The sequence below is a fragment of the Podarcis muralis genome, chromosome 5 (assembly GCF_964188315.1).
Source record: "Podarcis muralis chromosome 5, rPodMur119.hap1.1, whole genome shotgun sequence".
NCBI classification, from domain to species: Eukaryota; Metazoa; Chordata; class Lepidosauria; order Squamata; family Lacertidae; genus Podarcis; species Podarcis muralis.
The window spans coordinates 44,147,960-44,411,130 of NC_135659.1; the positions used below are offsets into that span (position 1 = coordinate 44,147,960).

Consider the following 263,171-nt stretch of genomic DNA (forward strand, 5'->3'; position numbering starts at 1 on the left):
TGCCAAAAACATCCTTTTCCCCAGTTATTGCCTCCCCTTACATAAGGTTTCCCCTGACCAGGATGACTTTCTTGCCCTGTTATCTTATTATGTGAGGAAAACGTGGTCAACCAACATTGTGTCTTTCTTCTTTGAGGAGATAATCAGGGGGAAATGTCACCAGGGCTAAAAATAAACTTCCAGTTGATTGCAGATGAAGAGACCACCATTATTAATACAAGACATCATACATCTCAAATCTGGAGTAGATAATACAGTGTCCTCCAGATGTTGCTTGACTCCTGTCAACCCCAGTCAGCATGGCTAGTGGTCAGGGATGATGAGATTTGTAATTTCATCGACTTCTGGATTCCACCCCCTGCCTTAAATGATGACATCCATGCATTAGGAGAGGGTAACAAAGCAAAGAAGGAGGCTTTTGTTATAAATAGAAAACCAGTTCTCTGAACAAGAGGATCAGCAGTACTGTGGAGTTCCTTCAGTACTGAAATGAATTTTGGCCATGGAATCTAATATCTAACTGGCCTGCATGAATAGCTAGATTTCCTTTCAATATTTAGATAAACTTTGTTTCAACTTGCTCTTCAAGCATTTTTACAGTGTAATTGTTTGGAAAACAGAACCGAGTACAGTACCGAGAACATCTGAAAATAGACATGGAGCAACAGGAATATTATAAAACTTGATTTCAAAAGAATGTGTGCAGTAATTATTCAGGGCTGCATTAAATTATAAAAATTGAGAAAAGCTGTGACCTAGATTTTTTTGTACCCCTTCTCTCAGCATACTTGCTTCTCATTTCAAGGATTTTTTTTTCAAGGCTCTTCCGCTGCTCTTTCTAATAGAAAGCATGCATTTCTTGTTGGTAAGGTTTTTATCTTTGCAAAACTGTTCTGCTGTATTAACAAGTTGCAGGGGATAGTTAAACATCACATAGACATATGTAGTCTCCAGAGAGAGTTGTGGGTGGGAGGGAGAAGAGACTGACTTATTTCTGAAACAGAAACCCTGTAAGTTTGCTAAGAGTTGTCCAAAAAGAAGAATTTAAAAATAAATAAATGCAATCCAATGCAATTTCAGTATTGAAGCTTTAAGACTGAATAGCTCCAAAACAGAATGAACAGTGTTGTCTGTACAAATATGTAAGTTTGTTTAGCAGTTTATAAAAAGTATGGGGGGAACGTTCAAATATGCATACCAAGCTGCAGAATTTCAGATATGTTTGAATAAGTCAAGTGTAGGCCCTTGCTTCTGTCTGGAAAGTCAATGGAAGCTCCACTTGGAAGAAGATCATGTCTGCCACAGTGAGTAATTAGGTGCTAGATGAATATTACTAGATGATAGTAATTAGGTGCTAGAAGATTTGTCCAGTTTGGCAAAAGATTATTTTGATCTTAACAAACAAAACAAGAAGAACAGTTTACTAATTCCTAATCAAAAGGCAAAGTTTATATTTGGGGTCAAGGTTTCCAACAATATTCGGTCACAGTTGCATATTGGTTAAGGTCTTCTTCAGAGGCCCTCTGATGGGTGCCCCTGACTTCAGAAGTTAGGCAGGTGGATATTGCAGCTATTGGAGAGAGTGCCTCAATTGTCAACAGAACTCGTGACATCCAATGAAGCTGAATTTTGGAAGATTCAGGGCAAAATAAAAGAAAACACTTTTTCATGCAGGGCTTAGTTAAACCATGGAACTTGATCCCACAGACGGCAGTGATGGCCGCCATCTTATATGGCTTTAAAAGAGGATTAGACAAATTCATGGTGGACAAAGCTATGAACAGCTACTAGCCATGATGACTATGCTGTCCTTCTACCAGTTGCTGGGAATTGCACGTGAGCAGAGCGCTGCCGCATTCCTGTCCAGCTTGCTGGCTTTCCACAGGCATCTAATCAACCGCTTTGAGAACAGGATGCTGGTCCAGATGGGCCATTGACTTCTGTTACGTTCTTATAAATTCATTATTGTGTGGTGCTTTCTCTATTAACTTTCATGTGCTCGTTGAAGTCTGTCCTCTTCCCCATGACTTTTAATAGCACATTGGTGATCAGCACTAGGGGAATTGCTCTTCTGGCTGCCTGTTTGTGTACACTGATGGGTTTGGTGACATTATTGTTTGGCAGTTGCTGTCCATTGAAATTGCTAATATGGAGCATTATGGACAATCGACATTATTAGTGGGTGATGATACCGTCGCCATAGACACTGTTGACATACCTAATCCATTGGTGTTGCTGCCCAGGTGTTTGCTCCTAAGCTATTGCTATGCTCAAGTGCTGGTTGAACAAAAGAGTGGGATGATAGCATGCCAGCATTAGTCTTGGCAGATTGCAGCTAACAGGATAACCCTGTTAGTTACTCCATATGCTTTTCCATTACAGTCACGTTCTTGCTTCCCACGGTTAGAGCAGCAGAAGACTGCAATAGTCTAGGCATTGGGAAGGCTGTCATTTTAGAACCACAGACTATTTGTTTCCCACAGCGAAGAGAGCAGCAGACAATTGTAATTTTAGATTTGTGAAGACGACTGCTAGCATTTTAGAAGGATGGGCAAGAGAATGGGGGTTTTGTTTTCTCAGTAGATGGTGCTCAGAGACCGGCGACACTTTCCATCCCATCCTCAGAACAAATGGACTAGCTGGAAGCTATTAATGGGGGATTCCACAAACACAAGCTTGGTGCCGAGGCTCTGGGTTCAACTGGCATCCTGAGGATGCATCTAACTCCTCAGCTTCTTTAGCTGCACCTTACAGGCAACCGTTGAAGGAATATGGGCTCTTGCAAGCATGGCAGAGGAAAGAATCACAAGATGTAGGTGGACTCCAGAACTCAGCTCCTGGAAAGGCAACATTCAGGTTGAGCAAACATGCAACCCCTTTGTGTGTTCCAACTCGCAAGGGCTGGCTAATGGGCCAGCAACTCAGCACTCCCCGTTCTCTGTGCAAGAAGGGCTTCTTTGATGAACTAGAACTTGTGTGGAGCTACGAAAGTGTATGCATGGGCATAAAGCTCATTCCTATGATAGGCATGATATTTTGATACTGCCAGCAGTTGCCTGAAGCTCAGTTTTTCACTCAGGGACCACATATCATCAGCCCAGCACATGCTCTGTATTAAGGGTGTGCACCAGCCACCAGGTTTGGGTCAGACCATGATTTGTAACTTCAGAAAACAGCCTGCCTCAGCATGAGGCACTTTGAAGGCTCTTTGATTTGACTCAGGGTCTAAAACAAGTCTGCTTGGGTGAGGGGAAGAAGGCTTCATTCCCGCCCCCTTCAATTTTGGGAATTTTTTTAAATAGGGCTGTAACGTTTCTTCCTTTCAGCAGAAGTGGTAGAAATTTGCAGTCATGGTAGCTCCTCTCAAGTCTAAAAGTCCCTGTTTAAAGACCATAAACTCTTTACTTCACTATTTGTTGAGGGCGGGGAAGGGGATGAATCACTGAATATTTAGTATGTGAACATTTGTTATTCAGTGATTACAACTTAGCAGTGAATATCGAAGGGAAGGGTCACGAATTGCCAGTTCTGCATCACTGACTCTGCTATAATGGAATAACAAGAGAATGCTCTAGAATGGATTGCATAAATGAATAAGGAATCTGCTCTCCCCACAATAAACCCTTAAAACACATACAGAACCTAGAAGATGTTAAGGGCTTTACATTTGTAAAATCTATTAATGTCCATTAATGCAGACAAATGACCAATATTTTGACATTAGGAGTGCCGTTCCTCAGCTTGTACCATTTATTGACAGGAAATTAGGAACAATTAGATCTCTATAGGAGCAGGGTGGGAAACTATTAATGCTCATGGTCAGGCAGCAGGAAATTCCAAGAGAATGGGAGTTTGTGCGTGAGGGTGAGGGTGTTTTACAAGTATGGTACAGACCTTTTATAAAGTACATATGGCTTCAGTGAGAATAAATGGCAAAGAATAAAAACAGATTTCTCAATTTGACTGTAATATGTTCAGTACAATTTTCCATCATTATTAGCAGACAGAAAAGTGTCTCTCTGTATTTGGTTTATGATCTTTTTATTGGGATTATTGTGTTCCAGGAGAAAAGAGTTTCTGTGAGATCGAAAGCAGGGCGGCAAAGAGCGGGAAAGTAATTAATTCTTCAAAACACAACTGTAATAATGCATAGAGTATTCACAATGAAACACCTGCAAGTGACAATTTCATTGTGTGTACGTGAAATGACAGAAATTATATAATGTATTCAAACAACAGAATCATTCTAAGGAAATACACTGAATAGACAGAGAATAATTTTGTCTATAATGTATGTCGACTATGAATATCTATTGCACAAAAGGGGAAAACAACCATTATGGGGTTTTTATTATTATTATTATTATTATTATTATTATTATTATTATTATTATTGGTGGGAGGGAGATACAACCTTTGAGCCAAACATGCAAAAGTATATAAAATGAATGTGCATGGTATTATTCTGCTGCAAACTTTGCTATTGCTACAAACACAGAAATTACAGTGTAGTAGCTAGAATGCCAGACTAAAACGGTTGAGACCAGTGTCAAATCCTCACGCAACCATGAATCTCACTGAATGACCATGGGCAAGGCTCTCTCTCCCTTTCCCCATCCCTCCCTAACCTAACTTGTATGATTTTTGTGAGGAGAAAAAGGGTGGTAGGCAGTACAAGGCACTGAGTTTCCTGAACAAAAGGCAGGAAAGAAGAAGAAAACTTGCAGCAATCATATAGTACACAATGCGTCTTTGCACACATCCCAAGCAAGGCTGTTTGACCGTGTGAACTAGCTGCAACTGTAATATAGAACAAGGCATGGGAAGCCCATTTTAGCCCGAGGACTACTTTTTTCTAGGTTAAGCTGTCCATTACTTCCACAGCTACATGAAAGTGCAAGAATCAACCAAGATCCAAATTTTAAACAAGCTCTTTTGGGATAAGGAGGATGCCATTTTTCAGTTCTAGTGATTTAATGTAAATTTTATCTCAAAAGACAAAACCAGGCTGTATTTTAAGCTACAATGTAGGCCCACTTGTTTACAGTATTCTTACCCACATTGGCACCACCAGTTTGGCACAGGGCGCCTCTTTAAAAAATGCTAATTTTCTGCCAGTTTCCCCACTGACTCTGCCACTGAAAATAAACACAAAATTAAAGAAATACTACAAAGTTAAATTATTTTAGGGGTGGTCTCCTGACATGATTTTCCAAAACCTACAAAGCTCTGATATAATCAGTTCCAGATTATCACAGAAAAGCACCGTTTTACTCCATATCTCTTCTGTTAGTTTACTCCATATCTCTCCCTTCTGTTCTCTCCCAATTATGTAAAAACCTCAGTCATGTTCAATATGTGGAATAGCTGGAGAATCACCAGGCTTGGAATCCGACCATTTGGGTGTTTTTTGTGCGTGTGTTTTTAGCCTAGATAGGAATGGGCCCATTGACTTTGTTGTGCTTAGTAGAGGATTTAGCTAAGGAGATGAATACTGAATTTCAGAACCACAAGAAAAAACAGGGTGACTCCCTTAGCCTTAAAATATACCCCTTTAAGTTGGATTTGCCCACTTCTGATGCACTTTAACCTTCTCCAAACTGATGCACTCCAGATGATTTGGATTACAAATCCCATCAGCACAATCAGCATAGTCCATGGTCATTCTTCATGGGATTTGTAGTCCATCAACATCTGAAGGGTACCAGGATGGGAAACCTGGTGTAGCAATGCAGCTGCATGGGATACACCTTGAGATCATCTGAGCAGGCCATCTTTCAAGACAGTCTTAGGCTGAAATCACAATTAGTTTTTAAGAGTCGAGGGATGGTTATTCAAATATCAAATGAAATGAGCCAAGACTTTTTGACCAAGAGAAGTGAGTGTGAGCCACTATACTCACTAACACATCGGTTATAGGTTTCTGAAGAGCATCATATAAAGATAGGTAATGTTAAAAGAATAAAATAACTGCAGATCATATGAAGCTGAAATTTATGGGAGGTCTGTATATCTCTGTCTATCAGATGCACAATCGCTTTCTAAAAGGAGATCCAGTTAATCCAAACCAATTACACATCTGCTCTGTTGTATTTCAGATCAAGAAAGATGATGGATCGCTAGAATATCTAACGTGCAAAGGCACTGCTGTCAGTCTGCCCAGATTCAAATGCATGTGACTTTCTTAGTTGTGAATGGCATAACTCCAAAGAGACCTATCTCGTTGCACGCATAAGGTAACATTTATTCCATTCTGGAAGAAAATTGTATCTTAAGGCAACATTAATGAGCTCAAGAAACAACTGAACTGACTGGAAGGAGGTGTCAGCCGCAGAAGTTTGGCAAGTCCCCTGCCCTTTGTCTTCAAAATATTGAGTGAATTATAGTTACCAAATGAACCTCACAGGCAGTGGTATTTTTTTCTCCTTCCTTGCTTCCTAATCAGAGTCTCAAAACGTTTTATAGAAAGTCACTAAAACTGGTCTTGTATTGCAATTCATTTCTGTAACAAAGTCTTAATGGTCACCCAGTGAGTGGTGCATGGTGGGGCTGCACTGATCACCTGACCTCTATCCATCTGAGTCACTGTGGCATAGCAGACTTGTGACTGGGAGTAGCCGCCGAGTCCATATAACATTGGTCCTGAAAGATCTCCATTGGCTCCCAGTACATTTCCGAGCACAATTCCAAGTGTTGGTGCTGACCTTCAAAGCCCTAAACAGCCTTGGCCCACTATACCTGAAGGAGCGTCTCCACCCCTATTCCATTCTTCAGCCTGGACACTGAGGTCCAGCCCTGAGGGCCTTCTGGCAGTTCCCTCACTGTGAGAAGTGAGAAGCGCCCACCCTGTGGAACGCCCTCCCATCATATGTCGATGAAATAAACAACTATCTGCCTTTTAGAAGACATCTGAAGGCAACCCTGTTTAAGGAAGTTTTTAATGTTTGATATTTTATTGTGTTTTTTATATTCTGTGGTAAGCCACCCAGAGTGGCTGGGGAAATCCAGCCAGATGGGCAGAGTATAAATAAATTATTATTATTATTATTATTATTAGGACAGTGCGGGGAAAAGAGTGCAGACACATGATCGGAATCAGTCTAGTGCCCTGCCAGTGCATTTATACTACACCAATCCTGCTTGACCTCTCTGCCTCACTATGCTCAGCAACTCAGCCAGATGGAGATCATGCCCCCCATTGCTGCACTGCTTCCACCAATGCCCAAGAGCTGAACTTCTTCAGGGGGCTCCCGGAGGCTACATTAGAAGCTTTTGCAAAGGGGGAAACACCCTCACTGAGCAGCCCAAGTGTCCTTGCATACGGTAATCAGGCTGCACAAGCCTTCCTGGTATGCAGTGACAAGACTTCGGCAGCGATCCAAGAAGAGTGCCATACTAGTGTTGAGACACTCATGTGCCAGCGTGGTGTAGTGGTTAAGAGCAGTGGACTCGTAATCTAGTGAACCAGGTTCGATTCCCTGCTCCTCCACATGCAGCTGCTGGGTGACCTTGGGCTAGTCACACTTCTCTGAAGTCTCTCAGCCCCACTCACCTCACAGAGTGTTTGTTGTGGGGGAGGAAGGAAAAAGGAGATTGTTAGCTGCTTTGAGACTCCTTAGGGTAGTGATAAAGTGGGATATCAAATCCAAACTCTTCTTCTTCTTCTTCAATTCAGTAAGCAACTGCATCAGCAAAATTGCTCATATGGTCATCAGGCCTCTAGTTCCATTGACTCAATGGGATGGGCTTCCTTCCAAGTGGTTTGCCGTAGCTGTTTGCAGATCACTTTACATGATTATTGATTAAACAGTGGCAACTGAAGGGGGCACCAAATGTAGATCCAGACTTTCAAAAGGACCACCCCGAAGATGTACTTGAAAGTTAAACATAAAAAAAAAACCCACCACCCACTATAAACACGATAACTGTGCAAACTGAAGGAGGGAAGGAATCTGTTTATATCTAACTGTATTTATAATACACGCCTCATGTCTAAAAAAATAAAAAGCAAGGTAGAAAAAATGTACTCTTATCAAAGGTGACAAGAGAGGAAAGGGACTGTAGCCAACATTTGCAGCATGTTTAATAAATTGAAAACTTAAGTCAAAGGAGGAATTTTACAAACATTTGCAACACACCTAAATTGTAGACGGCTGTCCCTCTTCCACTTTGGAGTGGATGTTGTGCAAAATCTCACTGGATTCTTCCTTTAGTCCCACTTCCCAGAAGATCTTGGCCTTAGACGATGACTAATTCTTAACTGTCATTAGCAGAAGTTAATGTGGCCTGTGTGGGTAGATTCTGAGCCCCCAGTATTAAATGCACAGTGTGACTTTCTGGGATATTACCCTCTCAGCAACAGCGGTTACGTAATCTCAGGGCCACCTGGCTGCTGCAAGTGTAGATGATAGCATTTGCTGATAGTGAGTAACAATGACTTGTGAAAACTTGCCACAGTGGAGTGCGTCAAAGCTAGAGAGCTGCTGAAACTGGAACCATCAAACTCAAGCAAATCAAGAATTTAATCAAGGAAGAAAAACATACAAGCCGGTAGAAGACTCATTTATCAGCAGCGGCGACTTACTTGATTTGATTTAGAAATGACATAATGATGATGGGATTTAAAGCTGCCTCGGTGGAAATGTAAAGGGAGGAGGGACACACAAAATAAGCTCAAGGACTGCAAGCTGCGGCTTGGATAGGACATGAAATAAAAAGAGGCATCATTTTCTCTAATATAAAAGCAGCACATGATGGTTTGGCTTAACATGTTTAGAAGAAAGAAAACATGTAGAACAGTGCAATATTTGCAATATTAGACCACGTCTGCACTACACGTTGAAAGTAGCATTATGCCACTATAAGTAGTTGTGGCTTCCCCCAAAGAATCCTGTCAACTGTAGTTGGTTAAGGATCCTGAGAACCGCTAGGAGACCCCTATTCCCCTCACCCAGCTACAATTCTCAGAGTGGCTTAACAATCAATTCCTTTTCCCAGGGAATTCTGGAGATTCGTAGTTTATAGGAGCAGCAACCAATGAGCAGCTAGCTGAAGGTAAGGATGGACAAAAAGGCAGCGCAGGCAACGCAGCACATTTTGGGGGACTGTGCTAAAAGCAGTTCCACAGCATTCAAAATGAATGTCAGTCTTTACCTTACTCCGCAGGTCTTCAAAAAAGTAGTGGGACTAGAGCAGGAATGGAGAACCAGTGGCCCAGTAGATGTTGTTGGACTACAACTCCCGTCAGCAACAACCACTACAGTCCAACAACAGGTGGGACACAAGTTCCTTATCCCTGGACACGTGTGTGTGTGTGTGTGTGTGTGTGTTGTATAATTTCAGCCACTAGCTACAGAGCTTAATCAGTAACACAGAGAAACCGCTTAGCAACCCAACAGAATAGGCCTCAAATCCACCGCTACCTATGAATGAGCAGTTAACAGGGATGAAGGCAGACAGAAGGGCTGTTCAGACGAAACCCCACACATTAAGTCAATGTGTGAGGGAGAAGAGGATCGCAGCTGCTGGCCATACGCTTGGCATCAGACCCCCTCACCCTGCCATGCCCTAGAGTTGCCTCCCGTTCAGCGCGACTGTGAAAGGGAGTCTATGTGCAAACAGATGTATGTTTGTTGGGCTCTTTGCGGAAGCAGGAATCCTGAACGACCAGGATTCCCACTCGTGAAGGAATTTAGTATGTGCATCTTTGTATTAGACATTCTCTCACGCTAACACCAAACATGCAGCTGCTGGGGTATGGCTAGTGGATTTACTTATTTAGATACCAAATAAATAAATGAATTATATACTGCTATATCATTTTTTTAAAAAAAAAAATCAAAGCAGTTTACAATAATATCTTCACCTATAATAAAAATACATAGAATGTTAAAAAAAATAAGAGGCAATCAGCTAACCAAGATGTGTTCATAATTGCCAGCATAAGCCTGGAGGCATAGAAGAGGTACTGTGGAATAAGGGGAGTGTGGGGGACTGACCTTTTCTTTATAAAGAAACACAATGTGGGAATGCGGTAAGAAACATGTCTGTCAAAGTTTCTGATCTTAACGCTAAGAGGGTGTGTGATGAATCCTGGTCATCCTTCTGATTTAAGAAGCTGGTTGTTGTTTGTGCACCCTGCACATAATGAAGCCTGCACACTGATCAGCATCCTCTGTAGAATCCTGAAACTGATAGACAGACCACCCACTCATTGCGCAAACAACTTTCATAATCAAAATCTTATTCTTGTTGACTTGTGCCAGGACATTCATGAACTCCCATGTGGCCACAGGCAGAGCACATTTTTAAGCTGCAAAGAAAGGACTCGAGAAGCACAAATAGTTACACACTGGAAATAATACAAATAGGAAACTAGACCTTTCAAGGCTGTAGGGGAGTATTAAAACTAAACGCCCACTGTGTTCTCAGCTCCGTGGTGCAACCTTGGAACCTGATGAGTAAGTTGTTTCTGAGCATATACAGAGTTTCTCCTTCTCAACACTAAATAGATGAACTGCAGCATCTTCACACATTAATAGGAAGGGCACTGGGAAAGTGTCAGCTCATAAACCTTAGGTCCCACAACTGAGTGTTTGAGCATGTTTTTTGCATGCAAAAACTTTTGGGTTCAGGGGCCGCCCTCTCCAGTTAACAGAATCACATTCAGGGCTTGGCACTGGGGAAGTTTCTGCCTGAGATCATTGAAATCCAACAACACAGGGGGAACTGGTTATAGTATAAGGCAGCCCTCCACCCCAATATCATTTTAGAATGACATTTCCCATGAAATTGTAATCAGTGTTTTGGTTTCTTCCTTTAATCATGAGAAAAGCAAGCAAAAGCAGGAATGGAGGAAAGTGTGGTTTTCTTGATGCCAGGATCTGCCACAAGTTCCCTGGAAAATGGTGTTTCATTTACTAGTATCTACATACAGTACCTGAGGTACACTTGGGGCTCAAGCACTGGGTAAATGAATGAGGGTGAAATATTTTGAGCGAAACCAGGAAAGGATTAATTGAGGGAGAGGCTGAGAGGGTGGGAGGCTACGCAAACATTTAGAAAGCATGCAACATTTGGAAGTTAGCTCAGCACTAGCTTTTAATTAAGATCTGAATAAACATGCACAAACATTGCAACATCTAACTTCTTAGGACACGAAGGGCAACAGTCTGCTGGACCTTTGCCTGCAGCTATATTCCTCAGTGTATAAACACTATTATGCTAGTAATGTTGGTTGCCACATGTGGCCCTTTGCAAGATTGCACAATATTTCAATGCAACCTTGGGGGGGGGGGTTGTTAAGGTTTGATATATGTATAAATGCAAGTGGAGCATTCAGATTACAAAAGGATGGATCTGGGAATGCAGGTTAATTGCCCCAGAAATGCACTGAGAGGTTTTGTATTTTTAAAAAAATTAACCTCATTTCTTATTTGTAACTTCATCCCATTATTGTTCTGAGCCACTGTAAATTAACGGCTGTTTGGTTACTCCAGTGATAAAGGCGCTCTGCCCATGCTCAGAGGCTCTGTTCTATATTTCACATGTGTCTAGGTCTACAGGCAGGTTAAACTTAGCTTGTGATCATTTGCTGTAGTGATTGTTTTCCCCTTTTAAAAAGAGATTTGCCATTTCTGTTCACACTCACACCGCCTTATGAACAAAGAAATTTTTTTCTTCTTGCTTCTCTCAGCTTTTCTTTCTATTACTCTTTCTTGGTTTTGTTCAAAATGCTTATCTCTCATTCAATGAGATTTAACCAACACTTCCCAAACCTAGCCTTTGTAATTGATTGTGACTACAAATGGACATCTGCAACTGTGACCCGGTTACCATGGGAGAAATAAAAGAATAATGCTAGGGCTTCAAAGTATTTCAAGTATTCTGAGCACTACTTGTGTAGGAGAACAGCAAAAGAAAACAAAAGAAGTTCCTGGCATAGTGTTTGCAAATGTGCATATTCCACTCATTCTCTTCATAACTGAATACCTAATATAAGGCAGAGACATTCTCACTACCCAGGAGTCGCGGACGTTTTGGGGCCCATTTGAAACCTTGCGAGTGCATTCGTGCTTAGTTGCTTAGGTACCAAGGTCATCCTGGAAAAGTTCATAAGATTTCAGAGAGGACAAAGGAAAGAGAAACACCCTTCTCTCACTTCCTTCCTCACGTCTATGTACTTTTCAGGGCAGAAAACAGCAGCATTGGTTCCATTCTCAGCCTGGAAAAGTTCATAGAGTTGAGAGAGGAAGTGAGGGAAACTGAGACCATTTTCACTTCCTCCCTCAACTCTATGCGCTGTTTAAGTCTGCGATTGCTTCCCTCTCCATTTCCTAAGGCTGCATTCACATGGCCATTTATTCCATTATCTTTATGCTTCCCTAACTGTTAATTTCCACATTATATTTGTGCTTTCAAACGATGTAAAAGCCACTTCTGGAACTATAGTGGAATATAGCACAAGTTTAGCACTCATTTGCCAACAGATTTACAGTCATACCTTGGGTTGAAGTCGCTTCAGGTTAAGCCTTTTCGGGTTGCGCTCCGCGGCGACTCGGAAGTAACTGAGCGCGTTACTTCCGGGTTTCGCTGCTCACGCATGCACAGCCACTCAAAATGATGTCACGCGCATGCGCGGAAGCAGTGAGTTGTGACCCGCGCATGCGCAGATGTGCAGACACTGGTTGCATTCACTTCAGGATGTGAACGGGGCTCCGGAACGGATCTCGTTTACATCTAGAGGTACCACTGTATTTACTTTTTGAGGAAAAATAAGCACTAAAAGTGCACTATATTCCACTATGGTTGCAAAAGTGGCTTTTACATCATCTGAAAGCTCAGATGAAATGCAGAACTTAACAGTGAGGGGAAAGCTGTGAAAATGAAATAAACTGAACGAGCTCTAAAAGAGAGAAAAGGGTAGTGGGAAGTGATAATTGGTACAATTACCCTTGTAGGCACTGCGTTGGAGATACCAGTGCTACATCAACCTTTGGAGCCATTGATGCTAGGCCCTGGAAACAAAGATGGCGGGTTTTTGTTTGGTTTTCCATTTAGCTTTAAGGATAACCATCTGCAATGAAACAACTTTGTCTTAATGCTGATTATCCTTCAAGCGTGGGAGAAAGGACTACAGTAGTACCTTGGTTTTCAAACACCTTGGTACTCAAACAACTTGGAACTCAAACACTGCAAACTTGGAAGTAAGTGTTCCGGTTTGTGAACTTTTTCCGGAAGCCAAACATGCTCCATTTTGAGTGCCACACTTCCTTTTTGAGTGTCACATTTCCGTTTTGAGTGTTACACTGAGGTCTGTCTATTTTTGCTATTTATTTTGCGTTTTTGTTTTTGTGGCTCTTCTTTTGTGACTGTGTGGAACCCAGTTCAGCTACTGATTGATTGATTGATTGATTGATTGATTGCGTGACTGCAGTACATTGTTTATTGCTTTCATTTTATGGATCAATGGTCTCTTTAGATAGTAAAATTCATGTTAAATTGCTGTTTTGGGGGTTGTTTTTAAAAGTCTGGAATGGATTGATCTATTTTGCACTACTCTCTATGGGAAAGTGCGCCTGGGTTTTGGAACGTTTTGGTTTTGGTTTTGGAATGGATTTCCGGAACGGATTAAGTTTGAGAACCAAGGTACCACTGTATCTGGTAACCAGTTTGGTGGAACCCTAAGTGTAAACATCTGTATGTCTGCAGACCTCCTGGGTTGGTGTCAGGTGCCATGGCTGGCAGGCACAATCCTGCCCTTCCCCCACACATACATTCAGGTTTCTGTGTAAAGGTAAAGGTAAAGGTAAAGGTACCCCTGCCCGTACGGGCCAGTCTTGACAGACTCTGGGGTTGTGCGCCCATCTCACTTAAGAGGCCGAGGGCCAGCGCTGTCCGGAGACACTTCCGGGTCACGTGGCCAGTGTGACAAAGCTGCATCTGGCGAGCCAGAGCAGCACACGGAAACGCCGTTTACCGGTAAGCGGTCCCTATTTATCTACTTGCACCCGGGGGTGCTTTCGAACTGCTAGGTTGGCAGGCGCTGGGACCGAACAACGGGAGCGCACCCCGCCGCGGGGATTCGAACCGCCGACCTTTCGATCGGCAAGCCCTAGGCGCTGAGGCTTTAACCCACAGCGCCACCCGCGTCAGGTGGCATGGCTGGCAGGCACAATCCTGCCCTTCCCCCACACATACATTCAGGTTTCTGTGTAGACAGCCCTAATCATGCTAACTGTGGGAGCAATGATTTCAACACACCTTCACAGTCTGAGAATTTGTTTCCAAAGCAAGGAATGTACGGCTCATCTGCGGCATCTCAAAATTCACCTTGCGCCTTAATTTTTTGGGAAGGAACCACATGACATTTCTACCGACTGGGTGATATGTCAGCTTTTATGGAGCTAAAACATACTTTCTCACTAATTGGTAGTAACCTAAAAAGGTATAGGCTTGGCCTTTTTTGCATCTCACCATCCTAGGGATATGATTTTATTGTTATATCTCATTGTTATATTGCCCCATAACCCACCTTGGTATTTATTTATTTGAATTGAAAGATGTTAACAGATAATTTGAATGAATAATTTTTTTTATTAAAAAAAATAGTAGCACTAATAACAGTTTGGTTCTTTTGGGTCTTGGGGGAATACCAGCCACTGGGGCCTCAGGTAAGGCCTGTGTCTTTTAGGACCAATTCTGCGCATCCGAAGTAGGCCTGGAATCATCTTTCTCCAGATCCAGCAAAAAGAGAGACACCCCCCCTTCTAACCATGCCATTTCTAGTCTGCACTGTCTCTGAGCATTTTCTTGAGGATACTGCACCCCCAAGAATACATGGAAAAATAATCTTTTTCATATGTGCATCTAGGAAAGCATGTTAACTCTTTATAAAGTTCTGGTCCTAAGTGAATGACACCCTGCCGTTTGTGCCTGTGGTTTCAGATACGCACACACTCTGTTCTAGAAATTAGTTTGTGGGTTGTTGCTGTTGTGTTTAAAAAGCATATGTTTTCACTTGATTGGAGCTATCTTCAGTTGCTGCTAAACATATTGAAGGTTTTAAAAAGAAAGAAAAACCCACCACCACCAAAACTCATATATATACTCAAGTAGCCTTCAATCTAAAAACCAAGCTTTCTGGCCTTAAGGCAGATACATTATTTCGCCAGCAGTACAGAGACAAACATCATCCCTGATTTTCATAAGATGACTTTTCAACACCCCACTGGACCAATTGAAGTTAAAAAAACACACCAAAAAAACACGTCTTTGAACCAAAGCAGAAGGTAAATCTCTCATCTTGTAAAAGGGCAAGAAATATGGAGTACTTTAAAATAAAGGAACAGAGTATCATCTGACACCAAAAAGCCTCCTAGGCTTTCTGGGGACAGCTGGTTTCATTTCACAACTGCAAACACCAAATAGTCCTGGGTTTTTTTTAAGATGCACCATACTGATTTGCAGGTTTTATTACCTAGACGTCATTTCCCCCCCTTTTGCCCTAAGAAGAGAAGAAGAAGAAGAGTTTGGATTTGATATCCCGCCTTTCACTCCCTTTTTAAGGAGTCTCAAAGCAGCTAACATTCTCCTTTCCCTTCCTCCCCCACAACAAACACTCTGTGAGGTGAGTGGGGCTGAGAGACTTCAGAGAAGTGTGACTGGCCCAAGGTCACCCAGCAGCTGCATGTGGAGGAGCAGAGACGCGAACCCGGTTCCCCAGATTACGAGACTACTAAGCTATTTCAAAGACTGTTAGTGGAGGCAAAGATGGGACTAGTGTGGGAGATACTGTAGATTGAGATGCACCCAGAAAGATGTAGAGCATAAGTGGTCCGGGAATCAGCATGTTTTTACATGAGTAGAATGTGCCCTTTTATTTAAAATGTATCTCTGGGTTATTTGTGGGGCCTGCTTGGTGTTTTTGCATGAGTAGAAGGTGTGCTTTTATTTAAAATGCATCTCTGGGTTATTTGTGGGGCAAAGGAATTCGTTCATTTTTTTATTATTATTTTTCAAAATATAGTCTGGCCAGTTCTCAGACCATTGGGCTTCTTCAGCAACAAAGTTTCCGGGAGATTTTTCAGAAGAAGCCCAGTGGGTGAAACAAGGGTGTATCCTGAGAACTGGTCTATCATCAGCTGCGTTGTTGTTACTAAGTAGTTCCATTTGTTACACTTTTAAGACATAGGACGATGCAGAAGGAAGATATCAGTATGAAATGGCATTGCCAACAAGAAATGTATGTTGTAATTGTTGGACTTGACAATCTTTGGACTTGATAATTCTTGGACTTCATGACAATAATGCATATAGGTGGTTAATAGTAACAATAATGTTATTGCCATCAGCAACTGTGCTTTGCATTTTTTTGATATGGCGATTAAATTACAGTTTTATTACATATAATGTTATGTTACTTTACAACCAGTTACGTGTGTGTTGTGGTGTTCTAAACATGATTTACGTAATGAGGCAATTGCGGTGTGTATTGAGTTAGTTTTGATGAACTGCAAAAGCATTTTTAGTTTGCTTTCTGTTGTCACCCTGGAACTTTTCTTTATTAGTGCCATTTTGTTTTGTATGATTCCTTGCAAATGAAGGAAAACAAATTTTCTGCTTGTATATGTTGATAATATAATTTTGGTTACTGAGAACAAACAAAATTGTACAAAAACAAGATTGGGCGCAGGCCTGACCAGGACATAGGCATCCTGATTGTGACAAAGGTGACCTGTGTGCTTGCTTACTTGATGAACAGCTGTTGGGAACTTCAAGGTCCCTGCTCTCCCTTCTTATGGTCTTTGTATTGGACCTGGAGACTCCAATAGAGAGCATTCCATGTCAAGAAGGAGGGCAAGTGGACACTCTATCAAATGACAGGGCAGAAGCTACACAGAACAGGGCCTTTTCACTGGTGGTGCCCATTGTATGCTTTGCTCTTCCCAGATCTGTTCTCTTTTGGCCTGTATTTTGGAGCCTTATAATTTAGGAAGACTTTGGAAGAGCTGGTTGACAAGTCTTATCAGTCGCTGACATATGAGCGGATTTTATTTTCTGCTATTCTGGGCTTCTGGTGCACCAGGGTTTACACCAGCATAATAGAGTTGGCCAAGATGCCAGAAGGGATACAACTTATGAGCTTTCTCCATTATCTGTACAGCAGGGGGTGTTCAGTCAACAGTGCAAAGGCTGAGCTGAAGCGTTCCCTGCTGGTTCCCTGCTTTCAGCAATAGGGGTCGCTGTTTGGTAGTACCCAATTGGTTAGCTGTCAGATTCTAGAGCTCCCTATTGGTGGCTCTTAGGTAACTCACAAAATACAGATTCCATTCATAAAACGCAGTGTTTATTCATAAAGCAGTAACATAAATCTCCATTGCTACATATTGGGTGTATATTTCAGCAGTTGAACATACAGGTCTATGGCCATGCTGTAGTGTAGTGCTTATGCCACTGCGAATAAAAGGTGGCTGGGCTCATTGTCTCAAGGTTTGGGGGGGTGACAAAACTGATTTCCAATAAGTGCCCCCCGCTTATTTCCATAACAAGTCCTTGAGTCTGTACTCTGAATAGTGACACCAGGGTCCTAGAAGGTGCAGGGCTTGTCAGTCCAGCCCCTGCACAGTCTCATCAGGGCTGACCTTAAGGCAATTGGAGCAATTGGGCCAAATTGGGCCCCGCGTGCCCCTTCTAAGGGGGCCCCTGTACCAGGGCAATGTAGATGGATTTTATTTATAAGATTTTGCAGACTTCGGCTGTGAACTGGGGCGCTACCAAAAAAAACCAAAAACAAGTTGCACCCCACTGCTTCAAATTGGGCCCCACTGGCTAGCATTGAGTCACATAGTTGCTGGGCCTGAGTTGCCCTGCTCTTGCATGAAGTCTTGGGTTTGCAATTTTGGGAGAGGGGAGACTGCGGCACTGGGGAGCGGGCAGGCTGGCGAGGCCCCCTAGATTTAGAGGCCCAAGTTGCCCTGCCCTCACATGAAGTCTTGGGTTTGCAATTTTGGGAGAGGGAAGACTGGCCACTGGGCAGTGGGCATGCTGGTGAGGCCCCCTAGATTTTGAGGCCCTAGGCTTCAGCCTACTTAGCCTATACATAAATCCAGCACTGATTCCTACTCAGGAGTCACAGGTTGCCAGTTTCTGTTCCAACACGTATTAGCTAAAGAAAGGGATGTTTCCATGCACCACATACCACAATTTGTTCCTCTTTTCTTTTTTTCCAATGACAGGTTTTTACACAGTTGTTAACGTCATCATGCGCTCCTTTTGCTACAATGTTAGTTTTTTCACTAAACATGTAAGAACTTCATTTTGAAGAAAATGTTGCAAGTAAACCAACTGTATTAGAAAAACATTCAAAGAATTCCTACCTTTTCCATGCTAAGAGTTCCTCTCTTACCCAGTTAGAATCCTGGACCCAGAGATTGCTCTGCCTGGGCTGAGCAGGGCAGCAGCATGCAGCAAGGAGGGAGACAGGTGAGCCCGGCTTGGGATCAAGGGGAGATGCTGCTTGGCTCAAGGAAGCTACTTCTCTTGCTCTCTTGCTACAGGGGCTCAGCGAAAGAGCACCTGTCAGGAAACTGACATCGGAACAGAGTGGAGAGGCTAGGCTCCCCAATAATGCCGGAGAGGGAACCAGTACAGGGGTAGAGAGGACTTCCGCTGGGGAAGAAAGACAAGGTGACACAAGGAAGAAAGAAGGGATTGAGAGCCTTTCGGAGGGGAGGCTCCGAGACTCTTCTAGTGAAGTCAGTGAGGAGAGTGGAGGACCACAGATAGGCACGCCCACTCTGCGCAGAAGGCTGCCGCGCAGAGAGGCTAGAAGAAGGCTGTCCGTTAAGGAATTTTTATGCTGGAGGAAGTTTAGGAAACGCCCACTGACGGATTCTGCCAGCGACTGAAGCAGTCGTGCCCAAGGGGGGCTGCTCAGCCGGGGGGAAAAGCAACCGCATCAAGCAGTTTGGAGCAGGCGGAGGTTACACACAAGCAACCCCAATTCCCATGATAGCACCCAACAGGGATCTTGCAGTCCGACCCACTTGCAAGCCAGGCTTACTGGAGGATGATTCCTCAGGACATTCAGCCCCTTCGCCAGCTCTCACAAGGCCACCAGAGGGCACTTTGCCAAGAACCCCTCAAACCTGCATCCAGACTTGTCCAATAAGTGCATTGGAGTTGAGATGGATTCGCCATTTGGAAACCAGCCTAGTGAACAACACTGCATCCTGTTTCCAAACATCTATCCAAATTACAGCTTATTCCCACCATGTGTAAACTATGTGGCTAGTGTTAGTTAAGAAGAGGTTATTTTCTAGAAGCAGCCGGGATTGTGCATAATTCTTAGAGAGAGGCCAGGCCATTGATGGTATCAATACGGAAACATTTTTTTAAAAAATGGAAACGGGAAAGGGAATGTGAAAACAAGAGGTAAAAATGCACAGTTTGCAGGGGAACTTAAATACCCTTTAGTGGCGGGTACCCTAATTCTAAAGGCTAATGTTATTTGGCTGCAATTCCATTGCAATATTGTTTTTTTTTCATATATAATATGAGCTCCAGTTTCCCTGTGACAACCTTGTCTAGGTGGCTAAATATTGGGATAATCAGTGTGAATCAGCTGACCCCAACATCCCACATTCATGGAGCACACTGGCTCATCCATAGAGGACTGGGGGGGGGTAAGAGATGTGATCCAGTTTATGCCCACATTTAGCCAGATGCAGAAGGATTTGTTCAAGGCTGGGTTTTGGTGGATGGAACTGTCCATATTTTAAATTTGCATTTAATTTACAGACTTACCTGCTTCTGCATATCCATGAGAGTCTTCAAAGTATACAGAAACTAATACCTTATTTCTCGGTGATCCCATTTTAGTTCCAAACAGCTGGACACTCAACCACCCAAGCTTATTATTAGAGGGAACGACGGTACTTAACAGGATTAATATTCTGTATTATTGCTATGCATAAGGCTGAGTTGAAATGATTTGTGTCCATAGGTGTTTCTTTAAATGGCTGCCATTTGCCTTCACAATGGGTGGCATTCAACTTTTACTCAGAGTAGGCCCATTGCAATTAATGGAAACCACCTGCCCTCGCTGATGTAATCAAGTGGTCAGATTTGACTAGCTTTTTCACATTGTAGCATCGCCAGAGGCATACCCAGGGTTGGTCAGGTTGCCCCCTGCCAAGGACACAGGCCTGGGCGGGGGGTTACAGAAAATGTGCCTCTCCACTCTGGCTCAGAGTGGCTAGGAAACTGCCTGCCTGCCCACTCCCCAAGCCACTCCTTCCCTTCTCTGGGTGGCACAGGTTCCTCTGGGCACCTCGACAGAGGAATCTGGCCTCTGGCATGGGTCATTGCAGCATCCTCTACATGCAGCGCGAATGCTCTACCACTGAGCTATGGCTCTTCCCTGATTGCTTGTGTCCATGGTTTAGAAAGAAACAGTAATCATGGTTAAACAAGAATGCTGAATAGGATGGGAAAACCCATCATTTAAGCAAATTTGGTACGGCATTTTGACCCAGCCAAAGTTTCTAGGTTCTTTCCAGGTTTTCAGCTGGCAAAAAAGAAAAAAGAAAAAATATGAAAATGTTCAGTTTAGCCCTGTTAATATTCTTTGGAATATTTTGCATGTAAAAAGCTTAACATTCTCAACTTGTTCATCTTCTCAATAGCCAAGTGAGAGTTATTGAAATGCAATATTAAACAGAGACAGAGGAGATTTGGAAGCTGTCGGGTTCGTGGATTCTTCTAGTATAAGCAGAGGGAGAGATTAAAAGCAGCATATTGAGTTTCTGCTAAGCTTTCAGCAGTGTGAGAGAAGGCTATAATGGCGCCTCCTGGTGGGTCCCAAATTTATTATATTTAGTAATCAATGTCTCTTGGTTTCATCCAGTCCTCTGAAGTTTCCTGTATTGTCGCTGACAGATGCTGCTGGATTCCTTCATGGACTCTCGATCCATTGCAGGTTTTGTAGTTTTCCAGCAGAAGGTGCTATATAAAGAACCAATAGATTGATGTACAAGGGAACTTCTTGAGACGTCAGTCAGGGAAGTTTTGTCACACAACATTTTGATTTAGTTAACACATGCGGGTGGCGCTGTGGTCTAAACCACAGAGCCTAGGGCTTGCCGATCGGAAGGTCAGCAGTTCGAATCCATGTGACGGGGTGAGCTCCCATTGTTTGGTGCCAGCTCCTGCCCACCTAGTAGTTCGAAAGCACGTCAAAGTGCAAGTAGATAAATAGGTACCGCTCTGGTAGGAAGGTAAACGGTGTTTCCGTGCACTGCTCTGGTTCGCCAGAAGCTGCTTAGTCATGCTGGCCACATGACCCAGAAAGCTGTCTGTGGACAAACGCCGGCTCCCTCGGCCTATAGAGTGAGATGAGCATGCAACCCCAGAGTCGTCCATGATTGGACCTAACGGTCAGGGGTACCTTTGCCTTTTTATGCTATTTTTCTAGAAAAAGAGGTACTAGAACTCACCATGAACACCTCCTTTGTTGTCTTATTATGGCAATGGTGCCCACCTGAGATATGCTAAAACTGGGTCCTGGCGAGTTCCAGCTGAAAAAAATACCCTGGAAATGTTCTTTTCTAACCTGTGGTCCTTCAGATGTTAGTCTCCAGTTCCCATCAGCCCCAGGCAACAGGACTAGTGGTGGGGAATGATGGGAGCTGAAGTCCAGCAACATCTGGAGGGCCAAAGCTTAGCCACCCCTGCTTCATGATTCCAAAAATATACTGGTTGGTATCCCAAGGCTTATTCAGTGGGGTGTGTACAAAGTACCTACAATTTAAAAGTATATTGTATTCTTTTCAATCAGCTTTTTAACTCACCTTAAGATTGCTTTTTGTGCATGTTTCCACAAGCTTTGGTAATGACCTATAAGTTCCAGAAGAATTTCCCTGCTTCATCTGGGAATCAGGAAGGTCTGCCGCCATCACCCTGCCGCATCCAATAAATAGCAAGGGAAGTTCCGTAGAGTCTGCATTGAGCCTCACATAAGAGTTTCACAGTTAAAGATAATGCATGAAAAACATTATTTTGACGGAAACTGCAGTGTCCTTTTTCCATACACATTTGGTTTTGGTAATTTTCACAGTTTTTCCTCCCCCTGTTTTGTAGTTCTCACACACCGGGGCTGTTGTTTTGTTCTTTTTACTACTTCAGCCATTGACAATTGTAGTAATAAGGTAACAATAGATTTATAGCTTAATTTCTCACGTAACAAGACAATGTCGGAGCATTTTTTTAAAAATGGAAAGAAAATCATTCCAGTTCCCAATTAGTTACAAGTGGGAAATGAATGCCATGTGTAATGATGTAAATATTGGCATATGTTAGCTTTCGAGTAGAGAGGAGGAAGCCCAACAGTTCTCATCTGTCTTAACTTGCTCACATTATTTTGTCAGACATCTTCCTACGTCCAAATCACATATCCTTCCTACCACTCCATTTGTAGAATGAAAACATATTCAGAAATATGGAGAGTGTATAGTTCAAAATGTTGGCATTTTTTCTCTAAATCTAAGGATAAGCTTTTGTTATCAGTTGTCTCTTTTAAGGAATCTGTTAAACTATTTGAAAGAGTTTAGATTAGCCATGTAAATAAATTTAGGTATTCTTAATGTAAAAACAAAAGAGAAAACTTCTTGCTTCCCAGGCTAGGTGGTTTAGGGAAGAACTAGATCGCTGAGCAGGGAGGAACCTGTGATCGAACCTTTAGATGTTGTGGAGCTCCAGCTCCCATCAGCCCCAGCCAGCATGGCCAATGGTCAGGAATGATGGAAGTTGTAGTCAAGATGGAGGATCACAGGTTCCTGATCCCTGGATTAGACATACGGCTGGCCCAGAATATTTTCTTGTCTGCAGCAGAGCAGGAAACAGTGCCACTGCTCCCAGAGGTTGCTGCAGAGTATCCAAGACCAGTTAAATTATTTTGACATCTGAGGAAGAGCATCCTGTAAGCACCCCTGTCTCCCCTGGAATTAAAATTACAATGTAAATTAATTAAAGAACTATCCATATGCTGCCCTCAGAATCTACTGCCTGAGAAGGCATTATGGTATTGGCAACTGCATGGTTCCAAGCCCTGTATTTGACAACATAAGAGGGATTTGGTGATGGGACACTTGCAAAGGAGAGCTGGTGGGTCCCACTCCTACCAATTTTCACCTGCCAATGGCTCTTGAGTCACTTCAGATTTCAAAGCCAGGCTGGCATATGTGTATGTGTGGAATCAAATTGCTGGGTCTGTCGTCTGCATTTGGGAGAACTGGCAGGTGAGGAATTGCTCAGCCATCACTTCTGGCCCATTAGTTCCCTCCTGCAAGTTCTCCTCTCTAGCCTCACATTAAAGTTATGAAGGAAAAATGAGGAATTCCGTTTCCATCATAAGATCTAGCACTGCCTTCAATGTCTTACACTGCACATTGATACATGACATGTATACACCTAAGTCCCACCAAATTCAGTAGACTAACCACTTGGGAAGTGTGTATAAGATTGCTTGGTTAAGGCATTATCTGTCTGCCCGGCCCCCAGCAAAACCTTTATCGAAAACCACTGAAACTGTAGAAGAGACAGGAGGGATTTTGCACAGCTCTCATTACTTGATCAGATGAACTGGCAGGTGCCCTGAGTGTTTTCCTTCCCCAGAATATAAGAACAGTTTATATGTTCATTGTATTTCATTCCTCAAGCAGGTCAGTTAAATAAATGAATGGGAAAGGAAAGTTCAGTGACATTACAGAGGTAAATTTGCCCATATATGTAGGTCTCCTGAGCTACCCTTCTCACCACCACCCATGCCTCTTACTAGAATATGACTTTTCCATTCATCACAACGATTTCAGCATTTTCAGAGATAGTACTGATCTTAAATATAGTGGAAAAGCAATATAAAGCAAGTTCAGATTCCATTTCGAATGAACCTTTATTCATTTCTATGCCATAGTATGTATTGGTTTAGAAAATGCTGTTTTTCTAAAATCTCAGGCATTTTTTTTTCCAAGAACAGAAATGACTGAACCATAAGAATATATCAAAACTAAGATATAGTTCATCTGAGAAAGGGAGGAGGGGGGATGTTGCTGAGGTGGCTCTCTGATAATTAATCCAACAAAAAGAGATTGTATTTCCTACTTTGTAAATCTCTAGAGAACGAAACACATTTCAGTGAAATGTTCCATGCCGCAAAGTGGATAAATGACATGTCCCCTGGGACAATAATGGTTGGCTTGCTCACATATGGTGCAGGCAGCACTACTCCATTGAGCAAGTAAATGCTAATAAATTCTGATTCGCATTTCTCACAATAAAATGTGTTTGCACTGAGCTAAATGTTTTGAAGAAATGTTAAATATTAGGGTGGCTGAGTTCCTCAGAGCCAAAGAAAATGTGCAAATATGTAAAGCTGGTTTAAGTATAATTTGAAAAGTTGTTGTTGCAGATAAATTACAGTAAGGGAATTGTGTTGGCTTGTTGCAGCAAAAAGTGACGAGTCTTGTGACCCCTTAAAGACTACCAGATAAACAGAGGCAGCCGGTGGAGCAGCATGGGTGAAGTTGTGTTGCTCTCCTAGCTTCCCAGCTCTGTGAGCCACTTCCAGAGGGGGAGGGGAGGACATCTGGTTGTTCAGAATGATGAGGAGGCAGCAATGGAGTCTGATGCTTCTCATGCTGTTCCCCTGCCATGCCCTGCTGCCTTGCCCCTCTTTCTTGGTAACTGGCAGTGCTGCAGTGCTAGGAGCAAAGACAGCAACACCTGTGCCAACATGCCAGGTGTTACTATCCATAAGCTATCTTGGGGCAGAACCCACTTAATAGATTCGTGTATCTTCAGAGTAGACATGAAAGCTTATGCCACTAAATATATATATATGGGGTGTGTGTGTGTGTGTGTGTGTGTGTGTGTGTGTGTGTGTTTAAAGGGGTCTTGGTTGGGATTCTGTTGTTCCTGAAGATAACACCCACTCAGGAAATGTTCAGAACCAGGGCTTTTTTTCTGGGGGAGACGCAGGAGTACACATACCCCTAAACATTTTGTGAATCTTTGTACCTTTGTCCATTTACTGTATTTATTTTCCCCGAAATGAACTATAAAATGGTGATTTTCTTGAGTCAAAATGAGAGTACCCCTAAACATTATTTTAGGGGGGGAAATCACTGTTCATAACATTCCATTTTGGGGTATGGATTTATTTCCATTGTTGCCAAAGGTCTACAACAGGGCAATAACTCCATTAGGCCTTTATTGATTGGGAAAGAGCCATAGTTCATATCAAGTGACTCTTCTAGGATTAATCGATTTAGATTCTTATTTGTCTTTCTGTTCCTATTGTGCATTTTTGCATAAATGAGATGGCCCATCCTGTTTATGTGAGAACATCAGCATAATTGCTACTAGGAGTCTGCAGCTAACTAGTCACTGTAAATATTTACAGACATTTCATTAATGCAGCATAGCTGATGTAAGAGGTGCTGATTGGATACAAGTTGAGGAAAATAACCATTAGCCGATTTGTACTCTGATGGGACTTCCGTGCCAAGGAAAAATACTGCTTGTAAATTAGGCTCAAATCTAGGGGAAAGGAAAATAAACCTAAATGTTCCCCCTTTGTAATTAACATGACATATTTTATTCCAGAGTGTCACGATCTTAGAGTCAAACCAGAGCTGAGCTGAAATTTCTCAGCAGCCACCATTTCCCATGCACAGGGCCCCAGAAGCACACTTGGTTAATGGCAGTTTGGAGGATGCAAAATGGTGGTCAGCCTGTCAACACAGTTGCTGCTGTTGCAGAAAAAATGAAAAAAGAAGCAGCAGCACTACTACCACAGCTAATGGTCTCCTTCACCTGGAGGCATTTAGTGAAACAGTTGCCTCTTTCTTTCTTCTTCTTTTTTGCCCATAAATAAGAGTGGAGAATTTCCATGAGGTAATTTAGGCACACAATAGTGATGTACGCTCCACATTGGGAATGCAGCACAGGGGAGGGGAAAGGAGTTTATACTTGCAGTTTTGTCTTTGAGAATTGTCCTCCAAGCAGATGGCATGGTGAGGAACCTCCAGTTATTCAGTCATGTCGCTGTTGCTAGAAGAGGAGGAGAGACTGGCTCTGCCAGGGCTTTTGCACCGCACCAACCACACTAACATCTCCCATAAATGGCATCACATGCTGATTCAGCTTTCATATATAACTTCACAGAATACATCCCATTGTCAGTGTGGATGTGAGCCCTGCTACATTTTTAGTGGGAGTGTCCACTTGTACCGTAATTTTGGTCTGAGGTGTGCCAAGAAATCTCTGCTGTTTGTAAGACGTCCTGTTCAAATGACTCCGCATTTTCCACTTTAAGTCTATGGGACAAGCAGACTCAACATGGGCATTCAAAAGATAATTCATCACATGGTTGTTGGCAGAAGCCAGAAGGTTGTACAAAAATGGAAGACACTGCAAGGATTAAAGATTTCCTTATGGTATAAAAACATATGGAACATTGCGACTGTGAAAAAAATTGTGCATAATTTGTATATTTCCAAGAGACTGGAAATTCCGGAACATTTCCAAGCTGCATGGTGGGGCCTCATTTCAAATAGCCTCAAGGGCTCCATGGCTTTACCAATGCATGAAATATGGCTTTCCTAAGTATGTATGATTGTTTCATTTATCATTATGTCTCTCCATTTTGATTTTGTTTTGAATGCGAAAATTTATATGCGGTCCCCATCCTCCCTTGCTAAGTGGGATTGTATGGTTGCTTATATAAATCAAAACTTAAAAATTCAAAACAAAACAAAAAACACCTCAGCTGATAGTGACATATCTGCTTTGCCACAATATTTACTTTGCGTCTTGAGTCCCCACACCACTTCATGTGTACACTCCACCACTCTAACAAATGTTTAAAGTGGTTAGTATTTCCCGAGTCTGTTAAAACTTTTCTTTCCAGTGAATCTTTTCTGAAGGTAATGTTCTATGACACAATTTTCAGCCAAATTGGTTTGATCAGAGAATTGTGTGTGTTTAAAAATAAACAAACCAGCTCACTCTCTCATGACCTATTTGGGAGCTTGATTTGCGGACTCATTGTGTATATGGCATATTATGACCAGTCTCCTGTGTATGTCATTCTTAAAAAGCTCACCAACCTGAATCTTGTAGCCTTACTGAGATAGGCATAGCTTGTTTTCCCTTGGGCTTGGCCAGTCCAAGGAAATCGATAGGAGGCTTTCCATCAAAGTCAGTGAGAGATGGATTGTGTGGCATAGTGTAGAGTGATCCCTTTGAGATATTCTGTTTTTCCTGGCAGTCCCCTGGTTCAGGGTTTGGAAGTGTTTATGGTATAGCTTGATGTGACACACACTCACACATACTGTATATTCATGCTCAAATGTTGTTACATTCTTTTCCTTTAATTTCTCCCATGTGTGGATGGGGGTCTGACATTCCCTGTACATTTTGATGATTCCCCCATCCTTTTTATTATTTAATATTAATAATACAAGTTCATCAGAGCAAGTACCAAATATTCACTTGAATTTTTACTGCATTTTCAAAATATTGGTTTGTTTTTTGCCAAAATGACATGTTGCCCTTAAGCATGAAATGATTGTACCTACTCCTCCCATAGTTCTTCCGCCTGTTCTCTTTCTTACCGCCCTCTCCTTTTCTTACCAGAAGTATATATCCAGAAATATACAGAGATCTAACAAGAACTGAAACAAATATAGGAAAATTCTCAGCCATTTTCTTAATATTTTAAATCTATGTATGGAAGCCTGTATCACAAAATACAATCTGGCAGAATTTGGAAATGTATTAAGTTCTGGAGATATATATTATACAACAGAGGTGGGGTGGGTCAGCACCGATCACCTGATCTAGTTGCTGCTGATTATTGGGAAGTAGATGGCAGTGAGGGCAGGGCAGAAACATGGACAGAGCCAATCCAGTGTTCTTGCGGATGTGCTTGCACCACAGCAACCTCACCCCTTTCCTCTCCAGCTCCCAATAAGCAGCAGTGATACAACTGACAGGAGGTGAGATGAGTGGTGCTGCCTTGCTTCACCATCCACTACTGATATTATAAAGTGGAGTCCTGGACCAAAATGTTGTTCTGTGGAGTGTGTCTGTTTAATCCACTCAATGCCACACACAGATGCACACAGAGTCAATTAGCATTCCATGTTCACTGAGCATGCTCAGTACTCATTGGGCTATATTGTTTCTTTCCCCACTTTAGATTTTGGGTGGTAGTGACGGACACAGCTGCTGCCTAATTCCATCTACATTAAAATCTTGGATTTCTCAATTGATTTCTATGGCCATTGATTTCTTCCATCCTTGGGGACATTTAAGAACAGGTTTTCAGTGTGAACCAAGAAATTTTCATTTTAATGGTGTGCACATCCTATGCATTGCTAAATCACCATACAGAAAAAAATAAAAACTTGCAAAGTCAAGTCCCCCACTCCAAGGAGATCATAGATAAAGATTGTTTAAACGGTTAATCATCTGGCTGCAAGTCAAATTTAAAAAGTTGCTGTGCTGTTTTATTTTTTAAAATAACTGGTAGTATTCCCCCCCCAAAAAATGTCTCTTTTAAATGATTGCTAGATTACAATTATACTCAGATTTTATTCCAAAAAGGGAATTAGCTCTTTTCTCCCAACTTCCTATTGAGTTACATGGAAAACTCACATCTACTTTTTTCATCTGTATACACTTAATATTTCCTGACTCAAAGCATAATCAATAATGGCTTCATACCGCAAACTCAATTATAGCGTGAAGTCTTCCCCCTCCCTCACAAGTAGAAGGAAATTAACATAACACCGAGCTTTACATTGCAGAAATAGGTACTTTCACTAGTTTCTACAGCAAGTTTGGCAGCTGGAACAAGACATTCCTAGGTTAGGAGCAGGGGCAACAACTGGCATCCTTGGGCCGCTGTCAGGCCCCAAAGACATGCCAGGGCCCACTGCCGGTGCCTGACCTGCCCCCGCCCCCATCCTTGCTGGGGAACAGGAATTAACCTGGTGCTCTGAGCCAGGTGGGGGTGGATCTAGCCCTGCTTTTAGTTTAGCCTCTCCTCCTTACAGAGGGGAGGAGTTGTGAGCAGGAGCCATCTCCCGCATTGGCAGGGGGCGTTCCAGCCCCCTGCCCAGCTGGCCTGGCTGCCGCACCACGCCTCCAGGTAGCCAACCAACCAGGTGGAGGCTTGGGGGCGGGGTTTTGCTGCTCAAACGTGGCCGCGGCAGCACTTCCCTTTCATTCTGCTGCTGGCGAGCTTCTTTTGGCTCAAGTGGCAGTTAGGCATTGGAATATGTTTGTGTATTGGAGGGCAGGGTGTGGCCATCGCCTACCCCTCCACTTTATGGGTATTCCAGTAAAGGAATCCGGCAGTCGTGGATCCTGTCCAACGCCCTTGCTGGTGGCTAGGGCCATGGCACGACCCCTGGTGACATCAGGGGGAGCTTTCAGCTGTATTTGCATCAACTGGCTCCTCCCACTGGTGGTTAACCCTTGTTAGACTCACCCCTCCCTGAGGGGGTGGAGTCACGCTCTGTTGTTTTATCCAATGCCTAAGCCAATACCTCTCACATGCTGTAATCAATAAAGTTGTGGCCTTTTTTAGCCCATTAACCGAATATACTGTGTCTAAGTGTCTTTCTTACCCCCAAGCGGGTGGCAGGTCCTTGAATCACAACCCACAATGGCCTGACAAGTGTTGCTAGTTGTGTCTTCAGAACAACATATGAATCGATGTGGCTAACTAGCCCCAACAACACCCCCCCCCCACACACACACAGACATGCAAACAAAACTCATTGCAGCCAACTGGAGGCAACCAAACATGGTCTTGCTGCCCCCCAATGTCTTTCACTGCCAATGAAAACTAACAGATGGGTAGAAAGAGAACCTACCCATGTGATGCTGACCCAAAATCTTGCACATACACTATATAAAAGAATAAAAATTTACTACCCGCCCCCTCTGCCTGCTCTTTCTCCTCACCTCTCTTCTCCTCCAACCTTATACTTTATACAGCACTAAAGTCTCACATTGAATATAACTGTTCTGTTGAAAGGACTTTATTATCTGATAATAAGAGACAATGTATGTACCTTTGTAACTCAAGAAAATCTTTAATAAAAACATTTTTTTTAAAAAAATAACAAGTCGAATGTTCTGAAAGAGTAGGGAACCTTAGCATTCACTGGGCTAAATTGCTTCAGGTAGGGATGCTGGGGGAATTCCATTTCCAGAGGGAACTGATATTGCCCACATTTCGTGGACTAGCATGTAGATCAGGAAATTATACTGCAGATTTAATAATAATAATAATAATAATAATAATAATAATAATAATAATTATTATTCATATGCTGCCCATCTGACTGGGTTGCCCTAGCCACTCTGGGCAGATTCCAACAAATTTTAAAACCTCCATACATTAAAAACTTCCCTGTACAGTGCTGCCTTCAGATGTCTCCTAAATAACAATAATTATTATTATTTTGAGATGCAGTCCTCAATTTTAAAATCTACTAAAATTTGTTTAACATTTCTATTTTAATGTGAAATGCTCCAGCAATAAGATGTAACTTACAAAAATATAAGACAAAAAAACATGACGTTTATAAGCAACAGCACCTAAAAAGCCAAATTCATCTACTCTCCTGCCTGAAGGCAAAGGGCAGCCCCTCTCCAATATGTCAGAAAGAACAGGAGTAAACCCTCAGGCCCTGGCTTCTCTTTGTGAGGGTCCCAGGCTGGGGGTGGGGTAGCGCAGGTGGAAAACCTTGACCCTTGATGGTCCGAACACAATCTCTCCCCTGCAGTAAAACAATATTCCCTTCCGTCTTTCAACATGCCACTCTTGGACTTGCAGGACCTTAGCATTTCAAGGCACCTATTAAAGGAAAATCTGTGTTTTACTGCAGGGGAAATTGGTGTCTTTTACTGCAGGTTGAAAGTTCCTGGGCAGACGGAAAGGAATATTGTTTTAATCAATAAGAAAAATATCCACACACACAGTTTGCCTTATTCATGAGTATATTTGAGAACGTAGGCTTAATGGGGGAACAGGCAGTGAAGGATTATCCCTTTAGTACTTCTGCGTATGTTCAGTGCTGTGACAGGAACCATTCTCAGATCAACTGGGTTCAAGACTTACCTCTGCTTTCCCCCCTCTTTTAAAAAAGTGCATTGTTAACTGAAACATAATAAAGAAAATGAAATACAGAAACTGGGAGAATATAGAGGGGTTTTTTTAAAAAAAAAAAGGGTTAACCAAGTTGTTTGAAAGTAGTATGATCCGAAACACAGAAGAACAAAATCTCAGTGCAAGTTTTAATTTTACACTGGAAATACTAAAGCATATGAGAAAAATGAAAGCCAAGGGCTATACAAACATAACCAAAAGGGGTAAATAAAGTAAAGGTAGCCATGTTAGCCCATAAGAAGAAAATCAAAGTCCATTTTTAAAGTAATGTCTTTATTAGACCAACTAAAATGTTATTATTTTAATATTTGGAAACATTACTATGCCACACACACACGCACACTATATTATGCATAAAATCAATAATAAAACTGTAGCCATAAAATAAGTACAAAATACATCACAAATCGGTATATCAGCTTAATATGTCAACATAGCTGGACCACCTCTGAGGGACTACCTGGCTCACCTTTCTTGGAATAGTCTTCTTCAGCATAACTGATCTATGAAACACAGTCAGGTTTTGGAGCATACAACTGAGGCAACCCTTTTTTCCTGGGTTCTAGGCCATTTTTCCTTTCTGTGGGTAATCCGTATTATCATACAGTTGAAGTGTGGTATTGGTGGAACTGGGGGAAGCAATGTGGGGACAAGGACAGTTCCCACCTTCTGATGTTTGGTGGGGGGACAAAGCAGACAGCCCCTTATCAGTCATGACTCTTCCGTATCGGACAACTTCTCCATCCTCAGCGCCTTCTTCCAAATGATTTCCCATGTCATTTGATAACATAACCTTTTAATGGTGTTTAGGGCTTTTAAAATGTAATGTTACTGGTGTTACACATTGTACGTTTCCCTAAAGGCCCATATTGCTGTGCCATTGTCTCCTTCAACTGATGTTTTTCATGAAACTTCAGAAACTAAGGTGGGATGAAATTGTTGTAAACCAACAAACAAGACAGAATCCAAATGTTTCTATGGATGCCCACTGTTCCCACTAGCATTGCTGAGTGTGGAGTTAAATGCTTTTCAAGATTTATGGGAGGGGACACAGGCAGTCCTTTTTTTCCTTAAAAAAAATGTTTAGGGGTACTCTCATTTTCCTACTCCTGTTGAAATACTGCCCCTCAATGAGGCCAAACTTAGATTCAAAAAACGTTTAGAGGTATGCGTCCCCCTGCTTCCCCCCAGAAAAAAGCACTGGACACAGGTATGGGAAGACTCTTCCCTTAATGCTTCCTTCCTCTGCACTCAAAATAGGAAACTATTTTGAGGCCACCCTGAGCACAGACCACTCTTTCCAAGATGTCTGCCAGTGATTGCCTTTTCTAGATATGACTCTGCAACTACCCACAACCGCATATGTCAATATACACACTTGGAATCCATGATAGGCATGATATTTGTCAGTGCTGCTTTATAGGCAGAGTCTTGTAGGCCATTGGAAAAAGTTGCCCTAGAACTTTATTGGAACTTCCCAAGTTCTGCCAAGTAGCTTTGGCTATGATTGATCCAAAAAGCACACACCAGCTTGCAAACCCTTGAGCCTGACAGCATCTGTATTTGATCCAAGGTGGCAATGAGCTATACAGGAGGTGCTCCTCTGTCCACTACCTTTTGAGGCACAGCAGCATCAGGGATATCAAGTTTTTATAGTTGAGGTGTTGAAAATAATAGGAAAACAGTTGACTCGTTTTTCAGGCCATCTCCGAATATTGCCAACAAAGGCTCTGTCAAGTTTCCACCATCTGCAGCTTTTGAGATTTTTTTCCACTTAGGTGATTTATTTCAGCAAAACAGCTCTCAGGTCACCAGCTGCTAAAGTACTTATGTAATGGGCCAAGTTGTTTCTCATGCTATCCAACATGAGGCCATCAGACTCTGCCTTGCCTCCAAATGTACAAATATACTAAGGAATATTTGCATAAAGTGATTAATCACAAGCACTTCAATACTACAGTTGGGACAGGCATGATTTGGTCAACGTGAAGTTCAAATAAATTAGGGTAACTTATTTGCTTGTGGCTATACAATAAGGTAAAAGGTAAAGGATGCGGGTGGCACTGTGGTCTAAACCACTGAGCCTCTTGGGCTTGCCCATCGGAAGGTTGGCGGTTTGAATCTGCACGATGGTGGTGAGCTCCTGTTGTTCCGTCCCAGCCTCTACCAATCTAGCAGTTCGAAAGCATACCAGTGCAAGTAGATAAATAGGTACCGCTGTGGCAGGAAGGTAAATGGTGTTTCCATGCACTCTGGCATTTGTCAAAGTCCTCCGTGCACCAGTACAGTTTAGTCATGCTGGCCGCATGACCCGGAAAGCTGTCTGTGGACAAACACCGGCTTAATCATCTAGGGGTCATTTACAATAAACTTCTGAGGTAAGCCATGAAGATAATGGAGATTCTCCTGTCTTTGAGAACTCCTACTGTTGCAAAGAACCAGAGCCCAAAAGAGTCCCAGAGTTGCAAGGGCCCTCCATTGCAACATGCACAAAACTGCTGCTTGGGGATCTGCAGGGCATTTTAAGCTGTTGCCACCTCACCACCACTCCATGGCCAGATCTACCAGAAATGGTAGACGTAAGGTAAAGGTAAACGACCCCTGACCATTAGGTCCAGTCATGACCTAATGTGGCGCTCATCTCATTTTATTGGCTGAGGGAGCCAGCATACAGCTTCCAGGTCATGTGGCCAGCATGACTAAGCCGCTTCTGGCGAACCAGAGCAGCGCACGGAAACACCGTTTACCTTCCCGCCAGAGCAGTACCTATTTATCTACTTGCACTTTGAGGTGCTTTCAAACTGCTAGGTTGGCAGGAGCAGGGACCGAGCAACGGGAGCTCCCCCCGTCGCGGGGATTCGAACCGCCGACCTTCTGATTGGCAAGTCCTAGGCTCTGTGTTTTAACCCACAGCACCACCCGCATCCCATGGTAGATGTAGGCCACATCTAAACCATACATTTACAGTGCTTGTATACCTTAACAGTTATAGCTTCCTCCAAAGAATCCTGGGAGCTGTAGCAGAGATTGATTTAGGGCAGTGCAACCAGTTCTGCTGCACTGGATGCTGAGCCTAGGGGACGTTGAAACAATGATGCAGTTTATGGAGCAGGACGGAAGGTGAGAGGTGGTGGGCCACCAAATTTTGGCCTTGCACAGGGCGCTACTGAAATTTGAAAGACCAAAGTCCACCCCTGCTGTAGTTGTGTGGAATTGTAGCTCTGTGAGGGTTCTCCTAATGGCTCTCAGCACCCACAACTTCCTATGGATGCCCAGGGTGCTGCCATGATCTCCAACCCCTTTGCCAAACTGTGTATACAAAAAGTAACTAAAATACTTTTGTAATTCTAAAGAATGTATCCACAGAGGCAGCTGCCTGTTGTGTCTCTGAATAAGTCCTGGTACTGGTCATGCCTTCTTTCAGTAATGAGGCATGCCCCCAAACAATTGCTCCTGTAATAAGGCTGGGCGGTCTCCTCTGAAGGTAGGCCTAAAACCCTAACCCTAACCCTTGCACAATGCAGAAGTAAATCTTTTTTCAGGTTTAAGAGTGAAGTAAACATCCAACTTTAATGGGAAGGGGGAGGGCAAAGTATGCCCTAGTTAGCAGAAGTGGAAGCATATTATACTTGAACTGAACGCACAGATATTTTCAGAAGTGGCACCAGAGCTTTCCAAAATATTCTCATTTTTGTGTTTTTGGCTTTTAAAATGTGTTGCTTCCTTCCTCATAAATTCAGATCCCAGGCAAATGCATATATTTTCTGAACTTACTATTTCAGGTCTGCAGATAGGAAACATTGAGATGCAAGGAAGATGGGCTTGCTGTGGATAACATTCAACAATGGTGCTACCACATAAGTAACCCTCAGTTTAAAAACCAGTGATGTTCACTGCACCGCCTAGTTTTATTTTTTCATTCAGTTTCTTGTTTTCACAGATGGCGTCTCGGGAAAGTGATACCAAAGTGATATTTTGATTTGTAAAACCGCATAAGTTCCAGCTACTGGTGATAACTCCAGGGTCAAAACATTTTTTTTGCAACATGGCACTGGCACTAAGATTATTTATCTACTAGATACGTATCTACAAATAACAAGAGATTCAACCAGTCTTGCGGACGTTAATTGCACCAGCCAATCAACATCAGTGTTTGTACAAAGTGCAAATGGTCGCATCGTATGGGGAGGAACAGAAAATATTGTGGGCATGATCCAGCCAAAGCTAAGCTTTTTTATTTTTATTTTTTCCGGTCCCATTGAGTTTCAAGGAAGAGAAATCTCCATCTCAGTGGAGTAAAAGAGGACAGATTGTTCTGTGCTTGCAAAAGGGTGCTGTTTTTATTTCATTGGCAAGCCTCATCGAGCTACTCCTTTTGTGAAAATAAAACTGCCGGAATCATAATGCTGTTATGCAGATCTGTGATGAGACCATATTTGGAATACTGTGTGCAGCTCTGGCCCCCTTACCTCAAAAAAAGGATACTGCAGAATTGGAAAAGGTTCAGAAATGGGTAGCCAAAATGATCAGTTGGGATTTTTTTAGGTTAGAGAGTAAGAGGTGACATGATAGAAGTTTATAAAAACCATGCATGTAGAAAGTGGATAAGAAAAAGGTTCTGTAACACTTTGTTATTGTTGTTGTTGTTTAGTCGTTTAGTCGTGTCCGACTCTTCATGACCCCATGGACCAGAGCACGCCAGGCACTCCTGTCTTCCACTGCCTCCCGCAGATTGGTCAAACTCATGTTTGTAGCTTCGAGAACGCTGTCCAACCATCTCGTCCTCTGTCGTCCCCTTCTCCTTGTGCCCTCCATCTTTCCCAACATCAGGGTCTTTTCCAGGGAGTCTTCTCTTCTCATGAGGTGGCCAAAGTATTGGAGTCTCAGCTTCAGGATCTGTCCTTCCAGTGAGCACTCAGGGCTGATTTCCTTAAGAATGGGTGTGTTTGATCTTCTTGCAGTCCATGGGACTCAAGCGTCTCCTCCAGCACCATAATTCAAAAGCATCAATTCTTCTTGATGGTCCAGCTCTCACTTCCATACATCACTACTGGGAAAACCATAGCTTTTACTATACGGACCTTTATTGGCAAGGTGATGTCTCTGCTTTTTAAGATGATGTCTGTAACACTAGAACTTAGTTAAACAAGGGAATTCTCCCCCGCAGGAGGCAGTGATGACCACCAACTTGGCTGGCTTTAAAAGATTATTAAACAATGGAGGACAGGGCTATCAACAGCTACTAACCACAGTGGCGAAGTTATACCTCCAGTGTCAGAATGCTAGTTGCTAGAAATCGCAACATGTGCTGATGTGTTCATGTTCCGCTTGTGGGCTTCTCACAGGCAGCTGGTTGGGCATTGGGAGAAAGGGATTCTGAACTAGATGGGCCTTTGGCCTGATCTACGTATTTATATATAGTAAAATTATATATAGTGAAATCTAGACTTATAGATATCTGCAATATAAGTAATTTAAGAAGCCTTCTACATCCTAGGCTCTGTTTTCTACTTTATTTATATATTCATTACAATATTATAGCTTGCATTTCCTCATGCGGTTCAAGGGGGCCGGCCAGAGTGGCTGGGGCAACCCAGTAAAATGTGTGGGGTATAAATAGGTAGTAGTAGTAGTAGTAGAATAGGATGTCCCTATTTTCACTGGAGAAATGTTGGAGGGTATGCAGTTGACCCACTATAACTCCATTAACTGCAAAGCAAGCTTTTACAATCCAAAGTAATCGACAGAATAGAGATGGCGTTCCCCACCACCACCTAGCCTTAAGAGCCATGGCACAATAAATCTCATCCATTCCTCCTTCCATACCCCCGCAAGTGTTATAAAAATGAGATTGTGGAACATTTATAGTGATATTAATACAATCAATCAGCATCAGCCAACAGAGATGTAAGAGCCAGCTAAGCCCATGAAGGGAAAGTGGGGAATGGGAATGATAAAGTGGTCTCTGTGGTGGTCAGGGAGAGATGCCAAATACTTGAAACTGGTTTCCAAACTAATAAGCTACAGGGGGAAACGGGGACTACACTCTACTCTGCTTCATTAAAAATAATTAACTTGACTAAGGAATGGCTTTCCATTTTTTTTTTTTTTTTGTGTGTGTGTGTGTGTGTCCCCTATATATATGAGAAGCCTCACTCTTCTAAGTCATATATATACTGTACTGCACTCTGTATGGGGCTGCCCTTGAGAAAGATCCAGAAGCTGCAGCTAGTGCAGAATGCTACTGCTACGTTGGTAGTGGGACAGCCCAGTGGAACCATGTGACATCAGTCCTGAAAGCACCGCACTGCCAGTTCAGATGCTGGAGTAAAGTTCCCATCTAAAACAAACAGGGCAGTGAAAGCTAAATTAACTTTTCTTCAGAGAATCACCTGGCCATGCCTCTTTCTCTTCTAGACTGCTCAACTCTTTGGAAATCCAGCATTTCTTGCTTTGTGCAACGCAAGCGGTTGAGAATTCCAGTTGAGAACTTCATAATATCTGTGTTGTTTTACACAACCTAATGAGAACAAAGAGCTAGGGTTGCAGTCCAAACCACATCCTTCTATCAAAACCCAGCAAACAAAATATTATAAAATGGCAGGGCCTGGAGCTCACAGCTATATAAAGATGTGGGATAATGGTTGAGGTTTGATGGCAGGCCTTTTTGCATTAAAAGGGGTTTTACAGGGGTAGAGTTAGGGGCCTCTGACATACTATAAATTGTATTTTGGGGTTAAAAACAGAAAGTGTGTCCCTGGTATCTCTACGTATTCTTGCACACTATATCTTTAAATGTAAGCAATAGGCCTGCCAAACAATTATAGTGTTTAGAGAAGTTGATGGCCTACATCTGTTTAAAATACTACTCAGTGTTTAGACTGATGTGATTGAAAACATTCTGCAAAGACCAAGTATAAATTCATAAAGCTTGATTTTTAGGAATTTGTTAAGGAATAAAACTCTCCGTGTAGGATACAATGATTAACCATTAAGATGTACCAGAACTTTCAATGTTGTTGGTGAATCTATCCTGACTGTGGACAACGGTATGTTGTGAAATCGTTTTGCCATCCAAAGGCATCATGAGTTCAAGCTGCTCCTTTCTAACAATGGACATTTCCGTCTTGGGTGGTGGTTGTGGGGAAGAAAAGCAACTGAGGTCATAATCCTTTGCTTCCTGGGAGGATGTGTCAGAGCTACAGGATTTTATGGATATTTCTTTGTGGGAGGGGAGTGTAGTTGTAAATGCCACTCCATTCCAATCCCCTTCCCCCAGGTTTTGCTCCCCACAAATAAATGAACCTCTGCACTGCCCACACCAACACTTTTCATTGTGGGCATCCATCTGTCTCAGGATACAATGAAACAGTGCACCTTTGCGGGTGAAGTCAAGCTCTTGGAAGTTGCAGCGCCTGCTGTGGCTGTACAGACCGATGCAAGAGAGACATGTTTTGTTGCAGGTGGGGCAGATGAAAGCATTTGGGGGTGTTGCTGCAGAAGCACCATGGCATTTCTTCTCTCTGTGCTCCTTCCAGCAGTCATTCCTCCTCTAGTCACTGCTATTGATGTCTCCAGGCACTGTGGTTGTCTGCAAGGGATTCCAGCATGGCAGGGTTGATGTTGCCGGCATTCACATCACATTTGCAAACATCTTTGTAATGCAGAATTGGTCTTCCAGTGGGCCAGATACCTGAAGCCAGATTGCCTGTAGAGCACATCCTTGGAGAGCCTGCCATCCTCCTTTCTATGGACAAGACCAAGCCAGTGCAGACATCGCTAAGATAGGAGTGAGAACATGCTGGGAATGTGGGCTTGGGAAAGCACATCTTTGTTGGGAATTCTGTTCTGCCATGTGATACCCAAAATCCTCCTGACACAGTGCATGTGGAAGGTGTTGAGGTGTCGCTCCTGACAGTTGTAAGTTGCCCACAACTCACTTCCATAAATCAGTGTGCTCAATGTGCAGGCCTGGTAGACCTTCATCTTGGTATTAGATGTTAGCATCACATTCTCCCATGCCCTTTTGGAGAAGCGAGCTATTGCTATAGCTTCCTTCCCAATATGCTTGTCCAGCTCAGTGTCAATTGAGAGATTGCTGGTTATAGTGGAACCCAGGTAGACAAACTTGCCTACCACCTCAATTGTGTGGCCACCAATGCTGATGCATGGAGTGCTGGTGATGTCCTGACCTAAGACTGCACCACCCAAAATTCAATGGTGTGGAATGTTGAGAGAGCTTCAGAGTTATTATGATGCTGTTTGGAAAGCTTCTCCCTACCTTCAGAAGCCCTGTAAATGTGCTTTTGTTTGGGTTACCTAGGAACAACTGATACCTCTTTCTCTTGTGCAGTTTTGGATTCCTAAATATGAGCCTGGAAAGTCTAGAATTGATGTTAGTATACAGATGTACCTAACTGAAAGCAGAGTTTGGAAAGGTTTACCGAGGCCTTTTTGCACCTGATTAATCCAATACATCCTTCTTCATTAGCAAATGGAAATCTCAGGACAAATCTCCCTGAAGGCATAATTCCTTGGGTAACACTGAAGTCTCCTAAAAACAATGAGACTCATTCATTTGGGGAGCCTTTGTGGGGTCATTTGACTGATTTGCTACATTTGTTATTTGAAGGAGGGCAGGTTTTATGCATAAGGAACACAGACACCCCTGAACTGGACTCCAAGCTCAGACACTAATTTGAAGCAAATGCTGCTGGGATGTGGCTGGGATTTGTTATGTTTATTAGATGTCATATTGAGAATTTCAAGACGCAGCTTGTAAACCAGAGGAATATTTATTAAGAAGCAACATCAGCACAATTCTTTACAAGATTATAGGAAAATTGTTTTGAGTTATCTCTGTGGTTTTACTAAGGGTCAGTTCATATGTCTGAATGCATGGTGCTTGCAAAAAAAAAATAAAATCTAGATCACTGTATTTGTTTCCTAGAGAATATTTGCAATTAGGTGGCTCATAAATTGAATAAAATAAATAAGGGCAGGTGAACCGCAGCAGAGTGTCTTGGAATGGGACTTGGAGAACAGTGACAGACAAATGTTAAAGACGTGGCTGGAAGACTGATAATCTGGATAGGCTTCTTGATGAAGGGTTCGGGGTAATGTTCCAATTAGGAATGTAATGCAAATCTGAACGGGGGGAAATTAAGAAGAAAGAAATCCGAATATCATGTTGGTTGCAAGCATGTTCTGCAAAATCATACAAAATTGCCACTGCTTCTTCTAGTCACTGTTGTATCTCTATCAGGTTTCTCTTGGGACAGCAAAGGAGGTGCTTTAACCTCTTCGCTGCATTACAGTTCTAATCTCTAGCTCTTCCCTCCCCTTCTGGCTAGCTTTCTTCCTGGTTCCCTTTCATTCCTGCATCCCTTACAGGGATTACTGGGAACCATAGTATTGTGGGAGTATCTCCAAAGCACCCTTGCAGTGGCGAAGCTGCAAGCTCCCATACCAGGGGTGGAGAGCAGGCGGGGGCATGGCTGGCGCGCGTCCTGGGGGCGTGGTGTGCATCCCGGGGGCATGACCCCCACCTGCATCCTGGGGGCATGGTACGCCACCCACGGGAGCATGGCACTGCCTGTGGGGGCATGGTGCCTGGCGCGGTGGGGGTGCGTGGCGTGTGTCCAGGGGAGCAGCTGTGATGGTACCCCCTCTCCAATGGTGCCAGGGGTTGTGCACTCCCCCCACCCCTCCCTACCTCCACCAGTGCACCCTTGGCCAACCTGGTGCCTTTCTGGGTTTTTTAACCACAACTCCCATCTGTGCAGGTCTGGGGCTGGAGGGCAAAGTCTGCTACAAAGAAACTACCCTACAAAGAAACTACCCTATACTCACCAAGTACTAGATAGTGTTGCAATCAGATCCAGACCAGGAATGTATGATGAAAACTAAGGAAATTGCAAAGGCGATAAGCAGTAGGTTCAAGAAAAATTGTAACGTTCAATGACTGCCATTACAACGAAGAATAAGAGAACCTGAATTTAGAGGTTCCTACCATGAGTGTGTTCGTTCTGCTTCCTCAATGTCATGCCCAGCAGGGAATAACACTGTAGATCATTAGTCCAGGGTTTGTTCCAGTAATTTTGCCATTTCTCTTTTGAACCGAAACATGCAAGAGGCTGTGTTAAAACATGCAGACGTTTTCATCACTCAGTCCCCAAGAGAGTATGCATAAAATTACTAAACTCTCTTTAAGCAACCACCAGAACGGCTTTCCTCTTTCCACTGTCTTGAAAATGAAAGCTTTCCCTATTTGTTTGGGGGTTAAGGAGGGGAAGTGTATGTGCATAGCTTTTACAGTCCAGGAAGACTTCTTTCAAATTCATCAAAATTCCACTTTCATTCAGGTCTGGGTCCTAGTTTGCTAAAAACCATTCAACAGCCTTCAAAAGGACAGGACAGTGGCGTAGCGTGGGTTGTCAGCACCCGGGGCAAGGCAAGTAATTTGCGCCCCCTAACCCGTGGATTTGCGCCCCCTAACTCGTGGATTTGCGCCCCCTAACCTGTGGATTTGCCCTAACCCCAGATGTTGCACCCGGTGCGGCCGGCCCCCCCTGCACCCCCCACGCTACGCCACTGGGACAGGAACTCACATTATGTCACAAAAGGAATCCTAAATCAGTGTTCTTTCATCCCTTATAGGGCATGTGGAAATTCCACAGATTTTTGTAGTGTTGGGACTATTGAAAGACAGTGCTGTGTTTGTTAAACATAGCGAAGATAACACAGTGAAGAGGACTGAGGTCAGGAGCTATAGACAGAGCTGCTTCTTGGGATCTCTAGGATAAGGTATAAGATGTAGCCTGGGGATGAGGGGCCTGTGGTGCTCCTGATGTCATTGGACTCCAGCTTCCAGGAACCCAAGTCATCATGATCAGTGGTTAGGAATGGTAGGAGCTGGAAGTGTAACAATATCAGGGGAGATGGGACCAGAAGATTCAAAATATGCCAAGCTAACATACGAGGGTTCTCACCGTGTGGAACCAGATTGAAAACAGTAGGGTTGAAGAACTCCGTGCTTCTTTAAATCTGCATTACTGTAGCAGGAAATGGCATATTTAATACTTGCCACAATGCTTTGCATACCTTCTTTTAACCCAAAGTTCCTTGCTGACCTCTCCTTGGAATGCCTCTCCCCTTTCACTCATCGCTACGCTGATGCTTGGCATGCGGGGCAAGGAGTTTATTTGTTGCCAATGAAATGGAAATCCATTTAACAAATGGTTCGTAGAGCATGGAAAGTCACATCAGGATACTGAGTCAACGTGCGTATCATTTCTGGATATGAAGCCAGATATCACACTGATGTCATGACAAAACATTTCCCTGGATTAGCAAGTTTTAGCTGGTTTTGGAGCGGAATAGTATGTCACCCTTAAGAGGGCTTATTTGAAGATTTGATTGTCACAGTTAGGGAAATGAATGGTCAATTATCAATGGCAAACACTAATTCGGTGATTTAAAAAAACACCCTGTTGGTTTAAGACCAGAATCTCATATTAGCTCAAAGCCAGGAAATGGGAAGCTAAGGCTGATGCATGAATGGGCATGCCCTGGCACCAGTAATGATTTTATACAACACAAATTGTGTCGGCTTACAATTTAACCTCCATGAACTCCTTTCCTTGGGCTTCATACAGAGAAGGATGAAGTCCCTGGCATCAGCCAAAATGCCCCATGTGACCCTGTTCCTATATTTCCTTTTGAAACATCTGGACCTACTGTGTTGTTAGAGGAATAGTCCGGTGAGTTGACCAAGCATGTTAGTTTGTGGGGGGTTATGGTATGTAGTGTAATATGCAGAAATAGTTCAGCCTTCCCTCTTGCGGTCAAGGCATACATCCAGGGCCAGTCCACCCATGATGCAGTTCCGTCAGGTGTCAGGCTGGGGACAGATCCAGGCCCCAATGAACGTGCCACTCATTGTTTCCTGCACTTGTCGCTCTCCTCATTCACTGCTACCTGCTGCCATCTGTTCCTCTGCAGCCTCATTTTTTCTTCCCTGTTGCCTTCAGCACCCTGGGCCTACCTTGGGTTGCCTCCAGTTACCTCACGTGGTAGCGGCAGGGGGGCAGTGGTGGTGGGGCACTACTTTCTTTTTTGCCTCAAGTGGCAAAACGGCCCAGCCCTTCTTACACCCTTAACTAGCTGCTCTCAGTGGCTACCTGGATAATGCATTTGGTTCCATAAGGCTGTTCTTAATGTGGTGGTGTGTTTTCAAAAGATGTGCTCCAGAGCATAGTAAACAGCATCAAAGTAAGTTGTCTCATCTAGCTCAGTACTGTCTAGAGCAGTTTTACTCAATCTGGGACCCTCCAGATGTTTTGGACTATATTTGCCATCATTCCCAACCATTGGCATAGCTTCCTAGGTCCGGTGGGATTTGTAGTCAAAAACCTATGGAAGGGGCCATGTTGGAGAAGGCTGGTCTATAGTGTTCTACATTGTAGACACTACACTGACCATCAGTTGCTTTCTAGATTTCAGACAGCCCTATCTGAAGACACCTGGGATTGGACCTGGGAAATGTGTGCTCTAGCACTGAGTTAGCCGTTTACTCGTTGAGATGAGGCCATCCATATTTTGCAGGCTGATCTGTGAATGGCGGAGCCTACACTGCAATAGTACAGTGGATATGGTGGACCCTCCTGCACTATGAGTCAGGATGGGAGCTCTAGTGACTTTGATTTTGAGGGTGGCTCGTTGGAAGGGATATGCCGAGTTCCTTTTCGCTTTTCTGCTTCTCCAAACTTAAAGCCTGGATTCATTTCCAATTGTTAATAAATTGCAATAAGATTTCAGTTTACATTACAGCTTACGCAAGATTATGTTGGACTGTAATGACATTCCCAAAGTAGATGCAATCTTGACAGCATATGGAAGCAATTCCATATTTACAGATCCTCATATACATACCTCTCTGTGTTGCAGGGGCAAGCCCCATATTTTGATAACACAACCTGCAACAAGTCAGAGAGGATTCAGCTATTCCTGGAAAATCAAATTAGTCAACTGTATACTATTCAGTCACGAACTGGATCCTGATGTGTGGGGGTTACTGAAATAAGTTTCTCATTTTCCTTTACAGTGGAAGGTGGGGGTGGGTTAAACAGGAGGGTCAGGCCATTGTGACCCTGCACACTTTATCCTATAATAACTTCACAGCCACTTTCTTATGGTGTACCAAAATCTGTTTATTTCCTCTGACATTTAATTCATTCTTATGCGTCTCAGTTCTGTACCCTCAGGGTAGATGAAGCTGGAATTTCCATTTGAGAACATAAGAACTTAAGAACCCTGCTGGATCAGACCAAGGGTCTATCTAGCCCCAGCATCCTGTTTCTAGCAGTGGCCAGCCAAGATGCCTTCAGGAAGGCTGCAAGAGCAAATTGATTGCACTTTTAGTCAAATCCACCCTTTTAATGTTGTTTACCTAGACCAGGGCTCAGTTCTTTTCCCCATTTTCTACAGAGCTTTTGTCCCCCTCCCCCCGGGCGTTTCCTCAATGCCTGAACTTGGTACCTATTTTGTAATGTAAATCCAATTTAATTTGCACAGTTCTGCCTGACTGGGGATGTTTTGTAAAAAATTCAAGCTCCGTGAAAAATTCCAACCAGGTGATACACTTACAGGCAGCACTCCCAATGTAGTGCAAGTTACAGATCTTCCAAACGGTTGTCAAAGAGAAGGCAGGTGGCTACTAAGTTGGGTTTGCTGTGTCCCCCCCCCCCCTTAGAATATAGACTTTTAATTAGCAGTGATTAAGCAGTGTTTTTCTATATGGTCCATTTCTGTCTCAAAACCCATTTTGCCCCTTGGTTGTTGACACAGTTGGGGAATTATCTGCTTCTTTGCAAATCGTAGAGTTTTCATGCACTGCTCACTAAGTAAGGTCTGGGTTTGGTTCTTTTTCCTTTTCTTTTCCTTTAGGAGTGCCTGCTCTGCAGATAACCCCACTGCTTTCTTTGTATAATACTTTAGCTAGAACTATTGATATACATATATACACATATCTATCTAGAGAGATTCACATACTCTCTAATAATTTATTATTCCATATTATGCTGCTCATTAATCACGACCCATTAAAGATACCCTTCATCAGTCAATGAGTCTGGAAGGAGAAAGGGAGACATTAACTGGAGAAGTTTGTTTTCATTTTCAACACTCATAATTGCATAACACGAAGAACGTCTGTGAAATCTGAAGGAATCTGACCCAAATCAGAGAAGTGACCATTGATGGGCGATTTATGCTTCAACACAAGTTTAAAGTTTCACTCCAACAAATCTCTCTGAGTAGTAAAAAAAAATACTGACCTAATTCTAATAGTTCTGCACCAAAAAAACAAGCATTGCTCATGGTCATGAAAAACACTCAGCTATAGTACACATAACAGGATTTCTTTGCAGCATGAAGTAAGCCAAAGAGTCGCATTGCAGGAAGCAACATACCTGCAGAAATTGTAGCCTGCATTGCATTGTGAAAGAAATGGCACCCAGATATTTGTAAAACAAATTATTTTGCAAAAGCAAAATGCAGGATAGAAGCTATCTGGAACTTTTTCAAAAAGCCACTGGAATCAGTAAATTTCCCAGTGATTTTATTGGTAATAGAGAGTGGGGATCCCAGAAGTAAAGCTTTTGTTAAGTTGCCATGATTACAGCCATTGTAAACATTGTTAGTTTTATGAAGGGCTTTATTAGAGAATCATAAAACGACACTCTGAGCTAATCATGGTTGCAGGAGCTCTCATTGCTTCTGAATTATTTGTTGACATTCTGAATTTCAGAGGGGAACAAACTGTCCTTGCAAATGAATTTTTTAAAAACATATTGACCACCACAGAGCAAGAAGAGAATACAAAGCTATAGCAATTAACTGAGGAAAATAAAATTCAGTGCAGACCTTCAAAGGTCACACCCACACCATAAATGTGAAGCACTTTGATGCCACTGGGAACTGTTGTTTAAGAGTCCTGGGAATGTTAGATCGATGAGGACAGCATCCTGCACCATCTACAGTTCCCAGAATTATTTTGGGGAAGCCATGACTGTTAAAGTGGTTAAGAGTGCTTTCAATGTATGGTGTTGATGTGACCCAGGTTTCCTGAGAGACCATATCTCAGCAGGTTCTTTCAGGAAGGATTACTATATAGTCCCACCTCAAATGTTATTTCTGTGGCATAGCTGCTACTTCACCCTGGCTGAATCCCAGACTGCTCCAGTAACATTTGAAAAAGAGAATGAAATATGGGATGAAATGGTGAGCTAATGTATGTGGTTCTTCAATCGGATGCATGGTTGGTGCTTCCTTGAGGTTTGACCCCAGACCATAGCCGTCATGGCTCCCAGTTAGGTGTGATAGTGGCAAGGCAATAGTCCTATTCCAGTGTTCTTTTCCCTCACACAATTAAAATCGTGTGATGGAGATGGCAAGCACCCCGCCCCTCTGCTGCATCACTTTCCACTTTTGTATAGCCCTTCATAACTTGGTGGTAGGGCTGAGGGAGAAATCTGATTCAGTTCTCATTTAAAGGCAAACCTTCCTAATTTCTGAAACTTTGCATGAAACAAGACAAAGCCACCTTTCAAAACTTACATCACTCTGAATTTGGCAGTGCAGTTCTGCAGCCAAATAAGGTGTACAAAAATGCATACACTAAGAGAAAGTGTGCATAAAAAAATGCATATATCAGTGAAAGTAACATGCAAAAATGCATTATGTTAGGTGAAGTTGCCTTGCAAAATTGTGTATACAAGCGCTGACCCACTTGCGCCAACTGGCACACGCATAACATGCCATTTTCAGTGCTGGAAGGGGGCTGGGGTGGAGCAGGGTGGGGCAGACTTATGCACATCCTTCTGACATGCATGGCAGCCAGGAACACAAACCCCGCAGGAATGGGGAGTTGTCTGTTTTTGGCAAAACTGCATACAAAGATATAAGACTAAAATGCTAATAAATTTTCATAAGGATTTTAAATATATATATATAAACAACATATGCTGTTGTTGTTTAGTCGTGTCTGACTCTTTGTGACCCCATGGACCAGAACACGCCAGGCACTCCTGTCTTCCACTGCCTCCTGCAGTTTGGTCAAACTCATATTCGTAGCTTCGAGAACACTATCCAACCATCTCATCCTCTGTCGTCCCCTTCTCCTTGTGCCCTCCATCTTTCCCAACATCAGGGTCTTTTGCAGGGAGTCTTCTCTTCTCATGAGGTAGCCAAAGTATTGGAGCCTCAGCTTCAGGATCTGGCCATAAAAACATATAAAAACAACATATATAAAAACAACAACAACCTCAAACTGATGTGGAAATGTAGAGAACCACAAATAAAATTGGAAAAATGGAAACCAGCAAATTCATCTATCCCTAACTGAGGCTTCACCTGCAGAAAGTTAATGTAGACAAAGACGGAAAAGCTCCCCACTCCAAGAGGTCTCTCCAGCTCCCAAAGGGCTGTAAACAAAAAGGTGATGACATGTTAGAGGGGGCAGAGCTTATTAGCATACTCCTGCTTCCCCGCACATGAATTTAATTGCACAAGGAGAAACAAAGCCAGAAATGCAACTATTGTCCCACCAATCCCACTTGACCACCAAACTTCCATTTTATTACTGGGTTGCTACAGCAAGCACTCAGCAGAGTTAACATGTAAGTAATCTCTGAAGCAAAATACTCCTGCAACAATTAGGATCAAGCACGAAGGCAAATCATTAAGGGTTGTTTTGTTTTTGTTTTTTAAAAACCAATTTATTCACGGGTTCTTTTTTTTTATTCTTTTTTTCCAGAACTATGGTCACCATTTCATTTGACTTACAAGATAATCATAGCCAGTTTTGCCCTTTGGCCTCCGGCAGAAGTCACGTGCCCAGCTTCCATTCACTGATTGCTAAAATAATCCAGATGCTCACCGCCTGGCTCATTTGTGATTTGAACATTTCATAGTTAACCACACAGTAGATATCATGTTCCCTGGCAATCTTTTTAAGAAGCGGCTATGTTGTCTTTATTGGCTTTATGAGTTGATGGTTTGTTCCCTGTCCTGAGTATTGAATAAAGTATTCTATAGTAATCAGATCCATCTTCCGTGGACGTTAGTGCTGCATTAACTTAAGTCCTTTGAGTATCCAGCCTGACACTCAAAGCTCATTGCTTTCTTTAAAACAAAATAAAAATAGAAGCTTCTGGGCAGAAAAGTCACTACATTTGAAACAATATCTTCATAATATAGTTGCACCTTGTATGCCTTTGACTTATGTTTCCATCAAATATATACAACCAAGAGAAAATGATCTGCTTTGCATTCCATTGCACTCACCAATAGCAAATGAAGTCAACCTTTGACTAATAAGCCATTCGTTATTAATGTTGCGTGAAAACACTGTATATCTTCCTATATAATATTTTTGTAAGGGAAAATGTCATCACTCTGCAGGTTGTGTGGCCACCAGTTGGCAGGGTTGGGGGCACTGTGAGCAGAGGTGGCAGCCCCAGGTAAGAAGACATCTTTAAAGGATGTAATGCAGGGGGCATGTGGTAGAGTCCTCCATGCGCAAGTGTTCTTGATCCATTTGTGCTCCTCCTTCCCCTTAATCTTTGAATAGGTGCCTTGGAAGGAGGGGGACAGGGAAGGTTTCACATGTGCTCTAGGTGGAGGAGATGGATGCATGGCTGGTGTGAGCACACTGTGCAAAATGGAAGAGTGGAGGACTTCCCATGCATTGGTGCTTCAGAAAGCAAGTCAAGTTATTCAAATGCCAAAATCCAATGAGGAATTTGAATGGGGAGAATTTCAGAAGCACCCTTAACTAATGAGATTTCTTACTCACCTTTCACCATGAGGTCCCCCTTAAACCATCTTAAAAGAACAATATTCAAAACCGGTTTTAAAAATACAGACAGGACAATAGGGTAGGTCCTAAACTATAGACAGACAGACAGATAGACAGACAGACAGATAGATATAGATATAGATATAGATATAGATATAGATATAGATATAGATATAGATATAGATATAGATATAGATATAGATATAGATATAGATATAGATAGATGATAGATAGATAGATAGATGATAGATAGATAGATGATAGATAGATAGATAGATAGATAGATGATAGATATAGATAGATGATAGATGATAGATAGATGATAGATTAGATAGATGATAGATAGATAGATGATAGATGATAGATAGATAGATAGATAGATGATAGAGATGATAGATAGATAGATAGATAGATAGATGATAGATAGATAGATAGATAGATAGATAGATAGATGATAGATAGATAGATGATAGATAGATAGATAGATAGATAGATAGATAGATGATAGATGATAGAGATGATAGATAGATAGATAGATAGATAGATAGATAGATAGATAGATAGATGATAGATGATAGATAGATAGATAGATAGATAGATAGATAGATAGATAGATGATATAGATAGATAGATGATAGATAGATAGATAGATGATAGATAGATAGATAGATAGATAGATAGATAGATAGATAGATGATAGATAGATAGATGATAGATAGATGATAGATAGATAGATGATAGATAGATGATAGAGTCAAAGGCCAAGATACTGGGTCATTCCAAGGAAGTGAGCAGAAGGTTTTAGCACAGCCTTTCTCAACCTGTGGGTCCCCAGATGTTGTTGAACTACAACTCCCATAACCCCTAACTAGCAAGGTCAGAGCTCAGGGATGATGGGAGTTGTCGTCCAACAACATCTGGGGACCCACAGGTTGAGAACTGCTGTTTTAGCATTAGGTGCTTTGGGGATTGGACAAGATAGTGAGATGTTTTATTTTTATTGTCTCCAAAAAGCGTACCCCCTCCCCATCTTAATATTAAGAGGAAGTAACTGACAGAATAACTTTCACAAATCGCTCTATACTCTTGTGGGGTGGGAATACAAATAGCTCCTTCTAAGATATTAGTTGGGCAGTTTTAGAACCCTTCTAGGAAGGTACTCACAATGGTTTGCAACAGTCATTTCTGATGAAGGGAGTGAAACCATCAGATTGTGTCCAACAGGTTAGGGAAATGAAGGCACCAATCCTATACGCACTTTGAGCTCAACAAAGCTTGCTTCTAAAAAGACGTTGTGGTGTAAACTGCTATGTCCAGAGGAGCAACTCAGCAAAAGGTTGAAGATCTAGAAGCATTCATGGGGAAGCAATGCTCTGGGCAACACTGAGCTAAATACTCTGTAATTTCTGCTGTTTCATTGCTCATTCATCTGTTCCAATAGAAATCATAGCAGCAGAGGCTGTTTATTTGATAAATCTTTACATCCAAGTTGAACTCTTTGTATCTTTTCTTTTTGGATAAAAAAAAATTCCTTACTTGTTTATTAATTGGGTACATGTGTTTACACTCAAATCCGTCCAAATCATGATACAATTTCAATAGCTGCCAGTTCACACTCAGCCATGAACTGAATCCAGAAAACTAGAAGGCACACAAACTTAATGACACAGTACTATTAATTGTGCAGTTTTAACTCCACTTTGGCATCAAAATCGAAATGCATTTGCATCATCCTGTACCCAGAACACTCAAGGGTTAACTGCTAAATGCCTGAACCACCCACATCACATGACCCAATTGCATAATGCTTCATGAATTCCACAGCGGAACACCTAATTGGGTGGATTGTCCTCATGAGACCTGAAAACTTCATCATCATGGCCCCAGTTTTGGCACACCCAAATAAAATCATAATAATTGACAACTGAATATATATAGATATTTTCCAGTTGAGATTTTGCAGGCATTTGGCTCTCTGAAAAGGGCATCATAGTCATCCGAGTTACCAAGGGGAATATCCCATTTGACCATCCCTGCAATGTTGATCACTAAGATGAGAATCATAAAAAACATTGTGTAATCCATTGACCTGATATGTCTGGTGATGCTAGATGAAATCAGCTCTTAATTTGATGCAGGGCTATAAACTATTTGATACTGCTGACAGAACTTTATAAGAATGTGTAAGGCTTCAGACTTACGGCCAGCAGGGTTGTTTTCACTTTAGCAGGCCCTTATAACCCACAGGAAGCTTCTCACACTGTATGGAAGATACTTAATCTAGGCAGCATGAATCACTTCTTAGCTTAGCCTCCTGTTTTCTTTGCACAGAGCATGTGCCTCCTTCTATTCTCCATTTTGTTCCCTCACAGATTCTTCCCCTTCTTTTAATAAGGCGCTGTCTTTACTATACAGTGGTACCTCGGATTAAGTACTTAATTCATTCCCGAGGTCCGTTCTTAACCTGAAACTGTTCTTAACCTGAAGCACCACTTTAGCTAATGGGGCCTCCTGCTGCTGCTGCACCGCCGCTGTACGATTTCTGTTCTCATCCTGAAGCAAAGTTCTTAACCCGAGGTAATATTTCTGGGTTAGCGGAGTCTGTAACCTGAAGCGTCTGCAACCCGAGGTAGCACTGTACATTTAAAGCAGCAGCATACCACTTTGAAGTGATGGCTTCCCCCAAAGAATCCTGGGAACTGTAGTTTGTCAATGGTGCTGACGGTGATCAGGAGATCCCTATTTCCCTCACAGAGCTACAATTCCCAAAATTCTCTAGGAAGAGGGATTGACTGTTAAACCACTCTGATACCTGCAGCTCGCTGAGGGGACCAAGGGTATCAATCAATTCTCCGAACCCCTAACGGTTCCCATGAGTCTTTGTGGGGGGAGCCATCACTGTTTAAAGTGATATGCTCCTGTTTTAAATGCATAGTACAGATGGAGCCCATGTGCTTAGTAACAGGAGCAAAAGTCAGGAACCAAAATATGTTTTTGTTGGTGGTGTTTTAAGAAAGAATAGGTCAGAGTCATGTTGGATGGCCTTCATTATTATAGCACATTGTGGTCAGATGCTGCCAACTGGAAGAGGGGGATGTCAGTTTAGGACTATTAAGCTCAAACTTTAAAACATATGCCCTGTGAGACACTTGCATAGAGGACCATCTGAGGGCATTAAAGGAACTCTTTGAGAGAAATAGCTAAAGGCTTTTTCACATAAAACATTTTTTTCCTCCAATTGCTGTGAACTTGATGGTTTGTTGCAACGACCATGCTTAACTAGCAACACACAAATTAACCAGATAGACACTCAGAGGCATTAATTGATTCCCATGTGGCTGAAAAAATCAGAGAGTTCTGTATACAATCTTCAAGCCTGATCCTCGGTGATCCTGGGGTGTGTGCTTTAAGTCAGGCATAGGCAAACTCCAGCCCTCCAGATGCTTGGGACTACAATTCCCATCATCCCTAGCTAAGAGGACCAGTGGTCAGGGATGATGGGAATTGTAGTCCCAAACATCTGGTGGGCCGGAGTTTGCCTATGCCTGCTTTAAGTAATCGCAGTATGGGAAGACAGATCCATAAAATCCTTTACAAAAACTTTACTGCTACACCTACACATCTGTACAACACTTTCAGATGTCCACAGTGTTTCATGTACATAGCTAGCTGTCAGCCTTACAAGACCTTTACAAGAAAAGTCTTAGTTATTTGTGTTTATATATTTTTGTGTGGTGAATCAAAGCCTAATAAAGGTTCTAGGCTTATCTAGAATGACTTGGTTGGCAAACAAATGTCAATCTGGCCAGCCTTGACCCATATAAAGGAAGCCAGTCCCATACACGAGCAAATGTGACTCATACTTGCTTCTCCAACCCCAGCACATATCAGGAGTAATCCATATAAGAGAAAGTGTAGGGTACACTACATATGTGGAATAAATGGCTCCTCTCTCACCACAGCTAGATGTGAAGTCCCTCTATTCTGAGGGTCTTTTGTAATGAGAATTCAATGATTTGTACACTTTGGTTTTGCTCATATAACCACTGAATCTGTCTGCAAGGCTGACAGGCTACAGGTTTCTCTTATACTCCTAGCTGCGATCACACGTGACAATGATCGATATGTCGGGGGTCTTTAGGTCCTTTGAATAAAAAGCTACCTTTTGCTTTCTCTCTCTCCTTTCTCTCTTTGGTGGCACTGCTCAGGCTGAGGGAAAGAGCTCTTTCCTTATTTTTAATAGGGATGATAATGCACCGAGATGAAAGCAAGTAGCAAACAAGTTCCTCTTTGTCTCCTTGGAGCAACACAAAGTGATCGAACGGTAGCAGCCGCCTCCTGCTTTCAAATTGGCTCCCAGAGGGGATCCAGGATGACAAATGAACCTAACTCTGACATTCTGTCCCTTAGATGGTGGTAACCTGCTAAGTCATAATCAGCATAGACCCACTATTGGAATTAGTGGGCTATGCAATCATAGTTACTGCTCTCATTCATAATAAAGAATGCACAGAGTTGGTAAGCAGTACAGTGGTACCTTGGGTTACATACGCTTCAGGTTACATACGCTTCAGGTTACGGACTCCGCTAACCCAGAAATCGTGCTTCAGGTTAAGAACTTTGCTTCAGGATGAGAACAGAAATCGTGCTCCAGTGGCGTGGCAGCAGGAGGAGGCCGCATTAGCTAAAGTGGTGCTTCAGGTTAAGAACAGTTTCAGGTTAAGAACGGACCTCCGGAACAAATTAAGTACTTAACCTGAGGTACCACTATAGTGGCATCCAAACCTGCTGTTGTTTCTTGACATTTATACAGAAAAGAGCTGAGTATCACACACTGGCGGGGATGGAAATGGGTGAGAAAATGGCCAGATCCATTTGAATTTTACACGGAAAATTTCTATTTGCAATAGAAGGCACAGGTTTTAAGAGTAAAAAACCTTAAATCTTGCAAGCAGCTTTCTTTCTGCTTTGATACTGTTAATCACTTACCCAGGACAAAACTAGTTTCCATCTTGGTTTCATTTATTAGCCGCATTCCTTAATTATAAAGATAATATTTGCCTAAGGCCTAAGGCTGAAACCCTATTCAGGCACGCTTAGAGCCAAACTAGACATGTCACTAGAAACATCTATTGGGGTTTTGTCTTTTGAGGCTAACAGCTGCTGCACCAGGGAGGCTCTAATAAGGAGCACAACTAGAGAGGGAAACCTTGCTCTCACCCCCCTTCATGGCACAACATCAGACCTTCTAAGGTGGCTCTTGACATCAATAAACCAACCACATCGCTTCAAATGTGATCTTTAGCACCGTGTCTAATTTGTCTCATTGGCAGTGCTTTTTTTCTTTTAAAAAGTGTTTAGGAGTACTCTCATTTTGACTCAAGAATATCATCATTTTATAGTTCAAATTTGGAAAAATAAATACAGTAAATGGACAAAAGTACAAAGATTCACAAAATGTTTAGGGGTATGCGTCCCCCTGCATCCCTCCAGGAAAAAAAACACTGCTCACTCAGTGGACTTCGGTTTCAAATAAACACGCACAGGCTTGGGCTGTAGAGTTTGCAATAATGTGAAGGCTAGTGCAAAAGGCAGAAATGAAATTCACATCCCCAAGTGCCAGTCCACTCGTCACATTCTGCAAAGGCTCTTCATCAGTTTTAATTGCAGCAAGCTAGAAGACGTGCTCTAAATCCATCAGTAACCCATAACCTTCCAATTGCTATTTATTGGCCCTTGCAAAAAGTCTTTGTACATGGCTAGCCGTGAATTATATGAACTCCCAGGCGGTATACAAGTCCCAGTGTTCTCCGCTGGGATAGAACTGTGGCTCCAGCATCTGGTCTCCCCCTACTCTTCACCTTTTGCATGTGTTTGCTATAATCTGATACATATGTTAACCATTGTTCCGACTCCTGTGCCCCTAAATGAGGTCTGCCATTGGTTTTCATAGACATTGTATGGGACGTGCACAACACATCACTTTTATTAGTCTGTTTTATCGTCCTTAGTTCCTAACAGCCCAGACCACAGACCTCCCCGGGTCTCTATAACTTCTCACCAGAGGCTGTTTTGTGAGGCTCCCATGCAAAAGGTTTCATGGTTGCCCATTTCTCCCACCCGCCCCTTGGAACCCTTCAGGGCCTCTTGGGTAAAGCAAGGCATAACAATTCACCTCGTGCACAAATAATAGACTGTAGTGGATCCCCTCGAGCTTTTTCCCACCACTCCAAAGATGCAATCTCTCTCGCTGGCCCAGATAACACACCTCTGGCCCTAAGCCCAGAATGCCTTTGGTTTCTGGAATTGGCTAGGCAGAGCTGTGTGCATCTAGCCAGCTAGCCTCGGGGCAAAGCCACAACAGCTGTGCGCTACCTCCTCCGTTGGAGGCAATCTTCTGGGCAATGCAAGTGGGAAGAGTGCTGTTGCAGGTCCTGCCATGGGCTTCCCAAGGGCGTCTGGTTGGCCACTGAGAGAACAGGATGCTGGACTAGATGGGCCATTGGCCTGATCCAGCAGGACTCGTCTTACGTTCTTATGGCAGCTGTAAATGGGAAAGGACTGCGGTCAGACAGACCTGTGTGATGTCTAGCCTCTGATGTTGACATTCCTGAAAGCCCCAGGCCCTCAGAAATCTAGTTTGTCGCTTTGCAATTGTTTTGGATGTTATTTCTGCCTTCCCGGCGCTTGAAATGTACGCTAATAGTTTCAGTCTGCACTTGGGTTACCTATAGCCACATAATTTTCTGGCTGGATCAGCTTAGGCTTATTTCTGAAAGCATAATTTTGGCTTGCGTCAGCCCGAGTTAGAGTCGCAAATTAAGGCCCATGTAGCCAGGGCTTTGATCCAGATGTGTTTGAGATAGGGAAGCTGACATAATCATAGGACGCTGCCCCTTCCTTACCCACAGTTGCCCTTGCAGACTGACACCACGCTCAGCTCCAGAGCCAGCCTCCGCTTCCATTTCTGCATCCTCATTCTACTCTCACGCAATAATTTCCTCACAGCAGAGCAATACATGGCTGGAATTGCAGTCAGTGCCAGAATTTTCCAATAGAAAATCCCTTTTTTGGGCCACAGCCCAGCACTTTGGGGAGGGGGGAAAAAGCTTGTAACATCTGGAAATAGTGGTAGTACAACATCTGCAAAACTTTCAGAAATGTAGGAGGGAGGAAGAACTACCTACATAATAATCGATGTGGCTAATTAAATTTCAAATAGCATAACATTTGATACATATGCCTGTCCTTATCTCCTATAAGTTCCCTTTTGCTACATGCCGCGTTGCATGCAGCTTCGCTGCTGATTAGAGCCAAAGCAAATTCGATGTGAGGATTTCGCATTCAAGCATTGCAATGGATTTGCACGGTGTGTAGCCGAGTGGGATCCTCCTTGCATTCACAAAACACACCACTTTGCATGGCGATTGAATGTGTCTTCCTTTTTTAAAAAAGGAATTTGAATAAACAAAAGCATCATTTAAATGGGCAAGCTGTCCCCAAGAAATCTACCCAAGCAGGCATTGTTCTCTGGGAAGGAAAACAACTTCTGGGTCAGGAAAAAAAAACATATCCAGATTTTTAGTGCTAGGGATCAGTGGCGTAGCGTGGGGGGTGCAGGGGGGGCCGGCCGCACCGGGCGCAACATCTGGGGTTAGGGCAAATCCACAGGTTAGGGGGCGCAAATCCACGGGTTAGGGGGCGCAAATCCACGGGTTAGGGGGTGCAAATTACTTGCCTTGCCCCGGGTGCTGACAACCCACGCTACGCCACTGCTAGGGATGCAATCCTATGCACGCTTACTGGGAGTAAGTCCCACTGAACCTTCCAAGTAAACAGGGGTAGGATTGCACTGTAAATTACATGATACACATATTTTGCTAATATTTTAAATGTACATTACTTCCTTAGCTATTTAAAAATAATATGTAAATTGTGGAAGCTTGCTATATTAAAATTGCCTTGCTCTGTCTCTTGCAGTTTCGAGGTACTTTTGAGATACTTCTTGGTCCACATCGGGAGGCGTGAGTGGTCATTGCTTTGCCCAAAACCAATAGTTTCCCTATTTGGCATGATACAAAAGTATTGGAACACGTACCTGAGTTATGAGCCCCTTCTGTTACTACCACTCAAGCCAAGCAGTGGAAAAAGGCCTCGGTCTAAGCAACCATTCATTTTTGCTATTTATGTATGCATTTAGAAGTGGTTTATTACAGAGTTTTAATGATTTTACTAAAGCCCCGGTTCAATCAGATTTCACAGTTGTGTAGGAAGCCTACAGCTTTCTCCATGTAGGCTACCCTTTCAGACATTTCAGGATATAAGATGAGCATCTCTATACGTATCTAGTGTCTCATTCCGCATCACTCTTAAATTAGACGTCTTCAGAACCCACAGTGCAGCTGAGCTCAGTAGCATTTCATATATTTTTTCCATAGAAAACACTCCCGTTAATAACATTGAAACAAATGACAAATCCAAAGTTCAAAGTTATGAAAAATCCTATTTATGACTTAGAGTACAGCTGATTTTCCTTTAGCTTTTATTTCATTGATAATTCTGGGACTGTAGTTGAAACTTTGCAACTTAATGAGCTGATGTTATTACTCATACCGTGTGACCATCTGGAATCAGTTTGGCCTGTGAGCCCAAACCGCCAAAAGCCACCTGTAATGCATTAAGTTGCAGCCCAGTACCAACTACAAGGATTTGAAAAGCTCGGTCTGCATAAATACTAACCTGTGAGAACGTAATTGGAGAAGTGATATTTAAGAACTGATAGTTTGCCAGAAACTCTTATACTCAGGGGAATGGACACACAGGCTTAAAGTTTAAAGCCAAGAGGTTTTCAGTTTCGACATTGGGAATCAAGAAAATCATTGCATATGGATGTTGTTTAGCTTTCCAGGCCACTGGGCCTGTCTAAATAGTTCAAGCTTCTCAAGAAGGCGTATCAGGCCCATTGTTCTTCTGTAGCATTTGAGTCTTATCTTCAAGGTGGTTAAACCTGGCAGGCCATCATCTTCTAAACAGTCTTTGATTGGAGCAACCAAACTTTTCATCTCCATGGCGAACCCCCTTGTGAACCTTCTAGTGAAAACCTTGGTAACATGCTTTACCAACAACAAACGGACAACAAAACTGATGTATGACACCTCAATCAGATTTAACAAAAATGCATAGGATTAGCAGTAATCCCTTAAATCACAAGGAAGCTACATTTTCTTAAAATGGAACTAGAACATCTACAGAAATTGGGGAAAATTCTGAGCTTACACTTTTTTGGGGGGGGGGAGGGCACTTCCACACATCCAGGAATGAATGGCAGCAGACAGTTATGGGGTTAATATATAGGGCTCTGCAGTGAGCAGCAAATAAATGTGACTTCCTTAATGCAATTTGAATTAGTGGAGGCACTCTAAAAGTTAAGGCAGGTGTGGGAAACTTTTGGCCCTCCAGAGGTTGCTGAACTACAGTTCTCACCGAGCACAATTCAAAGTGTTGGTGCTGACCTTTAAAGCCCTAAACGGCCTCGGTCCAGTATACCTGAAGGAGCGTCCCCACCTTCATCGTTCTGCCCGGACACTGAGGTCCAGCGCCGAGGGCGTTCTCGTGGTTCCCTCATTGCGAGAAGCAAAGCTACAGGGAACCAGGCAGAGGGCCTTCTTGGTAGTGGCACCCGCCCTGTGGAACGCCCTCCCACCAGATCTCAAAGAGAAAAGTAACTACCAAACTTTTAGAAGACATCTGAAGGCAGCCCTGTTTAGGGAAGCTTTTAATGTTTCATAGGTTATTGTATTTTAGTGTTTTGTTGGAAGCCGCCCAAAGTGGCTGGGGAAACCCAGCCAGATGGGCAGGGTATAAATAATAAATTATTATTATTATTATTATTATTATTATTAGCCTCAGCAAGTATGTCAAATGACTAGGAATGATGTCAGTTGCCATTCAGCAGCATCTCGAGGGCCAAATATTGCCCACACCTGACTTAAAGGAAGAGCTTGGAAGATGCACCTCCTTTTGTCTACCTTACATGAACAATTCCATTCTTGATTCCAAGTGCTGCCTCAACCCGTGAACTGGTCTGTTCCATGCATCATTGGCTAGCCTTAAAGGCCTGCCATTGTGGCACCTGACTGCATCCTTCCCCTCAGTGTTAGATAGGATGATGTCACAAGAACCCATATCTTCTTGATTCTCCTCAGCTGTGCTCTGAATAGCCCCACCTGATGAAACCTGAGATTTTACTGCATTCCGCTGATCCACCAAATGCCAAAATGCTTCATAATACGCTGCATCTCTGGGCACAACCAAACATGATAAGGAATGCTGGGTTTCTGCCAAAAACAGCCGAATGTGATATACCCCCTACCATCTCTCCTATAGCATGTCACAGTGGAAATGTATGATCTGATGCCATCACATCCTGCGTTTCCCTGCCCTTTCTCCACATTAATATTTGCAACATGCAGGAATCTAACATCAGTCTCTCCCCATTCATTCAGAAGAATGAGGCTGTGATGCATATGCTTTATGACACTTCATTCATTGTATTTGGAAAAGCGAAGGTATATGCATCATAAGAGTATATGGACAAAATTCCATAAACATGATCTCACTAGCTTCATTATCAAATCGAGAATTTATTTTATAAACAGTTTAGGTTTTAGCAGTGGGAATACAATTTGGCTGCCTGGAGCATTTACCTACCATTTTCCCTATTTATATATCCTTTTGGATTATCAGGGGAAGCATCAGAAGACAAAGAATATTAAATCCTTGGAAGCCATTTCTCAGCACTCAGTCCTGGGAGTTCTTGGATTTTTGGGCTGAATGTCAAAACTGAGTGGAGACCTGTGAGGAAAGAAAAATAAGGAAGTTCTTATGGATTAACTAAGTGCAGCGCATTGCCCTTTCAAGCTTTAAATTAAAATGTTGGCCTCCAGGGTTGCAACCATTACACCCTGACACACCCCAGCATTTTCTTTCTGCATTCCTATTTAACATAAATATATTTCAAATGCATTGTGCTGGCATGCTGCCAGAAAGAAACAGCCAAATATGCCCAGCAAAGTGAGAGATTGACTTTAGACCTGCCAGTAAAATATATCCCTTCTGCACACCACACATTCTTCCATTGCATGAACAAGGTTAGATATTGTTTTTCACTCAGCTTCCCAGTTTTCTATGCCACCCATGTGCTGAAGCAAAAATTAAACTCATGAACTTAACCCACTACCACCCCACTTAAAAAACAAGAAACTGCAACTGTTGAAGCAGATCTGAGATGCTTTATCCAGCATGTGATCTTGGTCTACAAAGTAACATGATCTTGTATCATTTGTTGGTCTCCGTCTGTCTTGGGAGACAATGGAAGAGTGCACCTTTGCAGTGGCGTAGCGTGGGTTGTCAGCACCCAGGGCAAGGCAAGTAATTTGCGCCCCCTAACCCGTGGATTTGCGCCCCTAACCCATGGATTTGCGCCCCCTAACCTGTGGATTTGCCCTAACCCCAGATGTTGCGCCCGGTGCGGCCGGGCCCTCCTGCACCCCCCACGCTACGCCACTGCACCTTTGGGGTAAAGTATAACTGTCGGAGAGTTACAGCGCCTGATGTGGCTGTAGATACAAATACAGGAGAGATATGTTTTATTGCAGGTGGGGCAGATGAAGACATCTGGTTTCGCTGATACAGGTGTGTTTCTTCTCTCTGCGCTCCTCCCAGCAGTCATTCCTACTGTGCTCACTGCTGTGAATATACAACCTGACTGTATGTCTCCAGGCACTGCAATCATCTGCAAGGGATTCCTATACAGAGCAGTTAATGTTGCCAGCCTTCATGTCCCATTTGCAGACATCTTTGTTCAACAGAGTTGGTCTGCCAATATACCTAGTGCCTGAAGTCAGCTCTCTGTAGAGCATGTCCTTCCATCTTTCATTCTGTGGACATTGCCAAACCAGCATAGATGTCACTGAGAGTGTAGCCCACCCTAATTTGGTCCTAAGTGCCAGATTTGTCAAAGGAAGCATTCAAGGAAGACATGGCAGTACTCTGTGCCATATTCCTCTTTTATAAGTAGCATATAGCATTTCAAAGCTAGGTCTGCATTTCAAAGCTAGGCACTGCAGTATTGCACCTGCATGCCTACCAACCCCTTACAGCGTTTTAAAACAGCAGGTGTGCATGATACAACCCAGTGTCAATCACTTGTTAATAGTAGCTGCCTTCAGTCAAACAAAAACAAAGCAAAGCAGAAATCCTCATTTTGAGGAACTTCAGCTGGTCTCAGAAAGTCCTGATCTTGAAATGACCTGAATATCCCTCGCTCTTTGAATCTTCTCCAGTACAAAAGGTAGGACTAGAATGGACGTGCACATTTCTGCATCACTCTGTACTTATGAAAGGGTGTTGCAAGAGGAAGGAAGTTATAATAAATGTATGATGGCTCCAGACAGTTATCTCTGTTTTGGTCCTATTAATTGCTAGCATAGGAAATGGTATGCTGAAAATGATTTATGCAACCTGTTTACATAACCTAACAGGAACCCATTAAGAAATCCTTGACTGTATGATCATCCATTCCTGGGTTCCCATTCATGGAGGTTGGAAGGATCACATGCCATTTTTTGCTTGCCCTTTCAGCTTTCTAAAGGAACATTTGTATTCCAAGTGCATCTAAATGTGGCAACTACTTCCGGCATTAAGAGATCAATCACTTCCTCCTTCCTGCAAAACAAGACTTTATTTTAAGTGCAGTGGGATAACTGCCATCGTGGCTGAAAAATCCAAAGCTAAAGCCAGGACTTCTTATCAGGTAGTGGGTGTGGAACGAAGGTCACATGGGTCATGGTAAATAAGGCCAGTTTCCTTCCATCATAACTCTGGAAACAAGCCATGAAACTTCAGGTTGTTATTCAGTTCATGTTCAGCACACCATATCATGACAACATGAGCTCTGAACTCTGGGATCCTCTCTTGGTTCATTTTACTTCCTTCCTCCTTGTACTCCTTCCCCTGCACCTATTTAAACCTGGACCCTTCACCTGGGTGAGAGTCTCCTCCACATGACCTGAACTGGCCAATAAGCTCAGGGGAGCAGGTGGTCTATAAAGCATGCCTCCCAAAGCCCTTCCTCTTTTCAGCATCTCACCCTTTGCCAGTTGGTGCTTGGGGCTAAGGAGGGATTTTGGGGGGTGAACACTGATTGGTCTCTGGGTGCACTTTTTTACCTTCTTCACATTGCTCTTAATTCGATTGTCTTATAGTGGGTTTGGGTTTAATTTGGTTGCTTGGTTCTTTTGGCATTTATTGTGGGCAAGTAAGTGCCTTACAGCTGGTCAGCACCCTGAGGCATGCTGGGTGGAGAGCACTACTCTAACCACCTCCTGTGGTTGACTGAATGACGATCAGTTGGGGTGGCTGGCACTGGTCAAGTCATACACCCTTGGCTTCCCTCTACAGGAAAACGCCATTTGTCTCCCATCATGCCAGCTTGGCTGATGCAATTGATCTGGAGTAATTTGGCCCCTAGCAGCAGGCAGGAGATGTTTATCCGTCTACGCAGGCTACAGCTGCTCGGACTTGTTATGTTAGATTGATGCAAGTTCTTCATTATTATATTTAAATAAAATGCAACCTTACACCAATTATTGTATTGTCTAGTGTGGCGCTAAGGGCATTTTGCACAAACCAAGGCATATGTTTTCTTTAGGCCTTTCTCTTCCCATTGTACATGGTTTCCAAGACCACATTCACACCCTACGTTTAAAAGCAGTATAATGCCACTTTAAACAAAGAATTCTGGAAGTTGTTGTTTGTTAAGGGTGCTGAGAGTTGTTAATAGACTCCTAGTCCCCTCACTAAGCAACAATTCCAAGAGTTTGATTATTAAACGACTCTGTGAGGGAAATACAGGTTTTCAAATAGTTATCAGCACCCTTAACAAAGTGCGTCTCCCATAATTCTTTGAAGGAAGCCACAACTGTTTACAGTGGTATTATAATGCTTGAAATGTATGGTGTGAATGTGGACTAATATTTTCCACTCCAGATATAAAGTAGTACAATATATGGATGGCTCAATAGCTGGAGCTGACCTCTTCCCAATCCATAACTGTGTGAGCTAAAGAAGTACATAATGTTGTGCAAATGGCATTATGCACATAAATAAACCCCTGCATTGGTTGAAGGAGTCATGGAAGGTCTTCTGAACCTTTCAGAAGAAGGAGACTTGCAGATGCTGTAAAAAATACCTTGTCATCCATTTCAAGTCTATAAAATCTAATTTAAAAAAGTAAATGTCTCAACACAGTCTAATGGACATTATGTAGTTACAGCCTGAAGGAACTGCAATAAAAACATTTCCAGACTGGTTTATAGGGCACAGCTGTCCACTTCATAGCGCTATTGCTAGAAATACTGCCTTGCTGGCAACCTAAGAGAGACCTGAATGGACATGGGGATTCTGTTCTTTTCAGGTTATTTTAATTACTTATTCATTTCCTAGAAGGGGGGGGGCCCTAAGACCATGGAATACACTTCACAAGTCTTAAGACAATATGCTGAACTGAAGTTCATTTTATTTGTTCTAGGGGTACCCAACAGCAACACTGCTCATTTCTTGGATGTTTACATGTATGCTTAGTGATATGATTGGTGAATTCATTGGTAGCTGCAGCCAAGAGCCCTGGAAACATTATTTGCAACTGAAGAGTATCAGCCAATTAAAATATTTGCTTCTTGGAAAAGATGAAGCCAACTTCCTTCCCTGGTATCTGGCAACTGACTTGTACATGTTTGCTATGTTGGTAGTAGCTACTAAGTTCCTCATCCAAATTTTCCTCTCTTCCTCAGACTAAGGAAATTGTTTGCCACTGTTTTAATGGGCTGTTGCAAAGTGTTTTTGCTCATCTTGGCTGCCACTTCTTCAAAGTCCCAGGACCTACATATGCAATGTCATCTAGCATTGCCCCTGTTGTTGACAATGGCTGCAAAAAAAGAAGGGCAAAGATGATGAATTTGGTGACTGTTTCTGGGCTTTAGCAGGATATATGGAGTTCCATGTGTTAAAAGCATTGGCGTTTTCTTTTGGCCAGAATGTGGCTGAGAGGTATGTGCTTCTCCCAGTGCCAAAAGAAGTATAAAACATTGCTATAAAAAAACTGAGGTGCAGGTACTCATATCTTGATTTTAAAAATTGTGGGGGACAGCACAAAATGGCTGCCATGGGAAGCAACATTGGTGATGGCATTCTGCACCAGTGAGTCCTGTCACACAGAAAACGCTGCTAAGCATATGAAAATTCTTCTAACTTCCCCCCAAAACTCTATAGATGTTTCACCTCAGTAGAGGTGAAACATTCTTTTTCTTTTTCAATCTTTTTCTCTTTCTCTTTCATTCTTTTTCAATCTATTTTATGCTCTAATATAACTGAACACACACTGCAGAATCTAACTCTAGAAAACAAGTTGAGTGGTATTTTTATGTGTGCATGTATGTGAGAGAGACTAACGAAACATAAATTTTAAATTCTTAAAGCAAACATTTTGGCTTCCATCTTCATCAGTTGTTATGATAGAAATTATGCAGTTTCCAAGAGGACTGGCCTTCATTCATTGAAGACCTTCATTGGCTTAAGAGATGCTGGTATTATCCTCTGAGGCCATGCAAACTTAACGTGTCCACCATGTACATCCAGAAGTTCTCCCTTTTTGCTCACATTGTTGGATTTGTTGGCATCTCTGTGGCAAACTCTGAAAGGCTGTAGTACTCAGAATTAAACACTTAGCAACAGGTTGCTCCACTTTTCTTGTCAAAATCACCAATTTGGTAGCTTCTAAAATGCGTTTGTATGTAGGGCTGTTGTTTTATCCCACATACTGCATATGACATTCCAGGGGTGGCTTTTTTTTCTTTTTTCTTCTGCATTCCAGGATATAAATTGTATTGCAGGACCTGCAGGTGATGTCCTCTTGCTTTTGAAGGTAGTTGTCTCCATGAGATACGCATAGATTATAACAGCGTTTCGAATTATCAGGATTGCTGATGGATGACTCCAATACAGTTCTGGCTAATACCGGTAGTTTGCATAGATTCGGAGGATGGCAAAATGTTGTAACAGGGCACTTGCTGGTAGCTTTAGCAAGGCGTTCAGAGATTGCTAACAATAGGCAGCTTTCTCTAATTGTTGGGAGATAGGAGATAAAACATAAGATAGAAAACATGATCTCTGTAAAAAACAACAACTGGGAAAATGAAAAATTAGAACACAGTGTTCTTTTATTTAGGGACTGCTGATATATCTATAAGCTGGTCACTCAGACAGTCAGAGGTAGACAGTCTCCCAATAGATAAGCAAGGGAGAGGAAGTGCTGGCCCAAGACTGACAGGTTATCACAACGGGACAAGGAAATGGACTTGAGGGGCAACAAGGCCTATTCTGAGCCCTGCAAATGTCTATTTTTATTTCCCTGTATTTTAAACACGAAGTATTGCAGGAAGCTGGATGCTATTTTCAATTCTAATTAAAAATCAGCTCTTCCACACAAAGGTCTTCGGTTCCAACTTTCCACTGGGACCAAGGTTTTTACAGCTGTGAATTATGTGGTTTTGAAAGTGGCAGGGGGGACGTGGAAAGAAGGGTCCTTACAAAGGATCTTCCTGAGTCCCATCTCTATAAGGGCCTCGGAGATACTTTTGCACACCATTTCAGTCCCATTTGATAGGTATGAAAGCCCTGGGTCCTTGACAGTAGGGATGGGAGGCAAATCTGACGCAGCTTGGATTTAAAGGTGAACCTATTTAATTTACACTTTCTGAAATAATGCATGAAGCGAAACACAGCCATCTGTCAGAATTCACACGCCCCCAAATTTTGCAATGCAAAATTTCTCCAGTCACATAATGTACCAAAAATGCATATGCTGGAGTGAACTGTGTATAGAAATGCATATACTGGTAAACACTGGGGAAAGTGGATTTGTAGTGATCCTAAGAAATGTTTACATTCTTTAGGAACTCTATGCATCTGCATTGTTTTCTTTATCAAAAGAGAGTAACAGCTTCAATGTTAAACTAAATACATATTCATCCATTTCTGTCTATTATCCTAATAATAATACAGTCGTACCTCAGAAGTTGAACGGAATCCGTTCTGGAAGTCCGTTTGAATTCCAAAACATTCAGAAACCAAGGCATGGCTTCCGATTAGCTGCAGGAAGCTCCTTCAGCCAATCAGAAGCTGTGGAACCCATGTCGGCCATTCAGGTTCCAAAGAACGGTCGCAAACCGCAACACTCACTTTCGGGTTTGCGGCATTCGGGAGCCAAAATGTTCAATTCGCAAGGCATTCAACTTCCGAGGTATGACTGTAATAATAATAATAATCTAGTCTCATTATTTTTGCTGTAAGAATCATCAGGAGATTCATCAAAAGCTGAACCATTCCCTGCTATGGATTGTTGGAAAGAGTTCTTGTGTGGCCACATTTCAAATATGGTTTATGTTTGCATCATTCCCAAACTATGAAATTAAGCAATCAAAATTGTTTTGATCCTTCCATAGTATTCCTTATCTGCTCTTCTTTTGCTTTACTAAGAAATACATCATCAGGTTTTACATTAGCAAATAATGATTGTTTTCTCTCACTTTATTCTAGTAACTACAATCAGCACCTCTCAAAATAAACTCATTTGTTTTCCTGATTTCCTTCTGCCGAAGCTTATTTCAATCCTCCCAAAGGAGAGTTATGAAACTGTGGCAATGAATTTATTTACTAGCGTATATTTAGTTAAGAAAGAGCCGCCCACTGGGACCCATGATTTTCACCATCAGGGAAATCACGGACACCTCTGTTACACTCATAAATAAAGATGAGGGAGAAAGGGCATGGAGCAAAGAGAAAAGATCTAATAACAAAAACAGTGTTGTTGTTTTTTTTAAAAAAAGAGAGCAATTCAATCTTCTGTCAAAAACACTTTCCATACCATGTTCATCATTTCAAAAACAAAAGGTTGCATGAATCTAGGTTCTACTCAAACTTGCTTCACTGAAATTAATGGGTTCAAGTTAGTCATGCCTATTAATTTGACCAGGACTACTTTGAGTAGAACATGCATTGAATATAACCCAGAGAATCTAAGAAACTCAAAACTAAATTCTAGGTTTTTCAGGGAAAACAATGAATGCTACAAATCAAATTGTGCAATCTATGACATTTCTTTGACTTGATGGGGAACCTGTGACTCTCCAGATGTTACTGAAATTCAATTACCAGCTTAGAAAGTTGAGGTAATTTTAATCTGTTGTTGTATTTAACTCTTGTTTGCTTTAAAGCGTGGTTGTGAATTTTGCTCACTTTTATTGTCTCATCTTTTTGTAAACTGCTTTGAGGTTGCTTACAATCAAGCAGTGTGTTTTTTAAAATGAAATAAATAAATAACACATCTCCAACCACTGGCTGTGCTGGCTGAGGTTGATGGGAGTCAGAGTCCATCCACATTTGGGCGAACCACAGGTTACCCACCCTTGTGTGTACTCTTCCTACCACACTCACTCTTGTGAACTGCAAGTTCTATCCAACCACCTTTCTTCTGGAAACAATACTTTAGGAATATAAAGAACCCAGAGTCTCGCTAGAATCTCACAGTGTTATGTGCAAAATGGAATTTTTTTGTTTCTTTATTTTACTGTAAGTTCTCTAGGCAGTTTGCATAAACAATTAAATACAAAACATAATTTACAATAAAAACACTTAAAACAAAGATAAAATTACAATGGTACCTCAGTTTACGAATTTAATGCGTTCTGGAAGTCTGTTCTTAAACCATAGCCATTCTTAAACTGAGGCATACTTTCCCTAATGAGGCCTCCTGCCACCAGTGCCCTTCTACCATTCGGATTCCATTCATAGACCGAGGTAAAATTCACTAACCAGGACACTACTTCCGGTTTTGCGGACTTTGTAAACCAAATAGTTTGTAAACAGGGCTGTTCTTAAACCAAGGTACCACTGTCAAAATATATTGGCAAATCCCTCAACTAAAAGGAGTAGGAAACACAGCAGCTATAACAATTAAACCAGATTAAACAGCCAGCAAACAATTAGATCTTTCCCACAACACCCTCCCTTTAAAAGACAAGTTTCGATAGAAACTCACAACCATCCACTGTTGGAACCATTTGTAGATGTGGGAAGCCTGTTTTCTGGTGGCATAACCCTCCTAAGAAAAGTTCCATATTGTGGTGCCACATGTTAATTCTGAATCACCAAACTTCTAGTACTTTTGACCATGAGCTTTTAGGTAAGATCATCCACTGCTAAAAATTCAAAGATAGCTCCACTGGAAGCAACATGAAAGGGTTTACTTCTGCTCACAGTTGAAGTCAATGGCTGAATTCTCTCTCTCGTCTCTCCCCTTCTCCATAATCATTCCAGAGGTGTCCTAAATGAAACCACACAAACAACGTTCCTGGAGAGATTCAGCTGGAATGGTGACTTGAAAGGGAAAACAATGAAAACAAGTTCATGACACCACTGAACTTTGCCTGGTAAGAGGAGATGCCAGTTCTAATGACATAATTTACCAGAAAAAGCATCGTTTTGCTTTTCAAAGAAAAGTAGAAAGAATTCCACTTGCTAATAAATGACTTGTTTCTTTACCCTTTCATCCCAGAAAACGTCCAGACAGCTGGGAGTTCATATACCTTACATTTCCATTTAACTTGTGTATGACTTGTAGGCCATCCGTTAAGTGAAAGTTTAATGTTTCTTTCAATGGTTGAGGATAGGAAAAAGGCTGGAATGTTGCCAAACAAGGGACCGGTGTTTTACTGCATTACAAACATACCCAGGTAGAAGCTAGACTGGTGGACGTTCGGAGTTGAAAGGTGTCGGAGACTGTGGATCAAGTTGGTTGCTTTCTACAACTTCAGGCTGGAAGGCGGTCCCTTAGTAAATCTGGGAAAACAGGAAACAGCCAGGATGGTAGCTTGGAATGGGAAAGATCACTGGGAATGGTATTCGCTGGGGAGGGAAAGAAATATTGTCTCACTGCAGAGCAACGTAATTGTTAAGCAGTTTGCAACATCATTTCTGCAAGCTAAAAGTCAGCAAGCAGCCTGTGGGTCTTTGGTGAATTGAGCAGGTTAAGGATCAAACTGTTCCTGGATACCCTCTGACTTGAGATGGAGATTTTGCTTACATTTTGATGAGAAACTTCCTAATATTCACTTATTGAATCAATATTTGTATCAAGTTGTTTAAGAATCAGGTTTTTTGTATATCTATGCAGAGATCCTCAGATTCTATTGACTAAGTAAACTGTGTTCTCACGTTGTTTTTGAACATTTTCAGCAGCATGCAGAGAGAGAGAGAGCACGTTTGCTTGGGCAAATTTTCAGTCATTGCTTCCAAAGTGTTTGAAAGTATCCAGCTATTCAGAAAGGACTGCCCTCATTTGGCTTGGTTTGTTGTCAGTGATGTCAGCACATGGTTTAGCTACCGAAAGTTGTGATGTCATCCTTTTAACAACATGATCCTCCATTGGATGGGCTCACCCATGTGACTAACTATTGAAAACAATAGCACAGCCATTAGAAGGAAAATAAATAATGCAGAAGCAGGTGGGGCAAACAATGGCAGTGAGTAGGATTTTTAGATTTTTTTAAAAATGCTGAGGATTCTCACAATTATGGAAATATCTCAGAAACAATGACTAAAGTAGCAATACCAGCCAGTGTGGTGTAGTGGTTAAGAGTGGTAGTCTCGTAATCTGGTGAACCGGGTTCGCGTCTCCGCTCCTCCACATGCAGCTGCTGGGTGACCTTGGGCCAGTCACACTTCTTTGAAGTCTCTCAGCCCCACTCACCTCACAGAGTGTTTGTTGTGGGGGAGGAAGGGAAAGGAGAATGTTAGCCGCTTTGAGACTCCTTTGGGTAGTGATAAAGCGGGATATCAAATCCAAACTCTCTTCAATAGGATGTGGCCCAACAGATGCTATTAGACTCCAAATCCTCTCAGCCCCAGACAGGTCAATGTTCAGGAAGGATGGGAGTTGTAGTTCAGTAACAACTGGAAAGCCATAAGTTCCCCATCCTTGCTTTTGACCAAAAACCACTGCAGGAGAACAGTTAGCATGGCCCTGTTCTTCTTGGGTAGACCAAGGAGGTGTCCATTGTTCTGCTCATGTTTCCCTGAATCTAGTCAAGCTCAACATCCATCCAGCAAAAGTTGAGATACTGTAGTCTCAATTTATATTTAAGGATTGTTGTCTCATAGACAACTAGGGTCCCAAAAAACTAGGGCCATAAAGGGGTGGGAGATGCTGTGCTCAGTGCTCTCATTGATCTCACTTTGCAAACAAATGAAACTTTAGTAGGGCTGTTCTTGATTATCCTAGTGGCTGACTGGGACCATACAGAGCCCAAGATGCATAATGGAGATAGTCCTTTGCAAGGCAGTAGGATGGAGGCCTTGGAAGGATGACCTCTCTTTTGAGTATCTTTGCAGGCACAGGAATGCTTCGTTGTTTGATCAAGCCCTCTTTTTCAATAATAGATTTACATTTCAGATTTACATTAAGTGACAGAGCTTTGCATGCATGAGTTCATGAGTACTAGGCATAGAGTTTCCATTTTATAATTCATGGACATGTTTGCTGAGCACTGCAGGCTGCTGCTGCTGCTCCTGCTGCTGCTGCTGCTTTTCCTAGGTCCCAGTGCAAATGAAATTCTGGTTCCATTTATAATCCTTCTGGCTAGAAAATACAGACAGCTAAGCCCAACTGTAAGGTTGCCAGCAAGAAAGCAGAATTACCTTATCTCTTCCTCTTCACAGATTTCAGAAATGATCAGAAATCATGTCTATTATAATATGTGCCTTAGAACTTCTTGGATTTGTAACAAGGGAAGCATGGACCTTCCATCTTGTAATCTCAGGAAAGAGTCTTCATTTAACAAGAATTTTGGAAGATTGCAGCCAAAAGCAAGCTTTAGAAGATGATGGGCCTTGTTTAAAAATCAGGGATAGAGATGGGGATAAGCAAAAATATCAGTTTTGGGTTTTTCATTTTTTTACAGTCTTAGATTGAGTTCTCCACATTTCAACATCAGTTGGAATATTATTATTTTTTTTTGGGGGGGGGGAGTCCTCATAAAAATTCACCAGTGTGATTCTCACCTAATATACACATTTTGTATACAGTTTTGCCTGGTAATATACATATTTGCAATCCAGTTTTCCATTCTGTAATGCATTTTGGTGTGTTCTTTTCACTAATAAATGCATTTACATGCACACTTTACCTTAGTATATGTATTTTTGTACACATCACTGGCCTGGAGAACTGCATTGCAAAATTCTGGAGAAGTGCGAATTTGGAAAGTTGGCTGTGTTTCAGTTTGCATATAGTTCCGGAAAATGCTAATTCAGTCAATTCGCCTTGCAGTGGGAACTGAATCAAACTTCTTCCCCCTCTCTAATCAAGGGTACACTTTGTTCATCCCAGCCTCCCTCAGAAATAATTTGAGCTCTTCAAGGGTTAAATTGGAAGACTCAAGCATACTGATTTAGATTTTTTGATGTGAATGTCTCTCCTTCCCCCTGCCCAAATCCTTCTGTTAGAAGTGAGGAAGGGGGAACAGCTGGTGGGGAGCTCCCATCATTTGCAGCGAGGGATCCTAGGACCTGGAACTTTGTGGTCTCCAGCTGCAAATGGTGCTCTGAACAGCTGATATGAGGCCTTCCAAATTTTCTTTTGGCTGTGCAGAGCATCATTTCCATTTGCAGCTGGAGGTTGGAAGGGGGCTTTGACTATAAGCCCCACCATTCCCAGCAGCCAATTAGGCTCCAATGAGCTGAGGAAGCAACCCAGGGCCTCATCGGATGGATGCTGTGTTGTTTGAAGCCAGGCACACTGGAACTTGTGCTAGTCTTGCAGTCTCTGGTTCCAAATAGTGAGGCTGTGCTACAAGTCACAAAGGGAGTCAGGGCAAGTTCAAAGGGAGTGTGCCTTAGAAATGCAGCCATCTACAGCCCTGCCCCACCCAGCTGCCCAGCTTGCTCCTTGATTTGATGAGGAATTGCCCCAAGAACTTGCCATCTCACAATGATGTCACTGTTTGCAAGAAAACTTGGAAGTGGATCCTAATTAGGGGCACCATGTGCCCAGGATAAGGGTAGCCATAGACCACACACCAGTTGGCCTACTTTCTTGAGGCACTTCAACCTGGAACATAGGACCAGTTACAGATAGGTAGCTGTATAGGAAGCAGCCTTATAGCGAGTCAGACCATAGGTCGCTCTAGCTTGGTGTTGTCTGCACTAATTGGCAGTGGTTCTCTAGGGTTTGTGGCTGGGCTGTCTCCCATCCTTACCTGAAGATGCCTGAGATTTCACCTGTAATCTTCTGCATGCAGAACATGGCTTCTACCATTGAGCTATGCTCCTTGCTGTGCATGGATAGGTGACAAGTGAAGGTAATGAAAGATCTCCACTGAAAACCAAACTATTATTTTTTTTACCTAATCACAATAATTCATTTCTTGAATCTACATTTCACAGTCCCAAATCTCCAGATATGACTAAGGTAAGTTTTGCTAGTCTGTAAAACTTGTGCTATTTTTTTTAGAAAAAGAGGTGCCGGAACTCACTATGAATGCCCCCCTTATTCTCTTATAATGGTAATGGCACCCACCTGATAGTTTCCAGAACTGAGTTCTGGCGAGTTCCCAGTGGAGAAAGGCCCTGTATAAAACCATATGTCAGGGTTGAAATATAATTCATTGGTTAAATGGAAAACACCCACTGGTCTCACTTGTGCCCCAAATTTCTATAGGAGTTATAATGCCAAGTTAAGATGGTCCCCTCCAAAAGCCTGATCCTCAGACCTGAAAGAAAGAAAGAAAGAAAGAAAGAAAGAAAGAAAGAAAGAAAGAATAAATGTGATTTCTGTGGCAAAATTTGGGCATTTCTGATTTACACATTCCTCCCCCCCTAGAAAGTGGCAGTAAAAAGCACACCTCAGTGGGAACATCCCAAAGCAACTATCCATTTACAGCTGTAAAGAATCAATACATTTAAGCCTGCGGTACATAAGAACGAACATTTTTCTTGGAGTCTGCTTTTAATATATTACTCATCTTTTATTGTTCGTGTGACCTGATTATTTTTTTGGAGTTTAGAGATTTTTATAAGGTTGTATATATTAACATGTGCCTGCGAAAAATTCCCCACTGAACCAATGTTAAATTAGCTAAACTGAAAGAATGATGACATTAAAATGTCCTTTCAAAATCTTAAACTTTTAACTTTCAGGCTGGCAGAATCTCTGTATACAAAATTCCTTACTGATGATGATCTCTGATCTTGGCTCCCTGGAAGAACAAAAGTGATTTTCCAATGATCTACAGGCAGGGGAGAATGCAGGGGTTGCGCCTTTCTCCCCCACAGATTAACACATATTCATGTGCTCCCCCAGGAAATACATGAGAAGTACACCAACTGTCAACAAGAAAAGCATGGATCTCAAAAGAAAAAAACCAGCCAACACCCTCAAAGATTATGAATTCAACTCTGGTTTGCATTGGAATTGTTTTCATTTTGCTTTGTCAGTACAAGGATGGCTAACCCTTTCTTGAATTTAGAGGAAACTTGGGAATATCAAGACAGCATAATATGCACTCGAGTCCAGAGCTGTTGTTTGAAGCACAACTTGCCAGCAAAGGGGGCAGGGGCTGGGGATTGGGATTGGGGACCTGGCATAGAGAGTTAAGGGGCTTTAACTGCTTCCCGTTATGATACCAATCCAGATTGCCACTCCCCTACCTGCAATTTGCAGGAGGGGGAACCTTCCTGCTGAACGGAATGGGAGGGTTTTTTCCCAATATAAAATGCAGGTTTGGGATTGGGACCATAGTGGAGGAGAGAAAGGGTTAAATCACCTCACCATTTGAGCTAAGGGCTTGCTCCAGATTGTAGGCTCCACCCCTTGCATATAAGGGTATAGGTTGTACCATTTGGTTTGGTCCCTTGGATAAATGTGGAATGACTTCTGCTCTGTGTCTAGCCCTGAGCTTTTGTCTTGCTTAAGAGAGTGGGTGTGAGAAAGTGTATGCTGCTGTTATGTTTTATAATAAGTGAAGAGATATGGGAAAGTGTTGCTGAGGAGGAGGGGAGTTTAACAGAGTTGTAAGTGATAACTGTTTCTAAGTACTTAACATGTACCACAAAGGAGGTGTAAAAATAAAGAACTTGTTCTCCAAAGACTTGGGTGGATAAGTAGCAGTGGGATTTAGTTGTGCATTTTCAGCTGAATAATATTAGTAAACTTTCCTAACTTTAAGAACAGCTGGCAATGAAAAGGGTTGCTGAGAGAATTTGTAGAATCTCATTCTCTGGGGAAGCTGGACAACCATCTGCAGGAATGGTTTACATCTGCTGTGTGGTTTCCATTTCGGGAATTGGAGTGGAGAACACAGTCCCTTCTAGCCACATAGTTGTACTATCCCGTGAATTTATTACTCTAAGTCCATTAAGCATTTTCAACCCAGTTCTCTTGCCTGTTCAAGATAGTGAGTCAGAAGCAGAACTCCCCAACTTCTACAAAAAATACATGGTTGACCTGGCCTGACATGAAGTCATGTACCTACTTTCTGCTGTCCTATTTGTTGGCGGAGTGAAATAATGAGCTTTTGCTGAGTAATGTGTTGGAGGGCCTATATCTTGGCAGTAAGTAGCAGTGGCTGGCACCCATTGGGCCTAGTGGGGCGGAAAGCAGGTGAAACCAATAGTAGATGGAGATGGCGCCAATCACAGGCAGCACCGACTTATTCCAGTGTTGTCCCCATCCTCCTCTTTGTTGAGTTCAACAAGAGCAGCACTGAGACTAAGGAGAATGAGAAGGTGGTTGCAAACAGACCAAGGTTGGTGGGGCAGTGCCCCATTTGTCCCAATGGACCAGTTTCTACATAGTAGGGTACATGCATGTAGAAGTTGTTGTCGTTTAGTCGTGTCCGACTCTTCGTGACCCCATGGACCAGAGCATGCCAGGCACTCTTGTCTTCCACTGCCTCCCGCAGTTTGGTCAAGCTCATGTTGGTAACTTCGAGAACACTGTCCAACCATACTTGGAGTACAACCATTAAGATAGATTGTTCTACGCTATGACTTAGTTGAGTATCACCCACAGTGTCCATATTAATATTTTTTAGTTTTAAAAAAACATGTGGGGCTACTAATGTAACTCAGGTTTACACTTCTCACAGACAACCTGATAAGAAAAAACAGATTTTTTTATCTATGAATTTTTCCCCACAAAAAGAAAAATATGAGCTAAAAATTTTATACCAATGATGCTGCATGGATGCTGCAAAAAATACGCATGCCTGAGGAGTATCCCACAATATCCCACAATAAGCACCCATCTGAAAGCACCCTACATCCCTTATTATACATTGCATATCCTTAGAGAGAAACTTGCATAGGGCTACATCCAGCAATGCCAGCTCACATGCACAAAAGACTTTTGCTTGTTGGGGGGAAAAGATTGGGAGGGGTGCAGAGGACTCCAGGGGAGGGGAGAGGAAAAGGAAGGAAGAAAAAGGTCCACTGCATTTGTTGGCATGACGATAGGTATCACCCATAATGTCTGCTTCTCTTAAAGATCTCACATATTGGACTATAGATCTATCTTGTGAATACCAACAAGCAGATTTTCTCATAGCTGGGGCATCTAAAGTTTTGTTTCTTTTCTGACAGGTATTCTTCTGTGGGGGAAAGAACATTGCTGAAACAAAACATATTTGTCTCTAAAACGTGAGATATTGCAAATAATTTGACATTGTGACTTCCTCAGATCCTGTGGGGAAAATATGCTCATTTGTGTCCAATTGATTGATTTTATGGAAATAATAATGTCTTTATTATGGCAGAATGGTTGGATTTCTGTGGTTTTGGCCAAAGGGTTTTCAGATGATTTCAACAGCTCAATATCCAGAAAGCATAAATCTGATATGAACACTTTATAAAACAAAGATTGCTTTAAGAGAGAGTCCCCCATCATTTCCCCTTTTTGTTGACAACTGGCATTCTGAAATTTTAACATTAATATAACCAGCAGATTATGAATCAAACAATTTTTTTACACTTCTGCCACATCTTCCAGTTGCTGATCTTGAAATATTTTACCAAAGTGTATTAAATATCACAGCGCATTTGATTAATATGACCATTATACCTGGCCAAACAATCCAACAAACATCCAAAAATGAAATATAAAAAACAGGACAGACATTTCAGCAGGGAGGAAAAAATCCCACTGCTTTTTTTTCCACTGAGGAAAATATGTTTTGAATTTAAGTAACTTCTTATTATTTTGTCTATTAAAAACCAGCCAACAGTTTCAATTAGAATGTTCTAGGTAGATTTAGAGAGATCATCACTATGTGTCTTAAATTTTCTAAGTTGGACATTTAAACAACCATTGATCTGCAACTCCAGTTTGGGTTTTTTCTGCTTTTCATGCTATTTTTTTTAAAAAAAATAGAGCAGAAATAAATATTGTCACTGCAAAGAGAATAAGTGCTATGAATCCAAGGCACACAAAGAAATGTTCCAATACATTCAAGAGGTAGTTTAATGAAGCACAACACAGATATTTAAATGTTTATTTTATCAGGGGCAAATGATGAAGCTTGGCATTTAAATTATAAACCTTCCAGAAAAATTTTTTAATCTGTCGGTTGGGCAGGATAATATAAATACAACAGAGTAGGTGAAGTGTCATATCATCCATTTTCCAGGCTCCTACATTCCCTGCTTTTGATCCCCAGTGGGAAGATTTATGGAAGCATTTTTATTTTTGACAATAACCATTTACCTTGTCTAAATTATGCCAATTTGGAGGGAGCAATTTGTTTTTGTTTTGCTTTTAAAGGAGAGAGGAAAAAGCCTTGAAGCCCATTTTTATGCTTTGCAGTGATTGCTCAAAGCAAAGGGCTGTTTGGGGCAGAGTTATGGGGTGGCATCTATATCACTTGAAGACATGCTTGACAGGTTGCATGCTCAGAGCTGAGCCTTAGATCTGAGATCCAAACTTGACATTCAACAGGGGGCATTTTTTCAGCTGAGCAACAGCTAAGGAACTGGCAGCTAAGAGCTGTCTTCTGATACCTGAAGGGCTGCCACGTGGAGGGTATAGTAGAATTGCTCTCTGATTCTCCAGATGGCAGGACTAATGGGTGGGACCTGCAAGGAAGCTCAACATTGGAAGCAATTTCCTAACAACAGGAAGCTGTTCAGCAGTGGAACAGACCGCCTTGGGAAGCAATGGAGATATTTAAGCATAGGTTGGATGGCAATTTGTTGGGAACGCTGTGGTTTCAGATTCTTGGGTTCTCATAAGAAAAGCCCTGCTGGATCAGGTCAAACAGCCCATCTTGTCCAGCACTCCTTTATCACTGTGGCCAGCCAGATGTCCAGTCTTGGGGCAGGGGTATGTGGCTCCATTAGTCTCTTCTGGTTCATTGGCTGTGTGGGATCTGCTTTAGGGTCCTTCTACCGTTGCTTTCCTTTGAAGAGGCCTCAGGTCTTATGTCTGAGCAGGGCAGAACCCTGGCAGCTAAAGACAGTGAAACTGGTTCTTGATGGTACCCATTAACGTCTATGGGACATGATAAACAACTGCAATATGAGTCTTAGTTAAAAAGGGGAAAAACCTGTCCCCACTCTTTAGATATGTATGGCTCCCATACATCCCCTTAACATAGCACTGCAAATGGGTGAAGTGTGCAAGCTCACCAAAGCTTAACCTATTAATTTGGAAACTATCCCAAATCTCTATGCTCCCAAAATGCAGTAAGCTAGAGTAATTTCTGTGAGCTAAACTGCTACTCTCTGTTAGTTTGGAGGGGGCAGAATTCTGCAGGAGTGAAACCAGAGCATGCAGAGAGGAGCCCCATGCCCTCTGTTTCTTGTTGTTGTTGTTTTTTTTGCCATGCTTGCATTAGACCAGTTGTGGGTGTGGGTGGGTGTGCCTTGAAGGGGGTGAATCTGGTCATTATTCCCCAGCTAGGAATTTCATCTAAGCAGGAGAAGAATTTGGGCACTTGTGAAACATGCCTCTTATTTGAGACATGTTTTCATGAGATCTTGAAGTTCTTTTCCTTCACCAGCATCCCTAGCAAAAAACAAAGCAAAAGCCCTGCTGAATATCTCTGACACTGGATGGTGCAGACCCCACTGATTGGGATCTTGCGGGGGAGATGAGAGACTACAGCAAATCCCTGTGTGCTCTGCAGAAATTGTATCACCCCACCCACTGCCAGTGGTATCCTGAAATGTGCAAGTCTTTTCTTCATCCCTCATTCAACGACAAGCATTTCACTACTATTGATGATATGAAGGCTTAAAATGAAATCCTAGACCCACTTATAACACACACAGCTCACATAAAAACCAGTGGAGCTGCTTGCTGGACTCATCACACATATTTTAACGAATGAACCTCAGGAGTAGTGGTAGTATTAAGGACTTGGATCAACAGGCGATCAGCATGGGGGTTATTCTATCAATAAAGATAATAAAGAGTGTAATTTCATGTGATCATTAAGTTCACACCAGGACAGAAATGTGTTTGTTGCCTGTGCTTAAAATAGACTGCTAACTCAATAGTGAAGGGACCACTGACACCTGCTGAACATCTCTGTTTGAATGAGTGGGTTGAGTAGGCATCAAAAGGGAACCGGTGGAAGCCCAAGATCAAAAAGTTGATGATAGTCCAATTTTATAAATGTAACTGAACAACAGCTCTCTGTGTATATGTATTATGTTTTCCCTTCCCCGTTTCATCTCAATTTTCCTTCCCATTTCCTGAAAGCGCTTCCTGATTTCTCACCATAAACATCCTTTCCTTTTATTAAAGCATTTGACTAACTGTTCCTATGGTGTGAAGCCTTCCTCTGGCCTCTGCCAGAACTGTTGTACATTTCCCTACCTTTGATTATTTCTTCTCTTTGGCATCAGCAAGCTCGGAGCAGCTGCTTTTTAAACCTGTGCCAACCAGTAAGCACCGTCAGTCATATCGCATATTAGTCAGGGATGGATGAATCCATCCATTTTCTTTCTTTGCATTTTTCTTTTGTTTACCCTCTTAAGTTCAACATTAGTTTGTTGGGCTTTTTCTTTTTTCTTTTTCTTTTTTTCTTTTTTCTTTTTTGGTAAAATGTCCTCACTAAAATTCATTGGCATTTTACCATTCACATTTTTGCAAGCAATTTTTATTAATATAATGCGTGTTTGCATGCTGCTGTCGTGAATGTATGTGTTTTTATGCACACTTTGCCCTTATGCACACAGGCTCGTTTGGCTTGCAGGTTGTTTTGTGATGTGCAAATCTGGTAGGCTTGAATTAAGATGCAAAGTATCCCTGATATTTCAAAACCACAAGCAATTTTGTGTCCTCACGGGTGCTGGGCTGCATAAACCTCTTTCATGCAGGACATGACAGATGAGAAAATGCTGTGGGGCTGAGCTTGAAGAGTTTACCTTGGAAAGGAGGAGGAGGGGGTCAGAAGCTTCCTCTTTCCCCTTGGAACAAGCATAGCTTTAGAAGGAGAATTTACAAGGCTCTCTATAGCATGGGGAGACCTCGATGCCTGAAGCTTCGGATCTTTCAGAAGCATCCATCATCCCATGCTAGTTTTGGAACGGCCTGTGTGTCTCAGTGGCAGCACATTTCCCACAAAACGGCCTGCTAGAGATCCCTCTCTTCAAGGGGACCTTACAAAAATGTTGACACAGCTGTGGATGGGGCCAGGGCAGTTTTCTAGGGGTGGCAAGGGGCAGTTGTCCAGGGCTTCCTGGCGTGCAGCTCTAGACAACAGAACCAGTGGGGAGAAACAGGAGAATGAAAATGCGAAGGACCCAGCTCAGCTCTGCGGCTTGAATCTTTATATTGAAATGGTGCCATTATGCTTGGTAGAAGTAGAGTTGCCACTGGCCAGTGGGTGGTGGGAATGACCTGACTTCCTCCTGTGTCTTGTTAAGCTGCTTGCACTGCAGAAATCAGTGAATGAGGTTTCTAACGGCTCAGAAACAAATGTGATTCCCTGCTATTGATTACCCATCGGGCTGCTGTTAAAGATATACAGCAGCAAAGGTTGAAAAGTAGGCAAGCCTAGACAGAAGAGGCAGACCTTTTTCTTGTGTGAAGTGAAGCCATTACAGAAGCATGGCAGGTGCAAAGCAAGAGCAGGCCTCCTTTACCCTTAGAAGGCAGCTCTATATAGGGAAGTGTTTACTGTTTGATGTTTCATTATGTTTTAATATCTGTTGGAAGCTGCCCAGAGTGGCTGGGGCAACCCAGTCAGATGGGGGTGGGGGTACAAATAATAAAATCATTAGTTGTAGTAGTACTTGTGTAGGAGGGGCAATTTGGAGGTGATGCAGCCCACTGTATATCCACTGACAGTGAGGCCTGCTATTTTTTGTGACAGATTAGCATGGAGTACATCAGAAAATGAGGGACATAATCGAGCAGAGGCTGGTTAAGATATTTCTTTCCTTCAGTGGGGTTCCTACAACATGGCAGCTAGTCCTACTGCAGCTGTTCCTTGCAGTGTTTTTCTGCATTTCTAATTAATAATGACAGGTTGCATTTCAGCTGTCTGAAGATTTTATTTTATTTCTGAAGAAGCTGGACATGTTTGCCAAGCTGAATAATCCTGTGCAATCAGGAGTAAGTACTGCTGAGGCTAGTGGAACTTGCCGCCCAGTAACAATACATAGTCACACCACTTGGCTGATCAGGGGTGTGAACCTAAGTCTCCCCAGTCCAATTCCAACATGCTAAGCCACCCTGTACAAGCCCACTATTCTATAATGGAATGTGCTAGTGCCCTTTGGGGAAAATACATAGTCATACACACATAATGGATCAACACATCTGCCTGCTTCTTCTTTTTTAATTTTTCGTAGGAAGATGGTTATGGCTTTAAAGAGGTTTATTTGAGCATGTTGGAAATCATCTCGAGATTATGAAAAATGTTGTCTGATGTCATGGCTGGCAGAGGAGAGTACATTTCTTTCAGCATATGGCAAAGTGAAGCAGGGAACACAAAAGAAGGGATAAGCAGAAGGCCAAAGGGCTGCATTCTTTCTCCCCATGGTGACATCACTGTTAAATCCTCTACAAACCTCTTATTAAGATGGCACGATATGGGAGCATTATTAAATTGTAATTAAATGACATCTCCTGGTATTAGTCAGTTCATTCCGCTACGTTCCTTAGACCCTCATAACAGAAAGGTTTGTGGAAGAACTGAAATACCAGTTTCCCATGGAGGGCAAGCAAGGCCTATGTCCGCCACACTTGGCACCATCTCAAAGGATCACGTTTTCATAGAAGCTGAAAATACGAAATTGTCCTGATTGTTTTGTTACATTCAATTATTTTAGTCCTTTTTATTGCTGATGGGGTTTTTAGTTGTCAAATTGTTTTGAGGTGTTTAATAGGAAGGGAGTCATAAATGATTCCTGCATTGCAGGGGTTTGGACTAGATGACCTTTGTGGTCCCTTCCAACTCTACAATTCTATGATTCTATGAAATAGATAAATGTGTATGAAATAAACACAGCAAGGAACACAGCAAGCTACCTTATGCAAAGCCAAACCATTGGTCCATCTAGCTCACCGTTGTCATTGGGTGCTACCCTTACCTGCGATTTATCCACATACTAAATCTTACAGATCTCCCGCAAAGTGAGACACTGGCTGAGCTCACCATCAGAAACATTCAAAAATGACAAAGGTAACTAGATCAGGAGGACTAATTTGATTCAGTTTCTATTTAACAGCAAACCCATCAAATTTGCACTTTTCGATACAATAGTCCAAAACCAAAATACAGGCATCCTTGAAAATTCACACTTGCTGTGCAGTTCTCTAGCCAAGCAATGTGTGTAAAAAATGCATGCACTAGGGTAAAATGCGTAGAAAGGGGCATATTTTACTGAAAATAACATATGAACATGCATTATATTGAGAGAATATTGCTTGCAAAAATGCATTAACATGCTGATGAATTTTCATGCGGATTTCAGATAGATAGATAGATAGATAGATAGATAGATAGATAGATAGATAGGGTATAGGGGACACCTGACCATTGGGTCCAGTTGTGACCGACTCTGGGGTTGCGGTGCTCATTTTGCTTTATTGGCCAAGGGAGCCAGCGTACAGCTTCCGAGTCATGTGGCCAGCATGACTAAGCCGCTTCTGGCGAACCAGAGCAGCACGCAGAAACGTCGTTTACCTTCCCTCCGGAGCAGTACCTATTTATCTACTTGCACTTTGACATGCTTTTGAGCTGCTAGGTTGGCAGGAGCAGGGACCAAGCAACGGGAGCTCACCCCGTCTCGGGGATTCGAACCACCGACCTTCTGATCATCAAGTCCTAGGCTCTGTGGTTTAACCCACAGCGCCACCTGTGTCCCAGATAGATAGATAGATGATAGCAAGTTTATGCAGAAATGTGAAGAGCTGAATTTAAGATTGGGCAAATGAGAAACCTGGAAAACCAAAATTGGCCAATTTGCCCATCCCTAGCCAGGACAATACGTAACAGCAGAATCTTCCGTTTTAATGAAAATCTGCCCATGGAATTTTCTCTTTGCTGCTCACCTGTCCATTCTCACATATTCTAGTAAGGCTCTGGGGTGAGTGTATTAATAGGTGCTGTGTTTCACTGTTATGCTAACCTCCTGAGGATTTCAAGAATAGGCAAGTTAAAAATTTAGGTATGAAAATGAATGAATGAATGAATGAATGAATGAATGAACAAATAATATTGGGATAGCTAGTGAGTGATGGCCTCTCAACAACCCCTGTAGTGGAGGCTCTGTGTTGTGAAGGCACCACCAGGTATCAAACTGCATCTGCAATTAAAATCATATGCTGACAAGGTTTGAATTGTGTATAAATATTTTCATAAGATAAGATCAGCAGCTAGAGCAGCCATACCTCAAAGGGCTGTGCTTGGCTTAAGAAAAGAAGTGGGAAATATCTTAGCCAACAATATATTAAGGTGTTTTTTCAAGGCAGAAACAATCAAATGAAGTGTATCAGTGTCACCAGTTATTCTTTTTGGTGAATTCTAAAGAGGTGAACCTTGGTGGCTCCTATAAGCCATAGTCTGCTGGAGGGGAGTAAAGACTACCTAATGGGGCACATTCACATAGCATAGCACAGCACAGGATTTGCCCAGATTAAGCTGAATCTAAGATGATGACCGTTTGTGAGCCACTAACTTTGGCTTTATGTTCCAAGTACCGACTGCACGGAATGTAAGCTGTCACAGTTTGAAGGCTGGACCAGCCTATCTTCTTAAAAGGAGCTATTTTTCTTATTAACATTTTGATGGTGTTTTCAATTGTAGAAGTACAGAATACAGTGGTACCTCGGGTTACATACGCTTCAGGTAACATATGCTTCAGGTTACACACTCCGCTAACCCAGAAATAGTGCTTCAGGTTAAGAACTTTGCTTCAGGATAAGAACAGAAATCGGGCTCCGGTGGCACGGCAGCAGCAGGAGGCCCCATTAGCTAAAGTGGTCTCATTAGCTAAAGTGGTGCTTCAGGTTAAGAACAGTTTCAGGTTAAGAACAGACCTCCGGAACGAATTAAGTACTTAACCCGAGGTACCACTGTAATGGCAAGGATATTTTGGGGTGCAGTACCATCCCTCCACCCATCTACTTCCCTTTACCCTCTTTCCTTCATCACTTCAAACTGCCCTTTAAACAAGAGTGTCAACTTGAATAAAATATGAGGGGAGGTAAGCCCCACCCCACATAATTGATCACGTGACATGTTACACACACACTATTTGAATGGCAATACATATCAAATTTGGGAAGCCTGGACCCCTCAAAAAATGAGGGCGTCGGCAAAGGGATCTGGACCCCTAGGAGTTAGCTCCTATGCCTTTAAGAGAGTTTGGGCCAAACTAAAGGTAAATGTAAAGGTACCCCTGCCCGTACGGGCCAGTCTTGACAGACTCTAGGGTTGTGCGCTCATCTCACTCTATAGGCCGGGAGCCAGCGCTGTCCGCAGACACTTCCGGGTCACGTGGCCAGCGTGACAAGCTGCATCTGGCGAGCCAGCGCAGCACACGGAACACCGTTTACCTTCCCGCTGGTAAGTGGTCCCTATTTATCTACTTGCACCCGGGGGTGCTTTTGAACTGCTAGGTTGGCAGGCGCTGGGACCGAACGACGGGAGCGCACCCTGCCGCGGGGATTCGAACCGCCAACCATGCGATCAGCAAGTCCTAGGCGCTGAGGTTTTACCCACAGCACCACCCGCATCCCTTGGGCCAAACTACATGATGTTAAATGGGTCTTTGCTTTTAACATGCTGGGTTTTTAAAAAAAAACAACAAGGATGTAATCAGGTTAGGGAGCTGCTACTTAATAGTATCACATCAAGTGGTGGAATTTCAGCCTTTTTGTCTCTGCTGCAGTTCTGTGAGAAATTCTTAGCCTGAAGTAGGATTGGAATGAAATCCCCTTTTGGCACCAGGGATTTCCCCTGAAAGCAATAGGGTTAAACCCAGCTCCACGCCTAAACTGGCCATGTTAATTGACACAACTCCAGCCACCCCAGCTGATACAACTCATATATATTGAAACCTTGCAAAGACACATTTAATATCATATATAGTTTTTTTTGGGGGGGGGGATAAAATGGTGCAGATTAACTGAGGAAGTTATTATTATTTTAAACGTCCTTTGGATGTTGCAGTTCTGCTTTACAGGCATACATCCATAAGTTCCTGCCATAATGGCATTTGTTTGTTTGTTTGTTTGTAGACAAAAATCATCATGCAGGAAAGTCTGGTCCATGTGCTCGATGCATCAACTGATATAGGCATAAGTTGCCCACACACTTTGAATTTTCATTAATATACTTGCCTGTAATTTTTTTTGGGGGGAACAGGTGTGTGTGTGTGTGTGTGTGTGTGTGTGTGTACACACACACACACATACACCTATATTTCCAGACACACGAGGCTAGTGTGTCATAGGGATGGACAAAAATTCACAAAAATTCAACACTTGACAGTTCCACCTGTATTGATTTACTTATTTATTTAGTAAGATTTCTCTACCACTTTATTTTAATAAAATCTCAAAGCAGTTTTCCAAAGAGAAAACAATAAAATTGCCAGTAAAAGACTAGCAATTAAAACCAAGTATTTAAAATATATTTTTAAAAAAGAAAAAAAGAATTCTAATCAGTGATAAGCTAAGCACCGGATTCCAACACATGTCAATCTTCTACATGTCCAGAATTCCACAATGTTACTTTCAGTGTCATCTGGAATTCAGAATCAACATCTGGCATCCACATTGAAGATGTGACCGCCTTGGTTTCCTACTGATTCAAGGAGATGAAAGATCACCAGATGCCAAACACTGGTGATGAAGTGACTAGCAAAGTACAAGACCGATATGGTCAGGGAATTGTAGCATTTGAAGGAAAAGGAAACCTTCCAGTTCAATACATAGATGCCCTCCATCAAATGAGTCCATGGTGTAAGTAGAAAGCAAGACAAAGTATGGTACATCTTGCTGGACCCAGCAATGTTCTCAAGGCCAGCAGACTACAAGCACCTTTGCAAACAAATACCTTTCCACTGTTGTCTGGGGCTGCAGCCTATGGCTTTTGACTCCAAAAGGCACTGGGAAAGTCAGCAGAATGGCTCAAAAGCACATGAGCTGTCGATCCCCAATATCCTGGGATGACAAGTTTAGTCGACTGATAAAGCTAGGTTGTGAGAACACAGTCAGCACATTAGCTAGGAAGCAACCCTAAATACTTTTCATTTGCTATGAAACCATACCCTCTGTTCTTTCCCAGATGTTAGGCACATCTCTTTCCCTTGCCAGCTGTTTTAGCACATCTATGAATGCAAGAACCGTATTAGGATATGTACGAGGCGCCTGATGCCAAAAGCATTATCTAATTTGTTAGTGTTTTATTATTCTCTCACAGCTTAAAAAAAGGAAACAAATGACCAATGGTTAGAAACAACAACAAAAAGATTCATTTTAGTAGCCAAAAATGACCATGTAATAGATGTTTTATGTGCTGCGCATAACCTATGAGTCATAGTCCATATGGTGGTTTTGGAAGCAACATATACGTTGCTCTTAGAGCCTCTGGGATGAGTTCTCCAAGTTTTTCACATATAATCGATGGTGATTAGTAGAGGATATGAATCATCATGGCGCGTAAGGGTGCCTGAGCTCATGCTTTAATGGTGAGGGATTCACACTTTTTTCCTAAATGCATTCTTTCAGGGCTCTGCAGCTTACAAGCAAATAAAAGGGCAAAATGAAAAAAAGAATTACAATACAGGGAGCTTTGTTTCTTTTTTAGATATTAAAATGGGCACTCGATGCCTATTAATATGATTTAAATGGAGCACGTCTAATGCCACTGAAGTCTGTTTCAGTATTTCCCTACAACATTGGGTGGCATTCAATTGCATTTTTGCTCTAGCACAAGGGGATTTCACCTCCTCCTCTCCCAACATGAGTCTTACACTCTCCCCAAATATGCTCTAGATGGTTGGGGAGGGAGCCAGAACAGATTTAGGGGTGCGCAGGGGGAGGAGAGTGGGAGATTGTTCCATTGTACCAGGAGAAATCATGGCACAGAATGAACATTCTGATTATTGCTACATTGAATACTAATGGCACAAAACATATGCCTCTCAAACCACGTCCCGTCCCCCCGCACCTCCATCTCCTCCACACAGGAGCCAGGATGGTGCTTATATACATGCCACACAAATGGCGATTCATTACAGATATTTCACAAAAATCAGATTCTTTGCAGTTGACAAGACAGAAGGTTTTTTTAATACATTATTCTAGAATAGGTACAGGTAAAGGGACCCCTGACCATTAGGTCCAGTCATGGCCGACTCTGGGGTTGCGGCGCTCATCTCGCTTTATTGGCCAAGGGAGCCGTGTACAGCTTCCGGGTCATGTGGCCAGGATTGCTAAGCCACTTCTGGCGAACCAGAGCAGCGCACAGAAACGCTGTTTACCTTCCCGCCGGAGCGGTACCTATTTATCTACTTGCACTTTGACATGCTTTCGAACTGCTAGGTTGGCAGGAGCAACAGGAGCTCACCCCGTCACAAGGATTCGAACCACCGACCTTCTGATCGGCAAGTCCTAGGCTCTGTGGTTTTAATGATGACAGCATGTGGCAGCATGCCAAAAAAATTCAGGGAAAACTAGCATCTATACAGAAATGCCCCATGTCTAATAGCTAGAACAGAATCCTTCTTTCGGGTCTAATCTCAGCAAGGGGAAGGGACCCCGTGGGCACCAGGGAACTCTTCTATGCCTACCTGTGTGCCCACGGGCACTGCATTGGCGACATTTGCCATACAATAACGTTCCTTTAGCAAAGGTACATTTTCACTGTGAAAATTTTCATTGATGTTACCCACACATTTTTAACACCCCTGGGAATTATTACAAATGATCCATCTGAGCAAGACCTTCCAATATCACGTTAAGTTTCGCTTTGCACCAAATAGACCACAGCTTCAGGTATATGATAACCACCAGCATTTGAAAATACAAATACAAATGTGTGGTTACTGTCAACAATCTGTTGGGGAATTAGGTGCCTCCCAGTACGTTTCCGAGCACAATTCAAAGTGTTGGTGCTGACCTTTAAAGCCCTAAACGGCCTTGGCCCTTTATACCTGAAGGAGCATCTCCACCCCCATCGTTCAGCCCGGACACTGAGGTCCAGCGCCGAGGGTCTTCTGGCGGTTCCCTCGCTGTGAGATGTGAGGTGGCAGGGAACCAGGCAGAGGGCCTTCTCGGTAGTGGCGCCCGCCCAAGTGGAACGCCCTCCCATCAGATGTCAAGGAAATAAACAACTCTCTGACCTCTAGAAGACATCTGAAGGCAGCCCTGTTTGGGGAAGTTTTTAATGTTTGATGTTTTATCATGTTTTTAATATTCTGTTGGGAGCCCCCCAGCGTGGCTGGGGAAACCCAGCCAGATGGGCAGGGTATAAATAAATTATTCTTATTCTTATTAATTTCCAGCTGCTGCTCATCACCAGGGACCATTTGTCTCGTATACCAGCATCAGTTGACTCCAGTATGATGATTATTTATTGTTATTTATTAAGTTTGTTAGTTGCTTTATTTTGCCCAAGGCAACTTAACCCAAAGTAACTAAAAGTATCACTTCAGCTGACCTGGATGGGCAGCTGCAAGGTCAGGGCTGAAGGGTTGTACCAAAAGGACCACCAGTTTGGCTCCATAGCCATGTCTACACATCCCACCCACCCCCACTTTGCTACCTCCCTGCCTCAACCCAGCCATCCAGGTAAGTTGCAGTGATGCTGTTATCGGGAGTGCAGCTGCACTCCACCATACCACCGGCGGCTGTATGACACCTGATCGATAGCACCATCTTTTGTCGAAACAGATGGTGTTTGAGTCTGGCGCAAATAAGGATTTCCTTTTCTTGGTATAAGTTTCTTCCTACAGCAGCTACAGCGAGTATTAAATAGTTCCTAACCTCATACACTAACTAAAGAGTTCCCGACCACTAAAAACAACACAAAACCTTGAGATTGACATTGGCGCACAAGCTATGTCTGTTGCAATGAAACCCCTGTCTGCTCTTTGACAGCATCGCGCATGATGAGAGCCAAGGGAAGTGCACAAGTCAACTGGGGGGGGGGGATTCTGAGCTTAACGTTTGAAACGAAGACAAACTTTTTATGATAATCATGTAAATGCACATGATAAAACAGTTGAAAAAGTAATTAGGCGCAATGCTTTTTTAAAAAAAAACAACCACAACCGTTTTCCCTAGAGTGTTGCAAAAGAAGATGGAAGTGAATATGGTAACACGTCAAGAAGAAGGAAATACATCTGAGTCTCAACTTGATATACATTATATAGGTTCACTATATAAGTTACCTAATGCAGATTGCTTAGGTAATAAATTGCATGCAGTTAAAGAATCTGAAGACTTTTTAAAAAACAATATGCTAGAAATTATATTAGAGAGTACACTAATCCTGTAAAAATTAGAGGCTGCCCCCTCCCCTACTTTACATATGTCCTGGGTCTTCTCATATGTAGAAGTGGCTCACCAGGGGAATGGAACTTCTACACCACCTTCCTGGCAGCTGTGTCCCTGTTGCTTGCTGGGGGTGGGGAGGCAATGAAGAGTTCTCTGTGGTGCAAATGCACTGGCAGGAGCACTGAAGAAGCTCCACTGGTGCATTTGCACCATGCCAACCTCTCCACTACATCACCCCTCTCCTATCAGTAAGCAAGAGCAACCCAACTTCCAGGAAGCTAGTGCAATGTTCATATGGCTCTATTCATCTGTAGATCTCAAAGTGCTTTACAAAACTAACATCTCCATTAGGGCTACTCAGAAAGTATTTCATGCTTTTTCTTTTCAATAATAATAATAATAATAATAATAATAATAATAATAATAAACTTTATGGGCTCCCATGGGAAGGAGGGCAGGATATAAAATGAAAGAATGAACAAATGACTTTTGTTTTACAAAGTGTTTCTCTGAAGATTTCAGCTTTGTGATACAGAACAATTTTGTGTGATGTCACTGCATACCTTACGGTGACAGCTGCCTACAGCCCTTTTCCCAAATGCAATGGGTTTTCATTGAGATTTTGATGAAGAAGGCATGCAACCATGTGCATCCCACTTGCATTTGAAAGCAGTCTCTATTACATAGGACTCTGCCATATTTCTTTCTTTATGTATTAATATGGCTGCAACATTTTGGCTTCTATCCAAAGCTGCAATTTCCACCAACTGGTATTCAGAAGCATACTGTCTCCAGTTGTTGTGGTGGTGCAGTATAACCATGGATAATGACCACAGAGAGCCTTATCCTCCATGAATTTGTCTAATTCTCTTTCAAAGCCATCCAAGCTAGTTACCATCACTATCTCTTGTGGAAGCTGTCTAGATGATGTCTGCAACCTTCATGCCAGGAAGGCCATTCACCCTGTGGTCTGTATGCCCATCACACACCCAACAGTCTCTGTTTTAACAATCAAATCACCCCCTACCAGAACTCCTCCTACCCCTTGGAGATGTATCCTCAGCATGAAAGGATAGTTACTCATCCCCCAAGGATTGGATTCCTTCTAAGGGATTGTTTCCTTCTTCCTCAGAGTAGCTACAATTTCTTTTTTCCCAAGAGGGATTTTCACCTTTGGGTACAGAACTACTCTGCAGGCTATTTTATTGCACGTGGTGTGCAAAATCAGCGAGTTTGTCAGAACTATAAGCTAGGGCTGCAGAACCTCAGGCCTGGAATCCAAATGCAGCACTCTAGGCCTCTCTACCATTCACCCCAGGCCACATCTCTCACTGGCTCTGCTTCACATCCTGAGTGTTTTTGAATGGCTGGAATGTGTCCTTGAATTCAGACAATACCACTTGTTTGCCAGAATGGAGGTTACAGAGGGGTGTATGGAACTGGCATACAATGGTACCTCGGGTTACAGGCGCTTCAGGTTACAGACTCTGCTAACCCAGAAATAGTACCTCAGGTTAAGAACTTTGCTTCAGGATGAGAACAGAAATCGTGTGGTGGTGGCACGGCAGCAGCGGGAGGCCCCATTAGCTAAAGTGATACTTCAAGTTAAGAACAGTTTCAGGTTAAGAATGGCCCTCCAGGAACAAATTAAGTTCTTAACCTGATGTACCACTGTTCTGTACAAAGGTGAAATTTACATTTGTTGCTCCACCCACTTGTGCCTCTGGCCCTGCTCACCAGTAGCATATCACCCTGGAAGGTTTCCTTTGGGCTGGAAAAGGTTCCTCACCCCTGAGAGAAACCCTGGGACTGGGGAAGGGCAAGCCCTTTCTCCTCACCTTCCCTAAATGGTGCCCTTACAGAGTGGTTCAGGTTCTTCAGCTTTTACTGTACACTTATTTTTGGAATTGTGTGTGTGTGTCAAAATAATCAATTAAAGCTTTGACTGTAACTCTACACCATTATGTCATTGTTATGGAATCATTATATTCAAGAAGTCCTTTGTAACAGTTTGCTAACGTGAAAGAAAGAGCCTCGGCTTGACGGTTCTTCTTTGCTGAACACCACCAAGCATCTGTTTGTTAACTCAGCCCTTTCTCCATGGGACTGGGAATTAGCTTAGGAGAGATCTGGAGCAAGGCAGGCCTTTTGCTTTGCATGGCCTGTCAGGCACCCCATGCTCCAAAGGAAGGATCGTCAGCTGCGCCGGAGAGCCGTGAGGAGAGCAGCCAAACTGAGTCTGCAGGCCTGCGAGGGACCCCCATGCCAAGAACAGCAATAAATAACCTGTTCCAAGCTGATCTCCAAGTAGCGAGATGATTTCCAAGCTCAGCAGGGGCCCTTTTCCTTCTTTGTCTGAAATAGTCCAACGGCCCTGGGATACCTCACGAGAAGAAGGGGGGGGAATCACCATACACTGAGCACAGCTGCCTGAACGGGATATTTAAAGCTGGCTCACTAATGACCTCAGTGTGAAAAAATACATTTCCATCAAAACAGCTCAAGAGTGTAATGCATGTCAGATTCTTTACACATTATAAAAGGCTTCAGCAATGCCAGGTTGTCCCTGATCATCTCCCCAATAACTGTTACAGCTCTATGCTGTGATTCATGAATTTCTCCATCTGAAGAGAGAGGGGGGTGTCTGGAGAGAGGGAGGGAGAGAGAGAGAGAGAGGGGGGGGTTCTGGGGTTCCTGACAACCTATAGGCCTCAAATGAACTCAAATACCAACATCTTTTGGCTCTCATTGTAACTCTGAGTATCAAGTTAGTTTCACATAAGCACTGTTCATTTCCCTTCCCTCTACAGAGCTCTGGAATGACTGCCTAGTCAATGAGCTGCTCTGCACAGATCAAATTCTTACGCATGCATGAGGTCAGCAGCGGATGGTATGGTGGAGCTGCTTCACTCACTTGATCTCTGTATGACGAAGTCATTGCAGCACACCGTGATGGTGAACAGGCAGAAGCTGTGGGGTGGGCATGGTGCAAACACGCTGACAGGAGTGCTGGGCCGGTGTGTTTGCACTGTGACAATATCACCACCACCAAGCTGCTTCCCCTCTTCATCCCAGGATGCTGTGAGTCAGCTGGACAGAGGTCAGGTGAGCAGCATAGCTCCTCCATGTAGTCCACTGCTGATTTAGAGGAAATGAATGAACACACAGAGGAAGAGGGGCTGGCATTGCACCCACTGTGGCCCTACCTTCAACTACCATGCATTCATCCAAATAGCTGCTCAGAAGCATCACACATATTATCTGCATACTGTGCATAAAGCCGACTTCATAAAGCTTAGGGAAGTGCTGGGTGAGATCCCATGGACAGTAATACTAAAAGGAAAGGGAGTTCAAGATGGCTGGGAGTTTGTTAAGAGGGAGATAGTAAAAGCACAACTTCAGGCAATACCAATGAGACGGAAACATGGAAGGTGCCTAAAGAAGCCAGGGTGGCTATCTAAAGAAATTTTAACTGAGTTAAGATTAAAAAAGGATGTGTACAAAAAATGGAAAAGGGGGGAAACCACCAAAGAGGAATTCAAACAAATAGCCAGCACGTGTAGACACAAAGTCAGAAAAGCTAAAGCACAAAATGAACTCAGGCTTGCTAGAGAGGTTAAAAGCAACAAAAAAGGCTTTTATGGGTATGTTCGTAGCAAAAGGAAGAACAAAGAAACCGTGGGGTCACTCAGAGGAGAAGATGGTGAAATGCAAACAGGGGACACAGAAAGGGCTGAACTCCTCAATGCCTTCTTTGCCTCAGTCTTCTCCGATAAAGAAAACAATGCCCGACCTGAAGAATTTGGAGCAAATGATTCAGCAGAGGAAACACAGCCCAGAATAACTAAGGAGATAGTACAAGAATACTTGGCTAGTCTAGATGTATTCAAGTCTCCAGGGCCAGATGAACTGCATCCAAGAGTATTAAAAGAACTGGCAGATGTGATTTCAGAACCACTGGCAGTCATCTTTGAGAATTCCTGGAGAACAGGTGAAGTCCCGGCAGACTGGAGGAGGGCAAATGTTGTCCCTATTTTCAAAAAGGGGAAAAGAGAGGACCCAAATAATTACCGCCCAGTCAGTCTGACATCAATACCAGGGAAGATTCTGGAGCAGATCATTAAGCAAACAGTCTGTGAGCACCTAGAAAGGAATGCTGTGATCACCAATAGTCAGCATGGATTTCTGAAAAATAAGTCATGTCAGACTAACCTGATCTCGTTTTTTGACAGAATTACAAGCCTGGTAGATGAAGGGAACGCAGTGGATGTAGTCTACCTTGATTTCAGCAAGGCATTTGACAAGGTGCCCCATGATATTCTTGTAAAGAAGCTGGTAAAATGCGGTCTTGACTATGCTACCACTCAGTGGATTTGTAACTGGCTGACTGACCGAACCCAAAGGGTGCTCATCAATGGTTCCTCTTCATCCTGGAGAAGAGTGACTAGTGGGGTGCCACAGGGTTCTGTCTTGGGCCCGGTCTTATTCAACATCTTTATCAATGACTTGGATGATGGACTCAAGGGCATCCTGATCAAATTTGCAGATGACACCAAACTGGGAGGGGTGGCTAACACCCCAGAGGACAGGATCACACTTCAAAACGACCTTGACAGATTAGAGAACTGGGCCAAAACAAACAAGATGAATTTTAACAGGGAGAAATGTAAAGTATTGCACTTGGGCAAAAAAAAATGAGAGGCACAAATACAAGATGGGTGACACCTGGCTTGAGAGCAGTACATGTGAAAAGGATCTAGGAGTCTTGGTTGACCACAAACTTGACATGAGCCAACAGTGTGACGCGGCAGCTAAAAAAGCCAATGCAATTCTGGGCCTCATCAATAGGAGTATAGCATCTAGATCAAGGGAAGTAATAGTGCCACTGTATTCTGCTCTGGTCAGACCTCACCTGGAGTACTGTGTCCAGTTCTGGGCACCACAGTTCAAGAAGGACACTGACAAACTGGAACGTGTCCAGAGGAGGGCAACCAAAATGGTCAAAGGCCTGGAAATGATGCCTTATGAGGAACGGCTAAGGGAGCTGGGCATGTTTAGCCTGGAGAAGAGGAGGTTAAGGGGTGATATGATAGCCATGTTCAAATATATAAAAGGATGTCACATAGAGGAGGGAGAAAGGCTGTTTTCTGCTGCTCCAGAGAAGCGGACACGGAGCAATGGATCCAAACTACAAGAAAGAAGATTCCACCTAAACATTAGGAAGAACTTCCTGACAGTAAGAGCTGTTCGACAGTGGAATTTGCTGCCAAGGAGTGTGGTGGAGTCTCCTTCTTTGGAGGTCTTTAAGCAGAGGCTTGACAACCATATGTCAGGAGTGCTCTGATGGTGTTTCCTGCTTGGCAGGGGGTTGGACTCAATGGCCCTTGTGGTCTCTTCCAACTCTATGATTCTATGATTCTATGATTCTATATGATTGCTGGTGTGTCTGCACCCAGCTTGTTGTACACAGGGAATAGGTTGACTGAATGTGCATATGCACCTATGCATACGTACCCCCATACATACATACTAGCCATGTGTTTGTTCACTTTCTCTATAATGTCATCTCAACAGGGCTTCAGAGAATGGGGCTTTTCAATAGGGTTTCAGCAATCATTTGCAGAACTCTGGGATGGTTTACTTCTGCCAATCATCATTTTAATGTGTAATTGAAGTATATTTTTCTGATATACACACCATCAAACCAGCTCCAGAGCAGTCCTGGGCTTCTCAAGGGCACAGCTTGGTTGCAAATGAGATATCATGTCTTTTCAGTTACCAAAAATAATAATGATGATCCAGAAAGACCATAATATAGCAATTGTGAACTTATTCAGAGCTAAGCTAAAAAGAAATGGAAGCAAATGAGTAATTGGTGAAAGGGAAATGAAGCCAAGATGAAATCTCTTCCAGGTGATCAGAGTCCCAGTGAACAGGTCAGCCAGCAGTTAGCACTAAATACTCAAGAAGGAGTTTCCATCACAATTGAACATCACTTTCATAATCTAGGGTTCTGGCTGGATCCTAAAATGAAATATGACACACACATTGACACCGTGCCTTTAAAATAACACTTCTGTAATGCTTCTAATTTAAGCACTGCTTGGAGAGAGTAAAAAATGGAAAATATCTCTGTTTGATTCAGCTATTACGGATTTTTACATTATATATTGCATTTCCTGAAATAGACAATGAATTGCTTTCCATCTCATGGAATTGGATGGATACCAGTTGGTGAAATTAATTAAGTGCAACCCAGTGTATCCTATGGCATGATGATTCTTTCCTGCTGATTCATTTATAATGGAATATTCCTCCTTTTAAAAACAGCACCCATAATATTTGCAGTGAAGACGCCACTTTGAAGTATTATCCTTTCAGCAGCTTTAATTTGAAGAGCTTGATCAGTCCTTGTACTAAGTAAGCTGTAGCAGGTTTGAAGGGATGAATGGATCGGTCTAACTGCTGTCTATGCCAATTTAACATGTGCTCATGTTTAATTCCATTCCATCCCAACTTACGTCCAACTAAACATGGTTAAAATCTGTCTCCAGAACTTTCATGAGACCTGAGTTGGGTGCTAACTCGGTGAGAAAATGCCTCTTAATGACACAAACAATAAGTATGTCATACTTTCTTTGCACAATTAATTGCATCTATCAAAATAAACAGGGAGATGCGCCAAGAGCTTTAGCACTGAATTATCTGTCAACTTACATCTTGGGTCAGTTGGATTCATATTAGAACTGAGATGAATAAAAGCTCCTGGAGGTTGTCCCAGATTGAAAGCCAGGATTTAAAAGTTTGCGCTGCTTTCTGCTTGGCTTTGCAGCCAAGGACCTAGAAAGATTGGCCTCGACTAGTTTTATGACTTCAGTTGCAAGCCAGAAAGGGAAGAGACCACAAAGCTACATTCACCCTTCTGTTGCCATCTATCCACTATTCACCATCCCAGTCCAAAGACAATACTGGGCATTTTACAGGGCAATAAAAAATAAATGTCATGTCCTGATACTGGGCCCTGTTCTGGATTGGGGCCACACAGCAGTGTCTTGCCAAAAGAACAACAAAAACCCCACTGGCTGCCATTTGCCCTCACAGTTGCTGTTGGATTGCCATCTGTCATGGGTGTTTTAGCTGAAATGCCTGCATTGCAGGAGGTGGACTAGATGGCCCCTGAGGTCCCTTCCAACTCTACAATTCTATGAAGTAGTGGCCAGTGTCCTCCACAGTGACCTTCATGGTTTCATGCAACTCTATATAAACAGTACTGCTGCTGCTCATCCAAATTTTGGGCTATCGGGATAATTATTAATGCCACAACATGTTTGGATCATGTGCCTTCTGAAATAGAGCCAACTTGATGGTGTAAGTTATTTCTTTCCACTCCATAACAAACGACACCCTTTGCTATGTGCAAATCTTCCCACCCACCAAGGGTGTTCCCTAAAAATATCAAAGATGACTCTGCTGTGTTGCTAGTAGCATAATTTAATGGAATAAGAATTTCCCCAGTTCGTCATGACATCTATTCTTAGCTGTTTCTTAACTGCTGTCTGTACGTTTACTCAGAAGTAAATCCCACTCTTTAAAATGGTAACGGGGGATTTTTGAGTATGTTTTGTTCTTGCTCTTCTTTTTATTATGTATTATGTATAAGACATGGGTGGTGCTGTGGGTAAAAGCCTCAGCGCCTAGGGCTTGCCGATCGAAAGGTCGGCGGTTCGAATCCCCGCGGCGGGGTGCGCTCCCGTTGTTCGGTCCCAGCGCCTGCCAACCTAGCAGTTCGAAAGCACTCCCGGGTGCAAGTAGATAAATAGGGACTGCTTACTAGCGGGAAGGTAAACGACGTTTCCGTGTGCGGCTCTGGCTCGCCAGAGCAGCGATGTCACGCTGGCCACGTGACCCGGAAGTGTCTCCGGACAGTGCTGGCCCCTGGCCTCTTGAGTGAGATGGGCGCACAACCCTAGAGTCTGTCAAGACTGGCCCGTACGGGCAGGGGTACCTTTACCTTTTACCTATGTATTTTTAGTTTGCGTTGTTATGCTGTGAACCACTCTGAGGTCTTCACATGAAGGGCGGTGTACAAATTTAACAAATAAAGGGATAAATAAATATGTGCCAAAACCCAGATGCTTAGGATTGCAGACCGAATGTGCAGAAAATAGAAACCTAATGTATAGTGATAGTGACTTATATGGAAAGAAATCATTGTGTTGGTTAGTTGCTTAACCTTGCCATTAGCTTTTTTTAAATGTGGCTGATGTTATGCAAATTATACAAGAAGTTCCTTCAAAGCTGTAATTCCAAACTAGGTCAAGAGGGGATGCCTTGAAAGATATCATTAAAACTATGTTGCAATGGTTCCCAAAATTCTATACTACCATAATTATGTTATTTGTGCTGCCATAGCTGTGTATTCTTCCCAAAGAGAAGATTAATTAATCTCTGTACCAGCACAGTAGCTGAGTCAGTGAACAGCCCATTGGATCAGGCCAGTGGCATCCTGTCCTTACAGTGGCCAACCAGATTTCCATGGGAAGCCTGAAAGCAGGGCAGGAGAGCAACAGCACTACCGACAACCTCGTGATTCTCAGTGACTGGTATTATGAGAGAGGGAGTCAAACTTTTCTCCAACCACTTTCTCCCCACTAGGCACAGTTTTATACACCTCTATAGTGTCTCCTAGACAGCATCTTAAAAAGCAGAGACATCACCTTGCCAACAAAGCTCCATCTAATTAAAGCTATGGTTTTCCCAGTAGTGATGTATGGAAGTGAGAGCTGGACCATAAAGAAGGCTGATCGCCGAAGAATTGATGCTTTTGAATTATGGTGCTGGAGGAGACTCTTGAGAGTCCCATGGACTGCAAGAAGATCAAACCTCTCCATTCTTAAGGAAATCAGTCCTGAGTGCTCACTGGAAGGACAGATTGTGAAGCTGAGGCTCCAATACTTTGGCCACCTCGTGAGAAGAGAAGACTCCCTGGAAAAGACCCTCATGCTGGGAAAGATGGAGGGCACAAGGAGAAGGGGACGACAGAGGACGAGATGGTTGGACAGTGTTCTCAAAGCTACCAGCATGAGTTTGACCAAACTGCGGGAGGCGGTGGAAGACAGGAGTGCCTAGCGTGCTCTGGTCCATGGGGTCACAAAGAGTCGGACACGACTAAACAACAACATCGTGTCTCCTGTTACTTACCTTTTCTATAAACATAAAGCCCTACTGCTAAATAGCCCACCAAAAGTGATGCCAGTTGCATCTACCTTTGTCACCATATAACAGTAATTTAGAAGACTAGGAAGGTATATTACTGTGTTAAAAACATGTCTCCTGTTTCTAGTTTACAGCTTAGAGATAACCATGAATAAGCAATATACAAATTGCAGTTTTTTAAAAAATATCTCCATCATGTAATGAGAAAGAGAGTGTGCTTGTACCATCCTCAACATGACATCTTGCCCTGTCCCTTTAAAAGTTCCTTCAACATGTGAGTCAACATACTGGAGGAAGGTCTGCCAGTAGGCTCTCTCCATGAGGTCCAACTCAAGTCATGGCCTATTTGTGTTTGGCAGGCTTCTACTTTGCAGACCTTCTCCCGACATGGTCAATGCTCAACGGTATGGAGGCAGAACAGGCAAAGTGGGTATATGAAAGTGCACACAGAGCTACACACACAAAACCCATTCACCCTCTCCAAGCAAATGAGATCACATGGAGAGAAACACCTGAAGAGGGGTTGTATGTCACACTCAGAAATAGCTCATTAGATGTGACCACGGGTACCAGTTTCTGTGTCATTGCTATATATATATATATAATTTTATAGAAGATAAAATAAATGTAAACACGATAGTAATTATTAAAAGCCCACATTAGCTAGCAAAGGACCAGAGAAGAACAAGGTTTAGTGAAATTGTTTTAGGAAACAAGTGTGGCAAACAGCATTTTCTCCACCACCCTTTATTATCGAAGTTTGGTTTTTTAAAAAAAGAAAGGGTGTTGTTACTTTAATTATTATTTTAACTTTGCTAATCTACAATTTTAAGACCGTTATTAATAATAATGCTGCTGTAGTTGTTACTTTAGCTTTGTTCTAGGGGAGAAAAGAAAGGATTTGTCAGGAAAGGCTTTTAAACTACAGTCATTTGAGGATTCATTTGTCCTGGCTAGAAAGAAATGATGGCATACATGAAACTGTTGCCAATGCCTACCACTGCGTCCCTTTGGATATCAATAAATTCATTCCAAGAGTTTATACACTTAAGTGATTTACAGTATACACTTAAGTGCCATTCAAAGAGCTCAGCACGAGATTTCAGGCTCCGGAGGTCTTCTGAGATTATAGTCATAACTGTTGGCTTTAGAGCCAGGTATTTTTCTGAACCTACTACAAACAGGTTTCTTGTATGAAACGCACCAGCTCGTTGACTTGAACAAAACTAAGTTTGAAGACAGTTTAATTTAAAGTGAACGAAAAAGGTTCAATCAGTCAAAGACCGCCAAATGCATAAAAGGCCGTTATTACTATTAATAAGCCTTCACAGTAAATTATAATATTTTATAGCGCTATTAAAAGTATGCTGGGTTCCCCCCACCCACCAACTCTCCAATTCTAGTCTCCACAGGAAAAAAAAATGTTTAAAAAGAGTCTCCAGTGAAGACTTTTTCAGTTCATTTTGCCAGAGTAGTTTTCATTGCCTCCAGTCCCAGAAGCCTTTACACAAAGGACTAGCCATACATATGTAAAAATTAAGGTCCCTCCCAGTACAAAATGGCCGCCAGAGTTCCTGCACAGTTCTGCATGAGGCCTTCATATGCATCCCCCCAACCCAAAGAGTTCATGGGAGAGCTGTTTCCGGCTACCCCAGCCTCTGCCTTTTAGAGCCTAGGTGCTAACTGAACTGGTGAAACATTGGGGAAGTTGAGTCCTTGAGATTTGGTCAGACTGACTTGATTCTTGGCTAATTTGTAGTAGACTTAGAAGCAGTGGGCCACATTCAGCTAAACTGTTGCACTAGTGGAAGCTAGCATAATGGGACTTTCTCCCTTTCTCCTCTCCCTGTGTATCCTGTACTTTCCCTAATCTTCTTGAGGTGGGGTGTCAAAAGAACAAGCTGGTTTGCAGAGGGAAAGATTTTACATTTGTGCACCTAGTTAAGAATTTGTCTTCTTTAATGAAAACAATTGACTCATTATGCAAAAATGAATCCTCCAATCTACTCATGGGCTTGTCGTTTTCTTCTCAAGGACTGCAAGCCCACATTGGCCCTGGACTGTCTATCAATTTTTAAATAAAAATACTAACTACCATGTTGACAAAGCAGGCCTTTGCAGAACTTCAAAGCCCACTTTTGTGTGTGTACCTCTCTAGCGCACTCTCCCCCCTTGCACTTTGATATTTTGATAGCCAGTGAAATTATTATCTATTCAATCCAGCGTGTATTTATTTAGTTTAATTTATCTCTGTTATTTCTTCAGCAGTCAACAGCCAAGGAAGAGCCCTCCCTCTGATTATTGGCAGAAGCAGAAAGCAAGAATTGAAAGCGCAGGGACTTTTATCTCCAACAGCTGAAAGAAAACTCAGGCATTTGAACTCTTGGTTGCTGGGGCTCTAGTGGGATTTCCCCAGGCTCCTCCTCCCTTAATTTATGCCTTTCAAAACCCAGCCAAGTTTCTTTATATAGGTTCCCCTGTGCCATAAGAGAGCAAAAAAGTCAAGAAGACAGTGTTCAATCGAAAGTATGATCTAGAAGTGTTTTTTCCCCTTTTGAAAAGGGAACTCTGTGTTAGAATATTTGGACTCAGTAAGAGAGAGAGAGAGAGAGAGATTTCTCCAGTCTTGTTTGTTCAATTCAGTCTACTAAACTGAGGGTATGCATAATCATGGGAGAAATATTTTATATCCATACACAGACGTTTCATATGATGCATAAATGAAATACATTGGGATAGTGCATACAGCAGACTGCCAGCTATAAAAATTAAGTGTGGTGTAATGGTTAGAGCATCAGATGAGGATCCGGGAGCAGAGTTCTATTCCCCACTTGGCCACAAAGCTCACTTGAGCCCGTTGGAAGAAAAGGTGGGATAATAATAATAATAATAATAATAATAATAATAATAATAATAATAATTTGTACTCGCCCATCTGGCTGGGTTTCCGCAGCCACTCTGGATGGCTTCCAACAAAGATTAAAAATACATTAAACTGTCACACATTAAAAACTTCCCTGAACAGGGCTGCCTTCACATGTCTTCAGGGAGTTGTTTATCTCTTTGACATCTGATGGGAGGGCGTTCCACAGGGCGGGCGCCACTACAGAGAAGGCCCTCTGTCTGGTTCCCTGTAGCTTTGCTTCTCATAGTGAGGGAACCGCCAGAATGCCCTCGGCGCTGGACCTCAGCATCCGGGCAGAACGATGGGGGTGGAGACGCTTCATCAGGTATATAAATGCAATAAATAAAGTAGATGCTTTTTTAAAAACTCAGGATGCAGTTCTCTACGGGGAACAAGGCCCATTGAGCACAGTGTTATATACTGACAAGATGTCACTTCTGTCAGCAATTGTGATGCAGCATTCTGCACTAACTGCAGTTTCCGGATCAAGCACAATAAAACATTACATAGAGTGCATAGCTACAAATCTTCTCACAGCTTAAGTACTTAAATCTGTTGGAGAATTACTATGTCTTCTGTGCTGAACTACATCATATAAAGCTTTTTTCTTTTCTTTTTTTACTTTATTTTTCCCCAAACAGAAGTTCCATGTTCCTGAACTGAACTCATAACAGTTCAGCCATCAAAATGAGATGTGTGTGTGTTTACATACTTCAAAAATCAACAACTTACTATTGAGATGTTCTGTTAGGAAGGATACTGGGTCCATAAAAGAAAGGGCAGGGAACCTTCACAAAGCTACATACAGTGGAAAGGCACAGGATTTAATTGCTACACTTGACATCCCTGCTGGTAACAGTGTAAACAGAAGTAGTTTCTGAGCACTAAATTTTCCTGAGTCATATTGCATGACTCACAGATCATATCCCCACACTTTGGGGTGTATAAACACATTTTCCCTTTCTTCTTGGTTGTTATTTGCTCAGGAATTCTAATTAGAGCAGACTGTTGCTAAGTTGTTTATTTTGCTCCTTCCACTCTGTGCATCACACCCAGCTTTGCTATAGTGCAGATATAACTTCCCACAAAGGCGCTTCCTGCAAAGAGGAATAGCAGGACATGAACTAAAGTAGTGGTCTTTGGAATGGGTTTCCCAGACTCATTGTGAAGATCAGCCATGGGGAAGAAGCTCCCCTTAAGCGTACAGCCCCTGTTATGCACACTTGTGGGGGAGAGTTGAATGCCTTCTAGGATGCACTCTCTGAACATAGCTGTCAACTTTTCCCTTTTCTTGCGAGGAATCCTATTCAGAATAAGGGAATTTCCCTTTAAAAAAAGGAAACATTGACAGCTATATCTCTGAATGAGGGGTGACAACAATGGAGCCCAATAAGAAGTGCTGCCTGGTTGTCAAGCCTCCAATGAGTGGGCAGAAGAGATATCAGAGCCTGAGGCTGTTCCAGGGGAAAGGAGGAGCAATTTATGGGGTTTTGCACCTCCTGTGAGGCAGGAGCCAGAGCTGGAGGATGGGGAGGGTATGGAGCAGTCAGAGACAGGGAAAAAGGTGTAGGAGCTGGAGATGGAAGGACAGGGTGTAGCAGGAGCTGAGGGAGAGACAGTGCCTGAAGGGAGGGAGCAGCAGAATCCCCTCTCCTGCTGTCCCCCAGGACCAGAAGGGGCTTGAAGAGGCAGGCACAGTGGCAATGTCCATGTAGGAGAAGTCAAGGTTTAGCTTGCACTCATGCGGTCAGACAAGGATAGTGAAGTTTGGGTGTAGGCGCAGCCACCTGTTGCTCTGACGTTCCAGCTCAGAGCATAAGCCCAGGAAGGGACACCAGCAGCCTGGCCACCAGAAGTGTGTATGTGCTACAGGAGCTACAGTAAGTTCAACAGCAGACTTGGGTACTATGGCACCCTGTGTGAGGCCAAAATCCCCCCCCCATCCTGCTTCACACTGCCTTCCCAAAAGTGGGTAAGGAGATGCCCAGCTTTGGGAAGGAGGCATGAGGGCTCTGGTAGGGTCCGAGACCCCTAGCACATCTTACCCAAAGCTGGGAAAGTGCTAACTAGGCTTTGGAAGGAGGAGAGAGGACTGTATGATCCTATCACAGCCTCATACCTCCTTTCCAAAGCCCATCACCTCACTTACTGGGCTTTGAAATGTTGCCCCATCAGCTCAGCACCCAGTGCGTGCACACCACTTGCACAACCCTAAATCTGCCCCAGGTAAGTTTGTCCTTTGTCAATAAATAATTAAACTACTGGCTGTTTGTCCTTCTTGGGCTGGGTGTGCTCAGGACACTGGCACCCATTGGGACTAATAGGGTGGAAGGCAGGGAGGTCAACAGCAGGTGGAGCCAACTAATTCTACTTTTGCACCATCCTCCTCTGTGCTGAGCTCTGCAGGGCAGCAAGGAGACTAAGGAGGAGGAAGTTGGCAGGCAGGGCCATCCTCAGGACTGAGGTTGGTGGGGCAGCACCCCCTTCACTGCAATGGAAGACTCTCCACTGTGAATGCCAGTTCCCACTTTAGGTTCTGGGAGGTCCTTGGACAATATATCTCCAGCAGCCTCCTCCCACTTCTATTCCTCCCAAGGATGATGGGCCTCCAATGTTTATGTAAGAGTTCAGGTGTGTAGAGATAATCCTTGAGGTATTTCAGGAGGGGGGGGAGAACTCTGAGGCGTTAAGCATCATTTGAGGTGTAAATTTGGAGCTTCGTAGTTTCACTTTGCACTAGAACTTCTTTATGGTGAACCACCCAAAGTTGCAGAGACAGAAGGGGCAACACTGCTTGCCCAGGTTGCAACTTGCCTGTATCTCCCACACCCTTGGCAATCCATTGACTCTTTCTGACCAAAGCTGGAATAAATGGTGTACTTGAGGCTGGCCTAGTTCCTAGTTCCTCATCTGTGCATTATGGGCCTCTGGAGCAACACTCAATCCAAGCCAGTCCCTGATGGGATGTTCACCTTTTGCCCTTCAACAACTTGATTCTCTACAACTCATCACTGGCAGTCCTTTGCAGCAATTTCAAGTCCTTGTCCGATTATGCATCACAAATAAGAGGGACAAAAGGGCTAAGAAGCATTGTGCTCTAGCAGCAGCAGCAGCAGTAGTAGTAGTAGTTATATATTAAATTTCTATACTGCTCTTCATCTAGAATCACAGGGTGGTTTGCGATATAAAAACACAAAAATGCATAACATAGTAACGAACAAAAACAATACCCCCCCAGACACTGTATTATTATAGTTGTGCTGTAATGGCTCCAGGCTTACAGCACCGCTGGAATTGTACAGAATTTAAGCATTGCTATCTTGCCACAAATTACTTGTAAAAGTCATTTGGGACAAATGATCAAAAGTATGACATGAAACTAATTTATTTCAAGAGCTCAAAACCCATGCCAATACAATTTCCTTCCAGCCCTTAAACTACTATTAATAAGGACAGGGCAATATCACTTCTTCCTCCTTCTCTCTCTCTCTGTGACCTCTAAAATGATAGCTTGCAGCTGGGCCACTATAAAAGCCATGACATAATATGCTGCTTTCCTCATAATGAGATGAAGACTGCCTTGCTTGTCTGTATGCCTAATGCCCTAATTACAACTGTACTCTCTCTACATCTTCACTTTGTGCACTAATCTGCACAGTGAGAGAATCTGTTGGCAGCTGTGCTCCAAGTTCATCCCTCTTTTGATGCTATTAACATCACGTCAAGGGAACTTCTAGCTAGCGTCAAGGGTAGGGATTTTTTTGCCCTCCACCCCCACTTGTGTAAGCTGAAAACTGGTCCTCTGTATGCTGGAGAACAAGGCTTGCAGTTCAAAGAGGTTGCCGTATGGAATAATACAAGAAAAGATCAGGCTTCAAGGGATTGTCTTAGAAGCATGAAACCAAATACACACCACCTCAAAGAAATAATCACATTTGGGGTTTTCAAGTCAAGTTTGGCCAAAAGTAACTGTGTCTTCCTAACACAGTTAAGTCATTCATAAAGGTCCATATATTTCTGCAAAGAGATTGTTGCATCCACTTTTTGTGGGTTTCTCCCACCCAACCCCACAGAATTCTTACTTTCATTTCCAGTTTAACACTAGAGGAGAGGAAAACAAAACAGAACATACTGAATCTCAGAGGCAATTTTTTCCAGATATATATATTTTTGAAAATTACTTCATTGGACTGGCACTATGAACACAGCCAGAAAATGATCTGTCCTACTAGCCTTTCAGTTTTCCTTTGCACCTGATATTCTGGATACATTTTCCTTTCTCTCTCTCTCTCTCTCTCCTTTTCAGCTCCAATGTTGAATGGAAGCAGGAGCTTTGATGCTGTTCCAAATGCAAATGCCAGAAGGACCTCAGCTTTCCAGCAAGTACTGCCAACTTCAGCGATCATTAATTTTATGTGCTAATTTTTCATTTGGCTGCCTTTGTTACTTGAACTCTAAAGGACAGCTTTATTCAAAATGTCAAATGTCTTTCAAATGTGGAAAGAAAAGAAAATGTTTTCTCTCTTTCTTGCAATGAGAAAAATAAAATCAAAAACTTCCATTGGTAGATACTAATCAGATTTTCAGTGAAAACACACTTCCGCTTTGTAGCCTCTGGAAATTTGGTTGAGTAACATACAGGATAATTGTTTTGACTCAATAAAGCATTAAAATGGTGAAAAAGAGAAACCTGTATTGTGAAAGAAGCTGGAACAAACTTTTTTGGTCCCCCGCCCCCCTTTTCTCCCTTTCTTCCATCACAGAACATTTACTACTAGAGAGCATGTGATTTGTGTGCAGTGGAAGAAGGATTTTACAGATGTGAAAAATGCATCATTATTAAATGCATTAAATCCTTATTATAAGTAATCAGTACAGACAGTAATTATGAATTGTTGGATACAGTAAAGTTCAGAGGGCCATAAATGCAAACAACAAGAAGGGTTTCAATGAAACACAGAACAGCATTAAGCTAGAAAATAAGCAGCAGCTAAAGCAAACTCCAAGCTTTTCTCATTTAACAGGACACTGTATATTAGGAATTATCACCAAAGTGCTATTTCCTTAATACTGACAACTTTGCTCTGATATATAGTACGGTGAATGTCTTTAATCATGAACAGGCATGGCATATGTTGTTAATGTTCCATTGGGAGTGTTTTCATAACCACCACAATTCCTGACAGAAAGGGTACAAGCTAAGATTGCTGTGTTTAAGTCCCTCAAATCTTGGCAGCCTAATTAGCATGTTATGCTAATTATGCAAATCAAGGTGTGGGTTGGGGAACTGTTAAGAAACAGCCCCCAGCCAGTTTTCTGCTCCAAATTATATTTCCCAGTGCAGCTTTGCAACAAGTAAATGGGTTGCTGGACATGTCCACAGGTTGGCTTACAATAACAAGGTTGAGGAATATAATTACAGTGGTACCTCAGGTTAAGAACTTAATTCATTCTGGAGGTCCGTTCTTAACCTGAAACTGTTCTTAACCTGAGGTACCACTTTAGCTAATGGGGCCTCCCACTGCCGCCATGCCACCGCCACACGAATTCTGTTCTCATCCTGAAGCAAAGTTCTTAACCCGAGGTACTATTTCTGGATTAGCGGAGTCTGTAACCTGAAACATCTGTAACCTGAAGCGTCTGTAACCCGAGGTACCACTGTATGTACTGTAGGGTGTTAGTCTAGTACTAGAGTAACCAGTGCTAGCGGGTTGTGATGGCACGTGTCTGTAATCCAGATATTCCTGCAGGCTAAGGCTGGTGGATTGCTTGAGGTCAGGAGTTTGGGGCTTTTGTGGGCTATACTGATCAGGTGTCCATATTAAGCACTAATATGGCAAGGCCTGGGGAGCTGAGATGCACCAAGTTGCCCAGTGAGGGGTGAACTGGCCCAGGTCATAGATGGAGCAGGTCAAAACTCCCTTTCATTGGTGGGGCTGCACCATCTGAATAACCACGGCAGACTTACCTGGGCAAGACAGCAAAACCCAGACACTTCTTTAATTCCTGCATTGCAGGGGGGTGCCATGACACAGCGGCAGAGGAAGCCTCTCGGGCACCAGGGGCGGAGTGCCTAGGGGTGGGGCGAACCACCCATATAGGTGGGCCACGGCACACATAGGGACTGTGATTGCAGCGCCCATAGGGACGAGACGCAGCGCCCATAGAGACAGGGCACACAGCGGGGCCTCAGCCCCCCTACAGCTGAGGGTGAGGAAGCGGGTGGACAGTGTGGACACTGCAGGCACCGAGACGCGTGGCTCGTGCATGTTGCAGGCCCTGTGGTGATGAGTGCCACCCACCAGTTTGTCACCCCCTGTCAGGGTGGCACCCAGGGCACAACGCACCCCCACACCCCCTTTGTACACCCCTTGATGACCCCCCAGTTCCTTTCCAACTCTACAATTCTGTGATTCTATGGTGACCTCCAGTTCCCATCATCATTGGTGATGACTTGACCATTGGCCATGTTGGCTGGGGTTGATGGGAGCTGGAGCCTTACAACATCTGGAGGGCACAACATCTGGCGGTTACCACCTTGGCTACCCTTGGTCTAGTAAATTATCCCTCAACTCACTTGCATTGGCTGCAGCATCCCTCATAAATCTTTTCTTCCTCTTCTTATCATTAGCATGTTCAAAGATCTGTGGAAGTGGGAAATATATTCACCAGCCCCTAGTGAAAATGAAAATTCACTCCCTTGTATCCTTCTGATCTCCAGAGATGAAATACAGAGCTTATTATGGTAGTTTAATTATGAATCAGTAAGGATGGCCTTCGGTGAAATCCATAACCCCATAAACAACGTGATTCTTCTGCCATATTAGATTTCTTCCATTTCAATTGTAAAGACAGAGAGGCATGTGCTTTTCATTTCACTCTCTAGACCCCCTGCTAAACTTATAAACATAAAGGAATGGTAGCAAAGGGCAGGGAGTAGCTTGAAATGCAAAGAAAGAAAGAAAGAAAGAAAGAAAGAAAGAAAGAAAGAAAGAAAGAAAGAAAGAAAGAAAGAAAGAGCAACCTATAGGTCTTCCTCCTCCTCTTACAGGGATCACAAATGAAAAAGGAACACATTTGCCTTCCATCTTGTATTGTTACAAAGCAAAACAGCTGAACTCCTTGGGCTGCCTGTCTTCTGCAGCAGAAGCTGTGAGACATGTCAGGGGTGGAGAATGTTTGCACTCTGTAAGCAATTAAAAGGGTTCTTATTGTCCCTCTTTACCAAAGCTTCTAAAACTAGGAAAGAGGAACAAATTATCAGGCAATTTTGGTACTAATATTTTTTTTAAAAAATAAAAACATACCATCTATATTATATAGTACCCACATTCCCATGCACACTATGTTTCCCTTTTTCATTATCGTCCATTAGGGAAGCAACTAGTACTGCTTCCCAGCCTTCTAGAGTCCTAAGCACAGGCTGTCACCAGCAGTCACAGCAGTCACGAAATTAAAAGATGCCTGCTCCTTGGGAGAAAGGCAATGGCAAAGCTAGATAGCATCTTAAAAAGCAGAGACATCAACTTGCCAACAAAGGTCTGTATAGTTAAAGCCATGGTTTTCCCAGTAGTGATGTATGGAAGTGAGAGCTGGACCATAAAGAAGGCTGATCGCCGAAGAATTGATGCTTTTGAATTATGGTGCTGGAGGAGACTCTTGAGAGTCCCATGGACTGCAAGAAGATCAAACCTCTCCATTCTTAAGGAAATCAGCCCTGAGTGCTCACTGGAAGGACAGATCCTGAAGCTGAGGCTCCAATACTTTGGCCACCTCATGAGAAGAGAAGACTCCCTGGAAAAGACCCTGATGTTGGGAAAGATGGAGGGCTCAAGGAGAAGGGGAGGACAGAGGACGAGATGGTTGGACAGTGTTCTCGAAGCCACAAACATGAGTCTGACCAAACTGCGGGAGGCAGTGGAAGACAGGAGTGCCTAGCGTGCTCTGGTCCATGGGGTCACGAAGAGTCGGACACAACTAAACAACTAAACAACAACAACAAGCACAGGCTGGGAATTTGTCATTTGAGAGCTGGTTCACACTACAGCAGAGTCAAAATTTCACAGGAGACTTTTTCTGAGAAACTTTCTGAGATTGTTTATTTTCTCAACCTCTCCCCCACCTAGAGAAAAGAAGGTCACCTTGCAGAACCTTCTCAGGATCTTCTTCACCATTTTGAGTGGTGAATGGCACACACACACACACACACACACACACACACACACACACGCACCCAGTGCCACAGAATGATACTAGGACTCATCATGGAGGACTCAAAATGGTGGTCAGCAACAAAAAGGAAACCTTAGCAAAAAAATGAAAGAAGTTGTGCTACTGACAGGTTGAATGGTGAGTCCAGTCACTGAGAAAATGGTGAAGAATGCTTTTATGCCCCTGAAGAAATTTATTGAAATGATATCTCCAATTTCTCTGCCTAGGGTAGGGGAGAAAACCAAGTGAGTAGATTACAAAATTTATTGAAAAGAGAATTTTGGAAAATGCTGATAATTAGTTTCAGGAGTCACAAGGGAGTATAAAGGGATGGGGAACCTGGATTTCCCTCCCCCACACAGCCCCCAGTTTGGCATGTGGAGGGGCCCTGCTTTTGCTCAAACCGTTTGAAATCAAACGCTGCAGGTGCAAACACCAACAATCAGCTAGAAGCAAACCATGATTGACATCAAATATAGTGTGAGTGGGATGTTATTGGCTAATCAACTATTTTGGATCTTAAGCCCATGATAGAAATCTGCCTATTGTCATATTTCATCTATTTAATAGCATCCCCCCCAAAAAACACCAGTTATTGAAAAAGCAGAAAGACAGATGTGACAGAAATAAGATGTAACAGACTGAAGAATTGAGATTCACTTATGCGCCACATTTATGGTCTCAGTAGAGGCAAACACAGAGCTTTATATGGTGTCTTTGTTATACTTAAGTTGTCTTTATGCTGTCTTAACCTTCTGCGATTACTGCTCGAATCTTTTTCACACAGTTTCATCTGTTCTCATTTGGATTTTTATTAGAGGTGATTTGGCAGCCAACTTATCCAAACACGCCATGGTTGTCAACAGAGCCCTCTAGCAACAAGTTTAGGCCAAGTGAGAAAACATGGAAAGGGCATGGGAAAATATGTGATATCAAATGATATTGGATGTTGAACTCCAATCATATTAGATGTTGAAATAAGACCACAATATAATAATAATGGGCTTATAAGACTAGCTCTAAATGCTTTGCTCAGTTACAAAATGGGATCCCTACTGTTTTCAAATCATTTCTCGCTCTTTGTGAGCAGATGTGAAAATAGCTGAAAAGAGCCCAGGGAGGGGGGAGACTTTTATCTGGTACCAACATGCCCAGTTCTAGCAAAAAGCATGGCAATGCCCCAATTTGAGAGGGGGGATGAGGCAGAAGGGAGATTTTCTCTTAAGGTGGCAATGGGATGACTTTGACTGATGGCAGATGCATATGACACTACCTAACCCACATACAAACACACAAGAGACACACAGTTCTTGGAACAGGGCTCCAAGATTAGAAGGGCACAGAGGTTCCAGAATGGAGAGATGAGAAACATTCTTGGCCTGTTGGGTGGTATCTGGCTAACACATTCCACCAGTACAGGGATTTCTGCTTCCACAATGGAAGCTCCCCACTCCTTCTCCCATTCACTGCCTAAACTTGTTCTAGGGATTTAAGGTTAAATAACTATAAGAAGGGCAGGACAAGAGTTTGAAGTTGCCCTTCAACAGTTAGCAGGTGGACAACAGGCTGAGCCAGCACAAAGGTCATTTGGTCATAGTCTTCCCCAGTATGGCGAGCCATTTTCTGGATCTGTGACCATATAATAAAATTTGTTGTTGTGAATTATGGAAATTGTTTCTAAATTTGCATTCACATATAAATTAGCATATGCAAATTGCAAGCAATTTGTCCCCTTTAAAGAAACTAATTTGTCCTCTTCTTGCAGTTTATTTGTAAAATGCACATCACCCTCTTCAGCACAAGTGATGTCGGGACAAGTCACATTCAAAAATAATAATACAAAAACAGTATAATAAAATCAGTTAATAAACCTATAATCCCACCTGAGATCTGAATCACTTCATCTGCTTCCTATAACAATACTAGGTGGCTCAATAGTTCAACCCCCATACTGTCCAAAGGAAGATAAAGTTTTTCAGCTTGTGCCAAAAGCTGGATAATGTCCATGCTAGTGGCACTTGAAGGGCCACATTTCACAGCTAGGTTGCCACCACCAAGAAGACCTTATCTTGAGCTAAAGTCTCTCAGGCTTCACTTGGGATGGTTTGGCAAATAGGGCCTCCTTAATTGTCTTATAGTTCAGGCTGTACACTGCCAAGAGAGGCACCACTTCAGAGAAGCAGGTAGCAATAGGCTACATAGCCATAACTCAAGAAGAGCTTTCTGGATCAGGCCAAAGATCCATCTTGTCCTACATCCTGTTCTTACAGCGGCCAGCCAGAAGCTAATGGGAAGCCCACAAAAAGAACATGAGTGCAACAGCACTTTCTCCACTAGTGATTCCCAGCGCAGGCAGTTTTAGGGTAGGGTGACCACTTTGGCTGCCCTGGGCAGGCGGTCACCTCAACAATGGTGCAGAATGGAGCATGAGAGGCAGGGGGCAAATTTTAGTGTCACACAGAGCATTGCTGAAATTTGAGAGCCCAAAGACCACCACTGTTCCCAGCAGCTGATATTTAGACAGTGGGGTTAGAACATGGTCATCACGATGACTGGCCACTGGGATTAGCCTTATTGTCTAATCCCATTGAAAGCCAGGACTAAACTAAGGTTACCAGACGTCCCCATTTCCCAGGGACAGTCCTCAGATTTACAAATCAGTCCCCATACAAAATCCGTTGAAGTTGAAAAGTGTCCCCAGATTCATTGGAAAAAATCTGGTAACCTTAGACTAAACCCATACTGAAAGAAAAGGTTCCGTGAGTTGCCCTGGCCCCCGGCCGTTGTCCCTGAAGCTCATATGACCAACCCTAGAAGCTCTTGCTTGCTTGTGCTGAAGAAATGTGACCTCAGCATGGGCCAGGCTTCTCCACTTTCTTAAGACTAAAAAAAGAAAAACAAATAGTAGGATCCAAAGTGTAATTAGCTAACTAGGTGTAAGGTTACCTTGGAGGTTGTGTTACCCTGTAATAGGAAGACTGAAAATCAGAAGGATTATGTTAAACTAAATAAATAAAAGGATCTGGCGAAAGGCAGGGGAGGACCAACTGTTATATCCCACCTACTGCTCAGAATCCTACGACTACATTTCCCATAAAAGCAAAGAAAGGAAATCATAAACAGGGAAAATGAGATATAGGGTTAGCAGTGCCCTCCTTTCATTTCAGACATGATTCTTTGGAGATCAGATTCCGATAAGCAAATGAGCCATTAGGGAAGGTTTAATTCCAAAATGCCAGAGGGTCACTCATTTTGCACGAATAAAAATATAGGAACAAGGAACAGCCCTGGAGGAGGTAATGCAGTAACTAATGGATCTGACCTTCACACTTGGAGTGGAGTGGAGGACTGATACAAAATAATGAGGTAGACAGGAAAGCTTTGCACAGATTCCTGGGTGGAATACCATGAACACCAGCAATTGTGGGAATTTGTAATGGGAGAATGAATATCACATAAAGGAATCAATGTTCTAGTGACAGGAATGGAAGGGATTACACAGCATGAAATCTACAGTCCTAAAAATATATGGTAACAATGACATCACTATGACTTCCTTCTAAGTAAATGTATTGAAGCTTATAGCATTAGCTTAATTTTGTTACCATGTTTCATTTTCACCCCATCTGAATGTTTGTTATTAAATATAGTCCTTATCCTGTCTAATACTTATGAGACACTCTAATCTGACTTGGATGAGCTATTTCAAACAAATAACTGTAATTGGTTTGGGGCGCAGAATTTTTGACCCAGAATGAAGACACAAAACAGTAAATGGCACTAAAGAACCACCACTTTATTTAATGTATAAGCAGTGACTATATCTAACTTTGTCCACCAGTGTGGGCTGCCTGGCAATTTCAGGAGAGAGCTAGCAGGACTTCCCACTTTCTTCCTTTGTTTGGGTGACAAATCCACCCCTTCCTCCAGGTACTGAATTTGAAGTTCAGATGCAGAAAACTTGGGAAAGCTTTCTGTTTACTTGATTGTACAGGCAAGCCTTTCTTTCTGGTAGAAATAGCCATTTTAAAAATGTTTGTTTAACCACATTTAGCAATAAATCAATTAAGGATGCAACCCTATGCAGACTTTCCTGCAAGTATGCCCCACTGGGATGTACATCTGTAAACATGTCTAGGCTGTGTTTGTTCCTTCTCTGCATTCTTTTTTTATGTTATACATGTAACACAGTGTTGGGGAACCATTTATGGCTGGTGGGCCAGTTTTTAATCTCCCCAATGCCTAGGAGGCCAAATTTGACAGGAGGGCAGGGCTGCTCACCTGTCATTCACCTGATATCAAACAGCCTCACATTACTTCTTAAACCTCTGATTTTTGGGGGTTCAAAGAGTAGTGCTGGAAGGGAACTGAATGAAAGCCACTCCCCCCTCCTAGACTAAACCAGGCTGAGATCTATGGGTATAGGATGGAATAATAATAATAATAATAATAATAATAATAATAATAATAATGTGCATTTCCACCGCCCATCAGTTGGTGGGCAATTGGGAGCAAACCTTTTTCCAGCAAAGGAAAAATTGGGCACTCAGTTTAAGCTCCTGGTTGTGCCTTTGAAGCCCTGCCCTCAGCAACCAAACACCTAGCATTGTGTAAATGACATCAGGTATAGGGTGGATGGGCATGGTTCCCTCAAAATGGCCTTGGAGGCCAAATGGGAAGGCCTGCCACCCATCAATTCCCTGCCCTGCCCCGATGCAGAGGATTCTTAAACGTGTGTTTGGAAAGTGATAGGCAAATAAACAGACCCTTTTCCTCTTCAGCTCAGCGCCCCTGTTTCTGAGATGCAAGATATTTCTATGGCAATATGGGATCCTTGCAAGCAAAGTCTTAAAATAAGAGCATGAAGTTTGTCATGAGGTAGGGATCCTGTAAGCAAGTACCGCTGGGTGGGGCCCCTCAGGCAGGTGGTAACAATTAGTCCCCCAAGCGGGAGCATGTGATGGGGCTGGCTGCTTGCCAGCATTCCCCACTGCCTATAAATCTTCGAGTTAACCTGACAGGGGAGGGAGAGAATACACCATGTTTTAGACTTGCTGGTTGACGTTCTGCTGCTGGTGCCAGAGAAGAAGCCAATAAAGCCTGGTAACCCATTTGGTACCTGCATGTGACTGATTAGTAGCCTGGAAGGAGGACTCAGGAAAGCGACCCCCTCCTCAAGAAAGTTAGCATATGATTTGTAGTACATAAAATCACAGTCTTTCAATGTGTTCGTGAAAACCCCACAGTTAAACAGAGGTGTGAGGTGGAAATGATATTGTTTTAGGTGCAAGAAGAGTTGCACTCTGTAATATAAAGCAGAGCTGCCTATAAAAATGTAGAGGACCAAAATTCCGTTTTTTTCCTACCTAAAAGATTCAGGGTTTTACACACTGAAATTAGGATGCTTTGCATTCCTGCATAATGATGCTCTTCTGCAAACCTGCTTGCCGCAGAGTTCTGTGCCAGGAGAGAGCTGTGAAACTGGAGGGGGAAATAGCTAGAGTAAAGTGATAAGTGGATGCCAACCTCTTTACAGTGTGGTTTTTCTGAAAAGTTCTGAGTGCAAAGGAAATTCTGCAGCAGGGCAGATCAGTTTAATGCTTTTAGTTAATTAAGGAAATGAGTGTTTTCTTTTCTGAGCTAAGAAGAGCATTTGCATGTCGTTTGCTATGATCCACACAACACAAACCACTTAAAGTTGCTTGACTTTCCTGGAAGCAGGCTAACCCTCATTGACGTCCAAGTAGTTTGACTGTAAGGAGTCTGGCAGATAAACCCTTAAGGACGCATTTACAGATGGTGCAAAGAACACATCCCTTACCTCAACAGAGAGGAATTTAAGTTTTAAATGTAACATGTTTAATCATTTTTTTAAAAAATCATTAAAGTTTCAAAAGTGTTACCAAAATAACAAGAATAGGAGCAATTACTGGGTGCAAATAATACATCTCATGCAGCATATTCACATTTGCAAATTCGTTTTTAACCTTGTCTGTCTGTCCAGATACAAGGATAGCCAATGTGAAGCCCTCCAGATGCCTCTGACTACAACTCCCATCAGCCCCAGCCATTGTGGACATTAGTCAGGGATGATGATGCAAGTTGTATTCCACAACATATGGAGGCCATCAGGCTAGGCACCACTAGTCCAGAATGAGGTTTGGTGTTTCTGTGGTTTAGGAACACAGGAAACATCATTCACGTGGAAGATAAAGGGATAACATGCTGCACAGAAGTCATCAAGTTTGACCGGGTCACTTTTCCCCCAGTAAGGTTGCATCACATATACAGGTGTACCATCTCTGCAAAAAACCAACACCAGATGCCTTGCAAATCTGTGCAAACTCTAAATGATCTGTGACCATCACGATTAGCCTTTTATGAAGAATATATTTATGCTCACCAGAAAATAGCATTTCTAATCTGGAATCAGTTTCAGTTGTTTGCTTAGTAATATGAGATATCTCACGAAATATCTTCCCCCAGAATCTTCACACATATGCATATTCCCAGCATGTGTGCCAGATACATTCCATGAGTCTTACAACCCCACCAGCATAGAAGAGATGTCCATCTGCTCATATGATTGTGCTTTGTGAGCATTAAATGTTCCCTGTGTGTGATTTGTAAAGCAGACCCTTGTACTGTATATATTTGCTGAAACAGAGCACAATAGTTACTGGCTCCAAAGTATGGATTTCTAGAAAACTGACTGCCCCTGCATGCACAGGCCCATTTGTCCCCCACAAAAATTGGGAGCACATTTTTGGACTTTCAGAAGGGGGTCAAATACCAGAGATTTTTCAGAGGTTGGTACCTTGAGAGTCCCATGGACTGCAAGAAGATCAAACCTATCCATTCTTTAGGAAATCAGCCCTGAATGCTCACTGGAAGGACAGATCCTGAAGCTGAGGCTCCAATACTTTGGCCACCTCATGAGAACAGAAGACTCCCTGGAAAAGACCCTGATGTTGGGAAAGATTGAGGGCACAAGGAGAAGGGGACGACAGAGGACGAGATGGTTGGACAGTGTTCTCAAAGCTACCAGCTTGAATTTGACCAAACTGCGGGAGGCAGTGGAAGACAGGAGTGCCTGGCGTGCTCTGGTCCATGGGGTCATGAAGAGTTGGACATGACTAAATGACTAAACAACAACAACAACCTTGATGCATGCCTTACTATATAATTGCACAACATCACACACACCAAGATGGGGCCATCAGGCAGGGAAACTCCCCATTGGCTCCATTGTGGACTTAGAGCCTCACAGTAGGGGCAAAAGAGAAAACATGCCTTTGGGTTGCAATGGAGGAGTGGAGAGGTACACCTCTCCTTCCCACATGTTGTCTTCACATTTAGAATTAGACTCCCCTGCCCCTGCAATCAGTTAAGACCTGTCATGCATTTAAGCACATGTTCACCCCTACTTCATGGTGGTTGGTGGGGGGTGAAGTATAATAAGGAGAATTCCTGGATGTCATAATCTAAGTTTGGGGCAACTACTCTTTGGTGAGAGAACTCTAGCAGAGATTTAAAGTCACAAAATGTGCAGCAAAGTAAAGCATGGAAATATAGACTGTTAAAACTTTAATATATGCCCTTTCAAGTGAGTTCCAAAATTTCCCTTAAAAAAATTCTTTCCAAAGTTTGCCTCTTCCCCCAGCATAGAAAAGGACCACACGTTTGGTAAATCACAAGTAAACAAAGGTCAGATTCATGTGCTTCAGAAAGTTGCACTGGCAGTAAAACCTGGCTTAGTTACAAAGTGGTGAAAGTTCCTAAATTTAGGGTTTCCATATTTCAAAAAATGAAAACCAGTACACTGCAAAAATTGCTGAGCTTTTTGGTTGACTTGTCTAATATCCAAAACAAAGTGCCACCTTTCAGAAATTCCCCCCAGACACCAATTCCGCCTTTAAAATCCTGGTAACATCGTATGGCAGCCCTTACTAAATTATTGGTATAGGATCTCAAGTGTGGCTTGTGAGAGCCATGAAGCTAGGCTGGAGCAACCAGCTCAAACCTCTTCACTCGCTGAGCATCTCAGGTAGACTGGAATGAGAACAAAGACTTGATTACATAGTTCCTCCCAAAGTGAGGGGAAATGGACATAGCTAACCCTGGCAGGACAGCTTACTCTATAGTCTTAACCCTTTCATGCATTAATTAGACTTCAGCATACTGATTATATGAGGCTGGCTATTCCACACTTTTTGGCCTATATGAGGTCCATAAAGTGAAGGGTTGCCCATCCTTTTCTGCCACCTAAGGCAAAACGGGAAGGGACCACTGCCCCCTCCCCCGACTGCTGCCCCCCCCACCAAAGTCTCATTTACAAGGGCCATGCAGCAGCAGATTGAAGTGAGATCTTGTGAGAGCTCCTCAAGATCTCACCAGAAGCTGCTGCCGCACAACCCTGCCCATCTCAAGCATAAAGTACTGAAGCTTATTTATGGGCTGGAAGGGGCCAGCCAACAACCTGATTTCACCTGTGCTGGTCCACAGAAAAACAATTCACTAACCATAGAACAAAAGGGGCGCGGGTGGCGCTGTGGGTTAAACCACAGAACCTAGGACTTGCCGATCAGAAGGTCGGCGGTTCGAATCCCCATGACGGGGTGAACTCCCATTGCTCGGTCCCTGCTCCTGCCAACCTAGCAGTTCGAAAGCACGTCAAAGTACAAGTAGATAAATAGGTACCGCTCTGGCGGGAAGGTAAGCAGCATTTCTGTGCACTGATCTGGTTCGCCAGAAGCGGTTTAGTCATGCTGGCCACATGACCCGGAAGCTGTACGCTGGCTCCCTCGGCCAATAAAGTGAGATGAGTGCCGCAACCCCAGAGTCGGCCATGACTGGACCTAATGGTCAGGGGTCCCTTTACCTTTACCAACCAAAGACCACCGATGTCACTGAAACACTTTCATGCATGTACTGCAGAACAAGAATAAATTTCTAAATGAGATACTGCTTTGAAAACTAAGCATTGTCAAATCTGAAAACAACCCTGGCATATATTTAGCAGTTCAAGAATTATATCACTTCTGGTTCCACTGGAAGCTAAAGTAATTGGAAGGCAAGCAATAGCTGTACAGAATTCATAGCCCAGGATCCAAGCTTCCCAGTACCATAAACTCTGACTCCTATCAGTCCTAGCTAGCATGACCAATGGGATGATGGGAGTTGTAGTCCATCTGGAGGGCCACAGTTTCCCCACCCCTGCTGTAAACCTAAAACTGTAGCACACTGAATAAGCAGCTGGTAGAAACTCATGTGCTTGATGGATGAAGCAAAAAGTGTTCAAAGCCTCTTTGGTATCCAAGTTTTTTTCAAAGAGATTTGAGTTTTTAAAGAAACACACCAGCAAAGGCAGAGCAGGTGGCACCATCTGTGCCCCTCAGGTTCCAGCTAAAATAATCCCATCTCCAGCTGTGGAGGAGGGTAAATAATATGACAGTAATTCGTGTGCAGTTAGAACACTGGGGTCTTTGTGGTGAAGAAATATTTGGTAATTAGGGTTGGTCAGCTTCTCTTGCCCTAAGCAATAAACACAAATATGTCTCCTGGCAAGGCAACATCCACCCACAACCATCTCAAGAACCTGTAAAAATTCTGGCGGTGGCTATATGCCATTTTAAGCGAATATGTGCAGCCTGCCAACTATTCTGAAGGGCACATTTACTGAGAGCCTTTAAACTGAAACATTCTGCCACATAAAAAGCCTTCTTTGCATATTTGAGGGTTTCAAAATGCAGCACTTGATTAGATTAAGGTTCCAATCCCATACTCACTTACCTCAGCATAAGGCCCACTAAACTCAGAGAGTCTTACTTATTCAACTTTTTGCTCTGGGTATGAAGAAGAAGGCTCCTTTCAAGGACCTCTAGACTCCATCCATCACTGACATGTGGCCCCCAGAAAGTTGCCAGGAGGCAATGTGGGCCTCAGGCTGAAAGAAGTTCACCATCTCTGATCTGTGAAAACACATATTTTTGTAGTCCTTTCTCTTTGCTATACATTTTAAGTCTCCAGCTGTTTTGGGACTACAGTTCCCATCATCCCTGAGCACTGGTCCTGCTAGCTAGGGATGATGGGAGTTGTAATCCAAAAACAGCTAGAGACCCAAGCTCAGGAAACCCTGAATTTACCGGTATTTATACACATAATATATATAATATAATATAAATTTATACACATAATATATATATTTAATTATACACATTTATTTATACACATATTTATTTATACACATAAATACCTCACAACCTTTATATCCAAAAAAATCATTAGTAAGGGTTCAACCCTTTCCTAGTTGCTTCTTGTATTTTGAAGGTGTGAATTGCCTTTCCTAACCGTTGCAACGTATTGGTTTTTTCACTTGTATTGTGAACAACCAATTATTGTCTTTGGTACAAACTGGAGAGACAGAAACCTGACTCATTATTCCCCCTTCTCTCCCTTTTCTTCATCATCCATGCAGATATGAGAAAGAAGTGAAGAATGGGCAACAACATAAATTAAGGTTACCAGATGTCCCCGTTTCCCAGGGACAGTCCCTGGATTTACGAATCAGTCCCCTGACAAAATCCATCCCCTTCAACTGAAGTTGAAAAGTGTCCCCGGATTTATTGAAAAGATTCTGATAACCTTAACATAAATCCTCAACATGCAATATAGTAGATCTCTAGAAACATATATTCTCTTAAATTGCCCCTTGACCGTGGCATAGAACATATAAAGAAATTAGCTATGTGCTTTTTCGGCTTTTAGAGTACATTCCAAAGGAATCTAAAACCACTAAAGAGTTTCTTTATACTTAAAAGAATCCTAGTTCAGATCTAATACAGAACTGGTCCAAAGATCCAAGCTGGCAATCTTATGTATTGAGGAGTGTGTGTGTGTGTGTGTGTGTGTGTGTGTGTGTGTGTGTGTGCCTGTGTGTGTAAACCTCAATGTTGTAGTTAATGGTTTGTGGTTTCCATCATCTCTAGGGATCTATACCAGCCTATATGGTTTCCATGCTCAATTCTAAGTTGATACAAACCAGGCAGACTCCAACAGTCATGCCCACATGATGGGTATGGCTGTTCTCTGGGTCATAGCCTTCTCATTTAGGTTATCTCCTTCCTGACTGTGAAAAAATGGTCCTCTTGGGAGAATAGATGATGATTCTACTTCTAATATGCTAACAATATTTGTGGTTATTTTATAATATAGCCTTCAATGCATCAAGGATACAGCAAATACATAGATGGAGAAATCACAGTGTGCACATAGAAGTAAATGCTCCATTACTAACTCGCATGAAGCCACCTGGGGCACGGACTTAAATTTCATTATGTATTTTATAAACTCGGAGGTTTAGCAATAACATCTTGTATTGCCAGCTCAGCTCAGAATGCATTTCCATCATAAAGGCTGTTGATCTCAAGGGAGTATGTTCAAGGCAATGTGAGTCATACTTCAAAGGCTGCATGTATCTCTGAAAAAGACTCCACATAGCCATATTCAAACACTAACATTTGATAGAGGCTCATACTTACTTTGGCATTGCAGCCTTCCCTGGGATATCTAATGCTTGGGAAGGGAGCTTGGGGGTAGGGGGTTGCCTAAGTGCTGAACGTAGTGTGTGGGAACCCCGGCTGCCATTGGAAGAAGCATTTTATTTTCCATAGCAAACATGGTAAGCCAATGTTGTTAAGTGTGGGAATTTTACTGCTGTCTCTAGCTGGCCATTTATATTGAAGATAAAGGGTTGTCAGCACCTTCGGAAAGTTGATTCCTGAGAGTGTTTACATGTGGATTCATGGGCCCAGTGCTAGAAACTAATATGTGGAAGCAGCGTCATGCTAACCAAAGCTTCCTGAAATACGAACGCCAACTCAAGAGTCAGACAAAACCATTTTGATTGTGGGACTTGCAGTTGCCAAACATTTTCTAGCCTGGCTTTTGAGCCTTTAATAGGTGTGTGGCAAAGAACACCACTGGGTAAAGCTTTACCTAGGACAGGGGTCTGCAACCCGCGGCTCCGGAGCCGCATGTGGCTCTTTCACACCTTTGCCATGGCTCCGGGGCGGATACTAGCGAGGGGAGGAGGCGCATTGTCCGCCCCGACACTCCCCACTGTACTGGCTGTGATGTCGTATGGGGGCCGGTGTGTGCGTTAGTCACGCACCGTCCCGACGTCACCTTCCCGTCACTGTTTTGAAGGGGAGTGAAGAACACACACACACACACACAAAAAGGTAACTTGTTAATTTAACGTTTATTTCTATGAGGAGGAGTAATTCTGAGGGGTCAAACAAAGAAATAATAAAAAAGTGACAAAAAAGATATTTTTATAATGACGAGTTTTGCGGCTCCCAGTTTTTTTTCCTTCGGAAACGGGTCCAAGTGGCTCTTTTTGTCTTAAAGGTTGCAGACCCCTGACCTAGGAAGAGCTTACTGGTGCTGCCGTGTTTCATATTTCCTGAGTGATAAATATGAAACTCAATAGCCAGCAGCAAGCAGCTCCCAACACTAGTTTTGTTCTTGCTTACCTGAGACAGGCCGAGGTGACAGTGAACTCAGGGCTGTGAGCACGGGTAGACCTACATTTGGGGGGCCCTGAAGCTTGAACTGTTATGGGGCCCCTTCACAACCAGCAACAAGGTCTAGGTAACCGCTATTATCATCTTCAGTGGGGTTGTTCCATGGCAGATTGCCACAATCTTTTAAAAAACTATTAACTACTACTTCTCAGACTTTGATTAAAATTGCTATACTAGATTATTCCTCATGTCGAAGTCACTGGTGTGAATAAAAACTTCTTATGCCTTACAGTTTTCTAGTTATTAGTGGGGATGAAAATGTTGTCTACATGCATGATGCACTTTTAAAAGCAATTGTTAAAGCAATGTGGACTAAGTTACTTCTGGGGCCTCTCCGGGATTAGGGGCCCCTGACGCTTAAGCTTCTTTAGGTTCTTAGTAGATACACCCCTGGCTGCAAGAATGCAGCTACAGGATTGTTGCTTCCACCGGTACGCCCATGTGGCTGCACCTCACCCCATCCAGATAAGCAGCAGCAATGCTGGTGTTTGGAGCAGTAACAGGTGGTGCAATGGGGCTGCGCCACTTACCTGACATCCCTCCAGCCAAGTCATTGCTGCACACTAAGTTGGGGCAGGGGGCCAAGGCATCAGCAAGGTCAGTGCAGAGCCATTGTGCCATCCACTACTGGCCGGAAGAATGGTTCTGTAGTTTCACATGCACACACTCCTGCCAGTACAGAAGTGTAAAGGCTCTGCATGTTTCCTGACTGGGTGATTCACTTGCATGGGCGTGGCCTATATATCCATGCTATTCAGAAACCGTATTCGCACAATTTCTGTTTTTGCTTCATTGTTTTGGGGTGCTTTCAGTTGGTGTTCACTTCCTTTCGTGGGGGACTGCTGTGACAAAGGATTTTGAGGGAAACAAGGCCTCATCCTCTCAGGCTGGGCTGCACTGAGGGGTCCCCATGCAATTGCTTGTGGAACCTTAAGTTCAGTCTTCCAGGGAAATTGAAGGTCTTGTTCCTTTCCTATGCATATGGAAAGCTTAGAATACAGAGAAGCAGAAAGCTGCATCCTGTCCACAACTTGCACCTAAAAGAACTGATTGAGAGAACTTAGTAGGCAATTTAAAGGGTTTGCATCGCAAACAGGATAAGGAACATTTATAAGTATTTCAGACGATCAGAGAAAGCTCCTATCACTTGATTGTCATCAGATAATCACTGTGGCAACAACAAGGCAAAAGTTCAGGTTACCTTCCTGCTCTTACTATTTCTCAGGCCAAGATTTGAGGGGGAACCATCAGAGTAATTTAATACAGGGGGCCATAACACAGATTGTTAATTTTAAGTATAGCAAAATCACAGCAGGCTTTGATTGAGGAGAGCCAAAATAAACAGGCAAAGTATGTGTGCCTCTTTGAAAAGGATATACCACATCCTCCATTTGGTAGCCAAAAAGTTCCGAGTTTGCATCACAAAATGCCATCAAGGGATACCTTTCTCTAGGTATGTACCCCAAAGGTGGGGTGGGAGAGGACACTTCTGAAAGGTTCAACCTTTTGGATGGGTCATTGTTTCCTTGTTGAACGCTTAGCTCAGACTCGGGAAGCAATAAAGACAAGGACCTTGAAATCTAAAGGTGACTTTGATTAATCGGGACCTGATTGTTTGATTAATAGTCCCCCGCAGAAAAAGCAGACAATGCAAGAGCACCGCTGCCAACATGTATAAACACACAAATAGCATTTTAGAAATAATATAAAGACAAATTACAGTTCAAAGCTACTCCTATCGGAATGTCAGTTTAGGTGATAAAAACAAAGCTTTCTTGCTAGGGGTGATGGAAACCAGACCTTCTGGGAGAATTCAAAAGTGGTCCAGAGCCCTGACGACGAGAGAGAGCTCATTTTCCAGCCTAATTAACTTTTTTCTTCGATCATCCCTTCATTTTCTGTTTACAGCAATAAATCATGATCTCTCTTTTTTTAATGAGGAAAGTTAAACTTCCTCTCATTTTCAAGCTCATTATGACACATTCCCAAATCCCTGCGTTGCATAAGGGTCTGCACAGCTCTCTGAAAAACCACAAACTCTTTCTCTCTGTGTCTGAAGTAGCAAACAAAACAACACGTTGTGGATTGCTCAACAGACCATCAAGTTTCACCTAGATATGGATAGTGCCCAGTATGGTCCCAGTAGAAAACCAAAAGAGGACAAATCAATAAACTTGTCTTTCTAGAAACCTCACAGTCAAACAGCTGCCTACTAAACAAATGAGTTTCTTTCTGTTTTTTCCATGAGTTTAATGAAACTTTTTCATAATACAATAAAAAAACCTAATCCAACTGGAAACAGAAACAAGAAAGAAAGAGAAAAGAACATACAATGTCCTCTCTCAAAGGTAGATCTTAACCAGGCATAGGCAAACTCGGCCCTCCAGATGTTTTGGGACTACAACTCCCATCATCCCTGACCACTGGTCCTGTTAGCTAGGGATCATGGGAGTTGTAGTCCCAAAACATCTGGAGGGCTGAGTTTGCCTATGCCTGATCTTAACCATAGGAGCCAATTCCTAGGGGCCGAGGTCCCTTTGGCTGCCCAATAAAATATTTAAGGGGGCTCCCAAAGTTGAGACACATTGCCATTCAGATGGTGTGTGTGTGCCACATCTTCTGATTGAATATGCTGAGCAGGGCTTACTTGCTCCCCGCCCCCCGCCCTCATTTTTTTATCCAAGTTGCCCCCCCTGATCTTAACCCTTGGAATATAGCCTGTTGAACAAGGGTTAGGATCACATCCATTTCTCCACACACTTGTGGTCTTTGGCTGCAACCCACAACTGACATGCAGGTTTGCCCACAAGGAGATTCAGTCTTTGGGCCAGGGGGTGGGGGGTGGGGGGTGGGGAGTTTCCTTCAAGCAAAATGTATTTGGCTTCTCCATTCTGTGCTACAAACCTGGAAAATACTGAGGCTTAATTCACAGTCTACATTCTTGCAAAATGTTTCAGATTAACATTTACTGAAAAACCAATGGTTTTTGGTGGGGTTTTTTTATTGTATTGCAACATGGTCTCTTTGTGTTTACTGATTTCACAACTCCAGCTGGCCTTCGTTTGGCAAGATATTAGATTTTTATGAGAGGAGAAAAGTTATAAATCTGTTGTCACCAGAGGACACCATACACTATGTGGCATATTCATGATATCACCAGCATGCACTGCTTTTAACAGAGCCATTTGCCCATAAAACTGCCATCCAGGAAAATCACATATGAAACTAAAATGTGAACTCTGGAGCAGCAAAACATCACTCTGAGAAATCTTCCTCTCCCTGCTGCCTCACAACTGTAAAAGCTTTTTTGGGGGGAAAGGACATTTTTCATAATATCTAAGAATTAAAGCGTAGCTGAATTGCCCGAACTGTTCCAGGACAGAATCAGCTGTCATTCACAACAATAATGAGTAAGAGGCGTCCTTTTCCCCAACCCTCATAGCCATGCCTACCTCTTTGCATGTGTGTATGGAAAATTTTCAGGGGGTGTAGTCTGTTGTGGCAATTAAAATAATTCAAATATTGTAAAACTACATCTGTTGCATCCATAAAAAAATTCAAAATTCACCATTTTGAAATCCACATTATGGGGGAAAAACCTGATCTTAAAAAAAATTGCATTCATATTTCAGTCAAAATTTGAAATCAGAATTTGAAATGTACATGTTTGATTGGCCAGCATGTCAGTCCTGTGCATGTTGTCTCACAGAAATAAGTACCATTGAGTTCATCTGGATTTAGTCCCAGGTAAGTGTGTGACTGTGGGATAGCTCTGGAAGATTGTAATCAACAGAGCTGGCCCAGACATTAGGCAGGGTGAGGCCATTGCTTTAGGTAGGTTGCTTATGGGTGCCCTGCCTGCCCCACCATCTCCACAAGTGGCAGAGAAGCACCACCACAATTGATGCCAATTTTGGGAAAGATTGTGTCTACTTGGTGTGAGATTTTACCCAAAACTTATATTCACATTTCAACTGGGGAGATCCACAGTGTTATGGTGCCTAAATATTCCCCCAGCTTGGAAGGCGCGTGGGGGAAAACAACATAAACATGTAATAAGCAACTCCACTTCACCCTGTTTCCTCCTGCCCACCTCACCTACCCATGGCTCTGGGTGACCTAGTCAGAACCCTCTTGACGTATCCTTTCATACAATGGCTCTGAATAGACAGAAGTGGAAGTGACAACTGCTGTGAGGCTCTGGGTCACAGTAGGGTCACCCACATGCAAGAACAAAGCTAATGGAGCCCCTTTTTTGCATCCTATGGTTCTCTTAGATCCCTTCACTGAAGATGGGGAGTCAGCTATTCATGGGCAGAAAGATCTAGCTCACTGCAAAGCCTTTTCAAACACGATTAACCAAGTTGTGGTAGCAGCAGCCAGCATCTAGGCATCACCAGGGAGTGCTACTGAAGCATCTCTTTCTGTTCTACTTCAGTTACACTGGCCTTTTTATCACCTTTGCAAGGCATTTTTTTTCTAGCAGGATACATAGGAAACAGGGAAGGCTCCCAAGGCCAAAACTGTGGCCCCAAGTTGATCAAGGACGCAGAAGCCTTCTGACACGGGCTATAGCAAATTGAAGCAAAACACAAGAAATCTCTTGAGGCTCAGAGTTCCATGAGGCAGAAAGATTTCTGTGTGTTCGTACCTGCAGACGGAGTTCTGATTGTAGACACCAGCCTCATGCCAAAAAGCCTCTCGGCTAAGAGGTTTATAATTTATGCTTCAAGTAGGGCTGAGAGGTTCACAGGGAGGTTATATTTCTTCTCCCTCTTTATACTGTAACACTATATTTCTCCCCAGCAACATTAATTAGATAACTGATAATTGATTTCTTTTTTTAAAAAAAAAACAACCTCATGCATGTATCCCCCCCCCAATTATTTTTATTGTAAAGCATGCTTGTGTTCTTTCAATTTCTTGCATGCCTGTCTTCATTTTTTACAATTATCTTTTTATTGTAACAATGAAAAAGAGGTAAAAATAAATTTACACTCCTGGAAACATAGATGGGATAATAATATAAGAAAGACAACAGTGAGGGAAAATATGCAGCAATAGAAGTATTAAAGATACAGGAGGTATTTAAAAAAAAAACCCAAAGAGTTAGGAATATACCGGAGCAGCAGTAAAAAATATACAAGGATACAGCATCCCACCAAAATGACTCATGAGGTTTGGCAATATGTAGACAGGCTGGGTGTTGATTGCCCTAAGCCAGGTAACTATGTACTCCAGATGCAGCTAGACTACAACTCCCATCATCCCTGACCATTGCTCATGCCGGCTGGAGCTGATGGAAGCTGGAGTCCAACAACATCTAAAAGGGACTACATTGGCTACCCCGGCATAAACTATGAATGTGTACCAGTTCTCAGTGAAATCTTCTGTTCACATTTTCCCAGTGGAGGCAGGCACATGACTGTATTCTTCATTTCACACAGACAGTGGAAGATGGTCCATTAGGGCAAATGGGGCATGCCTCCACCAATATCAGTGTGCCCTGCAATCCTACAACAAGTTAAAGGGGGGGGCTCTGCCTGTCATTGCCTCTGACTCCACCTACTGCTGGTTTCCCTGCCGCCCTTCCAGTCCCAAGGCACACAAGCCACCACTGCATAGCATGATTCCTCTCCTGATCAGCAGTGGCTCTCCAGAGGTCTTTCACATCGCTTGCTACCTGATTTTAACAGGAGATGCCAGGAATTACACCTGGGATTTTCTGCACATCAGCTCCTGTGCTGTGTGCAGGAACAGACTTTGGTCATCTTCCCTAATATGGCGCACTGTGCGAGGCCAAAATAGGCATCCCCAAATGGATTTTCTCAAAGATGGATCTTCTCAATTTGGGGGCCCCTTCAGCTCAGTGCCCTATGCGGGAGATCCACCTGAATTCCCCCAAATCCAGTGCTGCTCTATAGATCCTCCCTTTCAGCCACAAGATAGAATCTCAGCAAGCAAGAGCGAGCAAGGCCCAAACCACAGAGAAGAAGTGTGCTACCAAAGGGTGCTTAGGATCAGAGAAAGAGTTTCCCCAGGGGCTTACGTAATTTTATATCTACAGTGCACACATACAAGCAGAAATGGAATCACTCTCAAGGGAGACTGAGAGCATCTGAAAATGTTATTTTCATAAAGCATATGTAGCACAGTGAGGCAGTCGTGTGTGTTCTGTATGAATATAGTTTTGCAAATATAAACTCAAAACACGCTTGAATAATTCTGAACTGAGCTGGCACAACCTGTCATGTTTCAATTTTTCATCACTCTGCCCTGCCCTTGCAAATGTCTTACTTGGGTTTTTTTCTGATTTCCATCCTGTGTATGAGTAACTCTATCCTATGAGAATTCTTGGAAAGCAATCTTGGATGGAGAACAAGAAAATAGTTGTGCTGGTGTAGCATATGATCCAAGTGTTTCTGAGATGTGTTAGTAGAACAAGTACTTCTACAAGGTCGCCCGAAGTGTTTGTTTTTTTATTTTATTTCTATTTTTTGGTATCTCAACCAAGCCAGGTAAAAATGCTTACATCGCCATTTTCCTCTTCTGGTTTGGTTCAAAACACACAAAACCACTTCAAATGAAAGGAAACATCTGAGAGATTTTTTTGATAAGCAGCTGTAGTGTTTTGAAATGTAAACTTCATGGGCCAGATACCCCAGCAAATCAAATTATGTTGCGGAACTCATGTAGGTGAGTAGAATGAATTTTAAGAGTAAAAGGAGCCAAGGTCAGATTCAAGCTTGATCACCCAATCGTACAGTCTGGGAAAGTCTCAGAGAGAATGTTGGTACCAGGCTGTTTCCAGGATACATCACATCCGTTCCTGACTGAAGTCACTATTCAGTGCTCCACTTCTGGATTGCACTGGGGTGGAGTGTACAATTCTCTCTTTAAAGATGTTCTGCACAGTATCAGCATGACTGAAGTGAATGGACATTTTCATGGAACATCTGATCTGGTGGCTGGGAGAGCTCAACACGCCTGCTTGGAATGGAAACAGCCTTTCCTGGCTGGCAAACCTACTGCAGCACTCTTGCAAACCTGCCAGCTGGGGAGAGTTTCATTTCAAGGAGCTAGAGAAAGTCTGCCATTTGAATGAAAGCCCTCCATCTCCTCCCCTCTTCCCTCCCCACCAACAATCTCCCAGCCGCAGTGAGCTATGGTTCTAGCAGCAAACAAACCTACCCAGCAGAACTGCTCATGAATAAATGACTCTTGCTGGTGGTCTTTGCAAGGGCAAAGGAAATGGGGTCCCTGTGGTTGTGAAGAAGTGGAAATCTTAGCCTCTTCAGCCTTCCTTGGGTCACTTCTAGGTGGGCAGTCATCTGGATTTGTTTGCACAAAGCTTGCACGGAGGTTATATGATGGCCAGTGTTCATTCATTCAGATTTATTCATAAGGAAGTTATATGATGCTATGTCAAGCAAGAGTTACACAAAACTTTCCAATAGTTTAGATTTGCGTGTGAAGACACCCCCCCCCCCAAAAAAAAACCCACCCCCAAATGAAGACACAATAGACACAGATTTTAGTTTAGGGTTTTTGGCATTAAATTTTGGGCACAACTTTATTGATGACAGCATGTGAGTGGTTGCTTAGGCATTGGTTCCAGACTACCTGAACCTGCACGGTGGCAGGAACAGGACTGACACTGGGCACCACCGTATGTCAGTAAGAGAAAGCATTCTGGGGGAGCGAGAACTCCTTTGATCTCACAGTTCACCCCAGATGCTCCCAGGGGCTCTGGCGTGGCCCTAGCCCATTGACAGGGTTCGGACAAAAGCAAGGCGAGCCCCTGGATTCCTTTAACAGAATTCCCTAGCAGCAGCAATGGAGAGGCAGGCACAGCCAACCACGTCCCCTCCCTAAAACATTGAACCAAATGCCTAACCGCCAACCTTACAAAGTTGTGACGATTTGCTACACAGTAGGCAAAAACCAAGTGGCAACAGCCAATTGGCCAAATGGCAAAATCCTACCGGGCCCCTGCTCCAAAACAGACGACCCCTAGACAGGCATAGCAAGGCCATAAGAACAACCCTGAATATAAGGAGAGGAGGCGGGTGATCTGCTGCACGTCACAAGAAAGTGAATCTCTCTAGCGACGTGCAGCAGCTTAAGTAGCCCCTCAGCAGCCAATAGCCAACCCAACTGACCAAATTTCTGCCCCAGCAACAGAGGGGCAACCAATGGGGTGTTGTGGCCATCCAAACGGTCCCGCCCCACAAGAGGGCGGCAGTTTCTGGTGATCTCACCGCAACACGTGCAGGACCCGACTTCTGCAATGTGTTATACATGGGACTGACTCTGAAGGTGGTTTGGAAACTTCAGCTGGTGCAGAATTTGGTGGCCAGGTTGCTCACTGGGGCAAGGCAGTTTGAGCATATTACACTGATCCTGACCTGAATGAACTGGCTCAGGATCACATTACCTCAAAGACCGTCTGTTCCCAGCATGGACCCTGCAATAATCATTGAGAGGCCCAGAGGGCGGCAACATGAGAACGGGCCTTTTCCCTGGTGGCTCCCTGTTTGTGGAAAGCTCTCCCCAGAGAAGCTCACCAAGTGCCTTCAATACAAATCTTTAAGCACCTTTTAATATGTTTGTAAGAAAGGGGGATTTTTGGAAGTGGATTTGCTGGACAAGAGCACCAAATCTACTTTACTTGCACAGCCTTAATTTGATGGCACATTAACAAATCTCACCAGCAAAATATTGACAGTGCTGGTGCCAATACTAGTCTAGAATAGATGGGCCAATAGTTACTTTCTGATTCAGTATAATGAATAGACCCAGGAATCAGCTGATGATTGTTCCTGGTATTTACTATGCTGAGGGTGGGGTCTGTTTGTCAACATGCAGTTTAGTTTCCAAAGTTTCTCTTTTATTCTATTGATACCTTCAGGCGGTAAAAATAAATACCTTCCTTCTCCAAACCTTTATTAGGCATTACAGATATAGACCATCTCAAAGCATCCATCTACAATAAATAAATAAATTTAAACATAAATACCAAAAAGTTTTAGAAACCCATATTCTAGCCTTTTCATTTAATTTTTATAGAGCATTGTTGGAAGCATTTAACATTCAAAATTAAGTATGTGTCTGCAAAAACCCTAGGCAAGTATTATTAACCCTTATTGGCAAAGCCAAATTAGATTATTAGCAGTGATGAAAAGTTGCTTGCCAGCATTCTTCTAACAGACATAACAGCCCCGAAATCCTTTTCTTTGAGCACTACCTGACCAAGTCAAGCCATACATATATATGTTCAACAGATCATAACTCAGCTAAATTCATACAGTTCTAATCAGGGCCAGCAGAAAACACTTCCCTGACCTCAGTATTCAAGCTCCTGCCAAAACTCAAAAGTCTTTCTTCAAGTTAGAGAGGTGCTGAGCCTTTCAAATATAAAAAGGTCCAAGGAATATGAATACACACACACACACACACACTTCACAAGGGTTTTCTTGGAAACCCTTTTGTTATGTGTGTGCTTGTTTTTTAAATGTCTATTTGCATTGTCTTTGCTATGAGCCATTGTTTTGAAAGTATAATTTGATTTCGGCAGCACAATCTGATCGCGTTTACTTGGAAGCAAATCAATCTGAGTTTAATAGCGCTTACGCCAAGGATTGCAGCCTTAAACACTCATTCTCCCTAGTAGCCTTTCACCCTAAAATGAAACTGATCTGAAGGGCAAAATATATTCCACTGTGATTTTTGAAAACACAATTAGACAATTGTAAGAGACTGAATGCCACAGGCAGGGTCATCTGTATCTACACACACACCCCTCCTTGGACTGAAAATAACAGAAGGGTCCTGTTGCTCCTTGAAGCCATATGCCTAAAAATCCCTTGGTGCTTCAAGGAAACTCTAGTCAAATCAGTATCAGCCAATGGAGATAAGGAATCATGGATTAGAAATACTCTTAAAACTACTATTACCCTAAGATGTGATGCTCCTTTATGAAGCTGGTAGACAATGAAGTCCTCACTGTTCTCTTAAATCAGATCTTCCATGAGCAGTAATCACGAGATGGGCCATTGTCAGACTGCAAAAGCACCGAAACCCCAGAATACTAAAAAAAAAAAACCACCTGCTTTGGATCACTTTTGAACTATACTACTACTACTACTACTACTACACTGACTGTATAAGAAGCACCTTAGCTCCATGTGTGCAGAAAGTCCCAGGTTCACTCCCCAACATCTGCAGGTAGGTCTGGGAAAAACTCCTGCTTGACATTCTGGGAATCCACTGCCAGTGAGTGTTGACAATACTAAGCTAGATAGAGCAATGGTCTGATTTGGAATAAAGCAACTTCCTGGCAATAGTAGCAAGCAGTGGGATCTGTGGGATCTCTCCTCAGTGGCTGCATACTCACATGAAGCATAATTTCCTCCTGGCTGGTCTCTTCCGAAGTTCCTAGGAGCTCCCTGATGCCTCATACCCTCTCCTCCACCCCCAAAGTGAGGCTTCTTTTGGCTTGACAAAGGAAGAGGGACAGATAACTAGGAGTGGAACAGCAGCTCCTTGAGGCTTTTGAGGATTTGATATGAGCTCTCCAAGAGCACTGGAAATTTTCCAAGTGAGCACAGTAAACTGGTCATTCACCCCTCTTTCTTTTGAAAGCGTAGTCACATGATAAAAGGGAGGAAGTTACATCAAAAGCAATGAGCATGACATTTTGGGGAGTATTTGTCCATAAACAATCAAGAAAGTCTTTGTTTTCTTTTTCTAACTGCTTAAAGATACCCCCAAACAACAATGTCTTGAGCCCCAGCAAGTCCTGTGCCCCATTAAAGACTAACAAATTTATTATATCATATGCTTTCATGGACTATATTTCACTTCATCAGATGCATAAAGTACCATCCTGAATTGCAGGTGTGCAGAAGTGGATATGTATCTGGGGGAGTGTAAAGTAGGGTCAGGAAGTGATGAAAGGCAGAAAAGTATAGACTATGACAATTACCTTATTGAGATTGGCCATTTTCAACTTCCTGACTCTGGAAGGGCAATTAATACATGTAGCATGATAGCAATCTGCTGTGTCTAGTTAACAACTAGATGCCCCATGGGCCATATTTTGACCAAGCCCTAATTTATAACTTGGTGCACGTGTGGTGTCACAATTTGCACTCACAGTTTTGAGCTTCAAGTTCCCTGGGAGAATTGTGTGGCAAAAATTGACGCCAGAGGCACTTGATACTTAACTATATAGTTTATGCATACACGGCAAGAAAATGTTTCTGCTAAATATACACAGAATGAATTAAAAAGTCTTTTCCTTTCCTTTTTTTGCAGCCGGTCAAATATGTGTCAGATGTCTTCGTCTCTCTTTTTTTTTTGAACTCAAACTCAACGAAGCTACAAATATGGAAATTTTGGCATTCCTAGTTAAAAAGAAAAAAAAATGAAGAGATAAGACAATGCAGAGCTGCTTTTAGAATCAAAGTGTGCCTTGCAAAGAAACACTATAATAACAGTTATAAGGAGATAACAAGCAAAGACAGTTTTATGACCCTGAACAATTATGGTGTGATTTTCAATGTGAACATTGACTAAATGTTAAAACTGTTTGTGATTTGACTTCTTCAGACCTCGAGATAATACTGAGCCAAGATCCCCACTTGCTGCCCATTTCACCACATTCTAGTTTAGCTAAACTCTTGGCCTTCTCTCCAAAACCTGCTTGCTCTTCATATCCTGTGGGTAAATCACCCATGTAGGAAAAACATCCTCAGTCACCAAGAACCATTAACATCTTTTATCTAGTCCCAGAGTACTCATCCAGCAACACTTTTAGGCAAATTGTGCTAAGTGGATTCATTTAAAGAAATCAAGACTGCCCAAAGTCATAACACCAGTGTGCATGTGTATCCCATTCACAACACTTATTCAACTACATTCTCCTTATCTCCCTGCTCCTTCTTTTTTTATTGAGCAAGCAGTGCAAGAAAGAACCCAGGTAGATTTCCGTGCTCTATGCTATGCCTAGCCTAGTGATTTTATGAAATCATTCCTGCTGCTAAATTCCTGCTAATTGTTATGAAGGACACAGGGAGAACATCACAGCTGGTAATATTTTTAAAAGCATGGAATAATGGAAGTGTGTGATTGTCTGCATGGCCGACAAAAACAGTAATTCTATTGTATGTATATGTGGGCTCACAACTGGTACAGTAAGAGGAGGTATGGTGCCACTGTTTCCTTGTGCTTTAAAGAAACGGGGAAAGTGACCAATTTAATGTGAACACATCCCTTCCCCGTTCTTAGCAAAAGAGGATAACAGATGGTGAAAGACAGCTACTGTCTGTAATAATCCCTGCTCCCCTGGGGCATGTGCAAAAGAAACAGATTTTCTGCTGTAGAAAGACAATCCAGAGTTTCTCCATATACTGCAGTACAGTGGTGCCTCGCAAGACAAAATTAATCCGTTCCACGAGTCTCTTCATCTTGCAGTTTTTTCGTTTTGCGAAGCACGGCTATTAGCGGCTTAGCGGCTTAGCGGCTATTAGCGGCTTAGCAGCTATTAGCGGCTTAGCGGCTATTAACGGCTTAGCGGCTTTAAGAAAAAGGAAACAAACTCGCAAGAACTCGCAAGACGTTTTGTCTTGCGAAGCAGGCCCATAGGGAAATTCGTCTTACAGAATGACTCAAAAAACGGAAAACCCTTTCGTCTAGCGAGTTTTTCGTCTTGCGAGGCATTCGTCTTGCGGGGCACCACTGTATGACTTCTCATTAGTTAATATAACTTCATTCTAATCCACTCCGCTGAAGCAGATTTCCATGGATGTCTCCTGAGCTAACGCCGTCTGCTCAAGGAGGTTTACAGTACAGCCCAGCAGAGAGGGCTGCCTGTATAGAACTCCATTTGAAAAAGTTTTATCCTGTGATAGCTTGGATGAGCTGTTCTGAAGGGGAGCTGGGGGCTGGATTTATTTCCACATCGTCCTTTACTTTAAAAAATGAAATGAAGCTGGTTAAGCATTGCTTCCTAGGTTGAGCTATCTTTCATTGCATTGCCTTTTAATGAAATTCCTTGTCTTTATAAGTGGGCAGTCTGCATTGCTAAGATACAAAACAGAAGATCTATTTGAGAGCAAAACAGGCTGTTGTCTTCTGCTGAGTATGGTACATTATACCGTGGACATTACATGGTCATCCTGGACTGGGGTGTTGGCAATGCAGAATGAACAAGATGATGGAGCAGATACTGCTTCACATGCTGCTTCCCAGCTTTCCAACATTCATCTGGAGCCCCATTTCAAACAAGAACAATTTCCTAGAATCTTAGCAATTATTCACTACACAGAGACCAGCATATTTCAGGGCCAAACTAGACACAACATTATTCAGGACTCTAGCTTTTGTCGTGTCTGGTGTTTTTTAAAAAAATAAAGAAATAAAGAAACAACCAGGGCAGGGGGGGAAAGATTTAGCCCTTGTGTTCCATGAGTGGTTCTGATCCAAATCTGAGCCTTCCCCCCCCCCTTTTTTTTTTTTTGTAATGATGTCTTTGCAAATTGTGGGCAATGGTGGGAGCAAAGAGTTAAAACCTTCACACACACACATTGTTATTTTCTCTTTTTAAAAACTGCACATGTCACAACTAGTGTTTATTTATTATTTCTAGGCCGCCTTTCATCCCACAGGGTCCCAGGGTGGTGAGCAGAAGGAGAGAAAACAATTCCTTCAAAGCATACTTGATTGTCCTTGTGTATGGCCCTCAGATAATCATCCAGATAATCTTTCCCTTCAAAACAGGGGTGGTGGTGGTAGGAAAAAACCTCTAAGGAAACAGTCCACACACCCCTTCAAGACCAACATGTATTGGTAGGTCTTACTGTTGTTGGGGAGATGGGAGCAGGGAGGATGCAGGCGACAGGCTAGACTGTTAGAATGAGGTCTGGGTTCAACCACTTGTCCAGTCACCGCTTAGATCTGAAGATGTCACACTCTCCCAGTGTCTGTTCCACAGTTGAATAGTGGAGATAGGATCATTTTGAGAACAAGTTTGTAACAGAGTGAGTTTCATGACTGGACCTGGCATTTGGGGCAAGAGCAGCCCAAGCATGGCTTGTCTTGTCACGGCTCAAGGCTCAGGAAGAGCTGACTGCAGCAGATGCACTTAGCAGTAGGGCAGGGCTAGGACAGGCAAGGCAGGTTCATGACAGGACCCTGGACAGAGCACTGTGGAAGGTGCTTGCTGAAGCATCCTCACTCACACAAGAAAGAGCAGTTACCCCATGAAGGTGCAGAGGTCTTCTGAGGCTGCCTGGTCTGGTACAGCTGTTGGTATGCTTACCCCCACCCCCAGGAGCTGTGGGGTATTGGCAGCTATTGGCACATACAGCATTGGCTGGTAAGGACTGGACTTAACTGGGCGTGGGTGTTCCAAATCCAAAGAATCCAGTAAGGCTACATCTTCTGGCTTGGAAGGTCCTGGAATGTGAAGCAATAGCTACATGTGCAGCACCTCCTTCCCTTCCCTTCCATGCCTTCCTCTGAACATGTGAGGCTAGATAGCATGGCAGAAGATTTTAGATTCCCCTAGCACCTGTTTCCTCACACACGTTAATGGGTCTGTTTGCCCCGCTAATGAAAACGTACATCACAGTTCGTATAGGATATTCCTTAGACCAGATAGATGTTAAGTCCTGTCATAACAGCTGGCTTCTCCACACCCAATGGACATGTTGTTGTGACCCCACCACCACCACCGTAATGCCAACTATAGTAACTTTTTACTTATAACCATGAATTTGCAGCAAGCCATGCCTACTGCTTTTCTGATTTTCCTTGTAGTGTAACCACGATTGCTTCCTGGGTACAACACTAAACAAATACTTTGGGTGACATTCAACTTCACACTGTTACAGACATCTGCATATCAGCTTGCCAGATGTAACAATCCATCTCCCTTTCCACACTCTTCTGAGCCATGGGAGGGGGGGAGGTGCACAGGGGGAGGAAAGCCCCATTGTGTAGGCAGAAGCCGTTCTGCAGGGCTTCCACTGAGGGTGTTTATCAGATGAATCCCACCCTTTGGTTCCTCTCTACTCCTAGTTTAATGGTGGTCAATTTGAATCTACTCACCCAGCTGTGGAGAACCTTTGACCCTCCAGATGTTTGCTGAACTACAACTCCCATCTTCCCTAGCCATTGGTTGAGCTGATAGGAGTTGTAGTTCAGGAATATCTGGAGGACCAAATGTTCCCCTTACCTGTACTAATCCATCTCTCTAAGTGTTTGAAACTTCACTGGACACATTTCAACTGCATGAGGTTTTCATCCAGGTATAGAGCAGGCTTCAAGTCGCTGTGAAAGATCACTGCTGCTTTGCAACTTAACTGATTTATTGTGCTTTGAGGAGCAGTCCCCACCCCCCTGGCCCCTTCACGAAGCTGCCAAGCCTCTTGTTCTTGCATTCTCTTACTTGGCAGCGCTTTCAATGCACTGCAGATCTGTTAGATTACTTGTGTTACAAAGAATTTCAAAGTGGGATGAGATTTACAGCTAAGTGCACACGAAAACATCAATACTGCAGACATTTACTGGTAGGGGAAAGAATACTGCACATGAGTCAGACAGCTTCACATTTCCACATGGACTCCCCCTGGTGGAAGGAGGGCGAGAAAACAACTTGACACATGCAACTAAAAGGGGCTTTCGTATGTGTTTGACATTTAACAAACCATATTGGAAAAAAGTATCCCGGATACAAATGTCTTTGTTTTGCCAACAGATTGATACATGTAGAAGGCAAGAGGCCTGAGATGTCTTAAAATCAAGCCTTATGCATTATGGCATGACTTTTCATAAATATGACTGCAGTCCATCAAATCCATAGACAGAACATAAAAACCTACCTTATATCACATCGGACCATTCGTTTCTCTAGCCTGGTATTTTCTACATTTCTCTGACATCTCACCAGAGGTCTTTCCTAGTCCAAGATCCTTTCAGCCAGAGATCCCGGAAATTGACTATGATCCCTCTCCACAGAGAAGCTGAATGAGTGACTAGGAGACAATAAATGTGTACATGGGAAGCCTGTCTCTAGATCTCAACTCAGCTATGGCTGGGCATTGGGCAAGCCTTTGGGCCCATGAATGAAATGGGAATAAAACAAAGCTACCCCACAGGGCTTCTGGAGCAGGCTGCTAGATAACAGCAGAAAATGTAGAAGAATTGCATGGCAATGAACAAAGTTTCCTCTCTTCTGTGCAACATTAATCGAGCAGTGATATCTCTACCTTGTCATATATTCAACCAATACTTAAAATCTAAATGATAATCTCTGTAATCAGTATTTGATTGCCAAATACGTAAACTCAGCTTTGTTAATACTTTATTGAAAAGCTATATGGTTCCACTGCCATATTTAAATAACTGGCAGTGCACTCCAGTCTGTGAGTCTACTGGGAAGTAAGCCCCACTGAGTTCAATGGGGCTTAGCCCCTAGCAAGTACATGTTTAATTGCAGGCCAAGAGTCCAATATGGTGAATAGTTCCTCCCCATAAGTATATTTGTCACCATTATAATCCTTATTGAGCTTTTCCTCCCATTGACTTTTGAATAGACAGTGGCCAGGTATCAGCAGTTGTGAAGCACCTCTCATTTCGCATGTGACATGCCTCTGAATATCAGCTTCTGGGACATACAAGTAGGAACAGTTTGGTTGCACTCAGATCTTGATTGCACGGTTGCCATAAGTATCTGGTTAACCATTGTGAGAAGAGGCTGCTGGACTAAATGGACCTTTGGTCTTATCCAGCCAGTTATTTTTATGTTCTAATGATACATGCATGGACCTCACCTATTCCAGGGGACCATTATTTTCTATGAGAAGAGGTGGCACTCTTCATGCATAGTGTGCTGGGAGGGCATGTGATTGTGAGTAAATAATCACCCATCCTAGAAAAGAATGGGGAGCCACTATATACATAAAAATCAGAGGTTCATGGTCATGATTTATTAAAGGCTTTGAACCTTCATGGTCTTTTGTCTCTCTGCCAACATCCAAGCTGTGCAGTGCCATGCATCGCTGGCCGCACAATTGTAAATTACTACACTACTGCAGTATCCTGAGTACTTAGTACAATGGCATGATGTGTGATACTGTTCCAAATGCTCGCCCAATCCTGTTTCTGACTTCTCAGGCCTCAGGATCAGTCCTTTAGGCTCTAAAAGCTTATTTTTTGTAACACTTCAGTCATGTCCTTGAAAGGCTCACATCACATCATTGTTTGTAATGTTCAGCTGGTGAAGTGGGCCAAGAGCATGGGCTTAGTTTGCACAGTGAGCCTCGTGGAACCTGTGGAGTGGCTTGACTCCAAGTAACTGTTTTGCAGCTCAGATTGATGCCGTGTTAAGATCTCTTGTAGTACGGGAGTTTGGTCTCACTAAGAGGTGCTAGAGCACTGGCATGGGTGTGCTGCCCAATTGTATAAATTATGTATGGAGATTTAACATCTGTATAAATAACCTCTGATGTACCCTTCATAAAACAACATTGCACAAGCTAATCTGTGGATTGGCAGCGTGACAGCATTAATTTGGGGTGGGGACCCACGGCAAGACAGTTCATGAAAACATGTTATGTTGAGCAAGTTATAACCAAACACCCGTCCTCTAAATCCTTGAAACGCAGCTGGAGGAAGCAAGTCCTAGGGTGCTACGAATTCCATTGCTTTGAAGGCAGAGTACCTTATGAGCAGATTAAAAGAAAGCTGTTTCTCCACTTCAAGGCTCTTTTAGATGTTACAGTTTGTACATGGAATTTATTCCCCAGTCATCAGTCACCTTGCATGCATATTTTGCAGATAAAAGCTCTAATTTACACACGTGTCACTTAGAAATGGGACAGATGGGGGGGAAATGGAATATATTAAAGTCGCCCACAAGCTAGATGTTACAGAGTGCACATGCCTGCCACACAAAAAAGCAGTTCTAGGTGTTCCCTTCTCTCTCCTCTAGGGATGGAGGAAAAACATTATTCACTTTTCATTTTAATAAGAAACTCTCTGCTTTGCACTTCTTGAACAATGCAAAACACAATCAGAGTCACACTACAGTGGTACCTCTGGTTAAGAACTTAATTCGTTCTGGAGTCCATTCTTAACCAGAAACTGTTCTTAACCTGAGGTACCACTTTAGCTAATGGGGCCTCCCGCTGTCGCTGCACCGTCACTGCACATTTTCTGTTCTCATCCTGAAGCAAAGTTCTTAACCTGAGGTACTATTTCTAGGTTAGCAGAGTCTGTAACCTGAAGCGTCTGTAACTTGAAGTGTCTGTAACCCGAAGTACCACTGTACTCTGAATTCTACAATGTTGTTCCACCACCAAATGCTGAGGGCAATAATGCAAATATCCAAGGAATGTGTATGTAAAATTGTATAAGTTATAAATTTTATGAACTAAAAGTAACATAATATATGTGTCAATTAAAAGGCCTCAAACCAGTTTCTAAAAAGAATAAACAAAGAAATTATCATCAACAGAAACATTTTTTAAAAAACTATTTAAAACACCCCAAAATAATTAAAATCAAAAATAATATTTAAAAAGAGATTAAAACACCTGTCATATCTGAATGGGGTTGCCTAAACTACAATGTTTTTAACAGGCTCTGGAAAGAGTACAATAAAGGCATCTGCCTGATGGCAACAGGCCAGGAGTTTCAAAGTGTAGATGCTGTCACACTAAAAGATCAATTCCTTGCAAATGTGGAACAAGCATTATATGGCACTTGTAACAGTGTCGGTTTTGATGATCAAAGCAATCAAGTGGGCATATCTGGGGCATGGGCAAATCGGTCCTAAGTTGCTAAGAACAGTTACTGAAAACCGAGGGATGCCAACAACACCACATCCATCTCATCAACCTCTCGACATTTCAAACTTCCATATAACTCTCAGGTGACCCCCTTCCTTCCTTTCTCACTCCCTTCTATTGTCAAATGAGGTTTTTGTGATCTCAGACATAAAGTGTCCTGCAGGAAATATGCAATTTCTGCAGCTCCATTGGCTGTACTAGGATAAAGTGAAGCACTTCTCCTCTGCCCCAACAACAACAACAACAACAACACAGAGAGTTGAAGACCATCCCTACTTCTGACTCTTATTAAAAGATCAGAGAAGACAGCTTTTGTTTTTGTGTAATTGAGGACAGTAGAACCAAAAATTGTTTCACTTAGGAGAGACAATATTTTTTTGCTGGGCTGTTTGAAAATTCTGCGTACACTGCAGATACGTATCAGTGTTAATTTGGTCAAAGCAATAAAGTTTGCATGCTAAGTCATGATGGAGGGGGTGGAGAGGAGAGGGGAGAGCAGAAGCAAGTCATACCCTATGAAGAAGAAACAGCTGCTTAGGGATGCTCATAGATCTTTTCAGTTTTGGTCTGCTTTAGATCTATGAGACAAGCTGTTTCTTTTACTCTTCACTGTAACCATTTGTATCTCTTAAGAACCAGGAAAAATTAAATGCCGTTACAACTATTTAAAAACTAGGACATTGCTGAATTTTCAAGAGGTTTAGTTTCATGAGGATGTGAAGCTTCCTCCAAATTTCACTCCGTATTCTGTAGAAAGTCACACCATAAATGGGGATAACCAAACAGAGAGATTTAGACTACAGGACAAATCTGAGACATGATCAATATGAAAGATGTCCTGGGAGCCCCACCTAAGACCTCTTCAGTGTTTAACCAATAGGGTTAGATATTTAAGAGCATCACCAACATTATACACTTTTCATTCGTGAGTTTTCATGGTGGGGATTTAAGCATGGGCTTAACTTTCTGATTGACATTATTGTAATCAGTGGGGCTTTCCATGGGAAGTCAGTAGCAGTTTGTGCTCATGGTCATTGTTTTACTGATCTCCGGTATGTTGTACAAGATGTATTTATTTCAGTGAGCTCAATTCTAAGGTTTCTCTAGGGAAACCTGTTGCGACCTGCCCTGTAAGAGGTCATTCTGTACCTCTTCACAGTCCACAATGAGTTAATTGACCTAAGTGAATATCACCCTCTCAAAACAGAGGGAGAAAGACACATCTGCTTTTTATTTTCCGAGTCCGAGACTTTCCGCACATTGTAGATTAAATGTCTGCATTCTTTCTAAACAGAAAGAAGCTCCCATGGGCTGACTCAAACAATACTACCCCTGCTTCCAGACAAGTGTTCCTAAACTCCTTCAAGTCTGAATTCATGTGGAAAAATGGAATGTGTGAATGGGCAGATCTTGGGTATAGTCAGCATCAGTTCTTATTACCCAGAGGCCAATTTTTCCAGTTGCTGCCTTGACAGGAATTGCTGCTGACTCTATCATTGATCTGCTGGTTTACACCTTGCACATGCTACAAGAGCAAGGTCCAGGCTGCTCACATAGAGTGTTCGTTGCATCTGCTGAACACCAGGTGGCAGGCAGCTGATGATGCCCTAAAGCCCATTCAAATATTTCTCACCCAATGGTCCTCCTCCCCATGTGGAAATGGAGCCTGGGTTCCCATTAGAATAGACAGAAGGAAGAACTGAGGGCAGTGGAGAGATGACAGTAATTAGATTTGGATTGGGAAGTCAGATGTCCCTAGTTATGGGGACGCAGTTCCAGACACTGTACCAGCAGCAGCAGCTACCAGTCTCTGGAGCCTGGTGTCTCACCACCCAAGCACAAGAGTGGAACCACAGCTCAGAATGTGCCTTGCTGCTAATTATTACCTGGGGAAGAATTTGGGAACAAGGTTGCCCAATTCATAATGAAAATGAGTATTACTAAACAGGGCAATTCATACTGTAAGCCTCATCAGCATTACTAAACTTTCACACCATAGTGGCAAATTGATCTATGATGAATGAAACTCTGGTGTGGTTGTATAGGTCATGCTAGAGTAAGCAGCCTGCTGACATAAGTTCAGATTGCAAGGAGTCTTATAGTGCTCCTGTTCTCATCCAACTAGTATAAATCTAGGATAAGCTCACTCTGTGAACAAGAATCTTCTCTCTGGAATTCCAAGAGATTCAAGTTCAGCTGTTTGGTCATTTTTTGGTAGGGTGGGGAGGTGGAATCAGTTCAATAAAATACTACACTTACATTGGAGGAACTTATTTTGGTACACTATTAATTGCTTCAGTGATCTATAATATTAATGACTACAATAAGGATTTCATGGAGATTATATTTCAAATATTACTTACCTGTAACAGAATGCCATTTGTTAATAATTGCCAGATTTATGAACTGCTGTGGAATAAAATAGACACACCCTGGGGAGCCTCTTTTAGTACCATAAATATCCTACAAATGTATATATACATTATTCATTGTAGCCAAATGTAAAATAATAACACAAGGGAACATTACATTTCAGTACATTTCAGTTTTCCTCTTTGCTTTTTTGAATCTGGAGTTAGGAGCACCTGAATCCCACAGGAACTAAAGCAATGTTAGCAGAGCTACATCACTGATTGTTCCTAAAGGGTGAGATTTCTCTAGAAAACAAACTTCACTGTGTGTTGCTTTCTTCTAAGATGCATTTGTAATACCCCTAAATGCAGGGTAGTAGAACAGTTCCCATTCATCCCAATGGGACTTCCACCAAGTTTGCAGCAGACTGGGTACCTACTTACAGAATTCTAGGGATTCAATAATTCTACAAAAGAATTACTCAGTTCAGAAAAATGTATTTCAAACTGCACTCATTCCCTTCCAGATCACTTTTCTGTTGCTCTTACACCATGACCTTCTTCCTACGAACTCAAGGTGCAACTTCAGTTTCATATCATAACAACCCTTTGAGGTTGGTTATGCTAGTAATAAAGTCTCCATCCAAGGCCAATCTCTCCAGGGCCAAGCATGAATTCAGACCGGACTTCCCCACATCAAATTTCACATTGAATTAATGAACATAAGAAACTGGCTGTTATGAGGCCATGGGGTTAAGTGGGGTATGGGGGGAGCAGAATGATGCCTGCATGTTCCGGGTGTTTCTCCAACACTCCAAAATAGACTTGGGGGGACACTAGGGGCATGATGGGGAGGAACAGGGGGAAAGTCCCTCCCCCAAAATATTCCCTCCTTTGCCCTGTGTTAATAGATGCTTCTCACCGTCTTTACTTTCCTGATGTGACAAGAGTTCATACATATGTTCTGTAAGTTTTTTATGTTAAAAAGTTTAATTGAGATATTTTGAAAAGTGTGTGTAACAGGATTAGGGAACCTGTGGCAACTCCAGACAGCATGGCCAATGGTTAGGGGAGATGGGAGTTGCAGATCATCACCATTTGATGGTTGACAGGTTCCATGTGCACAGGATCACAGCCTTGCTTTCTCCTTTAGATACTGCTGTCAATGTACATTCTACTGTACATAGTCCTCTCTAAATTGCACATGGATCCACATATCCTTTCACCCACTGAATGCCTTAAAGGTTTCTCCAGTGTTACACAGTGTACTGTAGTAAACAGTCTTTTCCACCTGCTATTAGACACTGCAGCATTCTTGTCTCACTGGCCTGCTACATTGTGGGCCAAGACAGCTTAATCCCCCAGTCCCGCCCTGCTCCTGCTGGCCTTAACCTGCAGTCATAAAGCACCATTTTAAAAATGTGTTTAGCTTGTTGTATACCCTGGAGATGTACAAGGTACCTATACTGCACGTGATGCTAAATGAATGAATAAATCTGGAGATCAACAGCAGGCTTCATCTACTTGCATTTCTCAGGATGCAAATATTTCAGACTTGCCTCTAAACTATTTAGATAAATAAAATTTTAATCGTCAATTTAGCTTGCAGATTTGTGGATTTGAGGCTGTCTACCTACTACTGAGTTATGAACAGAGCAGCTGGGCAGACGGAAGGCAGAAGCGGACTACCACAACCAAGTGAATGTATTCCAACATCCATTCCTGATAAGTACATTACTCTGCACAGTGCAAATCCTGGGGAATAGTTGTGCCTTCTGTTTTTGACACCATGTGAAAACTATGATTGCAGATAATACCTAAAAGGTAAAGCAGATAATAAGGTTGGAGAAGGAAGCGAACAGCTGTTTTCCAGCTGCTAACATCTAATCCTCCACCTAACACATCATGGCTGGAAAGTGGTTTATCTGAGGAGACACAGATCAGATCTGGGATTATTTTGATAGGGCACAATCCTTTCTCATTTTTGATTCAATTTATGGGCTCCAGGTCTCTACACAGCTGGGGCAATTTACAAAATCAGCGCAAAAGTTCTGAGTAGTGTACATACTTCATTCCAGACTGCTAAGCTTATAAGGCCTCTGACTGCAGCCCCTTCTAACACATGGTTGGAACTGACTAAATGCTCTTTTCCTCATCTATTGAAAAGGGCACAGAAATTCGAAGAAAACCCATATTTGTTGCTCGAAATAAATTATATCTGTTTATTTATTTGAAGGATTTCTTTCAGCGCACACCGCCCTCCCATGGCAGCTTACCAAAAATGGTTTTCTATGTATGGAAATACAGAAATTAAAATATTGGCAGTTTTAAGCAAATGGACTACATTTAAATCATTAAATTAATTTAGACCAGCTGCGTGGTGGAATTTCACATGGGAACTGAGCTGTGCCACACCTGACATCACATGTAACATCAGAAGTGGGTGTGGTTTGAGGGAAGTGGCTTCAAAGGCCAAACTGGGAGGCTCTTTGGCCATGATCTGCAGTTCTGCTCGTGTCATCTCAAAAAAAGAAAAAAAAATACAGCAGAAATAGAAAGGTACATCAAGAAGATCCATCATCAAGCTACTGGGTAAATTAGCTGAAGAAAGAAAAAACAAGTGCCTTTTCACAGGGATTTGCAAAATCTTCTATGGGGACACCAATAAGATTCAGAAAAGGGGAGGGTCTCATCACTTTGCAAAAAACTTATTTGGAAACACAGAATGGAGTTATCAAAGATGGGGAAGCATCAACTCTTCATCTCCCTTTTTCTGGAACTGACAGTTACCAGGCTCCTCACCCAGAGACCACATCTGTTTCTTTAGCCACTCTGAGGAAATGAGGCTCTGTGGGTCTACTGTCTCCTCCCTGTGTTGCAGCAGCCAAAAGCAATTTACCTTTTTGTATATAATTTCTATTAAATTTTCTATTTTGCAGTTTAGAATATTCAGTTAAACATCTTTAAAATATCAGTAACTTCCCTTCTTCTCTTTCCATGGTTCATTTTGCATGTCATAAATCCCTGCATATTTTACATAAACTAAACCATTCAGTATTCCATTATTACACATCAAGACTTATTTACACTGTGTTGAATTTAACTTAATGCTGCCAATGCTTTCAAATGTACACAATTCTCTCCCCCCCCCCCATATAGTCAGTAAACATTTTCCTATCTTCTTTAACTGTGTGTTCTTCTTGTTCTCTTATTCTATATGTAAACTCTGCAAGCTGCGCATATTCCATCAGTTTAAGTTGTCATTCTTCTTTAGTTGGGACCTCGCTCATTTTCCATTTTTGGCCTAACAAAACACGGGCCGCAGTAGTGGCATACATAAATAACCTTTTTTGACACCTGGGAATTTCCATCTTAATTATTCCCAACAGAAAGGACTCTAGTTTGTTTGGTTTTTGGAAAAGTACTTCTAACATTTTTTTCAATTCATTATGAATTATTTCCCAAAACTCTTTTACCCTTTTACAGGTCCACCACATATGAAAGAACGTTCCCTCAACCTCATTGCATCTCCAGCACTTATCTGATTCAGTCTTATACAGCAAAAGCAATTTACTTCTGAAGTCCAGCTGCTGGAAACTGCAGCAGAGGAGAGTGCTGTTGTACTCAGGTACCTGACTGACCAGTGGGAGGTTGTTGTATTAGAAGAGCCACCTGTCTGACCCAGCAGGCTCTTCTCGTGCTCTTATATTAGTCTACCTGATCTGGGACAAAACCTCATGACAGCCAGCCAAGTGACTGAGGGGGCTGAAGACACCATTGTCCACACACAATGTCTCAATGCTCAATGTTCAGCAGATGTGCACAGCTCTCTCTGAATCAGAAATGAGACATACTGCATAGATATCACCAGTAATTAAGCGATGAAAAGTGAATAGGAAGAGGGTTTTTGCTTCCGAAATTTAAAAAATGGAGGGCATCCAACCAAATGACAAGACAGTCTATGCAGAAAAATCACTGTGAGGAAATACAGCTAAAAACAGAAATCCATTCATTCACCTAGCCAAGACAGACACTGCTGGGCAGGCCTCATGCATAAAGCCTAACAGATGGTTGGCCTCCATATGGCACTCTGAAATACTCTGCTCCAAAACCAGCTGCCAAACCTAAGATCTTTTTGGGTACCACCCACTAAAGGAAGGGTGGTTCTGTTAAAGCTACTTAGTGGAAGATCCAGGAGTCTCACAGCTATTGAATAAGCCCAGCCAGATATGTGGCAGTTCCCATATCCTTAAATATCATTAACCAATTGGCTCAACAGCACCAGCCTATACCTTACTCTGCCCTTAAGTCAGACACAGCTAAAAAGCACACACCACCCTTCATTTGTAAAGATTTAAAGCAGAGGAAAGTCATCTCTTCTAAGCCGAGACCAATTGAATGTTATGGTTCTTGAAAGCAGCGCCTCTAATTACAAATATATGGGGATTAATGAGTTTGGCAATGGCAGCATCTTAAGGAAAATGGCAGGCAGCCATTTAACTACTTTCTGAGTAACAAGAGATGACTGATGATTTTACTACCTATGTCCAAATAGTGAGATCAACATGAATTCTCCAAAGCAACACCTTCATTTAAATACCATGACCTTTTCACATCACAAAGTGGCTGCGAATGGAAGATAGTGGGGCTTTAAAAAAAAAATTACATTATCCCACTTTTGCAGTTTTTCCAAACCACTACTCAGTTCACCAAGTGCATGAAATTTGACAAGCTTACCATGATCCTCGACTCATTTGATCTAAGGATTTAAAAGTTTCTCATCTGACCAGTCATCTGATAACTATATTGTGCCTCGATCCAAGAACTGGAAGCTGAAACCTGAACAAGGGAGATCAAAATGGTAGGATTTTACAACGAAAAGGCAGAGTCATTAAAAATAACCATTTCTATTTACTATTCATTAGAGATCCGCAGTGACTTTGGATTAATCCTGAATCCCTGACAGAACCAGGATTCTTTGAAGGGATTGTGGTTTTATCTGAGGTGAAGCACGATCAGGACAAGTTGCACAAAGTCAAAACTGGGACACACAAAATTCAAGTATCTTGTGGTGCCTTAGCAACCTTGATTCCCCCACCCTCCCACCCACCCACAATGTCATAGACAAGTGTCTGCTGAATGTAAAAGTGTTGTTTCTAACTTTACCATCTAAGCAAAACATCAGTGGGGGGTGGGGCAAAAGAGAAGGTAGCACAAATGCCAAAATGGGGTGAGAGCTCCATTAAAAGGTCAAGCTTTTAATCATAGTGAATAATATTACCCAGGCTCACCAATCCCAGGGCTTCAGAGGAAAAAAGAGAGTACATTTTATTTCTCTCACCCCACCCCAGCCATGCAATCAACTTTTAAGATGCCTGGTATGAAAATTTATCTGTAGTTTTTTGCTCGAATCTTTGTGCTATCAGATGCGCTTTTTGCAAAATAGATAAACCACTTTATGGGTAAACCTTCTGAAATCTAGCAGAATTCATCCTCCAGAAGGGACAGCATGCCTGCAAATTTCATCCAGTTCTGCCAAACAAAATTTACTACATTTTTAAACAAATAAAACCAAACTTTAAAGACACTCAGCACAAAACCTCCTGGACCTATTTGCCTGTAGATTCACAGACCTAATACACTCTGGATATACTACCTAGCCTGCAAATTTCATACATTTTTTTAAAAAACAAGTTATTTTATTTTATTTTTACTTCCCAGTAATGAATGTGGGATGAAAAAAATCCTCTTTTTTTCTGAAGGGCAGTTGGTCTCAGGCATAAAACAGAATCAATCAGAAGGCCTCTGAAGCACTTAAATGGACTGTTTTTCAGAATGTCCAGTCAGGCTCTGAATCAAATATCATGGTCAATACTTTACTCTCAATCTTCTTTCTATCCTAGATGATTTGAAACATTCTCTTATTGACCAAGATTCAAGTGAGCATAATTTCAGTGCCACCTGCCTCATCAAGGGCCTCCTTTTGTTCATTCTACCCCTTATTCATGGCTGCCATTTTCTATCTATGGCTGAGAAGACCCATAGCTCAGTGGAAATTTACATGTTTTGCATGTATGAGCTTCATTTACCAGCATCTCAAGTTAATGGTTCTCAAGCAGCAAGCTGGAAATCATCCCTGCCCAAGCGTCCCTGCCAGTCATGGTTAAGTCAGATGGTCCAATGGTATGTGAAGGCAACTTCCTGTGTTCAGCGACTATGTGACTGACTGAAGATGAAGTGAAGCCAACTTTCCAGCTGGCATTATCTTTACTGACTGGCATGTTAAAGTCAACAAGCAGCGTAAGTGCACTAAAGAGGCATGTCTTTTCAGCTACACCATTAGATCTACTAGGAATGCCAGTGATTATAGTCTTATTCAGATGTTCCATCCTCACACAGCTGCATGATGGGGGAAATGGGGCTGCTCTTCCTGACTCTGCCCCTCTCTGTTGTGCTTCTGTTGGCTTTGCTCTGCGGTCCTCCATGCGTTGGAAGAGAAGATATGGAAAAAGGGAGCCTGCTCTGTATGCAAAGACTCCCAATGTGATTTAGCCTATTGGAGAGTTCTAAGTCATGTAGACTCCCCACTTCAAACCTTCCCTCCAATATGTGGAGAACAAAGGAGCCAAACTAACAGGGAGAAAACCAGCCAATGAGGTCCCTTAAATTATTGAATAGGGCTGACGCTGCTATGCTTTCAAACTTTGTATCAGGTAGCTAACACAATGTTTTCCACATGTTGTAAACTACAACTCCCATCCCCCCCCCGATTGTTGGCCATACTGGCAAAGGCTCATGGGAGTTACAGTCCACAACATTGGCTACCCCTGCTTTGCATGAATAGCACCATGCATAACCGACTCACCATCATTTCGTATATTGCTGGGGCACATTAATATGATTGTTAAATGTTCACCGCTGAATGTGCCCCTTTTAAAGGCTTAGCTTACACAGAGCTTTTCTTTTACATCACAACACATATAGCAGTTTTAAATAGGTTATGAGGATGTTCACAGCTAGATTTTTCTTACGATTCCCTCCACAAAAAACACCCGTCTTTTTGAACTGAAAAAAGCGGACCATGTTCTGTAGTAAATTAAATGTAATTTGTGTGACATTTCTTCATGAGCAGTCTGTTGGCGTTACTATGGATTATGAAACAAGCTCTGTTCAAGTCCTGTATTAGCCTTATGTTCCATTTTTGGACTCAATCTGTTTTTGTTGCATTTTCATTTGGGATCAACAGGGGAGCCTTTCTCCTCCTAATTTAACACCTGTGAATTCCCACAGGTGCCAGAGAAGAGGAGGGATCAAATTAGTCCCTCATGGGGATTACTCTGGTCATCTCCAATTTGCACCAAATGTGAAGGGCAGCCTGAGGCAATAGTTGCATTTTATTTCATGGTGAATTAAAGCTCTGACTATGTTTTCATTTAATGATACTAGCATTAATAGGAAGAGATTTATGGGGGCCAAACTTTCTATCTCAAGTCTTTCATGATCCTTTGAAAGGACCATAGGGCAAAAGAGATGGCTTTGGAATTTTATTCCCAAATTGGGGGAGGGGTGGGAATACTTGCTTTCTATCTTGAATGGAAATGCCACTACTGATAATGAATCAATAAGGGTGTTGGTTATATAATTCCATTGCTGAAAATTAAATCAGGAGTGAGGAACGTCAGGCCTGTGACCCTCTAGTCAAATGTGGTTCTCTTGGTCTGTCCCTCAGAACTCTCCCTCAGCCACAACCCTCATTGGCCCTCCTCCATACTCCCAGGTGTTTTTGCCTGCCTATGATATGTCCTTGAAGTGAAATGCTTGTCTTGATGGAGGCATATGCATGTAAAAACTACCCTAATGTACAAAGGTAAAATTTACATTTGCTGCTCTGCTCACTTTGGCTCTGGTCCTGCTCACCACTGGTGTGGGGCCCTCAAAATGTTGCCCTAAAGGGAAGGTGGCACTCAGACTATAAAATGTTCCCCATCCCTAATCTTAAATTGTGCCTTGTGTCAAGACCTATTGAGATCTGTGGGCAATTGAAATTGTGAACCTCTGAAATACAAATGGTCCTAGGATAACTTTCGTTAAGGAAGATCATGGAAGGAAAAATTATGGTCCCTACTTCCCCCTGCAACCATTTTCACCTCTTGAGTAGACTCTCCTGAGGGCTGTGCATGTAGGCTCCCCGTGTGGTTTTGAACCTTGTGCAAATGGGGTTTTAAACTCTGCAGGAAATCTACATGTCTAAAGCCAACTTTCTGTTTCAGGCCTTCTTCTTCAACACATGGATCTTGGGACCAGTGAGCACAGCCCAAGACTTCCTGTAGTAGTATATGATAGTAATCGGGCAAGGGAAGACGAGGTCTTTTATGTACAAAGAAATGCTTTTCTCCAAATGGCTGGAATTTTCACAATTCACAAGGTAAAAACAAGGGCCACAAACCTTGGAAAAGTCCATTAATTCTTGGTGAATTCAAATAAAATCAAAACTTGGCAAAAACATGCAGCTGAAAACTTAACCAAATGCTACAACTTCACATCCAGAGTGATCCTATACATGTCTACTCAGAATTAAGTTTAATTGGCCTTACTTTCAGGTGATGGAGCCCTGAAGTTGGTATATCTTTTTAAGTTATTTTCAGCTGATTGAGGATGAGGTGGCTAAATTCTGCCACATTTTTCAAAGAAATTCAGAAATGAATACGAAAAACTTAAGTTTTCTTAATTTGACTTACAAAGCCAAATCTTTACAGTGACCAAGCAGATGGCAAGCACTTTCCCCCCTTACGCTTTCACTTACCACATCAAAGGCAGACTTTATTTTGTGTGCCTTTTTCCTGCTATCTCTTAAGGCATGTCTGCCATCCCACTGCTCCTACTTTGTTGTGGCAGGAAAAGGCGGCAGGAGAGACATGAAAAGTTGCAGCAGAATGTGGTGCTTCATTGCCAACTGCGGCAGGGTACAGATATGAAACTGGTCCATAAACCTCTCCAAACAAAGCTTTCTGGAAGCAATTTCCAGAGACACAGTCTCCTTTCCAGGTACACTGAACTTTCTGAAAGTGTCTTTGTACAGTATTGTATTTCATTTCCTTTGCTGGAAAATTGCTCAGATTCAATCACAATAGCAATATGGAGGGAGCCTCGGTTGTGTCAACTTGGGCTTCCTACGAAAGCCCAGCCTTTATTCATCTGTTTCCTAACCCTCTCCTAAATTTAGTTCTGCCATTTTTATCATGTGTGTTCAGTTCTTTCAGTTTCTTTGGAACTGATTCAGAGATTAAATATTCCTAGATATCCAGGTGTGAGGGAGGATCCCACGCATGGAAAATGCAAAGTACAAAAACTGCATTTATGTAAATTGCTTCCTTATTAACCCATGATCCTAAGACTCATGTCCGGAAACTAAAGACACACATATTCATGGAAATACATATCAATAAAATGATCCTCAAGTGTGACGCCACCTTTGAGACTCCCTGCTTACTGACACTAGGCAGGTGCTCTCGCTATACTATTATAGATGTAAGCATTTCTGTTTTGCAAGCTTATCCAGACATATAATTTAGGGTGCGATCCAGACTTACCGCCACAGTGGTTCTGTGGGATGGCACTGCCAGCCCCACATCTTCAGCCCCGTGTTTATTGGAGGCTACAGCAGAAGGTTGGGGGCTTAGGTCTTTCATGCCTGATCCCCACATAACAACTGTGAAACCCACATTTTGGTGTACACCAAAAAATTAGCATGTGTGAATGAGGCAAGCGTCTGTTTTCATGTACCTCTATCAGATGTGCTTCCTATGAAGTTTGGGCTCAGTGAGAAACCAGGTATATATGGAAGAGTGCTTGATTTTCTTTAGAAATTTTCACTTTAGGGATTTGAAAAGGGAATATAAAGGTGTCCTTACTTTGTGGTATCAGAAAGGGGTAAGTGATGAGTTCCCAGAAAACAAAAGTGTGGGATTCATGAGAGAGAATATAAGTTTTGCAGTGGTCATTTGAAATGTAAATTGCATGTTGTGTGACAGGAATGAAAGTCTGAGGGATAGGAACAGGCAAATCTTCCAGTTTCAGTTTCTCTCGGTTTCTCAATTTTTCCAGTCTTAGTTCAATTTTCCACATAAGTTCATGATTTTTTTAAAAAAACCTCATGAAAATTCATCAGTGTTTTAGCGGGAATTTGTACCCAAGTGTGTGCACTTTAGTACACATTTCTTGGCTAGAGAACTCCCTTGTAAAATTCAAAGTGCAAATTTCTAAGGATGTATTTCAGTTCTCGAATTGTTTCAGAAAGTACAAATTTTGTATGTTCGTCTTTAAAGGTGAACTGAATTAAATTTCTCCCCCAACTATACTGAAGGCAACTGTTGATTGCAATACTCTGTCTTCTTACTCTAGGGAAGTGCCATTGACAAAGCAAGGTTAAACTCAGAGTTAGCTACACAGCTTTCATTTTTTTAAAAAAAGCTTTGTGCCACCTGGGGCCATGAATTCTGTTTCAGTTGTTATAAGACACAATGGTAACTTGAGTTGTGTTCACCTTAAATTAAAACATGCTGCAGAAAGAGGCTCCAGCACTAGCTGTGATGGAGACAAGATGGATGGTTTGAGCTGGGGAGTGAAATCCAAGTAATTAAGTAGTTGGCGCAAGACACCTGAAAACCAGTAACCCTTTGTCGTCTGTAACAGCAGTTTATTCTGCCAGTTGTATAGCACTACAAATGTGTAAATAATATAGTGGAAAATCTAAAACATCCCCCCTCCAAAAAGGCAAAGGTGCAAATTTAACTCCCAGTCACTCTCAAAAAGTCAAAATGCAGAAGCAAATAATAGCAATTGCAAACAAGAGAAAAAACATATCCGCAAGGTGTAACCAATGAGAAAGAATACCGATTTTTTTTTAAGTCAATGATTAGAAAATATAAGAGGTCTAAATTGTATTTGCATTACAAGAGAAAAAAGAAGACAGCAGATTTTTATTCAACTAGGTCTTTACTTAACATTTGTTCTGATTTGTTTACAGGGCAGTTATATGACAAAGAGCATTATCCTTGATTCTCTTATAGGGTGCTTAAATTATTGTGATGGTTTTGTTTATTATTATTTATTAGTTATGTCTTCCTTTGTTCCTCCCACACTTTTCAACGCATTTCCACCATCGCTTTCCATACCGCAAAAAATCTATGTGTATGTTTTTAAATGGATTTGTTACACTAGGGCAACAGAACACTTTAATTCACTTTAACTGCACAACTCTAAAAGTATTGAAATCCGCTTGAATTTCTCCTGAAAAATACTGAGTGTCTGGAGGCACCCTTAAGGTTCAAACCCTGAAAACGTTGCAAGTAGAGCCAGTGGTGAGGCACATGCTGAGCGTCCAGTCTGTCCCAAGTTCATTTCCAGGTAAGGCTGGACAACTCCCTTGTCTAAAACCCAGGAGAATCAATGTAAGGCAAGGTGAACAATATTGAGCGAGATGGTCTGAGCTGGTATAAGACAGCTTCCTATATTCTCGCCATGTGGCATGGTTTTAGTTGCTAGCCAGGCTTCCCCAGGGAATATGGGGCATGTCTTGTGAATCTTTTCCTCTTGCTGTATTCTTACAGTATTTTCATATGCAGGTCACTTTCATTCTCAATTGAGCAAAGATGAATGAGCATAATTATGCCCTTATTTGAAGAAGACAAAACGAAAGAAACTTTCAGGAATACTGCCAATAGCAAGAGAGTAAGTAACAAGGTCATGAAGAGAGAAAGAAATGAGAATGGATTTTTGAAGCATGGGTTTTCCTTACTTTTTTTTAACTGTTAAGAACTGCTATATACTTTTTAAAGCATTTTTAATATGGCCATAACTCTGTTTAATACAGAAGGGGGACTGTTGACTCCCTGTGGTTTTCATCAATTTTCATATTGATATAATTCAGACAATAGGATAACTCCACTCGATATCATTTCCTGGCTACAGCAGAACTAGAGGTAATTGAGTGTTCGTATTTTATTGGCTGGGGGGGGGCACAGCAGCACCTGACTTGCCTATACTGAAGCTCCGAGAACAGTCAGAAATTCAGCATGAACAGAGAACAGCCCAATGGATCCAGAAACAGCAAGTGGTAATGCATTCCATGCGCATATGCAGGTGGCTGAGCACACCATGGCATAATTACCATGAAAGCATCTTTGGCAAGAGTTAATACTGGGCTCTGTAAAGCCAATGTACACATAGGTGAATGGGACTATTTGTTTAAATTCTTGTGCCAATTAGGCTGCAAGCCAATACATCCTTTTAACTCAATATGTCTTACTTCTGAGTAGGCATGTATAGCTTTGCACCGGAACTCTTGAATTATTAAACATCTATGCATCGTGATGACAATGATGGTGGCAAATTCATTTTTGATTGACACCAAAAGAGTACCACCAGGTTCTTAATGGCGATAAATTGCTTACACCACATCACTTCCATGTGACATTTTCCTCAAAATTTGATGGAGTTTTTGGGACAGGTTTTCAGTTGCTGCTCACCTTGTCCCAGAAGGGCCTCTCACTTTGTCACAGTTGCAAAGGGTTTCCCCAAGGAGGGTTGCATCCATCTCCCCTGCGTTCCCCAGGTATGCAACTCTTCTTTGGGCATTCCTGCCTGCATCCGGGCCTGCACCAGGATCAACCCACTTTGTACTTCAAATTGACAGCAACATTAAGGGAAGAGCTAAGCAGCAAGTGTTCATGGATGGAACCAAGTGTGTCAAAAAGGGAAGGATGGCATGCCTCAACTGAGTTGCGATATAAGAGTTTTAGATAGGTTATTGCATCCACAAGGTTCCTGGGACTGGCACTCTTGAAAATAAATGGTTTTATAAAAAGAATAGCAGTAAAGCCTGGAACTAGGGCATGGGTAGGCAAACTAAGGCCTGGGGGCCAGATCCGGCTCAATTGCCTTCTAAATCCAGCCCGCGGATGGTCCAGGAATCAGCGTGTTTTTACATGAGTAGAATGTGTCCTTTTATTTAATATGCATCTCTGGGTTATTTGTGGGGCATAGGAATTCGTTCATTTCCCCCCAAAAAAAAAAAATAGTCCACCCCGCCCCCCAAGGTCTGAGGGACAGTGGACCGGCCCCCTGCTGAAAAAGTTTGCTGACCCCTGAACTAGGGATTCATAAACAAACTCTGCAAGTTTTGTTCAACGCACCTAATGTTGTTGTTTTGTCATGTGGCTGGGTTGGCCTGCAGCTCTTCTTGAGTGAACATGTAGTGGCAAACCCAGGTTTCTGCTATGTAGACTCTGCACCACCACAGAAATTGCTTGACCCATCTAGGTATCTCTTCATAATAATAAATGTGTCCTCCAGGCACAACTAGCATGGTGCATCTTGTGCGATCTTTCCCCCAAGGGCTGAGTGCAGCACATAATCATCCCTGTGAGAAAGGCTGATACAGAAGAGCGCTGGTGCTGATGCCCTTTTATCCCTATGCATTAAATCCAAACTATGCATATCTGCTTCCTGCACTTTTCTCTACTGGCAAGAAATGTAAAGCAATAACGTGAAAGTCAGTCCATCAGTCAAAAGTGATCTATAGCAGAGATGCGACTCGGTCTTTTCTGCTGGAAGTATAGATACCTTGTGGGATCCTGGAGCTATCCTGCTTATTAATACCACTGGCATTGACACATCTGTTTCAGATTCATTCCTTGGAGCTGGACTTGATAATAAGTACATTCTGTGTTGAACGCTAGCATTTACGTTGCCTGCCGAGATTCATATCCTTGAAGCAATTTACTCATTGCTAAGACTATTTGGTGATTTTATCTAACCAGCCAGGTATGAAATACAAAGCATTCTACACACACACACACACACACACACACACACACACACACACACAGACGTGTTATTCCTATAACTTTTACAAGCCCAGACCTGCTTTAAGAAAAGTAAAATCGGTTGTGATTGTCTACAAGATTCCCATTTATTCTAGAGGCAGAGGTATACGTCCAAGTGCTGTCCCAGTGTCCCATCTGCACCCCTCTCCCCCCATCCCTGTTTTGCACAATAGGGGCTTCTACTCACATTTGATTGGATGTGAGTACAGCCTTCCATGTGATCAGGAACCCTGATAAAGCAAGAAAGAGTGTACTCACATTCAAGCAAATGGGAGGAGAAGACTTTGCCAACATACCATGGGGAAGGTTGGGGACTAAGGTGGGGGAGGCATGCGAGAGAGAGAGAGGGGACACTGAAGGGCTTGCCTGCCCACCCCACCCCACACACAATCCCACCCACAATTTGAGTGTTCACACATACGCCTAGCAAGTTTGTTCAAGGTGAATGTATAACATGGCATGTGTTCTTTTACAAAGCACGAAATGTGGCCCAATTTTATTTCAAACTCTAAAAATGGACACATTTGTGCTCAAAAGGGAAGCAAGTTCACGGGGCAGCCAGGTAGGCTATGGAGATGGTATATTTGGTTTCAATTATTTTATACATGTGCTGTTAATCATCTTGTGTGAGATAAAAGTTTGCAATGAAGAGGAGGAATAGAAAAGCAGAAGGCACTGGAGGGATGTAAAGAAACGAATAATGTCGCATATACACTATAACTTTCAAGTACATTTGAAGCACTTTTACCAAAGAGCCCCTCAAAAAATTCTGGGCACTATAGTGTGTTATGGATTGCTGGGATGCAAGTGTAACTCTGTGAGGGGATAAACGACAGTGCCCATAATTCTTTGAATGTGCTTTAGAGGTATAGAACATGCACAGTCTAAGATGGAGGGATGCTGGGAAAGAGGGTGGGAGAATAGTCAGGAAGGGATTGGAAATGACACAGACATAGTGGGTATGGAAGAGTGAGCATATAGAACAGGAAAGATGAATCTGTGGCCCTCCAGATGTTGCTTGTCTACCGCTCCCATCATCCCTAACCATTAGCCATGCTGGCTGGGGCTAAAGGGAGTTCAACAATTTTCAGGGGGGGGGAGTGTCCCAGGTTCATTACATCCTATCTCTGTATCTCTCTAAATAAAAAGAGGGCATGGGGTACCAAACTGGACCACTCCTTCAGGGAACCTTCAACTCAAGCCACATTTCTGCCTTTAATAAAAGAGAGAAAGTGGGGGGGGGGGCCACCACAATACAAATTTAGTATATTGTAACTGGCACCTGAAATTAATTAAAGTTTCCACTTTGGAGACATTCGCTTCATTTGGCCTTTGTTGGCCATGACAACCCTGCTTTTAAATTAAAAAGGACTTTGCATCAGACTCTCCGGTCAACTCGACTTGCCCAAATTTGACAGAAATGAATTTCATTGTGAATATTCAGCTGAGCTCTACAAATAAGCAAAGTTTTCACTGGCTGCTTTGACTAAGCTATTAATATCCTTCTGTGCTTTGATGCAAGTACTTTTCTCTAGAAAGCTGTTGCTGTTCAAATATGTTAAAATAATCAAATATGTTGGCTTCTGGCAAACAATGGGGGGAAATTGCTTCCCTACTTCTGGGAGTTGCTATGCATTTTTAAAGCATTTCTAAAATATGCGTGTGTTGCAATTTTGGGACTTGGAAAGCCAACATATCCACAAATTGACAAAAATGATGGTGCTGTTGTGTTGATTTGCATCTTATTTAGAGGTGAGAATGAGAAGAATGATAATAAAACACTGAATATTTATTTATTTGGCTGCCAAGAAATTTTACAAATCAGCATGAGCCTACGATTTTATTTTTCATTTCCCACTAGCACTGTCTTTAAGCTCAGTGTGTTTGAGAAGGAACCATTTTAAATCAATAGACTGCAATTCTACGTGTATTTCTACCTTAGGAGCCTGTGCCACTGAAATGAAGGGGACTTCATGCCAGGTAACATCCATGCCAGGTCTGGAGGCAAACAGCCATTCCAGCAAGCTGAGCAGAATTTAAGCATCAACCTAGAGCCAGCCCAGAGTCAGCTAAGCCAAATAGAACCATTAGCCAAATACTGAGCCAAACAGAACCATGTTGGCTCATTTTGCTTAAGAACATAAACACCCTACTGGATTAGACCAATGGAGCAATCTCATGCAGCATCCTATTTCTCACAATGGCCAGCCAGATGCAAGGCATGAAGGTGACAGCTGTCCCCTGTTGCTGCCTCCCAGCAGCTGGTACTAAGATACATCCTCTATCTGACCCTGGAGGTCCCATGTAGCCAATATCACTAGCAGCCATTTATCCCTTGCCTATTCCCCTTTAAAAGCAACAGATACACTAATGGACATCATCACTATGTGTGGCTGCAAATTCCACAAATTAATTATACCCTGTGTGACAAGCTCCTTGTTCCTGGCGGGCTAAAAGCAACTGCCAATTTATAGTGGCACTGCAGCATAGCAGAGATGCTGGCCGGAAGCCCTTTCTGCCTCCAAGCTGCCACAGTGCCGTGTAAAGTGTAAGGCTCAGGCAATTGGCTGCTGTTGAGGTGCTGGTTCCAGGCTGCTGGAAGGCAAAGATGAAATCTGAAACTGGGGACAGGCAATTAGAGGGGTGGATGTGTCAAAGTCAAGTGTACCATCACCACCCTCAGCTGATGTTCACACCAAGCTATCTCAACAAGGTTTATCACTATTATCTGCTTCGCAGTTAGTAAGCTGAGGTAGTTCTCATTTCCTAGGGCACATATGGCATTCACTCTGTACAAACAATAAAGATTGCTCATTCTATTCCCCTTTCCAACAGACCAGCCAAGAGAATTTACACTGGCTCCCCCAGTCCCACCACATTCACAGCGTCGTGTCGTAAATACGATCACAAGCAATCTGATGATGCATGAAGGTATTTCACCATCCACTCGGGGTTTGCGATCTCTCCTCTGGGCAAGATTTTTCAGGCAGAGGCTGCCTCATCTTTCACGGAAACTAAGCAGGCCCATAAATTATCGCCAGAATCCCTGCAACTCGGTCGCAGTAGCCTCCCACCCCTGGCGCCTGCTGGTTTGTTGTTGTTGACGATGCTGAAGCTGGCCGTTCCGAGTGTGGGGAAAGTGTGATGTATCGGGAGAGCAGCAAGACCTCTTAACTCCTCAGTGTAAAGGTCACCAAGAGGAAGAAAATGCCATTTCCCAGGATATTTAGCATTATATAGGTCCTCCGCTTAGTGCCACACTTTACTTTGTCATTCTCGGCATCCCGCTTGGAGAGCTCTGCTCCACTTCATCATCATAAACATGTCAACAATCAGCCCCAGTGGAGGGTCCGGCTGTTTGTTCTGCAGCCTCGCATGGAAAAGTGTGCCCCCCACAGCAGTTCACAGCACTTACGCTCTGTGCCCAGTGGGGCCAGACCTGGAACATTTTCATTTTGTTTGCCTAGATTCTTGATCTCCTCCCCCTGCTTTATTTTATTCTTCCCAGGAATGAAAATTATGCATGTGAGAAATGCAGTTAGAAATTGGCCTGGGGAGACCTCCTTAACAATTGCTGTCTGAAGGCTACAAAAGAGTGGCACAAATGCAATAACTTTGTTGTTCCGCTCCTATCATGTGATTATTTTGGAAAGCTGCAGAAGCTCACACTTGCATGGAAATCATACCCTTTGCCCTAAAAAAAACCCTGAGCCTATAATCTCCAGTAGGTGGGAACTATTCCTAATTTCCTTTTACCCCATACTTAGGGCCCACCCACACTTTCCCTTAAGTCTGTACATCTTTGCCCCATTTGGTCTGAGGCTGGGAGATCCCACTTGTGATTTTTGCCTCAGATTTTACTTAGGGAAAGACTCCTGAAGCCCTGTGTTTTCCCATTCATTCTTTCTATAATCAATAATCCGCTTCTTGTGTTGTCTCCACCTTCAGCTCTGCCCACCCATGGCAGAATGTCAGAGAATCAGAAAACAGGATAACCATACAATCATTTAACATATAGAAAAGGACCCAGAAGTCTTCCAATATGTATTATTAAAGACAGAAAATATATAAAAAATATTTTAAAAAATGTCCAGTAGCACCTTAGAGACCAACTAAGTTTGTACTTGGTACAAGCTTTCATGTGCATGCACACTTCTTCAGATACAGTGTGCATGCACATGAAAGCTTATACCAAGAACAAACTTAGTTGGTCTCTAAGGTGCTACTGGACATATATATACAGTGGTACCTCGGGTTACATACGCTTAAGGTTACACACTCCGCTAACCCAGAAATAGTGCTTCAGGTTAAGAACTTTGCTTCAGGATGAGAACGGAAATCATGCGGCAACAGTGGGAGGCCCCATTAGCTAAAGTGGTGCTTCAGGTTAAGAACAGTTTCAGGTTAAGAATGGACCTCCAGAATGAATTAATTACTTAACCCGAGGTACCACTGTAGATATCTCAACTGCGTCAGACCAACACAGCTACCTACCTGAATCTAAAGACAGAAAATAAAGCTGTGATTTAGGAACCATCACAACCAACCAAAACAAATGAATGGGAACAAACATATATATCATTTGGTCACAATCTTACCTAGTAGAGCTAAACAGAGAAAACTAAAATTAATAAATAAAAAATTAAGCAGGCAGATGAAACTGGAAGTGTGCTGCTTGAATCTAGAGAGACAGCTGAAAAAAATATCCTGCAGGGGTAGGCGGGGAAAGGATGAAAGGAGGTGGATGAAGACTGCCCCAAACACAGCTCCTAGGAAAGCAAACAAAATCCCATTCAGGAGCTATTTTAGGACCAGTTCAGAAGAGAGACAATTTTTTACCCAGGTTTTCCGCGAATTAACATTTGTTCTGATTTAGCAATAAACAGTGGGTTTTCCCAGGAGAAGCGGGGGACAACTTCTTGAACCCATGATAATAGATATACTAGAAGTCATAGTGTAGATGGGCCCATACTCTTGTCTGGGCCTTGGTGGCACCCAGCTGAAAATATACCATCCGCAACAAGTATTCATAATTGTGACTTCAGTTGCCTAATCCAGAGCTTTTTCTTACCATTTAGAGAAAGGATGGTGAACCTACAATGGTTGCTGGGCTGTAACTCTTGGCTCAACCAGTGTGGCCCACAGGGAGGGGAGCTGTAGTGCAGTAATCCTGGTTTAGAGGGCGCCAAGCTGTTGTGTGAGACCTTAGAGCAGGAAGAATCTCGTTCTAGGATTCTATAGGAAATGCTCTAATGTTCTTTTGCCTCCTTTTTGGTCACTGCTTTTCTGCAACTTCGCTCAATTTTGCTGGTTTCTAGGGGTGCTGCTAGGAATGCAGCACATTACCTTGTTGACGAGACTTAAAGGCTGCTTTGCAGATGGTTACCTACCATACATATGTTACAGTAAATGTCTGTACAGTGTATATGGAATTTTGCTCTGATTTGTAGCTAGTTTGGGGCTCACTGCTATCCACATGCTCTGATGCTGTTCAGTATCCTGGAAATTGTTTGCCTGTTAGCACATTCTTCTGATTATCTGAGATCACTTTATTTCAACTCCTGCATAGAGATGCTTAATGCAACACTGGTTATATGGCCCCCTGTATAACATTCTTTAAATACAACATAGGAAAACAAAAGAAAAACATTTTTTTCATTTTATGGCGTAGTTTTACAATACAGTGCACTTTTTACAACTTATGCCCCAGAGAGCATTTTAATAGCCCACTTAATTACCCTTGCAAGAGAGGACTCTATAACAGAAACTCTGGCAGATCCTTAACTAGAAATTACATTATAAAAATGACTAATTAGAATGATGTTTGGCTATAAGAGAGGATGCCGAACGTCCTGGGTGTTAAAAGCAGGCAGCAATAACAAAAGGCTGCCAAAACCAAAGCTTATTATATCCCAGTTGATTTCAGTGGGAAGTTTGTTTGCTGGTTTTGAATGCTATGGACTGCACTGCAAAAGCAAGATGACAGGAGGTACAAACAGATAGAAAGCAGCAAAGGGGAGGGGGTTGCTGGTGCTTCCTATCTAATGTGCAAAGTGGGAAAGGTTAGGATTTTTCACCTCAAAAAACACCTTGTCCACCTTTTGCCTCCATCCCTCCATCTGTGATGGCAATGATTTCTGATAAGGGTATAATGGAGATGTGTCAAAGCATCTTCACTCTACCATATGCTGAAGTTACACCTCTTTAGCATGGTCTTTGAAAATTAAGGTACCTTGTTTGATTGGACCCACCGATTGTGCTGACTTTATACAGTTCAGTTCCATTTGAAACAGTTTTCCTTGTTTTATACGAACCTGTTTTATAGTTGTATACTCTGTTGTTGAAACCCACCTGGGTTTGATACGGTTTTGAAAACCCCATCAAATAATTAGGGCTGTGCAAAGTTCCTAATTTAGTCAGGCCAGGCCAGATTAGGCCCCAAGCAGAACGAGGGAGCGTGCACAACCCTATTTCAAACTTCTACTCCAGCCAGAACTGTTTTGTCTATGTGAACAAGAGAAGATCCCCATTCCATTCCTTCCCAAAGTGGCTCCAGGAAGCAGAGACGTTGCCTGGGATGTCCTGAGCCCAATTTAACTGTGTCTGATCCTTCTTGTGGTCAATGTTCTCCTGTCCATAAAAACATGGGTAAACCATTCCTAGATACTGGTCTGAGATGTTGTTTTCAAAAGGGCCCATTAATTAGGACTTTATAGGGCACAGGTTAGTGTGTTTCCAGTGAAAGGTTAAAGTCTAATGGCTTCCACATGTTGTAATACTTGATGCAGGAACGGCGATTAGCTGGAGGGCTTTTCCTTTCCATGTGTTATTCTTCCACCGTGGCTGAGGAGCAGCTTTAAACTCTTTGCAGAATCACAACAATGTTTCGCTCCTCGGATCCTGTGGCATCCGAATGCTTGGGTCACTTAAAACTTGGCTGCAAGAACACACTGCAGGGAGCAATACTGAACAGGCAGGGAACGAGGTAAGATGACCTAATGGGCTTTTTCTATCTTTAATGTATATGGTTCCATCATTTCCAATAAACCACAAAACTATTCCAAGAACTAGCCTGCACCCCTAGAGTGTGTGCAGCTGGCTGCTAGGGCAGCAGACGTTTGTTAAAAGCATCTCTGGAGAGACCTTTTGTTTGGAATACCTTCAAAAACCAATATAGTTGTTTTTTATGATGTAACAGAACATGCCAAGGCGAGAGCAGAAAGGAAAGGAGTCTGGAATAGAGGAAAGTTCACTCATCTGACATAAGACGAAGGACTCGGTGAAAATCAGGGTGAGAATACGCAGATGAACATGCAGAGGGAAATGGCATTGCAAGGTGCAAAGAGCTCTGTAATTTTTCTGGGGTTATTCATTTTTATAAAGACACACAACACAACTCCCTGCTCACCAGGCAAGGTTTGGGCTAGGAGGACTGGGGATCTAGGCTTCATTACGACTTTCAGAAAGGAAATGGTGAGCCAACTTACTCAAGCAAAGTCTGTTTTCTACAACTGAGAAAAGTGTGTGAGCGAGACAGACAGCAACCCTCCAAATACTGTTGATCTCAGTCAGGCTTTCACATTTTGATGCCAGCAGCATCATGGGGCTGTGCTACATACCTGGCCTCCTCCCAGTTGAGTTCCTGCTGCATACAGAGAGGGGCAGACGCAAGATGGTGGCAAGGTCAGTATGGTGCAAACATGCCAGCAGAGCCAATCCACTGGCACATTTGCACCATCACAGCTCCTCCGTCCTGGTGTGCAGTAGCAACTCAGCCAGAGGGAGGCTGGTTGAGCAGCATAGCTCCAACACGCTGTCTGCTACTGCCTGGTGCCTTCCAGATGTTTCAGACGACAACTCCCATCAGCACCAGTCAGTATGGGCAACGGATAAGGATACTCCAAAATATATGAAGGCCACCACATGGTCTAGGTATAATTTTTTGAGAGGCTGTAGGATCCAGGGGATTCCAGAGTGTCATGTTTCAACCCTGCCCAGACCTTGAACCTGAGGTCTCCTTGGATGAGGAGCAATTGGAGCAGGTCCTTCCAGAATATCTCTGCAATGCTAATTCCCAGGACAGGGTGTGCCTACAATGGTTTTTTGGATTCCTGGCCAACATCCCATCCCACTTTATCTCATCCAGGGCCAGAGAAGCAGAGGAGACAGCCAGACACACAGGAACTTCCAAGCTGCTGCTGAAGTGTCATGCGAGTAGTGGAGGACCATGGAAACACTTGTTCAGATCAGGGCCCCACTGAGAGCCAGGAAGGGGTGGAGACACTAGCTCCTACATAGTCTGAGATGTTTCATTGCCAAAGCAATGACTCTCATCCCAGCTCCAGTCTTTCTGACCTGGGGAAAGTATACAAAGAGGTCTCCGTGTTAACATTTCACCTAAGGCCAGTCCTATGTCCAAGTCTTGATCTACAACACCAAGGTCACATGTTCCATTGGTTGGCTGTGATCACCACGCACCCCTTTCTTTGACCTTTTCAAACTCTCCCATAAAAGAGGTCAACATTAATTTTGCGAAATTGTTTTCTGATCTTCACTTAAAATTCAGAAGGGAAGGTGAGAGGTTACAAACCAGCCACTATGAGGTTCCTTCTCCATTACTTTGTGAGAATTTAATTTCCTCCAGTTCCTCGGAGATGGTGCTCCAAAGGTCAATGTTGCAAAATAAATGTTCCTTGATGAAGCTTTTAACTTGCTGTCCCATCTTGCCTGGTTCAGCAGCTGTGTCCTTTGTTGATTGACACATCTTAATACACTTGCTTAGAGTGTTGCACACTCTCTTTATCGCTTGCATGATATTAGAGGGAAGAAGATAACTGTCCATGGAACGAGGAATCAAAAGATGCTCCCTCCGCTGACTTTATTTTTCAACAGAAGCATCAGACACATAAGGGGAATAATGGATCACTTTCCATTATTTTCTCTCTTTTTTAGCATCAACTTCAGATTACACATAATGAATTCAAACTACGGATTGCATGAAGATTGCACAGCATGTTTCATGGTGAGAAGAGATTCTGGTATTATCACACTACCTGCAAAGGAATTAAAGCATAGCTGTCAACTTTTCCCTTTTCTTGCGAGGAATCCTATTTGGAATAAGGGAATTTCCCTTTTAAAAAAAGGGAAACATTGACAGCTATGATTAAAGTCTTAGGTTAATGCTTCAGTTTTCTGGACTCACAAATTTTGATTTGCATATTCGTTTCAAAAAATATTCATTTTTTATTTGTTTACAATATCTCTACAACACCCAATCAGAAAGGTTCACTAGGTTGTTTACATACAGTGTAACTGGAATCCAGGAGTACTTCCAAACTACAAACCTCCATCTATCGGGAGGAGTGCAACCCCTACCAAAACAGTGTGCACCTAATTCCCTGACATGGGAACCACCACCCACAGCACTTCCAGCTTATCAGGATTCACCCTCAATTTATTGACCCCTGTCCAGTCTATCACTGCCTCCAGATACCCATTCAGCACCTTCACAATGCAATCCTAAATCGAAGACATCAGGAAAAAGTCCTTTTGGATCAGCCCAAGAGCCCATCTAGTCCAACGACTTGTTCTCACAGCAGCAAAGCAGAAGCCCATGGGAAGCCCACAAGCCACAACAACACTCTCCCCACTTGCGACTCCCAGCATCTGGTTTTCAAAGACCTACTGCATCCGACGGTGGATCTTAGCTAATCTGGCCATGTCAGATTTTTCTCATTTTTCCAGTCTAAGATATCCACATCAATTTGCATTTTGTTGTTGTTGTTCTGTCCTTTTAAAAACTCACTCTTAAAATTCATCAGCATTTAGGTGCAAATTTCTCCTGATATACACATTTTTGAAAGCAATTTTGCCCAATACAGTGGAACCTCAACTTACGTACGGCTCTACTTATGTACGATTCCAGTTACAACCTTCAGTAGGTGCTTCGACTTATGAACCTTCCTCTAGATACGAACAGAGGCCTTGCCAGCAGCCCGGAGCTCGCCTGGCCATCTACGGAGCAGTGCTGGAGCCTCCACCACCAGGAAGTTATAATTTCCCTAATGCAATGCATTTTTGTTATCTAATTTTCACTAATAAACGCATTTGTAATCACACTTTGCCCCAGTGTATGTGGTTTTGTATTTGGCTAGAGAACTGCATTGCAAAATTCAGAGAAGTGCACAGCTTGACAAATGTTTCAGTTTGCATATCGAAACTGAATTTGTCACATTTTCCTTTAAATGTGAACTGAATCAAATTTCTGCCCCATCCCTAATGATCAGTGATGTGGTTTATTTCACTATTGTTTTCCTGGGCACTCTTCTCAACCTGGAACGTGACATCCTTTCCCCTTTTGCATTCAGTCATCAAAACCTCAATTCACCCACAAAAACTTTGTTCAATATCTCCCTTATCCCCATTTTCCTTCAATGAAAATATCCCTTCTGTTTGGTTGCCAACTTTGATAGGGATAAATGCGATCGGTCCATTGCTATTATTATTTATTAAATTTGTATCCCGCCCTTCATCCGAAGATCCCAGGGTGGTTCACAACAGAAAAATACAAAATACACCATAATTAAAAAAACAAAAACAAATATCTCCCCCTCCCATTAAGCTGCTTTCTACAAGCTCGATAAGATTTGAGCCAAATTGCAGCAGAGAGACCTAGAGAGGAGGGGCATGCGGGGGGAGCTTTTGGCAAAAGGAGTTAGATTTTATCCATAATGACAGTTCCAGCTCAACTGAGGCAGCAGGGAACAGGCCCTCCCTCCTCCAGCGCACCTTAAGGTCAGGAGAGGTCACTGTGAGCACCTCAGCTTGGCTGTGACCTTGTGGGAGATCTTACAAAGCGCATCTGGAATGTATTTTGGCTTCATGAGGGATAAATGAAAACACTGAGCACAACAGGATCGAGGCAATGTTGTTTGAAAGAAAAGGTAAAGTTTTGACCCTTTCTCGGCCTGTGACATGTCTGGTTCTTCCACCAAGGGCCAGGGAAGTACAGCTTGTTTTGTTTGAAAGCCTGATAAGCTCTTTGACTGTTTTCAAAGAATAGCTTTTGGGAAGATTTTCTCACATGTAGGCTTTGAGCAGCAACACTGGTTGCACACAAACAAAGGTGGGGAGAGCAGGGTTGTGTGAAAAGGCAAATGAGCATTGTGATTTCAGACCACGAAATAGAAAATAAATGAACCTGACCAAATTAAGAAAATATATATATCAATATTATCCTTTTTACCTGTTCATCTTGGTAGGGTAGTCTCTATACTTTCTCTCTGTATAGTTAAGATACTTCAAAAATTTGTTGTGAATAGCCAAAAGCTCTATGACAATCTTGTAGGTGATCAAAACTATTTTTTAAAGAAGGGCAGAACAACTTTGGGAAGGGGCAAGTTAAACTAGAGGAGTAGTAAATGGGATGTCTCTCTGCCAGCCATTTCAATCCTCTAACTCCATCCCCTCAGTTTATCATCTCATATACCAAATGCTTAGTTTAGTTACATGCATCATATATAGGTATAGTCGTACCTTGGAAGTCGATCAGAATCCGTTCCGAAAGTCCACTCGACTTCCAAAACGTTCGGAAACCAAAGCGCGGCTTCTGATTGGCTACAGGAAGCTCCTGCAACCAATCGGAAGCCACGGAAGCCCTGTCGGACGTTTGGGTTCCAAAGAACATTCGCAAACCAGAACACTCACTTCTGGGTTTGTGGCTTTCAGGAGCCAAAACGTTCAAGTCGCAAAGCGTTCAGGATCCAAGGTACAACTGTACATGTAATATTTAATTAAAGGTAAAGGTACCCCTGCCCGTACGGGCCAGTCTTGCCAGACTCTAGGGTTGTGCGCTCATCTCACTCTATAGGCTGGGAGCCAGCGCTGTCCGGAGACACTTCCGGGTCACGTGGCCAGCATGACAAGCTGCATCTGGCGAGCCAGCGCAGCACACGGAACACCGTTTACCTTCCCGCTGGTAAGCGGTCCCTATTTATCTACTTGCACCCGGAGGTGCTTTCGAACTGCTAGGTTGGCAGGCGCTGGGACCGAACGATGGGTGCGCACCCCGCTGCGGGGATTCGAACTGCCGACTATGTGATCGGCAAGTCCTAGGCGCTGAGGTTTTACCCACAGCGCCACCCGCGTCCCAATATTTAATTAGGCTGTCATAATTCCTATCTTGACGACCCTTTTTCACAATCAATTTGGAAGCATTTCACACTAACAGAAGCTTGCAGCCTTAGCTTCTTAGCATTGGGGGGGGGGTCAAAAAAATCTTGTAGATATACCACACAGACACTTTACATTTCACATTATTTCTTAAGGGTGTTCCTTTGACCTCCCGCCTTTCATTTTGGCCTCATAACCGCTCTTGCTTAAGTAATATGATTTCCCCTCAGAATATGCTGCTGAAGGCCTGACTGACATCGGTGGGTCGTTCATGAACCCAGCAGCCCTGCTGAATAAGCAAAGTGAACAACAGAGGAACACTGGATGGATTAAAATGGAGAGAAAACCAAATAACTTCCCCTGCTGCTGCTGCTTAGACCCTTTTCCTCTTAATTCCTCCAGGACCCCCCAAGGCTGGTGGAAGAAAGAGATCTGGTTGCTTTGTACTGAATATTGACACAGCAAGAGTGTGTTTCTGTAAGTGTCTGCATCGCTTGGCTTACCTCAGTGAGTACAGTAAATTAAGCCAAAAAACAAAACTAAAACCCCACCACTGTTAGAAGCACTGGGGGGGGGGGGAGACACATGGACAGACACAGGGTTATTACAAGGTGCTCAAGCTGTTTTGAGACATGGTAAAGGTAAAGGTACCCCTGCCCGTACAGGCCAGTCTTGACAGACTCTAGGGTTGTGCGCTCATCTCACTCAAGAGGCCGGGGGCCAGCGCTGTCCAGAGACACTTCCGGGTCACGTGGCCAGCGTGACATCGCTGCTCTGGCGAGCCAGAGCCGCACACGGAAACGCCGTTTACCTTCCCGCTAGTAAGCGGTCCCTATTTATCTACTTGCACCCGGGAGTGCTTTCGAACTGCTAGGTTGGCAGGCGCTGGGACCGAACAACAGGAGTGCACCCCGCCGTGGGGATTTGAACCGCTGACCTTTCGATTGGCAAGCCCTAGGCGCTGAGGCTTTTACCCACAGCGCCACCCGCGTCCCATGTTTTGAGACATGAGTGCTACCCAAATGCTCCTTCAATGGAGAGGGCCAGTCCAATACATTTTGCTGCCAGAGGCAAACTAAATCATTAATCGTGACACCCAAATCTGCCACCTGAAGCCAGCACTGCACTCTGTCTACACGTAGGACTGGCCCAGTTCATGTGAGTGGAAACTGAGATCCTATATGGCTTTGTGCATATATTGCGGAAAGATGGTCGAGGAAGGTGGAACAGCAGTGGAGAGCAACAGGAGCCTGAATGAGGGGGTGCAAGTCTTGTTGCCTAGAACCAGGCACCAGGTTTGCAATCTGTGATCTTGGAATGTAAGTTTTGCTCAGCCATTTGGCTAGGGGTGGTGGATGGGAGGCTACAGAGCAGGCCCATATGCCTCAGGTTGTGGGTTTCTGCAAAGTGAATTCCAAGCCAAAGATCTAAAAGCAATTAAGGACTTGGTGATTTAGCTTCCTGACATGGCCATCAAGGAGCCCTTTCAGGTTAAATATGCTTAACAATGAAAACACATTTAGTAACAGAGAAGGTAAAAAAAGAAAAGAAAAGAACTCCTGGCTTTTAGAAACACTTAAAAAGAAAAGAATTTCTCTTGAGAGTAAGAGACAAGCCACATGAACAAAGAAGGAAGATTTCTATGCCCACATAGCTGAGGACTAGCAACCCCCCCCCAAAAGGAAGGATGTAACTATTTAAAAATAATAATGATTTTATAAGGGGGGGGGAGATACAGAACTGAAGAAATTACACTGTTGGCCAGTGGCCAACAAACCCCACCTCCCAAATTCTGTTGTCTAAGGTTGCTCCAATTTTGACTACACATAAGAGAACTGGTTGGGCAACTGGAGACCATTTGAGCTGCGGTCCCCTTCCATGTCTGCCATTTTCCTAACATGAACGCCACACCTGGAAAACACACCACAACCCAAACCCCGATTCCCTGTCTGCCCTCCAGCTACTTTTACACTTTGGCTGAGGAAACAGAGATGTGGTTAGGGATCTCTTCCCTCTCTTAGCTAGTATGACCCTCAGGCACCTCATCCTTAGGCAGAGGCGCCAGCTTCTCCAGACAACTGAGGGGGTCTGAGGCAACATCTTGATGTCAAGCACGTGATGTTGTGTGTGTGGCCCTCTGAACTTTGAGACGACCTGGCCCCCTAAAAATGAGTGCCTTGGCTTCCTTGGCAACTTAGGACCCTTTTATTGTTCTCTGCTACCACCTACTGACTTGTCAAAGAATTCCACACCTCAGTTTGGAGCTCCATGGATGGAACTCGCAGTGCTTCAGGGAGCAGCCATGAGATAAGAGTGATTTAGGTTGGGGCCATATCAGGCAGAGAGGGGAAGATTCAGTCCTATGCCCATGTGCTGACTCCACAACTTTAAATCGCCTCGGAAGCTACTGTAGGTGAGTAAGCAGACGGTCACAGTTATGGGCTGGTGCAGATTGATTCACATGCACACATCCCTAACTACAGTCACTCGAGGAGAGTCATAGCTCAACAGGGATTCAGGCCTAAGCCTCTCTGATTGAAATCCTGATCACTATAATTCACTGGCTTTCCACAATATATTTCCCCACTGATCGATGCCAATTTGCAGGTTGTCAGGAAGGGAATTCAGAAAATAAGGCATTCCAGACGGGGCAGTAGAGGCTGCTTGTACATGAGGGCATGCGTGGAGATGATCCAGAACCCTGGAATCTTTTTGAAACATTGCATGTTTTCAAGATTTATCTTCATGACAATGTGGACTAGAAACTTTCTTATTTATATATAAAAAAGTGGTGATGACAATTACCTGGAATCTGAAACAAATATATATATATTTAAAAAGATCTCAGACATGTGCCATGTATATTATCAGGGCTATATACTGTATATGATGTGTAAATAAAATTACTGTGATTCAAAACAAAAAGTGGTAGAAATTGCTTAAATGTAGGAATTCGTTGTTGACTGTTTTATCATCTGCTGTGTTTGTTTTTACCTGCTGCTGGCACAGATCTTGTTGTCATTTTAATTAGTTTTGCAATATTTGCAGTTTCTGCTTGTTATAATAATAATAATAATAATAATAATAATAATAATAATAATAATTCATTTATTATTTCCCCAGCCACTCTGGGCAGCTCCCAACCGAATATAATATGGGCTCCTGTGGGAGGAAGGGAAGGGGTGTAAGAAAGATTGAACAACTGACTCGTTGCTTTCTGCTAAAGAAAATACTTTAAAAAAAAGACTCACAAAAAACCCAGTTTTAAAAACTTGAAAAATTAACCAAACTTCACTCTCTGGAACAGCCAAACTATAGGTTGCTTTAAGGGTTACCTAACATAAACACAGCATAGAAATTAAAGATAGAAAGATATGAGATCAGCTTCTTCTTTCATGGTGATTTAACTTGGATTGCTAAATCCTGGTGTTAAATGGTCTATGGAACAGAACCTCCATAACTCCCTGTAGAGACTTCTCCACAGTCTGGTTCCTCTTCACATCAGCAGATTCTTTTAATCCCTCACCTTCGTTTTCCATTCCCTAGGATTCATCCCATTAGCAATAGTAACACTCTTGTTGCGGAGTGGCGGGTTGTAAACTCTTTGAATTCCTGTTCTCAGAGCCGGACCTGAGCAGCGGCAGCCATTTTGTGCCTCTCTGTTACTAGGAGGACTCCTTGTTTGTTTTCTCAGATTCCCATCTTTGAAAGCTTATGCAGAATATGGTCTGTAGTTTTTAAAGCGTGTTGGAAGTAATGATAGAAGTGGCTTGCCAAGTGGAGCAGAGCTACTTTGGCAGCTCCATGGCAGGTGGGTGGTTGCTCATGAGGAGTGGAAGAAGCAAAGTCAGCATGGAGCAAACACACCAGCAGAACCAATCTGCTGTTCCTGCAGGTGCACCAACCTCCCTGTCACCTCACCCCTCTGCCTCCCAGTCAACAGCAGCGACCACCCTGCCAGGAAGTTAGCAAAGTGGCTTTGCCCTTCCCAGCAAGCTGCTTCTGAGTGAAGCTGAGCCAAAAACTTTGAATATTGACTTTCCAGTCCAATTCATACGGCAGAGGCAGATTTAGGGCAGCACAACCAATTCCATCGCACGGGACAATGCAGGGCTTCGCAACTTTGATGTAGTGCATTGAGTGGAGCGAAAGGCGAGAGGTAGGGGCGCAAAAATTTTGAGACACCAAGGTCTGCTCTGCATATGGGAAGGGCATAAAGGAAGCTAGAACCAGAGGCATTGTGGGCGGGGAGTTCAATGAGACATTCAGGCTGTACCTTCCAAGCTAATGTCTAGAAGCATCAATACCACAACTCCTTCTGGCAGCATTGTCACTGTTTTCCTTAGGGTGAGACTGTATAGGACATCTGACATCTGGCAGGGGAAATGCCAGTCAGCACCAGCCAAAGAAAGCTCTGTCACCGAGGAGTTAAGTCCATCCTCTTGAGCCCTAAAAATCCCCCTCACCTTATCAAAATGGTTTATTTAATTTCACCACCCAGATGTGCCATGGTTACTAATGACACACTTGGTGTCACGCATTGCTGTATGGCTTATCCTCCCCTCCTGCACCAGCATGTTTTGAATGATCACACTTTGTCCCTTGCCATGGGTCACCCAAGTTATGGTGGCATTGGCAGGATCTTATCACTCTCTTTAGATTAAGCCGCATAGATCAAAGCGTGCCACAAGCGGGCACCAGGAGTGAGCACCAGAAAAGTGCTTTAAAACATCATTCCCATGGGTGGAGGACAGCTGCCAAGAAGGGGTGGTGCAAGAACCACATTTTTGGATTTACTTCTTCAGGATATTTGGGGTGTTATCTTGCCAAGAATTCCCAGCGACGGAAGGGCGCAATGCGTTTTTCAATTAGCTTCATAGGATGAGTAGGCCAAAAGGTTATTTGCTCTAATCTATTAAATAGGGACAAAATAGTTTTGAAATATATATATCTAAAAGGGGAAAGATCTAGCAATAGCTTTTTCTAGGTCTTTTCCTGTGTAGGGTAAACTGGGAACCTCCCAAGAGGACCTGGAAAGGAAATGGGAATGCAAAGTGAATTGCAAACAAACAGCTATTTTTAGTGGTGAGGGGAAGGGGAGATACTTGCAATATTTGACAATATATTTTTTTGCCTTTATTTCCCCCCCCAAATCTAGGTGCGTCCTATGGACCGGTGCGTCCAATAGTCCGAAAAATACGGTACTTGGAGTTCCTTGGAAGAAGAGAGGCATATGCATCGCATGAGCAGCGCAGTCTGAGGTGTGTTTACTTAGAAAGTCCTACTGAGTTCAATGGGAGGAGGTAGCAGATATTCAAACGAGGCCCTTGCGATGCTGTGCAAGCACCACAAGGACATCATATGGGCCTGCTGGATCAGGCCAGTGGCTGAGCAGGTACCTCTGGGAAGCCTGCAAGCAGGATGTGAGCACAACAGCACTCTGCCCCTCTGCAGTTCCCAGCAGCTGGTATTCAGAGGCATAATGCCTCTGGAAGTGGAGATAGAACACAGCCATCATGGCTAGTAGCAATTGGCATAAAAGCCTGCTGGGGACTAACAATGGTCAATTCCCCATCTCCAGAAGTGCAAGAAATGGCTGTCACATGGGAGATTTGGGGGACACTCAGTTCATGGGTTTTCAAAATGGAGAATCAGCCACTGATATGCACCATGGAAATACAGGCCCCATGTCTTCAGCTTCAGCTCCCAAAGTTCCCACATCTCACCCAAAATCCTCTGTTCATCATCTAGCTAGCCCAAAGGTAGTGCCTTCCAGATGTTTTGGGCTACAGCTCCTTTCCACCTTGACAATTGGCCATTCTGCCTAGGCTGATTTGAGTTGTAGTTCCCAACATCTGGAGGGCATCGCATCACCCGCCTCTGATCTAGCCTGGTGAACACTTCTGGAGAACTCAAAAGCTTCCACACTATTTTGTGATACTTTGGTTAGCATAATAAAGGTATTAACTTACCGTAATGTGGATCATGGATCATAGTTTCTTTAAAAAGCATGGCCTTGTCCTCCCCCCGCCCCGTATCTGTTAGTTCTTTAAGCACTGTGTGGGTTCTGTTAATAATTCACTGGTGCTCTTGATTCTGAAGAACATTTAGTTACTGGGCATGGTGCTATATTTAGGGCAGGATGTGTCCAACCTAGATTTATAGTTGCTTCATTTGAACACGATACTTTTACCGTCCAAGTTTACATTGGCAATGCTGTGAATCAACAAAGAGGTAAAAATAAGCAAGTGTTTATTATTTATATTCCCCTATATCAAAACACACACGTGTGCAGCCTCTTCCTATTGAGTCAGTCACCGGAGATGGAAGTTTGCTTCAGAAGTGCAAACAGTAGAAACAATTTCTTTGGACACTAAGAGCTTCCCCCTCTTAAATAAATAAATATTTTGTAAAAGCGACTCAGCAGTTCTAAGGAAGTTCCACCTCTGTTTGCTTTGCTTCCTCAGAAACAAATTGAGGATTAAACAAATGTAGAGACTCGTGTCTTCCAGAAATGCTGTGTGTACATGTACCAATGGAGGAGACCAGGCACACCAACTCTAGGGGAAGGAGGTGTCTTCGGACCCCTCAGTATGGTCATACCTCAGGTTATAGCTGCTTCAGGTTGCGTTGTTTCAGTTTATGCACCCATCAAAACCTGGAAGTACCGGAACGGGTTACTTCAAGGTTTCGGTGGTCACGGATGCGCAGAAGCGCTGAATCGCAGATGTGCACAGACGTGCCGCTGCGGGTTGCAAATGTGCATCCCGCACGGATCACGTTCACAACCCGAGCGTCCACTGTATTTGTTGGAAGCAGGCCAGGCCCCCTCAATGTTGAGGCGTCCCAGTGAGTGATGCGTATGTGTGACATCACACACAATGCAGCTTCAGTGGCTGGCTCCTCCGGACAACACACACGCATCGCCCATATGACACCGCACACCTGCGCCACATGCCACACCCCCTCAATCTTGGAGGCAACCTAGCGCCACTGGAGGGGACCAACACACTGTCAAAACCTGAGGCTGGCCAGAGGCTCTGACTGGAATAAAGACCCAGATTCAGGTCACCATCAGGAAGAGTTGGAATGTGATGGAAAAGACACACACATCTGCTAAAACATTAATTGAACAATTCAGTTCTATGTTGGATGACTTCATGAATAAAAACACAGTGGAAGGTAGCTTTTTGCATACGTAAGTTAACTAGAAAAATAACTTAGGTTGATGCAAGACGCAAACAACAGGGAACATTTGGCAGAACTTGAAGAGGCATATATCCAAAGATGGATGTGAGACACTGCTAAAGAACCCACCCTATTCTTGTGACTAGAGGTTCCTTTAAACTATTTTGAAAGTTGCATTTTAAATTGCGGCCTTAGGGTAAAGGGCAAGTAATGAAATGATAATTCTACAAAAGTGATGAATGGTCAAACTACAGCTGACCCATGAAGTGATACAGCTGATTTGGGAGCAATACTGTGGACCTCTTTTTTCACCTTCACAAAACATAGTTTGGATGGGAAGAACTCCAATATCATCCACTCTTTTTTTGTTAATATGCAGCATTAAGTTGAAGGAGGTCCCAGACTGTTCAGAGACTAAGACTTTCCGTACTTTTGAGCAAACACTGGAGAGCTATACTTAACTTCCTGTCATTTCAGAAAGCGCATTTATCTTCACTAATTGCTGGTGAAGGGGAGAATTATCTTGGATGTACGAATGACAAATTGGCAAGGGGATGGTGGAAGAGGTTGAGATCAAATTGCTCAAACCTGTAATCCAAATTCTGGAGTCTAAGCCAGGCTTGAAAATTAAAAAAAAAAAAATAACAATTGTATCTAAAATGTCATGCCATTTAATGCAAGGATAACAAATATTCAGTTCTATTTATTTTTTTTATTTCCTTCTGAGTACCAGTTTGTATGTCTTCATCTTATACTATTAAGAACAAAAGAAAAGACCTGCAGGATTAGACCAAAGCCCTAAGTAGTCAGGCACATGTTTCCAAGCAGCCAACAGGTTGAGGCATACTTATGATACAAGTGCTGACCTCATCTTAGGTGAGTCAAGGCCTTGTGCTGGGCTCTGATATTGCTTCAGCTACAGGCACCCTTATAGACTAAGCCCTGTCTAGGAGGAGCAGTTCTTTCTCAGTGGCAAGCTCCAATTTTACTGAAAGGAGCCTCACCAGTTACAAGGACCCAGCCCACTTCAACAGCAGTGTTTTACTTAGATGGAGCAGGGGAACCTGGTTGTACTGAGGCATCTGTGATGGATGCCTCTGAGCCAAAAGACAGCAGTGCAACTTAAGCCAAAGGGATACTGCTTACCTACGGGTTGAGCAGTAGGAAAATCGGGGGTCCATTGTACAGGCCCAGGGTTCCATCGAAGACTGATGGAAACTCCTGGCAAATCGATTCAAAATCTGCCACTGGGGAAATCTGATTAAGCCCTGAAATACCTAAGCCTAACGGCCCGAACCATGCTAGTCCTAGAAGGCTAGTGAATGTGCCTTCAGTTATAATGAGGTTCAAATTCTTGGTGTACTTCTTAAACTGGACCTTGAAGGTGCCCATCCCCTTTAGCAGGATTCTTTTTCTCTGGAAGTCCCACAGCACTACGGGGGCCGGGCGGAGAGGAGGACCGCTGTTAGGGCAAAGCTCTTTAAGAGTCTTAGCAGATATTATGGAGTAGGATGAGCCAGTATCCAATTCCATAGTGCACGGGGTTCCCTCTGTCTTGAGTTGTACCCTAAGCTTATTGGGCCCCGGGAACAGAAGTTGGTTGTACAGACTATGCGTGCTGGTGGACTACCTTTGGTAGTACGGACCATGCCTCCAGCCTGCCCAGCATTCTCCTAAAGAGAAGCCTAGCATGGAAGACTTCTGTATAGTATGCAGATCTGAAAGGGCCACAGAGGGTAAAGCACCCAAAAGTTTTGCTGAATAGTTTGCTAAAACAGTCATAGCAGATACAGCTGTTGTTAGTAACTCAGAGAAGGTTTGGGAACCTTCAAGCTTCCAAGAGGTCCAAAGTTTAACCTCAGAGGATGTAGAGAGGGCATTCCCTCTCCATCCCAGAGTCAGCCTAGTGTCCATTACCTATTTTCTTAGGCAAACCATTTCCAGGTGGCCTGTTCTGCAGCAACATATAGCTGGCTTCTCAGATGGGGGCTGATGAATGATGCCTCCAGGAAGCTCAAGATTCAGTTCTGAAATGTCATCATGTCTAGGGCTGCCAAATCAGAAATGTCTGAAAAAAGGAATATGCTGCAGTTGAAAGAATAAGCATTATTTGTGTTCAATGTTTGTGTGAAGCAGGGAAATGATCTAATAAGGGGCACCCAGCAATCCTTCCGCCTACTAGTCACAGCCCTGGATCTTGCACTGCTTGTGTCTGGAGAAAAATATGTGTGTTTTAAAAAGTACCCTTGTTTTGACAGAATGTCCGGCAGTAGCGCCAGGCCTTGCATAAATGATGTGTTAAAACTGCAGAAGACCACAATAATAAATGTCTAAATAACCATCTGCTTTGCTGGCAATGTGGGTCTGCAGGCTTCACACAGTCCATGGCTGGTTTGGGGCACAGAACTCGCAGGCAAAACTGTTCTCTTCAACCCTCACATGTGAGCAACTCTGTTTTGGGGCTCCTGCCCTGAATTTCATGACACTCTTGCTGCTGTGAGAAAATGCCCCCAAGAATTAAAGTTGAGTATTTTGTTCAGATGCCACCGAGTGATAGCTGTTGGGACACTTTTTTTAATAATAATAATAAAATCACAGAATGCCTCGTACGGCTTTTACTACAAAGTATGTGTGCGTAAAGCAACAAACACTCATGCACAACCCATGAGTCATCCCCGAGCTGCCACACAATGCTGAAATCTCCAGGAAGCAAATGTTCTTTATGCATATTTTGTTAACCGCTCAGTGCGTTACATAAACTCCCAATGGGTACAACCATCGCAAAGGGTTTTGAAAGGACATATTTATTGCAGCTTGTAATACTGGCATTTTAACCATCTGACAGCTGCTGCAGACAAATATGCAGGGGGGGAGCAGCAGCAATTCAAAACTGATGTTACAGAGACTGTACTCAGTGGAATTATGGAAAACTAGAAAAAGAGAGAGTGGAGGGATCTGTATCTAATATTTTGTGTGTGCTGCTTGGTATTCAGTCTGTGTTTCTAAGTACTTTAACCCATATTCATCCAGCTGGTAAAGTGGCTAGGATGTACCAACATTTTCTAACAATACAAGGGTCATTCTCACTAAGTACTGGGCAACTGTGCTAGTTTTGATGATTTTGTGCTTCTAAATGCTCATTCAGCGACTTAAATTGCCCACATCACTGTACAGTGCCCCCAAGTATACTCATAAGAGAAGTTCTCCACCTGTTCTTGTTATTTTAAGAACAGTTTATCAAGGAAAAACAAGCAACGATACAATAAGAGCACGTACACCTTGACATTTGGTTGCAGCAAATGTAAGAGCAAAACAAGTAGACATCAGAAAATCTCTCGCAAATATAGCATACATAACAAATAAAGACGTCCTCCAGTTTTGAAACACTTCAGACCATGTTCTTTCTCTCCCCCCATACTTCTGGGTCTGGGGAGGCATGAATGTCCTCTGTGGTCCTCAATGCTGGGATAGTACAAGAGCTCTCCATGGATAATATGGAACCATAGAGTTGGAAGGAGGCTTGTAAGCACCCAGTTCAACCCCCTGCTTAATGCAGGAAATCCAGAGCTATAACATCCAGCTGATGGCTGACCAGCCTCAGCTAGGACATCTTCAGTGAGGTCTCCGCCACACCTCTGAGTAATTGGTAATTGGTTCCGTTGCTGAGTGTCCTAAAGTTCAGCTGAAATCTACCTTCTTGTAACTTTATCTCAGTGGATCTAACACCTTGCGCTGCAGGATAGATATTCTCTTGCTGTGGAATTTGGAACTATGACAGAGGGGTGAAGTTTGGAGAAGCCCTGGAGGGAGAAGGACCCATCCCATGAGTATCCAGGGTTAGCACATGAAGTTATGGATTCTGCAGGAAGTTTGACTCATGAAGGGCTGAACTCTCCATTGTCTCTACAGTTGTTGAGCTTTCGCTATGCATGGAGAAAGCCATTGACAGTTTTGCAAAGAACAAGGTTTATAAATGTGATGATAATGGCGTAAAGAAGAGTGGAACTCTAACATCATAGAATAGTTGAGTCGGAAGGAACCACAAGGGTCATCTAGTCTAGTCCAACCCCTGTAATGCAATAATATTTTGCCCAACCTGGGGCTCAAATTCAAAACCCTGAGATTTCGTGCTCTACCAATTGAGCTGTCCCAGGTCACTTCAGTGCTAGCACTTACATCTAGCAGTTCTAGATTGCAATACATGTTTGTGTAGATGGTGACATTAGATAGTTCAGATGCTGGGCATCACAGAACTTTTTTCTATCAGGGCAGAGCAATGAGTTTCCTACTGCTGTTTTGCTCCTGTTTAAGAGAGACAATTAAGTTCATATCTTGCTTCCTGATGTCTTTGTCCATGGAGACAGCATCTTAAAAAGCAGAGACATCACCTTGCCAACAAAGGTCCGTATAGTTAAAGCTATGGTTTTCCCAGTAGTGATGTATGGAAGTGAGAGCTGGACCATAAAGAAGGCTGATCGCCAAAGAATTGATGCTTTTGAATTCTGGTGCTGGAGGAGACTCTTGAGAGTCCCATGGACTGCAAGAAGATCAAACCCATCCATTCTTAAGGAAATCAGCCCTGAGTGCTCACTGGAAGGACAGATCCTGAAGCTGAGACTCCAGTACTTTGGCCACCTCATGAGAAGAGAAGACTCCCTGGAAAAGACCCTGATGTTGGGAAAGATGGAGGGCACACGGAGAAGGGGACAACAGAGGACGAGATGGTTGGATAGTGTTCTCAAAGCTACCAATATGAGTCTGACCAAACTGCAGGAGGCAGTGGAAGGCAGTGGAAGCCTGGCGTGCTTTGGTCCATGGGGTCATGAAGAGTCGGACATGACTAAATGACTAAACAACAACAACAATAACATCTTGCTTCCTGATGGCTGTGTCCTATAGAACTTCCACTGGTGAAGTAGTTTGACTCTGAATATCAGCTAATGGAAATCACAAGCGAGGGGAATGCTTTTTGGCTTCCCAGCTTCCCAGGGGTATCTGGTTGGCTGCTGTGAGAACAGGATGCTAAACTAAAGGAGTCTTTGGCTTGATCCAACAAGGCTTTTCTTGGGTTTGTGATGGTGCTGTACATTTAATGCAGTAGGAGATGAGGCAGTTGTCGATTCTCCCAACCATTCCTATTTCTTCCCTGCTATCTGACCTCCCCTATAATTAAGTCAAGGGCAGTTGTGGCACACACAGCACCTGGGCATGGGAGGAGGAAAAAAATGGACAATAACGCCAGAAGAGAAATTGGCTAGGGGCCAGAAATTGGTGGCCCTTGCTGCCCTGAAGAATGTAAAAAATAAAAATAAATAAAAACAGTGCAGGTTTCTGGTCTGCAACCTGGCAACCTTAAATTTAAATCAACTGCAGATCTTATCCAGATTTCCCACCCCCAACCCCAATCTGTAGCAGTTAAGCCAGAATTTGGTTCTGCATCATCCACAGAAATATCTTGCACATGTTTACAATAGCTTTCGTCTATAAACTACCAACTCCTTTCTGACATTTGAAGCCATAATTTCACTTGGGGCAAATCACTGAAATGCTGGGAAGAGGGACTGGACTGCAGAGCTTGCCAGGACATCTGTGATGAGGTGGAGAGTGGGGCATTTGCAGAGTTATTTTATAACCCTTTAGAGAGGGGGGAGGGGAAATGCAGTTTTATCGGTAATGCTATGTTACGGTACCTCTCAGCAAACTGTGGAGAATAAAGTATGTTGCACAAGATGTCTTACTGTTCCCAGCTGAGGTTGCCAACTGTCACTATTTCTGCTGACTCAGTTAAAAGAAAACACACAGATGCTTTCCTCGGGATAATCTCATTTGCAAACAGAAGAAGCATTTGGTAAGAGAAGACATTCCCTTTTTGTTTTCTGGATAGGGTGCTGCCCTGTCTTGGACTGTTTCACATGAGATTTGGTGATACAGGAATGCTTCTTCTGTGTATGAAACCTGCAGGTAATCCACTGCATGTGATGGAAGGGAAAGCATATATCCCGTCAATTTAGGCACCTCATCGTATGGAATCAAATCACAGCACACACAAAAAGCACATGTGCATCCATCACACATGACACATTGCATGTGAGAAACCACCATTTCTCACACGTAAGCAGCTTCTCTTTGGGAAAATCTGCTTCTGTGAAGCAGTCTGAATATGGTGTCTTTATGCTGGTGCAGCATTTATAAGGAACTTTATAAATGAGTAGATGAAAAATGGCATCATTTGTTAACGAAACTGCCGTAAAGGTTCACAAACTAGTTGGGAATGGTGTAGGATAATCATAAACAAGAGGTGTGGGATTTCATGTTTGAGCATGCCTCTATACTAAATAATAATAAAAAAAGAGAAACAGAATCTCCTCACACTTAGAACTCTGGTGTGGGTACAGGTGTATGGCAGAACTCATCTGCAGTGTTAGGTCTACATAAATCCATATCATCAGTAAGGTTTGGGGCCTTTTTCCACATCAGCTGCATTCTGTGTCACTCTAGTGACTTTTTGGGGAAGCAATCACTTGGGTCAAGCAACTGGCAAGGTTATTTCCCTTGCTAATGTCACCCTCCCCTAGAGACTCCTGTAAGCCAAAGAAGGGGGTGGGCCTCCCAACTTACTATTTTGGAGTAATTGTTCTATGACAAACCAGACCTTTTTTTCCGTTTTCCTTCTGTTCTTAATAAACTCATTTTCCTATGTTGCATTATTATTATTATTTAACCCAGCATAAATACACAATAAACCCTGAGGTAATTTTCCTAAAACATTTTCTTCTGAAACTTCCCCCCCCCCCCCTAAAGATCATGTATGAACTTCAGTCATTTGGAAATGGGTTTTGAAACCAGACACTGGAAAAGTTAAAGAAGTGAGTGCTTATAAATACTTCCATATGATTTATTTTATATAATATTTTTCCTCTTTAAAATAAACTTCTGAGTATAGAAAAATTCTTTGCAGGGGAACCCAAGAAACATGTTGAAGCTTCATAGAATATTTAGGTGCACACACTGATTCAAAGAGAATAACCGCCCCAGAATGGATGGACACCATAAAGCAGATTATAGACAGGGTATAGTCTTTCCTCAACCGAAAATAATACACCATTCTTGGAGAATAAACTAGCAAGAATTTTACCAGAAAAAAAGAAATCTGTCAAGGCAGGTTAATAAATAGTTTTATTTCTCCATAAGCATGTTAAACATTCCCCTTAAATTTCAGAACAATCACCATTCTATGATGCTGCAAATCTTTCAAGACCTTTTTAACATTGTAGATTGTATTAACTTTCCCTGCATTAAAGTCTTTCACAGATCTTCTAGTGAGACCTCCCTGCCTTTAATTTGCCACACGCACAACTAGACTTAGTAGCATGGGATACCCAGGCAGTTTCAACTTCCCACTGGTGAAGATCCTTTCATAAATATGAAGGCCTGAAATTTATAACACCCCATGTTTCAAAGGCAATAATATGCATATGGCTGTTTAGGAGTTATCAAAGCACATATATTAACACAACAATCATTACAATAACCCTGTAAGATGGAACAGTATCCTTAAATTCCAGACAGGGGCAGGTGTATGCATTCATTCCACAATGAATGAACAGTCTTGTTTGTTTGTTTGTTTGTTTGTTTGTTTGTTTGTTTGTCTCCCAGAATGCCCCCAATGTTGTGGTCATTACAAGGCATTCTGGGAGAAATAGGGCAGTCACTGGGGAAATAACACCATTTTTGTAGCAGTTGCCATTTTGAACCCACAGTTCCCAGAACAATTCAACCTATGGGACATGGGGGGGGGGGAGAGATCCCAAGAGAGCCATCAAAGTTAGTTTTGCTGCCACTAGCACTACAGACAAAGGTCAAAAATAATTGTAGGGGACAGAATGAGAACAAAAACCGAATAGGATGTAAAGGATCAAATATGATGGTTGTGAACAGATAATGAAACTAATGAGGATTTCAATAACAAAAAACAAATAAAGGAGTACTAAGTTCTATGTGTTTTTTATACGAACTTGCTGAAAGCCACCTGCTGAGTTTATGGGTAGGGTGAAAAGCGAACAAGGGGCTTTCTGGTTTATAGCTCAGTCTCTTAACACCTTGCGTAGTTCTGTGGAACTCTATAGCATGCTTAACATTTCTAACAGTTACTGCGCAAGATATATTCATAAGGTCCTTAGGGGAATGACAGTGTAGTGAATGCTCTGTGTTAATATGATTACATGATGGGTTGTTTCTGTTAAGGGTGGAACAGAATACCACCCTTCTAGCCAAAGTTAAGTGTCTCTAATCCCCGCTGATTTCATGGGAGGATTATGCACGTGCTTGACTCTCCCACAGAAACCAAAGAGGCTTAAAAGAGCTGTATGGTGACACTTCTGCTTAAAAACGGCCTCAGATACTCAGTATAATTGCCTACCAATGGAGACTCAATAGACTTTATCTTTCTCCTCTTCAGGCTGTACCTAAAGATTAACTGACATTGCAAGTTGCTGGTCAGTTTCATTAGGATGGGATCTTTAACAATATTGTGGTTTAGCCTGAAGGAGATAATGGGCTGAGCATATTTTTTAGAAAAGAATAATTTGAGGAATCCTATGATACTCCCCTCAAACATGGAAAACCACACATGTTCTTCTCTACCACCTTTGCCTCCTTTTCCTTTAGACTTTCTTGTTCCCAAGCTCCATACATGGTCTGAAACATCCATAGCTCTCTGTTTCCTATTTGATTATCTTCTGTCACATCAACAGCTGGCACGTCCACAAATTCCCACTACTTGAAGGCACTACAGGACAAGGTTAATTGCAAATCAGATCTTCCACTCTGGAAGAACATAACCACTGGTTTGTTTGTTCCTTTCTAAAGTCTTTCCCAGAAAACAGGGTGGGCTTTATCTCTCTGGTTTATAAAATAATATGTCTGAAATAGGCAAACTAGTGGAGCCCTAGTTTCTCCCACCACCACCCATCTACACAGAATACATCAGGACACAGCGTACAACCTCTGGTCCAGTGGCCCTTGAGTTGTGTCATTATAAGGGTGGACAAACTTGTCCATTTCAATTTCTCTCTGTTTCTCATTTTTCCAGTTGTAACTTCAGTTCACCACATTTCCACAACCGTTTGCGAATTTGTTTAAGTCCTTGTGAAAATTCAAGAGAATTTTAGTGTGTCTTTCTCATAATAAACACATTTGTATGCAACGTTACCTAAAACTCACATCTTGGCGAGCATTTTCCCATAATGTAATGTACATTTGTAAACCATTTCCATCAATATATGCATTCTTACACACATTTTTGGGTTGAAACAAAATAAAAAAAATTCCTTCCAGTAGCACCTTAGAGACCAACTAAGTTAGTTATTGGTATGAGCTTTCGTGTGCATGCACACTTCTTTTATTTTATTTTATTTTTTGTTTCGACTACAGCAGACCAACACGGCTACCTACCTGTAACATTTTTGGGTTGGAGAACTGCATTGCAAAATTCAGAGAAGTGTAAGTTCTGAAGGATGTCTGCATCAGTTTGGATGCTATTGTGGGAAGTACAAATTAGGTAGGTTCACATTAAAATGCAAATGTAACTAAATTTATCCCTGTACCTTTATCCTTCAAATCCATTTGATCTGGATCCTAGCATACTCCCAATTTTATCAACAGAATCATTGAAATATTTCTAGCCTGCTTTTCAGTATGGATTCTCAAGCTAACCACCCACCCTCCCCAAAGCCCCTCCCAAATCCATTGCATGACAAGATAATTTTATTACAACAGGAGCTATTTTAATGCTTAGTACAAAACTGCATTCTTGTTGGGAGTGTTATTGTTTGCAGAGTAGGGGTGAAGAAAGGGCCCTCCAGACATTGTTGGACTACAACTCCCATCAGTCCCAGCAAGCATGGTCAATGGTTGGGGTGAAGGGAGCTAAATCAGGAGTACCAAAGGCACCCCACCCCTGCCTTGGAGGATCCAGGACAAGAATAGCTAACCCACAGTTCAGGGACCTAATGATGCCCTCCAAGCAAATGTTTGTCCTCCCCCCACCAAAAACCAATCACATTTAGGAGTGGCAGCAAATATATATATATATAGCAAAAAAGGAAATGTAACATTGAGGTGGGCAGAAAGGTTTAAGCCCACCACATAAAAAGGTAAATGTAAAGGGACCCCTGACCATTAGGTCCAGTCATGACCGACTCTGCGGTTGCGGCGCTCATCTCGCTTTATTGGCCGAGGGAGCCAGTGTACAGCTTCCGGGTTATGTGGCCAGCAAGACTAAGCCACTTCTGGTGAACCAGAGCAGCGCACGGAAATGCCGTTTACCTTCCCGCCGGAGTGGTACCTATTTATCTACTTGCACTGTGACGTGCTTTCGAACTGCTAGGTTGGCAGGAGCAGGGACTGAGCAACGGGAGCTCACCCTGTCACGGGGATTCGAACCGCCGACCTTCTGATCGGCAAGTCCTAGGCTCTGTGGTTTAACCCACAGCGCCACCCACGTCCCTAAGCCCACCGCATAGCCCAATGCAAATCCCCCCCCCTCACAGTCACCAGATCAAACATTCATTGAGCAGGGGTGGGCAATAACTCTCCGCATCAGGTGATCTGTGTATGCACATGAGACAGTGTGGAGTGGCCACACCCACCACTGGGATGTGGCCTCTGGAAGGTTGATGAAGGGTAAATGTGGCCCTTAGGAAGAAAAAGCTAGCCACTTCTAAGCCCACTGTGGGATTCCATACTCAGGGCCAGACTTTGGTAATCTTTCATAATATGGCGTCCTGTGCGAGGCCAAAATTTGGTGCCACAAAAAATGGATCTTCTGCATTATGGATCTTCTCAATCTTTGCCCCTCAACTCAGCACCCTGTGGAATCACCTGCGCCACCCTAAATTCAGCGCTGCCACACTTCAGCAGAGAGGATCACCTAAGTACAGCTCCACTGGGAAGGTCTGTTTGCATAGTGAGCGGAAGCCCTGTGTTCCCGTTTAGGAGTTTGAGGGTCTCCATCAAGGCTGTGAAAGAAGATAGTTTTCCTTGAAGAGACAAAGCATGCAGACACAGACTGGGTGTATTTGTTTTAAGCATGCCACAGTGCAAAATCTAGTATCATCTGTCACCAGTGGGTAAAACTGTACCCGCTGTTATCTTTAGGAAATTTAAATAAGTCTTGTTTTGATTTGCAGCTGGGAGAGTTTGTTCAAGAATCTTAATTACAAGGAAAATGATTTGCAGGGCATATTTACATTATTCTTCAGCATAAAGGGGAGGGGTGCGCGATGCACTTATCAAACGTCTCAATGAGATTTTGATGCCGTTGAGGTCTCTCTCTTTTTATCCCAGTGGCCTGTTTGTACAAACTGCACCGAATGCCATTTATGCAAAGGGTTTGAGGAGACTTTTCCAATGGAATAAGCATAAAGTCGTGCATCAAAGCCTGCCAGCCACAAAACAGTTAATGCAAAGAAAAACACCACAAGTCGTGCTCTTCTCAAAGGGATATTTATTTAGTTTTAAAGAACTTCTTCATGCAAAGAAAATGAAAGCTGGAAGCAGAAAAGAAACATCTGCCTTCTACAAAGTTATGAGAAACTAGGTTTCACATTCCTAACCCTTCCTTTTTCCTTTTGGCTCCAAATCAAGTACTTTTAAAAGAAGGTAACATAACATACACACATCTGGATAACTGGACAAACTTCATATATATATATATATATATATATATATATATATATATATATATTCACGTTGTAAAACAAAAACATAAATTGAATCAACCAAATGGGGCGGGAGAGAAATAGCATATTCACTTCTTACCTGGGGGAAAAAAAGCCACATTCTTTCGTGGAATGTTTCTCTGGATCAACTCCCATTACAGTGGAGAAAGTGTTGTTTGGCATTCCCCTTAGTGTTGGAATTCAGGATACACACTTTCCATTCCAATAGCATTATACCCCAAACAAGCTAAAGTTGCTTGTTCCATGGATTAAGCCCTTTTCATACACAGGACCAGTCACATGGGAGTTTGTGCTCTTGGTGTGAACCAACACTGCTGCAGGGAAGCCTTGGTAAATTAACTGATCAGGTGCTCACAGATTATCATAGAGTTGGAAGGGGCCACGAGGGTCATCAAACCCCCTGCAATTCAGGAATCTTTTGCCCAACATGAGGCTCAAACTCACAACCCTGATATCAAGAGTCTCATGGGTCATGTGGGCGTTTCCCTATGAAGCACCACCTCACTACACAGGAGGGTGCTGTCTACATAATTTAAAAGACTCATGTGATTGACTTTACCCATACAATTGCAATATACACACGTATTTCCTTGCAGGATTGTTGCTGGTATGTGAGAGAGAGGAGGAGAGAGAGATGCCCTAACCCTTCTGATGAGGAATGACCCAGGTGTACTCTGAGCACCAGCACCAGAAGGTCCAAGTCCAGAGTGCATGTCTGAGACCCCAATGACACTCTTGACTAAAGACTCCTTGTGAGTAATAACACCCCCTCAATAGTAAAAAGACATCTGCTGCATTCTCTGGGCTATCAGCTGGATTTTGCCAGTTGCCAGAAGCAATGCATGTCATTCAGCTCCCTTCTCTGAACCAGACTTCTTGCCTTGGCCTCTTCAGGACCACCTTAGTTGGTGACCTCCTGGCTCCTGTTTACTGTTGCTGTCCCCAGATTATGTTTGGACTCAGATTGGAGCTAATGTAGTTGAGGACCAGAGGATACTTCATATCTCCCTTTATAACAGAGAGCAAAACATCAGGGAGGCAGATCCAGTGTCAAATACTTCCTTATAGCCACCAACAATACATCCATGGCCCAAAGGACCAAAAAGGAGAGTGGAGGATGTCAAGGGATGAGAGCCAGTGTGGTGTAGTGGTTAAGAGCGGTGGACTCGTAATCTGGTGAACGGGGTTCGCGTCTCCGCTCCTCCACATGCAGCTGCTGGGTGACCTTGGGCTAGTCACACTTCTCTGAAGTCTCTCAGCCCCACTCACCTCACAGAGTGTTTGTTGTGGGGGAGGAAGGGAAAGGAGAATGTTAGCCGCTTTGAGACTCCTTAGGGTAGTAATAAAGCGGGATATCAAATCCAAACTCAAATGCAAGGGATGGCCAGGAACAGGCTTGAACCTGAAGGCCTCAAAGACTTCTTAGCCACCCAACATGCTCTCAAGCTCTCAATAATTTGTCAAGGACATTGTCCAGTTATGAGTGCATAGGCCATACCATAAATCAGGAGGCAACAACATACATATTGTTTACACAAATCCACAAATATTTGTGGTTACCAGCTCATAAAGGCAGAAAGAAGCAGAGAGTACAGGAAGGAGCAAATGTTTGTTTGTTTGATTGCTTGTTTGTTGTGATAAAAGGGACAAGAAGAAAGTTCCAGTATGTTCTCCCATTTTCAATCTTCTTTCCAAGCATGTGTATATATGATGGGGACATATGTATGTGTGAAAAAGCTTTTCATTTTGGTTTCTTCTTTCATTTTCTGCCTCCCTGTGGGCAGTAATCTTCCCCCCTTGCTTGAGGCAGAGTTCATGACAACCAGGTCATTCAAACTATTGGTTATGATGACATTTAGAAGGTTTGCTGTGATGCATAAAATGGCAGGTATTAAAAAAGCTGGGTCCTCGGGTCTGCTGCTTGCAGCCTTAAGAAGAAAAGCGTGCCGCATATGCGATCAATCATTCAATTCAAGAAGTAGTTTAAAAGCCATCTGTAAAAGGACCCAATATCAAGGAGAGAGAGTTTTCAGTAATTCCTGCTTAATCATAAACTTATTATACTTATATACAATAACTACATCACCATTAGTACTACAAATATATTTAAGTTAATGTTAAAAGCACTAAAGCTAAAGACTGGGCATGTAGCTTAAGGACCAGAACCAAGGCAGCAAATAATCAATATTTAGGAATAGGATATGCCACTTGAATGCTCCAAAGGTCTGCTCACTGATCTTTCACTTGTTGGGCAGATGGGTGTCACGTTATACAAGGAAAACATTGCTTTCTTGTAGACTATGTGGCAACAAGACAGATAGAGCTTCCTATCGTAACATTAACTGGACTAACTAAAGGGATGAGACAGAGGAGCCATCAGGAAATCCCATCACTGAACATTGTCCAATTAGGCACAATGGGCTGGACAAGTGTAGGAAACAGAGAGGGTTGGGGACTAAGGAGAAGTGAAGGAACTGCCTGGTAGGGAGAGGAACTGAAACAAGACAAGGTATGGGGACTGTGCTGCCTATAGGAAGCACTTTGCTCCACAGTGGACACCATTTCAGAGTATACTATGGGGAAGGGAGCAAGCTTCAAAGACCCACTTCTGGATATATTCAAGACTGCATTGGAGCATTGTGCTCGAAGAACATTTGTTGTGGTTACTTCTACATATTATATAATAAACAAATATATGAGTGCTCCTCAAGAAACATCAATTGTGGCCTGAAAACAGTGAATATTGGCCCTAGAAGATGTATGCAGCCAACCTGTCTTCCAAAAACCTAAACGCACATCCGGTCTAACCAAATTGTTAGGAATTTGCTAACTTTTATTTCATTTCAGTTTTCATAGGGTCTCACACCATTTCCTCTAAGCTCTCTCACATGTTCTCTCTGCCCCAGGTTCACCTCAGTATAGTCTTTGAAGATACAGTGCACTCCACTTCTCATGTCTTTCTGAATCCTGGCCCCTAGTTATTCTCTCAAAAATACCAGAAAACCTTTTCATACTTATTAGCTACAAGCCTTTTGTTTTAACCAAAAATACCCACCATTACTGATTACAAAAATCTAGTGGTGCCATTATCAAGTTAACCAGTTGTGCCCAATCAGCAAGCTGTACAAATAAATAATATCAAACAAAACTTTCAAACATTCCTTCAAACTCTCCATTTTTGGCTTCTTCCTATTAAACAGCATATTTTCTAATATTCATTTTGGTTCTGAAATCCATGGCCATTTGTATTCATACATGTCTTAATGAGTGCCTTGGCACAAAATTAGCTGGTCCAGAAACGTGTTTGCTAAATCACAACCCAAGCTGTAATTAAATATTATACAATATCACAATTATGCAATTATGCATAGCACTTATGAGATGATAAAATTAACATCCGTGTAGAGTTAATTACTAACAGGTATGTTTGGCTTGTGGTTAGGCAACTGCTCGCTGTTTCCAGGCCCTGTTTCTCACACTATGGTTCCACTTTCTGAGGCATTTGCAAAGTCTGCTGATCCATAAAATGTACTATTGAAAAGGTTTGTCTTGGCAAAAGGTTTAATTTTGTTCAGCGTCGTAATGGTGTCCGTTAACACACCATTACATACACCATTAACATATTTGGCAACTGGGATTTCCTTTTAAGGAAGAAAAAAAAGAATGTGAGCGTAAATCATAATTATAGTCCACCTAGCACAATCAATCAGCACATAATGCGTTTGCACTCCTTCTTGGCCCACCCTGAAACGGTTCCATCTGAATGCATCTCCCGTGTAAATGGAACCCCATGTGTCACTTTAACAGGAAGTCACTAGTCAAGCGGTACATGAGGTTAAGTTATATGGTCCCATTCAGGAATGTGGAATCGGTGAGATTTGGTGAGCAATCTGTTACTAACAACATTTCAACACTTGCAGGATGGGAGAAGACTTTCAAAACATGGCCATCCACTCCTAGAAGTGTTAAGCAAATAAATGAATAGAAGCAGGTCTCCTTCCCAAACCACAGAGATATCTATATGTCCAAAAGGCCATATACTGCATCTTCCTCCCTTTCTGAGCTATTTCAGTCTTTACTTGTCCCTTTCGAAATTAATGTGTCTGTATACTTCAGTCATCCATGGCTACAGTTGCCCATTTGTGTTAAACCAGAAATTGGACAAAGTTTGGCGAAAACATAGCTTCCTTTCTTTATGACTTTTGTCGGTCCATCTGTGTCCTCTCTGTCTGATGTGGTCATTGCAAGGCAATGAATGCAGGCTAATGCTGCCAGCACATCTGGCCTTGGGGAATTGAAGTAATAGACATTTTTAACATGCTCCCCCGCCCCTCACTCTTCTTCCAAGTGCCATGCTTTCAACATCAAAAGCTGGCAAGGCAAGGACGTGGAGCAAACAGGTGTTTGATGGGTGGCAGGCAGGCAGAAGCCAGAAATCAATCCATTGCTAAAGAGGGATAGGAAGAAATTGGCCATTTCACACTGAAGTCAGGCACTGGCAGGCAGCTGTTAATGGTATGAGCCCTTCAAACAGCCTACCATGTATCTTGAAGCTAATCCCAGAGGACAGAGCTCCAAGGAAATGCCAAATCAAGGCCACAAAGGAATTTTGGAGAAATTAAAATGTCATGTGCCAGCAGCAGCACTCTAGACCAGGAGCTCTGTTGTTGTTTTGCTGTGCCTGCCAACCCCCACCAAGGTAAGGAAAGAGTGCACCACCACCAAGAGGTCCATCTAGTGAGGTCTCTGCCACCACTGCTGAGGGGCCCACCTGGAGGATGCCAGCACTGGTGCCATTCCTGACTAAGACTGAAGGAACACTACAGAGCTTGGGAGTATTACATCAAAAAGCTGTATGGAGCTGGCTTTCTGATTATCACCTGATTCAGTACTCCCCATCTGAGGCCTACTGAGCTTAATACCAGGTAACTACAGGCAACCTACACAGGATTATCTCATTTTATCTTCATAACAAGAAGAAGAAGAAGAAGAAGAAGAAGAAGAAGAAGAAGAAGAAGAAGAGGAGGAGGAGGAGGAGGAGGAGGAGGAGGAGGAGTTTGGATTTGATATCCCGCCTTTCACTCCCTTTAAGGAGTCTCAAAGCGGCTAACATTCTCCTTTCCCTTCCTCCCCCACAACAAACACTCTGTGAGGTGAGTGGGGCTGAGAGACTTCAAAGACGTTTGACTGGCACAAGGTCACCCAGCAGCTGCATGTGGAGGAGCGGAGACGCGAACCCGGTTCACCAGATTACATCACTACCGCTCTTAACCACTACACCACACTGGCTCTCAGTCAGGTATATCTGATTGAATGATTAAGACTTCCCCAAGGCTACCCAATGAACTTGGGTATTTAAATCTAAGTCTTCCTTATTCCACCATTTACCCACTATTCCACAGTGGCTCTCCACACACCACCCACATACCCTCCGACAAGTTGAGTCCTGGAACCGGGATGCTCATCTTCCCATCCGTGGCACTGCGCACGTCATGTGACCCGCACGAAATCACAGAGTCCAAAAGACACACTTTTGGGTGGCTGTGCTCTCATGTCATAGTCATCACAATATTGGTGCATATCCCCCCCCCATAGGCACACAAACACGCATGCAATTTAATCCAGATTTTCCTTTTCCATGGAAAATATGACTTAAAAAAAAACCTGATGCCAATATCCCATTTGCAATCCAAATGACTTGTTTTGCAATATTAAGCATCTCCTGAAGTAGGCAGCTATCCTAGGAATCATTGCTTATAACAGTGTGGAGGAATGTGCTGGATTTTCTTCAGTTTATCCCCTGGGGTTAGGCACAAATGTTGCTGGGTCCGAGAACTGCAACACAACCCCTATTTATTCAGAAGAAACAAATGGAATCAAATGGGACGTAAAAACAAATGTGATGTTCAGAATAGCCTGTCACTTGTACCTTCTATTCCTGGATTGGGGGGGGGCACCTGCCTTCCCTGTTGCATGGGCAATCATTGTTGGCATCCATCTGTCTTGAGAGACAATGGAGTGTGCCTCCAGGGGTGAAGTCAAACCACTGCACTAGCTGCACCGAAGTGACCTCCCCAGGGTGCAAGGCTGGGCAGTGTGTATGGAGGTCCTGGGCTGCCCAGATGACAAGTCCCCCCTCTAGGCCTTGCTGATGTGGTCCAAATGAAAGGAAAGCAATACGTTTGGCACCAGATTGGCTGCAGGAGTTGGCAGAAGAAGACGTACAAGGCACCATCCAATCATTTTCGGGACTCCACTCCAGATTTGTATAGGATTTACTCCTCAGCTTTTTCTCCTCCCGAAGATATCCTGCAAGGCAGCAGAGGTTTAAGACCAGAGATTTCCTTCTACATTTCCCAGGATGATGAGTCCCTTCTGCCCCCCCCCCTTCCCTCTACAGCATGTGCAGAAACTGCCTTCTTGGCCGTTGGACCCACTATTGGTCTTGTCTGCTCAATCCCTCAGAGCCTGTCTCACTAAGGGTTTGAGACCCATTGGCTACCCTGACCTGGTTTAGGCTACCAGTTGAAGCCGCTCCAAGGGTGTGGCTGCTGTCGCATGCTGACAGCTTCTAGGAGCCACAGGTGAAGCACCCTTCTACTCTCTTTTCCAGTTAGCAAGGGATTCTCTAAATGAAACAGAATTAGGTTTGATAAATTCATACACAAAAATGTTTTGGTTTTTTTTGCTTGTTTGAGTCTCATTTATGCTGATTTTGGGTAGAAATGCCATTTCACAACAGCCGTCTCCTTTCTGCAGTTTTGCTACCAAAAATTCCCTACCCTATCTCCAAGATGCTATTTGTTCAAATAATAATAATAATAATAATAATAATAATATACCACATAGCAGCTTCACAGAGTAGGCCTTTTGAGTGGAGAAAATGGTGGGGTGAGGCTTAACATCCCTCATCTTGACCCAACCCAAAACACACACATATGACTCCTTTTGGAAAACAAATGGGTGTGTCCTATGTAGGACCATTTGATGAACTAGATGTCCCTTAGGTCCCTTCCAACTGTACAATTCTGTGATTTAAATTAAAAAAAATATTAAAAGCACAAGCAAAGACTAGCACTGCATATACACATGAGAGAGCTTGTGTGTTCAGAATAAATCCATGAAGTCCATAAATGAGCTAAGACTGAACCCTCCTTGGTATAATTCCAACATTATATTCTGGACCACACTAGCTCAGATGCAAACATATTGGATGAAACTTTGGTGAGGAACGAAATAAATGGCAAGGGTAATGTAATCAGCCTTTTTTTATGGAGCCTCATATGGATTTGTGGGGGTAGCGGGGAGAGCAGACGTTTTTGACAATTACAGTACCCACTATTAAAACCAGATTTTAAAACATCATCATCACCATAATGTTTCTCATTTACATAGTGTTTCATTTTTCATTTCCCAAAACCCATTTCCTACCAAATGAAAAAAAGCCCTTCCAACTAATAAATTTGAACCAGCATTATTCTTGTAACTATTAAAGCAATATTACTTAACATTTATGAAGCAGGTTTTCACTAATCCTCACAACATCCCAATGAGGCAAGTAGATCTGTGTACATTAACATTCCCATGGTTCTGGTATAACTAAATACCAACTTATGAGTCCTTCTTGAGGCAGAACATGTTCAAAGCAATAGCGAAACAATAAAAGTTGACATTATACACCTAGATGGATTATACACCCAGAGCATTTTTTTATTATTATTAAAAAGTAGCCGCTTATCTGAGGCCCTTCTTCGTGTGCCTCCTCCATGAGAGGTCCGGAGGGTGGCAACACGAGAACAGACCTTTTCTGTGGTGGCTCCCTACTTGTGGAATGCTATCCCCAGGGATGCTCACCTGGCACCTTTATTACATATATTTAGGTGCCAGGCAAAAACATTCCTCTTCGCTCAAGCCTTTGGCCAATTAAACACTGTGTATGGCCTTATAAACTGGGGGTAATTGTTTTTGTTTGTTACTATGTTATGTATTTTTGTGTTTTTATACTACCCTGTGATCCTCAGATGATGGGCAGTATAGAAATGTAATTAACAACAACATAACACTAAGGAGAAAGTCTGCTCACTACCCTCTGTACCCCTCCATTTTTCTCTTCCTCCCACTCCTTACATGGCACTTGGGGTTCTGCTATAAATCACTCACACAAGGCATCATTGGAGACGCAATTCCTCCAGTGACCTCTCTTTATGTTCCTCCTCTTCTCTTTCCCTTCCCTCAGAATGAAGTTTAACTGGGTGCTAGGGAAGGAGGGGAGATAAAGAGAGGTGTTCTAGCTGCTAGGAACACAGCTGTAGGACCATTTAAAACATGGAATAAGGTAGCGAGATAGGCCGACCTTTCCCTCACAGCCATTACTGCCCAGTTCTTCTCCAGCTCAGTTTTCAATCTGAAGCGGAGAAAAACAGGGTGGTGAGAATGGGCTCAGCTTACAATAAAGGCACACATTATTTGTAGCCTTTCTAAGTGCAGCAGATTCTATACCAGATATTTACAAGACTCAACAATACCAGCCCAGTTTTGAACTCATCCCTTCAGTGGCAGTAAGCTAGGGAGCAACAGCAAGAGGGGGATGTTTCCCTCATGGCCTGCTTGTGGGGTCAGATTCCCAAGAGGGATCTGACTGGCCATTTTGTAAAACAGGATGTCGGACTCAACTGACCTTTGGTCTGACTCAGTGGTGCTCTTCTTGAGTTCTTACGTAGTATGGTATCCAGGCAAACTCCCTCAAGGCACTGTTTTTGCTCTAAGAACTTCTCATTTCCCCCCGGTAATCAAATGGAAAGATTTGGTCAAGTCATAAAACGTCTTCTCCTCACAGTTAGCACATCCACTGTTGTTACAAGTGCTTTCTGGAATTTAGTTGTGTGTCTTGGGCCAATATTACCACAAGTAACAAGCAATGGTAAGTGAAGGACTGCTACTGCAAGTTGCCCACTAGAAAAGGTGTTTAGGAGAGGGATTCCCTCCCCTCCTGTTTGCCCTTCTGTGTCTGTTTCCCACTCCACCTGAGTCTCCCCATAAGCCTGTGCAACCTGTGCATTTTGCTTTCTTTCTATTGCAGCACAAATATGCACACTTATCCAGAAGACAATATTACTTATTGACTGTTACATGGAGATATGATTCCACTGGATCCAGATGAGTAAATATAGTATGGATGCTTGCAATCCTATTCAGTTAGGCACACCTAAACCCACTGTTTTCAGTAGGCTTAAGCCTGCCTAACTCTGCCCAGGCTGAGGTTGCACATATCAGATCTGAGTGTTTTTATCATCTTATTCAGGGAGACATAACCAAGCTGACAGCTTTGGGCTAGATTAGAGTAGTTTCAAGGCTTTCAGAAAGTCTGGAGTCAATTTTCCAGGCTCATAAATCACAACAAAAAAGTGTTTCATTATTCTGTCCGAGCAGAGTGGAATATCTGAGCCATATATCCTCACTTGAAATTTCCTTTTCAGAGCCCTTATGATGTCAGGAAACATTTCAGGGTGAAAAATTTTGAATTCATCTTTCAATCTATTCTTCTTAAAAGAAGGCTTTCAAACATTGCATTGAGCTACCCAAGCTGGGGCAACAGTTCTTTGACCATTGTGCCCTTTACTTAGAGAATTACAAACCCTTTTCCATTCCCCCTTTTTTTACAAGTTGATTGAGCAGCTCCACATCATCTTGTATGACAAGCAGGCTCATAAACTTCTGAGTATTGAGATCAACTTCTGAGTTCCTGTTTGTCAGTCCACCGGTAAGAGTGGGCATATCAAAAGCAGGACCTTCTTAGTGGTGGCCCCCACACCTTTGGAATTCCACAGGGAAATACATATGGCTTGCTCTCTTGTTGTTTTTAAGAAAACTCAATACGTTATTATTCCTGTCTGTGTTTGATTAATCAATATGCTGTGCTTGAAAATTTTTAGCTCCTGGTGGTTTAAAATTAATGGTTTCTTTGAAATTTTTGTTTTTATGATCTTAAAGCTTTATTTCAGGGTAGCCAACGTTGTGCCCTCTAGTTGTTGTTGGACAATAGCTCCTGCCAGCACTAGTTAATAGGGCTAAAGATCAGGGATAGTAGGAGTCGTAGCCAAGAACATCTGGAAGGTGCCAAATTGACTGCCCCTGCTTTATGCACTCCACCTTGTGAGGACAGCGTGGCCTGAAAAGTGGGCTATAAATCTTCAGATGAATGTTAATTATCTAGATCCATTTCAATCTGTCTTCTGCCTGAAACTGCCTTGGTTGCCCTTAATGATAACCATCTGTAGGAAAGACAGGGTTATGTGATGTTGTGAGTTCTCCTGGACTTCTCAGTGGCTTTCAATGTCATTAGCCGTGGTATCCTTTGGAATAGAAATGGTCAATTCCAAGAAGAGGTGCAGGGAATGAGCTGCTCTCTTGTGGGTATATATTTTCTCTCTCACAGTTTTTCACATCACATTCACATAGAATACCTGTGGAAAGTCATCCAGAATTTTGGGCTGCCGTTAGTAATCTACTGGTGTCCAGTTCTACTTCTTCTTTCCATCTGAACCAGGTGTTGTGGTGTCATCCTTGAATGACTTCCAGAGGTCAGGAACAGACTGAATGAGAGGGAATAAATTGAAAGAGACAAGCTCTCTTCAAGTGTTAATCAAATGAAGGGGTTAACCTATGGGTAGGCAAACTAAGACCCGAGGGCCGGATCCGGCCCAATCGCCTTCTCAATCTGGCCTGCGGACGGTCCTGGAATCAGCGTGTTTTTACATGAGTAGAATGTGTGCTTTTATTTAAAATGCATCTCTGGGTTATTTGTGAGGCATAGGAATTCGTTCATTTTTTTTCTTCAAAATATAGTCCGGCCCCCCCACAAGGTCTGAGGGACAGTGGACCGGCCCCCTGCTGAAAAAGTTTCCTGACCCCTGGACCATTAACCTGTCAAAAGGGCCAGTAGGATCGCATCACTGGCCTGAAACTCTGGTTGTGAAGATTCCTTGGTCCACACATTGAGCATGAATGGAGCTGGGGAAACGTACGCATACAGGCCTCTGCACTCATAGACTTCCACAGGATCTGGAACCCTGGGTGCTTACGGGACCTTTGTAGTTTGTGCCTCAATGGGGTCTGGTTCAAAACCCCAGTTTTTATACATGTAAACCACTTGGAACCCTATTGTAGCATTAAGTGGCATATAAATTAATAAATAATAATAAAATAACAACAACAGCTAAAAGAGCATTTTGAGTTCTTGATGTCCCTTGCTTTCTGAGACTCACCGGGTCCAAGCACTCAAGCCCACTGAGGCAAGTTGTCAGCACTTTTTCATTCAGGCAAGCATTTCATGAGGAGCACAATGATAGTTTGCCTGAGCTGTGTGTTGCTCCTCCTGCTAGCTGAAGAAGGCTTTTGCATTGTTGTTGTTATGTTTTGTTTATTGCTGTTTTGATGCTTTAATCATTTTTACACTGCCTGAAATTGTTCTCCATTTGGAGAATTCTTATGAACTGAGCTGCAGATGCTTTTACATTTTAATTCAAAACAAAACAAAACGCATCAATTCCTACCCACCATCCCATGAGTTAGGAATCTGCCTAGGTTGCTGTTTCACACATTACACACAAAAAGGAAAGACGAGAATACGCTCTTGTACGTTCTCCTTCAGAGCTTCTTTGTGGATGTGCAAAGCTGCTCCCATTTAACTCTGGGCTTGCTTCGTCCCCCTGTTCACTGAGCATGCTCCTTTGGCTGTGAGCCTGGGTAATTATTTCTGTCCGTGAACTGTGTTCTGAACTGGCTTTACTCTTCCTGCTTTTTGCCAGCTTTGCAGAAACACACTGTGCATGCTATAGCACAGATTTAACGCTTGACTTCAGCTGCTAACATTGAAAGTTGACTTTAGAAATTTTAACACTATAAAGGAACTGGGATCTTGGATTCCCATTCGTTGCTTCCAGACCCTATAATGGTAAGACCAGGACCAACATCAACATGCAGGTTCCAGCATCTAGGAAAGATTATTATCATTATTTATTAAATTTGTATACTGTCCTACATCCGTAGATCTCAGGATCCACTGGTAGCATCATCCCAGGTGTTATGTACTGAGTTGAATAGGATCCAAAATGCAGCAGTCTGATTGGTCCACAGGAGCACCCAATCCAGCTCCAGGTGGAAGTGAATCCGCAACCTGATTGGCCTACAGGTGAATCCCAGAATTAGCCAATCACGTGGGGCCCAATGTGTAAATAATGTATTTAAAGCAGACATTATGGGGGAACTTCCATTCCTCCTCACCACTATGAGCTGAATAAAGAGCATGAAATTGACTCTCGACTCCAAGTATATTTCACCAGAGAATTGTGGGTATGCAAGTCTGCCATTTTAATTTCCCATAATGCTCTAGGCTGATACTATGTCAGCCACTCTTGGAAATGTAAATCAAAAACCCATAGCCACTGCCACCAGATATGTTGGGAAAGCCACCAATATAGGAAGATAGCCATGCTGGGTATTACACAGCTGGCCCTAGACAGGGCATTTTTTGAATAAAATCTGAACTCTCTGATTTCAGTGGGTCTATTTGACTGATGTTGGATATTGAGACTACCTTTTCCACACAACAATCAAGGAAGGTAAAAAGAAGAGGAACCCAGAGTAAAGAGAAAGAAAATGAGAGCCTCTTCTCTCTCTGATGCCTCTGGGTGAGTTTTTCACTGGCTTATCTTTTTTTAAAAAAAAAATATCTTATTTCTTGAGCAAATGAGTTTTAGTGTTTCTCTATTGCGAAAAGGAATTAAGAGCACTGATCTAATAAGTTTGTCCTTCAGAGTGCTAAGCCGACTTCTTGGGTTTAGGAATTGTCTGCCATGGATTTTGCTTGCTTGTGCAATGTATTCCCTATTTGTTAAATGGAATGATATGTTGCAAATATATCCTGAGTGTGCATGTCACACACTACGAGTTAAGTGACACGTGTTTTTCTGGCTTCAACACCCACCCACCCCAAAATCCTAACCCTTTGGAGCCTTATACATCTCCATCCTCATTTCTATGGGAGAGGAACCTGAAGACTGTATTACAGTTGCTGCCCTTTTATCTGAGAGGACCTCTGTGACATTTATGGCTGCATCATAGGCAGGAGCTGATACCCAATGGTTGGTGGATAGATCCATAATAGAAACCTGTCTAGCCAATATACTAGGATAGTTTAATGCTTCCAAAATCCATGACAGGCAGTCCATTACACAACCAAGAATACACGGGTATAAAATTATGTTGCTGAGCTGCCATTGGAAAATATGGGAATTTCTAATGTCACACTAGTTCTTTGTTCAATAATATGTTTGGAGAAGAAAAAAAGAAAGATGACAATGTGTGTGTACTTGGTACTGGCTCCAAACTGGAAATAATCCTCTTGGTTTGTTTTCTGCTCTGGAACATTCCTACACAAAACATCCCATAATCCTTTTTTCTTTTTTCTTTTTGCCTGTGTGACTTTAGTCCTGGAGACACCTTCCCATGCCCCCAGCTCTCTGCAATAGTTCAGCTCTAAATTGTGTGGGAAATTCTGAATGTTTTTCAAAACATAACATTTTCCCTCGAATATATAAGTTTTGGCCTTTGGTAATCATGGAAAAATGGCATTATCATAAGAAACATGTTATCAACTGTCCTCATTTCCTTCGTTGACTCTTGCTTTGATGGATGATACGCACATTGCACTCTGCAGGAGAGCAGCATTCAAAAGAGCTCATTTGCAAGAAACAAAGAGTTCTCACAATGAATGGAACTTGTCACACAAAACTTCATACTGAGTTATAATCAGCTCTTCTTATTTTCCTTAGCTATATTTCTCTGATGTTTATCTCTGATGTTTATCAGAATGAAATGCTAGACCCAAGATGCTGCCAGGACAAAATGCATCATTTCCAAATCATGATATCTAGGCTTGGCAAGGTGAATTTTGAATACAGTCAAGATAAGCATGTCATAAGTCGTGGAAACCAGCATAAAGGCAAAGGCTTTTTTTGTGTATGAATTTTCTCTCACACACAAACATTTATCAAACTAATATCATGGGCTAAGACAGATACTGGGCAAAGGACTTCATGAGTTCTCATTTTCTCCTCACTGCTCTAAGGAGGTGCATTGACCTAAGTTAACACTGTGACAAGACTTTTCAGATACGGTGGTACCTTGGGTTACATATGCTTCAGGTTACATACGCTTCAGATTACAGATTCTGCTAACCCAGAAATAGTGCTTCAGGTTAAGAACTTTGTTTCAGGATGAGAACAGAAATTGTGCTCTGGTGGCATGGTGGCAGCGGGAGGCCCCATTAGCTAAAGTGGTGCTTCAGGTTAAGAACAGTTTCAGGTTAAGAACGGACCTCCGGAATGAATTAAGTACTTAACCCGAGGTACCACTGTACTGGAAAGGTCTGCACTATTTGTGACCTACCAAGCTGAATCAACAATCAAGACCAACAAAGACTCAGTACATGACCTGTTTTGATGCCTGCCTAGGACTGCAGAAGCAGGTGATTGTAAAGTACCCTGTAGTCCTACCAGGTTTTGTTAGGCTAGTAAGCAGATTCCAGCTTGGTGAATAGTGCAAGCCTGTTGGCATCCATCTGTCTTGAGAGACAATGAAGTATGCCTCCTGGGGTGAAGTCAAACTGCTGTGTTGGGGCGCCAAGGTGACCTCCTCAGGGCACAAGCCTGGGCAGTGTGTGTGGAGGACCTGAGCTGCCCAGAAGACAAGATCGTCACCCCCTACCCCACCCCACCCAGCCTTGCTGATGTGGTCCACAGGAAAGCAGAGCAATGCATTTGACACCAGGTTTTCTGCAGGAGTTTCCGGAAGGAGGCGTACAAGGCACCTTCCAACCATCCTAGGGACTCCACTTTGGATGTGTGTAGGGTTTTCTCCTTAGCTTTTTCTTCTCCAAAAGATATCCTGCAAGGCAGCGTAGGTTTAGGATCCTTTTCCTTCTTCTAGATGGCCTACCTTCCCAGGTTGACGAGTCCCATTTGCCCCTTTGTTAAGTATGCTATAGTTAGTATAGAAGTATTCGGTAGCACTGTATGCTGTTCTCTTGCTATTCTCGAGACGCATTGATTCACACAAGTGTTCCCCCACCTGCTCTTTCCTAAAACTCCTGCTGTTCTCATGCCCTATTCCCTGAAAAATATGCTCAAGAGGCCGTTACTGATCCTGTTCCCCAAACACGCATGCACTGATGAACCCAGGAAACAGCTTTATGCTGACTGAGACCATTGCTCCATCTTGCTTGGGCTTGTCAACACTGACTAACAGTGGCTCTCCAGGGTGTTAGGCATGGATTTTTCATAGCCCTGCTTTGATATGTCAGGGATTGAACTTGGGTCCTTCCACATGAGAAGCCCTGAATTTATTTCAGGTGAGTTGGACCATACATGCCACTTGTTCTATGGGAAAATTCGCAATTCAAAGGCAAATGTCCATGCGAGTGGACACATTTCATGTGGTTAAACCACAAGGCTCGGCTAAAAAAAAAAAGCTGTTTTCCTTTAAACGTTTCATAAGTTTTATTCATAACAAGGGCGGTGTCGCTTTTTCCATTTACAAATGCCACATGAATCTTCGTAATTTGCTTGCCTCCAAATGGAAACAAGATGCACTTTCTAAATAAATATTGTAAGGGCTACTTGTGCCCCCTCCCGCCACCTCTCCTATGTATTCAACAGTGATCGCAGCAGCCTAGGCCGTGCCACTTGCTGGTTTACAGCTCCTGACGTAATTTGAGTCAACATTTCATAAGCATGAAGCCACTGGGCAGCGTTTGTGCCAATTCCACCTCTCATTAACCTGAGTCCTGCCCTCCCTCCCCCCCTTGAACTCCAAAGTGTAAAAGTCAACAGGATGTGAGGGAATTCACCATAAGCCGCTGCCGTGGCAGATAGCTGTGACACAGTAGCGTAGCAGTAGCCATGTCAAAGCTGAGTGCCAATGAAGTCATTGCAAGGACCTGTTTCTTGTCCCCCTCCAGGACAAACTAGCATTTTGACAGGCCAGAAAAGATGGTTTGGTAGCACAAATGGACTTGTGCAGCTGAGGAGAAAGCTGCTTTTCTAAAGTCACACCAGAGACACGCTAAAGACCTTAAGTGAATCATAATAACTTGATGAGTTAGTCCCAAAGGATATTGTATGACTGCTGATTTAACTTCCACTGGGACTAATTAATCATTAAGCCCTTTCTTTCTGTCTGTCTTTCTGTCTTTCTTTCTTTCTTTCTGTCTGTCTTTCTTTCTTTCTTTCTTTCTTTCTTTCTTTCTTTCTTTCTTTCTAGCAGACTTAGCAATGGTTGGTTAAGCCTTTATCCCCTGGCTATTTTTCTGCTCAAAATTTCCTGCTCTTAACTCTTTTTCTTTGCCTCAGGGTTATGGCTGTATGGTTATTAGGCCACACCCCCACCAGTTTGCAATGTGTCATAATCTATTACGTTTATTATGCCACTCTTTGCATCTGTCAGCAATTCCGAAATTCCAATTCTACTAAATTATCCTGGTAAAGAACAGGAACTCCTAGAACTAGAAGACTGCAAAAGAGCTGCGGAAGGACACAAAGCTGACCTGACTTTATAGGACTTGAGAGCTTCTCCATTTCTCTGGAGCTCAGAGTCAAGCTGGCTTTGGCCAGCAGGTTGCCAGTAACACAACCCTTTCATTCTAGAAGGGATACACAATGTTGTATTAGATCCACTGCATCCTTAAATCAAACTGAAGCTTGCTGAACAGAATGAAGATATTCACAGATGCATGAATCTAGTGCAAATAAGTAGATTTACTCAGAAGTAAGTCCCACTCAATGCCATGGATGAATAAAGCATTGGACTTACATTTGTTATGGCTCTTTAATGGATGCTTTTGTTCATAAAAAGAGCCTGGAAGAGAGACAATTCAAAGTGCGCAGCTGTTCTTTCTCACAAGTCCCACCCTGCAAATTTTATTTCATTGTCCTTCACAGGGATTTTAAGGAGTTACTTGACAACCAGACACTTTACAGGCTTATAAAGCACAATAATAAATATGCAAAGATCAAACTAGGTAAAATGCTTTTTCAAAATGAAAAAAGGTCCAAACAGGAATAACTTTGTAAACAAAAAGAACAATATCTACCTCATAAACATCATGGAGACCAAACAGAAGGAGAGCAACAAACATTTCACAAATATACCAAGCAGGTCATTTTCACAGACTCCTTAAGGTCATGAATGACAACTGCCCCATGTGTGAACCTTCAAGAACACCAGTTTTAGCTGGGAGCATGTTAGGGCAACATGCATTTATGAACATTTTCTAAAGCAGGTTGGCAACAACCCACTTAGCCTGTTCTGCTGAGAAGCCTGCTCAGTTGGTTGCTAGCTACTTTCAGTGAGTAAAATGAAACACCAAACTGAACACCGGTCCGTAATTTGTTGCTGTGTGACATACAGCCATACCTCACATTACGTTTGCTTCAGGTTGAGCATTTTCAGGTGGCATCCCGTGGCAACCCAGAAGTACCGGAAAGTGTTACTTCCAGGCTTTGCCACTCGCAGATGCGCAGACGCACAAAATGATGTTACGCGCATGCACAAAAGCAGCAAATCGCGACCTGCGCAAGTGCAGATGTGTTCCTTTAAGGTTGCAAACGGGCCTCCGGAATGGATCCCGTTCACAACCAGAGGTACCACTGTATATAGAAATGGGGACCACCATTTTGTGTGGGGGCTCCATTCTTGGTCCCTGCGAGCATCAGCAGAGCACGCATAAGCAGGCCCCAGCCCATGCTGCCCCTGTTCTTCCCTTCTCCAGTCCAAAAGGGCCCGTGCATCAGTGATCACACGTCATTTGGATGCGCCTGTACATCAGACTCGAATCTTATCTTGTAATGGGTATGTATTTTTGTATTAAATATACCAAGACAAAAGCGCATATAAGTTTCAATAGTGGGAGTGGTCCCTACTCACAATTGGTATATAATACTGTTTTATAATGACTGTTTTATAATTTATGATAATTTAGAATTTAAATGTATTTTCATGTGATATTTGATACTTCCAGCTGATGAAGGTGAATACATCACAACAGGGCCCTGTCCTGGTTTCCAATCCATAAGTGACTTCTGCTCAATGATTGAAACTGAGTCTCCATCTACAAGCTGATAAATTATAAGGATCAACATTATTGTCGAGTGAAAAGGAGAAAATCTTTGTAACGAATTTTTGTCTTATACATATCTCTTTGAGTTTGAGTTTGTAATCTCTGTTAGAGTTTGTAATCTCTATTTGAGTTTGTAATCTTTATTATAAAACATACTTTTGAATGGATTAGTTTTTGTTTCTGTTGACTATTGAATTGTGAGTAGGGACCACTTATATTGGCCTGAGTTCTTGGTGTGCTTTTGTCTTGATGTATTTTTGTTTGGCTTTGAACAAGTCTCAATAAATAAGTTTAAAAAAAAATAAAAATAACATCTGATTAAGAATCCCTGTGCCTACACATTTAGGAAATGTTGGAGTTCCAGTGTTGATTTTGGAGCAACATTTATACAGTATATGCATCTAGGGTATAAACCTCTGAGGAGTTCTCCACTACACTCCATTGAAATGAATGGGAGCGGCTCCAGAGCATCATCCTTCTTAATCTGCATTCATAATGTTCTGTATTTATTTAAGATACTAGATAAGAAGGCAGGAGAACTGTGATTGGTCTCCCATGTTGTTTTTTAAAAGAAGCTACAGGGGTGTAAGGGGGACGTGGGTGGCACTGTGGGTTAAACCACAGAGCCTAGGACTTGCCGATCAGAAGGTCGGCGGTTTGAATCCCCGCGACAGGGTGAGCTCCTGTTGCTTGGTCCCCGCTCCTGGCAACCTAGCAGTTCAAAAGCACGTCAAAGTGCAAGTAGATAAATAGCTCCGGCGGGAAGGTAAACAGCGTTTCCGTGCGCTGCTCTGGATCGCCAGAAGCAGCTTAGTCATGCTGGCCACATGACCCGGAAGCTGTACGCCGGCTCCCTTGGCCAATAAAGCGAGATGAGCGCCGCAACCCCAGAATCGGCCACGGCTGGACCTAATGGTCAGGGGTCCCTTTACCTTTACTTACAGCGGTGCAATCAGACCATGTTGCTTGCAGAGGAGGTAAATTCCCCTGCCCCATACTATTTTGCAAGTCTGTATCATCTCAAAGCTGCTATTTGTTGCAGAAGGGGGAAGAACATGCAGGTATCAAATATACAGGCCCCAGGCCTCCCCTAGCACTGTAGATTTCACAGATGCACACCCATACACGTCATAGTTTTAGTAAACTGCTTTGAGGGTTTTCTTTACAACCACGCGGTGTGTAAGTTTTATGAAATAAGTCAATGAGTCATTTTACAGAGTTACTGCTAAAAAACAGGCGACCCAACCATAGATGCCATACTATCTTTTATAGCTTGATGTTGGGGGTCTATAAAGCTGAACACAAGGTATTTTTGCGTAGTGTTGGATGCGATATAATAAGAGGCATGATTGTTTGTGGTGTGCCAAAAACCCACTTCTGTCTCTGGTGAACAGGTTTTGTAGCACTTCCCAAATTTCTGCATGCTGGGCAAGGAATGAGGGGTATACCGTTTGTTGTTGTTGTTTAGTCGTTTAGTCGTTTAGTCGTGTCTGACTCTTTGTGACCCCATGGACCAGAGCACGCCAGGCACTCCTGTCTTCCACTACCTCCCACAGTTTGGTCAAACTCATGCTGGTAGCTTTGAGAACACTGTCCAACCATCTCGTCCTCTGTCGTCCCCTTCTCCTTGTGCCCTCCATCTTTCCCAACATCAGGGTCTTTTCCAGGGAGTCTTCTCTTCTCATGAGGTGGCCAAAGTATTGGAGCCTCAGCTTCACGATCTGTCCTTCCAGTGAGCACTCAGGGCTGATTTCCTTAAGAATGGATACGTTTGATCTTCTTGCAGTCCATGGGACTCTCAAGAGTCTCCTCCAGCACCATAATTCAAAAGCATCAATTCTTCGGCGATCAGCCTTCTTTATGGTCCAGCTCTCACTTCCATACATCACTACTGGGAAAACCATAGCTTTAACTATATGGACCTTTGTTGGCAAGGTGATGTGTCTGCTTTTTAAGATGCTGTCTAGGTTTGTCATTGCTTTTCTCCCAAGAAGCAGGCGTCTTTTAATTTCATGGCTGCTGTCACCATCTGCAGTGATCATGGAGCCCAAGAAAGTAAAATCTCTCACTGCCTCCATTTCTTCCCCTTCTATTTGCCAGGAGGTGATGGGCCCAGTGGCCATGATCTTCGTTTTTTTGATGTTGAGCTTCGGACCATATTTCGCACTCTCCTCTTTCACCCTCATTAAGAGGTTCTTTAATAAAACTGCTTACTCTCAAGTCACCCACTGAACAACTCTACTGAAAAGCTATGGTGTAACTGATCTGTAGACTGCAACTATCACATTACTTCTGAGTAATTTTAACTTGTTCCATGGTGCCAACAGAGAGAGAAAGGGCAATGTTATCATTTGCTTTGTTCCACTTTATGCAAGTATTTGCACACAGACTAACCCAAGCTGGAAGGAGGTCGCTGAAGTAATGTCCTTGAATGACTTCATGATTAGGGATGCGGGGAAATGTCCATTTATGGATAATCAGGTTTCCAACGCTATGCCTCTCCTCTTCTTTCCATCCTAGCTCTCTCTAATACAAGAAATCTTTCAGCTAAGTAATACAGAAAGCCAGAACTGAAATGGGTCAGGGGCACTCTGACTTCAGCTGAGAACGGACACTGTGTCTGCATTATTTCAATGAGTCAGTGTGTCACTGATAAGAAAGTTTAAGCAGAGTCCAAAGAGCTGTAATTTATTTGGGGGCATTTCCCATCATTAGCACTACGAGACTTCTAAAATCAGGCAGACTGAGAGACTTAGCATGCTGACTATTCGTTTTCAAAACAGAAGAGTCCTGTTTCTTCCTGTCTTTTATTTATTTGGAAGCTTTATATCTTATTTTATATATTACATTTCTATACTGCCCTTCATTTGAGGATCACAGGACAGTTTACAATATAAAAACACAAAACATACTAACACAACACATAACATACCGTGGTACCTCAGGTTAAGTACTTAATTCGTTCCGGAGGTCTGTTCCTAACCTGAAACTGTTCTTAACCTGAAGCACCACTTTAGCTAATGGGGCCTCCTGGTGCCGCCGCGCCGCCGGAGCACAATTTCTGTTCTCATCCTGAAGCAAAGATCTTAACCTGAAGCACTATTTCTGGGTTAGCGAAGTATGTAACCTGAAGCGTATGTAACCTGAAGCGTATGTAACCCGAGGTACCACTGTACTAACAAACAAAAACAGTACACTCCCCAAAAACACACAGAGTTTAAAAGGTCAAAAATTGTATGTATGTATGTATGTATGTATGTATGTTAATTAGCCAAAGGCCTGGAAGAAGAGCAATGTTTTTGCCTGACGCCTAATGAAGGTACCCATTCAAGCAAGGCTTTCTGAGATATTGCAAGAGCACAAGCTTAGTCTAGGAAGCCCTGCTGGGCTATGAGGCTGTGTTCAAAGGATCAGTGCACTTTTAAGACAGTTATTTTGTGCTTAAGCTACAAGAAAGCACAGTCTTCTTTATTGGAGAATCAGGGTCAATCATGGGGATTGGCCCGAACATCCTATTAGCATAAAAGTGCTGAACAAAAAAGTCACATATAAGTAGAATGGATTTAACGAGTTGAATTTACTACTTTTCAGCATTTTTATTCCAAAGGTGGACAGAAGCATATTTTCTGTTTCCTATTTTAAACCTTAAAGAATTCAGATATTTTAGTTTCAAAACTGTTTAATGTACAGGGTTGTTTTTAAACAATGTTCTGGCTTTTCAATGTGTAGAGTCTGTCCTGAAACCACAAAATATCAATGGCCTTCCTTTTCTTCTTGGCAAAAAAATTTCTAACCTGGCTCTACAACAACCATGTAATTGGAACAATGTGAGCCAATTGGATGAGTCAAAACATATCTATGCAGATGAATATTGATCTTGTACAGGTGTTTGGGATTGGGATTTGGGATAGAGAGAAGAATGCATTCTCCTCCACTGAATGGGATGTTTTGCACATCCAGGGTGACCCAATTTTAGAAAAATTCTCCTCTCCCCCTACCACCAAAAAAAGCAACAGTTTTTTTTTGCATTCATGTTTTAATGCTATCTATTGAGATAGTTAGCTCTAGCTAAACCTCTTCTGACTAAACAGCTGCATCAGACCAGGGCTGCAATTTGAGACTGTACTGCTGTTGCCAAAGGTCTAATTTGAAGTGTTTTAAATAACCATGATTAAGTAAACATGAGTCTCAAAGGGAGCAGCTAGAATTTAAATGTCTTTCTTTAATACAGTCTTCTGTGTAAACTGGGTTAGATCAGGTAATCTGCCAGCCGATAACGGGGATTAAAGGCACACACTCTAGTTTTGGGTTTGTCCCCAACACTACATCTGTACACGGTTCCTCCAGGAAACTCTTGCAACTCCCACATCATAGCCCTCGGCCAGTCATGGGCATGTCACTGGCAAACAGAGTCTAGAAACGTTATTTGCAGTGCTGTGCCAAAAGCTGCAGGCTGTGCATAGGAACACAATAGAACCAGCGGGTCATGGGATTTGAAATTATTTCCCCATGGCTACCATGTGACCAGTGTTGTGTGTTTATGACAGAATGTATTTATTTGGTCTTATACCCTCCTGGAGGCTCCATGCGGATATCAACATCATACCCTCCAACATTTCTCTGATGAAAAAATAGGGATGTCCTATTCCATAACAACAATAATAGTGATTTTATCATTTATACCCCACCCATCTGACTGTGTTGCCCCAGTCACTCTGGGCGGCTTCCAACATATTTAAAAACATAATAAAACATTAAACCACTTCCCTATACAAGACTGCCTTCAGATGTCTTCTAAAGCTTGTATAATTACTTGGCTCGGGTGTCGCATAACTCCATACGTTCCAACATTTCGCCAATGAAAATAGGGATGTCCTAAGGAAAAGCAGGACATTCCAGAATCAAAGCAGAATCCAGTACAGCTTCTGAAGAACCGGAACTGTCCTTGGAAAACAGAGACACCTGGAGGGTCTGCAATGTGATTAGCAAAATAATAAGAACAACAACCACCCTATTTGATTTATGAGCAGTTCCAATTCCCAACACACACCATTTTGGGCTGCAATCCTAAACCCCTTGACCTGAGAGTAAGCCCCACCGAGTTCGGTGGAACTTACATCTGAGTAGACATAATTAGGATTGCAGCCTTAGCTACTAAATGTTTGTCCCAACTGTAAAGATCCTCTGGTGTTTCTCAAATTTGTTCCCAGGGAATCTCATGGAGAAGAGTTTTCTACATGTGAGCAGCTACTGAAAATGCCTCTTTACAATTCCATGATGTTCAATGTTTTTTTTGGGGGGGGGAGGCCACTGGATATTGCCTCATTCACAGTGTACCTATACTTTTAAAAAAAGTTGTCTCACATAAAAGCTTTGGCCTTATTTTATTGACAAGTGGGGGTTCTGCAAAATTCCCAGTGACCAACTGATTCTGCATTTCAGATATGATAACAGAAGCTACAGCTGTCTCCCGTTACGTGATGGGTACAAATTGCCCCACCTCAGTGAAATATCTGATAAAGGTAAAGGTAAAGGTACCCCTGCCCATACGGGCCAGTCTTGACAGACACTAGGGTTGTGCGCCCATCTCACTCAGGAGGCCGGGGGCCAGCGCTGTCCGGAGACACTTCCGGGTCACATGGCCAGCGTGACAAAGCTGCATCTGGCGAGCCAGAGCCAGACACGGAAATGCCGTTTACCTTCCCGCTGGTAAGCGGTCCCTATTTATCTACTTGCACCCGGGGGTGCTTTCGAACTGCTAGGTTGGCAGGCGCTGGGACCGAGCAACGGGAGCGCACCCTGCCACGGGGATTCGAACTGCCGACCTTTCAATTGGCAAGCCCTAGGTGCTGAGGCTTTTACCCACAGCGCCACCCGCGTCTACATTGGAGTTAATAGAAGATCTACATTACCGCATGAAGATTGTCCACAGTATGACTCTCACTCTTAGCTGAAATGGGAATCACAAACGTAAAGAGCCAAATACTGATTCTGGCAGCAAAAGCAGCCATGAAAATGAGGGACGTTTTACTCCAGACATATGAAATTGAATATCTACCGTCATAATTTATTTAAGTAAATTCAAAAGTAGGCTTTTAGAGTTACACTTGTTTCATTCCTAATTTACTGACTGCACCTCTGTAATCCCTTCCACATTTCACCTGCATAGACTAATTACTCGAGTGGTACACAGATGGAGCTGTTTTTTCACCCACTGCCAGCTGCCAAGATGGATGTAGGTGGGCCATAAGAGTGTTGATTCTCAGGCATCCATGGCTGCTGTTCTTCTGTTGCTCTAGCAGTAAAGTCACTGGACCAGTTCCTTTTCAACCACTGTAGACTGTATTTTGGATTTTTTTTTTCTCAGGTGCCACTAAAGCAGAGAAGAAAAATATGGCTTGGAGCACACAGTGAAAAAGATTAAGGACTCTGTCTGTCAACACTAATGTCCAGATGTTTTAAAGTGCAAGAGAAAACAGCAAAAAGACATTAATTACATGCCTCTTTCTTCACTTTGAAATGCTGTTTAAAAATAAGCTTTAAGTACCTAACTTTTCCTGCCATTTTCAGAATGATTAAAAAAAAGAAAACATTTCAGACAAAACTTGTCAAAGCAGGCTTAGAGGGAGGGAAACACATCTCCACCCCCAAATAGAGGTGCCCCCCATTTCAGATTAAATTCACACTTACTGGATTAGGTGGGAAACAATCTATTAACTTCAAGGATCCATATGGGGAGGGGGTGCCATGCTAAAAACTACAGACAAAACTCAACATTTTTAAGTACCAAATGTCAATTGCACTGACTGAATGATGGATGTGGGTTGCATGATTGCATGCTATCCATGCAACAAATACATGGAAACACATTTATCTTCACACTGCATATAGAAAACTATAATGTCAGACCACTAAACTCTTCTCCCAAACATCTAGTTCTAAGTTTTGCTTTATTTTTAAACAGAAGTCTATTTGGTGATGGCACCAGGCAAAAATATTGGGAGAGTATAGAAGGGGTGAAGTTCATTTCTGTATGTGTGAGCTTTGTCTTGCATGATAAATTGGAGGCTGGGGGAAACTCTGCTTGTATGGATGGTTCCTTATCCCCCAGACCTGGCATAGGCAAACTCGGCCCTCCAGATGCATCCCTGACCACTGGTCCTGTTAGCTAGGGATCATGGGAGTTGTGGTCCCATGATCATGCGAGTTGTGGTCCCAAAACATCTGGAGGGCCGAGTTTGCCTATGCCCGCCCCAGACCCAATTCTGGTGCCTCCCATAAAAATAATCATGTGATTTTCTTTCATCCATATCCTGAAATGGCAGAACAGTTTTATAACATGTGATGAGTTGTTTGTTTTTACTAAATCTCAGATTGTAGCAACCTTTGCCCCCAAAGTACCACTCCCTACCTCTGTTGTGTCACCACTACCACCACATTGTCCATCAGCGTTCCGTTCCTTCTGGCTGGGATGTAAATCCTGCATTCCATGGAAAAGCAAATTCCAGGATTCATGCAAGGTAAACAAATATGCTGAACAGTTCTTTGCATTTGCAAAATAAACTTTAGCCACACAATTTGATGTTTCTGGTACAATACTAACATTTCCCCCCTTTTTACTAGAAAATGTGTAGAGGAAAATACTAATATGAAATACAATGGCATTACTTTTAGACACTGCACACATTGAATGCATATTGATTTACTACAGATTCTGCACAGGACCAGGCAAACAAGGATTTCTACAAGTAGACTGGGCCTGCTCACATTAGTGCAACATTATAATGGCAACAACAAAACATTGTAGGAGCCAACAGGAGCGCCAACTTGGCCCCACAAGTGTGGGTGCCCAGGGCCATGGGTACCATGCAGCGTTCATGGCCTTGGCACAAAAAATTGTGGGTGCCCAGCCCCTTCATAGGGAATTTTGTGGGTGCTCAGGAACCCAGGGACCCAAGGAGTTGGCACCTATGGGAGCCAATGTATTCCTTCATCAAGACTCTTTTACCAACCTTTGTGGGGGTCAAGGGTCACATTACCATGATGAAAAGCTGATGGGGGCTACATTTCAAAACTGGATAGAGCCAGGCTCAAAAATGGGCAGGGCTGGACAACACACACCCTTACCACAGACACACAATCACACATAAACCACATCATTCATTCCTCATTGTCATACACAAAAAGAACCAGGCTCCAAGTGGTTAACAACAAAGAAACCACAAATTCATCTCAGAATCAACCATCACAGTTCATAGCAACATAATAAAGCAACAACATAATAGCACAACAAAACAATGAAATCAGATAACAAAAAAAGTCACACACGAAATTTGAAAGATCATCCCTCCGAAGCTAAGCCCATTGATTTCAGTAGAAGAAAGTGAACGCCATGCTAACCTCTCCAGTTGAAATCAATGGGATTTAAATGTGCTGTCATTTATTTGGGCCATGCCCATAAAGAACGAATTGCCTAAACAGAGAGTTAAAACCATAGGACCTAGCCAAGCCCCCCCCCCCACTTGTATAAGTCAATCTAAACTATTGGCTCTTGGACTGATGCTTGAAGCTCAGCCACATCTAGACCCTAAAAGCGGGTCCAAATATGTTGACGTTCCACTGTGAAGCTGAATACACCAAGAGCTTGCGAAAACAATCTTTGTACTGCCGTCAACCTTATGACCAATCCCAAACACTGCTTGCAGCCATTGGTTTAGGGACTGGATGCAACAACAAAGTTTGTTCTGTGTGGGAGTGCTTGGTCTGTCTTTGAAGATAATGTTCTTGGTTGCTGCAAGCTGAACCATCGCTTCAGGCTTGTGAGAAATGCCAAAGCCTTGATCAAAATGGTGTCTTTTTCGTGGAGGCAGAAACATGTTTGCAGTATGCTGGCAAAGTTGGAGAACAAAACAAAAATGGAAAGAAGAAAATGGAGAGCGTACAAGGAATTTGTAAATGTTGCTTTAACAAGTAAATGATATTCATTTCTGGGCTTCGTACATGTTTATCATGTTTTCTAGATCAACAGTATATTTCCAAAAAACCCTTTTTCTACCACAGCAATTTTGATTAAATAATAAAAGCCAAATGCTGGAGAGTTCAGAGTTCTGAGACCTAAGGCGCTGCACTTAAATAGCGTATTTGGACGCCGCCTTGCAATATGAACGTTATAGGGGAGCCGATTCATTAATATTTGGCACTTGTAGCCTGGAACTGTTTCTGCATGATTCATACGTTGATCTTTTTTCTCTTTCCAGTGACGCAGGGAACAGGACTCATTTTTCCTTGGAAGTGTTGCTTATTTTGACCTCTTCATTCACAACTTTGCTAGACTTCTTCCCATTATGTACTTGATAATCAAAAATGCCATCAGAAGGCAAGAGTAAGAGTAAGCTATATGTTTCCAGAAGGACAGTTCCCAATTATATCATGTGGTTACAATGTAATAACTGAGGATGGAAATTTATAAGAGAGCATTAAGCATTAGGGATAATATGCCCATAGCATAGCAGTAGGCAAGCTTCAGATTTGTGGGCTTTTCCTTGTTTTTTATTGAATCTTGAAGTCCACCAACTAGAGCCAAGTGTAAAATATTGGTGGTAGAGGCAGAGGGGAGGAGAGACATAGACAAAATTCAAGAATAAGGTGCTTTGGAAGACATGTTCAAACCAGGAATTTGTTTCTGCCTCAGAACCAAGCTTACAGTCCTTTGCAAAAATAATTGACACAAACCTTTTTCATTATAGCAGTCTAATTTAAGGTCGGCAGGAGAGTCTTTTTGCTGTTGCTGTTGTTAAACCACTGGGAAACTGAAACACTTGCCAAACTACTGCAAATCACCCCAATATATCTCAGTGGATCCCAAACTACCTTCAATCCACCCCACTCTGACATATATAGAAAACAGAAAACTATATGGATAATTTATTTGGACATACAAAACAATTTGAGGAAACTGGGATTCAAAATCCACTCTTTGATTTGCTAGAGCTTAAAATTGATTTAAATTGAGAAATCACAATGAATACAAACTAACCAGCCACAGCAACAATGTTAAAGCCAGAACTTAAGGAGGAAAGTAGCATTCAAAATTGAAACTGAATGAATTCACATTCCTTTTATTATTCAAAATTCTTATTTAAAACCTCGAACTTTGATTTACAGTGTGACTGTGTTCAGGTTTTGATGACAAAATGTTTTTATTTTCAAGCAGAAATGCAATTTAGTGTGAAAAAATCAATTGTATAGCCTAAAACCATAATCTGAAGGTATACTAAGTACTCTTCACATATAACCTTCCTATCACCTCCCCGTCCCCTAAAGCTGGCTTTAGGTTAGGAAGACTTTCCAAGCTGTCATTCCCAAAGGTGCAGGGGTCTGCTACCAGCAATAATTCAAGGGAAAACCATAAGCATATGGGAGGCTTTTCTCATGTGTATAGGCCTCTTTGGATCTTAGTCTCTTGAAATATACATGGAATTTACCTGCATAATTATGTATCAGCATTAACAGTATTGCAACTGGCATTCATTCTTGTGCGCACATACTATATGGAGGGACTTAAGAGCAGATGTCCTGTTAGTTTGCTTCTGATTTTGATTCCACAGAACTAGAATGGCATCACAACAAAATAAGTCACAAGTCATCAGAAAATGTTCCACAGTTGCCTGGATGACTTCGGCTTTCAAGCCGAGGAAGCCAGTGTATGTCCACAGAAAGTTTTCCAGGTCATGCGGCCAGCATGACTAAACCACTTCTGGCGCAATGGAACACAGTGATGGAAGTCAGAGTGCACGGAAACGCCGTTTACCTTCCCGCCACAGTGGTACCTATTCATCTACTTGCACTGGTGTGCTTTCAAACTGCTAGATGGGAGGAGCTGGGACAGAGCAACGGGAGCTCACTCGGTCATGGGGATTTGAACCACAGACCTTCCAATCAGCAAGCCCAAGAGGCTCAGTGGTTTAGACCACAGCACCGTAGTCTGGTTGTATTTTGATTGAAAGGAACTTTGTCACTGATTTCCATCAGATCTGGACTGCAACCAGAGGAGGAGATGACTGGGCAACCCAAACCCATCCGTGGACTTTCTAACTCCAGGGAGGAGACTCCAACAGTAGCTCAACCTGCAGAACGGTCTGTGCACAGCTGCAGGCTCATGGAAACAAGGGCAGATTTGTAACTGGTCCCAGCTCCTTGATAACGCCTGGTTGCATTCAGCTGGGCAGTCTCAAGCTGTTGCATGATGAAAACTTTCCACTTGAGCTCATTCTAATGATATCTCCAAAGATATGACTAAGTAATCAAACTTCGGTGCAATGAGAAATCTTAAAGCCCCCTCTTCTAGAGGGAGGAATGATTCTCTTAAAAATGAGGGGAACAGAAACTCTTTCAGTGTGGGAGGGAAACATGTGGCTACTGAGGGGGAGATTAATGTGTTGCCTGACTGTAAGCAGTTTCAGATAGTGCAAGTGAACCAGTTGCCCAGTAAAAGTCACATGAAACTTCACATACAGCTTGCTCCTTAATTCAAAAAAAAGAAGTGTGCAAGAAAGATTTTGTACTATTGTTACATCTGGACCAACTTGGTTATACCATGTCCTGGAGGACCCACTGCTGAGAAATAAACTGTAGTTCTAATCAAGCAAAAAAATCCATCTGTTTTTAGAACCCAAGTAAAATAGGTTGACATGTACTTGCAAGGAACAATACACTCGTTCTAAAATGCCCCAAATGATACAATTGTCAAACAGATGTTTTAAGCCATTTTTTTAATTTCAAGTATTTATTAGGATTCAAGAACTCAAAGGTGGGTCACAACAACCAGTAAAACATAGCATTAAAATCTAAAACTGTAAAAAGATTTGCAAATGAATCTGTGTTGTGACCCAGAGATAGACACCATCCCTGAATCAGAGCAGCAAAGCCTTTTCCTGCATCCTGCTAGCCTTTCTATAAAATGTTATTTAATATACGATTCCAAGACTTTTCTCCAGCGAATACTCACTATTTTAAAAGCACAAAGGTAAATGGGTGGCAGCAAAGGTAAATGGGTGGCAGGGGGCTAGATTGTGTCCTGTGGGAAAACACACACAGGATGTCATCTATCAGATTTGGGGGCAGAACAGCCCAATGGAATGCTTGCTTGGAAAACACAAATTACAGGCTTGTTGTCATTCAGTAAGGAAAGGAATGGGTATTTCTTCCTGCCTGGATGAGTTTCTACAAAGTCTATAGCATTTCTTTCCAGATGGATGAGCCCCTAAAAGCCTAAGGCAAACTGAGTTACCACCATTAGTCAGATGCAGGATAACATGCAGTGCAAGAGGCTACTAAACCACAGCCTTTCTGAGTGACAGGTGCAATAATGGGAAAGATTTGTTTTTTGTTTTCAAGGAAAAGGGCCATTGCCTTTAGTGTAGCAATTTCTTTCAGGTGGTCTTCATCTTTAATCACCTGCATTTAAAGGTCAGGTTGCATAGATAACCTCTGTTTCTAATGGAGGCATTTCCTGAGAGAAGCCCTAAGGAACAAAGAATGAGAATCAGAAACAGAATAAGTTTGCCACCTTTCGGATTAGCCAGCAAAGGGCCTTTCCTTAAGGACTACAGTGTAGATAAGCATCATTTCATCCACTAGGATAGCACCCCAAAAATCGATGGTAACTTAAAACTGCACCACCATTTTTTAAAAAGAATTGAACTAAGAACCTGGAGATCTTAAGCTATAAAGTTATGTTTTTGTCAGTGGGATGGCATAACCTCTATGGAGTTTATACCTCTGCTCTCCTCAGACCATGGTTACCAGATGTCCCTGTTTCCCAGGGACAGTCCCCGGATTTACAAATCAGTCCCCATACAGAATCCATTGAAGTTGAAAAGTGTCCCTGGATTCATTGAAAAAAATCTGGTAACCTTACCTCAGACCTGTGTGGTGTTAATCCCATTCAATAATCTCTTTAGAAGGTGTGTGAGTAGTCTTGTTTACTACTTCCCAGCCATCAAGGGGTCCAGATGAGCTTCCCCCCTCTAAGATTGACCTCAGTAAGAAGTAATACAGTACTGTAACATGTCCTTGTTTCCCAAATGGGAGGGAAGGATCAGGTGAAAAACAGAATGGGAATTTTTCAACTTTCAGAACAGCTTGGAACTTTCAGTAAGTGTAGCTTGCCTACTCTTGCTGAAATTCCTTCTTTGATTCTGCAGAGAATGAATGCTTTTGTCAATCGATCCACAAAACCTGGTCTCTATCTCCTTCTTGTTAAGAAACCATACCTAATGCCAGATCATCTATAGAAATAATGAGGGAGGCGATGAAGTTTCTCAATCTCAAAAAATAATAATATTCAAAACTTTTCATTTTCTTTTTCTTTTTTGAGCTCTCTGTGAACTGTTGGGAATGTTTAGTCCTTTGCTGAAGAATATTCAGCAAAATGGATTCTCCATTTTTTCCACAATCTGTTAATTTAGGGGACAGCTGTGGATCCAGCTTTAAATATTGTTTAGTATCGTTTAGTATCATCCACACTAACAACAGAGTTCCGTTCAACATTAAGTGAGTTGGAAATTCTCAGAAGATAATTTTCTAAGGAAAATTTAACCTCCACTTTTCCCACAAGAGTAGTTGGCAAAATCCTGTGGCCTCCCCCCATCCCATTTCACAGCCCATAAATTGTGTGAGGAATTTTGAAAGAGCAGTGTCCCTCACCTGCTGCCTCAGTCCTACTTCTAAGGGCCTCTTCACTACAGGTAGAAATTTTCTAGCATACCTTTAGACCTGCTCTTTGCTAGCTCTATTCTACATGCCCCATTCCATGCCCAATAAGCACAGGACACCTGGGCCTGGTGGCATTGTGGCCTGTGGATCGCAGCAAAATACTGGGCAAGGTTTTGCCTACTATCCTCACTGTGCGATGGACTAGTGGGGAAAAGCTGTCCAATAAGCCCTTGCAAAGGGGAAAGGAAAGCATATATAAGGCTACTATCCCTGGAGCTCAGGGCCATTTTCTGTTGAGAGCTCACGCCTGCCCACCCTTGGTTTAGAGCCTTCATTGAGCAATTCTGGGTCCCTGGTTGACAGGACCAAAAATTAATTTCTCTCTCTCAACCTGATTGGCACTTGGTTAGGGTTTTCTCCCATTTCCCTCAGTGAAATTATGACCTTCCTTTGTTAGGCAGAGAATGTTGTTTGTATGAGGACAGAAATGGCACTGGGCAGGATCAATATGGTATAGGGCCCCTACAAAAGGGGCCTAAGGGAAGGATTGAACTCGGCACTCCCACGCTTGGGGTATCTGCCTGATAGGAATGCCAACCCTCGCCCTGCCTGCTGCTGTCAATAAAAAATTGGCCTAATTTTATCCCCCTCACCATTGTACAGTCTTGTTATTTTGTTGTTCTCATGGGTCACATATTGTACCTGCCTGGGCAACCCTAAGATGAGGCTGCCATCCTATTAGTTCCAGGACTCTCCAACAAAAGGACACAGTGCCCCCTACAATTGTGCCAAATAGGATCTGTGTTGTGCTTTATCTAAGAGGAAAAAATAGAGAGACCTACTACTGTGCTCCTTCATTCCTAAGTGGATGGCAGCTTGTTGAGCCTTATCTTTGGATTTCCTGGCTTGTGTGTCACAACCTTCATGTTATTTCAACAAAGTTTTGTATCTAATTTAATTTCCTTGTTTTTATTTAGCCTCAGTAATGGAAAGGAAATCTTTTCAATGAGGGTAAAACTAGACAATTATTGACTGAAAGAATGGGTTCATGAAGTTATCAGAGACTAATGAGAAAATAGCTGCTGAGGCAAAAACAAAAAACTACAAGTAAGGAGCATGGGAACCAAGAGCTACCAAGGATAGCTGATTAGATTTTAAAATATAAAGCCAGCTTAAGGGACACATGCAAAAAAAATACTTTAAGATAAGACCAGGAAAAGGGATATTCACAGCACAATAGAATGGCAATTGTGCAAGATAGAAGCTGAAGAACTAAAGGCCAGTTGACATCATCAGGTGCCCCTACATGTGAGGCCACCATGACTAAGTTGATGCCCTCCATATTTTGTTGGACCACAACTCCCATCAACCCAGCCATCATAGCCATAGTCGGGGATGATGGGAGCTTTAGTCCTGCAACATCTTGAGGACACCAGGTTGTCAAAGCCTGGCATGGAGAAATATTAGTGTGAACTGGACATGAAAGCAGCCAGAAGCTATTTTGTCACAGCTCCTTCATCTGTAAACCTATCATTCCGTTAACATGTTAGCATTTGAAGGTGTTTATTTAGCCATTCTGCCTGAAAAGAAACACACACACAGTAACTTTCCGATTTTGTTCAGTGGGTTTTGCTATCTCTGACCTGGCGCTTTGCAAATAAACATGTTTGTGCAAATACAGATGGTGCAGCAGGAAGATGGTGCCTTCCCCTGTTGGACAAAGCCATTGCTGGGACATCAACGAAGCGCAGAAGCAAACTCAAATGATCTCATCAGTGCAAGCCAGCACAGCAAGCCAGCCAAAATGATTCCTGCCAAGAGCAATTCTCTGCAAAGGGACTTCCTGGCCAGATAAGGCCAAAGAAACCTATTGCACATGTTGTTATTCTAAAGGCTAACAGGTAAAATACATGGATACTGAGCCACTGCAGGAATCCAGCGCATTGTGTGAGGAACTCAGAGAGGGAAATCGATCTTTTTGACAGTACCCCAAGTGGGAGATTGAAGCCACGTGGGAAGTCAGGAAAGTTCAAAAAGATTGTACATGGTGCAGTTGAATGTCTTTTGTGGTGCATCACGCTTCACTTTGTGGCATATCTCTCATTACAAGAGAACCTGAGAGCCATGGGCCACTTCCTCCTCTTTGCACTTCCAGCTTGCACCATCACTTGTCACCACCCACCATGGTCCGTATTATATTCATTTGGCTTCTGGCTTTGAGCTTGTCCCTCCCAGTTGGCCATGCATGCCCTCTGGTTGTTGTGTTGTTGTTGTTGTTGTTGTTGTTTTGTTGTTGTTGTTTCATACCACCCCTCAACCACACATCTCAGGGTTCGTAAGAAAAAATTACAATATAAAAACCACAAAATACATAGTCAAAAAATAAGAACAACAAACCAATAATCCCCCATCCCGTGACACATTTAAAAGGGCATTGCATGTCAATCAGTCAAAGGCCTGGTTAAAGAGAAATGCTTTCGCATGGCACCTAAAGCTGCATAATGAAGGTGCCAGCTGAACCTCCCTGGAGAGAGCATTCCACAAACGGGGAGCCACTCCAGAAAAGGCCTGTTCTAATACAGTGGTACCTCAGGTTACATACGCTTCAGGTTACAGACTCCGCTAACCCAGAAATATTACCTCGGGTTAAGAACTTTGCTTCAGGATGAGAACAGAAATCGTGCTCTGGCGGTGCGGCAGCAGCAGGAGGCCCCATGAGCTAAAGTGGTGCTTCAGGTTAAGAACAGTTTCAGGTTAAGATTAAGAACAGACTTCTGGAAAGAATTAAGTACTTAACCCGAGGTACCACTGTACTGCCATCCTCTGGACTTCTCGTGAAAGGGGGCACATCAAGAAGTGTCTCAGATGGTGATTGCAAGGTCATTGTTAGATACAACGTAAGCTAAATGTACCCACATCCTTTAGTGTCTAATATGATAATCGTCCTGATCCTCCTCGGCATCATTTCCAGTGCGCCTTCACCCATTGTGTACAAAATCTCACAATCAAATCTTGAGACAGAACTTTGATACATCTTCAGTTAGACTTGGTAGCCTTTAGGACTGAAATGATAAAGAGCAGGGTTATTCTGCCCTATTGTTATGCCTATTGTTCAAGCTCTGTTGAGAGGTCCAGGCACCTCCCAATTAACAGCTAATTCCCTTTTAAATGGTTATCTGTTTTGTGCTGCCTTTTCAGAACAGGCCTGTCTCAGGCAAACGCGCCGTGTTGCTTTTGTGAAAGCATACTTTTCCTATTAAGATGATGTTTTCATTGCTCTTCCATCACGCTGTGCAGAACGGGATATTACTCTTTCAACAACTGGAGCACAAGATCCATAGCCAGTGGGGGACTAGCCATTACTAGCTACACCATTAAGAGGATGCATTTGCCTCATAATTGCACACACATTGTTTCTTGCCCAAACCAGACAACAGTCCTGTTTTCGCTAAGATGGTAGTACTTCTCTGTACCACTCCCAGCCATTATAAATTTGTAGAAACTTCATACTGTTTTGCATGCAGCAGTGACTTTAATGATGATAATAAATAGTCCCAGGTAAAAGATTACCACCCCAGGCATATAAACCACAGTTTATTAGTCCAGGAATGACCCATGCTCCCTCCACACACATCCCCTAACTTTGCACACCTAACTTTGGGGTTTCTGTTTCGGACTTGCTAAATCACAGTTTACTGTGATATTCAAACTGTGAAGGTGGTTTATTGCTGCTTGAAAACTAGGATAGAGAACTAGAATCTTAGCTTTTTAAAGTGAATTGAGTGTTTGCAACAGACAGCCTCCTCCATAGTGGGTAATTACATTAAGATTGATCATACCCAAAATGAGAGATTTATGCATCTTGCAGTGGAGGCTGAGTGGAAGGGTGCAGAGACAGGCTAGAACAGAACAGTGAATCATGCAGGGAAGCAGCTGGTGCCCTCCTCTATAGATTAGTGCTTGGGCTGACAGCAGCCTTGTATTTACTTGTACTGTATTTACTTACTTCCAGGTCCTGGTCATTCTCTCACATGTTCTAGGGCAGTAGTGATTAGGTAATTTTAGACTCTGGACTTAACTGTTTTATCTTTAGCATTGTGAAATTAGATAGTAATTACTTCAAAATTGAGGGACGCAAGTGGCACTGTGGGTTAAACCACAGAGCCTAGGGGTTGCCAATCAGAAGGTCGGTGGTTCGAATCCCCATGAAGGGGTGAGCTCCCATTGCTCGGTCCCTGCTCCTGCCAACCTAGCAGTTCGAAAGCACGTCAAAGTGCAAGTAGGTAAATAGGTACCACTCTGGCGGGAAGGTAAACGGCGTTTCCATGCGCTGCTCTGGGTTGCTAGAAGCGGCTTAGTCATGCTGGCCACATGACCCGGAAGCTATACGCCAGCTCCCTCGGCCAATAAAGCGAGATGAGTGCCGCAACCCCAGAGTCGGTCATGACTGGATCTAATGGTCAGGGGTCCCTTTACCTTTACCTTTACCTTACTTCAAAATTTGGTAACCCAGTTATGTTTGGGGACACTCCTGCTTGCTCTGCTGAGTAGGACCTTGAATGTGTGCCCCCCCCAAAAGTTCTGCCCTGAGGGCACCACTGCTCTAGGGTACCAGGATGCCCAAGAACAGCCTAGGGATGTTACTCTAGCATTCCAGAGCCTATAAGCATGGAGTATGACAAAGGATAAGAGATACTTTGTGAGAGGTCACAAGACAAGTGAACAAAGAGGACTTTTTGGTGATTGGCACCCTGGCTCTGAAATATACCCCTGGTAGAGATTCACCAGACTCACTCTGATGCCTTTCCAACAGATTCCTCTCATCTCTTCCTTATAGCCCAGCTTGATTGCTGAGATCATCCAGAGGAGTGCTGTTAGTTGTCCCCCATGTCTCTGAAGCCTGACTGGCATCAGCCAGAAGTCGGGCATCTAGTGTCACTTGCCATCTCAACCAAGATTCAGCAGGCATTCTCGCTGTAAACTTTCAGAGGAAAGGCCTATCCAGTTGTTTTTTAGTGTTATTATTATTTTAAATAAACCAGCCATGTTTGTGATTTTTGTATTGTTTTGTGAACCTTTATGCAGTGCACTGCTTTGATGTTTTATGTGAGTGGGCAAAATAGAAATACAGTGGTATCTCAGGTTACACACGCTTCAGGTTACAGACTCCGCTAACCCAGAAATAGTACCTCGGGTTAAGAACTTTGCTTCAGGATGAGAACAGAAATAACACGGCGGTGGCACGGCGGCAGCAGGAGGCACCATTAGCTAAAGTGGTGCTTCAGGTTAAGAACAGACCTCCAGAACGAATTAAGTTCTTAACCCGAGGTACCACTATACCTTTATAAATAGACAGATAAACTGTAAACATTTTTGTTATTTCAATCGGCTTTTAAAGTGGAGCATAGCTTTAAAACTTAAAATATTGAGATGTGTTTTGTTCTAAACTGCATTGTGCTGTAAATCACCACCTGAGATGCATTAAGAGCAGAAGAGTGGGGTTCAACTATGCAGTCATTACTAGCAACAATGGTGTACAGTTCAGAATAAATGTATGGATGATGACTGCTTTAAACCACATGACACTTAAATCCTGGAGAACCGGGACAGTTACAATTCACTTCCCTCAGTCTGAATACAAGCGGGAGATATCCTGCCTTGCTAATCATTGGCGATTTCAGTTCACTTCTCTGATTTACAGTTTCCTGATTTGCAGGTTGTTAAAATGCTTGTTAGAGACTGGGGAGTGGGGAATCCTTGGCTGGTCTGGAAAATGTTCCTACATAATTATGCTGATGACTGAGAATCAGGCTGAAAAGGCTTTAATTCATAGCAGCTTATACAATAAGGGAGATTTAGGGAGGGCTTTTATTCTCTTCCCATATTTTTAATAAGTTTCATTCATGTTCATATCGTGTGCTGCAGACCCAAAGCACACGGGTTTATGTGCCTAAATCAGCTCTAATCCTGCTCTCAGGATCCGATTCATTTTTCTGGAAATACTTTCCTGGGCAACTAAAGTATTCCATCTGAGTGCGTTGTGTTTATGTCCTAGCAATGTTTATATGGGGAACGAACAAAGAAGGGGTATTGTCCTCCTCTCTGCTAGGAGCTTGGAGAGGTGAGGGTTGAAGCTGAGAGAAAATAGCCGCTATTTGTGAGGCAAAAGAACCTGGCTAAGTTCATGTGGAAAGAGGCATAATGGCTGCTAGCCACAATGGTTGTGTCCTATTTTCCTGCCTCCGAATGCCCGTTGCTGGGAACCTCGGATGGGGAGAATGCTGTTGCACTCAGATCCTGCTTGGGGGCTGCCCTGGGTCATGTGACTGGTCCCTGAGAGATCAGGATTCTGGACTGGATGGGCCATTGGCATGATCCAGCAGGAAGAAGGGGGAAATGAACAAACAGCACACTTCAGTACACCTCAGCACTTTGTGTGGGTGGGTACACATTCCAACAGCACTGTGTAAATGTGGAATACAGTGGTACCTCAGGTTACAGACGCTTCAGGTTACAGACTCCGCTAACCCAGAAATAGTACCTCAGGTTAAGAACTTTGCTTTAGGATGAGAACAGAAATCGCACAGCGGCAGCGGGAGGCCCCATTAGCTAAAGTGGTACCTCAGGTTAAGAACAGTTTCAGGTTAAGAACGGACCTCCAGAAAGAATTAAGTTCTTAACCTGAAAGGATTAAGTTCTTAACCAGAAAGAATTAAGTACCACTGTATACTTTTACGGGAAAACAGTCAGTGTAGCTTTAAGATAAAGCTAAATGCTAAATGCTGCTTTTGCTCTTGCAAAACTGCTCTGTGTTCTCTGCCTCCATCCTTCTGTGAAGAAACTGCTTTACCGGGCAGCTCCTGTGCTGTATTTTTCTTCTTCTCAGGCGTCATTCCACTTTCTCTGGCTGGCCCCTTTCCGCCCATTTGAGCAGCCTACACCTGGGACCACAATGATGCATTGCAATAAGCTTCAAAGAGCACTGTGGTTAACTGCTACTGTAACACGATCGCCTTCCTATTAAATACAAAGGTCGGCCACATACAAGTTCGTTCTGGTTTGGGGCTCATAGTGATTCTGAAAGATGATTAGCCGGACCAGGCAGCTGTGGCAGCAGAGACTCATAGAGTCGCCAACAATACTGTATGATGAGTATCCCCGGAAGAAAGCCTTGCCATCTATCCAAACTTATTAGCTGCATTCTTCTTTGTTAACTATACAGTACTGATTTGAATGTGGAGGTTGTATTTTCACACTTGGTTGTATGCTGCCTTGAGACTCATGCAGTAGGTGGTATAGTTTTGATAAATAGATAAATATAAATGTGTCCCTCCATCAGAATTAGGGGGCCGATACAGGTGATTTTAAAATGTTTCTATGTTAGATTGGAATGTTTTTAGTTAAAGAGAGACAGAGAGATACTAAAGATACTAAATCAGGAGTGGAGAACGTTGTTGGCCTAGTGGGCCAGATTGCTATTGGTCCCCATCCAACTTTGACAAACTGGCATTTTGCTGAGGGTGCCACTGCTGCTTGCTAGCCAGAATCAGATGCCTCCTTTGCCCTATTCTGGGGATTATTAAAAAATAATAATAATTGGGGAAGGAAAGAAGACACATCAGGTTTATCCTTGCAAACTCAGGCTGCTGCATACCTGCCTGCCAGCAGTGGGCACCCCTTTTGCCCCATGCTGGGCCTAGTGGAGGGAGGAAATGTGTGGGGAGAAGTACCGTATTTTTCGCTCTATAAGACACACATTTTCCCCTCCAAAAATTAAGGGGAAATGTGTGTGCGTCCTATGGAGCGAATGCAGGCTCCTTGGCTTCAGCAATAGCAACGCGAAGCCTCAGAAGCGCAGTGGGAATGCTCCCGCCGTGCTCCGGAGGCTTCGGGTTGCCTTCACTGAAGCCTGGAGAGCGAGAGGGGTCGGTGCGCACTGACCCCTCTTGCTCTCCAGGCTTCAAAGATAGCCACCTGAAGCCTCCGGAGCATGGTGGGAGCTCCCGCTGCGCTCCAGAGGCTTCGGGTTGCCATCTCTTAAGGCGAAGGCAATGTGGGAGAGGAAGAGCTGCGCAGCACCCCTTCAGCGAAGCGGGAGGAGAAATGGAAGGGGCTCCATTTCTCCTACCGCTTCACTGAAGGGGCGCTGCGCAGAGAGGGGGAGATTTTTTTTTCTTGTTCTCCCCCTCTAAAACAAGGTGCGTCCTATGGTCGGGTGCGTCCTATAGAGCAGAAAATACGGTGACAGGAATATCCCCAGAAGCTCAAGCTGCTGTTACCCTCCAGTCTGCAGCAGGCAGCTCTTTTGTTGCATACTGGAGCTGGGTTTTTTAAGGTTGGAGGGAGGAAAAAGTAGTGGGGGTATCCCTGTAAACTCAGTCTTGATGGCGCCTCATTTGCCCCATGCTGGGGCTTGCTTTTTAAAAAAATAAAATGGTTGGGGAGGGAAGGGAGGAGTGGCAAGGATCTAATTCGAATTGTAATACAATAAATAGAATATCAGAAATAAAAATACAATTAATGATCCATGTGCATGTTTAATGTGAAGGACGTGCAATGCCTCATCTTCAACCACAAATCCACAGACGTGCCACAGATTAGCTGAACGACTGCAGTTTGGGAACTGTGCCATTGCAACTCACCCCTCCCCTGGGACTTATTAGAGCAAAGGTGGCATGGCCACACCCACTTTGTCTTGGCCACACCCACCACTGGCATGCACCCTTGGGGGATTGGCCCCAAAAAGATAAGCTACCACCATCCAAATAGGTTGAGTGCCAAAACAGGATGTATCTTAAACGCAGGTAGAGATGTTCTTGCTATGGGATACGCAGCTTTATAGCCTGCTATTAATATGTGTGGACATCGCTTTTCATTACTTCCTCCATTTCACTTTATGGTTACTCAGAAGCCCATTTCCAAATATATGATTTTATGCTGCTTGAGCACACCATGGCAGAAAAGCTGGATTCAGGGAGAGCGGAAGCACATAGGAACATTATAGCTTGGTTGTCCACAGATGGGAAGTTGCAGCAAAATGGATTCTGAAGTGGCGACAGCGGTGCCTCTGCAGGTCCACAGCTTGGCTGAACACCTAGAAACCTGAGCTCCTGCAATTATATGAGAGGTCTCATGGTGATAGCTTTACTCTGGAGGATTCCACTGCTTCCTGCTTTCTGATTCTTGTTGGAATTGCTTTGGAAACAGATGTCCTTACAGCGCTTGGAACTCAGGCTTATAACCTTGGCTAAAAGCAGGAAGTGTAAAAGGTGCGTTCACCAAAAAAGGGGGGGGGATTTAAAAATAAATAAATAAATAAGAGCATCTGCACCTGAGCTTTTCTAAATCTCAAAGACTAGGGACTGAGTTTTGGGCAATTGTTCAAATTGGCACTTCATCCTTAAAATCACTTCACACATCCTTGCACACAATATGCTGAGTTTAAGAAGGCTAGTATTTCAGTTTCGGCTCTCAATTCCCTGTTCTGAGTTTGCATGCCAAACGCTTAACTGTTTTATAGCTGGGACAATTTATATGAAAGAGCTGCAGACTGAAGTGCCATCTGTTTAGCATCTCCTTTCTACTAAGCCATTTGAAATGCCCAGAAAGACCCAGAAGGAACTGTGGTTCCCAATTAATTTTGAGCGCTGAAAAACAACAGCCAGCGGTCATTCTCAGTGGATGTGGAATTAAAGTGAAGCCAAACAGGCCAAATGAGTGCCCCGCTTGAACTGAGTGTGCTGTAGAATATGACCCAGAATGTTCTGCAATGAACAAGAGTTTCGCCATATAAATGCAGGGGTTCCTCAACAGATAACTCGACATCCAAATGGAGCTTTGGGATCTGCCTCACATGGAACCTAACCATTGATCCATCTAGCTCAGTTTTGTATGCATTAACCAGCAGCAGTTCTCTAGGGTTTCGGTCTTCCAGAGCACTGCTTAGAGATGGCAGTGAATGAAATTGGAACCTTCTGTGTGCAAATCATGTGCTACAGACCCTCTGCTTGCACTGTTCTGAATTTTCACAGTCCACCCAACCAAACAATGCCACTTGGTGCTGGTGACAGATTGCACCATGTCGTCAATCACCAGCACCAAGTGTCATTGTTTGGTTGGGTGGACTGTAAAATCATGAATAAACCAATACAGGCCTTCATATTTTCTCCCGAAGAAAGGCAGCGGAGGTTTATTACATATTACATATTGCAAAATGAAATGAAAACATTTTTTAAAAATGAATAGATCCACTTCTGATTTTGCACAAGATTCTACAGGGTATGATTCTTCATCAAAATTACCTTAATTCAGAACACTCTATAAAACGTCTGTTTCAATGATCATTATAACCCAACTGATAATATCCTCTTCCAACTCCTTTTTACTAACGAACAAATGGTTATGCACAGATCAGACTCTGAGCAAGCCACCTCTTTCCAACTGTAGTTGAAATCTAATAAAAGTGTTATTAATAATCTTATTACACAAAGTTAGAGATTTTGCCTAGAATGAAGAAGAACATGAGCTCACTACAGGACAGTCAGTTTAATGCCGTTTTACATATTTTGAAGCGATTGATAGTAGAAGTACTGGGAGAATCCCCCAAGGCAGCTGAAGGTCATTCGTAGGCTTTGGCAAGGAAAGGAAATTATCTCTGAAAGCTAATCTAATGAAAATCCTTGGAAATTAATCTCCAGAAACAGCTTTCTTCCTTTCAGAGGGGGGAAGAAAAGGTTCTTAATCTCCAGCCATTCCATGTGAAAGGTTTCAAGTCTCATCTGTCCTGAGTTAATTAAACTGTGGAAAGCCAGGGTTCCTTCGAATGCAGCTGGTTTAGAGTTAAACCGCTAGCATCAGATCAGAATAAGAAAAACAAGAGGACATGCAGTTTTTGATGACTCAGCAAGGAAGGTTTCTCAGCCTATTGTGGTTTTTGTAAATATATTAGCCCCCCTATATTGCAGATCTCTCCAAACAGGTAGATTAAAGGGCGAAAAGAGACTTGACATTTCAATACATTATCATCTCTTTTTTGTGTTTTCTTTCTTATAAAATAGCAGCCACTGTGGAAGCAGATGCTATGAATTAGGACACGGGGGAAAGAGGTTATCCTTACTATTATTTCTTTAATTTGTAGTGCATGCTTCATTGGTTAATAATTGCAGTGCAGATTATCTATAATTTTAGAAAACAATGTACTATTACGGTCAAAATTCATAAGAATAAAAAGATGAGTATTAAAACGAAATAGCACTTTAAAGTAAAAACCATCCTAGTAAGACTAAAAATGCCTTACCCTGTACATCTGAAGTCAATCACTGAGCTCATCTGGGGGAGCACTATAATTGGCCCCCTATGGATCAGAAGCATGATCCATGTCAATGAGAAATCACGCCTTCCAGTTGTGGGCCCGACTCTGTGGAACTCCCACTAGAAGTCAGAGTCTACAGAGTTCCAGACACCTGATTAAAATGATTTTATTTCAGGAGACTTTTGCATCATGAATGGATTTCTGGTTGTTTTTTTTTTAATGGATTGTTTACATTTTCCAGATTTTCCATTTCTGAGGTTTAATTTATGTTTTAGATTCTGCATATTGTCTTTTTTATTGTTGCAAACCACTTTGAGACCTAGATGTTAAAAAACAGACTGCACACAAACATATACATATAAATAGTACAGGCAGTTTCATCATTTACGAATTAAGTCAATTCCATTAAACTCCCACAAAAGCCTGGAGAAAGTGCTGAAGCCCCTCCAACTACTATTTGACTCCCAAAGGTGCCATTGCAGTCAATAACAAATTGGGTGGTGGGAGTTTTCAGCAGGAAAGTGATGGGAGGAGAGTCCCAATCCAAATGGTACATGAAGTGTAGGTGGCTTCCCACAAGGCAAGACACAGTGATAACAGCAAGAACCTTTATTGAACAAACAGAACTGGACAACAGGCGCAAAGTAACTGCTTATATACATTCTGGAAGCCTGGGCCACTCCCACCCCCAAAGTGACTGGCTGTCTAAACTTCCAAGCTGCGAATCATAAGTCAGAGTTTAAGGGCCAATGGCAGAGGCCCAAATCCTGAAATGTTCTGTGATTGGATATCGTGTATCGAATCAGAACACAGGGGCTCAGAATCCTTAGTCCAGACTCAAGCTCAGGCAAACACAGACCACTGAATACATAACAGTACCTCCATGTGACTGTAATCTTAAAAGAATCAAATTATGATGATACCAACCTTGTTGTTGTTGTTTAGTCGTTTAGTTGTGTCCGACTCTTCGTGACCGCATGGACCAGAGCACGCCAGGCACTTCTGTCTTCCACTGCCTCCCGCAGTTTGGTCAGGCTCATGTTTGTAGCTTCGAGAACACTGTCCAACCATCTCGTCCTCTGTCGTCCCCTTCTCCTTGTGTGTGATCTTTCCCAACATCAGGGTCTTTTCCAGGGAGTCTTCTCTTCTCATGAGGTGGCCAAAGTATTGGAGCCTCAGCTTCACGATCTGTCCTTCCAGTGAGCACTCAGGGCTGATTTCCCTAAGAATGGATAGGTTTGATCTTCTTGCAGTCCATGGGACTCTCAAGAGTCTCCTCCAGCACCATAATTCAAAAGCATCAATTCTTTGGCGATCAGCCTTCTTTATGGTCCAGCTCTCACTTCCATACATCACTACTGGAAAAACCATGGCTTTAACTATATGGACCTTTGTTGGCAAGGTGATGTCTCTGCTTTTTAAGATGCTGAATACCAACCTACTTTCCCCCAAAAGTCTGATAGATACAAGTCTTATACACTGCTGTATACCTACTTGAACTATAAATCCTTGGCTATTCAAACGGAAAGCTTCAGCAATAAAGTTCCACTTCCACAAGGGGGAATTACGTGGTCAGAAGTTCAGCAGTCTACTGTGGTTTCCTGCCGGAAAGAGCAGGTCACGTGTCAGTTTTGGCAAACATTCGTAGTACAAATGTAAGCTTGGTTTCCCCTTTTCTAAAATACCATGTGCGTGCCCTGCTATGATTCTGTGAATTCCAAAAATACAGTTGCAATGTGAGAACTAAACCACTGGCAGTGTCAAACTAAGGGCCAAGCAGGGTTTCGGTAAAGAAAAAACGGAGGCAGGCTTGCTGTGGTTGAATAATTGCTCAACTAAGTTCAAGGCCCCAGTCAAGCTGCATAATAGCCATGGCTGGCCAATTTGTTTTGGCATCAAAGGTAGAAAACCCCACAAGCATATCTCCCTCAGAATAAGAATGCAACCATAATAAATTAAATAACTAAGCATTTGCTGCCTATGACACCCGAACTCAGCTGCCTGGGACACCCGCTTCACTCTGCCTCATGGTAGGACTAGCCCTGCTGTTATTATTATTATTACATTATAAAAGCCTGGAGCATCCAGTCATTTAACATTCTGCATGGTGATCTTCCAAGTTAACTGATGACACTTGTTATGTCATAAATGCTGAAATCTGATCTTTAAACAGTTGGCCGTATTTTGCTTTTAGCACATGCCTGGAAATGAATTTTCTGAATAGCAGTCTTCAAAGTATCTGTGAAGCATTTTTATTTTTATTTTTTAAAATAAAAAAGGCAAAGGACGTTGTGTGTCTTCTGTTTCCAGTTAGACTAAGCCAGCTTTCTTAATGAGGTAATGTTCTTCTGCTCTAAGTTTATCTGCTGGCAGATGGGTCAGCAGGTGATCTAAAGGGGATAGAGGCTTGAAAAACATCACCTACAAAGCTGTTTAAAGTTAACACTATCATTCATCTTACAGACCCTTTGGGTAAATTGACAGGCACAGTAGTGCTTTCTCCTTCTGGGGGCCTCACCAAACCCTTGACCCTACTGTCTAGCACACGCTCTCTCTCTCTCTCTCTCTCTCTCTCTCTCTCAAGCCAAATGAGATTTCACTCTACAAAGGAAGTTTATAGCAGTCTGTTTAAAGCCATAGGAAATGTCCAGTGAAATACTTTCCATGCCCCCCAACATTTCTCCCATGAAAATAAGGACATCCCATTCCATAATGATCATTTTACTATTTATACCCCACACATCTTACTGGCTTGCCCCAGCCACTCTGGACAACTTGCAACATATATAAAAACATACTAAAACATTTAATATTTTTAAAAACTTTGCTAAACAGGATTGCCTTCAGACGGCTCGGGGGTCGGATAATGTCATACCCTCCCAACATTTATCCAATGAAAATAGGGACATCCTAAGGAAAAGTGGGACATTCTAGGATCAAATCAGAAACCGGGACATCTTCTCTAAATCAGGGATGCCCCTGGAAAATAGGGACACTTGGAGGGTCTGACTTTCATGCATCTGACTATGAAAGCCAGAGGCTTGTGGCTTTCAGAATCACAGAACTGTCAGACTCCAAGGCATCTTAAGAGCCCATCTAGTCCATAGCCACACAAAGGCAGAGGTTAATTAGTCTAACAGATGTTTATCTGTTATGTTTCCAAGCAAAATTCAAAGTGTTGGGGCTGACCTTTAAAGCCCCAAACAAGCTCGACCCTGTATACCTGAAAGAGTGTCTCCATCCTCATCGTTCAGTCCAGACACTGAGGTCCAGCTCCAAGGGCCTTCTGGAGGTTCCCTCACTGCGAGAAGTGGGGTTACAGGGAACCAGGCAGAGGGCCTTCTCAGTAGTGGTGCCTGCCCTGTGGAACGCCCTCCCATCAGATGTCAAGGAAATAAACAATTTTTTGACTTTTAGAAGACATCTGAAGGTAGCTCTGTAGGGAATTTTGTTAATGTTTGATGTTTTATTATGTTTTTATATTTGTTGGAAGCCACCCAGAGTGGCTGGGGCACCCCAGTCACATGACTGCACATGATTGCAAAGCCTTTGCACAGGTACATCCAGTTTGCATCCAGTTATCAATTTCTTGCTCAGTGTACATCAGCCTGAACAACCTGGTACCCTTCAGGTGCGGTGGACACCAGCTCCCATAAGCCCCAGCTGGCATGGACAATGGCAAGCAAGCTGGCATGGCAAGCAAGGTGTGGCTTGAAACCCAAAACATCTGGAGGGCCTTCCTAATCTGGGGAAATAGTTATCCATTCCTAGTAGTGTGTTTGGTTGTGCTTCAGCCCAGTGTACCTGAAGGAGTGTCTCCGCCCTTGTTGTTTAGCATGGACACTGAGGTTCAGCTCCAAGGACCCCTCATTGAGAAAAGTGAGATTATAGGGAACCAGGTAGAGGGCCTTCTCAGTAGTGGCGCCTGCGAAACGTCCCTGTAGAACGCCAGCCCATCAGGTATCATGGAAATTAACAACTATCTAACTTTTAGAAGACATCTGAAGGCAGCCATGTTTAGGGAAGTTTTAAAGGTTTGATGTTTTACTGTGTTTGATGTTTTAATTGGTTGGAAGTCACCCAGAGTGGCTGAGGCAACCCAGTGAGATGGACAGCATATATATTATTATTATTATTATTATTATTATTATTATTATTATTATTATTATTATTCCTTTTCCTGTTGCCCACTGTGAGACCTTACCTGTACCTGTGGATTTGTTGGTCCTTTCTGTAAAGGGCATATTTATCACGTGCAAGAGGCACTCCTAGCCGTGTTGAGTAATGGAAAGTTGCTCAGGCATTAGACAGCTTCCACATATTTTGACGAGAGAGAGACACTATCCAGACATAGATGTTAACATTGCTGTGCATGCTCAGCTCTTTTCTTGGGAAGGCAGAGATGAAAGATGTGTAGGAATGCTGTTTTGAGGTATGGCATCTCACTCCTTGCTGAGGTCCGCTCCCCTCCCTGCTTTACTTATGGGGAGTTTTTCCAGCTCCAACTGCAGCAGTGGAATTCAGATACCTGTTACAAGTTTGCTTCTGGAGGCAGTGTACCTGTTAGAGTTTTGCCAACACCTACGCCCCTTGCTGGTTGTTGGGTGTTTGTAGCTAGTGCACAGTGCCTATTCCACAACTCCACATCTGTGTACATAACTCTAAAGACCTGGCAACAGTGTGATGTGACTCCACTTTCATGGCTTGAAAGCTGAGGTGTGTGTTCTCTGGCCAAGGATATATATTAGTGTGCCGTGATAGATTGCCTTTTTTAGACATACCAACACAGAAGCAGAAAAAAACAGGGGCGAACAGAGTGAGATTTGCGCTCCATCCCTGTCACCTCCAAACTGGAGACTGAATATCTGAAGCAGGGAGCCTCCTCCTGGCCTCTTGAAGGCTTGCCATGCTATTGGTTCTAGATCACGTGGGGAGCATCCACAAGTAAAGGAGACTCCCTGCATCAGAAGTTTATCCTCCTATTCATAGAGGGTGATAGGAGCAGTGATGGGGTGGAGCTCAGAATGCCCATTCCCACTTGCATGAATTTGCGCATGAATAAAATGCCTGCAGATGTCTTTAGGGATGCATATGTCCATTTTGGTTCTCTCTATTTCTCCCTTTTCCAATCCTAAATTCCATTTCCCAATTTGCATTTTTTTAAAAAAATAAAAATAGAATTTCATCAGCATTTATTCTAATAATCACATTTTTCTATCTAGATTTGACTAACATACATGTTTTTGCCAGCAATTACCCCTAACATAATGCATTTCTGTATGTCATTTTCACCAATATATTAATTTTTATAAAGCGTCCATTTTTTGTGTAAACATTGTTTGGAGAACTGCAGTGCAAAATTCAGATCAGTGTGAATTTCAAGGTGTGGCTGTTTTTCGGTTGTCATGCTGTTTCCAAAAGTGTGACTTGGATAGATTCACCTTTACACGCGAGCAGGATTTATTTTCTCCCCCACCCCTTGGCAAAATCCCACCCTCCCTTTGCTAAAGAGTGGGGCAAGTGGGAGGACCTCTTCATTTACACCCAAGATTATGTTTCAGCATGACACTGCCTGTTTTGTCATCATAACAGTATGCCATCAAAGGGCACAGGAACAAGCCTGGGGGAAGCATAGGATCCCTCCTAAGCTCCGGTCCTCCCTCTGCCACACTTCCGTTCCACCCCTTGTCCCTTGTACTAATAATGTCCTTCTGGCAGTAGTGCTGCTGCACTGGCCTAGGGTCGCATCAGCTTCCACTTCCACAAGGGAGGCAGACTCCCCAAGCACAGAAGGCTCTAGGAGTGCTGTCAGCACCACTGGTTGTAATTCAGGATCAACGTCGTGGATTTCTTTTGAATTTCTTTTGAAAAGGTTCTCAGAGTAACACCAGTTCCAGAGTAGCTGAGTACTATATCTGCAAGCAGTTGCTGATTAGCTTGGCTTATACTGTCTTGTGAGTGGGAAGATTTAAATTATCTATGGGTTTAAGCTCATAATGCATATATACATACCCCACAATTCTTTTCCAAAGTTCCCAGTCTTCTGGGGGGAGCGCTAAGAACTTCCTAGCCTGATTTCCATATGGATGAGCACTTTGAAGGGTGTCTCTTCCAAAGATTACTGGATGAGGTCCTAATTGTATGCAGCTCTGGTTGTGTGGAAGCAGCCAGTCAGTTCATGTTTCAAAAACAAGCACAGCACAATACACCAGTGCGGACATCGATGGGAAGACGATATTCAGGCCAGAACACTAAGCACCACCTGCTTGTGAAAGAGCTGTTGGGAAGTTGCCATGGGAAACTCGCAAGGCGGCTGCTCAGTCAGGCCTGAGAAGGGACCAGAAGCTTGTTCCTTTCCATGTTTCCCCCCATCTGAACATGGGGACTTAATTACTCAGAGCTTCTCACAGCCTACCAGTTGGACACTGTGCAGAAAAACTGCAGCTCAATTCTACCGAGAGCACAATTTCCACCTGAGCAAATTGATTCTGTCCAGACAGCTGTATTTTCAGTGTCATGACAAAAAAAGAAATTATAGAAGTATCTGAGGCTTTGCAGTGTGTTAAAGAAAGGAAGAAATCAGTCCGGCATCTGTAATCTAATGGAGGCTCTCTGTAAAACTACATTTCATGTTTTAAGATGGCAGAGCAGCTACAGTGGCTACAGAAGTTCTAGTTTTGGTTCTTGGGGTCTCCAGGTAAGCATCATGTGAAAATGGCCACTCAGCCCTTTCTCAGGTGGGCGGTGGTTGCAGCCCCTCACCCTCAGCTGCGGTTCCCCAACAGCCAGATTACATGTGGTGGGCCAGCCACTTGGGAATTCCAGCAGGGTCACAGGGTGGGATTTCCCACCCAAAACTTAAGTTCAAATTGGACCAAACAGAGCCCCGCTACTGGGCAGTGCCTTCCTGGCCATGCCCAGTCAGACAGCAAAGCATAAAAGCCGGCTGTGTGTTTCTTCTGCAGTGCAGTCAGCAGAATATGGGAACAGGAAAAGGGCTCCTGAGAGGGTCATCATGTTCCCCAGGCAGGTTCATATGGGAGAAGAAGGTCCTTGATCCCAAGGCCTTTGAGGAACCTGTGGCCCTCCAGATGTTATCCAACTCCCATCAGCTGTAGCCATTATGGTGAATGGACAGTGATGATGGGAGTTGAGAGTCCAACAACATCTGGAGGGCCACAGTTTCCCTATCCCCTGATTTAGGGTTTAAAATGTTTATAAAGTTTCCTTACATTTTATATAGTTGCATGTGCATTTAAAATATTTTCTATGCTTCTACACTCTTATGTACTTTATATAATTGTGTCTCTGATGTACTATTCTGGCCATTTTGGCTGATATATACTTGAAGATCCCTGCAGCAGAAAATGTAAAAGCTCAGGGCTTGAACATGTGCATTAAGTCATGGCCTGTTGTCTCTTAAAACAGGAGATTTCAAAATGGTTTGTCGTATAATCTTAGCATGACTGAAGTCTCCTGCTACCCATACCAGTAAAGTGTATCTTGCAGTAATGCTTCAAATTGAGCTCTTTTGCAAGTGAAAAACTCCAAAGATAATACATAGAAAATTCCAGTCCTTCGCCCCACCCCATCTCACCCCTTGCTGGTGTGGATTGCTGCAGACCCATTGGAACCAATGGATTTTATGTCAGCTGATGATTTGTTCTTAGGAGTGGTACACGAAAGAGTGAAATTAGCTCCATACTTTCCTTTCGGTATCCAAGGAAAATACACCGCCCCAGAGCCATGAATTGACTCAGAATGGAGAAGGACATTGTGATTGAGCTAATTACCCCTCTTCTAAATTATGCAGCATAGTTTCAGAGGGGAGGGGAGGATCATGTGTTGCATTGACAATGTGTTTCAACTAAACAAATGTTTTCCCTTTTAATGGTGCCTGTGGGCAAGGGAGGGAAGGAGAGGGAGGGAGGGAGGGAGGGAGGGAGGGGGGAAAGAAAGAGAAAGAAATATTTTATTGTGTTTGTGAAGGGCACTATGTGTTGATGGGGATACAATATAGTTAGTATATGTAACTGAATCCTCTTGTCTAGGGGCTTACCTATACTACTGGTTTAACACGGGTCAGTGCTGAGCTGAAAATGATTTAGTTAGCAGCTGACCACCAATTTGTTATTGAAAACATCTGGGAACCAGTATAATTGCCACTGGAAGTTGTATTTGTGCAGGTCATATAGTATACTTTGATGTAGCAGAGGCAGAACAGTAGGATTCTGTGACTGGTTAACCATGTCTAAGGTCTGGCGTATGTTTTGATATCTTAGAAGGGTAATTTGGCCAAGATTGAGCCTAACCAGAATTTGAGGGAAATGTGCTGGGTGAAAAATCCAAGGTGGTCAGCACCAAACAGTAATTTTACATATTTCCCTTAGAGAAGTAACGGCAAAGGTGTATTTGGTGTCTAAGCAGGGATATTTTGTGTCAAGGAATTCATTTCTGCCAGCTATTGAAACATGTTTGCCTCCCAAATGGTTTATGTTGATGGAAAATCTTCCATGTTAAGTCTTTTTAAAGTGTGGGGGCAGAAATCACCATTGACCTTATACAACCGGGCATCATAGTTGTAATATGAAATGTCCTGAAGATTAGCCCTCGCCAGCTTCAGCCACTGGCGTACAAATATTCTGTCTATGGTAAAGAGGAAGTCTCCAGTCTGACCATTTGTAACCTTCCTTAAAGGTTACTGCCCATCTAACATGGAGTCACCGATTACCATGCCCAAGCTGACGGTTTAAAATACTGCGATTTCACCATATCTTTTCATCAGTAGTAGAAGACAATATTATATGCAATTTAATGTGGGTCTCCTGCTGCATCACTTCCCTTGAGCCTTTCACTGCTCATTCCAAAAGAAGAGGCAGAAAAATGCTTGCAATCATTTTTTTATGCCAGGAGATTCTGTTTTTTATTTGGTGGTAATCTCGATCAATAACAGTCAGATCATTTGCGTGAGGAAAAATGAATGTGAGCAGCACTGCAAGTTTATATTCCAGCTGTGCAGTGGAATCTTGGTTTACTTTCCTTGCCCACAACCCCCCATTCCCAGTTTGTCAGCAGGAGAAATTGAGGCTAATAAATGCCACATTGGGTTCCAGTGCAGGTGTGATAGTCATTTCTCTCTGATTACCTCCATCTGCAATACATCTTATAATTACAAGTCAGGTAATTGTCCTAAATAGACACTGGGGGGAGGGAGAGACTGGGGGAGAGGGAGAGGGAGAATTCACAAGAGTGGGTACATTTTTTAAAAATTCTGCATTTGCAGTTTTGTGATAATATTCAGGCAGGCCTCCTTAGAAGACCTCTGCCTGACACTTCACAGATTAAAACAGGAGACTCTTGTCACCCACCAAAGAACGCTTGCTCGTTCCACACAACTACAAACCCCTGACGTGTTTCTTTTGCCTGCTCTGCATAGTGATGCCAGCTTTCTAACCAGCCCTTGTAGTTGTGCTTGTAAATGTGGCCAGTTCATGGCATGGAGCTAAATGCTATTGCTTGCTGATTGCTGCAGATCACTGTTAAAAGCACAGCTATGGGACCTTCTTGAATGGTTGGCAACCATAGCTGTAGGCATTCATTTCTCGTGCAATAGCCTCCTGCCATACATTGGGTCATGAAACTCGGTGTGCTCATAAGAGTGTGCATGCACGCGAAAGCTCATACCAATAACAAACTTAGTTGGTCTCTAAGGTGCTACTAGAAGGTTTTTTTTTATTTTGTCCTTATGGTCAGTTTGCATACACAATGGAAGGAAAACTAGGGCATCCAGAACTTTTTAAGGTGGTGGGGGGAGTATTTTCTATAAGCAAAACAGGGGCAATGATTTAGCAAAGAATGGTACCAGAAAATGAGGAAAAAATAGGGTACAATTGGAGGTATGAAGACAGCTTTGGAGATAGTATGTTTGTCAGTAAGATCTCATAAAGCTTGACAGGGAGAAAGAATGTGGATGCAATTACAGAGTGTTGAAATGCTGTTTGCAATGACTAGATTGCATGATTGAATTAGCATTTAAACCTTAGTCAAAGACTTGTCATGGGACAGGCTTCCCTTTGATTCAGTCAGTCATCTGCTTCATTAACCAAATTTCTAAAGAAATGTAAAAAAAAAATGCAATCATGTAAAAAATATTCTTTATTTCCCTTAAAGACAGTATAAAGTATTTTTAAATCATCATCATCATCATCACTTATTAGTGTTCTTATTGCATAAAACCCATGCATTCTGTATTGCTGGTCTTTTAGGGGAACGGAATTATAGAGCTGAAAGCTGGGAAGGTGACATCCAGACCACAGAGCTGAGGGCTCCTACAGATGATCTATCCACTGTGCATTCATCCTGATTTGCTTGCACTAGGTTTACATGGAGTATAGATCATATTTGGTCTTTATTGAGCATTCAGTTCTATCATTTTTGAGATTGCATCCCAGTACATCTTTCGCCACTCTTTTGTTGACTATGAGGGCCACTCCATTTCTTTTACGGGTTTCTTGCCCACAGTAGTAGATGTGATGGTCATCCGAACTGAATTCGCCCATTCCCGTCCATTTTAGTTCACTGATGCCCAGAATGTCAATATTTATTCTTGCCATCTCATTTTTGACCACCTCCAATTTACCCAGGTTCATGGTTCTTACATTCCAGGTTCCTATGCAATATTTTTCTTTACAGCATTGGACTTTCCTTTCGTAGAGACGTCACCTTGCCAACAAAGGTCCGTATAGTTAAAGCCATGGTTTTCCCAGTAGTGATGTATGGAAGTGAGAGCTGGACCATCAAGAAGGCTGATCGCTGAAGAATTGATGCTTTTGAATTATGGTGCTGGAGGAGACTCTTGAGAGTCCCATGGACTGCAAGAAGATCAAATGCATCCATTCCTAAGGAAATCAGCCCTGAGTGCTCACTGGAAGGACAGATCGTGAAGCTGAGGCTCCAGTACTTTGGCCACCTCATGCGAAGAGAAGACTCCCTGGAGAAGACACTGATGCTGGGAAAGATGGAGGGCACAAGGAGAAGGGGACGACAGAGGATGAGATGGTTGGATAGTGTTTTCGAGGTTACCAGCATGAGTTTGACCAAACTGCGTGAGGTAGTGGAAGACAGGAGTGCCTGGCGTGCTCTGGTCCACGGGGTCACGAAGAGTCGGACACGACTAAACGACTAAACAACAACAAGAGCATTTAGTTGATTTGTTTGCAGGGAGATTGAACTACAATGAGTATTAGACCTGCATTCATTCTGATTTGTATTCCCCTGAGTTATTTGTTCATTCTACACATTTCAACCCATTTCCCCATCACTTTCTGAACCTGTGTGTGTGTGTGTGTGTGTGTGTGTGTGTGTGTGTGTGTGTTAAATGGATCTGATGCACTAGGATAACAGAGTGTTATGATTCACTTTAATTGTGCAATCTTAAATTCCCTGTTAGGCACTTTAATCCCTCCCAGTACATTCTGAAGACGCACTGTCAACATTCAATAGCACAAAGATAAGAATATGGACAGTATAGTTGTTGTTGTTGTTGTTGTATTATTTATATGCCACCCATCTGAACTGATAAAGGTCAGCAAAAAGAGGCATATATTTAGTATACGGCAAAAAGCAATATGGTGAAGATGGTGGTCACACTGCTGTGGCAGGGGAGTTCCATAATTTAAAAGAGTCCTTCCCCCAGGCCACCATTCCCTGCTCTTCTGGGGGTTAATCTCTTTGGGCATGTGCATGGCCTTACAACATAGCGTTTGTAATGTTGTTGTTGGGTTCTGTCAAAGGAAAGGTAGGCTAGAAACCCACTGAATATATGAAATAATCCGTTTCACATGGACTCGCTGTAGGAGAAAGGGAAGCTCACTGGCTTGTCATCTGAAATTCTGATGTCAAGAAAGAAATGGCAATGTGGAACCAAAGGGTGTTAGGTAATACCAGGCTAACCCATTTTGATGATGTCAGCTAGGTTTGTACAAGCAAGACTTGCCAACAGAGCATCCTAAGCTAAGCAAACATTATTACTTACTACAGTGAGCCTGCAAAGGTTATGTTTCGGGGGCAGTGCATAAAGCCAAAATCACATCTAGGCGAAACACGTTGGGTGTAATGGCAGGTGGGTTTGCCATAGTTCCCCCCCCCCCCCAAGATGCCAGCCCTCTTTTTATTTTATTTTTTAAGTTGCCAAACACATAAAGCTGAATATGCACACGTCAGATGTGTGTAAGTTGTGGGTGTACACTTCTGAGGTATTGCCTAGCCTTGGAAGATGGTGGAGGAGGAGGAGGAGGAGGAGGAGGACAGGGAGAAATCTGCACCTTGATTGCTGAAAGTACTAGAGTATCTTATTGACAGCAGAATCCTCAGGCCTGGATTGTAGCCTGAATTTTTGATCCAAGAAGACCCTCCATTGTTTGAAATTGTATAGTGAGCAGACTAAAACTAAACCAGGTGTTGTTCCAGTTTTGCCAAGAACAGGCTTGACACACGCTAGCATGTAAATTGATGGCTTTGCAAGATCAAACAATGCTATATTATGTTAGCCGTTCCAGCCGTCCCAGAGAAAAGCAATTTTCCTGTAGTAGTTTTTTTTTTTTAAACGGTTTTTATTTATCTATGGGTATAATTGGATATCATCAGGCTGGCTGGTACTGTTGTGAACCAATGTAAAACAGAAATGCTTGAGAAGAAAAGCTGATGAGATAAAAAAAAATCAGTGATAGTTCTATAAGACTAAACTTTCCTTCAATTGTCCTTTTGAGGGCATCATTAAAAAGTCAATTAGATACAATAAATGTCAATTGCCTTCACCATTTGAAACCAAATTATGGTCCACGATCAAGACTGGGTCATCTTACATCCCCAAATATCCAAATTCCATGCCAAAGAAGTCCAAATAGGCAGCTCAAAATTTGGGATGCTTGGAGAATTTGATTTTTTGCAAATTCTGGTACAAACTCACCAGATCTGTACCTCCCACTCTTTAGCACTCCATCAGAGCAAACAGCAAACAGGTTTTCGTGGTTTGTCGTTTGTTCCAATTGAAAGCTAAGGAGCAGGTTTTCCCTGGGGATAGAAGCAGGGCAAGAGGAAAACTGCTTGGACCTGTGTTTTCTAGGCACAGGACAAGCAGAAGGATCTATGAACCCTAAAAGCAAAATCCCTTGGGGGAAACAGGATTTTCTCTTTTTTGTGAAAAGCGGGGGTGGGGGGAGAGAAGATCAGCTGAATATTCAATGGCAAACCAGAGTCTGGGTGACCTAACTGAGAAGGCGCTCCCACCATTACCCACAAAGCTCACTTCTGCTTGGGGTGGGTACAGAGGAGGGCCTCTATCCATTGCAGCAGCATAAAAGAAGTTCATATGGAAGGCTGTGTTCCTAAACCACGTAAGGCTTTCAAGACTAGTACCTGCGCTTTGAACCGGGCCCATAAACTCCCAGAAGCCAACGAATGTGATGCAGCCCACTAGCAGCCTAGCTGTCATATTCTGCGCCAACTGGTGTCCAGGCACTATTCAAAAGTAGCGCTGTGTGAAGCATGCTATGGTAGTCCAATCTACATGTAAACAAGGAACATGTATGGATAGTGTCATTATATAGTTAGGTGCCCACAGGATTTATCAGTACTTCCATGAAGCTTGACACAAAATAAAAGCTCCAGATCAGGCTGACAATTCAAAACAATCTGAATTTCTCTGGCTTTTGAGATAAACAGGAAACAAAGGTGCTTTTCAACCCCTGTGCTTCATTGAGGTTTTCTCTCTTTTTCTCTCTCTTTTTTTTACAACGGCAAGTGCGCTTGCCCATAACCCCCTTAAAACTGCAAATGGTTCTTTCTGGAATTCCTCTTTCGCTTATTAAACAAGGATCTGGCATCATCTTCCCCCTTAAAATAGCTGGCTATTCTTCCTCTCCCCTATTTTTAAATGTCTTCCAGCCATAAAAATGTCAACTGCTCGACTGAAAAATGTTGTGTAACATTATGGCTCGCATGTTGCCTGTCTCCGCTTGCCACGTTTTGGTGGGTTGGGGGGGTGGGGAGCACAGCAGTGAAAACCAGAAAGAGAGAGACATGGAAATGAAGCCTCACTTTGCTGCACAATGTGTGTGGGCTTCTAGCCAAACAATTCTGTATAACAAGCTAGTCACAAAGCCACCTCTCAGGTCGGAACATATGGGGAAAGTGGATTAAAACATATATTTTAAATAAAATAATAATTCTTGGCCATTTCATTTTTATTTCATTTATTTTTTGCTCTTTTTAATTTTAATTAAAAACACTCCCCTCCCCACCCCAAGCTCGCCTGGACTGAGTTAGCTGGATCAAAGAGAAGCTATTCTGTACAAGAATAATTCATGTTAAGTTGCTAGATCTTTCATGAACCATCCTCCTTCATTCAGAAAGCCACACTATACATGCATGTGTTTAACAAACACTTGCTTGCCTGTTTGGCTATGGAGCAGGAATTGGGAGGGAGGTCATTTTCATATAAAATAGAGCATATTGGGGTGATGCAGTTATATAATAATAATAATAATAATAATAATAATAATAATAATACGGTTGGGTTTCCCCAGCCACTCTGGGTGGCTGCCACAATAAAACAACAAACATTAAAAACTTCCCTAAACAGGGCTGCCTTCAGATGTCTTCTAAAAGTCAGATACCGGTAGTTGTTTATTTCCTTGACATTTGATGGGAGGGCATTCCATGGGGCAGTCACTACTACTGAGGAGACCTTCTGCCAGTACAGAAATGAATACACTAAGGTAAAGTGTGTGTTAAAATGCATATATTCATGAAAACAGCATACAAAAATGTGTTATGTTCGCTCTACATCAGAACTGACTTCCAATGCAGCCCACCATTTCTATATACAACCAATGAGGGGACGTAGGTGAGACTAGCTAACCACCATGACACCCCACATTTAACCTCTCTCTTGTCTCTTACCCCATCTTCCCACTTTGGTAATAGGCTTTCCATCAATGTTCTCTAGCTTCCGCCAAAGAGAAGCAGCAGCTTATGAAGGAAACAAGACTCTTTATTTTTGGGTGTATCTTAACTGTAACACAAGTAGCCTCTAACCCAGGGGTCTGCAACCCGCGGCTCCGGAGCCGCATGTGGCTCTTTTACACCTTTGCCGCAGCTCCGGGGCAGATACTAGCGAGGGGAGGAGGCGCATTGTGCGCCCCGACACTCCCCACTGTGGCGGGTGCTGTACTGGCTGTGACGTCGCATGGGGGCGGTGCGTGCGTTAGTCACGCACCATCCCGACGTCACCTTCCCGCCCGCTGTCAGATCGGACATTAAGGTAAGAAACAATATATGCAGTGTTATATTTGTTTTAAATGTCGCAGTGGTTTTGCAGCTCCCAGTTTTTTTTCCTTCGGAAACGGGTCCAAGTGGCTCTTTTTGTCTTAAAGGTTGCAGACCCCTGCTCTAACCCAACTGTCATCTGAGCAGCCAACGCCTGTTCAATTCCTGTAAATATTAACACTCAGCTCACCAACATTGCTGTTTGCATATTCTCTACCACGTTCCCATGATGACTCACTTTGGTTACTTGTTGCACTAGATACCATTTTTCTCCCAATGGGTTTCTTCCACGCCTAGCATTTGACAGTTCAGCTTCTCCACTTCATACTAGCTCGGTGCCTTGGTCAAACATGTACCCTCTTGACGGCTGGGGAGGCAGACCAATGGTTTATTTCTTACCATAGGCCGTAACATAGTAGCAAAATATAGTGACATTTGCAATTAAACAATAATCAATTATTAAAGCCCATGGCTCGAAAACAACCTTTCAGCATACAGATTCATTTGTCAAAGCAGTAATCTGTCATGTGGCTCTCAAAATGCACCATGCGCCCTTTTTCTTTTTCGCTACTGCCTTTGCAAAAGCAAGTATTTGTTGCACCACTGTCAGCTTGTAAGGGACCACAGTCAGAAATCTAGTAGTGTGCTAAAAATTTGTAGAGACTTTTCTAAGTGCCCCAGGGAGGAAATATGATGAAGACCATTAACACAATTTCTCTTTTTACCTGAGGCAGCTCGTGAACTCTGACTTTCAAAGGTTGGAAATCTCCCTTTCCCTTTTAACCGTGCAACGAAGTCCAAGCAACATTCAGAGTTTCCACTCCAAAGTTGAAACGTGACTGTGATTAATGTGTAGCTTTGAGTTTCATGTATTTCTGAACTGTGTACATTGCTCAGGGCTTGAAAGGTTTCCCTTTTTAATGTGCAGTACAAATGTAGGTTTAAACTGGAGGGGCTTGAGAAGGGAATGCAAAGTCAAAAGTATTTCCATATGTATTTTGAGAATGTTGAGCCTGAAGTAGAAGAGTACCTGGGGATTTATACTGTGTTCCATCAAACTCTGAGAAGTGTGCTAATGAAGACGCTCTGAATTCAATTGCTGCAGTGCTTTGGGTTACTCCACAGCAGCCAAGAATGCCGAGAATCCAGCATTCTGAAAGTTGCCAACGTTCATCCAAACAACAACTGCAATGTGCTTTTTGCTGTTGTGCTTCAAAACAAGGCAACTCATCCTTATGCTGATTAGGTCGAAACCTTCTGAGTTTAGGAGTCCCTGAATCTTGGATGGGATTTCATCACCAAAGCTTCACCAGTGCTGGTGCAGAAGCTGTTTTTGATACCTAAATGGAACACTAATTGTTTCTTCTATTAGTTTAACACCGTATAAGGCTCTATCTGCACTATACGTTTAAAGAAGAATCATACCAAATCGTGGCTTTCCACATAGAATCTTGGGAACTGTTTTAAGGCTTCTGGTACCATATCTAATACCGTATGCTGATACTAATAGTTGTGAGGAGACCTCTATTCTCCTCACAGAGCTACCATTTCCAGAGTGGTTTAACAATCCCACTTCCCAGGGAACTCTGGGAATTGTAGCTCCATGAAGGGAATAAAGGCCTCCTCACAACCAGAGGACTATGTTTCGCGCAACACGCCAGTGATTCCTTCAGCCCTGGGTTGGAGATTCAAAGGATAAAGCCCGTTTTGTTCAACAAACATGACTTGCTGGCTCTCACATTTTCTCTGTTCAAAAGCTCAGAAAAGGGCAAACAAAATGATGCAGGGGATAGAGCAACTCCCCTATGGGGAAAGGTTGAAGCATTTGGGCCTTTTGAGTTTATAGAAAAAGTAAGTAGGAGGTGACATGATAGAAATGTGTAAAATTACACATGGCATGGGAAAAGTGGATAAAGAAATGTTTTTCTCCCTCTCTAGAGCTTCGAAAGAGGATTATACATATTGCAGGTCTGAATGTACAGCAGCAGAATGCAGACTTGACTTGTCTGGTAAGATGGCAGGTTGAAAGAATAAAAAAATAAAATTAAGGTTTATTACCCTTGAGAAACAAATCTATTCTGAGTACCGACATACATGTAGCCTAACTGAACAAGAAGGAGGAAGGAAGGAAAACCCGGGATAAACATTCTACATACCAACATATAGTTAACTTAGGAAAGTACAGTGGTACCTCGGGTTATAGACGCTTCGGGTTACAGACTCCGATAACCCAGAAATAGTACCTCGGGTTAAGAACTTTGCTTCAGGATGAGAACAGAAATTGTGCGGCGGCACAGCGGGAGCCCCCATTAGCTAAAGTGGTACCTCAGGTTAAGAACAGTTTCAGGTTAAGAATGGACCTCCAGAACGAATCAAGTTCTTAACCTGAGGTACCACTGTATTGGGAAAGGAAAAATAGATTGTCTTTCTGTCTATCACCCCTCCCCCTCCAAGTGATTGAGGGAACTTGTAACAAGCAGTGATGCTTTACTCTCAACAGCAAAATTCGTGGAGGAGAAGACTATCAGTGGCTTCTAATCCCAGCGGATATCTTCCATCTCCACTGTTGGGGACAGTATGCTTTTGAAGACAAGTTGCTGGAAACCACAGGAGGGAAGAGTGTGTTTGTGCACTTCCCAAAGGCATCTGACTGGCCACTGTGAGGAGAGGATTATGGACTAGATGGGCCACTGGCGTGATCCAGCACAGCTCTTTTTATATTCTTAGGTTCTCTTTGCTGAGATGTAAAGCAACTTTGCAGAATATGAATGCCAACTTTCCTTGTTTAGTTCTCTTGGATCATTAGAAAATCTCACCACTACCCCCGCTATCCTTGCTTTCTTTTGTGATATTTCAGATTCCCATACTTTGCACCTAGAGATAGGAAGCAGAAAGGCACTCCTCAATCTAGTGGCAATTCTACTCTCCCAACTTCTATGACACTTTAATTAAAAGAAGTGCCAAAGTCCAAAAAGAGTGCTGACTAATCCTAAACTAACCTATTCTTTATAACACACCAACGTCCTGAATTATTGGCGTGGCATCTTGTCTAAGCTGGGTCTAAAAGACCATCCTATAAAGATGTGATTTGACATCTCCCATATTCTTCCGTTTAGCTTGACTAAATTAAAGCAGAAAGCACACATGCACTAGAAATGCTGTTCATTTCTGAAATGTATAGTATTTGGATGGGTTACTGATGCATGAGCTCATCACATTTGGCGTGTTAATCAGTTCTGAGCACCCAGCAAATCCAGAAGCCCGCTTTTACAATGCCAACCTTGTCCTGTTTGAAGTGACCTCCTCCCCCAAATTTTAATTTCACATGGCAGACCTCCTCTCGTTTCTTAATTAAGCCTAAGGGAAAGGAGAGGGAGTCTTGCAAGCCCCGCAGAGTGGCCCCCCCCTCCACTAATTGACATGTCTGTAGGCTCACTCATGTGGTTACATTTTCATAGCCTGACCCTGAGCAGCCATTCTTCTCTACCTAGGCTCTCTCCCCCCCCCCCCCTTTCCTCTCTTTCTCTCTCTTGAAGCAATTTTGCATACGTTGATTTGGGTCGAAAAATTCAAATTATCAAAACTGTCATGGGTGATTTGCTGGATATAGAGATACCCAGGGTCGGATCAGCTTGGGTGTCAGAAACAATTATGTATCCCAAAGTGATTCCAGTTAGCAAGCCCTCCACTAATGGGCCACCGCCCTAAGGATGCTGATTGCTTCTGACGTTGTTTTTCATACTGTTTGCTAGGAATCGACAACCCGGGCATTTGCGGCTTAGCATTTTAGAAAATGCTCTCAAAAATGAAATCCGCACATATACAAAAACATACTGTAAGTTCTTCAGCTTCGCCACTCCTTCGGTTCCCTCCTCCCTCTACCTCCACCTTAAAACTTGTTTCTTGAAAAAGCTGTAATGAGAGGACTGAGCCTTTCTGTCTTCACATACCCTAATGATAAGTGTGCACTTGGTATCTGCTGTTTGCACCCTCTTTTGAATAAGTCATGGTTTGTCACAGAAAGTGGGCCATAATACACCAAATCATTCTGCTTAACCCTGCCTTAACCTGCATAAATATTTTCTCTGGTGTTCACTGTGTGGCCCTACAAGGATTCTGGCTGCAGTGCAATTGGTTGCAAAGCATCATGGTACGTCCAGATACAGGTGCATATCTGGAAATGCCTCAGCTGGTAGACAACTCAATCCTTGGCACTGATGTGGCCACATAAAGGTACAATGTGCTGTGGCATTCTAGATCTGGGAAATTATAAAGGTTTCCAGGAAGAACTTGCTTTCTCAGACTACCGGCAACCTCAAATGTTTTACTACTGTGACCATATAGATACACACACACACACATGAGATACAACTGGCTGGAATGATGTCATTTCCTGGCTCAAAGCCAACAAGAGCTTCCTGACTTGGACATGTTTTGGGACTCATGTACAGTGAGAAGCATGTGAGAAGCAACCAGTTCATTTATCTATTCACACACTTGAGCTTTTTCCTTACCGCACAAAGTACAATAAATACAGAAATGCTACCAAGCACTTCTTAAATCAGATTTCAGAAGCTGTAAGCTAAATCCACAAGCACCCCTGGGGCATTCCAACAGAGCCTGTCTTATCCAGTGCACTGACATGGGATTTGCCCTGGGTACTCTAAAACAAAAGACCAAGATTACGAGGCTCTCTTGAAGCTAGGCTTCTAAAGGATTTGTGCTTATCTGCTCCCCCATCAACAAAAATCACTAAACTTTTAACACAATTGATAGTTCTGTGTTTTCTTGGTAATTTAATGGTGAAATTCTGCATATTTCCCAAGACATTGCTCAGAGATGCTTTGCAACTGAAAACACAGTTATATTTTTTTAATCTGGAGGAAGGTATATGGCATTTGATGAACTTCATAGGAATTTCTGTGAACCGTGAAAAATAAAATAAAGCCTAAAAAAAACCCCAAAGACTGGTGCCAGCGTTTCAGGATTTAAATGGGGGGAATACTAGCCTGTGATTTGCAAATTCAGGGATATTTTTTCTAAAGTTCTCTACATCTTAACACCTCAATCCTCAATACTTTGTCCTGTCAAAATTGGCCACCCCTTCACCTCTCAAACTCCATTCTAAATAATAGTTGCCACTTCCCCTGTGGCACCCTCAAGGCTCTGCACCCGGTGTGACTGAATGTGCTCCCCTAAATCCCCCTCTGCCTAACCTGTTGGATTCCAAAAGTTTGAGACTTTTGATGCCTGAAACACCAGTCATCTACATCCACCTCCTTGTTTCTTAAATACATAAAGTCAATTCAGGAAAGGAAGAAGAGGAGGAGGAGGAGGAGGAGTTTGGATTTGATATCCCACTTTATCACTACCCTAAGGAGTCTCAAAGCGGCTAACATTCTCCTTTCCCTTCCTCCCGCACAACAAACACTCTGTGAGGTGAGTGAGGCTGAGAGACTTCAGAGAAGTGTGACTAGCCCAAGGTCACCCAGCAGCTGCATGTGGAGGAGCGGAGACGCGAACCCGGTTCCCCAGATTACGAGACTACCGCTCTTAACCACTACACCACACTGGTGTAGTAACCTAAATACATGCTCACAAGATGTAAGATTTGCTGCTACAAATGTTGTAAAATGTTACCACAGAGGACCATGTGTGTGTGAAGCTTTACTATGAAATTCTCGCTACAGCTGATTTCAAAAATGATGCTGCATTGGGTTCATTTTCTGCTGGTGCTCTCCAAAACCTCTCCCCTCCGAGTAACTTTTCACAGAATGTTTTGGTTCAGTTCACAAGAGTTAAGGAGAATGGACAAATGCTCAAGTCCTGCTTGATCCATTCCAAGTCAAAATGAAATGCCTGCTGGTAGAGACTATGCCAGATCGGATTATACAATATTCTACTCCAGCTGTGGCACTTTTCAGAATATAGGACATGGTGGTTTCTTGTTATCAAAAGCATGGCCTACGGTTCAGCTGTTTACTATGCCATCAAACCCTTTATACTGAAAAGAGACACCAGCAGGCTCAAATGTGATTTCCATGTGATAGGCAGTCAGCTTCATTGACTAATTTACTCTTGCCCACATAAAAAGGATGCTTTAGGATTATCTAGGTTACATATGAAGTGTGGAAGATAGGGCTGCAATTGCTGTAGTCAGTTGCTTTGAGGACCAAAAACTTATAGCAATAACAACTCTCACATGCCTGTAATAGAATAGAATAGAATAGAATAGAATAGAATAGAATAAACTTAATGTATATATCTATTATGACAGGCCCAAATTCTCAATACCTCTAAATGTGCAGTAAATGGACACCTGGCTCATGGGGCACAATGCTATGTATATTCATTCAGAAGTTCCACTGTGCTCAAAAGGTAATCTTCAATGGTGCATGTAGTATTGCATCCTTAGTCATAGAATCAGGAACCTTAGCTAAAGCATCCATGACAGGTGGCCATCCAACTTCTGCTTTAAAACCTGCAAGGAAGGAGAGTCCACCATCTCTCCTGGGAGTCTGTTCCGCTGCCGAACAGCTCTTATTGTCAGAAAGCTCTTCCTGCCTGCTGTTTACTTAGAATCTCCCTTCCTTTAACTTGAATCCATTGGTTCGAGTCCTGCCCTCCAGAGCAGGAGAAAACAAGTTTGCTCCCTCTTCCATGTGACAGCCCTTAAGATATTTGAAGATGGTTTTCATATCTCCTCTCAGTCTCTACTTTTCCAGGCTAAACATACCCATCCCCTTCAAGTGCTCCTCATAAGGCTTAGTTTCCAGCCATTAAGTCTCAGCCATTGCAGTGGTACCTCGGGTTACATACGCTTCAGGTTACATACGCTTCAGGTTACAGACTCTGCTAACCCAGAAATATTACCTCGGGTTAAGAACTTTGCTTCAGGATGAGAACAGAAATCGTGCTCCGGCGGTGCGACAGCAGCGGAAGGCCCCATTAGCTCAAGTGGTGCTTCAGGTTCAGAACAGTTTCAGGACCTACGGAACGAATTAAGTACTTAACCCGAGGTACCACTGTTATTTAGATGCAAACCCACTTCTATCGCATGTTGAAATATAACACAGAGATCTTTGATGTCCCCAAGGTGGATGTGCTACGTATAGAGTATGTTCCCTCCAGCAAAAGAAGAGAACAGAGTAGGCTTTAAGCATGTTGCCTTCGGTGATACATGACCTACAAAATAGAATGGTCAGCAATTCAGGGGATAGCTTCAGATTTGAAAAAAATGGTATCACAATAAAGAGTATCAAGGACATCAAATCTGTTTAAGCCAAGAAGGTAAAGGATAAATAGTATGTGGCAGAACAAAAGAAAGATTTGAGTTGTTCTAATTTGGGGTTAAATCTGTTTGTATGTTATCCATTAGTGCCATCTGGTGGAACTCAGCAAGAATTAAGAAGGCAAAGCATTTGTTCCAGCATGTGACCTCGCATTTTAGAATTAATAAATAACATTGATTCAGATTAAGTGGATGATCATAGCTAGGCATCTGAGTTAATGACATCTTTAAATTTGTTTCCAAAGTTGAAAGTTGGACACCGGCAATTGCATCAGTTTAACAGTGTAAAGTTAAGTACATGCACTTTGGACAGAGCAATCTTAATCTCGCTTTATGCCAGAACTGGAGATATGCCAGCACTAGGCAATTGTATCCAGCATGTGCTCAGGCCAGGAGGGGAGGGGGAGATAATGCACAAACAGAAAATACAAAAATAGAGTGAAAACGATCGACAGCATGCCTGAACTTTCACTTACACCAGCCAATCAAGGATTGTGCTGGCAATTATGCCCACATGCGGATGGAGCCAATGAACTCATTCCAAGAGGAACACCACTCCAGCATGGAGCAGGCTGCCTACAGAGAGGACACACAACCGCCTTGGGACTTGGATTCGAGACATGCCCAGTGAAGGGAGTATGCTTTTGCCAAGCTGGTAAGAGGAAGGGTCAAGATATAATACTTATTTATTTATTTATGTATGTATTTATCTAAGTTGCATACCGTCCTTCATCCGTAGATCTCAGGGCAGTTAACAGCATGAAATAAGGGGAGCCACACAGCCAGCCAGACAGACACACAAACACACAAACACTGACAACAACAGCCCTCAGTGGCCCACTGCATAGGGCAGAGGGTTGGGAAGACTGAAAGAGTTCACTTTGCCCTGCATGCATGAGGAGATGAGAATAATCTACCTTTAGACCACCCAAATTTTGCAGCTGTACCTTGCTTTGGCGTTTGTTTGTTTTTAAAGCATAAAAAGACCTGGCACAAGAAATTACACTGCGTGAGGTGGGCAGAGGACACCGTCTCCTGCTGCCTTCTCCTCCCCACTCACATTCTCCTCCTCCCTCACTGGCCTGACTGCTAACAGAATGGGGTAGGAAGGTGGGCCTGATCCGCTGGCTTCCCAGTTTGAGAGTCATGGGAATTGTCTTCAAGTCATTTTCAGATTGGTAGCCATGTTAATTTCAGCAAAAAGGACAGAGAGTCTTGCAGCACCTTGAAGACTAAACAGACGTATTATGGCAAAAGCTTTTGTGAACAAGAGCCTATTTCATCCAATGCGTAGTGTTGTCCTAATTTGGCAGAGAAATAAAATGGGAGGCGATGGAGAAGGGTGAGGTCATAATAGTGTGACCTGGTGAAAAAGAGGGCAGGCCTCGTGTACCTTTACCCCACCTTGGACAGAGAGAAAGAATAGTTCTGGGATTTTTTGTGTGAACTATTTTTTCATGTGGTCCCAACACTCCCCAGCAAAGATCCCGCCACCCTGCTTAAAGTGTGTATTTTCACTCTACTGGAGTTCTTCCTGCCAGCTGAACCAAGCAGTTCAGACAGATTCAAATGATTTTAAAGTTTTACGGCCTCGGTCCACTATATCTGAAGGAGCGTCTCCACCCTCATCGTTCTACCCGGACACTGAGGTCCAGTGCCAAGGGCCTTCTGGCAGTTCCCTCACTGCAAGAAGCCAAGTTACAGGGAACCAGGCAGAGGGCCTTCTCAGTAGCGGCACCCGCCCTGTGGAACGCCCTCCCACCAGATGTCAAAGAGAACAACAACTACCAGACTTTTAGAAGACATCTGAAGGCAGCCCTGTTTAGGGAAGCTTTTAATGTTTGATGCATTACTGTATTTTAATATTTTCTTGGAAGCCACCCAGAGTGGCTGGGGAAGCCCAGCCAGATGGGCGGGGTATAAATAATAAATTATTATTATTATTATTATTATTATTATTATTATTATTATTATTATTACTACTACTACTACTACTACTACTACTACTACTACTGGATACAGTCATACCTTGGTTCTCAAATGGAATCCCTTCCAGAAGTCTGTTCAACTTCCGAAAATGTTAAAAAACCAAGGCACGACTTCCGATTGGCTGCAGGGGCTTCCTGCACTCAATCAGAAACCACAGAAGCCGCGTTGGACGTTCAGGTTCCAAAGAACATTTGCAAATCGGAACACTCACTTCTGAGTTTGTGGCATTCGGAAGCCAAAATGTTTGAGTCGCAAGGCATTCGACAACCAAGGTACGACTGTACTCCTTTAACATACAAAAGAATAAGAAATGGCACACAAAAGAATAAACAGCACAACATCTGCTCAAGGGTAGGGGATGCTGGAGGTGACAGGAGGGGGGGGGGAGCTCTGATGCGTTTGCAAAAGTCAATTGCACCCATAGAGCTGAAACATTGGATATGACCCTTTGATTGTCATGTATCTAGCAGCACCACATACACCTTTGTTCTTGATGGTGTTCTCATCATTTGCCTAGATAGTTGGATTTTCATCCCTGTTATGTACTGAAGTTCTCACCCTGGGCCAGCAGCGGGATACTGTAGATAGTTTTCACTCAGGTCCACATATGCAAATAAGGGATTGAAAGTGATTGGATAGTTACAGAAATTTGTTACAGTGGCGTTGTAGTGGAGCTCTATATAAGCAGGCTGGCTGAACCCTTTGGTTCAGTTCTGTTCTGGCCTGTGAATAAACAAGAGCTGTTTGAACAATTGCTGTGTCGTCTGATATGTTCACCCATAACTTAACAATCCCCTTTTTGCAATCCCCAGAAACAGCTGGCTGGGTTGGGCAGAGCCGCTATGCTATTTTCCCTCTTTCGAAATAAGATTCATAACAACAACTACTACTACTACTACTACTTTTTATTTATCCCCAGCCACTCTGGGTGGCTCCCAACAGAATAATAATAATAATAATAAAGCGATAAAACATCAAACATTAAAAACTTTCCTCATCAGGTGGGTGAGTGTGGGAGAGAGGGGGGGCATGCATGTTTTATTCTAGTGCTATCACAGTCACAACTGCATAAAAGCAAACTAATTACAGTGACCATTGAAGAGGCCATGTTAGTGACAAGGAGCACAAACACATTGGCCTTGGTAAATGTATCTTAACTTTGGAGCAGACGTGTTAGACTGCATTGGAAAATGCCTTACTAATTGTCCTTTGGGGAGAAAAATGCAAGTATAGATGATTTTCTTGAATACACACACAGAGAGACACAGACACAGACACACACACACACACACACACACACACGGCTAATTGTAGCTTGGGAGAGCAAGGGGATTCAGAATGGAAAATAGATCCATGACAAGGGTTAATGTGTCTACTTCCAGTGCTCCAATCAACTTCAGAGACCCCTGCATCTGTTTTAAGGTAAAAGAAGGAAAGGAAACAAAAAAGTTCAGAGAGCCAATCATGAATTTCCCGCATCGTGTGTGGTTTGTCCCTCATCTAGCTTGCTAGTCAAGGTTGTGTATTTATTTTGTTATCTAAAGACATACACCAGTTTCAGCAAGAAATCTCAAGGAGGTTGCAATTATGTTCAATCCAATGGCTCATCCGAAAGATCTGCCAACATCCAGAAGAGGGCAGTAATGTACCTGCAGGAAAATACATCTATCCAGTGCTTTTTTTCTAAAAAATAATCATAATAATGTTTAGGGGTATTCTCTTTTTGACTCAAGAAAATCACCATTTTATAGTTCAAATCAGGGGGAAATAAATACAGTAAATGGACAAAAGTACAAAGAATCACAAAATGTTTAGGGATATGCATACCCCTGCGTACCCCCAGGGGAAAAAAGCACTGCATCTATCCATTTTCACTCTCCTTAGCTCTATGGAGAAATGATTGATTTCTCCCTTTTTGTTGGAGAAACAGCATCTCTGTTTCAAAACGTTGCTGCTTTGCACCTAGTTGATGAGGGTATGGATAGATGAAACAAAACTATTGGTTGCCATTAGCATCAAAGAGGGGGGTGCGTCTGTCAATGGATCTATAACAGGGTTGGGGAATTGGATCCGGACAGAGGACTGGAACCAGAAACGATCAACCCTCAATGGACCACTGTGATTACAAAATGGCATTTGAGAATCATGTTGAGTATTACAGTGTTATGTACTGAGTTGAATAGGATCCAAAATGCAGCAGTCTGATTGGTCCTAGAACAATAGGATTCAGAACGCAGCAGCCTGATTGGTCCTAGAACAATATGCTCCAGAATGCAGCAGTCTGATTGGTCCACAGGAGCCACCCAATCCAGCTCCAGGTGGAAGTGAATCCGCGAACTGATTGGCCTTCAGGAGAATCCCGGAATTAGCCAGTCACGTGGGGCCCATTGTGTAAATAATGTACATAAGTCAGACATTCTGGGGGAACTTCCATTCCTCCTCACCACTATGAGCTAAATAAAGAGCATGAAATCCACTCTAGACTCTGAGTATATTTCATACAGTAAAGGGAGGAGGGCTTGCTAGGAGTTGGGGAAGTGGGGCTGGCAGTGTTGGAGAGCAGCGGCAGCTCCTAGTGTATAATATAAATGATCCTGATTTCTTTAAAACATGGAATTAAGTGCTCTATACTAATAAAAAAAATGCTAGTGCAAAACCACCTAATTATCTTCTATGTTACTGATCTAAGAGGGATATGTTGATGGCATTTTACCAATGTATTTTTGAGAGTGTATTAACTTATGGTCTGTGTGTGTGGTTTAGGAGCTGCACGGTCAGGGGAAAAACAATGTTGTCCAGGGTGGTAAAGACTGTGGAGAGAAGCACTCTGCCTACCTTGGATCAAATCTATGCTTCCAGATGCCATAAGAAAGCTGCAGAGGTAGTGCAGGATAGTGCGCACCCCGGAAATGATCTCTTTCAGCTTTTGCCTTCTGGAAGAAGGTACAGGGTTATAAAGCCTAGGACTAGCCGCCTGAGAAACAGTTTCTACTCGAATGCGATTTTGGTTTTAAACGCAGTGTAAGGTAGTCTCTATGGGAGTATATTGTATTTAATTATGGGGTATCAGAGTTTTTAGAGGGCTAACCTCTAATGCTCTGATGGTGTTTCCTGCTTGGCAGGGGGTTGGACTCGATGGCCCTTGTGGTCTCTTCCAACTCTATGATTCTATGATTCTATGATTCTAACCAGGCTGGGATAGCTGGGCTTGTTGGTTTCTGAATGTCTGATGTAGATTTTCAATTTCGTTGTTCTGTATGGGACAATGACAATAAAGATTATCACATCGTATCGTATCAGTATGTTACTAATATAATATGCTCATCCTGGATAGCTCAGTTGGTTAGAGCATGGTGCTGATAATGCCAAGGTTGCGGGTTCAATCCCCGTATGAGACAGCTGAATATTCCTGCACTGCAGGAGTCCTTCAATCTCTATGATTCTATGAATATGAATAGATAATGCTGAAAGGACCCTTAGCCATAGCAAATTTGATAGGTGTGGCCTTTAGTTGATGTTGCATAGTAAGATAGATAGACAGACAGACAGATATACATATCTCTCTCTGTGTTTTTACAGGTTTTTCAAAAGGAACATGACCCTACTTATCAAACATTTTCCCTTACCCACACAAAACACAGATTCTTATGGGGGAATGATGCATAGTGTTGAAAGTCTGAAGGCAAATGTGTTTTAGTGGTAATACTCTGGATAGTGTTTGATATTAACCGCCTTTTCTCTCACCTTATGCATTTCCATAGTTTTTGAACGCTGAAATAAATGTGGAAAATAAAAAGCAGTACTGTATCATAGGTTTTTATTTCATTCCCCCTTCCCTCTTTTTTTACTAATAGGTGGAAAATTTTCATTAAACAGATACACTGGTACCTCGGGTTAAGTACTTCATTCGTTCCGGAGGTCCGTTCTTAACCTGAAACTGTTCTTAACCTGAATCACCACTTTAGCTAATGGGGCCTCCCGCTGCCGCCGTGCCACCACCATGCAATTTCTGTTCTTATCCTGAAGCAAAGTTCTTAACCCGAGGTAATATTTCTGGGTTAGCAGAGTCTGTAACCTAAAGCGTATGTAACCCTAGGTACCACTGTAATATAATCTTACTGCATCATCTGCCCTTAATAACATTACCATGCTGGTACTAATTTAAATATCTGGAAGTTGGCCACTTGCTCTGAACACTCTCATTTGAACTACAACAACAATCCAGTCCTATATACATATCTATTCAGAAGCAAGTTTCATTGAGTTCAATGGGACTTACTCCCAGGTAAGTGAATACAGAATTGCAGCCTATGATGCCTTAATAACATTGAACCTCTAGCAACAGTTGGTTAAAATATGTTAGTTATTTCAAATGAAAGAAGCAGAAATGTATCGATGAGTAAGAAAAATTCTGGAAAGGGCAGGATTTATTAAAGTTTTTCATACTGTATCCTGTTCAAATGGGTATCTGAGGGTGGGTTTGGGTTTTACAATTAAGTGATTTATACTTTTTCCTAAATAAATGAATAAAATATGCCAGAATATTTTTTTTATATTATTTTTTTGCAGCTTCAAAATCCTACCTTCAGGTATATAGATCATGTTTGGCTAAAACATGTAGTGCAAATATAACCATTCACATAGCATTCAAAAATACCTAGTCTAGCAAAAGCCAGTATATTTGATTCAGTCACAGCTTATTTTTAGGCTGGCTAGCTATCAAACTCCCACAAGTTCTTGCAGTCTTTCCAAAGAGAGACTGAAAGGTCACAGGTCTCTGGAAGATCCAAAAACATTCATATCCGTTGCAGCTTGGGTCAGCCTTTATTTCATTACAGGGGTCCTGCTCTTTTAATAGTTCCATGGCAGGCAGAAGTTTAATAGATGCAGCACTCTCAGCACAGAAAGGAAGAAGACCCTGTTGAATTTCTATATGCCTTGTATTATGAAACAAGTGGTGTTTTCCAGCATCCCTGCAATGTAAACATGCAAAACAGTAACTGTTATGTACTGAAGTTCTCACCCTGGGCCAGCAGGGGGATACTGTAGATAGTTTTCACTCAGGTCCACATATGCAAATAAGGGATTGAAAGTGACGTTCAGTGATTGGATAGTTACAGAAAATGGTTACCGTTGCGTTCTAGTGGAGCTCTATACAGTGGTACCTCGGGTTAAGTACTTAATTCGTTCTGGAGGTCTGTACTTAACCTGAAACTGTTCTTAACCTGAAGCACCACTTTAGCTAATGGGGCCTCCTGCTGCTGCCGCGCCGCTGGAGCACGATTTCTGTTCTCATCCTGAAGCAAAGTTCTTAACCTGAAGCACTATTTCTGGGTTAGTGGAGTCTGTAACCTGAAGCGTATGTAACCCGAGGTACCACTGTATAAGCAGGCTGGCTGAACCCTTCAGTTCAGTTCTGTTCTGGCCTGTGAATAAACAAGAGCTGTTTGAAGAATCGCTGTGTCGTCTGATATGTTCACCCACAACTTAACAACAACAGTGCAACAAATGATGCAGTTAGCATCTTACCAGATGAGCCCTAGGCTTTCTTCATTGTTGCACACACAACCCAAAAAGTATGCTTTGCCTTTCATGTTAAGGCAACTCTCCAATATTATTCTAAGGAGTTCAAATTTAGGGCCTGCCCCAGAATTGGAGGTTCAGTGCTTTGCACCCATGCAGTTTCCCTGCCTCTTATATCTTCCATAACCCATCTAATCTCTATTATTGCTGCTCCAGCTCCTATTATATATTAGGTTCAGAGAAAGAAAGAATAAAAGGCTTCCACCCTCTCCTTTTAGACGTCCAAGATCAGGAGTTTACAAGAGGAAGCAGGGAGACTTGCAAAGCTGTGTATTTGACAGTCATATGACATAATAATCTAGGTCATGTATGATTGTGCTTCCAAAAGTTATGGGTCCATGTCCTGCCCACTGCAAGACTGGCTAGAGATGGAGGCAAGCAATAGGCCATTTTCTGACAATGCATGCAGCGTGGCTCAGGTTATTGCAAGCTGCCATCTGTACTGCAAGTGGCTAATTTGAGGTTTCACTACTGCAACAATGTCATGAAGAGGTTTGGGAAAACAGAAATACGTATGCATAAGCTTTAGTAATGTGCATTCCCACCATTCCTTTTTTGCACCTCACTTTGCTCATATCTCAATGTTTCATTGCTGTGTCTGTTTGTATGCAGAAGTGTGAGTTTCCCCCATATGGTTTGCGGTTATGCTTTGGCCTGTGTCAAACAGGAATTATGTTGACATCAGGGAAACATATTTCATGTTCAGCTTTCATTTTATTTTAAGATCCTTGCGTTACTTGCACATTCCAGAACGACATTGTTCACGTGAAATGCTATTCTTGTGCAAAAACATCCAGAACGTTTAAGAAAAAAATTGAGGGGATCCTGCAGCATGCAGATAAAGTGATGCTGACTTGAACAATGACCTATGGGGAGGAACCGTAGAGACCCAGAAGAGGAAACAAGAAGTGGAGGGAATGTAGGAGGGGGAGAAACAGAGATAATGATAGGGCACTCTGTGTGTGTGTGTGTGTGTGTGTGTGTGTGTGTGTGTTCAAATAGGGTGGACAAGACCACGGAGAACTTAAATCCAGAGCCTACATAAATATGGCAGATAGCATAGACAGGCAACTATGAGCAGGCTATAACTGATTACACACAAATTCCATGCTTCAGAGTCACAGCAGGATATATAAACCCCTGGTGACAGTGTATATAAGCACCGCTATAGATAATATGATTAACTAATCCATCAAACACGTTAAACAGATCCAGATCCACACTTCAGTGTTGGAATTTGGCTTAAGGTCTGGATTTTTTTGAGGTTCAATAAATTATGGTATCTCTTGGCTTTTGAGGTCTACAGGAATTTTAAAAGCTGCAGCAGCTTCTGAAAGCAGAAATCAAAGACTGCCCGCTAGTTACATACACAATTAAGCAGCAAGATCTCAATTTAGAGATCTGATTCTGCATGATTGTTGTGTGTAT

The 263,171-nt window shown here is 42.8% G+C and overlaps 2 long non-coding RNA genes across 3 annotated transcripts; one reads left to right on the forward strand and one right to left on the reverse strand.

Annotated features, from left to right (window-relative positions):
• Nucleotides 1–47,659: 47,659 nt before the first annotated feature.
• LOC144327691 (uncharacterized) lies at nucleotides 47,660–175,472 on the reverse strand. 2 transcript variants are annotated; one of them, XR_013392770.1, is made up of 4 exons: nucleotides 175,395–175,472; nucleotides 68,953–69,128; nucleotides 59,817–59,960; nucleotides 47,660–47,730 (listed from the first exon to the last, which is right to left on the reverse strand). It is a non-coding gene; the product is annotated as an uncharacterized LOC144327691 (long non-coding RNA). The 2 variants fall into 2 exon arrangements; XR_013392771.1 differs by lacking the exon at nucleotides 47,660–47,730 and having other exon boundaries at nucleotides 59,730–59,960.
• LOC144327788 (uncharacterized) lies at nucleotides 163,574–167,373 on the forward strand. The gene is made up of 3 exons (XR_013392920.1): nucleotides 163,574–164,236; nucleotides 164,450–164,542; nucleotides 165,398–167,373. It is a non-coding gene; the product is annotated as an uncharacterized LOC144327788 (long non-coding RNA).
• Nucleotides 175,473–263,171: the final 87,699 nt, after the last annotated feature.